The sequence below is a fragment of the Nipponia nippon genome, unplaced genomic scaffold (assembly GCF_047370975.1).
Source record: "Nipponia nippon isolate SJK-2023a ecotype South Korea unplaced genomic scaffold, ASM4737097v1 scaffold_6, whole genome shotgun sequence".
NCBI classification, from domain to species: Eukaryota; Metazoa; Chordata; class Aves; order Pelecaniformes; family Threskiornithidae; genus Nipponia; species Nipponia nippon.
The window spans coordinates 48,759,991-48,987,467 of NW_028262380.1; the positions used below are offsets into that span (position 1 = coordinate 48,759,991).

The window sequence follows — 227,477 nt, forward strand, 5'->3', positions numbered from 1 at the left end:
GCGCGGGGAGCGTGTCTGCGCGCACGGCAAAAGAAGCACACGCACCCTCCCTAAAAGAGACACCTTCAGCGTTCGCCCATACTGCGCCACGGCCGACGTGCGGGGATGCAGTCTCGTGTCCTGCCCGTGTCCTCCTCTCGCTTTCTTCTCTTCCTCCCTTTTTCCTGCTCTCTGCCTGTTACGTGGGTCTTTTCCGCGCCGTCCCTCTGCGTCTTTAATCGCGTTGCCCGTTCCTCCCCACGAGCAGGCAGAGGAATCGCTGCCCCGGTTGTACGGGCGCACCCCGTGGCACCCCTCCGCCTGTGGCACCCCTCCGCCTGTGCCCCCGAGCACCCCGCGCCTTGCAGAGAAACAGCAGTTTGAAAATGGGAACGGTTGGATGTTTCTCTGCCAGCAAACGTGCAGCCACGCTTGGACAGGTGCATGAATAGGTGCTCTAAAGAGAAAGAGGGCTATCATGGCATCAACTATATAACTACCCCATCCAGGGGCTGCATGGCACCATGAACGCAGCATGCATTCAGCACGGAACTGTTCCCATCACTTTTGCAACTGTTCCCGGTTGGAATACCAGTTAGAGCCATAAACTGCTGTTATTTTAAATTATTGGGTTTTTCTTGCTGAGTTTTTAAAAAACGATGTCAGGACGAGCTGATGATTTTGCCTGTCTGAAAGTCAGATGTCTGCAGGAAGGGGTCTGGCTGGCAGTAGGTCAGGGTTTAGAGGAAAACTCTTCTAGACAGTCTTGAGGCTGGTTTAGCTAAGCAGGTTTTAAAATATTAGGCGAGAGAAGTGGCCTGAGCCGCAGTGCGGGCTGGGACCGGGCTCACCTGGGAGATGCTCCCCCTGTGAAAAGCAAGGGGCACGTCGGCAGCCTTGGAAAGCGGGGAGCCGTAAGGCTTTCTGCAGGCGCGGTAGAGCCACCCCAATTTGATGGCAGGGCTGAACACCTTGCTTTCTGGAGGCTTTTTCAGATGCAACGGGCAGGACAGGGAGGAAATCAGGGCCACGATGCAGATGTTGAGATCAGATGGGGAGATGTGTTGTGTAACAGACATCAGATGGGAGCAGGCAACCTAATTATATTCCCGCTCCTGTGCCTCCGCGCATCCCTCTACCAGCTAAATATGCCTGGGACTGTTCTTCATGCGTGAGATGAAATGAAATGTACCTTCTGCTAAATATGCGGAGATGCTCCTGGGCCAGCCCCAGGACAACCTGGAGAGCTGCCACCCGCCATAGAGGGAAGACAGAGCAGGGACAATGCTGGGTGGGCAGAGCAAAAGGGAAGCGGAGGGGGAAGCTTCTCCTCCCAGATAAGGCTCTAGGTGACTTCTGCAATCATAAGAAAATGGATATTTGGGGTCCTCCAGGCTGAAACATCTGCATTTATCGGCCTTGGTTGCACAGGAGGGCACCCAAGACCCCTGTGTCCTGCAGCACCCGTTGCCCCACCGGTTTCAGCCACCCTGTCTTCTCTTGGCTGTGCTCAGCAGGTGCTGGCCCACACTCCCCCGGGGAGGGTTCGCCTTCCCCTGCAGAGTCTGGGGGCTGTGCTGCTCCTCCTCACCCACGGCACCGCCTGCAGCGAGCTGGCGCGTGACATGCAACCCCGCTCTCTGCTCACATTGCCTTCGGGCAGCCTGGGCATCCCTAACACGGCATCCCTCACTGCCCGGTGATGTGCACATCGGCGCTGCCGCCACCAGCTTTCCAGCTGCACCCAACCTACATTCGCCCCCTTCTCACTGCTGCAGCTTGATTTTACTCAGAGCAGACTCGCTCATCTAGCCTCACTGTGGACCCATCGGTGAGAAGGAGCTTGGTGCACAAGATGCAGCAGGGGGGAAAAAAGGCTGCCAGCATGTCCCTGCTGGTCCTCTTTGACAGGCCACCATGGTATTCTACCGTCCCCCAGAAATCAGTGACTAATCCAGAGCCAATAGATTCACCCCACTCAACCTGGAAAAGCAATATTGCTAAAAAATTTGCCTGAGGAACTTGTCGGGTGATGCACCAGGAGGGCACGGTCCTGCCGTGTGAACCCGGCATGGACGGCCCGTGCAGCTCCCCCACCTGCCTGCAAATGTGTCAGTGCTCTTCCAGAGCTCGCAGCCCTATTGACGATGCTGTTTTCCAGCTAGGGAAGATTTTTCTGAGGCTATACACATACTTACTATTCATGTGAAACAAATCCCTGCACCAGCATACTTTAAGATCTTTGGCTTGTTTTTCAGTAGTAGGATGTGCTGCTGAAATATTTATTTTTGCTGTTTCCCTTGCCCTTGAACTACAAGGAGAAGGAGCTGAGTTGAGATACCGCTGTAAATTTCTGCAAATCGTAAAGGACACAGCAATTAATCCAGCCCTAAATGTCATTACAAATCCCCATTACTTTCAGTGTGGGAATAGCTAGCTATTCACCTTTCAAAAAAGATGGGACACATTACAGAAATACTAGGCAAAATTAATTACTGGGGGAATTGAGCCCAGCAGAAGCCTTTCTAGTCAAAGTATGCAGTCGTTTCATTTGCAGCCACATATTGCACCATATGTGGTTAATGCTCGAAATAAGTATACTGGTCATCTGTTTAGGGGCTTCCACTAGGTACAGTTTGAGAGATGGCATGCGCCAAAGGTGATATATTTTGAAAAAAAAAAGCCCCAGGGAAGTGGTCAGCCTGCTCTGGCGTATTACCTTCTCCTTGCCATCCCTAGCCAGGAAATTGGCAGTGATAAGTCCCATTGGCATGGGCTGAAATCCACCCGTCCTGGGGTCTGCAGCAGTCTCCAGCTGAGCCCAGGGCCTCTTCTCGCCCTCCCCAGCAGCCTCCCTCCCTCGTTGGGCTCTGCTTTATCAGCCCCGTGGCTGTATGTCCCCACACCCGCCCCGCACACCCAGGGCTGGCCCTATCGGTAAGTGCCAGTCCCCCCGATAAGGCCATACAAATCCCACAGAGAGATTCAGGGGGGATAACACCTTTAGCTGGGTCATCTCCTCATCCAACTAGCTCGTTCTTCATCCAAGGGGCAGCATTTCCCCAAACACCTGCCCTTCGGCGCTGGGCACAAATCTCTGGGGGCTCAGTCCCACCCAAGGAAAGCCGAGTCCCACCGACCTCTGCCGCAGGGCTACGTGCTCCCCAAAGATCAGCTCACGGGGGAGTTCACAAGGAGAGAAAAAATAGAAAAAGATGACCTGGCAGGGCATAGCCATAAATTTCTGTGCTTGGTTCCCCGTGTGACAACTGAAGATAAGCAGCCCACCCTTTTCTTGCCGGTGTTTGCCCAGCTAGCTTGCTTAGCCAGCCAGCTTTCTGGGAGCAGAGGCTCTCCTACCACCCCGGTGTTTGTGTAGCTCCCGGCGGAGCGGGGCCACGATCTCCGTCGGGGCGCCTCCGCATCATTACAATAATAAAACAATACAGGAACAAGGGTTTCTCTCTTCCTCCTGATGACAATTGCCGTCATGCACTCCCACCGCCCTGCATCCCCAGCAAAGATTTGTAGCGAAGCCGGTAAGCGCAGCTCGAGCTGGGCTGAGCCTAATTCTTTTAAAGACTAATTCAGCCTGATAAGAATGCCTGGGACAAAGCCTGCCCTGGCAGCGTAATTAAAGAAGTACAAATTGTTTCTAAAACCTCACACTGGCAGAATTTTTACAATTAATGACCGCTTGTCAGCGTTGGGGCTCGTTGGGGAGGAATCGCTCTCGTCTTAGGCGCCCGATCTGGGTCAGCAGCCCGTCGCCTGTTTGAGGACGGGAAAGCGAGCAGGCAGCACGGCACTGCCCCAGTAAGCTGTTAATGACACCGTGCTCATTACTGGGGATGACAAACATTGTGCTCTTGTTTCTAAGCAGAATTTTTGCCAGCTTGCTTTGACTTTCTAGGCTGCGATTAAACACAGCCAGGAAAATAGGGTGCTTACCTGGCCTACTTTTTATCATTTTCCCCCTCCTCATGCATTTTTCATTGGAAAAATCTGCACAGTAAAACAAGCGTCTATATGATCACGTAGAAGTTTTGATGAATGTAGGACAATATTAAGTTATTTTAATAATGCAGCTTATGAAAGAGAAAAAAAAAATACGGTTAGGTGATCTATTCAAAAAGAGCCACTTGCTCTGGAATCTCAAATAAGAGAACAGCCTCTCTCTCTCTCCCTCTCCCCCTGCCCGCTCCCTCCCATCCCCCCACCCCCCAAACTTCTCTGTGTACTCAATAAGAAAAGATAGTGAATGTTTTTATTTTAAAAAGCAATGTTACCATTGTGGTATCAATCAAATGGTAGGTAATTCAAAAAATATGCTGACACGCTCTGTCCTTTCCTTGCCCTGCTCTCCCTACATTTTTTAGCACATACAGTGCATCCACTTGAAAGCGTGGTGGATCCTTGCACGCAGCAGGATTTTGCAGTCTCCTGCGGGACCCACCATGCTACAATAGCGTTCAAAGCTTTATAAGCTTCATTTAGTTTCAGCAAGCCTGTTGGAGCATTGTCTGTGCTTAAAGAGGCATTTAAAACTAAAGCGAAGCTTTGAAAGCTTCAGAGACAATGACGCTGGACTCCCTAAACCCATGAGTTCACTGCACGGTTTGAAGTGATGGCATCATGTAGAAAACATGACACGCTGCGCTGAGAGCCCTGCGGTACCTAGGCACGGGAAAGGCGGGGGAGCCGTAAATCTGGGGCGCGCGTTAAGTTTCTATCGCGGAGGGTCACGCCTGTACCGAAGGGAAGCAAAGCATCCTTAATTTTCTCCTGCCCTTGAGATTTGTACCCATGCATATTTATTCTCTCGTTCTGGAATGATTCCTAAGCCATTGCTATGTGCATTTCTAAGCTGTTACGAATAAAAGAAAACAACCCCCGGAGCACACACAATAAAAACAAGCGGCGACGCAGCAGCTGTGCCACAAGGAGATGACCGGCTCCTCCGACTCCTCCATCCTGCAGCGCCGTGTTGGCGTAAGCGGTTTGCACATCCCCGGACTGAGCAAAAGGCACCGTTTAACGCAGAACTGTGCTCTCTATGAGCCAAGGGAAATAGCTGCAAAACAGGCGTCAGTAAAGCTGTGCTTTCCTGAAAGGCACTCATTTTTCAATGCACAACCACGCCTGTCACCACTTCTAGGCAAGGGCATGTCATTTGTATAACCACAGTGATAAACTGCGCTGATAACATCTCAAGGCGCAAGGAAAACATCCCCTTGAGTCCCAAAAATAAGCGTCCACCCTACCCATGCCACCTTGCACAGGCTGTGAAGGTCACCTGCGTCCTTGGGCTGCAGTGGCACAAAGTCCCCGCTCCCGCCTCCTAGGACTTCCCCGGCAAAACCCACAGCGCTCGGCTGCGGGCAACAGCCTCTTGGCCACCCCGACCGCCAGCGAGAATGACGAGGAGAGGGAGACCCATGCAAAAATAGGAATGATCCATGTAAAATAGCACCTTATGGATCAAGCCAGCTACGTGATGCCCATAAGCAGATCGAAAGGACAGTCTGTGGCAACCAGGTGTAATAAATACCAGCTTTGTGAAAAGCCATTGGGCCTGAGTGGGTTTAGAAATAAAACAGTAAAATAGGATTTCACAGCATGACAAATACCGTCAATAAAAGCTGGGCGCACCCCGGTGCCAAGGCAGCGCCTGAGAGGACGCGTTGTGTCTCGCGGGCTGCATCTCGCTTGTAAGACCACGGTATTTCATCGGGGCGCAGCTGCAGGCAGAGCTCAATGGAGCGGAAAGGGAGACAGTGTGAGCCAGGGCAGAGTTACCAAGTGGTTTAATTTTCAACTTCAATAGCTGTCGAAGGTTTTAATAGGGGTAAAATGTAGCTTTACTTAACCTCAGTCCAGTGGAGCTGTTTTTCACTGCACCTAAAAATAAGGAAAAGAAACCAGTTGGAGGCAGGTAACGGGCATGAGAAATTTCAGCCCAAAGGGTTAAAGCCTGATAAAGGTGTAAAGCAACCAGAATCAGTTTAATAGTGCAGTATGTCAGAAAAAAGCTTAGCTGTCAAGGGTGCAGCAATTCCACATGCGTGCAGATGCATTTGAGGGAGGAAGATGCACTGATGACATCAAAAAAACACAGCACAAAAATAAGAAAGATTTCAAAATACATCCAGATTAGAAACGCTACTGTTAAAAGCTCACTTAGACACAGTAAAATACTGCTGTAGCTCTTTTTTGAAGTCCTGAAGTGCTACTATAACAAAAATAAACATGCTGATAAAATATTGGAGGGCAGCAATGCCAAACTCCCTGAGAACTGAATGAAGGATTTGCCCGAGCCGTGCTTCAGGCCTGGCTCCAAAGCTGGCTTCGCAGCCCGGGATCCGATGTTAATGGGTCACAGATGTTCTCCTGTAAGAGAAAGGAGCTGAATGTGTTTATTTCTTTCATGGTACAGGCCAGAGGGTGGTTAGGGGAGCAATTGGAGACCTGCAAGTTGCAGTTACTTGATCGAATAACCTGTCTGAAAAAAAGATGTTGCCGTGCAAAATTATCCCCTCCCAGTTTTGACAGCAAGTAAGAGTTTCACTTCCATCCGAAACTGAGGGGGGAATTTATGTAACCTAGAAAAACAACATAGTGCACACAGGTTGTGAAGTACCAGGGATTTTTCGTGCCACAGGCTTAAGGCCACCTCTCTTTTTACACGCTGGAAGAAGCTGGGGCCTGGCTGCTGCCCAGCTCACTGGCAGGGCATCGCAATGCAGGCGCAGGTTGGGCTCTCTGGCCGGGACAGGGATCGCTGCCGGCTGCATGAGAGCTGCGATGGAAGGCATCACCTCTGGGCACGACCTGTCTTCTCGGCTCACCTCTTCCCAGACAACCAGCACGGCTGCAGCCACCAGTTCCTCATCGAGTGCCCTTCCCCAGCACCTTGCTCTTTCAGTAAATTAAGTTAGGGGCTAATCCTTTTGCGAAAAGAAAAGCCGAAGTATTACAAGGGAGAAAATAAATCTGTCCCTGAGGTCAAGGACCACTATGGCAAAGTTGCCCTGACCACCCCAAAGCATCAGCATTTGATTTTACTGATGTCAGGGCTGGTTTTAATGCGGGCCGAGGAGAGGCACTGCCTTGCACCCAGGCTGCCTGGGGAGCAGCGGGGTGGGTGGCAGGCTAAGATAGAGCAGTACAACTCGTCTGACATGGAAATGGAAAGGGTGATGGGACCTGAAGTCAACCCACAGCGTCAACAACAGTCCTTTCTGGATGCCTATATTGCATAGAGCAATAAAATCCTAGGCAAGAGTTGAGTATCTCATGACAGTCCTGCAGATACCGGGTACTGAAGTCCTCTCCGGGGCCCCAGTGTCACCACCACTGAAGTCAAACATCACATATGAATATGGGATTCTTCTAGGGCTGGCAGGCCTGGGTGCCCAGCTACAAACAAGCACTCCTCAAAGGGCACCAAATATATGCGAACCCCGCCACCCTGCTGACCTACAACTGAGCGGTACCCCGCAGACGGCTCAGCCGCGGAAAGGTGGGGAGGTAGCACCTCGCCCTGGGTCAGAAGCCACATCACCCCCCTCACTTGCAATGGTTTGATTTCTGGAGGAGTCTGCCCAGAAACCCTTGCCATGTGGCGGACCCCAGAGCACAGCAGGGAGCAGGGAGGCCCAGGGCTGCTCTCGGAGAAGGCAAAAGAGCAACTTTTTTCTCTTATTCCTGTAGCCAGGGATCAGCCTAGGTACTTACGACTTCCTAATCCACTTTCAGATGCTACCTAGAAAAGCATTGTGGAAAAATCAGATGATTTAGACATTTTGAAGATTTTTTTTATTTCCCAGAAAGCAATTTTAGGCTCATTTGTTTCTTTTCACAGAACATCTGCAATTCCCGGCAACTGTAATTGCTGTCATTGTCTTCTGAAAATGACACTGGCACTTGTACAGCCTCCTTCCAAATAATTGAAGGTACTTTCAGTTCCTCAGGGGAGCGCATTTTTGATGCGCAGGGCTTTACCTCACAGCACCTCTGCCCTTTCCCCAGGGATGTGCATGCATTCATCCGCTGCACTGACATCCCCGGGGCCGTGGCCTTTCGCTCACCAGCTCTTCCCAGCGTCACGGCACTCGCAGCTGGACGGGCAGCGGTACAGCTCCAGCACAGTCTGGGCAAGGAGGCATGCGGATCCCATCAGCCACAGGAGCCGGGTGCCTAATTCTCCGCATGCTGTGCCGAAAATGCGTTCTGCTGGGTGCCTGAAGGCCACGCAGGGTTGCTTTTCCAAACCTGTCGTATATGCTGGGTGACGCTGAAATGAAATGCAACTGGGGTGTTGTTCTGAAGGGCTTGATAAAACATCAAGCAAGTAGACCTCTGAAAACAACGCATCTGTCCTAGGAAATACATTTTGGTTATTCTAATGAATTACATGTTTGCACCCAAAATCTGTTTAGTTTCCAGCAAGGAATCAGAAGATGGCTAACATGCAATATTTCCTTAGATTCTGCCAAAACAGCTATCTGGTGGCTGGGTAAATGCAGAAGGGTCGGGACTTTCTTCAGGATAGTAAGACTATCATACGAATAGGTTACAAATAACAGGTTGTGTTTCTATGTAAAACTGTTAGCCTTTTAACATTCAGCGCTCCAGCTTTGCTCTTGGCTTTCTGAAGCATTATTCCTTATGCTGCTGACTACACACTTGCACTTACATGTTTTCTTATTTTTTGGCTCAGTGGAGCAAGCAGTCAGCTTTTCCCTCATTCCTGAGGGATATCAGGTTACAACGAATGTTGTTCTGCTCTTATATACTTACCCAGTGGCATATTAAAGATGCATATTTTCCATTTGATTTTTCTCCTTGCCAGAGTTGGGTTTAATGCCACTTTTCTTCTCCCACTTGCTAGGCACTGTTAACAAGCTACTAGCTTATTCCCAGATGTAAAAAGGCAGGCAACAACACACACCCTGTTTAACCCCAGTTGGGGATATAGTCCCTGCAAGTCACAAAAAGCGCCAGCTCATTTTTAACTAAGGAAATTTATAGTGCATCCCTGCAGCTACACCATTTTTGAGCGTATTAGTTTTTTGAGGAGGTAAGCAAAAGACGGGCGTGGTGAATATCCACCTGCCTTTTCCTTGCCCACCACTGCTGTCGCTCAGTTTAGCAGTTTCATCTAAGTTCTGGAAGGAAAAAAAATCAGGATAAAATCCCGTGGGGTAGGTTTGCCTCCCCACAGGCATTATCCAGTACTGCTCCAGCAGCCTGCGCCACCGTTCAGCTGCCCAAGGCCCGCGAAGAGACCCTGAGGAGAAGCCCGAACGCCACAAGGCCAACATCTGCCCCCGCCTTCCCTTCCTGCGCTCCGTGCTGTAGAGGGGTGGCTCATCAGCCCCGCGCTCTCAGGTCGAGGCACTGCAAACCCGTCTTCGTGCCCGTGCGGTAACCGTGGGACCTTGTTCTCAGTCTCCAAACTCTTTAGGGCCAGGAGCAGGCTTACTGTCTTGCACATATGTGTGCATTCATCAGAATAATTTAAAAAAAAAATCTTACCAACTGATGTTTTTTGTGTGTGTGTTTACAATTAGGTTAAACACTTTGAATCATTAAGTAGGACTGATGCCAATAATATTCTTTTACAGATGTGCTAGAAACTGTTAGTATAGGAATCTCGAGAGGCAATTTATCACTATCATAATTCCCCAAAACACCAAGAGGAGGGTTGTAACTGCTTGTCTTACACCAAAAAAGGATGAAAGTTTCAGCCTGAAAATACATTTGTGACTGGGTAATTGCCATGTGTCAAGAGCATGGACTAGGGGACTAGACAGACAGGGAGGGACAACAAATCATATGGATGTAAAAGCACGTTACCACTCAACCTAGAAGTACTGTTTAAAGGAATTGTATTGTCTGTTGGCATAGTATTTTCTTTTCTCTTAATTGAGCATGTAAAGAAGTAGCTCACTACTCAATGCAGACTTCTGAATTGGTGCCTCACTGCTTGGATTTATCTGTGGCCGTACAATTATGGATGATCAAAAACAATTAAATGCATTTGTTAAGTAATGATCTTACCAACGGAAAACATGTGAAACCGAAAAGTCAAAAAAAGTCATAGGAGAAAATGTTCTAAAATTATTTATATATTTATATTCTAATATGACGTACAATAGCAAGGAGGACGGGCTGATATTTCTAAAAGGTCAATTTTTTGTGCAAGTAACCAGCAACGAAAATACCAGAATCACATATTCCACATGATTCGTAGTCCTAGCAGCCAGCGGTAGAGAGCTTGCATGGACATACTGTAACTCTTAACCTACGAAGGGATACATCTAGGTTTTACGGCAGCTCATGAATCTTCAGCAAGAGAGCTAGGTTATCTTTCTTTGCTTTATACAAATCTAAGCATTTCGATTCCATCCATTTGGGAAAAATAAAAAAGATTTTTTTAGTTCTATTTAGCATGACCAGCATGTGAAAAGAAAACAGAGGACGCTTGATGCAACTTTCTTAAGGATAAAGAGTGCAAACTCACCTCTAACTCTCCGTGGAAACCTTCCCATTCCAAACAAGAAAACAAGGGGAAAAAAGTATAACGGACTAAACTTGAAACTTGGTTTGTTTCAATTTCTGTTTTAAGTAGTTGAAGATAATGCATCTGTCCTTCAAAGGCATTGAAAGCTGATGAGACTGATTCTCAAACTGAAAAAGGACATGAGACTTCTGTCAATTCCAAAAACAGTTATTCAGAAAAAATAATCATCTGCTTTACTGCCGGTCTGTGTTGAGACCCCAGATCCTATCCAAGGTATTTGGGCTCTGAAAACAGTAGTAAACAAAATGACTTTCATCTAGATTCCATATTCCTGCTGTATTCAGAACCAGGCTCAGTTGCTCCTGCAATAAAGGATGATATACAATCCTGCTGTCTTTGACAACAGAAAGCTGAAGTGAAAAAAAAACCTCAGCAAATCTCCCTTATTTACTTGAATTCATCTAGCTAACCTAGGGAAGAGACCTGAGACTAACGCAGACAGATTTTTAGGCTCCCAGTGATTTCAGTAGAACTTGGTCTCCTGAACAGCTCTGAAGAGACAGAGATTCACAAGTGCTTTGCACGGCATTTAGCAGAGCTGTACTCCGAGCCCCCGGGGATGTCAAAGCAGATGCTGAAAAACACTCAGTAACCGGCTGAGGGGCTGGGAGGAAAAGAGACCGTATTGTGCTTAAAGCACTCCGGGAAAGCTTCTGTTGGAGAAATTGCACTGTGGAGTAAGATCTTTTCCTTATATCTCCGTTTTACCTGTGAACTAAGGAAAAAATCATTCCTTTAAAGAAAAAAAAAATCAGCAATACTGTTTATGATGCTCATGAAAAGATACGATCAGGCCAGTCCCTTCCAGAGGCTAGGCCGCAATACAGTTGCACTTCAAGTTGCATTTGACAGAAGCACGTTGTTCAACAAAACCTCTTCAGTCTCGAAGCCTTCTGATGCTGCAGAGCAAGCTACTTTTCTCCACAGCGGGCTGAGGCTGCATCTCATGGCTCATTTCGACACACGACAGCTGTTTCTGCAGCAAGACATTACAAAACACATTGCGTTTGAGGCTTGTTCACAGAGACTCTTTGCATGGCTAATCTCTGAGCAATCACAAGTTTTCCTCAAGAGAAGCTCCACAGCGTACAGCAGATTACCGGGCTCCTTTGGGATGAAGTGCTCTGGCTGAAACGCGTCCTGGGGCCAAGACGTAAGGAGACATCGGCAATGGGGGAAAGGCCAGAGGCGCAATATCCTGCATCATCTTGCGTTACACAGCCTCTCACTGCAGAGAGCGCTCCAGAAAAGTTCCTCCGTTCTGCTAAAAATCGGGCGCGGTTGAAGAAGCTTTAGCCAAAAGGTAAGATGGAAGCCACACGCCAAGGAATTCTGCAGCACAAACCTTCCAGATTTTTATCTCTGAAGCAAAACATACCGATTTCAACTCAGAAGGCAGAAAGGAGTGGGAGAGGGAAATTGTGGGGGTGAAACCCAGGGCAAACTTGGTGGAGGTGAATGGAGACAAGAATCCTGATTCCCGAGAGGTGAATAGGGTTCAAGTAAAAATGGAATTTTACTAGGCTGAGCAGAGGATTCCTAAAAAGGAAATTATTTTCCTCCTTTTCATCGAGAAAAAGGTTGTTCCAGTGACAGAGTTACCATGGAAACTGATTTTGAGAATAACAAGAAAGCATTTATGGTACAGAGCTTATTTTAAAGGATGGCGAACAGCAGCATCCCATTCCCCTAACTGGACTAACAACCAGATCAGGTGGCCCAATAAACTAAAATAATAAATGTAAAGGTTATGTGGAGGCAACGCTAAATGAAACTGTCACAGCTTCCTATCACTGTGCCTTTATGACCTTCAAAATCATGGACAGAGGACTCGAAAGTTTCTCCTAGGACACAGCTTCAGCCAGGCTGACTGGCACCGCATCTCTCAACGACCAAAAGCCAGAGGCTAGTGAGCACCTCTCCTTCACTTAATTCAATTAGCCTGTCATTTTCTTTTGTGTCATTCAGTTTTACTATGAAGGAGGTTTTTTTTTTTCCCCTTGGTAGACTGAAAATTCACCATTGTCCAACGCAAGAGCGCGTGCAGCTGACCGAAGGGCGGAGGGTGGCACCCCTGCTCGCCGAGGTGCTTCTACACTCACATTTTCCCATTTCACTTCTTCCTGCGGCTGCTGCACGGACAAGAAAAACCGAGAAGCGCCTACTACCCCACGGGCTACCGTGATGCTGACTGCGCACCTTGGTGGCAAATATTTTCCTCACCAGCTGTGGGGAAGTCGCTGAAAAAAGCAACTAACGTTACCTGTAAACATCTAGCATACATTGAAACAAGCACATAGCCCCAAACTGTCCATCTGCGATTTACTCCAGTCAAAGCAGAAACCCCTTTACATTGAGCATATCCCAGCCTGTTGATCTCTGAAAACCCAGGAAGAGCTGTGACCTTTCGGAAGGGCCCATCACCTCCTGAGTCTGCTCTTTACAGTGAAGGGGTTAATTTCTGCCGGGGGTAGCTCAAGTCCCAAGGAAGGAGGATGAGACACTGCCTTGCACAGCTGGAGGTATTCTCAATGAGAGAGCATCCCCCTGCAGCGGGGGATAAAAAGCCACCATACTCATGGTTATTGCAAGCTAGGGGGGATAAAAAGCCACCGTACTCATGGTTATTGCAAGCATGAAGTCACTGGCACCTAAAATTTTCTTTCCCATTAAATGGAACTGCAACCTAATAAAAGCTACTTGTATATATTGCCCCCAGGTTTCCCATCTTGGGAGTAGCCATGTGAGGCTGCAAGTGATAATACTCATCCTCTGTGAAGAAAAAAGGTCTGGTTTACATTGATCTGTGATTCAAGCATGAGGGAGAGATAAGAAAAAACATTTCTAGGGTCTCTCTGGCACATATAATGTTAAAATGTTGACTTCAGGGTAGAAGTCATGAGGTTTTTTTCTTCCCCTCATCTTCAGTCTTTGCTCTGTTTTGTATTTACTTTCTATTTTTTTTGCTTCTCCCAGAACTTCGAAGGCTGAGGGACGGGAGGCTGGACACGTGCATTATCTCTATTCCAGACTTCAAGGAGAAAGAATACGTGGACACGAGCTTTAAACTAAAGGGAATAATGCTCTGCTAGCCCTGCCACAAAACTTTTCACGCAAGGCTATCAAGACCGTTTCAGCTTTCCAGACAGATACGAGGCCGTTCTCTGCACATGAGTAACCGAGGAGCAGTATCTCCCCTCACAGCCACCTGCAGCGCTGGAAGGAGAACCTCGCAGCCCAAACGCCCGGCACCAGCCTCCAACGGCTAAAACCCAAGATAAGATGACACCTGTCAGGTGGAGCAAAGACAAGAGGCAAACCCCGGCCTTTTGCAGGATGTGAGTGCAGAAATGGATGAGAAAATAAATGAACTCGATCAGATCTGGATGCTTTTTGAAGTACTTGGAAGTCAAGCAAGTCTGTAAAGGCACACGGTGCAGAAATGTTTCTTTTTCAAGTAGACTGATGCTGCTCAGAAGGTTCTTCCTCTACTGGCTTCTTGGCAGAACCGCTTTCAGTTTAAAGTAAAAGCTGAAACCATGTGTCCCACCATCATTGCCGCCGTTCATACAAGAAGTGACAGAACTGTTCCATTAGCATTGGCTTGGTGAATGAAACTAAAGCCTCTGAAATATATTATCTCGAAAAAAATTACATTGTCAAGTAGATAGCTTGACATCAAATGGTTTCTTTCAGTAACTCCATTGTACACTTGCAAGCTTGGTCCTCTGAATTTTTTAATTTAATCGTAAATGGTTGCTTGCATCGTTGCTTACTAGTTTATGATGAAAAAGCATTAGAGTACAATTATTCACCACTCACTGTCCAAAAAGAGTTGTCTAAAAGAGCTGAGAGGGGAACTGCTGCCAAATGGAGATCTAAGTGTAGATCTTGGTAGTGATTTTTAAGCAGCAAACCCTTCTTCCTCCGGCCTTAATTCAGGACGGAGACATACTAACCAATAATAGTAAGCATAGAAAGGCAAAAAACTTCACAAAAACCAGTTGCTATTGTTTTATATCTGCTCCCTACCAAAAGGTGGATGATGCAGCTGGGGGTTGGCATAGGAAGTATTTGCATAGCAAGTCAGGAATCAACACTTTTCCTTTGTGGTTCTCTAATTTGGGAAGTCGGTCCAAAACAGAGGTCAGACAATGCCCACTGTGTTGGCTCAAGACTGATGAGGCAAAAGCCTGTAAAAACACCCAAAAATTTGAAATTAAATTCCCCTTTTTCATTTCCCAAGTTCCTATCACGTTAACAGCAAAATTTGCATATCAGTAAAGGGCACTTAACAGAGAAGTCTCTCCATTTCAGTAACTAGCATAAGCACTGACGAAAGAATAAGAAGAGTAAAAATACGCAAACCCAAAATGCAGATTTTATCATGCCTACTCAGAAGAGTGAAGACGTATGTCCTACTCAGACATATATGGTTTTCCTAGGTTTGTACAATCTTCTAACAATTTAGACAGTTAATGATAAAGAAAGGGCTCCTAGACTTTTTCTTCTGGTAAAGAAAAAGACAGCTTCAAAGATGTGATAACCAGTTGTGAACAAAACATTTTAAATTGAAGTTTTCACTTTGAATTATTTTAACTATTTTCATTTTAACCGCCTCCAATCTAAGGACAGAACAGTAAACCAGTACTTCCATAAACACCCTTACTTGAAAGGACCAGAAAAAGTTGATGGACTCCAAAGATGGATTCGAAGCTGGTCTGTTCAAAATAGCTGTTCAAAAAAAATTACTCACTCACTGAACTTTTAACGGTAGTTACAGCAAACCCAGAACATATCATCCAGGCTTTTTTTCCTTTTTTTCCTTATTTAATAGCTGAGGATGCTAATGATAAATACCTAAGTGAAATCAGTGCATAGTGGAAAAGAAAAAATAAAGCTTCCTGCCAGATGATACCAAGACTGGTGTTTTGGAGCTCTTGGTTATAACTCTCTTTGGCATTTTTTCTTACATTCCCTTCTCAAACCGATATGATATTAATGGCCATGGAATAACAAACAGGTCTGCTACACAGCCTTGACTTTTGGTTTTTTAATCACTGATCTCAGGAATTGACTGGCTTTAAAAACATAGTGAAAAGCATATTCCCTAGAATATATTTTAGGAGAAAAGAAAGCCCACAGACGAATACAGTTTATTATGATGATTAATTGATGTTCACGCAAAAAATTAATCAAAAAGCATTTCTGCCACTGGGAGTATGTCTTTGACCAAGTACAGCATAACTGGGGGAAAAGAAAAAAAAAATCTGACTCAATAGTCAATTAACTTTTCTGAGAAACTGAAAACAAGATATGAAAATCTGACATTCATCTTCCTTCAAAAATCCTCCAGAATGCTGGGATCAGCCAGATGCATTATTTTGCATGGCTAGTAATGGTAATGCAAGAAAATATGCGATGTGATTGACTTTTTTCCCTGTGCTTCCCCCTGCCTTTTAAAAACAAACAAACAAACAAAGAAACAGAAAAGCAAAGGGTAAAAAAAAAAAAAAAATGTAATTTTTCCCACTGTAGACTGCAGAAATGAGAAAAAACAGCTTTTGCACCTCAACATAAAAATCTGATCTCAGAATGCCACCGACGCACAGCCTCAGGGGAGGTGACGTGAACAAAGGCGGCCAGGGAAGGAGGTGAATCCCTGTAAGACACCGCTTCGGTAGGCAGGCGGTCTCTCAGGCCCTTTTCACTTCAAACACAACTTCTTCCTCCACTGGCTTTCCCTAGGAGCCATAATTTTTAACAGCTTTTCCTTTGGAGCTTCAGCAGCAGTACAGTTCATTACCTCACCTGAAAAAAGGCATCCCTCAGACTGGTTATAGGATTTATTTTACAGCAGGTTGCCACTAGGCCAGTAAGACTTTTTGAAACGAAAGGACGGACTATGTTTTTAAATGAAGTCTTTCATGTGGAAAGGCTCTTGGTTTCTCAGAATAGCTTGAGTTTTCATCAAACAACTGGAAACAGAAAACTGCCCAGCAGGTTTTGCTTGAAAGCTGTTCTTTATAAATACTTCGTCAGGATTTTTTTTTCCGAAAGGAAAATTTTTCTGACTAGGTTAGGTGAAGTAATGACCAGATGACCAAACTATGCATAATATAAAAACTGTTCATTCATTTGTGGGGCATTTGTAAAGCTTCTGAAGTGACCCTGCAATGTTCAGTGGTGCTTGTGGCGGCGTTCACAGATGTTTTTGCCCTCTAGTCGTCTTGACCTGCAACCCTCTGCAGATGCAGTTTAAAGAGGCAAGTCTAATGTATAGATGCTTGCCTTCCTATATGCCTGTGCGCTGGAAGGTGTGCGCTGACAGGCGTATCAGCAAGAGGAGGAGTAAGACAGACAGCCATCTGTACAGACTGCAGCGTGTTGCTCGTTCAGCCTACGTGGTTTCTGTAAGCAGATCTGAAAGGGAAATGACAGTGGAGGGATGGAAGAGAAAAAGCAAAAGGAACAAGGAGAAAAGGAAGCTGAAGAGAAAGGCTGTCGCTGCTGTGAAGGCAGATCCCTTAACCACAGGAATATTTACGCAGGCATTGTGTCTAGAGGGTAGCTAACTGCACACGGAAGAATCCAGCCACCTGGCTGACACTGAGGATTAGCCAAGGACTTCAGCTATTGAAGCCACCAGGCGCGCATTTCTGGGGTGTGCCAATTCTCTAGAGCAGACAAGATATCTAACTGCTGTCTCAGGAAAGCCTTGTGTAAATTTACAGTGCCACAAATCCCCAGACTAATAATCACAGCTCCATGAGCAGCAGAAGTAGCGAAGTCAGGCTGCCAAGAGACCAGTTTCCTAGATCCCTGTTACTTCCCACTGAAATGATGCACGCACCATCCCATCTCATCCCCAGCAATGCTGCTGGACCCTCACAGAAACTCCGCCACCAGCAGGCACCAAATGCTTCTAGGTCTTTTACAGCCATCTTCAACATTTTTCCTTCCTCCTCCCACCCCCGGCATGCTCTGCCCCTTCTCGGTCCCTACACTGGAGGGTGGGAAAGGGAAAGCCTGGATTTATCAGGCAGCCAGCCAAGCAGAACAGATAAATCCCGAGCTTGCACTGCAGCCCCTCAAACTAAATTTGGCTGAAATCCACTGTGAAATTTAAGAACACTGGGAGAGAAAAGAAGGAGAGAAATGACAGAAAATGTAATCCTACAAACCTCAGCTCTACAAGGAACAAGGTGAAGATAAGCACCAGCCAGATGATCTGACCAGTGGAAATATGCCTGGGCCACAGGAGGACTCTGTAAGGAGCTCTTCCATCAAACTTCTTAGTCACCATCACAGGTTGGGTTTCTTTTCCCATCGTTCTCCCAGTAAGTTTCAGTTCCAGCTTTGCCACTCGGTCACAGCGTCACTGTGCCATTTGCTTCAGAGCCTGGATTTTCCCTTTTAAAACATGTAGGTTACTACACCCCAAAAAAGCAATGACATTTCAGAGGATGCATTAATGAAAGGTTTAGCAGCTGAATTACGTCAAAACCTAAACCCTTGTGACTGTTAACATTTTAATGCTCTGCGAGTACCACAAAAGGAGCCCTGAAGTCCATGCTTGGCTAGTTAAAAGAAAAGCTGAGGAAGAATAGGTTGTTTCAGGGCAGATACAGTCAGCAAACTTTCTTTAAACCAGTAAGGTTTCTAAGTAGATCAGGTACAAACAAATATTTTCTCCTCTGTGTCTAGGTTTGCTTCATAGTGGCTAATCAACATCAGTCCCAAAGAGTAGGTTTACCCAACTCCTCAGCCCGGTGCTGTAGTGACAAACTCCTCATGAGATTATTTGGAAAAGCTGGACCTGATAGTGCTCCTGTAAGAGCTGCAGACTCTGCTAAAAACAACTGCCTCTGATTTTCACACTTTCCACTAGTAGTTGCTTTACTTATAAACCTGACTTGTAATAAGGGCCTGGCCTCCTGACTTAGCTATAACAGTTGAAAGTATTTACCTTACATGGGCAAAAAACCCACAGGGCAGAAGGGGAAAAAAAAAAAAAAAAAAAAGAGGAAGACCTATACATAATATAGCCGTGACATAACCACAAGAGTGACAGCAGAAGTGAGCATTTAAACCCCACCGTTTTCATGTTAGATTCTCTAGAAATATCCCAGACTATCTTAGAAAAATTTTGAAGAAACAAACTGGGACACGAGATCAGATTGACTGTTTTCATTTTTGTTATAGGCTAATAGCCAAAAACATTTCAGGAGAAGGAAAATCATTTTAACTCTCCGTGACTTTTAACTCGGCAGAAAACAGAAGTCTCAGCTTCTCTTAAAAACTAAAGTGAACACACACCTCAAACCACATCATCATACATGGTTTCATACTGTGGGATTTAGCAGTCTGCTGTGTACCTTTTTAAGAAAAAAAGCTTCTAAAAACGAGCAGATACAGCAGTCTGAAAGTGTCTTGGACTATTCAAGACATACAAATTGTCTCTCTTTGTCTCAGAAAGGATCTGGATTTGCTTTTCCTGTTGAAAGTCACCTACACTAAAAAAATGCAGAATCATGAGAAAGGTAGTGTAAAATACATCAACTCCACTAAAGGGAAAAGCATCAGTTTCTGATAATAATGCGCCTCTTCTTCCCTGCCTCTCTTTAGCTGAGAAGTTTCTGTTCTGGCGGTTCCAAAATTGTGTCCTTACAGGAGGAGATGCATTCTCTCGCCAGGCTTGCTGACCAACACCAGAAGCAGAAGACAGGAGTAGAAAAGAGAGTATGATTGCGTATCTGTGTTCTATTCTGCACCTGCAAAACAAAACCAAAACTCAACAGAAAATTATATTGCTGGAAATGCCTTGCGCTTGAACTAAAGTTTTGTGCCCAAAGCATGAGGGCTGTGTTTCACATTTTAAAGGTATTGCTCATGCTGGCTGACTGTGGCATCTCTAAGCAAGTCTACCTCAAGTACAGTTATTTAGTTGCTGTTTATTATATTTAATGGTTTTGTTGCCGTCCACAATGCTTTCACCCTACAGACAGGAAGCCACAATATTGCAGCTAAACTTACGTAGCTGGTCATCTTCGTTTTCTGTCCTGAATTTGGAAAGTAGCCAAAGCAGTAGAAATCAGTAAGAAACCCTCATCCCCACAAGTACCAGAGGAAGTCTTGGTGCGCTGACTGCTACAGGCCATAAATTACCCGGGACTCCTTGATGAGTAGGAGTTCAGCCACATGACGGTGATTCTAAGAGGAAAGAACCATTAACAAGTTCACGTGCTCAAGGTTCCTTCATACGAACGAGCCTTTTGAGTCATTATCACCTCTTGTGCGTGGCAGATACGTGCTCTCAAATGCAGATGTCCCAAGGAGCCGGCACCTGTCAGGTGGTACAGAATGATTCACAGAAAAAACAGACATTTGGGGGGCGGGGGGGGGAAATCACTTGAGAGATATTCTACACAGAATAGAAAAGGCTCTTTCTTTAGTATTTCACAGCACAACATCCAAGAGCAAGAACAAGCAGCCAAGCTCCATGTGCATCAATACTTTGGTTTGGCATCATCGCTTCACTTTGGTGGATGGTACGCCATTCACGGGGCCAAAGCCAGGCCTGGTGAGAGACACTGCATTCCGCTCAGTACTACCTGCTTGCATTAAGCTTTTACCAGCTAGCAGGTGGTAAGCTGTTACTCAGTTCGTAACATGTTAGATGTTAAATATTGGATATATTGGGAATAAAATCTTTCCAAACACATAAAAGGAAATGTCTCCATTGCAATTGTAAGCACAGTGACAATTTACTATGTGCCAGGCATCGCATACATTTTCCTTAGGCAACAGATAGCTTGCTACGCTGCCTCTATGAGAGGAAAGTCTTCCACTTGGTATCTTCCCAATAAAACTTTGCTGTCTTCATAGACATGGGATGACAATAGCCAGGGGCACACCTAAAATCCTTGGATTTTAACGTGCACTGAACTGCTAGGAAACATTTTAATTGGAAAGGTCACAGGAGACAGGCTCGTGAGCGTATCTCCAGCTAACTGTCACCTTCTCAGTGATACCCTCGTCAGAGGTCACATAAAAGGCAGATGGATGCCTTCCAGCAATAGCCCCATCCTACCTTGCAGCAGGCCTGCCTTCCTTGTGAAGGTAAAGCTTATATCCTCCAGCGTTGTACAGCAGAAATGCAGTCTTGCAGTTCATAGCTGTGGGAGGTAGGAGACCAGTCTGTACTCTCCACCCCTCTTTCTGTAGCCACACGCTGATCAGAGCTAGAAACCAAAAGCTGATAAAAAGTCAGGCGCTTGTGAAATTCACTAAACAAAAATGAGACATTCTGAAATTTGTTGTTATTATTTTGGTTGGCTGCTTTTTTAGCCTGAAATTGAAAAATGTGCATAAACCGAAAGATGCTCATCATCTTCAATTCAATTTGAACAGGAGATTGAATTCTGTCTCTCACATCCCAGATTAGCATCCTAAATCTTAGTGCACTGTGGTGCGAACGATGGATGGATGGGTGCTCTTTGCTCCCTCTCCTATGCAGTAACAATCTTGATCACAGAAGCTTTCTTGGTGTCAAACCCAGTACATTTCCTGGAAAAGATTTCCTCTGATGAACTAGTATTTTCCAACAACAAACGCATTTTTGTCACTAAACTTACAAACAGTTCTAGCAACACAATAAAGAACAACTTGAAATCAGACCTCAGCCTTTCTTCTCACATCCTTACTGTCTCTGTGTTTTCCATTAATGGATTATGCATCTTTTGTATTTCATTATTGAAGGAATAATTCATTCTATTCCTGTTATTTCCACTCCAAAGTCTTCAACATGTTTAAACATAAATCCCTGGAGCTTCTAGCTCTTAGTACTACTCCCAGGGAAGCAAAAGAAGAGTAAAAACCAGTCTCAGGACTTTGTGATAATTATTCCCTACAACCCCTGTCCATTCTTAGTCTGTCTCACAAAATTAACCAAGCAATTTACTGTCCCTCTGGAAGTACAAGGAAAAAAGGAAATGCAACAAATATTTGTAGAATTTTATTAACTTTAAGAAAAACTTAGTCAGTTGTTTGGAGAGGATTCAGACACACATTTAAATGTCAACTGAGAATATTTAACAAACTATGTACAACTGTGTCAGCCATCAACTGCTGAACACTAATCAATGTAATCCAAATCTTCTGGGATTCCAAAACTTTTGTCAATCCTGCTCTCTTCAAATCCAAATTTACGTTTGGCCCAGGACTTTATTGAAAAGATGTTATCTGTAAACAGAACAAAAAACATTCAGTTTTTAATGTTTAAGAAAGCACGAATTATAGTCTTGGCTACAACAAAATCCTTCCATTTGCACTCTCTCTGTGTATATGAAAAAGGTACATAGTGGGGAACATCATTGTTAAGCAGATTTAGAACAGAAAACCAGAGGCTTTTGCTAACAATACACTTTTACTCAGTACTAAGTAAAATATGTCTTCTTTTTTGGAGGTTACCTTTATCTTTTCTTGTTCCTCTTCTATGAGAAGACTGACAGCTACCATTACAGTGTAAGCCTGATATAGAGTGATGAGGAAAGTGTGAATATGCATAACAACTATCTTATAGGTCCTTTTTCAACTAGACACCTACTATGTGACTGTCTACAACTGCGAAAATGAGATTCAAATTAACTATAAGGCCCTAACTATAAGACATTGTTTGAAAGTTAAAGACATTCAAGTAGCTTTGTTTTAGGCAGCATTGTTCTTTTAGCATCACATTACTGTTATTTTAGCATATACATTCTCTTCTATATAACATCATTTTCCACTGCAGTACTGACTGAAACTCACTACTTCATTGCTCACACCCATAAATTGCAGCATTCCTTAAGACAGGAAGTGTTCTCTGTGTCTGCACCCCTTAGAAATATTTTCTTTTCTTTAACCATCTCTTCAAAAGAGAAATATGCTACAGCATATAACCTAACTGTCTAATTAAACAGCAAAGTACTTTCTACAGGCTGCAGCGTAGTTCCTTTAACTCTCTCGAGACCTTCAGAACAGCCTGTCATCAACAGTAGAAAGCGCTGACACCAGTGCTTCCAGAAGTTATTTTCAAATCCGTAACTTTATTTCCCCATATGCAGTGAACAACCCAGTGCAAATGAAGACATAAAATAATAATCGTCCAAAGACTATGACAATGATATCCTGCTGCACTTGGCATAACTGATGATAGTGAGCAGTCCATCAGGAGTAGATGAATTCCAAACAAAAAAAATTACAAACAATATTCTAAAGAATTGAAAAAAAGTAAGGACATACATATTGCTTGCTCTGCAAAATGGAAATATATAGCATCATAGCAAAGCTAAGCAACAACAGAAAATTGAGTTAAACCTCCATACAAGTGTTATCACAGTAACCTTCCTCAAAACTATGCGGCATTTTTCCTGCATGTCAAAGCTGATGAATTAGTTCTAGAAATACCACTTTATATTAGCATCCATCATATGGTGGCAGCAATAACGTTCCACAAAGCATTCTACTCTTTAGAAACAGACTAAAATTCAGAAAAGAAGCATTAAACTTTCTGAGTACCTGGACACCACCATTTCCAGTCTCTTTCTATTAATGTTTTCGTCGTCTTAAAGAGATTTTTAGCTCGACCAAGAAAATGAGCTGCAGGTTTTAACATGGTGTGCAAGATAGCACCAGAAGAACAAGTACGTTATGTGATGTGAAGTACGTTCAGTGACTAAACTGAGAAAATGTATTCTTTTTTTTGAATAATGATAATTTATAAGCAAAATATATTTCTGCATGTTTTTAATAAGTGAGGGTTATCCTACATCAAGTCCTAATCAAATATAAAATTCTTAACAATGAGTAGGTCTTTTACTGAAATTGCTCTAGTCTGAAGCTGTGTTAAGCAATATAAATGCATACACACCAGTCCATCTATTGGCTGCCTCCTTGGCTATTTTGTTTGTTTGGCCTGAAACAGAGAAGAAAACAAACAAACAAAAAAGCATACATCAGAGTAAAATCATACAATAGTTTCCAGGCACACAGACTAAAATTTTATTGATGTCATTTTTAGAGAACTACACAATATAAGTTATTCTACTGCTTCCAAACCCTTCTTCTATTTTATGCTTTTAAGGTTCCTGCAAGCACAAAGCTAAGTTAAAGAAAAACAGGAGCAAAGGAACATAAAAGATACCATATGAACAACTGTGAGTTTTTGAAGTGTATTTTAAAATAAAATAATCCTAGTTTAGTTTGCCTGGGGGCTTAATTGTCTGTACCAAGATTGGAACTAGATACATGGCCTGAAGATACTAAAGGAAACAGAGATGGGAAATATTTTATAATCCTCTTACTATACATAAGTAATCCATCACATAGGTATGCATGACTTTATATAGATAAGGAAAATGACAAGGGTAGCAGTCTATCACATTAATCCAAGAGTTTATCATATAGCTCTGGAAGGTCTCCCGGGCTTTGAGAACCCCCTCAATGAAATAAAGACCAAAAAATGCTCCTGGTTATTAAACTTGGCTTCCCTCCCTTACCACCGCCCCAGATCTAAATACATAATAGTAAATTATCATTACTACAAATAGCTTTTATATAGTTTCCATGAGGCAAAACAGTATCAAGAAAAATTCCTCTTAGTTCACCTTGCTCCCATTAAAATAAGTACTAAATCAAATCAAGCAGGTTGGTTGTAACGTGGGAATTTATCAGAATCATTATGTTCTCACACCTACACATAACTTAGTAATTCCCAGTCAGTCTTGTTAGTACTTGCATGATAATACTCATTTGAATGGTCAGCATGGAATTTGTCTCCAGGGGTACCGAAAAGCAAACATATGATCAGGTATCCATTGTTATAACTATTACACTACAGGCACAATTAAATTATGTTGAAAAATCATCTGCCAGTGCACAGGAAGCTAAGTACTCATTATTCTACCTCAAATACTTCAGTAAGTGATCTGAAAAATGTTTTAATCAGAGTAAAACACTGTTTAAAAACCAGAAAAGCTTGGGCATAGCATGAAGAAGAGCAAAAAAGAAAGACAGGCAAAAAAAAGGGAGTGGGTGAGAAGATGGCATTTTGGTTGTTTGCATGCACCAGAAATTCAAGTTATTCCTAGCTCGAGAGAGATATTCCTTATTTCCTTTTCTGATTGCTTGTTGCCACCCCCACTTGTTCAGTTCCATGACTGGCAGCACTGACAACGTACTGGCAGCCAATGGCATTCTGAACAATACGTTACCTAATGCTACATAAAGCAAGTCTGCAGAGCAAGGGCTTTCACAGGTCAAGATTTTAAAGGTGTTAGCCATGATACTTCACTCAGCATTTTTCTGAAACTCTAGAGTAAAACTGGAAAGCTGTATTTGACTCCAAGTAATAAAGTTTGAAATGAAAGGGGGGTGGGGGAAGTAGGATAGTATTAAAACTCCATGGATCCGGAGCTGCAAGGTGACAGCATCCTGATGGTGGGTGAGCTAACCTGGTCCACAGCACCTGCTAGGTCTCAGCAGAAACCTCTGCTTTGCTGGGAGCAGCTAACTAGCTGAGTCCTGTGCTTCTGCATCACACAGCAGCTCGAAGTTCCTGCAGCTTTCAGCGTGCAGCCCTGTGCTTAAAGCACCGTGACCATATGGTACAGTGCATTAAAAAAAAAAACAGTGGCAGAATGGTGCGTTGTCACCCTTCAAACATTGATTATGCATGTTAAACTACACACATGCAATCGTGTGTTTTTAAAGTGTGACCTCTTACCTCTGTCAGAGAAAGGGCTGCGGTGACCAACAGATACAGGTTGCGCAACAGGGTGGTTAGAATGGCAGTGGCTGCCTATAACCAAGCTGTGGCTAGAAATGAACTCATGGTAGTAAGAGCAGGAAGACCCTCCCCTATAATGGGGAAATCCCACAACGGGCAGTGCCTTCAATGACTTAAATAGCAGAAATAAAGAAAGAATCCAACAAAAGAAACTCCTGAGAGTAAAAGTTATACAAATAAAATGAAGAAATATTTTAACCGTGTCATTCTTTCCATGCACCTGGGACTGATCACAGACTGGCAGAAAAGTGTCATGGTAGAAGAGTGGAAGGATGACAAGTAGAGGCAGAACTTCAGGATGGGGAAGGTGACATTCAAACAATCTGCTGAATATCAAAGAAGAGGCAGCCTCAGTCCTTCAGAGGCTGGGAACACACATCCCCCGCATTACTCTGCTGCCAGGGGGCTCAGGGTTGGGGAAACAAGAGCCATTTGTAAAGCCTCAGGCACGTGACATCTCCAGGAGATGCATTCACAAGAGGCCAGGGCAAGTGTTTGCTGCTTGCGATTTCCCATTTGTGCTGGCTGGCCCACACACCCATGTACACGGCAGCACCACAGGGATGCAGGTATGGATTTATTCTGCCGTGTTGAAAGTTGCTTCGACCATCAGGCATATTGCATCAACAGCATTGCCAGCTAGCTTGGCAAGTTGCAAGGCACCCGCATGTTCCTCATGTCCAGCCTGAGCAAGCTCATCCAAACAAGGCGCCTTGCACTGTCTCTTGTCATCAGGTGAGACTCTCACCGCCACTGCTGCAGGATGGCGCTGCGGTCTGCTTAACCACTAATTCCTTCACTTAAATTTTCCCCTCACATTTCTTTTTTTAATTTGGGGTGAGGGAAACACACCTCATCCATTCCCCAGAAACTATGTCATCACTTCAGCTGTTGCCTCATGGCTATGGGCTGAGCATTTAGCTATCTGAAGGCAAGATTAAAGTCCCTTGGGATCAGGCTGAACTCTTGCCTACAATTTCACTGCAGGATATTGTCTGCCTGCTGCATCCAACACCATGCCTGAAAGAGGAAGGAGGAACAGGCATTGGCAGCTATGGACCTGCATCACCTGGAGACACCAGCTACATCTGCATCATCGCCAGCATCTTCCAGAGGCCCCAGACTCCATCACGAAAACTGAGAGAAATGAAGGAACCTGCACCTTGACTACTTTCCGGAAACCTTTTATAGTTGCTTGTTGGAACTTTCATTGGTTACGTCATCTGTATGTGAACATGCATGGAGGGTGAGGGAAAGGAGGAGTAGTAAAACGGACATCCCCAGACACGCCTACTTTATGTACTGATGTGACTCAAAGTCATGCTACTTCTGATTGCCTATTCTCTAGCTCCGCAGGATTATACAGCCATTGGCTTCCTGGTTTTTAGATTGCACTGAAAAAGAAAGTTTAAGACCTAAAGAAGACAATAGCATGGGAACTTAAAAATGTATACACCAAAGAAGAATCGGGACACAAACTGTGTGAACTGGAAAAAGGAGAAACTCAGACAGCGCTGAGGGCAACTGGCTAGTTGCCAAAACCACCACAACCATTGGGTCTGAGGCTGATCCTCCTACTGACCACAGCTGCTCTACCAGAACTTGATTTTTGGCAGCTATTAAATAGTGCTCCAGTACAGAAGCTGTGCAAGACAACGAAAGGGCCAAATGTGCAGAAGAGGTGAGCAATACAGGAGGTAACATATGTTCCAGATGCTTCCAAATGTTCTCATTACCACTATTAGGCCTTAGTTATGCTCTCCTTTATATCTATACATCTGCACATAGGCTGACAATATATACAATTGCTGTCTGGAAGCAACGGAATAATCCATTTATTCTGGATATTACATACTTATTTCACCAATTTGTGTGACAATGCATCAACAGACTTTCTTGCTCCCGTGCCTGCAGGACACAAGTCATTCACTTGGCTGAGATGCACACCTGTATCCTCTTGCTGACCAGTTTCAGGCACACTTGGCATCTTCTAAGCAGGGAAACAGAAGCTTGCATTTTCTCTCCTGAACTGAACAAAAGCAACCACTGTGTGCACAGCAATGCAGGGCCCAGGAGCGGCATGGCTTGCAACAGTAGTCCTTTATGTTAGCAAAACACACCTGGAAACATGCCCTGAACAGTGAAAGGCTAAGGGCCAAAGAGTTAGTTTTGACCTGCCCTCATGGAAGTCTCTTCTTCTCTCAACCCCAGGTATCTCTGGAGAACTGCAGGGAACTCAAAAAGCCCAGATTCTGGAAACTGAACCATTGTCCTAAGCATCTGTGATTGTCCTTATCACAGGGAATATCCCCTGTGTCCCCTTAGAGGAAAGCAAAGGTAGGGAAAGGAAGGCCTAGCAGCAGTGAATGTCTAAAGAAAGTGAGGGAGGGCTGGAAACATGCTTTTTAATGCAGGCCAGTGACATTGAACCAGCAACTCGCAGGGATTCAGAAGCAGACCAGGAGACAGCTGACAAAAGGGTGTGTGGACAGCTGGAGGAGGTGCAGTAAGAAGCCTTCTAAAGCAAATGGACAGCACCTGGTCAGCAGTGAAGGCCAGCAGCACAAAAACATTAACACAGCAATGTTTCTGAACAAATCTGAACCGGCAATATATATTGGCTCAAATCTTAGCGCAATCAGGCCACGTTGTTTCTAATCTGACTCAGAAAGCCCTACAGTCATTCTCAGCATAGTGCAAAACTACAGCCTCCTCTTTCCTCTTTTCTTTCCTCCTTCCCCCAGATTTGCTCACTTTTCTCCTGGAAGGGGGGGGGGAATTAAAGGTCCTATTTGCATTCCAAAATGGAATGGCCAAAAATTGCTGAAGCCTCAAATATTCCCACAGGAGGGGAAGACCACTACATGCCACATGAACACAATATATATGCTCCGGGAGACTAAGTTAGTCTTCCTATCAGACTTCGGACACTTCCGTGGGTGAAAAACAATTGCGGTAGTGTCATGGATGAGTGACGCCTAACCACTCATCCATGACAGATAGCAACAACCACCACCATCTCCTCACAAACATTTTCCAAATCTACTTTCAGGTTCGTTAAAAAAGCTTTTTTAAATCCTGCACATACCATTAAAGGAATAATAAGGAAGCAGTCAGTGAATAGTATTCAAAATCGGACTGAAAAAGTAACATATTCCAGCTCAACAGCTATACTAAAACCATCTCAACAGCCAGAACCAGCTCACAACCACCTATAGACTCAGAAATGTAGAAAGAGCTGTAGCTTTCTTCCCTCTCCTAGCTTCTACTCTGGCATTTTCCAAATAACTTTAAGGATTATTGTAAGTAATGTTTTTATGTGTAAACAAAATTTTCAGGTTCAGGAACCTCTGTTTCTACAGAATAATAAAACCTAGATATATTTATAAAACTAGTACAGTTTGGTGCCATCACAACTAATTGCATGAGAAAATTGCATGGATTTCCTCACCTAAAAGATGCATGACTGCAGAGGGAACTAGCACCTTTTCAAGGAGACAGTCATCCATCAATCTGTGGGACTGATAGCAGATACACGCAAAATACAACTGCAGTCTTCAGCATGTTTGTGAGGGAGTAATTTTACAGTATGAATCGCAATTCTTCTGCATGAAATGCAGAGAACAGCTGCAACTGTTCTCATGGGCCAGTGAGGATTATTAGTCCCAAGATTCCCAATCTCTCTCATGAAACTAGTCAGAGTAAATTAATTGCATGAGGTGGATTTGAATTCCAGTAATAATTCTGCATCCACTTAGACTGAATTTAAATATGAAAAATGGCAACTACCATAAGAACAATATGTGAACTTGCATCTCCAGTGACTCTTATTATCCATTGCCTTCTGCAGAGTTATCCTTTCTCCTGCTCACAGGCTGCCCTCACTTTCCAGAAACCTTGTTTACCTTGCCGTCATCGCACTGTGACTGATTTGCGCTTCCCTACCTCTCTTGGAGAAGCATCGTTATAACATCCTGTGATGCACAATTTCTAAAATCTTTCCCATTAACGAAAGCATCTCATGCAAATAGAGTCAGTTTCTAAAGGCCAGGGTAGAAGGTGAACATAGAAATGATACACCAGTCACCCACAGACAGTACAAAAGCTAACTGCCTAGTAACTCCTACTGACATGTCCATCCACAAACTGACACCAGACCCTGATCAAGAGACTGTAGCTTGCCATTGGAGACTGTTCATGGCAATGATGTGATCAAGTGGCTTCTTCAAAGTCCATATCTGAGTATCCTTGAGACTAAGTAGTCTACAACACTGTCAACAGGGTAACTCACAACGTAGCAAGAAGAGCTTTAGAAGAACGTTTTGTAACCAAGTATTAGGCAGAGATACCTCTACGCTCTATGCAATCTTTACCTTCCCCCATGCTTCCCAAAGAGGTGTTTCCTCTTATAAGCAGAATAAAGAGCTCTTGTGTAGAAGAGTGATAGCACATCAGAATTCTGTCAACTCCTTTGAATCCAAAATAACACATCGTTCTTCCCCCATACTCGAGTATCCCACATAACACTTATCCCCATGATATTAATCAAGTCACAATGCTTCAGAATTCATGACTAAATTCAACTCAATGCATAGATATGATTTCTCATTTAAATGATATCACAAATTCCACAGAACTATCTATGCTGACATATTACTAAATAATAAAAAGGAATATCTCTTTTTACATTTAGATGCTGAATAAGTTTCGGAACTACAAGAAAAAGTGTTGATGATTATGAATCCTACCTACTGATCTACAACTACTTTGAAAAGCATAGAACATAATACACTAAGCCATTTGTTATAGAAAAATACTCAATAAATTTTGATATATGAATGAATTAAATTAGCATTTCTGTTGCAACAGCTCTGTGTGTGTGTGTGCATATATGTATATATATGCTTGAAAATAAACCTGAGCAAATATATAACATAGTGCCAGCCTTGTCTATATGGTGAGACACAGAAGTGCATAGGAAAGCTACTGATAAGCTGATCCACATCTCTGGGAATATGCTTTTAAAGGGTCTGCGATATTTGTTAGTGTGTTTGAAAAAAAAAAAAAAAGTGTCAAGTCCCATCAAGCAAAAGCTCCCTCTGTCCCATATGAAAAGGTCGCCCTGTCAAATTTCATCAGTAAGCGCACAGTGCCTCTTTGAAAAACGTCCAACAGAATTTGTCAGAATTGCTACCAAAAGACTCCTCTATGCAAAATACATGTTCTTGCACTTAAGTTTACTGCATTCACGTACTCACAGAAAAAGACCATTTACCTTTCAAGTATCCTACCTGAAATCCTAGTTGCCTAACTAAAATACATCTATTCTTCTCCAAAGAACAGAGGGAAGCTACGTGCTTACAAAAGGGAAGCAAACACACCAGCTTTCTGATTCAGGGCTCCCTGAAAACACTTTGTTTTTCTTTCAGTGGACAACTCCTCCCTCCCCACTTCATTTACTAGTAAAAGCTCTGTACTCCAGACCCATGGCAAACTGCTGCTGAACTGCATTTCGCAAGGAGGCCCATCCCAGAGCACTATGGGTTTTGTCCAGTTTGGGATGTCACTCTGCTGCACACCTCCTGTGGCACAGAAGTTGCAGAGAAGTGTCTGGAAGGCATCGCTGGAGGTCCTCCGGTTTCTGTACCCGTGACTCAATGCATGTCCACCCTTACCTATGCCACTTCCGAGGTGTTTGCAGCATGTTTTTAAGGTTTCCAGTGTTGGAGCTTTTACAACCTTTCCAGGCAATCTAGTTCTGTGTTTGATTATTGTCATCATTAGAATAGTTTGTCATCTAACTTTTTTTCCCCCTGCAATTTAAGGCTACTATTTACTGCTGAGTTCTCCATGAACATGAGCAATAGGCTATTCCTTTCCTTTTTTGAAGGAGACATAAATAAGTGAAACCCACCAGAAGCAATCTTCTTTTAAGCCCTATTTTTATAAAATTTTTTCTCCTAGAACGTTGTTACTCGATGTCTGGTCTTTTTGTTCTACTCTGAATCCTCCCTAGTTAGTTATATACCTCTCAAGTAGGATATCCAGCACTGACATAGTGTCACAGCTGAAGCCTCACTAATGCCAACTTGAGTAGAAAGATATTTCATACATCTCACTGTTGGCTATACTTCTGTTTCTGTATCTTAGTATGGCAATTTCACTTTTCGTAACAAGCATGTCTTACATTCAACCTGTAAACTACTATAAGCCTGACATCTTTTTCAAACCCTCCCCCCTTAACTATCTGCTCCAGATCACTTAGGTAACACAATATCCTTGAATGCGTATACATCCTTGCACTTGCTGCTACTGAACTTTATTCAAGGTTTTTTTAGACTTTCTTTGCAATTTGTCATGCTCATTTTGAAATCTCACTTTGTCCTTTGTTCATGCAGTCTCTTCTAGTTTCGTCATCTGCAAATGTAACAGCATATCTTCTAGTCTATTATCCAGCTCATTAATATAAATACTGACCAGATGCATGGACACGACAGACTCTATTAGAGCTTCATCGATCCTACCTCCCTTTCTGATACTGAATTGCTAATGAATACACCTGGAGTACAATTATAAAGTAGTTTGAGATTCACACTACTGCAGTTTCATCAAGATTGTGTTTCCCTAGTTTCCTCACTACAGTATCATGCAAAACTGAGTCAAAATACCAAACACAAATTTCTCCCGATCTATAAAGGTCTCTTACAGTGGCAAAGACAAAACCTCTGTGACTTCTCGGTGTTTCCAAATCATTTCTCTGTTCCGGATTTTTTTTTTTTTTTCAGATATTCTATTCTTTCCAGTAAAACTAGCTCATAAGATGTTAAAGTGAGGAGGGGAGAAAAAACATTGGAAATACTCTCAAATACACTACCAGTGCCATGATTAGTCTTGCACTCACACAACCTGCCCTGCAAAATGTCTGCGGTTAAATAGCACAGAACAAGGTATCTATATTAGGAATACACACTGATAATATATGGTCCTAATCTAGATAAACCCATCATGAAAACGTACTCTACCATTCCATAACATATGGGAGATTTCCTAACATATGAGAGTGGCAATACATTTTTTTTAAACAAGGCCAGGGAAGACTACATTTGGCAGTCCTGCAACTTAGCAATGAAGACAACAAATTAAAAATTCACAATACCTTTCCTGACCTCATTTTGCATATGGAAGTCATGAAAATATATAAACCAGTATTTTTTTAAAAAATCCCTTTCGACATCACCATAAGTTTATCAAAACAGTCTGAATGGATGGTACCACACACAACTAACCTAGCAGGTCTAACACTGGGACAGAGAAGCAAAATAATCACTCCAGAAAAGCCTTTTTGTTTCTTATAGAAATGATCTATAGATTACTTCCATTTGATGCTCTCTTCATGGCTTTAAAACATGGCCAAATGGATTGCTGCCGATTCATTTCTAAATCAAGGAGTATCATAAATGTAGTCACAAGTAGCCATTTTCCACATCACAAATTTTATCAAGTGTCTACCATTCCTAAGCAGTTCAATAACTTATGCCGTAGAGATTACTGGCTCAGACAATAAAATTATTCCCACATATTTCACCTGTCTGCCTCTCACCCTACATATTTTTTCTGCCATTCCACTATAAACAAATAAGAAACAAAACAAACAGGAAGAACAAAAATAAGCCTTGTGAGCTTTCCCATTTAATTTTGAGAAAAGGTAACTTGCCAGAGCAGCCACTTTATCTAAGCAGGGTGTTACATGTTAGCTAAAGATTTTATCTTCCAGCTGCCTCTTTTCTGAGTGTCCAAGTAAAACCCCACTGACAAAAGACACATGATTTCAAAATTCGTTCTTTTGGGGTTGTTCTTTTGTTTTTTGGTTTAGGGTTTTTTTTTGCTTAACCGGATAAAATGCAGCTTCATTTTAAAGAAAGTTGGTGTAAGTTGAAGGTTTCCAAGAAGAATAATCTTGCTAGAATCTGTTTGAGGTATGAAAACACACGTATGCATGTGTCTAAACATTTAGGACAGTTTTTCATTGCAGAGTAACCTCTTAGCTGGAGTCCAAACTTCAGGCCAAACACAGAGACAGAGAAATTCTCTGAAACACAGAAAGTTAGGGCCTTTTGCTGAAAGCCAAATGACCCTTCTGAACTTCAGCTTCCCAGTTTCAGCCAAGAGGCCCACATTTCACTTTAAGCTTTGCGCCCTAGGCATATATGTGCTGACGCATCTTAAGCTGCAGCAGTCTGTCCTGGTGGTCCTTCACTCATGATTCTTCGTGGCTGTTATATTCTCCTTTCTTTCTAAGTGCCAGAAGCTGCTCACCTGTTTACCTATTCCTGTTCCTCTCTCATTCGGTTCTTTCCAAATCCATTTTCTATATAGTTCAGCTCATTGCAGAGCTCAGAAGATGCCCTTTGAAAACTGTCACCTGATGTGCTCCTAGTTGCTCACAAGATCCCTGGTTGCTCTTCAGGGCAACTACCACAAGACAGACAATTCTGGGAGATCCATGACAAACTACCACAGGTATGAAAGCTTTCTGAAGAAGGCAGTGAAAGACTTCAGACAGACTGTTTGGTGGAAAGAGAGATTTCAAAGACCTGAGGAGAGTCCAGCACAAGACAAGGATAGAAGTACTATCAGTTCCTAACCTGAGCTGACAACTCTGACTCACTTGCTGTTAGCATTGGTGAACCACAGCACAGGAATGAACGGCCAAGGTGGGAACCCTTTAACCTCCTTTTGTCAGGGAAGGTCCTTAAACCTACCACATTATGGCTGCCGGTAATCACAGTCAGATTCTGCTCTCCAAGTGTTTGCTCCGTCAAAAGACCAGCAAGCATTTTCAATAACTGAACTGCAAACAAGCCTCCCTTGATTTTCAAGAGAAAGAAAATTGGAAGGGATGAAGATAAAGGAGCAGAAATACTGCTTAAACTTGCAATTCCTTCTCATTTGCTATGATGACTGAAGGAGCTTGGAACGCTAGTGATCAAGTACACATTTGTAATTCCACTCATTAGTACCCTGTTCCTTTTTCAACTTCACTTAACAGTTAAAATTTATGTTTACTGTTACTGTGTAGCTATGATTACAGATGAGTACTTTTATAATTTTTAGAAAGAATTAGGAATAAAAGTTACATTTAGTTTTGGTAAAGCATTTTGCTTTGTCTTTTAATGTAGCTTTGGAACAGGTAATTTAATTTGCCAACCTTCCAACTGAATGACAAGCCATTCACAGAACAGTATAGGGAGTGGAACATAAAAAAATACCTTAGCTTGATGCAGTTAGCCGAGTAAATGTGTTCTTTCATTACTGGTGCACATCTATATACATGCTGGTACTCCATGATGAAGGAGGAAAAGAAGAAGAAAAGGGGGGGGAGGGGGGAGGGGGCTTTGTGGTTTTGTTGTTATTAGTAGCAGATAGTCCACAAGTTATGTACATGAATATACATTGTCTATTTCCTGCCATATCCTCACCCAGATCTTCAGAAGATTAATACATTAAATATACCACTGTCTGACAGATGAGACTAAGTAAAAAAAGGGGTGTCTGCTTTTAAATCTATTATTTTTCTATGTACTTTTAAGCAAGTGTCTAGTTCACTCCAATGAAAGCTTAGTCTAACCCTCTAAGGCTAACATAAGCGTGGGTGGAGACACTAGTCTAACTTCAACAGAATGACTAATTTCAAATTGCAGACTCTTTTGTTAATGGTATTGATGCATAAACCATAAAAAGCACAGCTTGTCTCTCAGATGCCAGGTGCATATTTCATGGTCAGTAACTAGAAAACATCCTCTTAATTGCAAACTGAACATATTGGATCTAGAGGTGATTAAAAAATCACTCTCTCTATAAGCTTGATCTGTACCCTATTGATCTTCGTGGCACCTAGACTGGGCTTAAAATTATTTGTAGACATTCACTTTTCCAAGTGAATCATTACATTTATAAAAATAGCTACTTAATAGTTCATTAACTGAAAGCACTGACAAGGCTCTTTAGTTTAAATAACGTTTCTGATATGTTTTCTGAACAGTAGCCTTTGCCACAAAATATAAAAGGAACCCCATTAAAACATTTTGTAAATTATCAGCGTTTTGACGAATTTTGAGTAAAACTGATGCAACTCATTTTAAAGCCTCTCCATTAGCCAAGACAGTCTAATCTTCATTTCATTTCTTCACTACTGTTCCCCTTCTGGGAACAGGGACTATTCCCAGTATTAGTAAGATACCCCAAAAAGAATCTAGCACTTGGTACTAAGTTTTTGTAACATTAAATACATCTGTGTGCATAACACATTTTCAAATTGATTTGAACCTAACAGAACATAATAGCTGGGTGTATCAACACAAAAAATCCAAAGCAAACAAAAAGCCAAACCCCAAACTATGCACCCCACAAAACCCAGCAGCTAAATCAACATTACCTATTCAGCATTCAGCCTCAAGATATTAAGATGAATGAAGAACCTGTTAAAACCGGAACTATTTTTTCATACTGCCTGTATACCCTGATACAATTCTTCACAACACTTTGTCAAGCTGAAATTTTCAGTGTTTAGACACATCAGAATTAGAAAGTTTTGAAGCATCTACAATAAAAAAACCAAAACCACTTTCAAGTATATACTACATATAGCATGACATTTTCATGGTTTTCAGTAAAGTCTGGACGTTTTCCCAAAATTTGTTTTCATGCAGCCATGTATTAGTTTTAGAAAATAATCTAACCCTGAACTGGACTGGTAGTGATGCCTCTGAGATCACACTTTCAGCAATTCAAAAGGATAACTAATTGGATATTCGTGGTTTGAAATTCTCTTGCTAAAGTGTAAAAATAAATGAAGAGAGCAGAAGTAAAAGGGTTGACACCAAAATTGCTACATTACATGTGTTCTATCAGGCAGTTTGCTAATTTTTGAGAATACAGTTTGTCTAGACACGTTCAGATCACTGTTTTAAAGGCAGAAGTCTAAGACATAAAAATTACCAGTAATTGAACATTCTAAAAACACGCTAAATAAAACAGGAATGCTGACAGGCAACATCTAAGACCAGACCCATAAATATTAGCAATCGTACCACGTGGAAGACACTTACTTCAGTCAGTACGTAACTATTTCTGAGATTCCTGTCCCATGCAAAGGCACAAAGTAACCAAAGCATGGCTACTGTGAAAAAAATAGCTGAGACCCAACAGTGTTTTAATATAGTATAAATCAACATTTCTCTAATTACAGTGGAAGAACAAGAAGTTTGAAATTCTAGAAAGGTTTATTTTACAGTGAACACTGAAAATGTTTAGCTGTTTCCAGTTACAAGCTGGCCAACAACTCAGAGCAAAATCCGTATCATCTATACACAGCCAGACAAACCTTTCTATAAAATTGTCAGAAAAATTTTATTAGCTCCCTAACATCTCTCTCTGACGGGCAAAAAGAATTAAACTTATGCAGCAGATTAATCTTGATGTTACATGGCACTTTTTTTGTTGGCCTTATGAAAATCTGAATAAATTATGAACTATTGAAAGCTTGCATTCTCCGTGCCTTTGTCCTCTACCGTAATCTTTAGGGAATCTAGCAGCATCACATGTATCCAGCTTCACATACATACATATTATGTCATATAAGCCCTTCTCCTGGAGGAACAGAGAGTCTCTTCTCCATAATGGCTGCTTCCCCATGAGCATATCCTCCAGCCTACAAAAATCTGCCTCAAAGCTGAGAAACAAGGGCTCTGTCCTGTGCCAGCCGAAGCAGGATTACAAGTTTAACAGAGAAGTATAAAATCCCAGTTGTTTTGGTTTTTTGGTTTTTTTGTTTGTTTGGTTGGTTGTTTTTTTTGTTGGGTTTTTTTTTGTTGGTTGTGTTTGTTTTGTTTTTTTTTTTCTTCCAATGGCTCTTGTCAGTTTTACTGCCTTTAATGTTGAGGAAGAATTTATTACTCAATCTTAACTCACACAAGATGGCTTAAACAACATTTCGAAGTGGCAAAGACAAGCCTCAACCGCTGAACTGCAGTGGTCGTTAGAAGAAATCCATGTATTTTGCAATTCCAGATATATTTTTACAATATCCTACCTGTAAAATGGAATTATCCAAATATATCCACATGACCAGACTATTATGTAGCTTCCTCTAGTGGTCAATCCCGAAATCTTGTTTCTTCTGCCATTTACTGTAATTAATTGTTACATACAAATACTGAAATTCTGCATTCAAATGCTGTGCACTTGGGAAGGCATTAGAGTTTATACTTCAGCTCTCTAATACAAAAGCCAAGGAAATTAAGCCAAAACATACAGCAAAACATTTGTTACTGATATTAAAAGGACAAGCAGCGAAGTCAGCAAAAAACAGAGTCAGTATTTTAGTATTCTTATTTGCCCCCTTGTGAATATACATTATAGTATATTTAGTTACATGGTCAAACATGACTTTCCCACCACAAGACTCAGGAAGCAAGACAGATGTTCAGCTTTTAGTTGAGTCTTCAGATATTTGCTATAAATCATCCAAACTTTGTTTTGACCCTGGAATTAGTGTGTGTGTGTGTGTTTTAATGAGGCTCATCACTGTAGAATAGGTTTGTTTCTGCAATACTCCTTTGAGGGAAAGAGCAATTAAACAGGCACAGCAAAGCATTCACCAAATTTGAAGGCCACTGAAATCAGATGACAATTTGATACCCCTAAAATACCACAACAAAAATCAAGGCAGCTCTATGATATGGGATGGGAAATTAAGAGAGTGAAATTTTATACTGAGCATCAGAAAGATTTCCTTACAGGTTGAAGTCATTAACGAAGAAGAGGAAAAACCCAAATGTAGAAAGTGACAACTGCCCATTACAAAACATATTATATTGAACAATCCAAGTCTTAAAAAGAGTGCAACTATATAACATAACAGCCATCTCCGATTTCTGACTCAAAATTAAAATAAAGTAATTTAGAGTTAGTAATCTGCTAAAGTGATCTAACTGAAAATATTCACAAGGATTATGTTATCTAAATCGTACAGCTAGTAGAAAATCATATCACTCATGCAGTTTGAAAACGCTTTAAAATCTGTGAACCAGTAACTTTGATTACAAAGTTATTCTGTGAAACAGCAGCAGTAACTTTCATGTCTCGCTGAACACCTTCCATTGCCTGAGATTCTTTATTGCCTTCTTACACTAAAAACCATAACTTCCTGCACCTTGTTTTGCCTTTGCACTTCCCCGCATGCTGGAACAAGAGAAATGCCCCCCAACCTTCCCCCCGCCCCCCTTTCCTTTAAAGCCTGTAAAATTCCATTCAACTTTGACAAAGACATTAAGTCCCCAAAATTGACATCGCCAGTTATTCGTTTATAGATTGCCAGCAACCATGTGCACTGCCAGTGCAACAATGACTGATGAAACATATAACAAAGCAGAAACTTCTTACTCAAAGGTCAGGGACAAATTATTTTCTAAACACTACTGCATATTACCCTGGGAATCCTACAGGTGGCCCAACAAGGCTAACCTCACCAACTCCCTTAAATGCTCATTCCCTCCATAGTAGAAGCTCACAGGGAGCTTCCACACACTTTAACAAGCAAACAAACAAAAAAACCCCAAAAAACAAAACAAAAAGAGAAGGGCATGACTGAAGGAACTAACGATTACATTTCTTTCTCTTTGCCTCTTTTCAGAGTATTAGTCTCTGTGTTGCCAGCTAATGCAGCTTGCCCTAGCATTCAAGCTGCGATTTGCCCCCTTGTGCCTAGTATTCAGGAACGTGCTTACTGCGACTGCTTCAAAAGAGAGGCTTCGCAAATCACTCAGTGCCAACGCTTACTATAAGGGTATCTCTGCAGTTAAAATACCTGGCACTACGAATCCCTCTGCTGTTGGTATCTGCCTAACCTCATTCATTTTTACAGCTGGAATCAGCTGGAATGTGCCTGTTACTTGTCCTCAGGAGAGCACACAGCGAGGGATTTACAGCACAGTAACTAACCTCAGGTCTCAAGTTTGCTTATTCCCTGGCATACCATTACATCCTTGGGGAAAGATAACGCAGCTGACAAAAAATGTCACAGCCCCTCAAAATAAATAATATCTGTCCAATTTTGGAATGTGCTGCCAACTCTGTTTATGTTCCTGGCTTTCTCTCAGCACATTTCTGAAGCTGTAGACTTTGTTAGAAGAATAAAGAAAGAGAATGGTTCAGTCAAGTATCTTCTCAGAAAAAGGTCTGTGCCTGTTCCTCATCACTCTGTAATGGCATTTTGGCATTACAGCAACTGAACAGGCAGTGGTGTTTGGGTAGCAACCTAAGAGCCTAATAAATAAAACATGAAGGTTGAAGTAGAGAAAATTCAATAAAATTTCATGCATGCTTTTCGTTTTTCATGCCAAGGATCAGAATATTAAGTACATTTCAGTGCCCAATTCTGTACTGAGTATTAAAGTCACTCATCATTGCTCATATTCCATTAGGATTAGAAACTCCAACCAAAACCGAGCACGTCAGAGACAGTACAAACAGTAAGTCAACAGTGTGATACCATACGTATGTATAAGTAACAATTAAGAGTCTCTAATGAAATGCTTATGTTCTAAATAGACAAGAAAAAGTAAGTAGAAAGATACCTGTTTTGCCAGCATGGAATTGAAGGTGAATGGTAGCCAGAGACTACTCTTCCTACACACATTCTAGGGTTCAGCACACTTAGAAGTTATAGAATTAATATGGTTCTAGAAAGAACGGTCCTGATATTAATTCTAACGCATCAGAGTATTTCAATTTTAGGATTGTTTGTTAACTGCTCAGTTGCTGGTAGAGTAAATATCAATAAAAACCCCCTTATATAATACAATAGAACTTGAAAACAAATGGTCAGTGTACCTGTATTGTATTGCTTACAGCTTTGAAAAGAAAAGCAGCTGTTCTTTGGATTATCTCTGCATACCAGATTTTAAGCTAAAGAAGTGCAGACCTTTTTGTGCAAAAGTTCACTTTAAACAACATACAACTTACGCATTTCTTCAACGACGTCTGGATCACATTCTCTGTATTTGTCTATTTCTGCCTTTAGCTGCTCTTTTTTCTGCCGAAGGGCAGCAAGTTCTTCTATTAAAGCTGCACGTTCCGCCTGAGGATTCAAAGTATGTTGGGAGATATGAAAAAATACAAAAATAAAAATCAGTAATTATTGCACAGAACATTTTCCAAAAAATAAAAGATGTAAATTTAAAAGCTGTTTTCACTACTGCTGTCTGTCAATGAACCAGTTGAGCATTTTATGCACACACAAAACTCTCAGTGACACTAAATGATACCAAGTACAAACTGGAAGGAAAAAAAATTCAGGCCAAAATGGATAAACAAAAGAAAAATGTTCTACAACCTTTGAACTCGATGTGGTTTGAAAAACTCCAAACAGATCTCTTAATTGTCAGGCTTAAAGGTTAAACGATATTTAGGAGTGCCATCTTGTAATTAAAGACAGCATTACAGAAAAACCTACCATTCACACTTCCACAAATCAGGATGCTGTGTATGAACACCCTCTGAATTTATTTTTCTCCTTCTTTTTTCCACTCCATTTAAGAGCAGCGGTCTCAAAAGTAAATTCAGATATTTATGACATGGCAGTTTTGCTGGGAGAGTACAGTATCAACCTCAAACATTCTATTGATCAATAAGAATCTGCAGACACTGACTCAACATGAGCTCTCCCATAGCCAACTCAGCACATACTTCTAATTCAGTCTGCAGTTACAGCCAAACACTGTAACTGGCTGATATTCAAAGAACTCATGCTAGGGCACTGGGTAGCCTAAAAAAGCCAGATAGCATGAGTTTGTAAACCATCAGGTTTTTAGCCAATGGCAATCTCCACAGCAGCCCAGCAGTCTGAGGTGATTTTATTTTGTTTTGGTTTTTTTTTCCCCTCAAACTTCCATATTCCCAGTGCTTTTGCCAACAGTCTGGATTCAGCACATTCTGAAAATGCAGATTGGAAATCAAAAGCTTCCAGATGCTGGGGTATGGAGGCCAGCTGCTCAGAGACCTACATCATGATCTAGATTTCTCGGGACTTCTTCCTGATGTATAATCCGGAACCAAAATGTTGGAAGCATCAGCCAGAACAGGATTTCCAGGACCAATAGCTTCTTGTGACGAGGGCAGGCCACGTGGTAGAGAAGCCCAAGTCTCGAACAGCCCATTTGGAAACCTGACAAGCACAACTGCGTGAGAAACCTGCCTGTGATTCCCTGATTACAGTCAAACCCAGAGCATTTCTATAAAACATTTTGGATTCGAAGATTTGGCACTTTCCTACAAAATTCAATTCCACCTGAAAACTTCTGGCCGTCCCTGTTTATGCATTTATTTATTTGAGGTTTAACCACTTTAGACTGAACACCTCAAAACAAATCAGCAACTTAGAATACCATATGAAGTATTTCTAACTAATATGCTAGTTCATGTGTATGGTAAATATGAAGCCTAAATATTATTTTGCAGTGTTAACAGCTTCAGCATGCAAAGAGCACCAAGCTTACATGGCTGATCAGAATAGTAATTTAGAAATCTAGATTATAAGTAAGATAAAAAGAAATAAGACCCCCAACACCTTTAGTTACTAGATTTAGCAATTCAGCAACCATTGGCAACTTTGGTACATACCTCTGTGTAGTTCAAGTTTTAAGATATCTTTAAATCTGAAAAAGCCTGGAAGATTATCAGACTTCAGGCAGTCACACATTTTCTCAGCCTTGGAGCAGCCAGTTGTCAATATTTTACTTATTAATGCATGACCAACTAAGGAATAATACGTGATTTTTTTCTGTCCCTTTTTCATCTCCAGTATTTAGAATTTTTAATGGATTTCCAATGACTACATTAGTATTTACAAACTGTGCGCACTTGTAGCCCATTTCCTGGTAGGAATGCCTCCCCCCGCAAAGCAACTTACAGTATCTTCACGTCCAATTTTTGATTTCTCAATGCTTTTTTGTAAAGCCTCTTTTTTCTGACTGCTTTCAGCAAACTGATAAAGGAAACAAAAAACAAAATCGACCTATTTCAGTAACATATATTAAACATACCTATACAATGTGCATACATAGAAATATTTTTAAACAAACAGGTGGATATACAGTTTTAAGTATATAAATTTTTATATAACTTGTGTAATAAAAATAAACACAAAATAAATACAAAAGCACCCAAATATAAGTCTGAGGCTCTCAACCACAGAAAAGAATTACAGGAAGTAATTTAAAGCGTAAGAAATTTTCACTCCTGTGGCACATAATCTTGTTATGTACTGCATGTTCAGCACGGGACCAAAATCCTATCTCATGCCATAATCTGGCATCTCTATGCAAAGGACTCCATGACATGGAGGCTTTGGATTAGATGATTTCCTTTGGTCCTCTTCCAGCTCTCCTTATTCAGTGGAAGCAGTGACAAAAGCAGTAGCAGATGCACCTGCTCAGCTGCTGCTACCAGTCCTCCCAAAGTCTGGTAGGCCATTGGTATGGCCCAAATCCCTTTTGCATACTGGTGAATAGAAGCCTCTATAGCTCAAAGGCATGTAAAGCCATGGCCCCCTTTTTCTGTGCTGCACTCACACAGAAGTGAGTTCAGAGTTCCCTCCCTGCAGGCCTGAGGCAGAGGAATCTCACAGAAGTCGCATCTCACAGGGCTGGTATGAATACTCCCTCCATTTTGCTGTTACTCCAGGAGGAATCATTCATAAAGAGAGATCTCTGTCCATTAACCTGCCACCCATCTTGAACCAGGCCCTTCCAGTTTAGTTGGAAGTTTTCCAGAGACACTTTGGAAACTCTTAAGCTGAGCAGGATGTATGACTCACCCCTCAGGGACACAATAATCAGCATTAGCCAAAGCACCTTGAAATATTAAATGAGATGAATGAGAATGCAAAAGAATAGTCTAATAAAATATAGTTTGGAAACTAGTTACTGCATTTGAAACCAACATAAAAGAAAAAAAAAACGGAAGAAACAATAGTATGCTTTGTAAGTACTCACTCTTTGGTTTGGCTTTAAGATGTTCTGAGCACCAGTCAGGTAGAAAACTAGCATATCAGACTAATCGTGAAGACGATGAAGGTGGCTGTCAGAGCCCAGGTTTCATTCTGCCTTCCTCCAAAAACCCTCACATGAAGCCTCCACTTCTACATTCCCTTTCTCACTGAGGATCCCACTAAGTGGAAAAGCATTCCTAGACGTTTCTTGCAATCCCTAGCCCTGATAATTTAACCATATAATTTATATTCTCATGGAGCTGAAACACCAAGACCACATTCATACAATGCAAACAGAACTGTTCCAGAGCTATAATCACTTCTCAATTTCTATTTAAACCCATGTTCCGTCCATATTTTCAGAAATGCATATCAAACATAAATGCGTGATAAATATCAGGTAGAGCTTACTGCCAAGTCTTAGAGATCAACCATAAGTATGTGTTCATGCATGTGTGAGCATACAGACAGACAAGAAGGTCTCCTTTCAAACAGAATGTTCTGGTTTTTCTTCAATTTATATAGAAATTACACTAATGGTAAGGCATATGTAATTTGGGGAAAAATATGTCCAGCTGTTTACTTATAGCTCTCAGTGCAAGTAACCACAGAGGCAGTGTGGGTTTCAGTATGTGGCTTGAAGTATACCAACATCTTAATTTTGGTGGATAGTTAAACAGTACTCTTTCTGGGCTTTCCACAAAATTCTTAAAAAATTAAGTGTGTTAGTGCCCACATTATGCCATACTAAACAGAAGTATACAGTTCAGTAGAGGACAAGTACTTAGGTGCAGTTTGCAGTTCATGAAGCCCAGGGAAGACAGACACCAGAGCACATATCGTTCAGTATCTCTGAACAAAGATTTTTTTTTTTTTCTGGAACGAAACTCACAGAGGCAGCAGAGAAGCCAAGGAGCTTATCTAGGCCCATATACCACAAGTGCAAAGAATAAGCCAATGCTTTCTGCAAAAGAGGCCGTAAAGGTGTCTCTTTTCATATTCTTGAAGTTCTTTAGGAATGTTTCTGTATTCTCTGAAATGGAAGCACAGATGGAGCTCTCAGGGAATTGCAATAAAATCATAAAAGCTGTTTTCCAGCTTGGAAGCATGTTTCCCAGTATGGCATCTTATTATTTTCCTGGTCCTCTATATTCCATAGCATTTAATCATGAAAGAGACAGTAATGACAAACATTGAGAACTACAGAAATTTCTTAGATTCTGACCTATATAACATGCAAGGTTGCCATGTCACGAGGTTAGATGATCTTCCTCTGTCTAAAAGCAATGATGATTTTTATATAATTTTATTCAAGATTTTGCTTTCTTCTTTCTCAGATTTTAATTTCTTCTTTTTTTTGGTTTGTGTTTTGTTTTTGTTTTTGTTTTTTAATTCTGTCTTCACAATCAAGAATTTACGAAATAAAATGAAACCACAGCTCTTTGTCAATTATTTAGAAGTCACAGTGGGTATTCCCATGACAACAAATAAAAGATGAGGATAAGGAAAGGAACAGCAGAAGAGCAGAAGGAGGCAAGATATTGAAAAAAAAACAAACATAGGACAAGGATGCAAAGGGCAAGGAACAGATGGCCAGGGTCTGGGCAAGGAATCTATGATGATGGGAGAAGCAGGAAGGCTTGGATACAGAGGTGGGAACACAGATGAAAATAACTGTACATGAAAGAAGGAAAGACAGTCAGCAAGGACAAAGGAGTCGGAGGAAAGAGGAATACAGATGATACAATACTTAATTGAGAGGTAAGGGCAAATGGCAGATGACAGGTTATAGGGCATTAAAAGAAAAAAAAAAAGCAGAATTTGCAAGTGTTGTGTACGTATGACAGCAGAGGATCACATCTGGCCAAATACAGTGACTTACTTTCCCACTCACCAGCTGTAGAAAAGCGTGATTGTAAAGGAGCACAGTAGCAGATGGAAGATTTCAATCCTTGTAGCAACCTTGGGACATTTTTCAAGGGAACTGGCAAATAATTTCTCAAGGAACATTAACCACCCTGAGAGAAATCTGACTCCTGCCAATAGCAGCGAGATTGATCTGGAGAAAAAGCTACTTATTGTCTCCCCTCTGTGTTTCTTAAGAGAGAGGTCTGGTCTGACACACGAACAACCTTCTGCCACAAGTGTAACTGACCAGGTGTGGAAAACAAGCGCAGACAGAGATATTCTACTGTCCTAGAAACTTTCGTGTCTCCAATCTGTCTGACTGCTCCGAATCAGCACATGATTAAGCAAGATGCAGGAAAGCTGGAAAAACGTCATCTAGGGGAAAGCTGTTCAAAGAAGAAGGGGAGACTAAATAATTAAAAGTTAAAAACTAAAAAAAAATTCTCCACATGAGCACTTTTGGTGTTTGCAAAACATGGTGGGAGCCTACAAGACAACAGATTAACGAAGTAACTAACTAGCATCTATAAAACAGGGGAGCTGGGAAACAGTTCCTGTAATTTTACAGACCACTGCGGTCAATTAACTGACCACGGGCCTAGCTTCAACACTAATTCAATCCAAAGTCCCCCAAGGGGATGTTCCTTCTTACTTTGCAAAGGTCTCGCAATGTTTAGCTATACATTTGTGCAGCAGTTTGCACGTGCTAAGTGCTACGTGCTGATGATAACCATCAGTTCCATCACAGGCCCTGCGGTCTGGTTTATATCAAAGGATACAGATTAGATGTACACAGGTAATTTATAATATACTATGCACGCATTATTACTAGGGTTCCACTTCGGCAAGTCGGTGATGTATATTTGGAAGAGGAACGTTAAACCCTGACACACAACAGCAGCAGGCTTCAGTGCTTTTCCTTCTCAAAACCTGCCTGATGCTGTCCTAGCTCTACACGGCTGGATTTTCATTCTCCAGCAAAAGTTTTTGTTGGTCGTATTCCTTCTGATTCCTCGTTCTTAACCACTCTAACCACCAATATCCCACCAAACATGTAGCTTGTCTCTCTAGGATATTAAAATATCTACAAACCTGGTGTAAGCCATGCAAACACAGACCCTAGTATGTGCACTGGACAAGAATCAAACCAAGGTCTCATATGCTAACCACCAAGAGCATTCACAGCTGTTATCCCACTGTCATTATGGTCTTAAAGAGAAATGCCCAGTTTTCTTTCGGCCAAAACACTCAACCAAAAATGGTATTAAAAACTACTGCTATTGTGAGCACTGCTCACTGTGGCATTACAGAAGAATTCAAGACATCCATTTTTTAATTGTTTGTAACTTTGCAGAGTTATTTACTTTGGGTTTGAAGATCACTATGCTTTATTTCAGGCCAGAGGCAAGGGCTTGTTTGCTTTTAGCTTAAACACAAGTAGTTCAAGAGTTTTAGGGTGACATTTGCAGTAGATGGGTATATTTCTTTCCTATGTTAAACCTAACCCACCACTGAAAAACTTAAATGGAATTGACAGAAGGCAGGGAGAGAAAGTACTTCAAAGCATTCCTCTAGATTTTAAAGAAAGATAAAAAAATTTTGAAGCCAGAAAGCAGACTAATAATATAGAGAGAGTAAAAATGCAAAGAGTAACAGCCAAAGAACAATCTGAAAATATTGAAAACAGACCTGTTGTTAAAAGAAAGGCATAGAACACTACTAAAAGAAACCACTCTGCAATCACTGTTGACTAAAACAATAAAACTTAAAAGAGAAGGAAAAAAAAGCACATCAATGTGCAGAATTGGTTTCTAAAGTACTACACAAAGTAAGCATACAGCTACTTCCTTTACATATACAGTCACAAATCCATAGTTGCCAGGGCCTCCAAACACACAGAAGTAAACTTTTAAGTTAGCTAATTATGCTCGCAGTGGAGTAGAGAGTACTGCCGTGGACTGCAGTACTGACACTTCTGCTCTGCTCTCAGGATGCCTGCGTACCGCTCGAGAAATGCCATTTTTGCATATAATCCATCCAGTGAGCTGAACTACAGTCGGATCAGGTCCCAGGTTCACTGGGACTTTATTCAGGGATGTGATGTACTTTAGTGAAGCACAGACAGCAAGCACACACTTGTTATGTAAATACAACTAAAAGACCTTTTTCTTTTTTCTTTTAACATTCGTGAAAGGAGGAGAAAAGAAACATGCAATGTCCTACCCCAAGTCATTGCAAGACACTTCAGCAATATGAAGTAGGGAATCCTGTTTGCTGGGAATTAGGTGCATGAGAGAAGCAACTGGGAGACTGTAACGGTTCAACAAATAGAGGTAAGAACAATAGTAGAGATTAAAGCAATATAGAATAAGAATTTTTAACTCTGAAATTGAAGAATAGACAACAAATTTTTTTCAGCAAGAGAACACCATAAAATGGATGGGAAACAGACGGCAGAAAAAGAGAAGAGAGTTAGGGCCCACCATATTTCTATACTCACAAGAATTTTTTTTCTTAAGTACCACATTATAGGTATACTGGAGAAATGTTCAATACAAGAACTCTCTTCTCTTCAGGCATGCTACAAACTTTATCATAAAAAGATTACTTCATTTTTAATGCAATCTTTGAAAGAGTCAGTTCAAAAATTTGGGAGAAGGTAGGGAATAAATATAATTTTCCAGAGAAAAAGCAGACCCAAAACAAATTATATTTGCTATTCAAAATGAAGGGCTGGTGCACTGATTCTTTTAAGTGAATAATTCTTGTTACAAAATATCATGCTATTAATTCTGCCAGTGTGCCAGTTCTATGTTTTTAAAGAAGTACTGAAGAGGTAACGAGTGGGTATTTTTTAGTTTTGGATTGTAACTTATGTCAGTGATAAAAAAAAGTATCAGGTGCTCAAGCTAAGTAAGTTAAGGTTTTTTCAGGGAACTAACTAAACAAATATCTGACTCTCCATACAATTGTCCAACAAAGCACTATAAAGATTCTTAAAAAAAGAGAATTCTGAAGTTAGATCTCTGCACTCATAAGCAGTATTTATATGTTTTGCTAGAGTATTCATGTGGGTAATACTAATTTACTTGCCCCTCCCACAAACACAACACATTTTGTGTTTCAAATTAAATTTAGGCCTATAACCCTGACTTATTTAGCATGCTAACACATGAGAATGAGACTGAAATATCACATGGTAAATTAGGCATGGCTCTATTCTCAGGTCATGTTGAGTATGAGATGAGTCCTTCTTCCTGCAATTCCTTTTGGATAAAGAAAACAGAATGTGCAGGGTATCCAGAAGAAACAAATGAGGAGTTCCCCTTCCACTGGAACCTTCACCCATCCATGTGCAAACCTTATATTGCTAGCTGCAGTTATTTTAAAGATTATTACTATGTAGTAAACCCCTCTACATTAAAAGTAGCTTTTAATTCAATTATTTTCCATCCTTTTAGATTTGCCATAATAGTTAAAGTTTACTTAGAGAAGATGTCTTGCCATGAGCTTTTGTGTTTGCTTCATTCATGTGCAACACCATTTGGTAAGTACTAGTTATGCAACAGAAAATAACCACTCCAGGCCAATCTCCCTAATAGACAAAAGGTGAAAGAAACAGTTGTGCGGGCTCAATGAAAGAACTGAATTTCTCTGGCTGCTTTCAGAGTTGGCATAATTGGCATGACCTGAGGGACAGATGGCTGTCTACTCAGATACAAATACCAAGTATGCCCAACCCACCTAAAAAAAAAAAAAGGAAAGCTGAAACGACTCATTCTTCAACCCTGTTTCACACATGCAAGCAGCCTAATAGGGCAAGCTGAAAGAGCCAAAAGGCATTCGCATGACTGACAGAACTATAGAAAATTTTAATACCTGGACATGAAGGATGCTTGTTACTGCACATTAGTGTATTTACTAAACCTGCGAAGTCCAAGGTGATAGTTAACGGGTTTGTTCAAGGCAGAAAGAACACTGAAAAATATTTTCCCTTGGAAAAAGGGAAATAAAGAAGAAAAGTTCTGATTTTTCCCTAAAGGGCTTTTAAAGATTGCTATCCTAACCAGCTGGGCCATACACTGACAATGCCTTCGGGGACTAAGCACAGACAGTCCCAAGTTAAAACACAATAATCATCTGATATTCCCCGAGATCAAGTCCTGCCTAAAGACAACAAAAACCAAATCAAAACTTTATTCCACAGACTTTAACAAAAGCCCAAATTCTACACTGAGATATTATCAGTAAAATGAAAAGCCTCAGTAAAATACATCTCTCAAATTCCAGAGTTTTGACAGCACTCTTACATATTCACTCTTTATGCCAATTTCATCGTTTTTAAGTAATGCTCAGACAGATAACCAAGTCATCTCAGATTCCTGATACAAAGAATAGTCTTTGATGGAACTACCATGTGTTCAACAATAACGAGCTATTTGACTATGACGAGAAAGACCTTTCCTCTAAAGTCTCCCTGCTTCAAATTAACTTCACACATTTTGGTTTTATACTCTGGTTTTGTATTGGTTTTATTTCATTTCTTTCAGACGAGGAAAATGCTATGAAGTGAGACTTATAGAATTGCATGCTAGTATTTTTATTTCTGCATGCATGCTAATTTTCTGAAATAAAATATGCTATATTAATTGAATGACAAGATTTTAAGGTGAAAGTCAGAGTTCAAATTAAATAAGATCACAACTCACCATTTCCATCAAATCCAGCTTTGAAAGTAGTATTGCCTCCACCTTATTGCCACGCTGGAAGCTCCTGGCCTTACAGCAGAGGCAAACTTACAGGTTTGCCAGACAGCGCAGGACATCTAAGCCTTTAAACTGTCTCAGGATGCTGGGTTTCTGCTAATACGCTGAACTGTCACTCACACCTGCCATGCCTACTGTGGGGCATGGGGAGATGTGCAGGGCTGCATCTGTGCCAGATTTGACTGCGCTTCTGGAGCGAGAGCCCCATGTTTATTCCCAACTTCTTTGCATTTCACGTCAACAGTTTCATTGCAATGTCAGGAATGGAGCCAGCAGCCAGTATGCAAGCCTCTTTGAAAAGGAAAGGTAAACTGTGTGATGACATTAACTAAAAAATTCACAGTTTCACAGAAAACACTGTTAGAAAAAGGTAGTATTTTTTCCTGCATTATATCGGAATGAATATATAATATACACTACTGGGGCACAGTAACAATGCATCCTTTTTAATGTAGTAGGATTCTTCCTTCAAACCCACTTTATAATCTTTACAGTTACTACAGAGCCAGCTTTAGAAAAAAAAAAAATTGCTCTTAAATCATGCCAATTTTAGCTTATGCTCATCAAGAAGGCAGGAAAGGAAAACCTACGCTTCACAGTTGCCATCAGTCTAGTTACATATTAACAGCTAGTAAAAGGAAAGCATGAAATTCAGCTAATGAACACCAAATTATGAGGCTGCTTAATTCTAACAGAAGCCTCCAGAGCACTGTATTTTTAGAAGTCTGCCATGACAGCAGTAACTAAGCATACCCTCCAGGGCTTTGTAGCATGCCATTAAACATAATTCCAGGAGGCTCTAATAAGTTACAGCATTAGAAGAGTATTCTCTGCTGGACGTTTTAGGACTTACTATATTCAGAAACATTTCAAGACATCAACATTTTTTAAATGCAAGATGCAAAGAGGTAACAAAAACCCTGGACTGCTTCAAATAAAACTTTATTAGCATCTTCCAGGAGACTGATCCAGGGAATAAGCTTCACAGGATCAACAAACAAATAAGCATAGATATAATCAACATATTCTCAATGTTTAAATGATGCAAATTCTTAGCTGCTTGCTTTTAGGATACTTCTTACTGCTACAACACCCACTGGATGGTATGAAGTTAGCTAGCCATACCATACCAGCTTCACAGTTGGCCATTTCTTTATGTGTCTAGTCCTTTATTTCAAAGAAAATGTACACATCTGTGAAAGGCTGCAGGTTGAAAATAGGGAGGGGTCACTAATTGCCTCTGTTGGGAGAGTCATTACTATGTAAGGCAGGGGGGGAAGGTAAGCCAGAAGGGACTGGAAGCACCCAGCAGACTGGGGCTGCAGATTATCAAAACAGCCAGGCCAATCCAAGGAAGAATAAATAAATAAAGTAGAAAGCTAATGAGATTTCATCAAACATGAGGGAAAAAGAGAGGCCCAGTCTGGACATAGGAAGAGTGCCGTAACTGCTTAGTCAACACACCGGGATCCTGCCTATATATTACAATGCGCATTAAAAGAGAGAACTCTTCAGCAATCAGACTTTTATTTTTCCTGCAAAGGGACAATTTATTACTTTTTCTGCAACCTAATCAAATTAAATTGTAAGCATACATGTTAGAGACAAATGGCTAAATAAATCATTCCTAACACAAGTCACATGCATTAGTTGCAAAAGTACTGATGTACTTCTCCGGTTTTAGAGGACAATTCTTTAACTATGCTATCTATTCCCTAACATTCATAAAATTCATACTAAAAAGATAGCCCTAAGCTTTTCTAAAAGGTATTTCAGCAAAGCTTAAGACCATGATAAACCTTAAGACACTTTATGCATGCAAGTCCTTTATGGTCAATAAATATAAAAAGTATTTTTAAAAACATACTGAATAATGAATTACTACAGCTATTCAATTGGTCATAATGTGAAAATCTTGCACCCCAAAAATAAACTGTTCTATGTACCTCTAGGGATAGCCCATCACGGCCACAAGGAGAAAAAGCAGTGAGACCCCCCACATTCAAAACCATTGACAGAGGCTGAAAAATTGAAATAGAGACCTGAGGCATGTAAGGAACTCTGTTAAAGGCTGATCCACCCTCTACTGAGGATGCTGCTAGGAAGCAGTGCAAAAAGCTTGCTTCACAGCACCAGGTCCCACAGGCACTCCCTGGCTGATTCAAAGCACCAGCCAGGGTACACATTTGTCCAACATCTTCAGCACCGTCACCCAGCTCCAAGCACCATCAGGCCTGTTACCCCTCACTGAACATCTGTCACCTCCACAGATTCGTACCTCAGTTCAGGACTGGTTACTTTAAGCCAGCCACCTCTGAGCAATTGTACCTACTTGCAGTCCAGAATCAATCTCCGAACTGTGTGGAAATACACTGACAATTGAGTGAGTCAATTGGATCAAGGAAGGGGCTGCTCAGGCTGAAACAATGTGGACAGCAGAAGTTCCTTGTGCTTCAGTCAGTGGCCTCAAGCAGTCTCTATTCAGCAACTTTCCATGCAGTAATCCAGTCACGCTATTTGAGGAGGAAAAATATATCTGTCTAAAAGGATAGAAATAAACCAAGCTGCATCTTGAAAGAACTTTCTCATAGTTAAAACTCAAAATTTTCTGTGTGCATTCTGAACAAATAAGGTTCTCTCCTTTTAGTTATGTTGTCAGACATCTCCAGGAGGCTTCAAGCCAGATTACTCACCAATATGATTATTTTTTTCCATTAACTATTTTCAAACAATGTGCATTCCTAACAAAAGCACTTCCTAATATAGCATTCCCTGAGTCTTTCTTTTTTTCCCCTAATAAAATAAATCCTTTCTCTTTTCATATTTCAATGCTCATAAGTACAAACAATTTGGTACATGTGAAGTCACTCTATTTCGACAGGTTCATTGATGGTTTTTGTTTTGTTTTGTTGTTTTTTTTTTTAATTTTAAATCTAGCTGCCAAAGGAGAGTTAGGATGTACTGACTTCTAAATTCTTCCCCTGGCTCAATAAATGAGTCATGGGAAGTGAAAATCCCTCCTCTTACCAACCCTAGGGCAGGGATTTAAGGAATGAAACATCAACTAATCCCTTCCATCTTAACTAACACTGGCCCAATGCAATGCTTAGCGGGAGAAAAAAAAAATTGCCAGAAACTCTCCCCAAGTCTCTGTTGCTCACATGTATCTTGAAGCAAGCACAGGGAATAGCATAAAAAGTCCATCCTGTATCCTGCTCTAAAAAGATTCTGTTTAATCTTTGTTGCAGTACAAGGTGACACCATCCTGCTCTCAGTCTCAGAAGAACAGCAGCTGTAATACCGTTTGCTGTTAAACTTTCCCTTGCAAAGCCTAACAATACAAAAGAATAACCCACAAGAAAGCAATGTCATGAGAAATAAGGTCAGTGAGACAATTAACAATAAAATGGTGAAATGAACGGTTTTGAACTGAACAGTGAAATGAACTGTCACAAAACCAGATGTCGTAACCATTACGCGTGATGGAGCCCTGCTTTCCTGAGGATGGCTGAACACCTGCCTGCCGATGGGAAGGAGTGAATGAATTCCTTGCTTTGCTTTGCTTGCACGTGCAGCTTTTGCTTTACCTATTAAACTGTCTTTATCTCAACCCATGAGTTTTCTCACTTTTTCTCTTCTGATTCTCTCCCCCATCCCACCGGGGGGGGGGAGTGAGCAAGCAGCTGTGTGGGGCTTAGCTACCAGCTGGGGTTAACATGACACCAGACTGGGGAAAGGAAGTAAACTGGTTGTTTCCTCAAGCTACTGAGTTACAGTGCTCACAGTAGTGTCAATAGTTACACTAACAACAGCAAGATCTTTGAAGAACTTGGTATTTCAGGTCCCTATCCGTTAAAAATGTTATATTATGCTGTGGCAATCCTCTATGGCCTTATGGTTCGAGCATAGACCCCTGTCATACTGAATGCCAGACACTCTTCAATGTCACCAAGGATCACTGAAATTGCTTCTGCCTCCCTTGAGCCCTGTAGTGTCAGTACTAAACCTGCCCCATGCAACTCCAGCCAGATCCCCCCAGTCGCGCTGGCTATGGCAGACAACGTGCTGGAGAGATGGGACACTCCTTATGGCTTCTGAGGGTTGTGGTCTGCAGACTCATCAGCCCTTGGGTGAAAAAGGCCTCACTGTTACTAGTTACTTTAACTAATACTTCATTCAAGCCACTATAAAGCAAAATGCGAATGAGCATTAATTCACTTTATCTAAACCAGACGGCACAGTTGCAAGTGTTTTACCAAAGATGTAGATGAAAAAAATGAAAGAAAACCTGAGCTGATTCTGTTTATACTAAGGTTACTTTTTGTTTGGTTTTTGTTTGTTGTTGGTTTTTTGGGTTTTTTTTGTTTGGTTGGTTGGGGTTTTTTTGTTTGGGTTTTTTTTGTGTGTGTGTGTTTTGTTTTGTTTTTTTTACAGAAAGGTTTCTCTTTTCCTCACTCACTGATACACATTTCCTACCTGATAAAACTGTTGTGAAGGTTTTAGTTGCATACATGCCTTCTCTTCTTCAGCAGGTAACAGGTCTTTCACATTCATATCCCTTCTGAAGCAACACGTGCATCAGAACAGCACAAAAAACAAACATGCAAGGGGGCTAATTGTATGAAACATATTAGCAGCTCTTGCCCGAGATTGAACATGACTGTGATTAACATGCTGAAGTTGCTCATCTCCAGTCTCCTCATTTTACGCATGCTATGAAATCAACAAAAGGCAACAGAATCACAAATAAATGATGCTCTTTCTGCTTACATTGCATAGGTCAAATTCTTTGTTAGTTTAATAAAAACCCTAAGCTTCCTGTATTGTTATGCCAAGAATAAACAACTCATTTTGTCAAAATATAATTGACCATAGGTAATTCAAAACTTCAGAACCTGACTGCCAGGAAAATATTGATAAAGAATAAAACCGCATCCTTTCACTTCTTCTTATGTAAGAAAAAAAAACCCAACACCCTCTCAGTAAAGCTTCCACAGTTCTCTCGACATGAAGTTCCATTAAAAATTTCTCCATTTATAAACCTTGTTAAAACAATACTTCTCAATCCACACCCTTGCTCTAGTTTCACCATCTCATAGCTGTACTGATGCAACTACAAACTTGTCTAACCAAAATGCAATTTCCAACATCGTTTACTTTTTCAAGTGGTCCAATTCACAGCTGCATAAGCATAACCAAGAGGTGAAGAATAAGCATTTGGCAGAAGGCATAAACCTTTAAAAGCAGTCATGCCTCTGCAAAATGCTACACGCACTAAAGAGATTCGCTGTCCTTGCTTTTCAGAAAAACAGGAAGAAGTCTGAACAGTAACCCTGGGTTAGAGAGCAGCACCAAGATCCTAACCCTAATCAGATCAGCACAAGATTTGCCATATAGGTCAGTTCAGGGGTTTGAGCCCCTCTCCAAACACCTGCACCCACAAAAGCAAGTGGAAAGATGGGGGCAGAGGTGGGAAGCTATGTCAGCAGAAACTTTATTTCAAGCATTGGTTTTAATTGCCATATTTCTGCACAACGCGATCATGCTGATGATGTAATAAATCCTTCCTGAAAAAATCTAGGATATACACAATGACTGTGAAGTGTAACTTTAAACATCCAGACAAAACTGGCTTGCTCTTCGTCATAAACACTGAGTCAGACTTCTTTGCTCCTGAGTCTCTAAGTTGGGGTGTGGCTCAATAACCACTAAAAAATCTGAAACAAAAATTTTGTTTCAAGAACAGTTCCTAAACCAGCCTCCCCATGCTCACAAGCTCTGTAAGAGGCAGAGGAGCTATGAGCAACTTTGCTAAAACATTATGAAGTACCAGCCTATGCAGGCAAAAGGTCCTGTAGCAGGCCCAACTTGTCAAACGGAAGCCTCAGCGCTATGAATTCATTGCAGAATTTGCATCATGGAGAAGCTCATTCTGTTCCTCCGCATTACTTTCAAATGTCTCAGTTCAGCATTGGGGATCACCCCTTCCCATTCACTACTTACCCATGCCCTCGGCAAACAAAGCTATTGCCTCCTGGCAAAAAGCTTTAATTGCAATATGAACGGCTAGATTTTTAAACTTTCGCTTTAAGTAAGGCAGCTTGATTCCGGCTTTTAACAGTTGAAGAAAGAGACCAACTCATGTAGTTAACAAGTGATCTGGACAAGACACAGAAAGAAAACATGTCTCTCAGCATGCCACAAGCTGTATACGGGAATGATCAAAGATAGGCCACGTGCAACAGAAATGGTACAATAGCTTACTTTTTTTCTCTGCTTTGCGTGTTCTGACAAGAAGCTTCGTGATACATGGTGACTGGATTTAGAAACTCTTAAGAAAATCTGTATGTGTTCACATCAAGAAGAACACAAACACTAAAATAGCTAATTTGAACTCACAGACAGAATCTGTTATCATCTTGTAAAAACGTTCAGAGCGCTATTCATTGAAAATGCCACCTTTCCACTGTGTCAACAGAGAAGTTATTTTCAGTTAGTGAAAATGTTTTTCCCTGAAACACTGAAACATTTCCATTCTCATCAGAAAAGCAAGGCAATGAATATAAGTATTTTCAAGGACTCATAACATGGTCTAAAGAGAGCGCTTATATCAGTAAGCCCATATGTTAGGAGCAGGACTTAGTTTGCAAATAAGGGTCTGGTAACAAAGCTATTTCTTTCAACTGGAATAGTTTTATATTGCAAAACTCTTTATATCAGCATAGTTTATTTCCTACACAGAAATAACCATAAAATAACATTACAATACAATAACTGCATGCCTATTTTAAGTCCATAATAACAGATGGTTTTATGTTTAATAATGTAACAGTACATTTAAAGCAGTACAGCATATGTTTGTAGATAACCCCTGGATACTTATGGTGGAGCACATTAGGCAGATTCTGCAAGACATTCCAAGGCAGATATTCATCAGGGTATGCCAGAGACCTGCTTGATCAATTATCTTTAAAATTCATGATGGGACTGGGCCCAAGGGCAAAGACAACAAATATCAACTCCTTCATTCAACTACTTGGCTATAATATGCAGCATGAGCAAAACCAGAATGTATCCAAGAGCAAACCATTTGCATTCAACAAGACAGCGGCACCAGGGTGTTTGGTGAACAAAGCAGGAGTTTTGGCACATATTTGTTCAATTGCTCAGTTGGCATTTATGTTCTGGCAGAGTAAGCAGCCTGGTCTAAAACTTGCATGAATATTCTAATAAGTCGAGTAACTTTACTAGGAAACTCAGTTCCAAGTCAGCGCAGAGTTAAAATGATCTCCCGTATCAGACAAACGAGACTTCACTGTAGTATGAATCAGTGCATTGTTACTACCAGTCAATAAAAATGAATTTAAGCCCAGTCATGCCCGAGTCCATACCTGAAAACAGTACAAGCGTATCCAGCTATACCGAGGAAGTTTTTAATACCTGGACTCATTTGAGTTCTGAAATCAAGGGCAGTAAAGGAGCAGACAAAATTGTCAGTGGGACAACTTAATATTAACAAAGTTTCAGTACACACAAGGTACAGCTGATATCCGTGATACTAATAGGTCATCCGCGATGCTGAGAAAGTTACTCAAAACATAGAGCAAGTCAGTGGCAGAACCTGAAATTAAAGAGTCAATTTTGATGACCCATACAGTACCACAAGAGCTATCTCAAGCGGCACTTTCCAACTCATCCCAAGCACCTGCCTGAAAGGTTGTCAATACACATTTCCAGTTAATGATGGGAAGGACTGCAGTACTTCCTCCTTACTGCCATGGACGCCTGAATGTATCACTGGCTTATAAAAATGACATGAGTTAGTGAATAAGGAGAAAGGAAGTTAAACTTCTAGCAAGTCTTACTCTTGATTTTGAAAACCACAAGAGACGCATCAGGCATGTGACAGAGTACCAGTACTCTCCTCCCTCTGCCAGATCCATGCAAGCAGACACACAAAGTGCCTTCGGATAGCCATCTAGAGCACCCAGGCCAGTAATGAAAACGTTCGGGGCAAAGGGAAATGATCTTATGTTGGCTAAAACAGAACAGTGGACTGGACTCTTTCAGTTTAGTAATGACTGAGACTTACAGGCAATGACAGTATAGCAAGGGATAACTGACAAGGTTACCTCTCAGCTGGTCACACTACACACTATGCATAAAGAAGCAATTTCAACTGCATTGATCAGGCTGTTTAATCTGCTTTGGTGAAAACTCTTCAGATTCACAAACTGTTTTTTCAATTCATGTTAGGGAAAAAAGCATGGTTTTATATAATTAATTTGGAGCTTTAAAGAAGTAGCTGACGTTGACAATGCTGTATGTACATAAGATAGCAACAGTGACACCAGAGCTATGCCTGAAGAAAATAATGTCTGTAAAAACGTTCAGATGCTACCAATAATTTTGCATTAATTCAAATGATTATTTGATGAATGGATATAATGCTAAATAAGCATGGGAAAAGTTGGCAGTGTTGTGGTGCAATCAGACCATAAAGCTACTTTATTGATGGTGTTATGTACTTCAGTTGCAAATAAACTGATGAATAAATGCTTTCCCACTTCAGTTAAAAGCAGCAAGACAGACAGTTCCTAAAAAGTAGGAAAGAACCAGATCAATAGAACAGCAGTTTTGCAACAAAAGATGCCTTGCTCTTCTGCAGAAGATCACGACCAATTTGCTCTTCTCTCCTAATAAAAGTGCAATATGGGATTACACAAGTGCTCACAAATTAAGCTACCGATAAAAGCAGACAGGAAAGCAGAATGGCCATAAGTAGAAACCATTGCCACATTTACTTGGGATATCCATTTCAGTCCTCTCATGGCTTTTAGATCATTACCACATGATGGCCTACATTACATAAAGGCATATACTGCCTAAATATTTAGAGGAAGTCCTTAAATGATGTTTTGCATCATGAGTAACATGCTTTCAGCAGCAAGTAGACAAGCAGTCTTCTCAAGCGCCAAAAAGAACAACCTCCAAAACCTTTCCGAAGTGATAGCAAGATAATGAGAAAGAATGTCATGCTACATGTGCCAGATGATTCCTATAGTAAAATCTGTGTGCGTGTGTGCACCCGTGAGAGAGCACGATATGAAAAAGAATGACAAAAGCATATAAGGAAAAAGCAAACCCATTCAGGTAAACAAGTACTTTCCTTAAAATAGATTTACCTGAGACTCCAGTTCTTCCAATTTACGCTTCCTGGCATGAAGAGCTTTACTTGGAAAAGCCCAGAAATAATTGGAAGTTCCAATTCTATCAGTGTCCACCATGCCATCATCAACTAAGCTTTGCAGAATCTCTTTCACTGACATCGAGGCTAATAAAAGCAAAAATATCAAATTAGAAGTGCATAGCAACTAAACTATGGAGAATTATTAATACCATAAGCCATCATCTACGATCATCTGTATGAATATTTTACTATAATGTCAGCTAGCTGGACAATTTCAAGAGGACACCATGCCTGATGATGCTTCACTTGAAGGAATGAATCCCTTCAACATCAGCAGTTTATACATAAAGGCTGCTATTCTATACAGTCTGCTGCCAGATGTTTGTAAAACACCACTCATGAGTATCATAAAACATACATGCATATTACAGTACAATACCAGAACAAATTCATGAGCGGGTACTTGAAAAGTTGTCTTGCAATCTTAATTCTAACATGGATTAACATATAATTTCTTGGTTAGGAGTGTAATTACATTTCACTTTGTAACACTTATCAAAGCATTAAACAGCAGCAGAGGCACTAAAGCCATCTGTCTACGGACTCAGGAGGGGTAGATTTTACTTTTGATTATATTTCAGCTCCCATACAGAAAGTCATCTGCAGTCAGAAGGATCCAAAACATTTCTGAACATAATTGCTCATTTTCTGGCAAATGTGTGGTATAATTCACCATTTTTAAAATGACACCTGTTCAACAAAGCAAAGTAGTTATTTTTATCCTCAAGTGTTGCAGCTATAAAGACTTTTGAGCTAACTAATGGTTTTCAGTGCCTGACTTTCAGTTTCAAGTCTAAGGGGATCTCAGATCAGGAACATCCAATCTTTTGGAAGCTATAGGCTGGATGCCAGTATGGGAGCACTTCCACAGGCTAAACGTTTTTCTTTTCAGAGTAACCAGGGCTTGGGTTGTGTGGCTAAATGCCTTCATGTTCAGAAGCAGGATGAATTTGGGCTGTTCAAAAGTGTTAATGGTTTTAGAAACTCTACACTCCAGATTTTTAAATATGAAATTCCATTGCTTGTATTTACTGTTTTGCATCCTCTTCCTGCAAATTACAATTAAACATATACATTGACAAACCAATCAAGACAGCTTCACATCTCTTCAGAAGCCTACGAGTGCCTCTGTTAGCTGCTGACATAACAGAAAAACACTGCTGTGCGACATTCACGTATGTCTGCAGTTCTTTCAACAAGTTCATTTGCTCTTGCAGTGCCACAAAGATATGCTAGTCAAGGACAGTGGCAACTACACAAACATTATGCTTCGTCCCCCTTTTGCCAATGAACATAGAAGGAAGGAGAATAAGGAACATATAAAACAACTCAACAGCATAAGAGAAATCCTCTTGGACCTAATCCTAAACCAATGAATCTCATCAGGAAGGCTTTCATTGAAAAGACAAACCCCTTCCATTTACAGCTGTCCAGCCATAGGTTGGGGGAAAAGCTCAACAGAACATTGACCATGTACATCTGGACTAGCATTTTAAGATAGTTGTGACATTACAGACAGACATTTGGATCCTCTGTTCACTACACATAACAATTTCATAGACTGAAAGTCACTGCAGGTCAGGCATCTGAGAGCCTAGGAAAAACCCCATCTCATATTTTAGTGGTTAACTTGGAGTTAGCCGTGACATTTTAATAATTTCCCATTTTGGCCCTAACACCTAACCTAAGTGACAAACGTTAGCAAACCAAGGTAGGAGTATGCTGTTGATATCACTTTTAATGCTACAGCCCTGCCATTGACCAGTCTCCCTTTCTAGCTATTTTTTTCCATTATTATTACAGTCACGAACCTAAAGTTGTAGCCAGGAAAATTTACACTGTGTGACCTGTCCCAAAAATGATTAATGGCTCAAGAGAAACAACTCTTGTAAACACTTACTAATTCCTTTTTCTTTTGGAGCAATCTTCTCTATATCCTTCAACTGGAACACATCTTTCTGTGCAAAACATAAAAGACGCTTTAGCTCCAAATGACAGCATCATCTGAGCCTGAGTATTTTTTTTACACTAAATCAATGCCAACAAAAGCAAGTAGGAAATACATTGCATGTTTATGTTTTGCTAGGGAAATAGGCTGCATATCCCTCAACAGTATTAGAATATTCTGAGAATTAAAAAAAAAAAAAAAAAAAAAAAAAAAAGGCTATTACTGTAACAAGCCCTGTTCTTTTCTTTGGTACTCTAAAGTCACTGTATTTTGCCTGAAGTTAGACTGTAAACCCCTTAGGGCAGACGGAGCCAAGGTTAGATTGTCAGCACCAGATGCACCACATTGCTCAAGTACTCAAATGTCACAATAATTTTTTTTAATAGGTGAAACATTGTGAATTACATATGTCACCAATATAATTGTAGCTCTGCTTTTGGATCTCCAGGTTTCTTCTCTCCGGTGACCTCTTCCAGGCCTGCTCTCATCTATTCCAACGCTCAGATTTCTTCCTCCTCCCATAAATGGCAGCAAGATACTTCCTAATCTCTTGCTACCCCTCTTACAGTAACAGTCTCAAAATGAGACGATTTGAATAGGGAGCACATGAAGTATTGACCACCACCTGCGCACCTTCGTGCCTTGGCTCCACATGGGGACTGATCATAAGCTACATGAATCAAGCTCTGTCCCTGTAATTTATACATTGATGACACAGGGCATCAGTGAAACAGACAGTGGGATATACAGACTTCAGCTACATCTACAGTTAAGCTCCTTTTAGGACCTGTTTTCCCACCAATGTAAATGCAGGACAATTAGAAATTACTTACTGTTTCAAAAAAGATCTCCATCATGCGAACTCTCTTCTCCTCAAAGCTCAGACCTTTTTTCTTGGACTAGAACAGGGGAAAAAAGAAAAAGAAAAAGAAAAAAAAAACCCCAACATATTCAGCCATTTGCATAATTAACATCTGCTCAGAATTCAAATCTATTTACCTCTAAGTTATATTTGCCATCCTTTAAAATACCTTACCACTAACCCCAGACTTTCAGATAAACTACTTCTTCCCAAAGAATCATTACACCAAGTTAATCCACCTGCAATCTATTAAACTGATGGATCTATAAGTGTGGAGCCGACCTTTCACGCAACCTAATCCAGCTCAAGCCTCAAATGTTCCTTGTTTTACCTTACTAGATTAAAAATGTGTATTTATACCAATTCTCAGCAACTCACCCAAATGTTTAATAGTCCTTAAAAAGATAAGAAGGAATATCTTTAGGGTTTTTTTTTTTTAGAATTGTTTTTTATCTTGTGATATAGAGACACTTGTGTGAGATGTAGGCCATTTAAGTTTTTTTTTTAAGGAGAGAAAGCGCACTTTGAGGTATTACGTCTTCTTCAAATTTCCTACCCAACTTCATAATTTTAAATTCACATTTTTTAAAGTGTTTCTTTTCTTTCTTTTCTCTGCAGTTGCGTGAGCAAGCAGTAAATAACATGGATTGAAACAGAAGCAAAAGGCAGAAATGATGACTCACAAACTGCTACCAGTAATACAAAACTGAGAAATCTCCTCTGATCACTTTCAGAGACACTACTTTGACGTACCCCTTGTAAAATTAGGATATAAAATATTTCACAGAGAATTCGAGTTTTATTAATAGCGTTTAGCATAGTCCTCAACAACCTAAAAGCAGTGGCCACAAGGTGAATCAGGAACGTTTCCCCTTGCCCCGCTCCCTGCTTCGCAGGCTGCGAGCCCCTGCACTGCTGCGGGCGGCTACAGCAAACTGAAAGGGGGACAGAAAGAGCAAAATACGATGTTGACAGAAAAAGGTCTCTCTTTAAAAAAAAAAAAAGGCACAAATATTGTTGCCCTTGAGTCCATGGAGGTGGGGAGTCTAATAACATGGTGCTTTAAGAAAGACGGCATGGGTTTGTTTCCAAGCCCTGACAGAAGGGAGTCGATACCATTTCTTACTTCTTAACTGCTGCTTCCTTCTTACGTAAATCATACGGTAGGGCAGCATAAAATTCAAAACGTGCATCAAGAGCAAAACGGCCAGGTTGATTTAGAGTCCAAAAAATAAATTGAAAAACTAGTTTATGCAGCTACAATAACACACAGGCATCAACAGAAGCAATTCAGCATTGTATTTAACACAAGCACTATTAAGATTTTTTAAAGTCTCCTCCCTTCTGCTTTACCCTGAGATGCCCTACATCAGCACTGACATCACAGCTGTCTCCTATGACATCAGCACGTTGCAGGATTAGAACCTGGAGCCGCCACGTACATGCGAGCAGGAGCATGAAGAGAAACCAGACCGATCTCCAGCCTCCTTCTCCCTGCCTCCCAAACCCCATATGTGCACAATGTGAAATTTAAGCAGCGTTTCTGAAAGCACGTGCTAATTAGCTACATCCCTCAGGCACCAAGTTTCACACCAGCACGCTGAGGAACGGAGAGAAGGCACAAACCAGGGTGTTTTCTAGACGAATTTTATTCATTTTCACGTCGATGTCTCTCTCCTCCCTCTTTGCCAGGTGTTCCACACCACACCTATAAACCACGCCAGGCCTATCAATTTCGCTGTCGCTCACGCTACGGCAGGCAGCCGCAGGTACACAACGCCGTTCAGCACGCTTGGGCACACTGGCCATTCTTTCTGCTTGCACCCAGCTCCGCACGACCGCGGCCCAGCCTGTTCGCACCGAGGCATCTGGGTGGCCGCGGCCGCCCATTCCCCTGGGCCTGCCTGGGGGGTCTCAGGGGAGCTAGCAGGCACCGCGCCCACCTCAGGCTGTCGTTACAGGGCCTGCTCTTCCAGGTGCCAGTTAGGTTGACATTGCTTTTCAAAAAAACAGACGAAAAAAACGGCCCACGCCACGGTCACGCTACACCCCCAGACCCGGCGTGCTGGCGGGAGGAGCGGGGCGGGGGACCGGGAGTCCCGCTGCCGCCCTGCGGCCGCTGGGGACGCCAGCCCGCGCAGCTCCCGCCGCTCTCCCTCAGCGGCCGCAGGGGCGGAGGGAAGGCGAGGCGCGGGCGACCGTTACCCGCAGCAACGGCCGGCTTGCCCCGCCCCCTCCCCACAGCCCTGGCCGGCGCCATGCCCGCCCCGCGCGGGGGCTCCCTCCGCCGCCCCGCAGCCTCATCAGCCGCCCGGCCCGGCCCGGCCCGGCCCGGCACCGCGCCGCGCCGCGCCCCGCCTCACGTCGCCAACGAGAGCGGCAGGAGGGCGACCGGCCCCGCCGCCGCCGCCGCTTACCATGTCGCCTCCGGGGTGGGCGAGCGGCGCGGTTTGATTTCGGCGCCGCCGGGAGGGAAAGGGCCGCCGGGAGGCCGCCTGCGCAGCTCGCAGCGCCGCCTGCCGCCCGCCCCCGCCCCGCCACCCCCGGCGGGAGCCGCGGGCGGGCGCCTTTCCCCGGCTGAGGCGGCGAGCGAGGCCCGGGAGGGGCGGCGGCGCGGGAGCGGGCCCGGGCCCGGCCGCGTTGCGCCGTAGAGTAACGTGAAGGAGAAAAAAAAGATGCGTAAAGTTACGTTGTGGTTTTTATACCTTGTGCAGTCAGCCAAGGAGTAGATCCTTGCATTTTCATAAAGCAGTCTTGCCGTACCAGAAAGCAGGTTAACACTTCTCCCTCATCTATTATTTTATGTATTATAATACCGAGTTTGGTTTTTGTGGGGTTTGTTTGGTTTTTTTTAAACACCTCTCCTAGGCACTCGTAGACAGGTAGAAGCTAGGAAGCAAAACTCAGCTTTTGTCACCGGCTACCTGTGAGTTACAGAGAACGGGCCAAGATGTGGGGGCCATGCTCAAGTTTCGCATTTGGCATTGCCCAGGCTTTACAGCAGGATTTTCTCAAGTTCTCATTTTGTCTTCATGAGTTTCTCAATACCTACCCATTTTCTGTTTTGTGTGGAAAGGGCAATTTTTGTTGACGGATGTCATTGCGATATCTTCAATATATATTTGCTGTGTTATTGAAATTAATAAAAATCAACAAAATAAGTTTTTAAAATATTTAAAATCCCGCCACCATTGACTCTAATCATCAGGGGAAAAATACTTGTTCCTGAACCTCTGTCTACAGCTGTGGGTTTGGAAAATCTGTGGGATCCGTGCCCTGTGCCTCCAGCTAGCTGCACCTCCGCCGTGAGGCACTGGGCCTCTCTGCCAGCGCTGCCCGCCGTGTGCACCACGGATTCTTTTGTTTTCCAAGGCCCAGCAGTAAAGATAAAACATGAACACATTAACAGTGGTCTGAACTGATGTGTGTATTGTACGACTAGCCCAGGACGTGGAGAAATAAAACCCTCCCTGCCCATAGAAGCAAAGGACCTGGGCACATCTGGTGTTGCTTGAAACAGTTGTTTGTGGCGATGACTGTTCTAGCGACTTCAATTACTTACAGTTTGTTTTAATTATTATTTGCGCTGTAAATTATCTCCCTTCAGCTACAGCAGTTCTGGTAAATTGCTTTGCAGTTTAACAGCAGTGGGTTCATATCTGCCATACTAATTCTGGAGTTTAAATTCCAGCAAATGAAAACGCGCGAGCTGAAATGTTCAGGCGGTCCCCACGAAGATCTTCCGTGGCCTTTGCGAGGTGCCCCCTTTCCTGAAACCTGAGGTTCTCTTCCACGCAGACCTGGCCGTGATCCTGTTCCTCACTGTGCGCACCAGTGTATTACTAAAAATGAAATGCAAGTTAGACAGGACGTTATTAATACGAAGCTTGATATTCATACAAAACACAAAACTTCTTGTTCTTCCATATTTCCTTGTGCATCACATTTTCAGCGCGCTAACTTGTGCTGAAATCTGTTGGCACGCCTCCTCATCTGTTGTGAGGGCTCATATTCTGTCCCCTGCTTTTCCCTTCCTTTGGCCAGCCCTCAAAGCGCGCAGGTCCCCACGCTCCCGCTGACAGTTGTTTTCCTCCCGGCGCCGTGACCTCCTCTCCCCCAGGACGTGGGCCCCTTCCTGCTCCTTCACAGCCTAAAATAAAACCGAGCTCTGCTCCTTTTTTTACCACTGCCAAGCAAACGGTTGCTACGACGTTTGCAAAGCACCTGCTGTGGCGTGGGTTTTCTCCAAGCGACACGTGTGAGGAGCACAGTGGGGGTTGGAGCTGAGCCTGCTGCTGGGAGAGGAGGAAGAGGAGAGGGAGGAAGGGGTTTCAGAGGGTGCCCACTCTGAAGCAGGCCTGGGGCATGTACCTCGCGTCTTCTGTCCAGCAGGCGTGAGGCGGCAATGTTCCCGTCTCCCCGTCACACCTGACGGCAGCGAACAGCCAGGTCTCGTCCCAGGATGGAGCCGGCACACAGCCGGAGCACACACCCGGAGCCGCAGCTGGAAGGCGTTCCTGGTTTTGGCAGTTGAACGTGATCGCAGCAACCAAGCCAGCCCGGCACGTCCACCTCCGAAACGCTAGGTCATGCTCTCGGGCGATGGTGGGGCAGGAGGCTCAGCAGGTTTTCCCTGCCCGTGCCCCCCGGGGACAGCCAGGCTCAGCTGCCCCGAGTGCGCTGGCAGCCCCGAAGCCCTTCTGTGGCCAAATCACCAGGCCCGATTTACTCTGTAATAAGAGGTTCCTTAACACCTCCCAAATTTTGCAGCACCAGATCAAAACTAACTAGTCTGAAAGACCACGGGGTGGAAGAGGTCCCAAACAGAGGGAGGATACACAGGGGTGTCTCGTGCTTTGTCATGTGGGGGTAGTTTTCCATTACTGGGTAAAGTGGAATGAGCGACTCCTGAAATACATAAAGGTCTGACATTTTTAATGGGCTTCAGAATGTCTAAATGTGGTATTTCACAAAACTGCTAATCATATACGATTAATATAAAACCAAGACAATGGATGGAAATCCTGTGGAAGGGGGACTCATAACTGTGCCTTTTTATTAGAAGATTGTTCTCATTTTCTTCAGCTTTAGCGGTTTGTGCTGAAATTTTCTATGCTAGGTATCTGATCGAGATTTTTAAGTACCAGCCAAAACAGTTCTTCGCTGTTCCTGAGGTAAAGAAAATACATTGCTTTGTCAGTGTTAAAATATGCTTAGATGAGATGAAATTTGTACCCTCCTTCATTTTGCTTTTACAAATCCGTAACTGAATTACCTTCATAAATTCTGTTTTGAAATGACATTAAAGTGACAATGGCAGGCAGGAAGGTTAGGAAGTAGGAGAATGAAAATTGTCCTTTTTGTTCCTTTTGTATGTATGCACCATAGTACAGTCTTCAATTACGTGAGCTGTTTATTCAGCAAAGGGAAGAATTCAAGTTGAATAGCAGATCAGTTTATTTCCAGGCAAGTAATAGAAAACCTTCTGAGTCCTGTGGCTACCTCCCACGACATCTGCATGACTGACAGCAAAAAGATGCTTCAGTAGAGCTTGAGGATGGAGGACAAGGAGAGCTCTAGGAGATGCCCACCCACGGGAGACAATACCAACTCCTCTGAGGTCCGAGCAGTCTGCGGTGGGATGTGGCCGGCTGTCAGGAAGCAATCTGATCCGTGAGTATCCCACACAGGCCGGTCTCTGCAGCATCTGCTGCTTCATTTCATCCTCGGATGAGTGTTTGGACTGTAAGCAGACGTTCTCCCTACAAACATCTAATCCGGTGAGAAATGCTTGCTGGCCCTCCTCCAAAACTTACTGCTTCCACAGCTTTGCTAGCAGCGCTGCTGGAGTAATAAGCACTTACCAACTCATGAGGTGAGTAGCTTAAGCACTAGGTTTTTGGTAACTAGGCATTTCACTAAAAGAACAAGTGAGCGTTCATCTGCCTAGCTCAGCCAACAGATCGGAGGGTCAGCAGCCTTCAACTGGAGGCAGCAGTGAGCAGCAAGTGGTGGCTCTCTCTTCCACCAGCACAGCTGGGACCTGGGGAAAACATCTGTCCAGAGAAATGACATTGACTGTTCCAGGTCACTGAGATAGTTTTGTCTGGTGTAAATTAAGAGAGCATTCGCATGAACTGTCAGCAAAACCGTGGGGATAGTTAACTGCAGAGCAGCACAGCTGGATGTGAGAGAGAACTTCAACCTAAGGAACAACGAAACGTTTTTGAACACGCAACGATACGTTAAGTAGTTAGCACTCTAGAGAGAGAGATCCTGGCTAACGATGGGTGCCCAGAATACATGCACCTTTAGCTATTTCGGCCTCAGGGAGAGCTGCTAAAAGATGCTGCCGCCGCATTGGGGTCGGTATTGGAGTAAGTACCACGGGAGGGCCAAAGAGGACGTCGGCCGTTTACTGCAGAATTCTCCTGGTAAAGGGCAGTGCTCCCCAGTCTCAACGTCCTGCCTGCTTCTCTGTCTGGTTTTGCTCAGCGGTGGAGAGCCTCTGCTGTAATAATCCAGGGGCCAGAAAAAATTTCTGGCCTATGAGTGAGAAAAGATTGGGAATGCAACAAGAGTCTTGCCTACGCAGCCCTGCGGCTTCAGGGTATCCTGTGCTATTTCTTCTGTTCTTCTTCATGGACTTTTTTGCATGGGAAGGAACAGGTGCTCCGCAACTCTGAATGTTAAACCAACACTGTTCTTCTTTAAGCTGTGAGGTTTTTTTAGCTGGCAGCCAAATAAAGCCTCTTGTAAGCATCTGAACTTCAGGGCAGATAGACAATATACTCCAGAACATTCCGCACCAGGACTATATTTTCTGGACATATATTCATCTGAAGACTGACAAAGAAAAACAAAACTGATCCATTATGTTGTAGTAAGTTTGCCTTGAGGAGAAAAAAAGGCCTCAAAATGTGGCTGCTGGCATTCCCTATGACTTGTAAGAAAGAATAAAACATTTATTTTAGACTCCTTCAGAGTCCTTTAGAGGGTTTGGGGGCAAGGTCCACGACAAAGCATGGCTGCTCTGTGTTTCAGCTGTCTCGTTTCCGAGTGTCCTGCCACCGAGCAAACACACGTCACCAAGTCTGACCTCTCTGGTCCCTTCCAGTGAGATTGATTGCAAGCCAAATGATGCATCTGAAGGTTCTCTCTTACTTCGTGAGCGAGTTCCCAGTCACACTGAGTTCTCACAGGGTTCAGGTTTGGAGAGTTCACCAGTGCCCAAGAAGACATAAGTACTATGTAAAATGAAAGTTAACATGAGCTGAAAATTTGTTCTTACAGGAAAGGAGTCAGAGTGAACTCCTAAGGCAAATATTCTGTTCTACAATAATTTATATTTGGTTTTCTGCAGCAGACCCTTCAAAGAGTATAGCACAGCATAGCTGAAAGGTACTGGATACTTCCACGATGCAAATGGAAAAGCTTACAACTCTCAATCTTACTGCCACCAATGAAAATGTTAATTTTGATTACTGAACTGAAGAAGGAGGGGAGGAGACAAGGAAGCCCCAACTCCCCACCTTCTTCCCAAGAAGAACCCAAGTCCCTCTTTCCTCTGTGTCTACATAAAAGCTTAACACCCATGCAACAATCACAGTTTTCGTGGCTTGTGACCTGCGGTGTCAGGGTTTCCTTCTGGAAAAAATTACCCATCTTCCTGCATTATGGGGCTATTTGTAGGGACAGGGAGTATGAGACATATGAAAAATAAATCCTCAACCAGAAAATAACAGAGGAAACAAGCTTTATTTTTATTATTTGAAATTTTTGTGCGTGGTAAAGGTACACATTTGACTCTGGTTTTCCTACATTTCCAAGACAGAGTAATTTTTTTTAATCGTCGGCTAAAGCATCAAGAATACCGTGGCACACAGGAAGCTAAAACTACACACACACACACACACGAACACTTTGATGCGCATCTTTCATCCTTGACCTTAAGGAGACAAAGTTTGTATTTAGCCTCACAGGGATTTAAGAAAAACCAAAAAAACAACAAAGGAAAACAAGTGAGAAGAATATTTCATTATGTGTGTCAAGAGAGTGCAAGGCTTACATGTACACAAAACATATGAGGTTGACTTACAAAGATGGAATGTACAAAAACTTTTAAAAAAAATAAAGCAAAAAGACAGACTCACTCTTAGAACTGGAAAGCTGCAGCGTATCAACTGGTAGAGGTTTCTAACAGGGGCTACTGCCACACACTATGCAGCTTAGGGAACATTCCCATGTCATAAAGCCAAAGCAAAAGTGTCAGGGTTAAGGCCGTGTTGCTCACAAACATCAATTGAAGTGCTGTACATTCATCAGAAATAACACAACCCGTTCGGAATCTTCCTACTCCGTAGCACAGATACCTTTCGCGCACTCTCCACAACCAGGCCAAAACAGTCACTGCTCACAATTCTTGAAGAAATTTTTCAGTGTACATCATGATTTCCTAACTAGCTGTCACCCACAACCGAAAGTCATTTCTTTATAACAGACACAACATATTGGGCACTTATAGTTCTCATTATGGCAACACTAGATCCTTAGTTATAAAAAATATTGACATAAAATCGAAAGCCCTCTAGCTTTTACAGAACGGAAGAGCATTTACTAATAAATAACTCTCCATCTACATTAGGCAAATGCTTGCCTAAACCATTTTCCTTTTCTTTTTCAGCTACATTGCTGCTGGTTTAGCCTATGTAAAAATCCCCTACTGTTTATATTGGATTTATCTGAACAGATCCTTTTATTCTATTCACAAAACAATGACAGTACAGCTGGCTAGTTTGTCCTAAAATGCTCCGAATTACACAAGATCTGATAACCTTTTGAGATTACTTTTGAGTGGAAGATTAGTTAAATGAAGCACATACTTTCACCATTCATGCTGTGCTGCTAGTCAATTAGCATTCCAGGGAAGTCAAGGGAACATTTGGTTATACCTGAAATCTGGCAGCAGAATGCCTATAAAGCCTTTAATAAATGCTAACAACTCAGCAAATCACGTAGTGCAATTTTGACGTTCACTTAATTGGATGAGAAAAAAATCTGCCAGTTTTTTAGAACAGAATTTCTGCTTTGGTTGCTCTTTGTAAGGTTTGTAAGCCAAGCATTTTAGCTAAGTTGGCTTCAGAAGCACACTCCAAAAGCAATGTGTTTCTCAGTTTCCCAGTGCCAGGCAGATAAGGTCAGACCTTGGAAGGGAATGCCCTATGCCACTGAATTTGAAATTGTAGTTGGCAGCATTTGCTATCAGAAGGAACTCCAAATTAGTGCCATTTTTCATGTGCAGTAAGTGCTGCTCTGGTCATAATGTCTGAAAACCCAAAAGACTATTCAGTCTTAAGAAAAAATCCCCATCACCCCTAACAGCTGTTAGCTGGGTTGTAAGGGGGTTGTGTGCAGAATTCCATATTTCATCAGGATGCACTGGGTTGACATAGGTTATATAAAGTCCTGGTAAACAATATTGAGTCAAAAAGACTGAAAATCTTTTGAAGAAAAGTGTATACACGGAATAGTACAGTCTTAAGTATATGTTTTGATATATAGGTTAGGGTCTGATTTCTGTACTTCTCAGAGTTCCTGGCAACAGAGGATTTGGCAACGTTTCCTGAGGGGAAACCACACAAGTTTAGTAAAATGTTATTATAAAAATCCAAATTTGGAACTAGATTTGATTAATATGATCCATAACTGACAGCAACAGCACATTTCTCATTCTCTTTTTAAGTTTTTATCTCAAAGAACCTGTGCAACCTCTTCTCTTTGTTAATAAATACAGTTAAAATGCTACGTACCTTTTCTTCATTGATAAATTCGCCATTTAAGGGCATTCCAATGTCAGAAATTGTTTGCTTGCCAGAAGGTTGCTTATAAGGACACTTAGAAGGAAAGTACTGGATCATCAGAAAATTTGATCTACAACTTTGTGAAATTTTGATAGGACAGTTTATTGCGTAATGGCTGAGATATCTTCAGAATTTTAGGACAAACTCAGTTCAAGCAGAGGATATTTTGTTCTCTTGGTAATAACAAAATTGAGTGTTAATATTTCAAAAATGTTACCACCAGTTTCTTAGCTGCATTATATAGTCCAAACCTTAAGCCTTATACACAAAATATTTATTCCAATGAAATAAGGAAACTTATCTTTGCACAAGAATTTGTAAATTGGCTCTATGTGCAAAAAATAAACAAGGGAAAGAAGAGAAAATACCTTTAAGGAACAGTAACTAAAAAACAGAGAAACTTCACATTTAAGAACCTTGGAGTCTGCATTTTTACAAGTCAAATGCATCTTTACAAAAAAAACCATTAGTTTTTCTCAAATTCACTGAAACAACAATCTTAACCTTTTAGAAATAAGACAAATACTTATAACGAGTAATTTAACAAAGATTTCTTTCCATTTTGCAAACATGCTTAAAATACTCCCTTGTTCCTGACCCAATGCCCTTTTGTTTCAAGGCCCTCCAAATGCGAAAAGACAGACAGTACTTCCCAGGCAATTGTAGGCATTGGCAGCAAGCTCACCAGCTCCTCAAACGAGGTTTAAGAGTGAGCACCACTCTATCTATATTAGGCTACGGTAGCAATTCATCCTTTGACCACTGTATTTAGAAATAAGAATAAAGCCAATGCTACTTTAAAAAGGACAAGTTCACACTCTAAAAAAAACATTAAAAACAGAACCAAGTCATATGATTGTAAGCATTTCCAATTAAATTAATACTTCAACAAAGAACACAGTAGAGAGATCCAGCAGGAAGAAGGAGGGACGTAATTTTCAGAGTACTGCCATTGTCAAATGGCATACATATGTTCCAGTTTGCTGAAATAACCTACATTTACATTTTTTTATTTTTATGTCAGTCAGTCATACATACAAACAAATCGGAACAAATCTCAGAGTCCTTATTTTGTCCTCTAACAAAATTCCCTTTGATGAAGGACTTCAGGAATTGGTTCAAATTCATTCTTATTTGTAATGTATTTTTTCTCATGTAAAAACAAATAGCTTTGGTAACCCTTGGCTTTCCTATACAACCTTTGTTTACCACAGTTCCTTTGGTTGTATAATGTAGGTCCTCCATAGGGGTACCTCTCTGGCTTTCTGTCCTGTGTGATGCTGCTTTTCATTGGTTAATACAATGAGTTGCCTTAAGGAAACGTGGCAATGAACACATATGAAAGAGTGGCACACATGAGGTTAATTGAGTTGACATTGTAATAACCCTGATCCTAATGAACTAGTTTGGTGTCAAAAGGTCTGTCGTTATACAGAAATTCAGCTCTCACTAATGTATCACTACAATTAAGTTTTTCCAGAGCTTTAGAAATGTCAGGTCTCTGCAAAGTCCTTCCAGCACATTGAGCAAGAGGAAGAGTGAAAAACAAGCACATGAAACAATCCTTCATTAATCCCACATGAGTAGGGAATTTGCATTGATTCTCATAGTGCTAAACGTTGAGCTGTGTTAGGTCTGACAGTTAGAGCTAGACCGATTTTGTGAGACTTACCCTTATACTAAAAGGAGCTACTTGTTATAGATAGTAAGACTGAAGAATGCTAAAAGTGTAATACATACCATGATAATGAGATCTAGAAGATTCCCAGGATCACCTCTGGGTTAAATAATGCATAACAATGATACTTCTTCAAATTTGGAAGCTCTGAGCAGGAGCTGCCCCTCGCGGTCTTCAAAAAGCTTTGGGGACTTTTCCCAAATTTTTCTCATTTTTGCCTAATTAGTTAATTCCAGTTCCATAAGTTGCAGTTTGTGTTTAATATCACATTGTCTTTATGAACTCAGTTAAAGAGGATTTTGTGTATTAACCTTTACAACAAAAAGTTCAGTGAGAAACGTAAGAGGTGCAAGTCCTATGTAAACAAGGTAAGTTTGGAAATTAACACGAGAAGTCCATAAGAGACTCCTTCATTATTAAAAATGAACTCAAAGTAGGAGATATCCTGCATTGGATCTCTAGGACCAGTCTTTTCTTAAGGGTGGACGATTATCCAGCTCCAGAGCTCATTGCTACTGTAAGTATCGATAGACCTTGAAGCAGTGATTTCCAGAGTCTGCAACTACAACGTGGCCATCTGAAGTAAGGGCCAGACCTTGGGGACCATAAAGTGGGTCAGCAGAGGTGTTAATGTAGGATAAAAATGATCCACTTCCATCAAAAACCTTTGAGGGTGAGAAAGCACAGAATAAATGTTATGAATAAAAAAGAAAAATAGCGGACACAAGTCTGCTCTCAATTACACCATTATACTTCTCATTTCTGAAATGGTTGACATACACTAGAATAAACACAGGCAGAATCTGATCTGTTATTCTCATAGTATACAAGTTTATATACAAATATATTTTCTTATTAAAAAGAACTAATTAAAGCTGCCAGGATCTTTGGCAAGATTTACACATGCAATGAAATAATAATAAAAAGAGCACCTCGGCTGTTCCTTGTTCTAAAAATAGCCAGCTACAATAAATCAAACTCAATCACGAACTCAACCAACACCTTCTTTTCCTAACAAATATTACTGTTGTGGCCAGCATGAATCTTAGGTTCCCACACAGAGAAACCCAGGAATTTGTTTACACTGCTGACAGTGCTTCCTGAGAACAACTCCTAAGCAGCTCCCTCGTTTTTATATTCAGTGAAAATAATACATACATTTATTTATTACATATCCTTTGGCAAGTAAGAAGACCATTATTAGCACTTGAAAGATAAAAAGAGTGCAACTCTCATAACATAAAAGCAGAATATTTTCTCAACATTTAAAAAAGATGATAAAAATCTGCTCCATTTGCCTCAGGGTCTATACAGATCATTTGCTTTTTCATATTTTCCACCATGTCTCCAGTCTTCTGTTATGGTGATTATAAATGACTATCATCTCAGCAATGCTTGTAAGTCTCCTAAGTCATCAAATAGCTTTTGGGGAACTACTCGGAGACAAGAGCCTTGGTCACAGTAACCATCAGAGTTGCTAGCAGTCACACTGGCAAGTCCGCGGTCTGACACCACCACTTCTAAAAGTGGACAGACCAGCAATGAGGCATATAAAAGGCTGTGTTAGAAACCACATAACTTCTAATGCTGCTACCTTGTTTCTTGGGAAGTCTGACGACTTCAGTGGCCAGAGTTATCAATCCATTAGTTTTCCTAATCAAGCACCTTTGAAATAAAGAAATCTCTACCTGTATTCGGCTGTTTCCCCAATCTGCTACAATAATATTTCCATTAGCATCTACAGCTACTCCAGTTGGTGCATTAAATTGTCCGTTTCCTTCTCCATTTGATCCAAACTTCAGTATGAATTCTCCCTCCTGGTTAAATACCTGTATGGGTTAAAACAAAAACCTGAATCTGGCATTATATCAAATATTAGTCATCTACTACTACCAGTTCACCTGTTAACAAAACTGGGAATTGAAGAGTTCCCAGGAAGACACACTGAAGATGGGAGAAAAGGTGCCCATGTCTCCTTCCAGCTCCATTACACCATACAGTATTTCCCTTCTCACTTAAGATCAGGTTCATCTCAGACACAGAGGTGGAGGGCCCCAGGAACCCCTCTGCAGCTTGTGCATCTTGAATTAAGAAGAGCCTTGCGCAGATATGGCACTGGGAGTCAGCCCTACAGAAACCCAGCTGAGCAGATGCACTCTTCTCTGACTTTCGTCGTCTAACACATAGTGGGAATCATGGCATGCTGCTCTCTGTATAGACAGTTCAGCAACTGAATTCTTTGTAATGGTGAGTAACAGGTTTAGACGGCAGAAAGATGGAACCGATCAACGGCTATTCTGTCAGTGACCTGGATGCACGAAGAGGACCAAGTGAGACACAGGATGTGTCATTTACATAGTGCCTTAGCCATCTCTGTTTATTCTGGTCCATCTTGGACCCAGGCTCAGCTGTGCCACAAGGTCCAACAGCGTTCTTAGAGACCGGCTATGGCTTGCACAAGAAAATGCAAAGACCTGACAAGTGCCAAGTGCACACTGAAGTGCTAAGAAGGTGGAAGATGTGACGAAATTATCCTATTCTTGAACACCCACAGTGAACAGAGAAAAAGCATTTTGGGGAGGAAATTAATGAAGTACCAGGCTGGTGCCTCAGATGATGAAAGAAAGTAGAAAAAAGTCAACTAATAAGAAAAAAAAAAAAACAAAACAGGCAAAGATGTATTGCTCTCTCCCTGGGTTAAAATGGGGATGGTGAGTGACCAAATGAGAGAGAAGTCTACATTGAGTAGGATTTTCCATAGAAGATGCTTGAAAGAAGGAACATGCCTGAAGGTTAATGGGGGAGGGAGGATAATGTTGCTGAGTGAGGATGTTTAATTCAAGACACTGGTGGCAGGAAGAGGCTTTGGAACCCACACGAGTGAAATCTATTTAATTATAAATTTATTTATTATTTAAAACAAAATTTACTCTCTGCTCTTTCCCCACCGTCTAACAAAAGTTAACAGCATCACCCGCATTATAAATTACTCTCCAAAGTGTCTACAATTATCTGTACTGGTTTAGAGAACACTACAAAAATAAGAATCTTTTCCAGTTAGTACCAAATTGTAACAAATAACATTTTTATCCCATTGAGTCACACCAGAGACAGACGGGAACGCTCTGTTCTCATTAGGAATGCAATAATTATAAATTTGCTAAGATGCCACACTTCTTACATCTTTTCACTTGCTCCTTTTTTTTTCATTTTAGTTTGCCCTTGTTAACTCTCTCCAGGCATTCTTGTTACCATGGTAAGCCCGGCTGGTGGAGGGGTAATTTATGGAGTCATAGGCTTCCTGCTGCTAAACCACGCAAACAATCTCCTATAGGGCTCCTGCAGTAGCCTTGGTTTCTTTGTTGTAATCCAAACCACATGAGTTGCTACTTCCTTTCTACTTCCAAAAGGATACAAGGGCAAGGTCACTATTCAAAAGCCAGATGATTCAGAACCGCTCACGACATGAGGGTGTCTATGCTCAGACAGTGATTTCCTATTTCAGGTGAACGTAGAAGACTTATCATTTAAGTTATGAATACTGACGAACTGGACTGAGGGTTTATCTTTGTGTTCAATGAGAACAGGCAGCCATTAGGTGAAATCCCTGGGATTTCACCAGTGCGTGGGACCGGCACACGTGGCCTGAGAACCTGGGTAGGACAGTGTTCTGCTGCCCGTGTTCGCCTGCCGCTGCTGCTGCTGCCTGTTAAGGGAGGGAAAAAGATCATGGAAAGTGATTGAAAGGGAATGTCATGGCCTGAAAACAAACACAAACAGGTGGGTAAGTTCTGAAATGGCCAATAACTCCTTCATATACGTTTTCTACCACGTCGACATCTCAACATGTATCCTTGTTTTGGTTTATTATTGGGACAAACAAATATACCACCTTATCTTACCATGCCCGTTTAACAGGCCATGAGTCAGGACTTCCCATGGGTGTAAGAACTAGTGGCCAGTTCTGCCCAGTGCAGGAGGTACTGGATGAAAACTGATGGTTACACAGTTGTTACAAGTATCGGGTTGTAAATGGATCTATTAATCTTAAAGCTTATAGGTATGGAATTAAAGATTGCCAGGTGTCTTTACTCTGTTATAATTTTATTCAACTAGAAATATGGGAAGCTATTACTGGGAAATTCCAAAGCAGTTACCAGACTTACTTAAAATAGGAAAGAGCATAGGGTAAATAACAGGTTTGGCAGAGAGCTAATAAAAATAATTAAGTTGATATTATTTATCTCAGGTACTACTTACGTTTAAGCAATTGAATTAGAGAACATTATAGTTGCACCAAAGGCAACAGATTATATCACCGTGAAGCAATGCAGTGCATGCAAAGGTCTCTGAATGTGCAGTCCTTATATCAGATCTCATACATACAGTGTGTGATCTCTTTGTTTTTAACAATACTTTATTTTCCCCAAGAAAGTACCATGATAAAATGAAAAAGCTTTCCAAGTTGCCACCAACTGACAGTACCTTGACAGAATGGTTATGAAAATCTGTAACGATAATTTCATTGTTGCTGTTTACAGCTGCAAAATGAGGACCTGCAATGCAGAGGGAGAAAAAAAAATTATAAAAATAATAATACCACTAAAACAAGAAGTTTGCTTAAATCAAAAAAATTATTCAGCCTGCCAGAATATTATATTTGGCTTCTGAGCAATAATAGTCAAATTGGGAATACCAATTTCAAATTAAGAGTAATTTCATTTCATGGTTTAAAAAGCTCAGCATGCCTTTTTGTAAACACAAATAATTTCTTTTTCAACCAGTTGTCAGCTAGTGTTATCAATAAGCATTGTTCATTCCTTCCTCTCTCATATACAGATGACTATGTAGATATTTATGTGCTTATTAACAAGACAAAACATATAGTGCTTAGGCATAAAGTTGTGTATACAGTGAAAATAGTTCTCAAAAATGTCCATGTAAAGTCTTAACCGAAATCTTCTATGCTTTGTGTGCTCACTTCTTACAAGCATTTGAGCAGTCAAGTTTTCGGATAAATACAAAAGTTACTTAGAAGAACAATTTCAGGGAAAAAAGTGCATTTTCTGCTTTACTTTGTGTAATGAACTATGTGCACAAACTTGAATAAAAAACAAATGGTAGCTTGAAAACAGGCAAGTACCTGAATCAAAATACTTGGTGCTCTTTTGAGTTATTAAGCAGATCAGAACTCGGTTTCAATTTTCACAGTATAGCAGTGTAAACCATAAAAAAGGTGAAAACCTTTACACTGAAAACATTCAAGTAATGACAATTCACCTGTTTTATGTAGCCTACCATGAAGAAGAGGTGATACATTTCTCAAATGCACTGTTGCAGAGTATTTGCAGTCATTTTCAGGAGGTATTCTTACAAATTTTAAAATTAAAGAGATCGGACATACCCAGAAAATTTTGGTGACACTTAGCTGTGTTAGAGCCAAAGCTCTCATAAATTATATACATGGCACTTGTGTCATAAGACGTTGCAAGAGATCTCAAGTGAGATAAAAGCAGTTATATCACTGATGCTCTTTCTCTCCTGTGCTCTGAACCAGTCAGAACATCAGACCATACCTATAACTACTTATTCAGAGTGACCTAGCACCTGCAAAATGACCTGCATATGTAATTTGGCATCTTCATTTCAAATTTTGAAAGAACAGTTACTCACTCAAAATATGTCAGGTTTTTTATTTTTTTAAAGTTAATTGCATGTTCTAATTGAAAGACACCATGTGCAAGCAATCAGTTGACTCTAAGTGCCAATTTCCCCAAACTGGCATTTGCCGTTTGCATAACTGCGCCTTCCTGATCTCAATCTTAACACTATCCCATTACAGTCATTTTCTAATGGGAAGATACCACTTAGGGCATTGGTTGATGTGTATCTGATCATTGGAAACACAAAGCATGGTGTTTGAGTTGATTATCATGAACAGCTGAGTGTAGGCATTACAAAACATTTATAAAATGCTAGTTAAGATTAGTTTTCCTTGGGTCACTGATCTGAAATGCTTCCAGGCACAGAGAGGTAGATAAAACAACCTGGTTACAGCTACATTTGCAGAGCAGATGTTGCAGTCTTCCTGACCAATTAAACAAATGGTGAAGTGAATAGGAGCTGTATGTTTAGTAGAATCTTTCCACCCCAGGAAAAATGAGTAGGATAGAGCGTCTTCAACATGCTCAAACGTCATGCAAATGTGAGCAGAAGAGGCAAGAAAAGGGGATTTACATATTACCGTCAAGTGTACCTGCAAACTGCTTGTCACCATTTCCTCGACTACCGAACCTGGTGACTATTTTCCCATTCGGCTGGAAGATGAAAACACAGCATGCTTTATTGTCCACTACAATGATGTGTCCATTACGATCCACAGAAACACCTTTAGGGCCCATGAGCTTTCCAGACCCAATTTTGGCCTAAAAGGGAAAACACAAAACAGGAAAATATGTTGGCATGATAGAAATAAGTTAGTACAGTTCAAAGATTGTATTACAGGCACACAGCGGGACGTAGAGACATTTTTGTCATCAAAAGTTTCCCAGAGGGAAGTGATTGTTTTTATCAGCTCTTATTGTGTACTTTATAATTTTTTCTTCAGCTGAAACTAAAGACTGCTTGCTTTATGTCCTTTCTAGAGTGGAAAATCTGCCACCTCAGCAACTGAGTCCAAATATACAACTCACAAGAAACAATCATGAGGTTTGTATGTCTTCATAAACTACAGCATCTGTCAGAAACCATCATAAATGGCTGTATAGCCAGCACTAGTGTACCAGTAGGATAGGCAGACAGGTGTAAAGGACTTCTGCCTCCTATTGCATACTATTCCTGAGTCCAACGACCACCTGGTTACGGACAGGGAAACATGCCTTTACAACTGCTTGCTACATCAAAGCAGTCAGAGCTCACTCTTGGAGCATCAGAGCTGGGTGGGATGTAGACTGCAATGTCCTCTGTTGCCTTTCTTGGGCGAATGAGACACCATGCAGCTTCTGAGTGCTCTTGGAAAGAATCTGAGCAGACCTAAAGCTCAGGCTAACCTCTATATCCCACCAGATCCACAGGAGATTGCTTCACTTGCTGCTTAGACACATGAAGTGTCAGCTGAAGCCTGCACAGGAGGTAGGATCGTGCTGCCAAACAGCAAATAAAGTAATCTCTGAAACACTAAACAAATCAAAGCTTGCTCTTGTCTTAGGTAAATAACATTATTTCCATCATTTTAAATAGGCCTTGTGACTACCAGAAACATCTGCCAGCATAATCGGCAACAGCAGGGGAACTGTATACGATATTCCATATTGTATCAATGGAAAAACCATCAGTGGAGATGAGGTGGATCTCACACACACTGAATTATTTGGAAAGACTAGAGAGCTGTCCAAATAGATCAGAAAATGTTAGAAGCATTGTTTAGTAGGATCAAAAAGACGGGGATCTAAGAAGAGGATCTAAGCAACAGCATCCAGTCCAATGCAGAGCAAGCAGGAACTGAGGCAGAGCCTCCAAAGAACCCATGAGCTACCTGGGCATATACCCAAGAAGATTCTAGGATCACCTCACAACCTGTTTCACATTTTTCACTGTTCTGCTCTTTTTTCAGGCAGAGATTCTAGAAACTGGTTTAATCTACATAAAATCAGTTGAGTTTTGACCTTTCAGTTAAAAGAAAAGACTATAAAAATACCACCTAATTGTTTACGGGGTTTGTTGTCGGAATGCAGCAACTTGCTTTGTGTTTGATTTTTTTTTTAAATGATGGACAGATTTGGAAGCAGTTCTCCAGGTTGGTTCCAAAAGTGTGGTCTCCTGCCAGCCTCTTTACTGTGCTGGACAGGCAATCCACCAAACAGGCTGTGTTGAAATTACAGATCCTAGAACTTTCAGATCCTGTAGTAATTTGTGAGAGACACATCCTACAAACTGAGGTCCATCTCTTTGGTGGAGAACATAATTTCCTGTTTCCATAGGAATTTAAATGAAATAGATACTAAGATATTCGGCTCCTTTACGAAACAAGACCATTTTTTCACCTCACTGCCTTTGCAGGGTGGGACAGATCACCACCTAGAACAAGCACTGCTTCTGACTTCTCTGCCCCTCTCCTCTCTCTCTTGCAAGTGGTGAGGAGTAGCTGAAGCTCTGTTAGTCTGTGACTAATTATGAAGGTGGGACAGATCACAGGGCATGAAGATCCATTATCTAACTCATTTCTCTCAATTCCCTAATGTTTTCAAAGCAAACAACCATGTTAGTATCGGAAGGAGCTCAACTACCCTTAGAAAGCCCCATGCTCCTGTTCCATGGTACATTCACATGGTTGGGGTTGCAGGTAAAAATAGGAGCCATCCCAAAATAAAGCCATCTAGGTTCCCTGAGGCTGTCTGGTACAAAGTCACCACTACACAACGTCTTTCAGTCTCAAATAAAGAAAACTTCAGGGAGTAAATCTTGCAGCTTCAAGACTATGCTTAGCCAACATGCAAAGATCATGCGTCTGTTTTATGTTCAGGTACATATGCTCTTATAAATTGCTAAATATTTAAGCAAAAAAACCCTAATTAAATCATGCAACAATATCCCCAGGGAAAACTATTAAAAATGACTTTGTGTTCACCAGGGGAAAGATATGAGCAGACTTACAAAATGTATTCAGGTTTGCATAACAACAAAGCAGCAAAACCATAAAGCAAATGCAAATCAGTAGATTTATTTCCTTTGGGGTGATTAAATCATATTTCCTTCTTTCCTCTGGGATGCCTGTGTGTTTGTCTGCTTGTGCACTGCACCACCTCCTTACCATCTTTCCAGGATTCCTATGGAAAAATGACTCAGACCCATGAGTACAGTGTCTTCCTGCCCATATAAATACATATGAAAAAAAGTCATGAATAAATCACGTACTGCATTAATGGGCGCTCAGTGCTGAGAAGAGTAATAAAAATCACTGTTCTTGGGCCAGGATTTAAAATATAATTTGCAGGCAGCAATAAATTATGCCCAGCTAGAGTTTGCAGTGCTTTTTACTAAAAAACTCTGTTTTCAGTTTAGATCGAAATATGCTGATGACACATTACTGGGTCTGGGTGAACATAATGATTTGTATATTTTTATTTCAGAAGGTTTCTTAGAATTATAGGTTTGATTATTTAGAACAGAACATTATGAAACCCAGTCACTCCTGTTAAGTGTATGAATGGAAGTATTTTCAGACTTTTCTGCCATTAGAAATGAATAAAGTATAATGAATCATCTGAACCCTTAATACAAATAATGTGTTTAACTGAATTCAGTCAAGGACATTATGCCCCTTATTTTATATGCTCTTATGAATTTGGACTGGTTTTCAAATATGTGTTTATAAAGTCACCCTACCCAGGTGGAAAATATTCTACTGTGGGATATTTCTAGAGGTAAAAAAATCAGCTAGCCTATATAAAAATGTATAAAGTCTTTTCCACTGTAGAAGTAGGTGTGTTAGGGCTTTAAGTTTAACTCCACCAATCGTGTTGCTGTCTGAAAGGTTCACGATTGTCAGGAATTAATGTACAGACTTTCAACATACCTCCTTTTCCTGTTTGAGAACTTCCCTCATACAGAGGTACATCTTTGTCACACATTGCAGTGTCACACAATAAATGGATTTATCATTCATGTGACTGTCTTAATTCAACTGTGACCACTTAACCACACTCCACAGAACTATTCCTATCTGAACATGCAACCACCTTCAAGCAGCTCCCTTCTTAATTCTTCTAATGAGACAAGAAAAAATAAAAGTCTGACCGATAAAATGTTTCCTTTCATCTTTTCCCACTCATCTAAACTTGATCTTAACTTGACTTCCAGCCCTGTTGGGCTGATAACAAGCTATCTTAGATACAACCCTTCAAGACTAGAAAGAAAGTAATTCTTTCCTCAGAGGACCGAGAATCATTCTCTTGGCCCTGTTCTCCAGTTCCGTCAACTAGGTTTGACCACCACCACTGGCACAGAAGCTGATACTGCTGCTTCAGCATGCGTTCTCTCCTTACCCTAGCAATATGTTGTCTTTAACAGTTTTCTTAAGCAATTGCAGAGGAAGCCAGCACTGTTACCTGCCTTTTATAGATAAGGAAAATAAAGCATTGGGAAGTGAAATGGAAGATCACTAGTCACCTGTGAGACCCGTGGCATAGCTAGAAACAGAAGCCCCAATTCCTAAGACCCTATCTGAGGCTTTATTGTTCATAGGATAATACAGCCTTTCATTTTACGAGACTCGTGTTTTGGTGTAACCTTAGATTAGGGTTTGCCCAGCTCTGGGTTATGCAAACTTTGCAGCCTTGAGAAAACAGAGCTCTGACTCTGTTACTACCAGCGACCGAGGAAGGTGACACTTTTCTGCCTGGCAGTGGAGGTTGCTGGGGTGAGTCAGCCCAGTGCTGTAATCAGGAAGATGCCTGGGCCTGGGTCCAGGGGAAATTTGCCTTCTGGCTCACATGACTATAAAACGCCACAAAGGGAGAGTAAGTGTAAGTAAATAAAGAAAGGGGGGGACAACAACAATAATAGCTAGATTAAGTTCAAAACAGCCCCCTGATAATGCTGAGTTAACAACTAGCAGACCACCTGCATCAGAGATCATATACAATGACTTGCAGCCACAGGCCTTTGAAGGGAAACACGATTATCCCTTTATCTATCTCACTGTGTATTTTAGCAAGCATTGCCCAATTTAATCTGACAAAGCCCCTGTAAAAATTCCCATTGCCAACACACAAGAAATTACAAGGCTTTGCCCAGATTCCCACAGGCTAGACCTCTTACATCAATGGTCTGTGCTTCAACTATATGAATATGCCTGCCCTGCATATATAAAATGCATCTACAAACATTTGTGTCTTTTTCTCCCATAAATATAGCCTGTTGCATTCAACCTAAAAATAGTATTTTATATCATTGATGTTTCGTCTCTCATTTAATCAGTCTGCTCCCAAGAACTATAAAGTCGGATGCATTAACTTGTATTAACCACAGAAACATTGCCAACATAACTTTTGCAATCCAACAAAAACCTTGACTAAAAGCAAAGCTAGGCTCCACGTCAGAGGAACTACCTTAATAATTCATTATATATATATGTATAGCACATAGGGTCCAGGCTCCTCCAGAGCCATGGCTTTTTCCTCCAGAGCTGGCACCATCCAAAATGCTGGATTTACAGCATGTCTTGAAAAGGAAGGAAAACGAGCTCCCCATGCTCTGTGTCCAGATAAAGCCAGTTCACGTTAAAGATGTTAATAATTATTTAGAACACACTTAGGTTACTTAGAGTATTTGGATTCTTAACTAAATTACATCTTTCTTTGGTTTTGTTTTGGTGTCTTCATTTCATTCAAGGACTTCAGCCAAAACCAAGGTTTTCCCGTGTAGCTGTACATTTTCAAAACTACTTGACAAGGAGAATCACATGCTCTGCAAATGCAAGTAATTTATATTTTTTTAACACTTGCATTGCATATTAGTATTGTTTCATTTTAGCTTCAAGTCTACACAGGATCTGGATACTTTTAAAAGCATACATGTCTGTTCCGCAGATGGAGGTCACTGAGGATTATGCAAGCACAATTGCCTGTTTTCTATAGCATTCATCACTTTGCAAAGGCTACTCAAAGGAAGGCCATTTCTTGGTACACATGTGAGCAGCTCAGGACCTGAGCTTTTTGGTCATGAGGCTGCCAGAATATTAGCCAAACAGGCAATTTCTCTCCAATGCAGGACTCTAGAACTAAGTAACTGATAGGAATTTCCCTGCAAGTCCTTTATCTCACTGAACAATGTGTACTGCTAACCTCTGCTATAGGTGGCTATCTCTAGCATGCGTCGCCAGACTCATAACACGCATGCAGAGAACAGCACCAAATGGAGGCAACCTTTAATTCTCTCTGGAATTGCACCTGAACCCAAGCAAAATAAATACTGCAGGTTGGCAAGCATCAGTGTAGTGTAGTAGCTGCCTTCTTATTTTACTCCTATTAAAGGGATCAGAGTTGCTATGAAAATAAGAGGTGTGCTTTGCTCAGAACTTCTCATTTCTGAAACCTAAGACATTATTACTGCCTTTCAGTTTTTCCAGTGCACATCACCCCACCTATAACACTCCTTTCTATGCTGTAGCACTGGAACAACATCCTAGGTTGCCCTTCCTTGCATTTATTACCAACAGGATCATACATGAATTATACACTTGATTTGCTGATACGTATGGAGTAAATAGAGGAAGTCATCATCAGTCTGCTACCTTATTTTTCTCCTCCATATGTCACCGAAGAGCCTCATGTCCTCCTCATAAGTTTTTGTGTCTGTCTGTGTGTATATACATATATGCACACACCTTTCTGTATAATCAGGATACTAACGATATGAAGGTTGTTGAGCTAGTCTAACTAGACTTGATTATATTAGCTATCCTTGGCTGTAAGTTACAGAAAGGCATCCAAGCACCCGGTACATAGAACTGTAAAATGGAACATATCATCTCTATTTGGTATAACATTAGCATCACAGATGTGACCTCTTCCTATTAATTATACAACGTGGCTGTGTCATGGGTTTCCACATCACAACAATGGAATTTGGACTAAGTTACAACCAAACTTGTTTCTTGACAAAAAAACCCCATTACTTTGCATTCCTTTGTGAGACGGAGAAAGCTCAGGAGAGTTCACGTGGTAACTCGTACCTTAAATTTTCCATCTGATGAGAATATGCTAACCCATTTGTTATCATAATCTGCAATAATGATGTCACCACTGGGATGCACAGCCACTCCTGTTGGCCGCTGCAACTGGCCGGGAGACCTTCCTCGTATGCCAAAACGGCTTTTGAACTGACCATCGTTGGAAAATATCTGTAACAGAAAACATTCATTTTAAAATTAAGTCTGCATAATAACATCATCTATTTGTTGGAGCTTAGATTTTAGCAAGTCACTAATGAACACTATAGTGTTCAGTAGGAAGAGAGTTAGGAACAAGAAGCACTTTTACACAGTCCATATTTGAAAGTGATGTGTGTAATTTAAGAAGAGGCTTCCACCTGGAACCTAATTTAAAAATAAAGAAGTTCTCTGCAATTACATTGCACCGTTTCTTCAGTGATCTCAAAGTACTTTACAAACATTAGTGAATTAAGCTTCACAATGTCCCTCTCAGCTGGAAGGAAGTGGTATTATTCCCGTATTAGAAATGAGGAAACTGAGGCACTGAGTGGCTTGGCCACAGTCGAGTACTAAGTCTGTAGAAAAGGTAGGAATAGAAGCTAAAAGAGAATTTCAAAATTTAATTATTTTACTTCCCTAAGTAAAGGGGTATTAGGCCATTTCCTGAGAGATGCTTTAGCCATACAAAATTCAGTCCACTGGTGGTGTCCCCAGGCCAGGTAATTAGACACTGAAGTTCCTCTGAAGTGGCTGCAAATTACAAAGTGTGAGAGTGCTGATGAACATTTGACTCTGTCTCTTTGAAAAGGCCTGGAAACGAGTTCTTACTGCATGTGGCTTCCTGGTTCTCACATACTGAAGAACAAGCCACACTGCTGCCTTGTTCATTGCTACCACATGGGCAGCCTGAAGAGTGATGACAAATTGTTAATGGTAAAAAAGATACACGGCAAGCAAAAGAAAAAACACAGCTTGATTTTCACACAGGTTATAGAAGCCAAGAAATCATGGGTGTCAGGGGTGCTACCACAGAAAAGATTTGATCATGATATCAGACAGAAAAGTCAATTAAGTAGACTAAAAGCCACTTGAAAATGACATCTACGTATTTATTTTTGTATTTGTATTTGCTTAAGAAATTATATTTGTGGCACCTTGCCCTAGATTTATATTTGGAAACACAGAGGGATAAATTTACAATGTAAAATGATATTTACAAAAAGGCATTTTTCCAGATTATTGCACCGTTTGTTTTCTTCATTCATTGCCAAATGTCATAAGGAAGGGAAATAAACTCTGATATACATACTAAATATAGTATAGATCTGAAAAAGATAGCTGCAGGTCAAGAAGATGGAATGATAATGAATGATAAATAAGTTGAGCTTCCTCTGTATTTTCTATATCTGCTTGAATTGTACAAAATGTGTCTTCCCTGGACTACAAAGGCGGCAGAGATGTGGGGGTGGGGCAAAAAAGAAAAATATTAAAATGGCATATCCTCATACCTGCACACACTGGTTGTTACTGTCTGCTATTAATATTTTTCCATTTGTAGATGCAGCTACACCTTGAAGATTTGTAAATTCCCCTTTGTTTCTTCCTTTGGTGCCTAAAATTGAACACAAAGCACATAAGAAATCAGGTCAGACAGGACTGATCAGCTGGGAACTAAATGCCAACACATGGATTTATTACATCCTTGATCTATAGATTTCTATCTTGAAGAGTTCTTATCACTACTACAATTTCAAAGAACCATCTCAGTAACAGCTCCACAATTCTAAGTACAAGAAGGGATTGTTCTTACTCTTTGGCATGTATGCCATCTAAGCCCCCATCAACGTAATTACCTCTTTGGCCTTCACAAATCAAAGTGTTCACCGTTTGCCTCTTGCATGAGGGAACTAGTAAAATGTTTTCTCATAAGTGATGGACTTTTTTTAAATTGCAGATTTTTATTCAACTGAGAAGGTAGAGAAAGGGGCGGTACTATGGGAAGATACAGACAGAGGCTAAGATAAGAACCTGGACAGATGACAAGGTTTTAGTACAATTAGCTAAATCTCCTCAGTGAAGTCACAAAGTTGAGGTAAAACATATCAGTGATCACTTTGGATGGGGCCATTTCAAGACAGGAAAGTTTCCTATTCACTCATACACAGTTTTCAGTCACAGGCTTTAAAAATTCCCTTAGAAAGGAAACTCATATGAAGAACTGGTTTTGAATGACTGGGACATGTGGGCCAATGAAGACCAACATCTGGAGACTGAACACTTCTGCAAAGACCTTAGATTGTTCTCATAAAGCAGTATACACACACAGAGGTCCCATTTTTATCCAGGACAAATGCAATAGTGATTTACATAGAACTGTAAGTCTTTTCCCCAGTGGCTTAAGGGGATAAGGAGCTGTAAAATGTCAAATTTTCACAAAAGTTCATTAAGTTTAGATGCCTCATTACTTAGACGTTCGTTCTGAGAGGTTCTATAGAGAGTCACACAGGAAACTGATGTCTTTAAAAGGTCAGTCCTAAAGTGGCTGGTCCAAATTACACCTGGAGCACAGGAACAGTATCCAAATTCCTGCTGTTTGTGTAGGAGGCTCAGGGGTCTCTAAGACAAGACTGCAGTTATGATCTTGGACCCCAAGGTTATTCATAATGAATGAATGAATTTTGAAACAAAAAGACTATGTAAGCTGTTCTTTCCAAGACTTGGATGCAGCACTATTTTTCCTGGTGAAGTATTTTTACAAGCATTCACTGGCTGCATATCAGACATTAATTGGTTTCAATATATGGTTTTAACTGAAAAACTTGTATTTTATTTTAGTCAGTCCAAAATAACCTGGAGCCCAGCGATTAAAACTGTTCTGACTGTGATGCCCAATATAAGACATACATATTAGCTCTAATTTGTATTTAGCTTTCATTAGGGATGTGTATGCTCTTAACAACGCTTCTTTCTGCTGTGGTGATGGCTGTGGGTTGCGTATTTCCTGTCACTGGCTAACAAGTAACATTTAATTCCTCTGCGCTTGGTGCTGCAAGCATGTCCCTTTGTTTCCAGGCTTGTTTTCTTGAACTCCATATGCTTACATCCTCTGAACAAGGCAAATAATTCACAGTTTTTGTACTGCAAGGGGAAAGTACATATTCAGGGAATAGTGAGTTACACACCAATTACATTACCCACACTTGAGCCATTTCTGTGTGTTCTTTTAATGAGCAGTGCCTGAGGGATGCATGCAGTAATTTTTTTCCACCATATGCTAATGATAAGTTTCCTTTTTGCCTTTTAGCCAAAGACAATGGATGAAAAGGGAGAAACATTCTTTTTACTACTGAGAGTAAAGGGAAAACTTTTGTTAGAAAAGAGGAGGCATAAGCTAGAGCATCTGGAACCAACTAGCACAAACATTATGGAATGTATGCTCTTTACCCTTAGAAAAATGTTCTTGAAAGTCAAGGAATTTAATTTTTAAAGATAAGAGAGACCTATATAAAGAGTTACTCAGAGTGTTCTTCAGTGGGGCCTTGTAAACATACATCAAAGGAAAAATAGAAGAAATTACCCAGGAATGCCGTAGTCACATTTCCCAGTAAGTTTAAGAAACAGTAATTTACTAGCACAGCGTGCAGATGAAATTCAGCTCCATGCAACGTCCTTGTACATAGCACTTTGCAGCTATTAAACCCATCACATAGGCCCTAATTTGCACACAGGCCTTTATACAGTCCCCTCTGCAGTGGCACAAATTTCTCCAAAGAAGAAAGCTGAGGTTAGTGAAACACAGCTTATTTCCTAACTTATATTCAAGAGGAAAATAGGTAACTTTGAACTTTCCGATCTGAATAATTCACTATGCCAGCAAAGATCTGAATCTAAGCACAGGCAGTGGCAGCAGTTCAGAAGATGAGAGGAAAGCTCGCAGTAAAATAAGTCAGCCTCTGGAAAAGCAGGCTCCTGCAACTGACTCTGTAATACCAAAGGATGATAGCTCCTTCCTGTAAGTAGAGATTCCTGCCTTATAAACATACCTGCCTGAGAGAGAGTCTTCAGCAAATCTTTCATTGCAAGATACCATCCCTCCGCATCACGGCACCCCATGGTTTTTCTTCTCTTCTCTCAGTCATGGGCAGTCACCCATCACTCCTTAGCCTAGGGAGGCACCAACATTACAAATGCACAGGGCTGGAGTGAGGGAACAGTTGTGGCACCCTTGTTCCAGTGTTTCCCAAGCAGCCTGGTTTGCAGATGAAAGCCTGCATCTTTCGTGCCTGTCTTTGCCCAGCCTTACCTCCCTCCTGTTCTGAGCTACTGCGGGGCACAAAGGAGGAAAAGACAGACATTTTACTGCAACTTCTGTGGCAAGCTGCTTGGGATTGGGAGAGGACAGCAGAGTTTTCAAAAGAGCAGGCTGAAGAGAGTTACTAGGAAGCAGATCTGTGGCCTGTAGAATAGCTCCTTTTATACCATCTTTGTATACAGTTCTCTAAATAAGCAATCAGATTTGCCTTAGCCCTATCTAATTCCTTCTGGTATTACTGAGCGTAGCCTGCACAAACCAATTAATTTAGCTTTGAAGGTATGCCTTCAACAGAAGAGCATCCATTTTCAGCTCAAGAAAATCTAGCACACATGAAATGCTTCATAATTTCAATCTTTTATTCTTGCACAATACAGGCCAGATTGAATCTCACCAAAAAGAAGGAAAAAAAATGTAAAGCCCATTAACATCACAAGAGATGTTAAAAATTACATCGTGTAACTGCAATAAGAATCTGCTCTGTAAGTGCTGGGCATCCGGACAAACCTGTTGTACAATGTACATTTTTGATGCTCATAGTAATGGAAGGAGTGTTTTTTGCTTTCTAAGTTTTACTAATATGAATAATAACCTCCCTGCTTGCTAACCTAGATTTACCAGCTTCCTAAAACAGAAAGAAAAAACATGTCACTGCACCCAGCAGGAAGGGAATGGATTCAGAGAGACAAAAACCCTGCAGAAAGGTTACAGATTAATGGGGAGACTTCAGAGGTTGCAAGTAGCCATAACACGTTGTGTAAGTACCATTTCTTTCCTGCCTACAACACTTCAAATACTTCTTCTTGGACTGTTCTCTACGTGGTCCTGAAAGACAGGATAAAAGTAAACAGCATGGAAAGGTCTCCATACATACTGCATAGACAGGTATCAAGGAGTTGCTTTCTTGTTCTCTAGCTTTGCTTCTTTTTTCCTCAGTCAAACCTTACACGTTATAAGGATGTGATGCCCTCTCCCACAATAGATACAGCTGAAACACAAAAGGCTCTGTCATAGAACTGCGCTGAATCAGATTGTTAACAAGGTATGTGCTTATTGTGAAGTAAATGTCAGTGATTCTAATCAAAGTTCCCATGCAAATCTCAGTTTTAAAATCAGTCTGTTGGATGAAGGCACACAATGTTTGTAACCTTTAAAGAGGAATGAATAATTCAGTAGGAACTCTGGCAGATACTCCCACACACTGTTGGTAGTGAAGTTTGTGCTGATTTATATTAATTTGCTTTACACAGCATCTGTCCCTAAAAGCTTGGCCAAGACCACCTCCAAGCCTTGCTTGTACAGCAGAGCCCCTGCCGCCACAGCTAGGTATGTACACATCCTGGGGGCAGGTGCACCTCAGAAGCAGTTCTCTGCTGGTACAGCAGCAAAACCCCAAATGACATCAGTTAAACCAAGACCAGGTCTCTCTCATCAGGACATCAGACCCACGCTGGGGATTTTGCCACCAATATGATGTCAGAGTTCTTCAGCCCCCATCCAATACAGGTATGACTGCAAAACCATGCAACGTAGGCCTGGCCAAATTTCTCACTGGCCATCACAAACCCATAAAGAGTTCATGACAAGCCTCAGAGGGGTTTGAGCTAATAAACTGGAAAATGGAATCCCATTTCCCCATTACTAGGCTTTCCTATTTCTACAGAAATATAAATTCTGCATAGAAAACATCTTGCTATTTCATACTACTTATTAATGGATTTGTTCCAGAGTTCCGAAATAGAGAATGAAGAACAACTGATTAAACTGTGTCAGAGGGGTCTCTGCATTCCATGTATCATACTTCTGCACTACAGGGAACAACATACACATCCCTTCCTTCTCCAGCGTCCTTAGCCAGGCTGTAATTTGTCCAGGACAGGACCCTGCTGGAAAGGTAGAGAAGGGACGGGGGAATGGGAAGAAGCAGGTGCTGCTTGCTACAGGGGAGAAGGTTCCTCTGGACCATCCATACAAGGGGGTTAACTGCAGCTGGAAAAATACATGTTTTTTCAAGAAGATGTGTACCTATGTAACCCACTTGTCTTTTTGTAAAAGCTCAAAAATTGTATGTCTATGGGCAGCCCTGTTCCTTTCAAACAGGATAATCCAATAGAGTTTCAGGCAGAGGCCTTCAGAGAAAATCAAAGAAGAAACACCGGATCAAGAATCCCTTTGCTCCCCCTAAGCCTCCTTTTAAACTGCCCTAAAGCTATTGTTACACAGGCCTTGTTCATGAGTTTTCATGTGGAGTAAATTCACAATAAGGCTGCTATTTGCTTTCAGCATTGGTAACAGACCAGACGACATCCGCACCTGGTGAGAAGGCTGACAGAAGGTACTGTTAAAGGGACTTTTTTTTTCCTTTAAATCAGAGTGAATTACACACATTAAATGTACCAGCTAAACTTAAATGCTCAGTTACATGACTGAACAGACAACTAAACACAGTCTGAGGAAAAGGAAAATTGAACTTTCTAGCAGAGAGCCAGCTCTCCATCTGGCTGTATCTGATGCCAATCCGAAGTATAAATAAATGAAGAGAAAAAGCAGTTAAAGTTGGAAATAGCACCACTATTGCTAAACAGTGTCAAAGAACCCAGTCATGAAAAGTGCCAGAACAGAAAAAATACCAAGGCATATGGCACGGCATGGCAGAGCTAGAGCACAGGATGGTGTCCTTGACAGAGCAGATAACTGATGCCACCCATGGCTCTTAACCCTCCTTTGGAGGACATGGGAGAGATTTACCAGGGAAGGTGGACGTGGCTGGCACTGTGAACATCCCTCACCTCCATTTACCTCTGCTGAGCATGGGCCTAAGGCACAGAAGCAAGGTAATGGAAAAGAGCCTCCCCTCTCACTTCAGTGCTTCCTACCACTTGTAGAGGTAGAAATAACCATTGCACAACAATTATTTTCTGGGTATCATAACCACGTTGTTGTTTTCATTTGTATAAACTAAGTACATGCTACACAGATACTGCATGGGCACAATCTTAGAGATCACACCTGTTTAAAAAATTTTAAAAAAAGGTTGAGGATATAAGTTATTGAGAGAGAAGAGGAGGAAGCAAGAAATACTCTGTTCTTGTAAATAATGAATTACACGAATGTATGAATGCGTAGTCAATAGCTTGACCTTAAAATGTCTGCATAGAACCACATGCCATTTTAAAAGCCATGAATAACATGGAATTGGCAAAAGGTACAATGCACAATTCCCCATGAATGAAAGCACTTAACTGTACTAATGTTGTATTAATGCTATCTCTGTTAGTACTAGCACAAGAACAATCTCTTGCTAGGAGCTGATCAATTTACTTGTGCATAAAAGCCCATATATCAGCATATATACAATAGCATACTCTGTTTACTTGGATGCCCATAGGAATATTACAGTATGGTTCTCCTACACAGCTGTATGAGCTTCTGGCAGGCCAAATATAAGATTTATCTTGCCCAGTTTAAAATACAAATCCAGATTTGGCCAGGGCTATCAGAGGAATTCAATAATGGGTTCAAAATAGAGATATGGAGTTGTGTTGGAAAACAGTGATAAACTTTATTTTACATTACCTTAGCAACAAATGAACCAAACCTTAACTTTTTGAAGTGAGCTAAAACTGGTACTAAACAACTCTTAAAACCGTGAAGGCAATCCCTGTGAAAATGTCAGAAGTTTTACCTGTCTTCATTAATTTCACATATTTTGGAAGAGTATAAAAAGCTAGAGCATTACGGCTGCAATGGCTTAAGAGACCTTTCAGACAATGCATATATAAGCCCACAGAAGCCCAGAGGGACATCTCTATGTAGGGTCATCCTGTGAAATGAGTGGCTGAGAACTGAACATGTAATAGGATGAAATATTACTCTAAGCTAAGTTTTTCAATGAAATAGCGATCCATATATCCCAAATGTGGACACTCCTAAGGTTTCATCAAGCAAAAGCTCTGAGACGTGTAGCTCTTGTTCTAATTATTTCCTCTTCTTTTTATGGGGGGTAGAGTGGTGAAGAAGGGGAGGAGGCAGAACTCCAAAATAAAGCACATGGTCCTGATTGCATCAAAACAGAAAGAAAGGGCACACTGCACTTTTTGGAAAACATTTAAGACTTCTAGAGTTTGTGGTGTTTTGGAGAGAATAGTTAAAAAAAAATAATCCAACAAACACCACCATCACCACCAAAACCCAAACCAGAGCTATACCACTATGTGGTAGTCAGGCTAGAAGCTGCTCACTAGAAGCAAGGGGTACAGAAGCAGAAATTACAAGCTGAAATCACTTGAATCCATACCAAAAGCTTTGTAATAAGAATATTAACAGTTTTAAAATAACTTCAGGACTTTTTTTTTTAAAGTATTTAGATCTATGATTTCCACACCGGGACAAATTAATGCTTGATATATGTGAACAAAAGGGCTTAGCATTCAGTGAAGGTGTCAGCCACACCGGGTAACAGAGCTCCCCTGTCACTCACAGGCACAGTGTACCTGTGCAGGCTTTCCTATCCTGTTCCTACCTGCTACAGAGCCACAGACTCTTTCTGCCTGAATTTGTCCATCCAGCCCCTTCTCTGTCTAGCATACAACATGTCACAACCGTTCCAGAAGAGATTAGACAGCGTTCAGACATTATTCTTATTGTTTAACTCTGTCTCAAAACATGGCCCAAAAAAGATCTAGGTTACATTTATCCATACCCCCTGCCACTCTTACCAGTACCAGCAGTGAAACTGCATTTGGGAAAGAGCCACAGGTCCCTTTCCATTCCAGCAGGAGCCTGAGGCTGATCACTCTGCCCTGTGCAAGGGCTTCTCTCCCCATGGGGTTGCTAAGAGGGGCTCTGCCAGTGGTGACTACAGCAATAGCTTTTGCAACAAAGACACCCTCCTGCTAGAGGAAGGGCTATGTCTGGGTACTAATTTAACAAAGGTTGCCTACCAGCTTTGGACGATAAAGCACGGTTACTGCTAGACAGGGCTGGCTCGACTTCAGTAGGAATTGTTCTACATCATATTTTGAACTTTTGACTCAGCAGTCACCATAACATTTAGCCTTAGCAACAGTAAAGCTGGATATCATTGCCTCTGTAAAAAATGCTTTGAGTTGTTGTATTTATGGGGTCATTTATCTTACTAGGAAATGTACTGGCCATCTGGGAAAGGCTGGTCATTTTATGAGTGGCTTCATCCAAAGCTTACGTTGTACTGTCCTGTTCAGCAAGCAAAGCACGCTTGCTGAATACATTTTCTGATATAAAACGATGATGTTATTGCATGTACTCTCTATCAAAGCAAGGAATCTATTAGAAATACTGACAGATGAGAAATCAGATGGACAGGGTTAACCAACTGACAAATGGTGTCCAGATGAATTTTCAATAGAATTACTGCAAAACCCTCCAGGATTAACCACCATCCATTCTCTGCTACAAAGGGGAAAGCCACGTTGCCAACTGGTTGTCATACTTGGTAACACATACTGCTGAAATCCTGACTTGCACACGTTAAGAATTAACTTGTTTTTTTCTTTAGCTGTGCAAAGTGAGAAGTATTTTCTAACTATATATGCTGACATTATATAAATACAATACCCCATGGTACAGACTTTTAAAATGATGAATTATTAATATTATATAGCTTAAAAACAGTCTGTCAAAAGATCTAATCACAGTAAATGACACCAAGATGTTTTATTTTTACCAAGCATTAGAAGTCCACAGATTTAGAGGTATATTTACACTATATAAAGAACCAAACATATTTAGATATTGGGGGAAAAAAGCAAATAAAGGAAATCGTAATTTTGTCCAATGCTGACATAATGAAATAACTATATATGACCACAGGATTTAGCATGTATAGTTCCAGGTTAATTAATTAGATTAATCTTTAGGGCAATGGTTTTAGAGAAGGAGTCCTCCTACTTCCCATCTTGCCATGCAACTTTTTAAAGAAGTAATTTAATCTAATCTGAAGCATCGATCTTATTATATTTTCATTTTATGATGCCCAACAGAGTACAGACGAGATGGTAAAATATTTTATCCCAAATCAAATGTATGCATTTCTCAACCCAAATTCCAATTAAATATTTGCTGCGAATGGAATTTCTGAAGTATGTGCTTTTAAAATTTACATAGGAAAAAAAGTCAAGAGGCCTAAAGGTATTATCAGGTTGCTCTATTTACAGCTTTAACCTTAAAATAATTCGACTTCTGGATTTTTTCATCCAGTTTTCTTGAAATATTTTTAAGTATATCTATAGGTAGCAGACAAGTCACCTACCTACTCTGAAGATCAAATCATCTTCAATGGGATTCTCTTTTCTTTTGCCGGTGCTGTACATGCTCGCAGGTCTTTTCACTGCTTTCTGCTTCACGTGACCACTGCCAGGAGATTTAACACGCCTCTTAACCCCTTCAGTGGTAGGGGACACATCTGCTGATCTGACCACTTTAAGTTTGAACGGGCTGCCCTTGATATGTTGATCATAAAGTCTCAGTGACAAAGTGAAGTCCCCTTCTTTCTGAACAGTATACAAAAATTCATAAGTGCCATTTTTATTGTCAAGTATTTCTCCATCTGCTACACTCCCGTCAGGCGTGCTCAGTTCAGCAGTGAGGTAAGCGTTCCCAGATTTACAGAGCTCCCCATCTTTGTCTTTAGTTGTGATAGTAACGGACATGGGCTGTCCGATCACTGTCTGCCTCAGTCCCTCACCTGTGGCCACTGTTTCAGAGGCAACAGCATTGGTGGTTAAAATAGTACCCAGATTGTGAATGGACTTCTTCAGGCCTTCTGTTTCCACTATGAAGTCCAACTGATCGTTTTCACGTGGCTGCAATGGGAAGTCCCGCTCGGCCAGTTCGTTCAGCTTGTCACTCATTTGCTTCTTCACCAGCAGAACTTCAGTTTCAGTGCCATGGTTGAGGGCTTGGGCTGTAAAGTTGCTGCAACTTTTAATGCTTTCTTGTCCTTCAAGTAAGGTATCCAGCTGTGTCTGGAGGACCTGTGTGCATTACCAAACACCAGGTTAGCACCATATTACAAGAACTATCCTAGCAATATGTAGCATGCTTTATATCTGAAGGCCTTTGTAGAAACCCAATTTATAGTGCTTTATTTTAGAATTTACTTTAAAGTTTCATTTTAGAAAAAGGACCACACTGATTGCTACATGTTCTTGGAATATCATGCCGCAACGCAAAAAATGTACCCTCTTTTGGGTCTTCAAGGCTTCACAGATCCACTGTCACACTAGATTGAATTATTGCCCCACCCATCTCTCTTGTCTGTAGAAGAATGTAGAAGTTTGAAACCTGCTCCATCTAACTCTCAGCAGGCACAGTTAATGATATAGTTACCGGGAACTGAGCCATGTGCACAGAGATAGAGATATTTTGGAGTCATCAGGCCCATTAATAAGGGAGGCTGCAAGAAACTTCTTGAAATTATTTCTTCAGAGCCAAGGGAAACCTTGGGTTACTCCTCTATGGGGACAGACAAGAAGGCACTCTCAAGATCTGTACCTCCATCCTGAGGAAAAGTGTGATTCCTGATGTAAATAAGTAAAGAAAGGAAAAGTCTCCCCAGCAGAAGTGGGTAAGTTGATTTCCTAGTTTCAGCAGGCAGGAAAGCAAAACATAATGGGTTGTGAATATTGGGAAGAGTTGGGTTGAGTAGCCTGAAATTTTGGTGGGCAGCAAGTAGCTACTCTATATTTAAGACTGAGAAAGAGTTTTTATTACAGCGTCAGTTCTGGCCCTCAGTCTAAAATCCTTAAAACAGAATTGACCTCAAAATTGTTAGGTGTGGGCTGGGAACAAGGCTAACATTTTTTTTTTTTTAAACCAGTTTTGCAATGAACTGGAAAAAGGATCCCTGAATTATAACGACCTAGCAGAGAAATTCATGACAGTCACAAAAGCCCAAACATTCCAGCTACCCCCCATACTCTCCACTGACGAAATCCCCAAACCAAAGTACCCAGTCACACATGTGGTATGTTTTTCCTACAGAGAAGAACTAGAACTCTGTGGATCAGAGAAGTTATTTTGTTGACGATCACTGTAAAGTAAATATTTTTGAAACATTTCAACTGATTTTAAAGTAAACTTAGAGACTGGGTGTATCTATTGCTATGAGATACTCTTCCCTTGCTGAGACACACCATGTAATGACACTGCATTCTAAGGGCGTTTTTCTTCTGAATTTTAAAAAGCTATCTGCTTTTAACCCACTGGAGAAAATCCAGGCTGATGAGTTACTGATACAGGAAAGTGATAACAACACAAAATCTTTTGCAAGCAGAACAGAATGAACAAATTTCAAGACTACACTGGAATTTCAAGTTATTTGTTTTTCTAGGCATCTATAAACGTCTCCGGATTCAATACAAGGCATTTCTAATCTGCCTTGTCTTTATTCCAGGACATAAGTAGTTAAACAGATAGCGTAGCTAAGAAAATCCCAGGATAGCAAAAACCCATATGCTTGGGATAACAAACCACAAACTGAGGAGAAAGACAATTTGCAGCTACATTTTAAAACCATTATTTTCTCAATATAGTTTTCTTTCATTACAAAGATGGAAAATATTCAATCCTACCATAACTAATATTTAAAATGTGTTTAGAGTATTTTACACGAGGCCTCCTTCAGTCCATTGGACAACTGAAACTGAATTGCCAACTTTCTTTTAGTATAGTGTAGCCCTTTCATTTTTTCATTTTTGCAAAGTACATGATCAGAATGATGGATATTTGGGTTTGAATTATTTTGCAGGACTACTATTCATTCAAAAGCAAAAACCAATTCCAATTGCTCTTTTTTATGCAAACAGGGGAGATGCCTCTTTTACTGCTTATGTGCTTATGTGCGGCTTTGTGAAAATCTGGTTCTCTAACACCCAAAATAGTTTTAAAAAACAATAAGGTAATTTACCATCATATTCCATCTTGTATGAACTTTGTACACACTGTGAGTGTATTTGCTTGCTAAAAAAATGAGTTTTTGTGACATCTTGGATATGTTTAGATGAACCTGGGATCTAAGTCTAAATTTTTGCTACTTAGCTCTGGAGATGACTAAATGCTGTGCCCCAAGGGTTTTGGGCTCCCTGTGTTCCTGAAAATACACATCTTGTGCACATGTTAGAATTCCCCAATTTTCACAGCCCCAGCAGTTCAATACCTTCCTAATGATCAAGCCTGTTTCAGATCCAGGAATGCAGCATTCTTCCGCTTCAGACATCTGGAGATGCTCAAGCTGTTCAGTAATCGCAGAGAATGCCCAAAGATGCCAAAATTATCGGGCATTCTTGAAACTCCAGTTGTTGATGCTACTCTCTTTTAAAGGCTACTTTGAGGGAAGAGATCTTTCTTTTATATAAAAAAGACAACTGATGCCCAGGAAGACAAGGACTAAATTCTTTCATTTGCCTGACTCAGACTTACTAATCCTCAGCAAAAACCCCACCCACCAGGCTACAGGCTTCTCTTTGTAAAAGGGCAGATTTCTGTTTTCTTCCCTGAAGCTCAGTCTACAATACAGGGGGAAAAACGCAAGATTCAATCATCCAGATAGGAAGTAAAAGAGTGAATACAGCTCTGGAATCTATTGCTCTCTGCATTCCCCTGAGAAAGTCCCTCCAATCTTTATGTGTTCCAACCAGTGACATTTAACATGAAATATGTTACCAGGGATTTGAAAGGAAAACAGTGCTTTAAAGCAAAACAGTAAGCCTTGTTCAGTTCTTCAGGAGAAACTGTTTGGCCTGTATCTTCATGGGGAGGTTCATAGGATTGCAGCCCAAGGATTTCAGACTTTCCCTTAGTGGTCCCTTATTGTCATCTGCACATCAGCATGTTGGTTTTAAGCAGATGCCTGCTTAGTGTGTTGGTCATTTTAGATCCTCACACCCCATGCACAAAGGGCTACCTGCCCATACAGGGTCTGGATTCCATTTATAAGGCTGGGCACCCACAAGCGAGGCTCTGCAGCACTTGATTTCAGGAAAACAAAGTTCTCCTCTGGATTTCAGACACAATTTGTCAAACTGGTGTCCTGCATCATTTGTAAAAACTGGCTGATTAAATTAATAGCTTTTCATTGAAACAAAACATGCATCTTACTTTGTGTTTAAGGCCATAATTCACTTCCAGCTCCATAAGCAGAACGCTCTTTCGCACATTTAAAGTCTTCTGGAGTTCATCAAAAGTGGAATGAATGTCATCTACAATGCTAGCCTTTTGGTTGGTTAACTGGTGTATGATTTCAGATATAAAATGAAGTGCTGAGTCGATCTCTGGAAGCCTGAGGGAGGGATTAAATTACAAAGATTGCTGTTTCAAAAGTCATTAAACATTGGCCCTTGCCCCGATATCTTTTGATGAAACAATCTCATCAGCGGGCTGTCTTTAAACTCAGTCATTTCCCAGAAGTTCATTCCTTTTATAACCACATAGTGGTTTTGGTCTGATAAAATAAGGCTAAGCCAGGGCTTTTCCCTTGTGGAAATCCATTAGACTTTAGGCATTTCCAACAAGGAGGCCTTGGATCCTCTGTCCTTTATGCAAATGTATCTACTCAGGAAGATATAACTAGATCACCACATTTTCTTTTTTTTTTAGCCTTTCTGCCACCGTAGTCTTTGTTCTAGTCTTTTAAGCATCCAGTATTTATTTATCATGAAGTTCATGACTGGCTAGTACTTCTCTCCTTAACATTTTATGCCCCTTCTTTGGAGGACACTTGCATTTCTAATGGCCTATCTGTTTTGTGAAAGACAGATAGGAATCTTTTGCTCTTTTCTCTAATTCCTCAGCGCATCATGCTCAGTGGATTTTTCTCCTATGCTAGCCTCACTATCCCTGTTTTCTAGGTAAAGGTCCATGGCACCAGCACATTAAAACATCTACCCAAGGTAACACAGGAAGCCAGTGGTAGAACTGAAAATGGAAAATAATCAATCAATCAGTGGAGTCTCCATACCTTTTGTTGACAGCATCCAACTGGACTTGGAGGGAAGCCTTGTGTTGCTCCACCACATCCTTGAGTGGCACCGTGGGATGCTCTGCGTGTTCTCCCTCTGTACACTCCCGGCACATGGCTGTCTCACAGGACTGGCAGTAAAACTCCATCACCTGGAACAGTCCACAACTCTAAATTCAAACATGGCAGCAGTAACATCACTCAAAGCACACCTTACTGGGTCTTGAACAAAGTTGCTCCTTTCTTAGACACAAATAATTTGCTGCCTAAAAGATGGCTGTTATTCTTATATATTTCATATCAAAACACTGGTTTAAATGCATTTTATTTTATCAGAAAGTGTCAAAGAGCAGCCTGGGAAACAGAACGCTGGATTTCAAGACTGGTCCTAACATCATCTTTATACTGTGTAATAGTAAGTTTTGGTGTCTCTCTCAAGTACTCCGTGAAACAACTTAAAAAAACAGGGCATTCAAGTCCCCTCGCTAACTTGATCCTTAGTCTCCCCAGAGGGTCTGCAAAGAAACTGTAAACTTAGTCTGTTTTTCATAACAGGGCCACCTATGGAACATGAACTCGATGGAGCTCACCAAACAGCATGTTTATTTGCTAAAGCACCCTAAATGAACCAACATGCTGCAGGGAAAAATCTCCATATCCCATTACTAATCCCTTAAAACCATCAAAACCTTACATCTGAGATTATAATAAGTGTGCTGATCTACATTTGAAAGAGGAGGAGATTGTTTCAACCTGTCATGTACCCAGTAAGATGCTGTCTGGAGATAAAAAAAAAGATCTTTACATGTAATAAACACCCCAAATTCTGAATATATTCATGAAGGGAAAGAAACAGAAAAGTGCTGTGCCCAAAATCATACGTTAGTCAAAATAATGCACATATATGCAAATTCAGCATGAGACTTTCTTTTACAGGTAGGAAGTCCTTGAGCACAAAGCATTTTAGGCTTATTAAAAGTATATAAGGAAGCTCGTAGTATATGCTTCAAAGCAAGACACTGGCAGCTCCCTGGCATTCAGAACATAGCATCAGAATCTTGAATAACTCAGCTGATGCTTCTGGCACTCAGACCTCTCGCACAAAGACAGTTGTGTTGGAGATGTTGGTTGACAACAAGATGGTTATGTAGAACTGGCTGTTTTCAGGTGAGCAGAGGCACCAGTAACAGCACGATGCAAAGTAGCTGGCTGCTCCAAGACGTCTTGAGAATTACGAGGGAGAAGTGAGAACCATGATTTGCATGTGGCTGTTAGCATTAATAGGGATTTTCCTCTGATAAGCTCCTTTTCCATCTTATTCCCATTCTTCCCTCTTATCTCAATTCACAAGATATGGGATTCACATGCAATGAGGGTTTAGTAATTTGTTGGCCATTCGTGTAAGCCACTTGAGAGAAAATTTTAAAGCTGCTCCAAATAAACTGTGTAAGATCAAATATATCAGCAAGGAAAAAAAAATAGTAGACCTTCTAAACAATGACAACCCCTATCAACACTGCTCCAGTCACTGTGAGTTTAGCAGTCTTACAGTAGTACATCCTCTGAGGCCTGACAGTTACTTTGGTAGGCACCAAGATGTGATGCAGTCTTACAGAGCATAGAGGAAATTAGTTAAACAGAGTTTAGGATTCAAATTCTTTTCAAAGGCTTTGAAAATTTGCAACCAGAAATTTTGAATTAAAACAGCAGTCCGGAGAAAAAGAATGAGTCTGCTGTTTGCCAGCCTTCTTCGTCATCTCACACATGTGCTTAATTCCCCTGTCCCAGGGCTAGTGTGTACCTTAGCTTTGTATGTCTGGGTTTTTAGAAGAATATGAGTTTGGATTACCTGAGGGTACTTCCCAGATATCTGGAAAAATTTAGAATGTGGGCTTTTGTTCTCCCTAGTCATAGCTTTTGCCTTACCCATGCAGTAAATCTGAAAGCTTTAAGCAAATTTAAAAAAAAGTTTTGTAAGACTGTCATGACTTAAACAACATGCTTACATACAAGTGAACCACCCAAATCCCTTGTATGACTTTCCAATTCAGTCAGATATGATTGTATCAGTCACACTATTGCTTCCTAACTGTATTAAATGTTCCTGGTGAGGCAGAACAAAATTTTGCCAGCAGTGAGCTCTGTTTATTTGTTCTAATGCTCATCAAGAGTCTAACTCTGACATTCTGAATTTTGTATTTAGCCTCAGTGACACACTGAATACTGCAGAGTACAGAAAAAATTAGATTACACTTTAATGGGATACATGAGTAAGTGATATGGTGGGAAGTAGAGAGGTGAGGAGAAAAAACAAGGTTTAAAAGGTATGTTATGAAGTCACTTCATCAGAATATCAAGGATAGGTGCTTTTTTATTTTTCCAAGAGAAGCATACGGGCAGTAAGCAACACCTGCACAAGTTCAGGAAATGTTTTTCTAGATGAGATCTTATATCTGTCAAGTTGCCAAACTATACTGTGATCTTTTGCGAAAAAGCTAGTCAGAGATAAGGCATGCTCTCTTGTTACAAGCGTTTAATCTAATATTGGGTACGCTCTCTTGTTACACTCTGTAGGCAGAAAATACACTACACCTGTAAAAGCACGGATCCTAGACTCTGGGCTGACTTTCACTTCAAATTCAAATAAAACCCAAGCGTGGACTTTTCAGGATGGGTGACTGCAAGGAGGCTACACCACTCATTACATATTATGAAGTAATGGACATACAATTTCACAGCCTTCCCTGTCTTGGCTGTTGTACATGGTCCCTAAATGATTATAGGCCAATGTTTCCAAGCCAGGATGCTTATATCCAACAAGAGCTGCAGATGTTTAGCAGCTGAGAATAAAGCCAATTTTATTTTGCTGTGTAGGTAGAAGTTAAGAATCTTCTGTTATGTTCAAAAGTTCCATAACATATGTGCCCTATTACCCCGATTTAACAAGAATGTATATTTGTGCTCTGTGTTGGGTGAATATGAGGAAGCATTTGTTTATAGTTCAAGCACAGGAAAACATATCTCATGTTAAGATACTACAAGCTAAGTTTCATTTTTCATAAGAACACACACAACAAAGACACCACAACAGAGGAAGAGAGGATGTGGGCAGGAGGAATAGGATGCACGCACACGTATGGAAAATACGAGTGGTGGGAATAAGAGACCAACTGGAAGTGAAAGTACATGGAAAGAAGGGAATCTACATGGCCTGAGGAAGGCTAAGTTACAAGCAGACAGGCACACCAATGAGAAAGTATCTGCACATCAGTTTCTATCTGATCTTAATCAGAGAGGTTTAAATCCAGCATGGCTGGAGAGATTGAAAAAACTTGTTTAAACAGAAACTTATTTCCAAGCTAATACAAAGCAAATCTGGTGATATTTAAATGAAACACTCGATGCAAATTTTTTCCTTGATATTAAAAATGCAATGGGTCTGACCCTACCCCAAGCAATGTGTAAAAATTAATGGAGAGAGGATTCAATGCAGAATGACTGCTGGTTCTGTGAAGGCATTCTTCTCCAGCTACTGCCTCAATCCTCTCTCACTCCCTGAAGCCCCCAGCAAAGCTGCTAGCAGCCAAGCACTTGCCACACAGTGCCCTCATGCACTGAGGGCAAGTGAAGCTTGCCATGAAGCTTACCCATGAAGCCCGCAAAAGCCCATTTCCTCAGTCAGGCCTCAATTGCCCAGCACCCTGCCCTTCAGCCAGATCCACCTGGCCAGCCTCAAGGAGCTCTCCCCAAAGCTCATCTCAGCTCCTCCCATCACAAGGACTAATGTGTGCGCTTTAGCTTTTAATTTCCTAGCTCAGAAAGCTTTAAATAGGAGTCACCTCAGCCTGTCCCCAACCCTCCCAGATACTTATTGAAGCAAGAAGATATTCCCATCACACACTACTCAGCATGCTAAAAGGCATGCTATGTTTCAAGGCAAGCCACGTAAGTTTAGTTTAGAGGACTTACAAACCCACCTTTCCCTAGAAAGGGGCTCTCAGAGAGGTATAAGGTGATATATTTTTAATTGTAAGTAAACCATTTTTTTCTAAGCACACCCAAAGAATCATCAGCTGATAATGTAAAATGCAAAACCAGTGACATCTCATTTTGACTTTTTTCTGCAGTTCACAATCAAATGGCTCCTATCATCATTGGAATATCAGAAAAGAACCATGATTCGTTTTAAGGAGAGCCAATAAAATGCAAATAAAAACTGCGAATGTATTAATCAGTAACCACTACACACACATAGGTATAGTAGGCATTAAAAAAGTTACACCAGTTATTCATTAATCAAAGTGTACAGCAAATCAGTTCTACAAGTCCACCTAATTCCAGCAGGTCAGTAAAGGAGAGGTAACTGAGCTGTTCCTCTGTAAGAGTAATCACTACCTATCAGCTGAATTATTCCTATACAACCTATATACCTAGACTGAGTGTCAAATAAAACATTCCCAAAGAGCTGTCTTAAAATACTGGCACATATTTCTTGGCTTGCATAGAAGCACAGCATTCAGTTTACAACACAGTGTCGCTCAGCTTTGTGACATGGTCTACTTACATGTTTGCATAAGCCTGGCTATGAAACAGGAGCTCATGTGCCTACCATGAAGCCACACAGGTTAACATTGAAAACTGTGAAGTAAGCAGAGTTAGAACTGTTCTTGTAATAATCTGGGGATACTTACTCAGTTGGGGGTACTTGCCAACAAATACACTGATATGATTTGAGGGTGTATGTAGGGGGATGCTGGGCAAAAAAAGTAGGTGGCGGAAAAAAACAAAGCAGCCTCCAAGGACTGATACATGAGATGCACAAAACACTGCAGGATAAACAGAAACTCTCTGTATCTAGCCTGTGCTGACCCAAAGCATCCTGAGCTAGGACACCCTTTTACTTGGCTCACATAGCTTTTGGTACTGTCTCAGTGTGCAGATCAGTTAAACTTATAAAGTCCCTGATGCATACTGCCTAAACAAGCCCATATGTTCCCATGACAATAGTTGAGTCTACAAATAAGAGAGCTACGGAAACCCATTCCAAAGAGGCAAAGGCACAAGGTTCAGCACTTGCAGGACAACAATTTTGACCAAATGTGCTAAAAGACAGTATCATCCAAGATGATTGGTAAGAAGAAATAATATCCCGACTACTTTAAGATGCTCCATTAAGAGCATTTGAGTTAATTTTAAGAATCCCTTGTCTTTTGTTGACATATTATAAAATCAAAGAACTACTGTGATTCCAATTCCCCCACTATCTTTTCAGAACAAAATATCCATGACAAACCAGACCAGTCAGTACATATCTGTACCTGTACATATCACAGGAGTTCATCTCACTTACATTTCCATCATGATTGGGGCAGGAGAGCGGTTTGCCCGCAGCAACAGCGGTGACAGTCTCCAAGATGGAGGACTCTTCAATGCTGTTGTCCGGCGTTCGTTGCAGGACATCCATCAGGTTGGTGATAAAGAAGTTGTTCTGGAGTGCAGAAACCCCTTTCTCTGGCAGAATGGAGGTCTGGCGGCACACGGGGCAAGAAAGGGTTAAGCTATGGGCTGGAATGTAATTCTGTAAGCACCTATGGGGAAGGGAGGTGGAAGGGGAGAAAGAGAGAGGCAAAGTATCATCAAAGAGGACAAAAACTCCCTTCAGTTTAAGAATTGGTTTGAAATAGTGCTACCCCTACTTACAAAAGGAAAGGTACATCACCAGGCTTCAGAAGTAAAAGTGGTTATGGGGACTTTTTTTTTTTTTTCTTTAGATCTTTTTTTCTCTGCCATAGGAAAAAGGTTCAATAAGCTGATATCATTTTAACAGTTATATGCCTTTCTTTGAGATATTTGTGCAGAGCGGATCCATGCTTCCAGATATGTACTGCATCCTGCTCACAGGATAGTAAAAATGATAAACTATCAGATAAAGTTTGACAGACATGAAGTTATTGCATCAAGTATTTGAGCCTGTGTCTGAGTAACCGGTGGTTGACCCTGGTCTTTCCAATAGAATCTCCTTTATTAGCTTGTATCTGTGGGTTTAGTGTTTCAGAGCTAAAACCTGGTCCCAATGAAACCAATAGAAATTTTTCCATTTATTTCAATTAGGAAAGTTATTTGGCAGTTAGCCAGAATCAACAGAGCTCTCTTTACTACATAGAGAAGCGTGTCCTAGGTTATCACAGTTTATGTTAAGGGGAGTTTGGGGGGAAGATTTTTGCTTGTGTTTGTTTGGGGGAGTGGTTTTTGTTTTGTTTAACAGTTTTGTTTTATTTTCAAGAAAAACTGAATTTCACAGAATACAAATCTGACACAAAAGTTCTGTGGTCAATAATATGCAGCAGACTAGTCTAGGTGATAGTGCCACTTTTGGCCTTGAAAATCAAGTTAACAGCTGCTGGGAATGCAACATCCAACTGCAACTGGCAAGTCAGTATAGTCCCATAAGCTCTGAAGAATGCAGTTCTTCAGGAGTCTAAAATTCCTCATGAGATGCCAACCAAGAAAGTGTGACCTCACACAGCTACACAGCTCTCATCCACTTCCAAGGGCTTTGCTTGCACCACTCTTCACCCTCCCTTGGCAGCCCGCCTCCTGACCCCCCAGTAAGGCCTCTGTGAAAGGAGAGCTTAGGCTTTGTACATCAGCAGTACATTGGAGGAGTTCTTCCAGCCTCTCTCCATAACCAGATCAGCATAAGAGGATTACAGTGAAAACCAGAAGCTGACCTTAGGATTTACACATGAACTGAAATCAAGAAACTTAAGACATGGTGGCAACAATCTTGACTTCACTGACTTCAGTGAGAGTTTCACTACTGACTTCAGTAGAGTTGGGGTTTCCTATTATTCTACTAAAAAGCATTTCATCTGACACACTCAGAGCGCCACAGTTTTTCTTGCACCCTGTGCAAAATTAGATATGCACACCACAATTCTAACTAAGAGGTGGAAATCTCCTGAACTAAATGTTCACATAAAATACCATTTATTAAAATTCTCCTGGCATTCAATATATAATCCAAAGAGTTGCATCCCATCATCAGATAAAGAAGTCTAACGAATAATTCTTCAGCTAACTTTTCTGCAGATGCTGTATTTTCTCCACCATTTGATGAATAATATAACATTAAAGTATCACTATTTATATTCAATTCATTCAACTGAATACAGTAGGCAGCAGGTTGCTGTTTTATCGCATCTCTTTTCAGAGAGCTTTTCCACTTCAGTCAACCAAGCTGCAGAATAATGAAGACATTTAATCACAGGTTATTAATAATGTATATATCATGTCTAACCCTTGGACATTAAAGGATGGGATAATTATTTCACTGCTTAGTAAATCAACAAAGAAAGGTTTTTATTGTTTCTAATTATAGGCTAATCAGTATAAATCTGAGGCCATTAATTTGAGGTCCAAATTCTGACTGCCATAACCTTTCACATTGTTGTAACTGTATTCATTAGTTTCATTGGATTTACTTTTTACTTATTCTTGCATAAAGGGAATGTATTCCAAATATTCCGCTGCTGTCTCTTCTTCCTGCCTGCCACAAATAACAGTGTTTTTCTACATCCCTGCCTCTCCAGCCTTCCCAGACTTTATCATGCCTTAACATGACCTTTACAAGTAAAGAGAAAAGCCCCCGTCCACCAAAGGATGTGTTGCTCTGTGCTTGTTACAGACACAAATGCCTACGTACCAGCATGAGGAAATGACTTACCTCTCACAGAAAGTGTGCAGGCAGGGAAGTACTTTGGGGTTCTTGTAACGGTCCAGGCATATGCTGCAAATCAGAAACTGCTTGTCAATCTGACGGACCACAGGACTTGGGATGTTGGAGCCTTCACTGGCCATCCTAGACCACTGACATATGGGTCCTGTTCCCTTCTACCCTGCACACTGCTGGAGTGGGGTGGGGAAAGGAAGAAAAAAAGAAAAATAGCTTATAAACTCCATGAAATAACAAAAGCAACAACTGATTCACTCATGTTCCATTCTTATGCAGGAATTCATATTTCCATATAAAACCAAAACAGTGAAGAATTAAACTTCTAAAATGGTTTATCACTGATGAGAGCCTGGGAAACAGTCAGCCAATTTACAACACCGCACCTAACACCTCTGTCTGAGCAGGCATTCTAGAAACGCATATTGCTTCTGGACTGAAAGAGTTACAGGGCTGTCTGTTTTTAAAGAAATCCCACAATAAAAATGTTCTTGCACCAGTAGGTTCAGCCAGTGCTAACAAACATTGGATTTCTTACATGTACAGTACTTCTGGCAAAATGCTTAAACTGGAACTGCACCAGCCAGTCAAATGGCTGCATCACAGCCAGAGTTTGAAAATGGTTCACCTAACAATTTTTTCCCTTATCAGTGCTGGTGTTACCAAAGATACGGTAGAGGAAAAGGAAGGAAGCAACCTCAGAGAAAAGTAAACTGCCTGCTAAAATAGTTTAGGAAAACCTGACAAGTGAAGGCCCTGGCAGGGTGGCCCAGCAAGAGCTCCTATCCATCAGCACTTCTAGCAGGCTGGAGTGCTGGGAGGCGCAGGCTCAATCCCCAGGGAGCCGACCGCAGCGTCTCTGTCGCAGCACTTTCTGCCAGTCCTCCCACACCCACAGCGAAACAAGGGCTCCTCTTCCATGTGAGCCGTGAGCCCAGCTGGGCTCCTTCACTGCAGGTACACTCCTGCGGTAGTAACTTCTTCCCTAAACATTTTCTACCCCAGTTTTTAGTCACCCATTTCAGACAATTTGATGGTTGGCTTGAGGGCAGTTCGGACTTTCCAAGACAGAAATAACAAGCCCTCTGCCTCGGTGCTGATCACGCTCATTCAAAGGTCACTCAATTCCACAATGATTTGCATGACCCATAGTATTTTATTGGCAGTGTTACATCAGATCTTCTTCCTGTACTGAATGCATGGCACACGAATCTGGCAGAGTTGAACTCATGCTGTTCTTCCTGAGCTGTGTATTCGGCCGTACAGTTATGGTTTACTTACTACATTGAGCAAGTGGCTATTTCTAGGACAATGACAGTGATTACGGAACACGGTGTGCTGCCTTGCCTGATAACAGGCTGCTGGGGAATCACCTCTGTGCTAGCAAGTACAGCAGCATAAAGTTATTCACAATTAAAATACCCAACAGCGGTAACTGACATGTAATTCGATGCACAACACTTATGGTGGGCCCTTTTGTTTCCTTTTTTTCCAAGAAAGGGGAATCTGCAAGGTTAAAAATTGCTATAATACTTGTAAAAGATAATGTCTGTTCATGACGCAAAAATGCATGATTTCAGAATTGATCATTTGTTTCACTTTTTTCATTTCTTTCCCCATAGTAAGATAAACTGTGAATATTACATAAATGCAAATTGATTTCACCTATTTAAATGCCATAAATCACACACAATAAACCTTGGGAGATCAATTAGGAACCTGTATTACTTTTTAAAAGCTTGAGTTAAAAATGGCTTTACAAGAAGTGGAACCAAAATATCTAGCTTTCACAAATGGGAGTAGAAAGAGCAGACTATCAAATATGCATTAATGTATTCACACATTTGGCAGTATAACATGTGGAATGTCAGTGATGTGCTTCAAAAGGAAATTCATTTCACCACTGATGCAGCTGTGTTTGCCTCCCACTCTTCCTACCCAAAAGTCAGGGGCGGGGACCCAAACAAAACAGGCAAGATAATCAGAAGCAGGAAGATTTCTTTGATAAGGACGACACCGATATGTTACAAACAGTGTAATTTTTTTTGTTATAGACTAAGCACAGACTATTTTAAAAAAATTGTATTTAACATTTGAAAGGTCTCCAGTGAATGCTGCCTGTCATTTAACAGAAGAAAGTTCTCTAGCAACCAAACATTTTCTGTAATTTCATCTTTCCGCCATCAAGTACAGCTACACCAGCAAACAGTGTTTATACAAGGAAAACTCCTGCTGCCTGAAAAATTTCATATCGATTTCATCTGATCTTCATCTTAGTCTTTTACATTTCCCCAATCTCATTGCAAAATCAGGTGATTCTTAGTGTCTCATACACAAAGCTCATCACAGTCACTTTAATTTTCAAATGTTCACACTTTAAGCTTTGTCAGTGAAAGAAACCATTAACAATTCAGAAATAAGTGCTTTTAATATTTGATGTTTTGTCTGGAACGCAGCAGGCCGTGATTGTCATTTATCCCCTGTGCTCACATAAATCAGGTTTAAAACATACACCTGAAAATAGAATTTCGTCAGTACATTTCCAGCTTTGGCCACTACCTGGTACAATAACTTCTCACACAAGTGGTTCATTTTTAAAAGTTTTTTGAGTATGGAATTTCCAGGATTCTGCAGCCTCCCTGAGCCAGCTCCACCTTTGATGCAATTTTGATGAATGTGATGCAGCTACGAGAAGGATGATTTTGCCCATTGACTCAATGAAAGCGACTATACAATCAAAGCCTACTTAAGAAAAAGCTGGAGATTCTAGATGGTGCTTTTGAATTTTGCCAAAGACAGCGTTTATTCTGATTCACTGCAGTACTCACAGCAGTTCCTCAAAATAGCAACGTAAGTTTCAGATATATTAGCAGTGGGAGAGTTTGCAACATAACACTATTTTTACAAGAAAAACATTCTTTTTTGTAGTAGCATCTTCTGAGCTCGGTAATTGCCAGAGGTCTTTTTGGAGGTTCATTCTGTCTCACAATCTAATAAAGAGCAGCTGGAGCAAGAGCTTTGAAAATAAGTCTGAGCATCACTTCTCCATATATTTACACTTCATAATTTAAACATGCAAAGCCAACGGTTGTGAAACATTGCACCAAACGACATAAAACCCCACCCATTTATCGATAGGAAGCACACACTGGAAACCCAGTTCAGGTTTGCTAAATCAAGTGCAGAAAAGCGTTCCGAAATGTATACCCGTTGTCACCCCTTTGGGGCTCAAGGGTTGTTACCTTTCCAGCCACCCCAAAAGTAACATTGTTCTTTTTCCTTCTGCTTGGAGATATGACTATCGATTTTCATTCAAAATATACTATACAGCAAAGAACGGAGAAAACAATGGCTCTCTAAGCTAGTGGAAAGCCTTGCCCTGCTACACATACATGCCTTCAGGAACCAAAGTCAGGGTGCGGCCCCACCCATATGAAAAGAACTTCCTATAGCATTAGAAAAGGGGAAAAAAATATTAGGGGACAGCAAATAACAGTTCCAGAAGAGTTGTTGCAGATAAATAGAGCCATGTAATAGGAAAGTACACCCTTTCTACAGGTATCTTCAAATGAGCTCTGGAGTTCCTCAGTTACCAAATTCTCTATTAGTCTCCGTGGCCCAGCCGAGAAAAATACATTGGGAAAACTTATAACCGTCTGTTCAGTCCCCAGGATTTATTCCTAAAAGAGCAGAATTCTCTGTTGCTGATACTCTGCGATCACTGAACTCCACCCAGCCAGAGCTGCAACTAGCCTGAAAGTACAGCCTGAGGAGAACAAATTGCTTGCAGCTTGTTCATCCCCTTATCAATGGTATTCACAACCCAGAGGGTCTATTCATGTATTATGAATGAATAGGTTTCCAATGGCAACGTTTCCAAAGGAATGGTTAGGCCTCGAGAGCTGTAAGAAAGGGTGGGGAACCTCAGTAATGTTGCTTGAAGGCTTGGGGGAGCTGGGGTTTAAAAGTCTTTAAAACAGATACATCGCCTGTCCACAGTCTTTAGGAATAAAGAACAGATTCAAGCCATTTCTAGCAGCAGTGCCAAAATTAGCCAATACAGAACACACCGAGCAAATTAATAATCATAACTGCCACACAGTCCACTTGTGTAAAAGGCTCGATAAGCTAAATTTGCATTCCTTTCTCTCCCACTCTTGCAATCAGCTTGGTGCCTTGTTTAAAACACAGCAACCCTCTTCATTCTTACAGCATGCAGAAGCATAATGAACGATCAGGGGCCAAAACAGAAGGAGCAACCCAGCAGCAGCCACCAGGAATAACACTGAGCAAACTTGAGCATTTTAGACCTACCCATCTTTGTAGAAAAATAGCTTAATCAGTGCAGTGCTGAGGATAAAATCCTTGCAGGGACGGAGCTGCAGTTCCGCAGTAATCCAAACGAACAAACCATCATCTGTCAATATTTCAAGCCTCACGCGTAAAACTGCTTAAGAATCCCTATCACAGCATAGTCATTATTAGATGCAAAACAGATTTTGTGCTCTAAGGAATGACGCTCCATTCCACGAAGAGGACAGGTGGAAAGAAAAATGGAAGAATAAGAGGAAGCCCAGTGAAGTCGTCATGAATTTTTTTTTTCCCCCGGGTCATTTACAAGTGGGAGACCCCTTCAGGATTCAAACCAATCAATCTTTATTTAGCACATCTTTTTCTCACTCAGCCTGTGTAGAAAGACTGCAGCAAATGGTGCAAGGGATTGTGGGATAGGGATGCAGCAGAGAGCTGCAACGAGATTCGCTGGGTTATTTTTTTTTCTCCCTACTCAGCAATCAGCTGTTTCGAGGCTCCGCGCAGGGCCATTGAATTTGGTCACCAGAATGTTATTACAGGATTAGCAGGCGGAGACAGCTACCACTGTGCATCTGGCATGTCCATGCAGCTAAGACAGACATATGCAAATATTACTCGCAAATCGGAAAAAGGATTTAACTCTGAAGGGGCAAGTCAATATTACGTAACATCCATTACCAGGACATTTGCCACAGATGAAATGAAAGCCCTTTCGTTTATAAAGGAGATAAAGCTTAACACTTAATGATTCCACCTCGATTTTGCCAGGATTCAGAGTATTTCTTGGAACATAATTCTTCCCTGCTCCAACTTTCAGGAACAACAAAAGACCCCACAAATGCTCTTTGTCTCTCCAGATGTTTAAAGCAGAAGCAAAGAACCTCTTCAGAAAGCTGTGCTACTGACACACAAACCAGCAGCAGTTTCTTCTACTACAGAGCTGCGTATTTGACCTGACTCAGACTCAAGTCAAATATTTAAGGCAGCAATTAGCAAACCCCTATTCAAGGAATGCGAGAATCAAAGCTAACAGTCTGTTCAACTTTTGTACAAACATTAATGCAAAGGAGTATTCTCTTAGTTAAGCTGTTTACTTGTTCAAAAAAATTTAAAAATCATGGATCAATTCTGATTTTACAAGGCTATTACCAAAGGAAATAAAAAGAAATTTGGTGTCTGGTATTTTTCAGCTATGCAGAGAGGGTTGTTAAAAAGATGTTTGTGAATACACAGACACTACTGAAGTAAAGCAACATAGAATTAGCTTTGTCTTCCAGTATAACAGCTGGTGGTTTTTGCAGACAAGGTAGTATTTGCATCTCTAAATACAGTGAATCTTTTCTTTTGAAAAAACAAATCATATGCAAGTATTTCAGCTAACTGAGGCTAACAAAGCTTCCCACAAATAAAAGGACACAAAGGTCCATTTGCATCAGGAAGAAAAAATGTGGGGTTTAAATACTGTCTGTGCTACTCTGACTTAATTAGGACAGATATAGTTATTTTAGAAGTTTAAAATGTTGTCCTAAGCTATTTAAGCACAGTTTCCAGAATATAATATTTATTCCTTTCTTGGGCTGATGAGGTAAATAGTATTAATAATCATTTAGCATGAGTGAAATGTAATCTAAATTCCTGTTAAAAATATAGATTCTGTGTACATCATTTACTTTCCACTTGGCAATCATTTAGCCAGATTGGTTTTATGCATCAGGCAGATCCAGACTGGTTTCCCTGGGTAATGCCCACAGGGCAAAAGCATGTTGTAATCCAGTTTATAACCTGAAATGAAACATCAGGTAGCATGTGTGCGTGTGTTAGGATTTGGGGTCCTTGTGCCAAAATACTGCTCTGATTCCTTCAGCGTGTGCTGAACTCTGCCAGAGAGAGCAAGGTATGTTTCGTTTTAGCTTCAACATTCAGCAGGTCAGAAGAAGCAGGCATCTGCACAGCAGGATTCACAGTTTAAATAAAGGCCAGAGATTTCAGGTACATTTTTGGAGGTGGTTTTTTTTTATGCTTGGTTGGTTTTTTGGTTTTCTTTTTAAACTCTCTAGAGAACCCCCATTGCAAAGAGCAAGCAACATACTTCACTCCCACAACAAGGAGATCCAAGGCCTTTTGTTTCTGCCACTGGAACAAAGACACACTTAAAACAATAATCGAGAGAAAATTCAGGAGTGGCACTCCCAGAACCAAGGTGGAAGACTCTCGGACAGAAGCATGCAGACCTCACTTAGCTGTTTGCTTTTCCTTGCTCATTTCAAGCATCAAATTTACGTACACTAAAACAGAATGACAAGTATTCCGCAAATTACTATTTCCATTTATGATCAGTAGTAAGGACTACATACCCCTTGAATCAGAACCGATACCGTAACGTACCTCATGGCCAAAGGAAACTGCAGGAGTCACAGCTACTGCCACTCTCACAGGGATCTGCACCTCCAATGAGAGATTGCTTCAAAGTGCAGTTATCTCATAATTAACTCTGAGAAGCTGCCTGCTGACAATGAGCTGATATTCTGCAAATAATCCTGCTTCTTCAACAAAGCAAAAATGGGGTACCATGGCAAGGAAAATGAGACAAAAGACATAGCATTTCCCTTGAGATTTTTGTTCTTACATGTTGAATATTCCTCCCTAGTGAAGAGGAAATGGATTCGTAGCTCAGTGAACAGTCTTGCACTTTACCCCCATAGCAGTTACTACCAGCCTGTTTCAAATAGATTTATTGTATGTGTGTGTCTTTTGAGCTGGGAGATGGGAGTGGGGGTTGTTGTTATGTGCTTGGTTTTGTGTTGTTGGTTGGTTGGTTGGGTTTTTTTTTTTAAAAAGAACAGGCTACTTTCCCTCAGAAATTTGCAGCACTCATTGTTGCTGCTGACTTCTCAGTGAAGTAAGTTCTGGAGAAGAAAATACATAGCATGTGCCATCTTCAGTGTGCCATGGAAGAGTGGTCTAGCCCCTGTTATCATCACCTGTAATTGTCATGTTTCTGGAATAATTTCTTCTTTTCCCTGTTCCAAACATAACCTGAATTCATATAAATAGTAAGTTACCAAAAAAACCCACAGCTAATTTACAGACCATAGGTAGATATTGGTATATCCTTCCCTAATATTAAATAAGTCATCCAAACACTTCAGGTTAAGATCAATGTCTGCACTGAAGCTTCTACTATAAATTGACTGAAGGGAGAGTAGTCTAACTCAGCCTGCTGTACAAAGGAGATTTTAAGGTCATCAGAAAAAAAAATTATTGGGTTAGCCCAAACTAAATGGCCAACTAATACAGTCCTGGCCATTAAGACTGACTGAAAAATGAGAGGTGGGAGAGACCAGAAATCGGTTACCCAAAGCCAACATGCTGGGAATGAGGGCTAGTTTGGGAACACAAATACAGGAGAGAATGGGCTGTTACAGCCATCACCCAGCTCCACGTCCTTAATTTGACCCTGGCGCCAGGAAAGCAAGTGGGGTGAAACAACCAAGCTCTGTCATTGTGGGACCATGCCCACACTGGGAATCAAGAGGCATTAGTCATCCTGGTGAGACAGTGGCAGTGGAGGCGCCTTTACCTTTCCCCACTGCGGCTGTGCACCCATGCAGACCCAGCAGCTCCTGCAGAGCAAGTGCTCCTTACAGCCCTGACCCCACATTCTCCAGTAGCCCAGGCTGTAGCTCACATGGGCTGGGAAGAGCCACAGCTTCCTCCCACTGTGGGCTTGTAGCTAGAGGGCACGTCTGCCCGGAAAGGAGCTCTGCTAGGTCCTGCTTCCTCCCCACCAGCCACAGCCTGGAGCCACAATCACTCCCTCATCTTGTGATCCAATGGAGCAGATGCTTTTCCCTAAAGCCTGTGACCCAACACATGGCTTGTCATAGCCTGCGAGGCGAAGAACTTGAAAGGTTTGCCTGGGATGTAATGCTGGGCTGCTGGAGACCTGCCCAGCCACCCCAGCACCCATCATCCTATGCCTTTGCCACCTTATTCTATTTCCTGCTGCCTTCTGCTTACACCTAGTTTAGCTTGCCAAGGTTGTGGCTTTTGTAGCACAACTGCAGCCAGGCTGGGACAGCCTGGCCTCCCTGCTCAGCCAGCCCAAGCTTGGCTGATGTGACTGCCTGTCTCCAGCACTGATGTTGCAAGTCAGGCAGCACCACACACAAAGCGCTTTTCTCCCCTCTGTGTTATTCTTTCTCTTTCCCCTTTTGGTTATTTGCCATTGAGGTGCAGGGCCAGGCACTATGGTCACCAGAAACACTCTGTATTCTGGCATTTCTTGTGCAGGGCAACAGGCTCACCTTCAGGACCACTGTCAGGTGTTGATGTCATGAATACGGTTTCTTTTAAAAGCTTTCAACTGCTAAAGGCACAGGAATAACAGGAATAGAAGCCACTGCTATAAATGAAAGCCTTGCTTAATAGTTTTACATGTTTAATGCTTTGTTGCTTTTTCCTCCCTCCTTTTCTCAGTCTGTAATCAAAGCTTAGAACAGGGTGAACACCTGAAATACATGGGTGGGCCTCTTAAGACATCAACGTACTAATGCTTTATACTCTGATTTGTAGAGGAGGGAAGGGTTATTATGGCTGGCATCTAATATCCCCTTTTCTTCTCTCTCCCCATCACAACTTCTGCCTCCCTCTGCAGTACCCCTTCTCCACCACCCTTTGGTTGTGCAATAGTCTTGCTTCCATCCCCACAGACCTCATCTCCCAACTGTCCTGTCCTTGGATGGAGCGGGGACCTTGTGGTGGCTGCCCTGCACACATCAAAGGACAGGACTAGCAGGTTAGAGCTCGTGTGATCACACAGTCATCACTCAACTGAGTTATGATACCTCCTTTAAGGCTGGCTGGCTGAGGTTTCCAGGACCTCATTTTGGGTCAGGGCCTTGCACAGTAAATTCCAACACACTTGGAGCACGCTGGATTTACTGCACATGCAAGGACAATTTGAGTGCTTGCAATGGAAGCCCAGGAATCCCCAAGCAAATGGCCAACGTTCTCACAAATGAGATTTCAGAGAGAAGGGGTAGGAAATGAGGGAGAAAGGGCATGCCAAGGGAAATGATAGGATTAAACTGTCACATATCAGGTTAAATGACAGTCTCAGAGCTGTCATTTAGGGCCCTTTCCATGTTTAATAAAATGTCATATTCTCAGGTGAGCTAAAAAAAATATCTGCAGTGAGGTAGGTCCAAGTAATTATTTCAGGGGCTAAATGTTGTACAGGCCTAAGTAAAAGGATTTTTAATTGTACACTTGGCATCCAAAGCAGCAAGTCAGAGCACCTATACTGAAAAAAGCCCTACCCTGATTAACTACTTAGTTATCTTACCATCACCCTTACAACTGTACATTTTTTACTTTCTAGGCCTATTTTGTTAACACTGACAGAAAGGCTCTGTTCAGCCTTTATAGGTACGCAGGCTCAAATAAAACCAAGCTGAACTGACAAATAATTAAAACTGCACATCAAATCACTGCTGCTTACATAAATATCTGCTCTGAAATGCTGCTTGAAATAAAAGTGCTCCATGGAGACTCCATACTCATCACTGTTAACCCCTCCAGGCACAGGATAACAGGCAGTACAGACAAAAAGCAGGAGGTTGAACAGGAATCTATTTGGAAAGAGGTCCCTTGCCTTTTCTACATACTGTTAGATATAAGGTACATCGAAAAATGCTCTAGTCATTCTCTTCAGAGTTGCTGAGCAATGGCAAGAAAAGTTAAAGTAAGTAGCAAATGCTCAGTGTTTCTGGTACTGAGCTGTGTGGTGAAGGTTCAACTGCCCAGAGACCATCCCCTCCACTCCCTCCTGAGACACTCCTCTGGGTCTGCCCCACGCTGCATCTCCACTTGATCTTACAGTTCTGCCAGTTTCCCTTTAGGAGAGGTGATATGCACCAGGTACTGGAGCTTACTTACTCATGTATTCTCTGTTGACCACTGCAAAGTAAAGTTCCGCTGTTTCTGTTTCCATTTACTTCAGCAGGATTTTGTTGAACTAGCACAAAGTTCAAATCAGCAAGGGAGAGGGCAGCATCCAGCAATCACCACATGCCACGTAACTTCTTCACAAAATTAACTTAGGGACTGCCAGCCCTTTAGAAATTTTTTTCTTGCAACCTTCAAAATCCCACTTCCCAGCAGATACAGCATATGGAAAATAAGCCCGGAGAAAAAAAAATAGGTGTTTCACAGCAAGAAACAGCAGACGGAATCTAAGCATTAAAAAAAGCAAACAATGGAGGCAGAAAGAGAAGGAATTCACGTCGTCTTAGTGCACAGCACACAGCAGATAGGGTGCCCGAGCAGGTAAGGTTTCTGCCAAAAACACATCTGGGAGAGAAACTAAGAAGGAGGGGGAAGGAAGAGCCCCTCTCCAGCCTGTGAGCAGGCTGAATTCAGGCTCACATCCTCTGCAGCACTTACAGTGTTTAAAAGATTAAATATTGGTTGCTGCAGCTCCATATTTACCTTAGCTTTTGTACTGTACCCACCTCATTTTCTTGCCAGGACCCCAATGGTGATGTTATCTTCTAAGTCTGCTAAGTCTTCTTCTGAACTGAAATGTCGTTCAAGAACACAGAGATGTGTCTAAACATTGATATTGTCCTTGGGTTCAGAGAAGACCTTGCTCAGGCGTTAAGTGGTTTACCCAGGCAGGCTCTTTATGTTGGCAGAAACGCAACACTGAACTTTCACAGCAAGTGAGTAAACACATAGCCGCATACAGCAGATAGTCTGGCAGCACCAGCAGTAGTGAGAAACAATGTCAGAACAACCTTGGCAAAAGGAGCTCTGTGGGTTTGAACAATGGTTGTAGGCACAGGAGCTGAACCACCCACCAACAGTAACAAAAACCACCTACAGCTCCTGTGGGGAGCTCGAAGCATACAGAACCTGAGTGTGCTGGCTGCAATGCAATGTGTCCTCCTCTGCACTCACAGGGTCACTCCATTTGACTTAACAGTAGTCAGCTCCAGCACTTCAAAACTTGGAAACACCTAATGGCTGAACTTCACGCAGTAAACATGTCTTTCCAGTCCTCAGCAAGAACACTCATTTGCTGATTGCATGCCAGCGCTCCTATTTAAAGAACTGTTGTTATGGGAAAAAGATGAAACCTTTCTACAGCACAGACGAAGTGCTCCCCGTATCTTGTGCCTTATCTGCAGAAACGCATCAATTCCCAGTATGTGTTTCCACAGCGGAGTTTCACTACAGCCACAGTAAGATGCGGTTATCTGACTGCAAAGCCTACCATACCCCTGAGCGGGCTGGATCTCCAGTCCTAGTGGCCCTTTCTTAGGGCCTACCAAGCAGCTACTCTGGCTCAGCCCCAGTTTTCCTCAGGCCTTTTCCTTGAGAGACAAGGTTTTATACCTGACACAAGCTGCAAGGAGCAGCAGTTGTAAAGGTGTCCACCTTTATCCTTCATCTCCAAAAATAACTCTCCTAAGCTTTCTCTTAGACATCTCTTCCAGGTTCTCATCACGCAGAGCCGGTTCAGGCTAGATGCCCAAGGCTCCTCCAGGGGCATTGCCAGGCTGCTTGTAAGCAAATGCCCAGCACTGACGTAGGTCAGACTTGTGCAAAAATTACATTCTCAGAAGACCCTCATACATATCTTCCTGCATGAATATCAGTCTTTTTAACTGACATCATAACTTATGAAGCAACAGCTAATGAAAGAAGAGGAAAGTAGAACCACTCACATGACACAATTTTAAGACTCTCCCAAGCTGAACGGGGATACACAGTACTTTCATTTCTATATGAAAATACATCCATTTTACTTTACAGGAAAACCAGTACATTTTTAACTACATGAAAACAAATTAGGAGACAGTCCAGAAAACAATAACCATGTGAATGCAGCTGTATTTTTAAATAAAAAAAAAAAGCACTTTGAAAAAACACTGGCATCAGGACAGCTAAGAACAATATTGTCTTAAATCAGCTACATTATCATTTGGATTGTGATAGCACCTGAAAATCTCTTCCAAGTACCAGAATCCCACTGTGACAGGCACCAGCTACACAGGCCGCAGACCCTGTGCAAGCATAGGTAGCCCGTGTCTTAACACCTCACACAATTCAACTATTTCCATTTAACCGTATCTGTGACACTAAGTACCTTTCTACACTATAAGTTTTCATAGCAAGCCATTAATTTGCATAAGGGCTATTTTTATAAAGAAAGAGGTGGAAGATAGTAGCTTGTATTGCCTGAATTTTTTGCAGTCAGAGAACAGCAGCAGATCTTAGCATCCTCTGCCCTTCGCAAACTCTATGAGCAGATATAAGAACGGCCTGACACTTTAGAAGTAGTCCTTGCAATGCCTAACAAGATGTACCATGCTGTTATTGATAACGGTTATATGTAGTAAACGACAAAACCCATTAGAGGTGTACGTGAAGTAATCAGCTCTAGGCACTGCTGTTAAAAGTAATTGAGAAATCCTAGTGGAAAACCAGTTACAAATAGGCCATACAGACTCTGCACTATCTCAGGTACTGAACTTCTCCTCTCAGATACCACAGCGAGGGGCTGTTAGGATGTATTTCAAATAACTTAAATGCTTTTGGAAGCCTGATGAAACAGCAATCACTAGGTTTTTGGTAGGTGGAGCATGCTGTACTCTGAGTTAAATTTTATTCACAATTTATTTTTTATTCACAATTTATATTTATTACTTTTTACTCTTCCTTTTTATTGGCCACAGATGAGAAACCTCTTTTAAGGCTACCAGTAGTGTGCTGGATGTTCCTTCATCCTGTGAGCTGTGAAACCCATTGCCTAAGGATGCTACAGTCATTAATATTCTACAGGCATCCCAGGAGAGAAGGGCAAATTAACAGTGGATAAGTTGGTTAAAGATTTTAAAACACAAAGACACCGCCTCTACCAGAAGAACTGGAAGCACAAATCATTGAAGATGCAAGACCATTCTGGAGAGTACCATGATATGTCTGATCTATTCTTACGCCCTTCTGTAGGCGTCCACTGTCAGCCACCACCCAAATTATAAGGCTAGGCTAGATTTACTTTTGATTTGACCCAGACAAACCTTCAAAATACTCAGTGTAGACATCACAAGAGCTGTCTAAGTAGCCACTCCCTTTTGGCATAGTTAATGGACAATAATGGCTCCACAGGGCTGTTTTTATCACTTCGCAGAGCCCTGCCATTTAGGGATGTCAGGTGAAATGAATCCATCAGACAGCTGCCTTAATACACTACTGGTGCATGAAGAATGCCACTCAGGGCCACAGAGTACCTTTAGCACATGCACCCATTTCTAAGTCATACAAACAAGACACATAACAGTGAAGACTGACTAGTCATCACCCCAAGCAGAGAACACTTTCATAGTGAATACAATACTAACGTAGCATTTCTCCCCACTTCCTCCTACCTTTTCAAATTTACTTTATTCTTAAGGAAAAAAAAAAAAAAAAGAGAGACTTCTAGTGATATTTCCTTAAGAGTGACAATTGGCTTGTTTCTCTGCAGAGGTACTCTGTATTGATCTATAAGCAACACCATAGAGCTTGGGGAAAGCATGCCTTGATTGCTCTCCTGGTTCTCCTCATTTAAAAGCTTAACAGTTGTCCACCTTCCTCAACAGAGGTCTCTCCAGAGGGTGCACACCTTCAGAGCAGGCCTTCTGCAGGAGCACATCCCACAGGTGAACCAGTGATGGTTGTTCAGAGAGTAAAGGCCACCATTCAGGAGCACAGATAAAAAAATCCATCCCAAAACTTAAATATGGGAAGAAGTCTTCCTGCTCTTCTACTTACTTGTATTCAAGACTGTACAATGTGTCAGCTTCTGATAAGACAAACACAAATTTTGGACTTTGCAAGCACAGGAAATGGAACTACTCACTTATTTTTTGTAAATTCACTTTATTATATACAAACATTTTTGCATGCACCGGTCTAGTAGGTTTTTTTTTTTTATTTCATTTTTTGTAGAAGGGAATAGTAAAAAGGCTAATTAGAATGAGGAAGCTAAGGGATGAGGGGGTTCTCTGCCTACACAGAACATGTAATACAGTTCTAAAACAATCCTCTGTTACATACTGTCTTCCCTTTTCTGTGTAATAAAGGATTGCACTTATCTCCACTGAGAGATTTTAAGTAAAGGATTACATTTGTGAATGAATGGGAAATTATTCATCTTTAATTAGTAATGAAGTATCTCAGAACATGTTTTTATTTCACAATCAAAATTTATTTCCAGCTATTTTAGATTCAAGGCAAAAAAATTACCACTGCATATTTGATAAATAGGATGAAATCTTCATGGTGCAACACTTAATTTTATCTCTTTATTATAAAACGTTTTCTGAGCTGAGATGCAGAAAGATCAGTTGTTCCCAAGACTACACAGAGCAGACTAAGAATTAGGTAATAAGTAAAGAGAAGAGCCTGTTCTTTGCTGAGGGTCCAGCAAGCCTTTCAAGCACATTGGGAAGACCACGATAACCCATACCATATCATAGCATTGTCTCAGAGTAACACTCAGGACACAAAAACTCAGATAGTATGAAATTGGGCTGCGGCTCTATGTGACTTTTGGGCCCTAGGTTTCCCAACCCCAGTACAATGCAATTACTTGAGCTCTAAATATCAAATCTGCTTTCAAGATAACAATAAAAAAAACCACCTGCAGAAGCTTATCTTGCGGGAGTTAATCCCTGAAGGTTTACATTAACACTTCCACCAACATAGGGATTACAGGAGAGAAAGTTGTAGAAGGGTATTTCATGAATATTGTTATCTCACTGGAAAAGGAAGAAAAAAATACTGTGCAAATGCAGACAAACTGTGGTAGTTTTTCCTCTTGAACAGTTTATGTATGCTGTAAAAGGCTTGTTCCTCAGCCCTGAGTTTTCATTCTTGGGGATCATTTTAGTTCCTGAGGAATTTGTAAGCAGCCCGATTTACAGTATTTACAACATACAGCTGTTCTCAGAAGAACCAGGGTGGCCTTGAAGACACCTGACATCATTGAATCTGGTGGCATCTGCTCTTTTGGAAGTCCTGTTTCTCACAGAGTATGCAAGTTCTCTAATAGTATAGATCATGGGCCAAATATGGCTGGGGCTAAATATGGTACACACAGTCTCTCCAAGGACCACTATAGAGATCAATGCATTCAGAGGCACACAAAAACATAATTGTTGGGGTCTTTTCAAGAGCATTTCCAAGTTCAGCAAAATCGTTTGACTGCAATTTTTTTTTGTTGTTGTTCTGTAAGTAATCGTGTCAAGTGTGTTTGCTTAAGATTCCATCACTGCTTTGGAGGGTTTTTGTTCTGCACAAAGTGGAGGAGCATCTTTGCCCATTTATGTTTTCATACTAGTCAGAGTTATGTAGACCAGAATAATCCGGCCACTGGTCTTTCCTTGCTAAATCAACTCCTGAGCATTTCACAAAACACACTGGTAGATACCACACACCTTCAAGCTCACAATAACAAAGTTCTACTAAACTTGCACGTAGAAGGAGGCAGGCACAGTATAAATCTTTGCAGAGACTAAAACTTTCACTTTTTCTTTAAGCCATCACTCCACACATGACAATTTTCCAAATTACAAGTTCAATGAAGGGATATCCTCAAACCTAGCATTCAACACCCATAAAAAACAGCAGAAAAAGAGGGGATTGTCACTCTACGTTTCCAGAACTGAAAGAAGAAAATAATCAAGAACAGAAGTTCATGGTAGTACAGAACAAATAGCTTTACATGACAAAAGAACAGAAAGTCACCCAGAAATAAACTGATCATACACATGTTTAGGCAGACTAATAACACTAGGACAAATAAATCCATACTGGATTAGGAGCAGGCAGATTGCTGAACATTCATCTCATGCATTTAAAACCTGATCAAAAGTAATTGCATCTACTCCAATCTTTATGTCTCTTTCACAGAGGGCATCCACCCTGGCATAAGGACTGAAGATCACCATCCACCTAATTAAGTGCTCCTAAAATGCATCCAAAACTGGTAATATTCAGAAGGTTTTAAAGTGAGAGAGAATGAATAATACTTTTACACATGAGCAAAAGTGCTGACCATAAAAAGCAGAGTTGTCCAGAGTTCTTCCAGAGGAATATTTAGGGTATACACGATTACAGTACATTTTTAAATCATTTGTCTTCTCCTAGTGGCAGGGCATATTCTTGAAGTTATGATAGCCTAGATTTAATATCTAACAGTAAATCATCATAGCCATTCCAGCAGCAGTTTCTTTGTGAACTATTGTAGCAGTCCAGCTATACAGGATATATTTTGATGCTTGTGTTAACAGGATCACCATGTAATGTAAGAAGTGCCAAAATACATCCTGCTAACATTTTTCACATGTCTATGATTAGTCTCCTTCTTAATTTAGCTGCGCCTCTTTTAACCCTACTGCAACTAACTAGTAGCAAGATGGATGGAGCCAGCCAACATCTACCTGCCACACTATCTGTTCAGCACCTCAAGAACTATATTCCAGTTGCTATTTCAATTCTTCCTTTTGAATGGGATTTGCTTTTGAGTTATTGCCCTAAAGTCCAGCTGGCAAGTGGGAAGGCTGCCTGGTTGCCAGCAGACTCCTCAGCTGATGAGATCCTTGGCTGTCCCCACACAGTACTTTAGAGTGACATGTTACGTCATTTATTTCACTTTACGCTATTCCAGTTACAAACTGCTATTCCTGCGATCAAACTAAATTACTGACTTCCAACTAAATTCACCTTTTAAAATAAGCAATGCCCAATCCAAATATAGCCAACCACCCCAATTATTAGAAGGAATGACATGCAATGCCCAGATAGGTCTACAGATTCTGTGACAGAAAATGTCTAGAGAGTCTATGGTAGAAAACAAAGACAAATGTCTTTAATGCTACAATTTATACAATAAATATTTAGTTATTTAAACCACAGAAATAAAACCTGGTCTTTATAGAAATAAAACAATTCAGAAAGTTTGACTGAAATGCCATTTTCATCTCTCCAAAGACCAACCTCAGTTTTATTCAGTGGGAGGTGGACTTTATTCCAGTTGATCAAAAATAAAGAGGAAGAGCAAGAAATCTTGCACAATTTCTCACAAAACAGGAATTCTTCCAAATTGCATTTGCTAAGTGTTTGCAACCACGCAGCTCTTTCCATTACAGGCACATTTTAACATAAATCTTACAGCACACCAAGGGACTGCCTCAAATCCGTTCATGTCACATAACAAATGCAAGAGCAGGCCCAATTCTAACAGAAGAAGTAAGTGTGTCTTAAAAAGTAACCTATCAAAAATGGAGGTATAGAGAGGTGAAGTCTATTTATGTGTACCCTAAGCCCTGTTCTTTTCCCTTCAGTGTTTTAGAAACCTCCAAACAATCATTATTTTCTTTCCAACATTTTTTCCTTTCAATAAATATTGATTTTGTTTCAGAGTCTTGTTTTTTTAATAGCTCATGTCATGCATGTCACATGGTTAGCTCCCCCCCCCCCCCCCCCTTTTTTTTTAACCCACAAACATCAGCAGTAACATAACCACAACCTGCAGTCTCTGGAAATAGCATATCTAATTTTGGTTGAAGGTGTCAGCCAAGTGTAGGTTCCACAATAGTGGATTTCAGTCTGACAGTCACTGGACTTCTTCAATGTGGTCCCTGAAAGCTGACTAAAAAAAGCGCGTTCATATATGTTACCGTGCAAAATATGGATGGGCAAAATTCCAGGAGAAAATTTTTAGGGCTCAAAAAATAAAAAATGGTGGAAAAACACTGTGTTGGAGTTTTCAGCACATTTGTAGATTCTTTGGAATTAATGGCTCTTTATAATAGAGAATATTGCACTGTCCTTAAAACTACTATTTAAATCTGAAGAGCTATTCCCTTCTATAATGCAATTGTATTAAGGATCACTCTTTATAAACTGAATTTATTTTTTGGAGTAATATATATGTTTGCTGCTGTGTATAAACAAATAGTTCAAACTAGCTACACTTGTATCCTCAGGCACATTTAATTTTGATGAGACAATACGCTTGCCAACGGATCAAATCCAGTTCTTTTACATTTGGCTCAAGGATTTATCCTAACCTACCGTACACTGTGCCTTTGCTTTTGTATAAATAGTTCATGTGTCTAGACACAGCATTACATGTTTCTGCAAAACTGTTTATGTTTAATACTTTTTGCAGATGATTACATTTCAGCTTCACTATAGGAATGCACAACACTTTGTTCTCTGCATTAGGACACCCAAAACATTTTCAGTTCATTTAATTCCCCAGTTTTCCTCAAAGGAATCAGGAGCATCACTGTGTTTATATAAGCTGTCCAAATCCTAGTCTTGTTATGAGTTAATGAAATTCCGCTATCAGGCAAAGACAGGCCCAGCATGTTTTCACGATGGCTTCAAGCACCAATTATCTGGGATTTTCCAGTAAACAACCTGACCTTCAAGGTAAAACTGAGATTCCCAGAGAAAGAATACTATCATGGGCTGGGGAAATCCCCCAGCAGTATTGTCATCTTTGTCCAGGTAAGGTCTAATTTTGCAAACACTGTGCATGCTGCTGGACAGAGCAGAATTCAGACAGCATTCGTGTGTGCTCTCAGGCCATGGACACTGCTTGTCTCAAACCCAGCCTCAAAACCAAGATTTCACTGAACTCGTATATTCTAGTTAGTACATGGAAAATAACTTCTGTGAAAAAGACAAAAATTTAAGACACCCCCCCCCCAAAAAGGCATTAAACGTATATATACTTGTACTTTTTATTCTGTATCTGGCATGATAACATTTACTGTCTCCCTTTACGAATTACACAAAGAAACCAAAAGATTTTTCCCAGTTGGCTGAAATAAATGTTTCCATGGTTTTAATTTTTTCCTCTTCCCAGAAACCCTATAATCAAATCTAGAATTGGTTCTGTCATAAAACCCACTTCATGTTTCCTTCTGGCCCTCAGGCAGCATGTGTTAGTGGTGCTCCTTGAAGCAACAAAGTATTTCTGTTTAGCTTTCTCCCTGAGGAAAGCTGTGGTGTATTAAAGGTGTATCAAAGCCATTTCCCATAAAAAAAGGATGAATCTCAAGGACTGAAATGAGCCCTCAATGAAGAAAACCCCAAGCTGTTCTTTATAGCCAAACTGTGGGCACTGCAGGTCCAGATCAGACCAGGGAGTTTCTTCACAACTCAGGTTTGTCAAATGCTTTGCTGAGAAGTTTGAGGAAACCTTTGGTTTATGGTAACCAGTTTTGGATGAAGGCCAAAGCACAGAAGCCTTATTTCATTTTGTCAGCAGCCAACAGAATGATTCCCCCAAAAAAACTCTCTGGAAACAGGGACTAACCTCCTCTTTCTGCTGGCTTTGTTTTCTAGCAGGATGATGCAGTCCCAAGACCAGGTACAGTAGCTTCCTGGTACCTTCTCTCTATAACCACTCCAGGCTTTAGATATCATGAGTCCATCTTCCAGAAAATTATGGGGCTAGCTTTAAAATAAACACGTCTATATAGGTTTTAACAAACCAAACCTTTTAATATGCTTTTCAGGCCCTACAGTTTATATTCCCCAGTTTATTCCAAATATTCACATTGTCTAGTTCTCATTAGTATTGCCAGTTAATTCAGTTTCAGTTCTCACACAAGCAGCAATGTGGAATCTTAAGAAAAAAAAACTTCTGGTGATTAAATCACAATAGTTGGCCACAGAACTGCTATCCAGGTAATAAATCCATTGCCTTCAAAGACAAAAAATCCAAGGCTGGAACAGAAAGTAACTTTTCTTATGCCACATCTTTATCTAAGAAATATTTATTTAGTCATTGTGCTTTCACCACAGTTTTCTTATTTGTCCCCATATAAATGAACATTTATGTAATTGTTTTGGCCTAATGAATGTTTTAGTTCAGGGCAATTTTTGTGTTATTCTTGGTATATTACCTGATACATTATCATTATAATCCTTTGTTTTTACTTAAAACTATCAATCTGCCTGACAGTCTGCCTAGGCTGCATTTTGAAAATAGTAAAATAAACTAAAAGGGGGGAAATCAACCAACGTAAGTAACCTATGGAGAGCTGGGCACCAGGTAATGGCTCAAGTTACGCTTCACAAAAGCACAACAACAGAATATGGCAACATTGATGCCAACTGCCAACTTCAAAAACTGAACACCTGTGAAAAGTAAACTCTCTCTCCTAATTAGACCTTGGCATTGTCCTCTCAGATTTACAAACTCGTTATTTTGCTTTGAATAAACATCACTATTTCTTTACTAGGCAAACTCCTTGGCTCTCTTTCAATTATTGCTTTTAAATATTAAAGAGCAGGAAACATTTGTTTTCCCTTGTCACATCCTGTCCTGTTTACACAGCATCACACAATCCCCTTTGAAATGCCTGCTCTTACAGCAAGCCCTGACACACGTAGTTCAATCAAAACATTTGTTATTGTCTTTTGCCAACTACAAACAAATATCTGCACAAATGCTGAAAAGGTTTAAAGGTTTCGACAGCCGTCTAAAGCCGAGCTAGCACGACTGTCAAAGAAAGGTGGTGTCAAACTGCTCGGATTCCCCGCTACTGCCCTGACTTGAAGAAGAGAAAGAAGGACAAAGCGATTCACTCATTCACACAGCAGAGCTCCTGGCAAGAGCTTACTCACTGTAAAACCGCTGCTCTCACAAAATACTCGAAAGCAGAAAAAACACACAGACAGTTAGAGACGAGTGTGAAAGAGTAACTTACATTATTTAGAAAGGCAGTGGGAAAGGACTGCTGCAGTTTCTTCGTTATTTTACACTGCTGATGGCAGAGCAGACAACCAAAAAAGTTCACCTAAAGAAATCTCTCCTTTTAATTCTTTCTCTCCCAGTTCATTTACTCTGGAGTCTCTCAGCCTGAAGAGATCCGACAGTCAAAAGTTTATCCCCTTGTATTTCCGAGTGATATGGCCGACTTTCCTTGGACACATACCAATGATGCAGTAAAAATAGACAAAAGGGGGGGAGGGAAGAAGCAATCTAGCTTGAGCCTGAATCTTCTTAACTCAGTGTTTTCTGTAAAAGCTGCTCTTATGTCAGAAGCTTCCATCCCTGTACTAACTTGCAGAGCACGGAGTCATCCATCTGGTTTTCATAAGCTGCAAATTACAGGCAAACCAGGGAATAGATACAGTCCAGTTTTAGCAGAACTCCCCGAGCATCAGCCTTACAAGTAACCTGGGGTACAAAGGCTTTGAAAATAAACAGCCAGCCCCATGCTGGGATGGTCTCCCGCCTGCAGATGACCGAGTGCTCCCCCAGGCAGCCCCCAGCAGCCGAGAGCACCACACACCGCTCAGGAAGGTGGCAGCCGGGTTCCCCCTCCCCGTGGAAACAAACCAACCCTGCGGCCCTCCCTCCCAGCACAAACAGCCTCTCTGGACGGGGAGGAAAATCCAGTGCATTACTTGAAATAGTTCAACAGTTTAGTAAGTCATTTAGAACAACCTGGTTTTTATAAACAGGGAAGTGAATGCTGATCCACTTACATCCTTTAAAAGCTTCCACGTGAGAAGCAAATCTATTGTGCTGGGAGGTTTTGTTTTGTTTTGGTGGTGGTTTGGTTTGGCAGCAACTCTCGGAGTCAGTGGACAGTTGCTTGATAGAGAACCTCTGGGGTGATCCGATCCATTAATTACAAGAATGAACATTTTACCAAAAGTATCACAAGCAAAATTTTGAAAAAGTCTATGACTTGAAGCTTCTAAGTGACTTTCAGTCCCTATTTTCAGCTATTTAAAAGTCTACTACCCTGATTAAATTCAGGTACCAGAGGCTTGAGGGGCCACCTGTCTTTTTGGATACCTCAAGGCTTTTGAGTCAGTACTAAATAATATATTGTTTTCCCAATAAAAAATTGGAAAAACAATTTTATGGTGGATAAAAAAAAGTTTTGCCATTGCTTAAAACGAAAGTTGTTGTTATCTGCATGTTCTTTTACTTTAAAATATCAAGTTTTATTTAGTCTTTAGTTTTGCCAGAGGACTTTTGCAAGCTTTTCTACTGGGAATAATCTTACTCTATTTGAATCTCAGTGAGAATCTCTAAACGAGGCAGCTTTCACTAAAGCATGGGTGAATCAGTACAGTGAGTCATTAACAAAATAAAACCACCATTGTAAACACTCTGCCTAAAAGTCCTGAGCCTTGTCACTTGCTCAGGTTTTCATCTTTGCTCAATTAGGATTGTGCTGATTGTCTACTCATCTTGTACCTGGAACCCTGGATCCAGGATTGACATGACTCGACTGTTAATGTCAAAAGCAGTTGAATTATTTAGAAAAAAAAAACACACAAACAAAAAAACCCCAAAAAATCCAAACAAGACTCTCTAATCAGTAGAAGCAAAGGAGAAAACTATGAACAATTTTTCTTTATGTGTATTTTTGCCTGTGCTGTCACAATTCCTTCCAATAGTTGTATAACCCATTGAATAGTTTCAGTCACATCAGGTAGAATGCTAGAGATCTATAATAAGGTATTATATTCCTACAGCTTTTGTGAAAACAGGCAGCCCTCCAGATGAGTGAAATACAATCTAGTGATCCAATGTAAAAGGCTACACATGAGCTCAGTCATATTATTAGACATCAGAGCACCCCACACAAACAAGAGGTACATGAGAACAGGTTGCATTTACCCTACTGCTCAGCTGCTACCACAGTTGTGCATCTTTGGCCTGCATTCTAGCATTTTTCTTCTCTTCTGTTCTGTTCTCCCATCAAGGCACTCATCAGCAAAACACTTGATATGCACAGACGTCAGCTGAAGCAAACAATATTTTTTTTGAAAGAGCAGTAAACAAGGTTTGTTAACAGTTGACTCATTCTTCTCTCACTTAGTAAACTAGTAAGGCGAACTGACTACATCTTGTTTTTATCAGGACTGATATTTTCCATGAAATCAAAGGACTTGATCCTGGTAGAGCAGACTTCCAGGTCTGGAGCCAGAAATTATTTCATGGGGTACTGCAGAATAGCCCTTGTGTGGTTTTCTAGACATGTAGGCTCTCTTCCGCACTGAACTGTCACAGTACAAGAGAAGTTGAATGACTGTTATCTTTGGAATAAGAACTCTTTTTTTGGTGAGACACGGTGTTAAAGTGGAGAGTAGGTGGAAATAACCACTTTCAGTTTGTGATGCTCATGCTGACTGAATGTTTTTTCCCCCTGAGGAGTAACTGCATTAATTTACACTGATCTCTCAGGTACTCTTCAATATATCTGTTGTCTCAGAAAAACACTCCAGTCCATTTACATCAAAGGCTGTTTTCACAAATAACAATTGTGTAAGAAAACATCAAGAAAATTCAAAATTCAGAAATAGAAGACTGATTTTAAATGACTTTTCATTTTGCAGCCTCCAGGGATCATTCTTATTCATCTTTTTCTCGTTCTTTTCTGTTCTTCATTTCCTCCTTTGTATCATCCACGTGGGTAGCAGCATCCTACTGTTCATAGATGGCTCCTGCCTCCAGACAGGCTGGCTGTGTGTCCCCTCACTGTTGCATGCACAACTGTTCCCTGGGTATTACTAAGGCATCATTTGATGCCCAGTTTCTCACACTCTGTCTCCATGAACTTTGAGGCAGTCAAGCACCATATTCCTATCTAGTACAGGGATGTTAGTTTTTTGGAGAAATGGAGATGGCAGATACTAATCAGTTTGATGGTGAGAGAAAATTTATTGTAGAAAGCTTCATATAGGAAAGACTGCAACAAAAAACAGATCAGATAGGGAAAACAACCTGCTAGGAGCAACTTGCCTTCTCAGAAAAATGGCAGCTTCCATTTAGGATGCTTTCAAATGCCAGCTACAAAACAACCCTGGTATTTTCCACATAAGTAGAAAACAATGCTGATTTTTCACCAAGATAAACTATGTTAGCAACGTTAGTAGGACAAGAGCAAAGAAGGATGCAGCTTAGATATTGATTATACTGATTATATGCAGCTTTGTACGTAGATTCTTGAAAGGTTTTTTTTTAAACCATATTGCATGTTCATTAAAGCACGGAAAAAGTGCCCTTCCTCAGTCAGTGACAGACAGGTTGTGATGCACAGTAGGTGGCAGAATATGTACCTCTCTTGGCCTGGATTCTGCTCCCATCTAGTCTAGTGCGGTTGTATTGGGGTTGTTGAGTTGCAAAGGTATAGATGAAAGCAACCTGTTTTTCCATCCTGTTCTTTTGCAGTTTAAATACTGAGAAAGTGACAAGTGAAAGGTCTGGGTTTGGTGGAGGATGCCCCTTGCCATTTAATTTGAATCTGTGAAATTGCCTGAATGACAGAAGCTCAGGATGGCAGATTAACGAGACAGGGATGCACCACAGCTATGTGTTCAACCTTTCATTTTAGCAGCAGACTACTTGGTGTAGGATTTTAAATATGTTTATGCAGATTTCTAGTCGGTCATAGTTTAAGTCCTAGATGAATCTTCTGATGCAAACAAGCTGGCAGGCTTTGTACAGACTGAAAAACCACAAGTCTGATAAACTGAGACACAGTTCACTTACTGTTGATGAAATAAAATACTGTAGATTTTGGCACTGACAATAACCCATTTTTAAAAGATGAATTAGCTGTGATATTATAAATCATTTTACCACCAGCATTTTAAAGCCAGCACATGGAATATCTTAGATCTGAGTTCAGATGCTAAGCTTGTATTCAGCTGGTCTGGCCTCACTTACTATGTATTTTATTTTAATACTTCAGCTTGGTGCCCAGTGACTTGAGTTTGGCAAAAGCCTGTCTCCCTCCAGAAAGGCACATAATTGTCAGCTGATCTTCCAAAGAGATAATATAGTGTGATAATCCTTTGCAGCCTGCTCCTACTGTTAGATGAGGATTGGGCTGTTACAGTACTTTTGGTATTTTGCTTTATAATGTATCACTTCTTTTTCACAGAAAGAAAATACACAGCTCAGACAAAACCATAATGCATTATAACCTTGATGTCATCGTTGAAAAAGCCCCATGGCTGCTGCTGTTTTCACCACAGCCTGCAGTAGCCCCTGGCTGTCCCCAGAAAAAAGGGAGAATAAGCATAGCACTAAGCCACTTTTCCCCCCATCAGCTCTCACTAATATCTGTGACTGCAGGGATCTGGGCTTGCCTGGGGCACATAATCTCATTCTGAGTGCTTTGGTGACAGACATGCAGCCTTTTCCCTTCTAAGTGAGCTGGAATGTCGGTCCCTTTTTCCCACCCTGAAGCCCACAGTACAGTAGTTAATGGCTGGATACTTTGTATTCTTTAAGTAATAAGACAGCAAACAATATGCAATGCATGTGTCCCGGTGGTTTTCATCAGGGAAGGTCAAATATGGGAAGGATGTAATTTCAAAAGACAAACATTAGACTGTTTTCAAAGGTTCCCTTTTCCCCTCTGGCTGTACACTCCCACCTCTTACCTTGCACTGAGGCGCTTGTTGGACTCTCAGTGAACAGATACAGTTCATTGCCTGGCAGAAAACTGACCCATGACAAAATTGCATCAATTTTCTGCAAGGTGAGTGAAGTGAATTAGCTCACAGGGGTCCGCTGAGTGCTGACGCTGACACAGATGTGGGGCATTATGGACTGGAGCAGGGGAAGAAAGAAGACTGAGAGCCAAATGCTCAAGCTGCTTATGAAAATATACGGTGAAACATTAGGCAGGTAAGCCCCACGCTTCTCCTGACTGGAATCTTACTTCAAGCTCTAAGTCGCACTTCTGTGGCAACCATGACCCTTAAACACTGGCATACACTCAGTTTGTGCCAGGCTCACGCTTCTGCTCTGTACTGCCCTGAATCGTAGTTTACTACTCTCAGAAATTAACCACCAGCCCTGGCTCCTATAAAATCGTGATGTCTCAGTATTACTGTTTTTCACAAGCTTTCACTCACATAAGTAGCTTTCTTTCAAAAGTATCCAGGAAACACTGATGTAATACATTTTCATATGACTGCAATCATGAAAAGTTCTGAACCAAAAGTAATGTGTCCAAATCCCTCTTTTTGTTTGAAAACATCATTCATCCAAGAATCAGAAAAGTTACCCATGTGACCAGTAACACAAAGAAATGAGCACGTGAAGAATCACAGCAAACAGTTCAAAAGCAGCTCTGGGCCTGAAGTTGTTTCACAAGATGTGTTCAATACTGGACACTTTGTTTGCCAAGAGAAATAGAAAGGGCTGCATTTTCTAAAAAATATACCATGCTTATTTATTTCTTGGCTTAGTCTTTCTCTGACCTTGCCTAGAGCTACCCATTCTTATAGCATACAAAGGGCTAGTGTGTGCCTGGTTTACCCTGGACCTGTCCTACTTTCCTGCCTTCAAGTCCAACAAGAAAGAGGAAAAAGAAGGTATGTTGAGATCTTTACACTGAAGAACCTGAAACTCTAAGGGAGAAGAAATAGCCCCCTGTTTCTCAGACTGCAAACACTGGGCTGTAGTGAGGAAGACTGAGAGTAGGAGGAGAATATGGCGAAGAGCAAAGGGCTATGGGGAAGCTTTTAAGGACTGCAAGGGAGAACAAGCATCTTAAATGGCATGGAGCAGAGAGGTTCAGGAGGATGGGATCTGTGAAGCCTGGGAAAAAAAGGTAGCTCTAGGATGGGAGGAGAGGAGTTGTGGCAGAAAGATGAAGAGGCTATGTGGTTGAGGCAGGGGGGTGTGGACCATAGGGAGGAGCTAGATGCTCTGGCAGGAGCTGGGGACTGGGTCTAAGGATGAGGGGCCTCAGGCTAGGAGACGCTAAAAGCCAGAGCGAAAGGCTGAGAGGCTCGAGGCTATGCAGGGCTTTGGGGCAGGTGGGAATACAAGACATCTCTGCTGAGAATACCCTAATGTGGGTACCTGCATGCATATACAAGAATGCTGCCCCTGCTCTTTCAGTCCACCTGGTGGTCTCTTCCCACTCTTGTATCCTCTTTTTTGCAGTCAGAGCCGCAGTAGTCCTGGCTCACATTTTCCCATCTGTGTATTGGAGTGTGACAGCATAACAATTTCCATAGCCGCGGTGAAACAAGGAAATGTTTTGATGTAGCTCTGGGTCCCGAAGTGTATAGGAGCGTGAAGCATAGGTTTCAAAGTGACAGAGGAGAGTGGATATCAGGAGAAAATGATGGGGAAAATGGAGAGAAGGAGGCAGATTTCTTTAGACAGATGGTCTCATGAAGGCAATGTCTGAAAACTGTAATATGCTGAAAGTTCAGCCACTGCAGTGCCAGAGTTAATATTAACCCCCATCAAATACCTACCAACTTGCTCTTACACAGTCAAAAACTAATTTAAAAGAAGGCCAAAGGTACCTGTCTAAAGTTAAGCGTCCCAATCAGAAGCAGAAATTAAACTACACATATAAGAAAAGATTGTAATTCTCACAGCCCCATTTCAGCCCCTAAGTAACCAGTCCCCCTATTGCCATTAGCGGGAGTTTTGCCAGAGTAAGACCTGTAGAATTCCATGCCAGATTATTATTATAACAAACATTAACATCTGACTGTCAGGGTACATTAGGGGGTTATACTATAGCTTAGGGAGCATTAGGTAAAGTGTCAAGTGAAGATGCTGTGTAAGGAGAAAGAGGTCAGGAAGAAAGCAAGCCCCAGTATGATTTGATTTCATGAGGGAAACTGCAGTGCAATCCTTGAGTCTTAATGGGTACTATGCTTCTCAGTTTCACATGTTGTGAATCAGCAGCGATAAGAGGGAAAGGCCGACGACAGCTGTGATAATTTTTTTTAGACAGCAGCAACCAGGACAGAACACAGCAAGCTACGCACTCCATTAGGGACATTTTATGCTACAAGCTTAAATTGCTGCTTTCTTAGACCTTTGGCCCAGCTGCACAGGCAAAAAGGAAGGAAACTGAAACATTTAAAAGCTCCTTCATAGATGAAGGAGCAGTAGCATCTATAATATTTCCTGCCTACTTGAGCACATGCTGGGATACAAATTGCTTTCTGGGCCTGAGAGAGGTGAGCTAGAGAGAGGAATCTGGGTGGGCCATCTGGAGGCTGCAGTTCATTTTATACCAGTCCTGTATGTACCCTAAAAGAAGGTAGTTTGCAAGACTGTGCCTTTTACACATATCACAGCAATGCAGCGAGCCTGTTCTGTAACCCAGCAATTCCAGTAAGAAGAAAGCTTAGGGCTTGCCTACGGAGTCCAAGGGAACATCTTCCTAGCAGAGGAACAGAGCACAGCCAGTACAAGTATCTGTGCGCCCCTGATGCTTGTGTCCTTCAGGATTGCTGGCCAGCTGGGAGGCCAGGCATATCGGACAGGAGGGAGAGAAGTCAAAGAAACCAGTGGACTCTGGTAGATACAGATTTAAGGCAGCACAGACCTGAAGACCACTTAGCTACTGCAATTCACTCTCTGCCACAGGCAAGGAAGGTAGGAAGTGGTCCTTTTTCTTTCCTTCTTGACCTGTGTTTTCTATTATATTTCAGGCAGGCCACCCTACAGAACTGTCCCTGTGGCAAATTCCTGTTTGAGAAACTTTCTCTATTGTGCTGGGGTGAATTTTGCACTTATAACCTGCCTTGCAATCCTTTTCTTTCCTAAGTGCAGTGCTTTCTCTGAGTAATACCACCAAAATAAAATGCATACAGTAGGAGACCCTCTGCTCTTGATGTATGAGTGAGATCAGAGTACTACAACCCTGCTGCTTTTTCTTTTTTAATAGAAAAGGCTGCATGCTTAGCATTTTTCATTTTTTAGAACCAACCAGTATGTTCCACTTTACTGGCAACAACATCCCTTAGCTAGAAAAGAATCTAATACCTAGGAAAATGGGCCTGAAAAAAAAAAAAAAACAACAAACCCCACAATGAAAGATTTTAAAAGTTTTCACAGGTGTGGGTGAAAGTTGAGGATATTAGCATGGAGGATATTAGCCAAAGGGTTCAGATTTAATAGAGAGGACAATTTGTCTGAGAAAGCTGAGGAGGGGTTGTTTGCAAATCTCAGCCTCTGTCCCTACAGAGACCCGAGTACTGATGGTGAGTGATTTTACAAGGAAGTCTGTCCAAACCTGAGAGAAGGCTGTCACTGCTTCTTTCAGACTTTTTCCTGTTACCTGGCAGTTCAGTTTTCTGGTCAGACTCAAACAGCTGATGGGAGGGGGGCACATGTAGTATTTTACTCACAGTCTCTCTCTTACCATAACCTTAACTGATGTGCGTCAAGCAGATAGGACACATCAGCAGAGCACCTGCTAACAAGCTGAATCCCTGAGATGAAAAGCAGCCTTAAAGCCTCCTGCTTTCACTAAGAATTCAAATGCTCAGTGTCATGAATTACAGCTCCGGTAACTCAAAACTCTTATTAATCTAGAGAGCTGTTCTTTCCCAAGAAACCAATCAGTTCTGGGAGCTGGTCTGACATTCTCAAGGGCAAAGATGGGGAAATCTAGTAGATCAGATTCAATGTTACAGGCTTTGTAATCTGGTAACCATAAGTATATTTGGGAAATACTGGTACGAGGTCACGGTAAGAGGTCAGGGTTTCAGTCAAGCCCAAATTAATACCTTCCATTAACTGCTGAATAACTGAACAATAGCTATATTGCAAACATGCCTGTAGACTAAAGACTCAGCCACAGGAAAATGTTGGCAAGGGATCCCGCAGTCAACATACAGTACACCTACAGAGCCAGTGGAAGAAAATGAATTGCAGTAAAAACACAGCCCTGAGAAGCAGATCTTAGTTCTATTTCCAGCTTTCTTGCAGATTTCATTTCCCTCTTTTGTAGATTGAGGGTGATATGCTTATCTGCTTCCCAGGCTATCTGAAAGCTCAGTTAATGAGTATTAGCAAATCATTTTGTTTTCACAAACTGCCTACCATCTCAGAATCAGAAAATACAATTATAGCACATGCAGTTCAGAGTAGTCAGGATTTTTTTATGAAGGATGTTGATTCAGCACCCTGTTTTAGCAAGCCCTGTGAATACATCTTGAAAATTATCTCTCTGGGAGGAAGACAAATCAATTTTAATCTTCCGCCTATTTACCCTGATGTAAATCAAACAGGCACAGTCTGCCCCTACAGAGCAAGCCATGTTGTTCTGAGCTCATGGTGCACAAGGGAGTTCTTTCTTTAGTCAAGCGAGAGACAATGCGGTAAGCATATTGATTATTCCTAACTATGTACTGAGAGAGCACAGCAAAACCTCCTAGGTGTGTATTTATGCCTGATGTGTATCTATCTCATGGCTTTCATTGTTACTTCAGTACTGAGATCCTGCTTTCTTAATATATAGACAAAAAACAATTTCATTTTCATCTTTACTAATCAAGGCTCAGTATCTATCTGCTACTTAGAGTGACTGAAAACCTCTGGCTTGTGTTCACAGTCTGGCAGAGAAGCAGCTTATTGCTGTAATTAGCTTTAGTTCATACACTATCACGCATGCACTGTATTGCTGTGAGAAGGCTCAGCCTCAGAGCTGAACAACTGTGAGTATCAAGACCCATCTAGTTAAAATGTACTAAGTACAATAGCTGCCCATAATTTGACCAGTTTTATTTGAAAGTTTCTGTCTAACTGTCTCTTAGCCACTGCTTCCCACAGATAACATTGCTTGACTGGCTCTCTGCAATTCAAGACTCATTGAATGATGCAGTCCTTAAAAAGCATTATAGATGAGTAGGAGAGTTGAGCCAAAGGTTTCCAGACTGCATCAGGGCTGCCTGCAGAAGCTGTGTACAGCCCCAAAACACAAGCAGCGTGGCAGAGACAAGGGCACAACCCCCAGGGCATCCCCCTATTGGGTGCATCCATAGGGGGCAAGTTAGACAAGCTGAAAAGAACGTGGCATCAGGCCTCGCTTCAGATTTGCTTTTATTTTCTTGGCATGACTCAAGGCTAACAAAGATCTGATTGAAACTTAGAAGTAAGGTTATTCTTGTGATTTTAAAAGGAGGCATAGTGAACATGCTTATTTACAGTCACAGCTGCTTTTTTTCACCCAGGTGTCTTGAACTCAAAGCCTGAGCTGAATTTTCAGAAGATCCTGGCACTTCTGGTTCAGGAAAGAGCTGAAGAAGTACCCTGGAGAAAGGACCATCCTGGCAATATTGAAGTGCTGTCATAGTGCCATATGGGACACTTCCAGCCCTGCCAAAAGAAGGAAGAACTAAAAATATTGCTGCAGCCTACTCTGCTTGAGGCTTCCCACCCAGTTTTGATCTCATAGTTGTTTGGATAAGCAGCCAAATCATGAGTTACTTACTTAGCCAATCTGAACCCTGTGAGGTGCACAGAGTCGTCCCTAGAAATTACTATTCGCACTGTCTGATAGAATTTGTAAAATAAATGAAAGGAAGAAAAATAAATAATATAGTGCAGTGACCTCAGTAATAGACTGTTGAGTGCTGACACTTACTTTGCTCTATGATCATGGCAAAGTCATATCTTTATTTTCTTCATTTATAAAATGAGAGCTATAGAAGAGCTCCTCAGCTACCACATGAAATCAGACATAGACTTGCCAAAACTTCAGAAGCAGACTAGTTCTGAGATTGTGCATGGTATCCAGCTCTGACAGGGACATTAAGATTTTCTTTGCTGGTGTAAAGGGTAAAAGAGAAAGTGTGAAAAGTCCATCAACATTTGCAATGCAGGATTCTGTTGAAGAATACTGTCCAAACATGGAATATTTTATTTAAAATTCTGAACATTAGAAAGGATGTATTAAAGACACAAAAAGCTCGTTCCATCTTTGCAGTCTTTTGCTCTGTGGAGCTGTGAACATTTCCTAATAGCAGCCAGCAAAGAGGACTGAAATCTCTGAACATGACTGCTTTTTCTACTGCTAGGCATATATCTTAGAATATGACAGCATCTATCAGTATTTTTGGGAGCATTCATTTTATAGTATCCCATTTCTAGCCCCTTCACGTTTTTCCGAACAACGCTACTTATGACCTTGCAAAAACTGCTGTTTGAAACACGACTGGATGATCAAATACTGGAAATGCAGCTAAAAATGAGAACTAGATGCAGATTAATTAAAGTCATATATAAAAAAAACAACTGGCAAGTTTAAATGGGTTGTGTCCCTATTAACTTCTTCCCTCATGCCTCCTAGGAAGGTCTGATTTGAGATTGAAATAATGTAGTCCTTGTAGTCATGACAGTGCATACAAAGTAGCTGCTCTTTTACTTCAGACAGAGGAAAATACTTTAATAGCTGCCTCTCTGAATGACGGTGCCTACCTGCCTTGCTAAAACATGCCCTTAGTCTTATGAGAAAAGCCACAACAAGACAGAAGGCTACTTACTAGTGTTCCATAGATTCCCCGCAGGAGTACCAGAGACTGAAATTCACTGTGCCTCTGACCAGAAGGTTTAGCTCCCTGCAGCATTCAGACAGTTGGTCCCATTATGGCCATCAGGCGGCTGAGTTAAAGGGTGGCCTTGCACAAACATAAACAGCTTGTCAGCACAAGCCAAAGAGGCGGGCCTGCCCTGCCAGCCACAATGTGAGCCAATGATTAGCTTCTTCGCATTCTGGGTGTTCAAGATATTGTGTTTCATTCTTAAGTAGGGCAACAAGAGGGACTGACTAGGAAGGGCTAGTGCTTGACGGTTTACTGCTAGGCAGTAAACTACTTAAGGCGGAAGGAAAAAAATCTGTAAGTCACTTCAGGAAAAGCACATATTTGCTGCGTATTCATACAAACACTTTCAGAAAACCCACAAGCATCCCCAATGCATTGTTCCTTTTAGGTCAATCAAAGGAACAAACAAACTAACAAAAAACCTGTGAATTAAGTTTAGCCCATATTCACTGTAAAGAAGTTTCACTTGCAAAGTCTGATTTTTCTTCTCTCCACCCTTTTTCTTATTCGCATCCTTCCTAACACACTTCATTTGTTGACACTGGGGTTTCTCACTTCTCTGTCACAAATGTCTTACCCTGACCTTCTTGACCTGACCCCCTGACCTTCATTGACCCTCCTATGATTGCTTCTCTTCACCTCCATCTTAACTGCTTGTTCTTTTGGTCTTGATCTCCCCAAAAGAGCACGGTCACAACATAGGCACCTTAGGGTAAGGTTCTGTGAGGCAACCAAGCTGATCCAGCAACTTACTGCTGTCAAAAGTGGAGGTATTGGGTCTTCCTTCTCTTCACCACCACACTGTGCCCCCCTCTGTCCTGTGTCCACACACCCTCCGCCCCATCATTTCAAGGAAAGGTAATGTAGCACAGAAGCAAATACTTCTCTGTCAGTTTAGTGATCTTAAAGAGACAGAAGAGGTATTGCATGGAGTGAATACTCCCTGAAATTTAAGCTCCTTCTGATCTTGCCTCAGCCATCTATGATCCCACCTGTCTCCCCAAGTTCCTCTCTCCTTTGTTGTTTGAAGTGAATTGTTCCTAGTTAATTGAATACCCCGCTTACAGCTGCTGATCCCATTTCATCCCAGCTCTGTCCTACTTTCTTATGCCTCTAGTTTGGCTGTGAGGCCTGTCTGCCACCAAAATCAGTCTCATCAAGTCTCTTATAATAACTCCCTGCATAAATATCATACTTTGTACTTCAGCCTCAGCATCTTTGAGCTCTTTTCTGCTTTGGAAATAATTAAAATCGTCCTTAAAAACATACTATCTTTTTGGCTTTCACCGTTTTTTCTCTGACCTTTCTGATTAATTCTTCTCTCAGCATCTACCTCTTCCTCCCTCACACTCCCAAGGCATCCTACTTCTATCCAGCTTTTCCTATTTGCTTGTGCAGGTTCCTGTACTATTATGTCAATGATTTATAAGCATGCATTTCTATTTTTCAGCTTTCTGCTTTTCTCTGGTCCCATATTTTACCCTGTATTTTAGGCATATTGTATTAAATTCCTTGACAGCTCCTAATTTTAAGATCCTTTTCTGGGAGCAAATTAAAGCAGGCCAATCACACTACATTCATTACTGTATAATCTTGGCACAAGTCATTTCCCTCCCCCTCTGCTCTGGTAAAGGAGCTGAGCCCCCTGCAGAAGCAGATGCTGAAGTTAGCACCTCGTTCAGATGGGCAGGCATATCGCAGCTTCTGCTGACAGGCTGTGCACGAGTTCTGGCACATATTGCTGCATCACAATGTGCTGGGGTCACGTTTGCAAGTTTTTCTTCACAGTGAGACACGCTAGGCACATTCTTCAATGATATCTGAGATTCTGGTGCAATTGCACGGCTCCATCAGCTGCCACCCAAGTGTATAACCTCCACTGCCTATACTTTAATCCAGATTTCCTGCTTAGTTAACCCTGTGCTATCCACATTAACAACATTATTTTACCAGAGCTCTCTTCTTCTAGTATTTTTAACACATAAATCTCTGCCCAGATCCACCATGTGATCACAGTATTTGATTACTTTATTTTGATTACTGAGCCTGGATCTTATTCCCAATGCACCTACATTGCTCTCCACAGAAAATTCAGCAACTGAGGTTATCTTTTGTTCCATACCCCAGCCACATTGCCTACATCCCCATGAAAGCCATGCTTTCTTGTCCTGAGTTTCAAGGCCTTTTCAGAATTTCTCCTTATTGATCCGCTCCCACAGCTCTCTTCATCACAAGGCCTGTCTTTTCAGCCTTCTCTCTTCCTACAAAGCTCTCTTTTTCTACCTTGTCCTCTATGCAGAGAATGCCCTGCTTCATCAAATCAAGCTATCTATTCTTCTTTCTTTTCTACAATCCACGTGTCACAAAATACAGAAATAATGTATCAGAATGGGAGTGAGGAGCAATAAATAGATGACAAGTCACTCCAGAAAGCGAGATGTTTCATCTACATATATAAATTACACGTGCTAGAAATTTTCTATCAATCAACCATATACCATATGTTATGTACCTTACACTGTTAGATTTTTTTTTTATGGAACAGGATAGGCATCAAAAGCCCTTGATGGATATAGATCAAGTGCCCAAACACTGTACATGAGATTGTGAAAAGACTGCTATGAAAAGACCGTTTGTAGATGCACAAGAGAAAGCAAGCTAGCTATTGCGTCTCTGATTCCCATGGCAATTTATTTAAGATGCTAATTCAGTGTAGCCACAAATAAAGAAACAAAAGAGAGAGCAAGAATGAGCTGATTTAGTGGACTGTGTTGAAAAGGCACACTTTAGACAAAGTCACCCTGGGTATAACTCCTGAGACTCCACTCGTAGAATTATGCCAAGGATGAAGCTGCCTCTTTGTCCTTAAGCCTTGTATGACGCAGGAAAATTGCTACCAGCACTGCCAGTGGTACCAACTCAGGCACCAGCTAAGTGAGATGGCCAAGCTGATTTAACAGCTTACTTTTACCAAAAGGGTTATCCTGCCCGCTCTCCTCATTGCCATTCCTAGCTGGACCGGCCTGCCCCCTCCCTTACACATGTTCCAGGAATGGCGTGGAAGCTCACAGACCAAATCTGTCTTGCTGGATATGTTTTTCAGACAGGTTAATAATCTGACTCATCTCCCTGCCATGTTAAACAGTGCAAGAGCCAGCAGAGGGAAGCAGTAAACACATGTGGCTGGAAGCAGGAGAGGGAAAGAGGTGGAGACCAGAATCACCACCTTCTTTTTCATAAGCAGAAAGCTGGCTGTCATCCCCAGAAGCTACCATCCATGCTAGGTGAGACCTAAAACTATGAGCCCTAAAACCATGCCACTCTTAAACACAAGGTCCCAAAAGCTCCTGTAACCCCTTGTTTGATTTCCAGCAAGCACTAAAATGTTTTATTGAAATGTATTTTCCAAAGGAAGGTGAGGCTTTATTTTAATTAAATGCAAGTTTCTGAAAACATAGTAAAAATTTGATTTCCTAGGGAAAAAAAAAATTGGATGAAGATTCTGATGGGCAAAAAAGGGAAACATTTAAGTTTTCTGCATCTGAAAACAGAAAGTATTTGGGTTATGAATTACCAGAACTTAACTTTGCCCACTCCCTAGGTTGCAGGCTCCATAGGGAAACATTTTGACTCTGTCCCCTTCCATATTACCATCCATGCATCTGGCTTCTACCATTTATTCTTTGCTTAGTAACTCTGTTTTTTCCCTTTTTGTGGCCTCAGCCTAGCCTCACTCTGCCTTTTCTTCTCAAAACACAATCCCAGCTGGATGCCATTTTGCCTGTCCTCTGCTTCTCCTTTGGGGGCCAACAAGCAACATCAGGCCCCCTGAGGCTCAGCCTGACCAGTTCATATCTATGCCTGTGCTGGGAGGAAACCTCTCCTGCTTCTCCAGCAGTAGCTGCAGATGCTGCAGAATGGAGTGGAGTGAAAAGATTTTTGTCATGTTTTACTGGCCTGGTTTCAATTATAAAGTCGGTCACAAGTTATTCCCAGAAAGCACACAAGCTCAAGCAATGAAAGACTTTGGATAGTGACAAAAGAAGTGAAACCCTGTAGATTAATTGTTTCATTTTTCTTTAAAAAAGTAAACCAAATGGCAGAAATGGCAAGAGGAAGAGATCATGTGCAGATGCAGCACACTAACATATGAGGCTGCAATCAATGGGAACTTGGGCTTAGTCCCAGCTCAGACCATGTGCATTTTGAACTTTGAGCTCTTGGACCATTTCCTAATTAGAGAGCGAGCGACACGCTGTGGAACTATTTAACCCTCTGGTGGTGCTTCATGAGGTCTAGCAAATGCCAGAAAAGACTCTGAGGATGTGTCTAGCCCCTGGAGGCCACATCTGACTACAGGAAATATCCCTGTGCTCCAACTGGCTTAGTGAAACAACTGCTGTCAGTACTTCACTCTTCATGGCTCTCCACACAGAAAGGCCAGGCTTACAACTACTCCTTCCTGCACTGCTGAACAATTGCTGGGATCTCCCCCTAATCTGCCAGCTCCCCAACCAGAACATGCCTGTCTTCAAGGCTTGTCATGTCTCCTCCAAGCTCATCAGTAACACCACACCAAGGATCAGATCAAACAGAGATACCCGCCTGGAACTTAATAGTGTAAATAATGCCACACTGCACACAGAGACTTGCTTCTCTACTTCACAGGACTGCAAAAGCAGCAGACTATTATGAAATTGTAACCGTAACCAAAAATACAAACATTACAGCATTAGAAGCTGTGTGGAAAGAAACAAGGGTTATATGGCTGATGTACATCAACAGCTGTCATATTATTTCTATCCTACCTGAATATCACTGGTGTTCTAGTTAGATCTGGACTAGTGATTTCATCTTTTATACTCCACTATAAAGTGGTAATATTATGTCTTACCTATTTCACATAAGTACTGTGTGGATACATTTACAGTGCTTTGAAGCTCTCACTGAAGGCATTTTGGACATACAAACTGTTACTACTTTCATTATTGATTTGAGAAATATACCCTTCAAAAGCCAATAAACAGGATAACTACTTTGGCAGGATAAGTTTTGTTTAATATTTCCTGCCACCTCTAAGGTCACTCATTCCAAACATAACACAAATGTACTAATAAAAGGAGAGGCACGTCCAAAAATACATGCACTGTGGGTAAAGATTAACTTTGGGGTTGTAGAGTGCAGTAAAACTACGAGCTTAAATTCCATCTCTGCAAGTTCTCTCCCTATTTTCCTTGAGTCCCATCTCCTGGTAAGAGGCGGCTCACAGGCCCCAGTTGCCACAGAGCTCGGAGGAGACCTCTCAAGTACAAACTACTCTTTGCACATACCTTTCATTTGCCATTCAGGTGTGCTTTACCTTACTTGCAGACTGAGGGCCTCTATTTCCCGTCTCACCTGGCAGTCTGGTAGTCTGAGAGTTTTTGAGCCTCAAGGTTTGTCTAGACTGCACTGTGACAGCAGGGTAGCAAGAAATATCAAAGCTAGCTCTAAAACAGTTGTCTAGTATATGTGCTCCTAAAGTACTAGAGAACTCAGCCAAGAAGCAAAGCAAATTAGCCAGTCTTGGACACCATGCTGGCCATAAGCTACTTTGCGCCGTGCTATACTACACTACAGGCATTTCTCTGTTACATTCTGTGAATGAATCTAGTCACAACATTTAAATTCCACTGCTGTTGAGGAGTGATTCATGCACTTCAAGTGGGATTTTTCAAACAGTGCTGAAACACCCCTTAGCTATGATTAGCTTTAGAGTTCACAAAAATATTTCAGAAGGACAAATGTTGTGGCTTTGGAGCAGACCTACTTTCAGAGTGTCAAGTACTTCCAAAAAGAGCCACTGACACCAGCACCACACACATCCACCCTAATTTCAAATTACAAGATGACTCATCTCCAAGGAACACTTTTCTAGATAACAGTATAAAAATTTCCAGCAGTATCTTTGGAACAGAAAAATTGGTATGAAAAAACACGCCACCTCCCTTATTAGGTATGGCCTTTGCAATGTGGGCTGTTCACAAGGAAAAAGAGCGAGCTTCCCCAGTTCCTCACAGTTCTCTATGGACTGAGATGCCCCTGCTCACACAGAACAACTCAAGAGAGATATTCAAAAGAACTCTTTTGTGAAGACCTTGCTGTCATACAACAAATAGATATGATTAATTAGTAGACTGCTTTCAAGATAGCAGTGGCTCCTGCTCCCATTATAAACCCTATTCATCTTGAACTCAGCAGTAAATATCCCACTTGCTTCTTTGGCACAGAACCAAACCTCTGCATCAACTAGAGCAAAGGATGCTCAGAGACCAGGAGGTATTTGCCCATCACAGGAAAAATGCTCAGATTAGCAATGCAGTGACCTTGGTTCAAAGAAAGCACTTTAATACGTGCCTTCCTTTTAAGCATATGAGAACTCCCGCTGATTTCACTGTCACATCAATGAGGTCAGCCACGGATTTATCCAGGAACTAAAAGGAATTAAATCCCTTCACACACACGCTTACCCTGAATAATGGCCAGAGTGGTCTGCGCCTCATGGTGCAGATGTGACTTGTCCCTCCCCACTCCCAGTGTAGATCAGCAGTTTACCTCTCCTTGAAGGAGACTACCCATGCGTTTTATGTCATCTGCCTACTTGCCGAATTGGATTGAGGGGGATACCAAGAAAAATGCTATACCCAGCTTACTTCTACACCCCCTTTCTACCCAGCAAGCCTAGAGAAAGCATGCTAGTCACCTAGCATGCAGAAACACTTAAATCATTTAAACATTTGAAACAGAACTGCAGAGACACAACAAAGGTCAGAATCATTCACTTGAATGAACAAATGCTTTTAAAAGACAATGATGTGTACTTATAGAAGCCTGCAAGCAAACACGACACTCCAAGTTTTCAGTATCCTCATATAACAGGCTAGTAAGTGGGAATTTTGATGAATTCCAGCTGTTCTCAAGTCAGGTGCCTGGTGATTACCCATTCCCCTATAAAAATAGGGCCATGCTAGTTCTCAAGCAAAGCTCTGTTATAGAGGTGTTCTGAACAGTAGGAGAGGGAAAGAAGACCTTAATATCGAAAGACATTACAAACTTTAGCCATGCAGGAGAACGCAATTAAAATATAAAAGTCCCCTGATCCAAATAGCATATGGCTAAAGCTGTCACATAATCAGAACCAAACCACCCCCATGTCTGGATTTAATTATGTCATGCCACTTTATAGCAGCCTAAGAAAACTGAACTGGGGGTCAAAATAATCCCAGAGTAATTCTTCAGTCAATCACATGTGTAAGAACCTGGGTAAAAATGGGTAACAGACAATATCAGCAGACTGAGCATACAAGGGTTCTTATTAAAGGCAAGAACAACAAACAAGTCTATAGACAAATGGCTCACTGCAGAGTGAAAGCACCAATGCTATCACAAATTTCTGTATGGTCTATAAAATTCAAGCAAACCTACTAAACTAATGCGTACTGAAAGAATGGAGTTCTGTTCCATATGCTCTCACTGATTTGAAAAGAAATGGAATTCATGGAATGCTAAAATGCTTCAGAAATATACATTTTGTTTTGAGTTCTGCACATTTTTAAAGCAAATTCTCCATAAGAAAATATTTGTATGTGATTGTACGTTTATATAGCAACTGTAAGTTAAGGGGGAAAATCTACATAAGAACATACTTGCAATTAATATGGAAGAACAAAGGACATGACTGAGAATTAAACATGACATTTAATTTTTTATTCAATGTGAGTCTAAATCAACTAAATTATATCTTTTTATTTGCAAACAAAAATGTCTAGATAGATTTCTTGCAAATGTTAACTGGGGGGGAAGGAACTTAAAGTCTTTTGAAATATTACCTAGCCAGCAAAGAAGTTTGGGATATTGTATATTCTATCTCAAACAAGAAAATAAAGAAAAATGTATGTGCAAAAGCAATACCAATGCTACCTAAATTAATAAAGGTTTTCTGAAGATATGCAGAATTAAATAAAAGCTCTATAACCTGAATCCAGCATCACTATGATATTTTTATAGTGACATGAAATCAGTTCCATCTCAGTCTGCTTTTTGTTCTATTTTTTTAACTGCCATTTTAAAAAAACCCACTTCTTTCAGCATTCAATCTTCTTATTGCTTTAAAAGTAATGAATATGCTGACTCATTCCTTGAGCAAGGACTTCCCGATTTCTGTTAAAAGAGTCACAGCTGCCTGACTGCAGCCCAGTGCTCTACCAGGGCCTTTGTGTTGACCCTGTCTACAACATGGATTAAATTATAGCTTGCACACTGTGATTCTATTTGCATGCAAGGAACAAAATCTGTTGTGAGGCAATATTGCATAGTACCCAGTGTCTGGATGAACAGCAGGCCTTGAAAATATTGTTCATTCACTTGTGCTTTTCTGCATGCTTGTCAAGATCAGCAATGTGGCACATTTAAAGGAGGCTTCTTGCTTTGAAAGGATTGTTTGCTCTTGGTTGCTGACTCAAACTCAAGCTGAAAGAGACCTCACAGAAGGAGGCAATGATAATTGCAATATAATTGCTAAAATTAAGCAATTGCTTGGATTAACGCAGTTACTTTAAAGCTATATTTCTTGGTCATTTTAAGGACAGGTTAAAGCCAGCAAAAAGCACAAGTCAGCCAGAAGGGAAGCTTATCTTGCAGTCAGTCCCACTGGCATCCCTAGATATGACGATGCCTAAAACAAAACACATGTGAACCCCTTGATATTCCAGAGGATTCAAGAGCAGTAATGTGCACAATTCAGAATAAAAGGACACAGGCACTCTGCAAAGGAAATATTCTGCAGATTCAAAAATCTGTTTCAGTTTTGAATGAAGGAAGAAGTTAAATTGTCCCCATAGCTTTTCAAAAAATGAAACGGAAGATGTATGGACTGATCTTTTTGCTTTTCACTTCCTTCCTCATCCACAGTAATCTCAGCCTCTACAGTGAGTTCCAATACCACCTTTTAGAAGGGAAAGAACCCACAGAGATATTTAATACCATCCTCAACAGAATGAATTACCGTTCAGATTTTTCCTAAGAAATCTTGTTACAGCTATACTTAGGAACCTCCCTGCTATGTAGAGGTACTCAATGCCATGATGTCTGCCCAAAGCAGTGTTTTGTTGTCAATTGTGCATTTTCAGTGCATTTTGATAGCATCATCCGTAAGCATGGTAATTTCATATTTCTCCATTAAGTGACCCTGCTTTCAGCAGTTCATAGATTGACAGTCTTTAGTGGCTGGGGTGAATTTTTTCATGCTAGACATTTGCCTTGTTAAAAAAAAAAAAATCAGCCAAAATCATTGAGTTAGTTATTTCTGAGAACAAGACTAAGAAAAATCAGATTGCTTTGCATGATAAAAATTCTAGTGCCTTTATTTGAGAACCATTAAAATCCTCTGCTTTGCAGTAGGAGCCTGAACACTAAACAATAGGGAGAGGCTTTATTCCAAAGAATGCCTATTTTAAAATCGCATGAATATGTACACTAACTTCACTGTGTCCTGATGCATACTCATTTGGGAAATGAATTTTTGGTGTGATATAGGCAGCTTGCTTTCTGTCCTTTCCTAGTGTTTGTGTAGCATACCACTGATACTCTAATTTGTTTTTTGTTTGTTTTTTTTTGTTTGGTTGGTTGGTTTTTATGCTGAGGATGTATTGATATGAGTACATTTGTAGCTATTTATGCTTAGTCTTATTATTTGACACTCATTAACAGAATTACAGAATCACAGAACCACAGAATGGCTCGGGGAGGAAGGATCCTGTGGAGGTCATCTGGTCCAACGCCGCCATTCAAGCAGAGCCACCTACAGCCAGTTGCCCAGGACCACGTACAGTCAGGTTTTGAATATCTCCAAGGATGGAGACTCTACAGCCTCTCTGGGCAAACTCTGCCAGTGCTCAGTCACTCTCAGTGGAAAAACTGTTTCCTGATGTTCAGACAGCACCTCCTGTGTTTCAGTTTGTGCCCATTGTCTCTGGGCCTGTCACTGGGCACCACTGAAAAGAGCCCACCTCTGTCCTCTATGCACCATCCCTTCAGGTATTTGTACACATTGATGAGATCCCCCATGAGACGCCTTTTCTCAAAGCTTAACAGCCCCAGCTCTCTCAGTCCTTCCTCATCGGACAGAGGGTCCCACCCCTTCATCATCTTCATGGCCCTTTGCTGGACTCTCCAGTATGTCCATCTCTCTCATATACTGGGGAGCCCAAAACTGGACACAGCACTCCAGGTGTGGCCTCACCAGTGCTGAGTAGAGGGGAAGGATCACCTCCCTCAACCTGCTGGCAAGACCTCTCCTAATGCAGCCCAGGGTACCATTCACCTTCTTTGCTGCGAGGGTACTAATATTTGAAGAAAGCCTACTTTGGGATGCTAGCTTTTGACACCAGTTAAAGACTTGTGTCGTCATTGTAGAAACAGGTAATGGGTCAAATTCCAACTGTTTTTCTTTTCCATCTACAAACCGCTATAACATCTACAATCTGTAAGAATAACACGCACCTGGATTTGGGCACAAAATTTTTGGTCAAAGAGAATGGAACAAACCTCTAGAAGACATTAGGTGAGAGCAAACAATACACACATTTCTGTTGTGAAAAGTCCTTTCTTCTCCATTCATAAGACTGATCTCTCCTCTCCTATGTAGCAAGCCTCAATCAACAATTACAAAGAGAAGACTGATAACATGTAAAGAGATAAAAATAGAAACCCCATTCAGGTAGGTATTTTGTCCCAAGAAATAAAAAAATATCAAATACTCTGTAAAGGCCTCTAGAGATATCAGTACTGCGGTCAAATTTACATAAAGGGTTGCACCAGAGATGGCCTTAAGTATAAATCTTGCAGCAGAGGAAGATATTAAAGAAGACACATCAAACACAGTTCAGCAAAAGAGGACAGATTAAATTCACAAGGCCCTGAAGGAAACTCTGTGGTATGAGGATAAGTATTCCCATGGGCAGCTCTCTCAGAAGACAATACCTTTACATATTGCCCTACAAAAATTCCCCGATGTGAAATACTGCTCTTTTTATTGCATATTGTACTAACGCTATTTCCTCACTGTCAGGGCTGTTCCTTCCCTATTTACAGCTATGTTAGCGAGCTAAAGACCTCATGGTGGTCAAGAAGTGGGCTTTGGAGGTGAGCAATAGTGGAAGGTCTTGGTCCAGACAGAGCCAGTGGAATCTGTTCAGTGAATGAAGCCAAGTGAATGGAAAAAAGAGACTCCCCTGTCACTGTATTTCTCCAAGTTGGCTCTTAGTGGGATCATACTTTGTCTATAGCAAATACAATGGCCAACAATTGTTAGTAGCAACAATTAAGCCATTCATTGTGCCTTTTGGAAAATGATGGATGGAGTTTCTTGTACCATCCACACCCCAGCTGCACTCTTTATCAATTCCTCCTTCATGAAAGTTGTACTATTTGAGCATCTGTTCTGAATCAGCAGATAAACAAACCACTATGGACTTCTTTGTACACATACCCATTGACAGACAGTCCTGTAAAGAAACAGCAATCCATTGACCTAGAGAATTGCACTGTCAGTGTGATAGGCAGCCCTACACCTACTTTTAACCTCCATACCTGATTAAACCAATCAGTTGAAGGGCTCTCTTCAGCTCTCTTTACAAACACCTTTATTTAGATAGTTCACCAGAAGCACAGAAGATGACATAGTGATGTTGTGCCACTTGTTGCTCTGGTAACACTCAAACTTTCCCCAGTTATAAATGGAGGGGAAGTATATTTACAGGAAAAGGCTTTCCAGACAATAGGATCAGAGTAGTGTGGGGTCTCTGCTGCTGAAGGATCTAAGCAATCATTTCCCAGCTCCATAAATCAGGGCTGCATAACATCAGCTCTGATTTCTCCTAGGGCCAGCTAGCTGAGGATCAAGGAGCATCAAAGAGTTTTCTTCTTTCTGCTGTCCACAGCATTTGCCATCAGGTGAGGTCCTCTCTGTGTCTAACTGCCCTCACATCTTCAAGAATAACACAAAGCAAAACCTTTCAGAAGACATTTTAAGGACAGAATCATTTTTTAAAAGCATTACCCTAAGCCAATGATGTGGCCTTTTGCTGCCCCAAGAGGATAAACTCATTCTTCCCGAGAAATAAAAATAACAGTGTTTTGCATGGTGGTCCTACCTTACCTACACTCTCTGATGCTGACCAAGAAATGAACATTTCTGGAAAAAGGAATTAGCTGCAATTATTATTTCAGTGCATGAACAATCAAGGTCAGAACCAAAGCAAAACATCACGAGTCTCCTAACAATTACAATGAAAATAAGTACTTCTTTCCTCATCGATAATTATTGATTTCTAGAAGACCTCCGATGCCCATAGCATGGTGTTCATTATAAGCACTATACAAAGCTATCCATGTTACAAGCTTCACTCTGTTAACTCTCAACATGCTCTTAAAAAAAGCTGAACAAATTATCTGTTTCTCATTTTAAATTGCACAATCTTAATTTTATAGAGAAAAAGAGTACTTTTGCTATTCCACCCAGTAAGAACACTGATGGTTGGAAGCCCCTCTGGGGTAAAATTTTGCCATGAGAATATGCGGTATGAGTTACATTCACTCGTAGGATGGCTATGTCTTGGCCCAAGGTTAATATGTACATTGCCCTGGGAACTCCAAACTTGCTAAAATAATTTGGGTGTTAATTGATCTAATTCTTTAATCAATTTTCAGCCTCATTGCTTCACTTTTACATAGCAATTACCTAATGCCTCAGCATTAACTAATGACTAATTTAAAATCTGTCTGAGGGCTACACATACGGTAAAAAAGCTGTAACAACCTATGGATTCAGATGTCAGTAGGGCAACAGAATGTCAAGGGAGTCGATGTCAACCTCCTCTCTCAAAAAACTAGCCCTGCCACCTACTTCTCTGCATTTTGCCAAGACAGAGCTGAAGACACATATTTCAGTGAACCTATTTCCATCCAAAGAAGAATGGAAGCTGGTTCATTACAATGTATTCAACAGAGGTAGCTCACTTTCAGTCTGTAGACTCTCTCGGTTCTTAAAAAGGCCCCCTGCGTGAGTGAATTCCCACTGAATTGAAGGCAAGGGGAGAAACATAACAGAAAAAGTATTTAACTTTTCTTAATTACTCCCCTAGATATGTAAAGGAAACTCAAAAGTATGGAAGCCTTTAAATTAAGACTATACATCTTTCTAAAAAACAAACAAGCTGCAGTAATTTGGTTATTTCTGATTTACTGTCTTTAAAATTAGGTCATTACTTTTAGGAACGCTTTGAAATACATGAATGACAGAACAGGATTTCAGAATGTTCTTAACATTAATCCATACCACTCCTGGGGATAAATTATTTTGCCTTTGACCTTCTAGCTTATCCATTTGGGAATTATATTATTGTCTCATAAAAAAAAGAGGCACCTGTCTTAATATTCCTGAACTAATGAGTTCTGCAAAATCTTTTCAAAATACTAGCTAACTAGATTGATAAACTACTGCTTTATCCATCAAGATCAAGCTGGATTTATGATTAATTGCATGCTTGCAAATAATCTTTCAGACTGTTTTATTCTTTTTTTTTTTTTTTTTTTTTTGCATACAGGGAACAAAGACATTTGATGAGTACAATAGCCCTTCATGTTTGGCAGCTTGCATTCGTATAGATTCTTTCAACTGCTTTATGGAAGGGACAGCAGTGCCGCTGTCAATATATTTAAATTTTGGTTGACACCAATGCCCACTGTTAGTTTTTAATATGTCACCATGGTTATACAAGTTGCAGTGTCAATGCAAAAAGAGATATTATTGCAAAGTATAGTTTCAAACTGAAATTAAAAAATCCTGGGAAATTCAAGGTATTGTATCTTTCCAACAGCACCTTGGCCCTCTGGGATCCTTTAGATTTTTTATTCCTGCATATGCAACTAGGTTTATAACTTCATAATCAAAATGGCACTTAGAAATCATAGTGCTTTGCACAATATAAATTTCCAGAAAGAATATGCAACTTTGCTCAGTTATGTCAGTTACATTGCTCAGTTAAGTTATAGCTTGTCTTCACATGCTACAGCCTTGTCTCATGAAGGATGATCTGAAGAGTGTACAAACTGAATAAATGAAACACCTTCAGAATGGAATAGTGTATTATAGTATGGCTTTGTAAATTAGAGAGTTGTTCTGACTGATTTCAGATGGCAGATTCAGTCCTAGTTTACAGGTATAAAAACTACTACGTACCTTACACCATACCATTCAAACAAAAGGTAGCAGAAAAAGTGATGTTAACAGATGTGTGACTTCTCTTGAAATCTACTTGTAAGATGGGTAAGGAGCAGAGAGATGGGAAGAATTGGTCTTACAGAAAATACAGATGAAGACTCTCATTCCATATTATAATCCCCACTGTTCACCTGCCCGAATCACAGTATATGGTCCATGATGAGTCAATTACCGTCTGACGGTCATGTGGCATGTTGCTGCTATTTCATGTCAATAATTAACATTCAAATTTAGATCCTGTAAATAACTGCAGGTGAACATGCTTCATTAAACTCAATAATGAATATTATTACCTTAGTAACTAAGTTTATCATGACCCTTATTAACTTAGTAATTGACAATAGTGTCTTAATGATTTTAAGGGGAATCTTCATCAGTTGCCCACAACTATTTTGTAATTATAGTCATGTTTTGGTCAGTTGAGTTAATTTCAATTAATATACTTCATTAACTTAATGGCTAAACATTAACAGCCTCAGGGTGATACTCCAAATTAATCAGTAAGACGGCTTTGAAATAAGGTCACAGTAAGTGTATGTCATTTTCTTATTTTAATTACATGCAATTTCAAGCCCATGTCTAGGCAAACTCTGGTATCCTGATGACCAATTCAGTTACAACATACTACTGACATCTGTATTCTGAATTCAGATAAAAAGCCAAACAAGAAAGGTGGTAACTGTATCATAAGGAGGTTTTGCTTTATTTTTAAAATAGCTTGTAAAGCAATGTGGGGCCAAGGATTACCTTCTGTTTCTATACAGTACGTAGCTCAGTGACCTTCCAATAAAAGTGTTCCTAGATGCTACAGAAATAGTAAAGAGTAATAATAATATAAATACAGATTAAAACGATAATGCCATTGGTACAAGTGAGAATTTCGTATCAGGTGTAATGACTGATGTTTAATGAACTGATCTGACACTGCACAGGTTCTTAGGAAACAACCAAGCCCTGTATAATTGGATTTAAAAGAAATTACAGCTCTTGATGAATATATTCAGTTATTTTCCTCAGATCTTTTTCTTCATGCAAAGCCCACAGAAAACAGCAGCATGCTTACTTTATTTTTTCTTTAACATTATCAGGGATGATTAAATAGATTGTGCCTACATGTGGCTTGCCTTTTGAAGATCAAAATCCAAAACTCAGCCTAGGTATCTGTGTTGTGATAAGTTACATTAATTGGTACCTCAGTCACGTTTTTATTCCTCAACTAGATGAGCATAATGTCTTCTTCCAAACAGATTTTTTTAAGTCTGAGTAAGTCTCCAATCACAGAAATGCTTGTGGCAAACCAGATAGAAATTTGAAGACAGGAGGAAGGGAGAAAGGAAGGGAAGGAGGAAGGATTAATTTCTGTACAATGTTTATGGGAGTTTGTCATTACCTACCTTTTTTGCTTCGTAATTCTTCCTGTAGGGAATTAGGAGAAAGGAGGAGTGATCATGGAATACTGACTGGAAAGAAAAGACCAACACGGAGACTTAGTCTTTGCTATGACCACAGAAGAGAGAAGGTGGTCGTGGAATGCAGTGTTCCCAGTTTTAAAGGGCCGGGGTGGGGGGGGGGCAGGACACACTCCCTTTAGGAGTAGAAGTGAAGAACATTGAAACACAGTTAGAAAAAGTTGCTTGCTTGTAGTAAGAGAGAGAACTTGGAGTGACACAGAACTCATGCCTTGAAAGGGAAGGAAAAAAAGGAAAGAAATACTGGAAAGGACTATATTCCTTTTCAGCATCTTGATAAGTAACAATGGATTTGGCACCATTAAATCTGGCCATTGACTGCTTTGCAGGGGTTACCTGTGTTGGCAGCTCACCCTGTACTTTGCATGGAGAACACTGAGAATTTTTTTGAACTGTGGCCAGTTGCAAACCGGACAGAAAAGACTGGTCTGGTGCAGTCACTGGTTTATCCTTTCTTATTCTCCAAGTGAGGTCAATCACAAGGTGAACAGGCTAGTTCCCTGATCAGCCATGCACACTGCCAGGCATTCCTACAGGCCAAGGTAAAGGATCAGGCAGTTTCACACCTCCCAGAAATATTTATGCGGCGGGGGGAAACCAACAAGGCAGGCAATCATAGTGTCACTGATCTGTTTACCAGGGGTAAAGGTATCTGAGAAGCTGACACACCAGCAAGCATGGGAATGCTCACACCTCAGTGCCTTCAAAGAAAGTTACAAAGCATCGATGCATGTAATAGCAAATGAGGTTTCAGCTCAGGGCTGCAGCACCAAGAACTGCAGGGGACTGTTTAATATTCAGTGAGCATATGCCTAAAAAGTCAGTGCACATGCTATCAGCATTTCAGCATCCTGCTGTGCATCAATGAACTTTGCTTAGGCTTCATCAGGATTCATTTACATTGTGGATAAGAGATTTGGGAGGAAAACTGGTATACAGTGCAAAGTGCAAAAGAAAAGGGAAAAAGCTGCTTTTCTGGACATCCATCAGGAAGATGCCTGAGCAGATTATAAACAAAACACCTCTGAAATTTTCCAACCATGTCCCAGATCTTCCCAGAAGAACTTCTGAAATTATTCAGGACACATATGAGTAATTTCTCTACATTTTAGAGATTTAGGCAGGGGCTTTCAATGTTTAATCCAGGCAAGCAGTGGATTAACTGCCTTCAGCTGAAAGCCTGCCAGCTGACAACCCTTCCCCACGCACATGGCATTTGATGTCTGCCATTTTAATATTTTGACATTTTTGTGAGACACATTGTCCTGAAAGGTCACCACTTGTCTCAGCCGTTGGCTGGCTGCCACTCAGGCTTGGGAAGTTTAGCTCCACAGCTGTCATCAAAAATGACCATTTTCACAGCTAAGTTTCAGCTAAGAATTTCTGCCTGTATATGAGGGAAAAGGAGACAAGGAAAGAGAAGCTCCAAAACCACCTCTCACTTGCTACAATGAAGACAGCATTTCTACATATATGTCTGTAAGATGAGGCTGAAGTATTGCAAAAGCAGCTTATAAACAACAGATTGACCAAACATACCTGTGTTACAGCAGCATTATCAAGGGGGTTATACCATAAATATGTTTATCCCTCCATGTGCAGCAAACAACACAACATATAAACTCTCTCCCTAGTCCCTTAATGGCAGTCACCTGTTAACTGTGATAATGTCATTTTCACATGGCTCATGAAAAGCTTACAGTATCACAATGGTCCCCAAGAAATAACAAAACCTGTAAATAAAGCAAGAAATGTGACATGGCAACACAAACAAACAGCTACAGCCTGCATTTATCTGACATTTGTACTTGGTAGTGATCACAGGCTGTTTTCAATAAACAGATTTCATTCGCAGCACAGTAAGAATTCACTAGCCATAAACTCAGTAGGACAATGGCACTACAGAAGCTTTGAATTAGAAAGGAGAATAAAAACCAAGATGCTGTTTCTTCAGTGCTATGAGACCAAAAAACACTAACAAATACCAATTCTCTTCCTTACAGCATCACCACAACACTGAGAAACCTTCAGCTCCGCTGCTTCCCAACCACCTTACTATCCTGCCTTCCTGCCACATAGCAGATAAAGATCGTCTTCATGTACAGACAGAGTGAGATTGGTGAAAAACATGCATTGCTCACCGTGCTACGTTCATTGTTCTTATCAGGTCAGATGCAGACTTACTGGTGCCCCTTATGATGACTATTTGTTTATGCTTCTGATAATAAGGTACTGTCGATTTTCTTAATGAGAAGTCCAGGTCTGCATTTATGGATTTTTAAAGAAAAAGATTCCAGGTGAAAAATACCATGGCAGATTTCTCTCCTATGCGTTCACAAGCCGTCTATTACTGCCGAAGTATCTTTCTCACTGTATATCTAATGTCGTCTCATCTAAGCAGAAAACCATCTCTCTAGAAGTACCTCCTGCATTGGCTTGGCTTCTCCCCTCACAGACAAAGTGACAAGCAGACGTTCCCAAAATCAACAAACACAACTGCAAACTATTCGTTCCGGAAAGCTTTCATGCATCCCTTTCCCTCAGTAGCTCTTCCACTGAAAGCCAGAACAATACTGCAGAGAAGCTTTCCCTGTCAGGATGTTTTCAGCTTTCATCTCTCTGCTTTTTCAAGCAGAACACTGAGGTAGAAACCCTGATTAGCAATCTGAAAGCACCACACAGGCAAGGAATACTTACATTTGCAACTGTATTTGTAATATTTGCGCACTGATCCAGCGACTGATGATTACAAAGAAGAGAAAGAGCTTTTTAGGCTGCCTTTCAAGCCTCGCAGCAGTGAAAAGAAGGCTGTTATCTGAAAGCTACTCATTTTCTATATGCTGTGCTCTACTTGCTTCCCATGTGCATACAACACAGCTGCCAGATTTAATAACCATGTCAGCCTGCTTTCCCCATAAAGCAGCAGAGAGATGACAGGATGAAGATGAAGTAGCCAGCGTGTTAATCTGTAGTTATGGCTGCACTAAGCCTTGAATGAATGTCACTGTTTTATTGCCCTTGAAGAGACAAATAAAACAAATCGACAATATTTGTGAAAAAAATGTGCAAAAGGATTTCAGAAATGTTAATCTATACTTGCCTCACTGACATTAAAGAAATTTCTCCTTTTTTTTCCTCAGTTAACAAATCCTAGGACTTGAGTTAATTCCTTTTTACTACATCCTGATCTTTCAGAATACATTTTTCCTAGCAGTGCATGCTTGTACCCCAAAAGACTAAAACGATTAACTGACAAACTAGTCAAGCTTCACTTCTCTCTGGTTCCTCTCTGGAAGCAAGTATTTCCATACCTGTCTGTCTTTGCTGACTTCTTTCAGGGAAAAAAAAGTTAATAAAAAAAAGGGGAAAATTCTCATTTACCGTTTAAATTCTCCCACGCACAGTGGTTCCTAGAGCACTGGACTTTAGTATCTGATGTGGTCAGTTCACTGCCAAGGTGGAGCATTGCCGTACCTCCAGCTGCAAAACCAGTTCCATGTGAGGGAAGGGTGGCCAGAGTTTACATGACAAGAGAAGGTGCCAGTCATGCAATCAAAGCCAACAAACTAAAAATAAACCCAGAAACGTTCAGTTGAATTTGCAACAGTGCGGGGATGCCGCAGAGATCATATGACATCTGTGCGCGTCTTTTTCTCTCTCTCATTTATATTCCCTTCACTTCCCTTGGAGGCACCTGTCTCAGCGGGGAGTGGTTTCTGTGGAAACTATGGACAGTCGGTTTTCCCCTCAGAGAAACTGTTACTATGGCAACCTTACATAATGTATATGGCCTAGATTCTGTTTTAAAATAATCTAACACTGAAATTCTCATTATAAAATTAGAGCTGATCTGTCTGGGGGGCAAGAAATATAGTTATTTAAAAATTGCGTTAGAAATGTAGGATAAAAAACCCCAAATGGTATTACGAATTAAATGAGAGCGTAGGGGGCACTGCCATTGCATCACTCACAAAGACAAAATAATTTGTAAATTCCAGTAAACAAGGTCTATTATTTAGCATTTGTGGGAAGTGAGGAGGAAGGGAAGCATTTACTTGACCTTATGGCTCAATGTAGCAATCAATTCTGCATCTTATAGAGTGGAGGTTTTTTTCCTGTGTGTTTATTCTTTCAGCAACCAGGACCTCACTTAAATGATGTAAGCCCAAACACCACTTACATCTACCCCGTTCAAACTGAAATATCAGCTTCAAAGTCGCTTATTCTACATTATGAAATCGTACTACATTAAAACTCGAGGAAGTGCCTGAAAGGAGCTGTATGAGTCCGTGAAGCATAGCACGCAGTGGAGCAGAAGCAGAAAAGGCACACTGCCGTTCATATGACTTTCCTCTCAGCTCAGAGGAGACAAATCTGCCCACAGCCATGATGGGGAGGGCAGATCTGTCAGATCGTATCGGGGAGACAGGAAGGTTAGGGCCCCGGTAATGGGGCTGCGCAGGGTGAGGGGGCTTTGCCTTCTAAATCAGCAGCTGAAGACCTGCCTGGGCTGGCAATGATGTGAAGTAGTAGTCATGTCACAGGTGTTTTGTGACCCCTGTGAAATGGGTAGGTAGATGTCTCCCCTCCCTCCCCTATCTGCAGCCACCCTTGCATATAACCCTTTTATTGGTAATACATATCAAAAGTCAAATGCTTAAGAAGGCAAAGCTACCTCTTTAACTCTATACAAAATCAGTGATTTCAGTTTGAAAAATATTGCTGGAGAAACTTTAGCAAAACCCTACCTCTGAGGTATCTGCGTTGTGACTCAGTGGATTGAGATCTCTCCTGACCTGTCGATCTAGCAACTTTTATTAGCATGAACTACATTAACATACATGGGGACTGATTTTTCTTCTCTACTCCTATTCAGACGATGAACAAGAGAGAGCACTCTGCCTACAGAACATTTCCCCAAAACTTACACTCCACTGTGCAAAGGGGCTCTCCAGGTGGGACAAAGCAGGCAGGAAGCATCGCTTCAAGCCCCGCAGCATTTATGTTCCTTTCTTGTGTAGTGGAGACACTTTTACAAAGGAGACTCATGCTGCCTGAAGGTGAGGTGTTGTTTGGGGTGTTGCTTCTCCAAGCAGGTGTTCAAGAACCAAACCAGGGTTTCACAAAAAACCTGCTGGTGCCACAAGTGATGGAACATTCTCTAACACAAAATCCCTCAAAGGGGTTTCCCTGTACTGGGAAAAGTTTGACTTTTAAGTTAAAGAAGAAAACTGCTCCATAAATTGCATTGAATACCCAAACTGACCTATACAGGAGACCTACTCTGACAACACACAGAGCAGTATTTTGTCAGAGGCTGTGCACACACACCTTTTTGTCTGTGAAACTCAAGTGTTATATGAAGATGTGAAAGCATTAAACATTATCTCTCTTTTACACAGAAAAACAAAGGAGATTTGGTGCATGGTGTTAACTTCAATTGGATTTGAGAAAGTTCAGCACCACCAGGACACACTCTGCACCTTACATGGCTGAAACTTTTATGATTTATGAAATACCATGTTCCCAGTCTAACATTACACAGGAGTCAGGCCTCCCTGACGTTTTACTTTTGAATCCCAGGGCTCTCATGTTCTATCCACAGGACATACCAACTACAATGTGTTACAAACAATCTTTTGCCTTCTAAAACTAAAAAAATGGAAATTAGAAAATATTTTCAACAAAACATCTGCATCCACTTCTGAACTAATGTTACATACAAAATTACACAATAATTAGACAATGTCTAGTGAAACACGTATTTAGTGGCCCTAGGAAAGACAATACATTCAAAAGAAAAGCACTAAAATGAAAAGATTCCTTAAGCAGATTAGAAAGAGCTAAGCTGCCACTTAAACTCATGTAGTTCTGACATTTTTGCTATCTAAAACCTTGAACTTCAAAGAGCACGTTGCACAAAGACAGCAACAGGGACGAACTGAGAAATTAGTATTATAACAAGGTAAAGCAATCAAGTTAATAGCTTATTTTAAAAAAAGAAGCAAACATCTGACATAGAATGAGAAAGCTCAACTACTTTTCATAGCTGTGCCAACTCTCCCAACACAGAAAAGCATAGTACAGCGAAAGCTGACATGGTTACATGGCTTCTGGACTGAGCTAAGTACCATCTAGCCAGCTCAGCGTGAAAGCAGCATGAACTTGGATCCCTCTCCATTTATCTGCATAAATATTCTGTGTGTATCCAATTCATGGACACTTGCAGCTTCCTCGAGCATAGGACAGGGTGTTTGGGCACCAAACTCAGGAGTGGGCATCTCACTAGTACTAGTGTATTTCCAGTAAGTTAACCTACAGCACTTATATTTGTTACCTTAAACTCTGCCTTTAGCTACCTGGGGATCCCAAATTACCCAGATATTTGATCACACTGTAAGGGACCTGGCTGAGATACTGCTGAGAAGGCAGTTAGACTAACAAAAGAAAGATTTGCGTTCACAGCAGCACTCAAGCACACACAGATGCAGCTGTAACCTGTGAACTTGCTGTTAGTTTCCTTCCAGCAGGGAGTTAGCTCACTCCAGGAGTCCAAGCTTCTCTTGACAGCCCAGGATCTGTAATAATGGTCTCTCAGCGAATAGACTCAGAAAAAAATGTAATCAAGCTGTTATGACCTGGATGTCGTTTGGCACACATCACTGAACATGATAGCAACCCTACACAGCCTACCATACAGCTGAGAAAGGCAGACTTCCAGTGTTTATTTAAAGTGGCATCCACCCATTCCAGCAGTATTTACTGTATGTTTCCCACAGCTTTTCCCATGTCATTACATCAAGCCTATGAAAAAATATATTAGCAACACAATATTACATATGGCTTTGCTCAGAGATAGAGAGAAGTGTCAATAGAAATCCTTTGTACAGTATTACATTACTTATTCCAAAAAAAGTCTCTAGTCGACACCACCTCACTTAACTCCATGGTAGGCTTTTACATAGACAAGCTACTTCTACTTCCAGGGTACTGACTGCTCATCAGATTTATACTGCTTTTGATACTGCAATCTCTTTCCTCCCATGGTCCTGTTATGGAGAAAAGGTCCTCCTTTCTATCTACTTGGGACTGACATGCTTTGGACGAGGAGAAAAAAAAAAATCTTCTCAGTAAATAAAGGGAGAGACAGATTCACAAAGAGGCACAGGCAGGGGTGTCAGTTCCTAACCACGAGGTGCCTTGCAGTCTGCAGATCCCCCTGCCAAGAGTTCTGTGCTTAAGCAATCCACAGGAATGACACCCACAAAAGCCAGCACATTAGCACAGAGCTGCCTAACTTAGCTACTGCAAAATGCTAAGATCTTAAACTCTCTCCATGAACTTGGTATCCTCATCTGGGCTGCAGGAAAATGCCCATCTCCAGCTGGGATTCATACATACCCATTCTCTTGAGTTAACTTCCCTTTCTCACAAAAGCTGACTGGGGAAGAGATGAGAGGCAATTACAGTACTCAAGAGACGAGAGACTGGGGTTCAAATCAACTAGCAACCAGATGAAAGTTTGACCAACGTTCTCTTATTTAATCGTATCGTTTTATGTTATTCTAAGGCAGGAATCCTCCTGAAGCTGCTGTCCTGATATTACTAAATAACGAAGGGAGTGAGGGAGAGAACAAAGACCACTATGTAGCCTAGTAGTCAGGCTGTTATTTAAGGCACTAACCTTGAAAGTCCAATCTCTGCTTCAGTAATTGGCTCTTCATTAGGAGAAGAATCAGGTTTCTGTGTCCCTGATGGCAGGAGCTATTTTGTTGGGGTTCAACAGGTGCTTTCTCAGCTCTGCCAAACTAACCGCTTCAGAGAGGACAGGCACAGAGTGTCTTCTGTGATGGTGCTGACGTGTCTAGGTAGGAGGGAGATGCCCAGCTGCTCAGCCCTTGCTGCTGTTTAGCATCTCCAGACACCTGGGTTACGTGGCAGGTTTCTAAGACCTACATTTCTGCCTGAGGTATTTAAGGTGGCCATTAGGTACTTAAGGCTATGTCTACAATGTGGAAGCGGGGCCACCTGAGCTGGCAGGGATCTGCAGAATGACTCATAAACCAGAAATGCTGGGGAGTTCAGTGCAGAAACACACAATCTGGCGCTGTGCATGGTCACTAATAAGCCATAGTGCTGTGCACTGCGACTTTTCCAGATCGAGGGTTCCTGAACTCCAGTCTGCCCCAGAGAGTAGGCAGGCCCTACATCTGGCCTCAGTCCCTGCACGGATCTGGCCTGAGTTCAGCCAAGGAAATAGTCATGATGGGGATTAAAACTAATCTGATTTCATCTAGCCTAGAACACACAGGAAACAGATCAAAGGTGGATTTCTGCCTGGGTTTCTCATGGATTTCAATTTCAATTAACGCTCCCAACTGCAGGCCTGCCTATTTCTTTCCTTATTTTAGAAGCAGAAATCATTGCCAAGGCTCTGGCAGCCAGGCCAGAAAATAGTGACAAATAGTGTAAGCTGATCTGGCAGGCTTCATTAAGGGCAGATTAAACACTGACAGTCCCCAAGGTTTTTGTGATATGATTGCATGACATGGCCCATGAACTAGTCATTCCCTAGGGTGAGACACAGAGATGATGTTCAACTGCCTGGAGAGTGGAACATAGACTGCTCTGTGAAATTACATGTTATGACAATGTAAGATGCAAAGCACCATCTCTGAACAAGGTGCTTCACCTCATATCAACCCTGTGAATAGCTAAATACAAGGCTGTCTATTCCTAAGAGGGCTGAGTGCTGTAGAAAAAAATCAAGAGACCTGCAAAAGGCCAACGTAGGAACTCGACAGTCCATCCCAGTCAGGATGTCTTGCATAATAAAATGCATGTGAAATCAAATGCTCTTAAACTGAAATTAAAAAAAAAAAAAAAAAAAAAAAGCCCCATAACATCAGAAGAAGAATGCTAGCCAGCAATCTTGATCTGATTTGTGGGTGCAGAATGGATGGAGCAGAAAGAAGCTGCACTGGCTCTATACAGCTACAGCACAGGAGGCTGCATTAAGATAATGACAAACAGAAGAGTAAAATTTGTCATTGACCATCTGAAATTATAGAATTCTAGCAGCACAGAAGCAAAAGGTGAAAGCCTCATCTGTGCCTCACTACTTCAGCCAGAAAGGCAGGAAATTCAGATACATAACAATTAACATTATAATTGAAAAGCAGGAAACAATTCTGCAAGCTTCCATAGAACAGAGGGTTTCTAATTCAGGCAGAAAATTATCCAAGTTTCCATATTTCTCTGCTAAGGTCTGGATTGTATCTATTGACATAAGTTTGGAAGAGAAAAAAGTGCTGTTGAATTTGTCTCATGCCCAGAGAACACTGCATCCAAGAGGCATAGCACAGCTTCTTAGCTCTCTCACAGAGTCACATGGAAGACCTTTTTTCAGTGCTGCAGGTTCTGCCTTTAACAGCCATTATAATTTCGAACCACATCTGGACCTGTTTTAATGATGTTATATCTAGCAAAAGTCTCTTGAACACAGCACATGCAATGTCCTGTTTGCAGGGGTCTACCCTGCCTTTATTATTAAATAAAATTGTTTGGTTTGCTTACAGTTACTACAGGACAGCAGATAAGAGACAGCAGGTGGAACTGAGGTGTTGGTATACACATGGAAAGATGTGTCTGTAAAAGGGAAGTCAAACATAGTTTTATTTGGAAAACAAATGAGCAGCTGATGGCACAGTTTAGTCCTTGCCTTGTCCACCTTCCCTATTCTTCCCACATTTTATTACCTTGACACCATCACCATAACCAGCATTCATGACTTCTCCATTTAGCCCTTTTAGCCTAGGGAGCTCAAAAAAGAACATGAAATAATTACTTTTAGATCTCCTGCTTCATCAAGCCAGCATGGAGACACTTTGTCGCCTGCTGTGATACCATTTGTGCCCTAGAAGTTCTGAACTGAAATGGATGTCTCCAGACTCCAGGGACATCCAGAGGGAACTTTCAACAAACAGCACTGCTTACTTGGAATGTCTTTGTTAAATACAAGGAAACAAGTTAAAACACACAAACCAAAATTATCCACCAGGAGAATTATATTTCAATGTGACTAACACATTCAGCTAGTTAGACCTCTTTATGGCTTTACCTCCAATTTAGAATGAATTGAGTAACTTTCTGGGCATGTAGGGGTTCCAAGTGGAATAGAAATGATGAAGGCACTTATTCAAAACACTCGTTAGCAATCTTTTCCAGCACTCCAGTCCAAATCAGCTATTTGAGTGGATTACTTATAATTTAGGAACCACACACTATGCCATGCCTGAAAAAATGAATTCTCAGAGACAAGCAGAATGCTGCAAAAATCACTGTGAATTAAGACAAAGATTATTGGAAGAGGGAGGAAAGAGCTGCAATGATGTACATTAGCAGTATCTTTTCTCTCCTTCAGATTTTGCAGAAGTCCTTTTCCATGCACAAAGAGTTCCTTGATTTCTAGAAGTGAGACGGCTCTGGCTTGGTGGGAAGTAATCAAAGGTGTGAGTCTGCTCCTACCATCATTTTCCCTAGATAATACAGAGATGTATATAGACAGATCTCAGGCAATCCCAATGCCTGGAACTAATCTTTTGACTCTAGGAGTTGCAAACTTTCTCCTGCTCCCAGCTGAGCCTGAAATCAGTGAATAGAAAACAAACCCTTGGTTTTGCAGCATAATGCTCTCATATCCACCTCAGAAATGGGCTTCTGCATTGACCTGCACAGCTTTTTTGGCAGTATATCTCATTGTACCCTTCAATCTGAAGCCAGAGAATTGAAAAATACCACTACTTGTTTTGCCTACTCCTTTGTCCTGTTGCCGTAGATGACATCCATAAGGGAATCCTCAGTAGAAAAATGTGATAACGTGTGGCTTTCAACTGCACCTTGGTTCCTGAAAGCAAGAAAATTCAGACAAAGTCCTGTGCTCACCGCTTTCTTTTGGCTACTTCTATGCTGAGCCTGAAGGCTCTTCATTGACTCCATAGGGTGCCTTATTCTAGTGCCTAGGCTAAACCTGTTAGGACTAAGCACAATTTTTACAGGCACTGCAGTGCGGAACTGGAATTCTTGAAGTAGATTTTTACACATCTAAAAGCAGAGCACTTGTATTATAGGATCTCAAGTTATTAGTCTTATTTCTAAGCAGATTCACAGTAGCATCTCAGTGTGTACAGAGGTACTCGCTATATTATTCAAGGATACAAGTGTTCCATACAATCTTTGCACACACTATGTGCAGCCATGTTCCTGCTTTCTCAGCTCAGATGCAGTATCATACGCATCTAAATATTTCTGTGCTGGGAATATTAGATCCTAAATGATTCTACTTTGCTGAAGAACATGGTGTATCACTTGTGCAAAATAAGTTTTCCAGGTTCTGCTACAACCAGCAGTATGCCCAAGCAAACAACTGCTCTAACAGGATTCATTACAGACAAAATGGGACTGAAATCCCATTGTTGACTAGTGAAAAAGCAGATAAGTTGTTCCTTTTCTTTAGCATCAGCATCTTATTTGTTTTGTATTCCTAGAAAATAAAATGTGATGAGAAGAGACTGTGTTTCTCCGGGAACAGCCTGTCTTAAATCTCTGTTCGGGCAGTTACGCGTGGTGACTTTTCTCCTTTTTAAATTAAGGAAACTCTAGTACTCTTTTCCACAGAAGCACCGTTTTCTTGCTATGAACTCTTTGCACCTCACTATAAAATACTTTGAGATTAACATTACACTAATCAATAGTTAGGCCTAATTAAATTTAGTGCTTTAACTACATCAGTTGTTGCTTTTAGAGACTTTAGTGAAAATATCAGAGATGGTGAGAAGGATATTTTCATTTCATGCTCTCTCAACCCCCTAAGCCCTTCATTAAGCCCTTCACTACAGATGTCCATTCTGGCACCAGCTAACTCGATAGCTGCACTAGAGCCAATTAAACCCGGCCGTCATGGCCACATTCAGAATTATCAACTACCAGAGATGATCATGGTCAGAACCACTGCCTGACAAACAACTGGTGGTTGTGATCTGATCTACAGATTCTCACCCTTCTTTTGTTGCCGTATCCCTTCCAAAAAATGGAAACAATGGATGCATAGCTATTGCTCTGTGTTGCTGGGCTGTTTGGAATAGAAATTGTACTACCATCTTTTGACTGCAAGGAGAACTACACCTTTAGAGAGTCTCCCTTCTGTATTAAGTCATCGCAGGAAGTAATCTTCCTTAATTCAGTGAATGAAACATAAAAATCCATTTAAATATGGAGACAAAAGATGAACAGTGTAGTCTATGAGCTGAGTCCTTTACAAAAAGCAATTTGGTTTGAACATATTCGTAACAAGGCCCATAATTTTGGGCAATCACAGTATACCCAAGAAAAAAAACATCAACAGTCTTAACTGTGTCAGCCACAGTGCATCTACATCTATTTCACATGTCCTAGTAAACTGTTTGGAAGCAGCTCCACTATTACAGCTCCATGTTTCCTCTGGCACTTCCAGTCTGTATGACTACAGTTCTTGGGCAGATCAGTACAGATTGGAGTTGGTATTAATTACTTTGATTTTCAATGAGTAGTTTATATCTAGATCAATTCAGAAGTGACAGACAGTACAACTTTCTGAAACATACAGTGATCTATACAAAATTATTTCAGTTCCTAGGGAGAAGGTGTCATATAGAATTACAGTTAACTGTCCTTATTGGAAGTCTTAGCACCAAGGATTCTTCCACTTCTATGCCTAGACAAAGTTCTTCTAAAACAAGTCAGAAACACATTGAAGAAGCTCATAACAGAGATCTTCAGAGGTTTGTTATCCTACACTGTGCTCATACACAAAATTGTGATATTTTGAAACCATGCTAAAACATAATACTGACATTTTTAGGCAATTGCAGATCAATCTCATGTATTCATAAAAGGCAAATTCCAAAGCACTGCCAACAGGCAAATATATTTAAACCCCAAAGTAACACATGAAAATGTGCACTGTCCATTTGACATTAGGAACAGTTTGAGGAGTGGAGTGTTTAATAACATTCCTCTGCATACCAACAAAGTTTCTGCTGGATATCTGACAACAGAAACACTGGTTTAATACCCCATGATCTCGCAACAGCCTTTTTGCCAATCCCTGAAAAGAAACCACTGGCATTTTGGGTGTGCATTATGGCATGTGTGGTTTAGTAGTGCTTTACCACTTTATAGGTTCAGGGCAAAATCTTGGTTTCAGTGAAGTCAATGGGATATATGCTACAGGCCTCAGCGGAGCTGGGCTTTCATCCACAATATTTAAGAAGTGGGTCAATGGTCTGAAGAAGAGCAAAGGAGAAGAAAGTAAAAAAGTTTTTTTCCACTGCAAGCAAAAAATGTTACAATAAATACTAATGGGTAAAATCGAAGTTTTTCATAAGACTCTTTTCCCTATCAGTTATGCTGTGCTGTACACAGTTTTTAAGCAGCTCTCAATTAATTTATCTAAGCACATATGCAAAGAAAATGGAAAATAGCACATATATATACACACAGGCTAAAGTCAAGATAGGTGTTATTTTTCATTTTCTTCTCTCATTAGCATAGTTCCACTAACATTCCGTCCCTCTGGTGTAGCTGCAATTACATATGGTAATAAGGAACAGAGTAAAGCTACTAATTCAAAGAAATCTTTCTGTTCTCACATGTAATGTTATTAAGTGGAGCTATTACAAAGCAGTGGCCAAGGGTCTTCACAGTCACATTTCATTTTGACCTCTGATCTACATCGTCTCTGTAACAGACCATCATATCCCACAGTACTACAGTAGCTAACTCCTTCACATTGGAAAACCAGTGCACGGACTTAACTGTTATACCTGCTGGATGGAGAGAACACTTTACGGCTGAATAATTCAACAAAATCACATTTTATTAAAAAAAAATTGTTATATTCCCTACTCCTCAGCAGCAATGAAAGCAATCCTCCCCCACCCCCCAACTCCCTTAAATTATGTAGAATCTACTTTTATCCTGGGTATGTTTAAATAGAGCAAGAAAAACAATTTTTCTGTCACTGGTAACAATGTTTCTGTACTTGTACACAGCACTTTAAAAGCTGATTGCAATAGTAAATCCTTTCCATCCCTTTTTGTCTGCTGGTTCAGAAAATAACTTGTCATTGTATCTCTCAAGGCCTGAAAACCCTTGATCTCAAATCCGTTGTGTCACCAAAAATGCTGGTTATTGGCATGATGACCCTCAAGCATTGGTAATGTACCTAACTTCTGATCTCTTTTACATGCCTGTACCCTGTATTAGCATTGGTTTATAAGGATATGGCTTTGTGAAGAGCTACGTACTGAGGTTTGAGCATCATCAATCAGCTGAAAGAACATTTATCTCTCAATGAGCTAATGATTTGTTTGTAGTTCAGTGAAGCAACCAGCCTGTATGCCATCTGGAAAGGAGATGACTCTGTCTAGGTACCATCTGAAATACATTAGCATTTGTACAGTAAGGTGAACTGTCACTTGTCCTGTACAAGAATATTCAAATGGACCTCTAAGAAAGTCATGAATTACAGGAAAACATGAAAAGAAAGAGAAGGAATGCTTGACTCTGAACAGAATTCGAAGAAAAGTTTGGCCAGTTATGACATACAAGTAACCCCTAAACAGAGGGGGTTTTTTCAGTGACATTTAAATCCAAAGTAGTGGGTTTTGTCCAAGAACTGGATCCCAGCCATAAAGCGCCGAAGTATTCTGACTGCTTGTTAGCTGAAGATGAGCTAAAATACAGGTAGATGTAAAGATTTGGTTTTATTTCTTATGGCCTGCCTCTGCACCTACTAACTTTGCTGTCTATATTTGGCTTATGTAAATAAATCATCCTTCCGCTTTTATCTTATGGGGGATTTTAGGTTAGCTGGCAATAAATAAAACATTCTGCTCTGACGGGTGTGAATGATCATTAGGACAGGGGTATTGGACCCATTTTCAAGGTGTCAATACCCCACCACAAGTAATCGTACAGAATAAAGAAAAAGTGAGGAGGACCTTCTTTTTCTAAGTTGTTCTTCCTGGCTGGGAAGCTGGCAGTGCAGAGTCTCACTGTGGAGGAAATGTCATCCCCACTGATTAACATCGGCTGGAGATATCCTAGCATGCAAGAGACCTATGAGGAAAATGCCAGGACCTTGGTTATCATCCAGACCTCTTCAATGATTCATGTCATAGTACTCCATCTGGGCCAGGCAGCACTGAGCAAAAACCCGATACATACACGTGTACTCCTAAACTGCATCAGAAATGTTTTGAACATCTCCTGGTATTGAATGTTCCTGTTCCTTGCCCAGCAATGACAAGAGATACTTCTCCCTCTGAAAAAGCAGTAATCAACCACAAGTTCAATGCGTGACAAGACTGCAATGCAGGCAGCAATTTCCCATGCTTCCCTCTTTAGGGGGCATTATTAGCTTGCTTATCATCACTGGTTTTTTCTAAGATTATCAATACAACACAAACACCCAGACAAATGGAAAAAACAAGGTTTGAAAGGTTATGTATTATGGGGTTCATGAGTTGTAGTTATGTATGCAGTCTGTATCACGTTTGATTAAAGAAGTCTTTTCTAACAATTTTGGACTTTCCATTTACAGTACTCAACAGAAATACTTGTGGTGACATTCCAAATGTTCAGAACGTGGATTCCTTCCTATTTCACTGGGAACTCTGAATTAGACCCCTACTGGAGAGACCAATCCAAACAAAATAAAAACCGTTTGCATAGAAAACTGACCCACAAAATGGCAGTGGTCACGGCATGGGCAATGCAATATTTCAGGATTTTTCATCTTCACAGAAACAATTTCCATGTGCTCAATTACTGGCTATAAGTGAATTCTGAGATTTCTCTACATGCCACAGCATGAAACTGATGATCTACATTTGATCCTAAATGCCTGGCACATCTATGTTCTGATATGCCTTTGTCTCTCATCCCTTTTTTCTTCAAAAACTCAGGTTTCTTTTTGAAAGGTGCCTGCTTTATGCATATGTTTTCAAGCTTTTATTCTATACCAAAAATACCTGGAAAACAAGATGACAGACAGCACAAGAAAAAAAAGCTACAGAGTTATTTTAAAAAGTCAGGATTGGCAGCATATTCTGGAAAATGCCAAAGGTTTTGTGGAATAAATTCCATTTGGCAAGTTTAGAGATAAAAGAATCCAGCTGCTTTCAAGCACCAAATGCACCACTAAAAAGTCTCTAAAACTACAGAAACATCTTAAATCAACACAACGTATCATCCTCCCACACAAAACAAGAACAGCAGCAACAAAAGAACCACAAAACATTCCTATTTAGATAGACTTCAATGCTAGCTGAAGTATGTCTGTTCCAGGCAGTCTGTCAAAGAATACGTTTATATACAACAAAGGGCATAGGGCTGAGGGATTTTATGATGCTTCAGGCTATTGCAAAGCTAGGCAAAGAGATGAAAGCAGTCATGCTGGTGAGGGACCTAGGATAAGGAACGAGGCTAAGCCATATGATGGTTGGAATCCTTTGCAAAAGCGTTTCTAACCACTTGATTAGAGTCTTTCAAATTACTGTATTGCTGAACAGGAGTTACTGGTTTAGGGCTTGATTCAATGTTCACTGAAGTCAGTCATGACTTTCTACTACCTTTAAAAGGTCTTTGGATCAGATGCTAAAAGAATAAAACCCACCTATTTATGCATCCTTTCTTCCAAGTTTAGGTGTAACCTGTTCAACTCCTTCATGACACGTAGGGCATGTAGAACAGACTTCTAGCAAAACTGGAACTTGGAAGTACCTAAGACAGGGACCAGCTCCTTCATCGTAATAAGAGAAAATACTCATAGAGGAGTCTGCAGAAATGGCAAGAATACCACCCTTTTAACTCAAAAGAGAATCTGTACTTTCAGGCTGTTGTTCCTTCAACAGAATATCCACTGCCACAGGTTCCCAGCTCTGCTCCTTACAGCTACAGGCCCTTGGCCGAAGTTAATACCCTGCACAATCCAACAACTCGTGTGACTCCACTCCAAAACAGACTTGCAAAATGGGTTGGCCCTACTGAAATGTGAACGTATTTTATTTCATTTTCAAATGGACCATTTCACAGATCTAGATTTGAAGCCAGTCACAGTAGCACAAGTGAGGGTAAGGTAGCTTCCAGTAAACAAAGACAAATGAGCCACTGGAAGCTACTGACAGAATACTATCCTGGGACAACAGCCTGGATGTCCAAAAAGCCAGCAAAAAGTACTTATGTACTTAAGTAGGTAACTAACACTCACAGGTAGCAATTTCATTGACTAAGAAGAAAAATGAATAAACATTCTATTGGAAGTTCCTTTCATCTCTCCTTATCTCCTGATAATGCTACAGTATTAATCATGAAGAGCTTTAAAACTCATGTTTCAAGCTGGTAATTTCCAGCTAATCTTTAAAAAGACAAACATTAAATCTAAGCAAAAGCAGTTCAGTAACTTTGCAGTATGGAAAATAAACATAAACTTTTCCATTTCTAAACATACACACACAAAGAATGTAAAAAAGACTTGTGCTGAAATGGCTGGAGATAGAAGGCACAAATTTGGCAGGCAAGATGACTAAGTAAGAACAAATGCCTTCACATTTTCCAATTAAAATGGGATTTGCTTTGACTGATCTGCTGCAAATCAGCCTTTTTGTCCTTTATCAAGTGTTTTCCCTCAGCTTGAAAGGAAGCAGCTAAGGAACATCATGCTGTGCTTGTGTACAATTAACTTAGCCAAGCAATGAAACATTCAGAGAAGAAACAGAACAGCCCTGTCTGCGATATGTAGATTTTTATACTGTGCTTACAGTGCTGAACATCCAGTATGCTAAAAGCACTGTAGCTCCCAAGATCTGCGTATTTATTATATCCCATTTATGTATCACCTCCACAATCTCTGTAAAATACCTGAATGAATTATACAAAAGCCATAACATCACAGAAAGTTGTTTTCTATTCAGTAATCAATATAGGCACTAGGGCTTCAATCCACAAAGGGATGCCTACATGTCCCTATGGATCAAGCTGTTTATAACTGGGGTGAGAATCACCTCACTACAGAGGGTCTGTGTAATTTCTTACACATTACCTCAGTCCTATCATTTCAGATGTCTCAAGAGGTCCAAAGTGGTCTGTCACAGCCCTATCATTTCAGATGTCTCAAGAGGTCCAAAGTGGTCTATCAGAGATTTCATCTTATACCTCCTCCTGCACATGACATGTCTTTTTCCAATACTATACTTGGCCTTTAATTTGCCAGCAACCGCTTTGTTAGAAAAAAAAGTCTTGCTTTTATCACTTTGTCATATCTCATCGCTGAAACATCATCACACTGATTCAACATCAAACTGACATGAAGAACCTTGTTGTAACCATACTGAAGTAGCTTTAATGTTTTTCCCCATAGATTTCTTTAGGTAATAATGAGCTTTACTTTTGATGCTCCAGTCTTTATAGTGCTGCACATGTGTATGCAGATGGACAAGCTGCACAGCAACAGAAAATAAGACTTTGTATTTTTTTGATGTTGATTGGACTGAATCTTCTCAGCATGTCTATAGAAGGCTGACTAAAAAGAGGCATTATCTTTATATCAGATATGTCCCCTACAGGCAGACTACTTTCTACACTTCCAGGAATTTAGCTTCTTTGATATTTTAAGTGCCAGTGTTGGAGCTGGCTGAATACTATTTTCCAGCTGACATTAATTTTGATCTTCCCTAATTCACAAATATTTCTCACTGTCGAGGAACATATTTTGTCCCTGTACGCTTTTGCCAAATGGTTTGGTGGACCATTTTGCAGATGCTGGCTGCTCATGAACATACCAGCTATTGACTATTTGAGTTATGTGTATGCTTTTCATCCATTGCCCTTTTTGCTGAGTGGGTGGCTGAAACTTTAATGGAAAATAATCAATAGCAAACAACACAGAATGGATTTCCATGACTAATCTTTTGGGATTTGCAAACATCTCCATGACCATTCCACCATTGTACAAATATTAAAGACTGGCAAAGAGCAGAGCCACCAGAGTCTTCAAGAATGTTGAATTAAAATTATTTAATTGTTATTATATTTACAAGAGTTCCCTTTTCCTCTGTCTTGCCAGCCTTAACCACTATTTTCCATAGCAACAGTGGCCAAAAAGACAGCAGCAGATCCATGCTAATGGCCTGCAGGAAAAATACTGAGAAATAGGCTTTTCTCCCGCCTTCAGCTAATATGCACCCATATTCCTTTCAGATGGGGGGAATCACAATCTGTGTCTTTAGGTATCTCCAGTTTGGCCTACTGCAAATGTCTAGATTCCTGCTGCTTGCCTTCCAAGCAAGCTATGAGAGCACATTAACTTCAGTACTGTGGAGCTCCTGCTGGCCTCCCATCTAGTGAAACTACACACATTTTAAGCTCTTGTTTCTAACCAAAAAGGAACCTTAATTATTAGGACCTGGCTATAAGGAAACCATTTAAGTTTTTTTACAGCACTCCACTGCCGTAACAATAGGTCTTGCAGATACTGAAACTATCCGAAGCTTATCAGGAAAAACTGTCAGGAGTTCAGGGCTGAGCACTTTTAGCTGATATATTTGAGCTATGGAACATAATATCAGGAAGGATTGGCATGAGTTTAAATATACAAAGGAAGATGCTTATGACCCACCTCTCCTCATATTGCAAGCTTTTCTGCAGCAACGAGTGCCGAATACACAATAATCTCACAGAAGGACAATGGAAATTCTACAAACACACCAGAATAAATATCAAGAGCTAAGCACAACTATGGATAACATGCTTTCAAAAAGGAGGGCCCAGACAGGACCTGAATGCAGAGTGCATCAGGTATCTGGCACAGCTGATCTAGCTCAATCTGCTAAGGGTCTCTAGACCTCCAAAGCTTTGAGGGTCTACTTGATTTATCAGAACTAGAGAGAAACGACAGCACAGGATGGTCAGGGGTACAAATCCTAATTTACGTCCACATAAAATGGAACTTGCTACTGTTACTCCAGCTCAAAAGCTAGAGCTCTGTGCTCCCAGTCCAATCAGATGACATGCATACAAAGGCATATGAGTAGTCCCTTTACTTCAATGTCTATGCCATCCACAGCAGGATGAGTGCCTGGCTACAACAAAGCTTTGGGTGAGGTTACTGATCATGGGCCTCTCTGAGGGTGTGCATTAAAGCTGCTTTTAGTAGTAGGAGTCTCACAGTATGAACATTTGCTACTATCAGGCTCAAGACAAAGCACTTATTCAGAGACTTTCATTCACCCATTTTCAAAGGGTTTACAAGGGTAGCTGATAAGAACTGGCTGCGCTTCACTACTGAAGGCAACTGAGGCACTACAGAAATAAGACTTTTTTTTTTGTCCAAAATGGCTTCTTGAGTGCCCTAATGTTTTTGTTCCAGGGTTAAGCTACTGAAAAGACTGAGTATTAGAGATGATAGTGGTGTTTCCCTGAACAATCCCGTCAACACAGCAGGCATTTAGCATTTCTGAAAATGTTACCAGAGCCTGAAGATTAACACTTCAAGCTAAATACCCAGATCTGAAGAACACTTTTGAATACATAGTCCTATGTCTCTAAGACCAGTCGCACAGAAAGTCAGTGGCAGAGTCAAACTCCGTAACTCTCAAAGATGTTTCTCCTTCAGAGTAAGTGTAAATACGAGTAAATGAAACAAGCTATACCACATGGCTTGTTTGTTCAACAAAAGCAGCAAGAATAATTTGTATGTGGAAAACTTCTCAATAGAAAGGCATATGTTGGCATGACAATACATTAAAGAGCTATTGTGTAGAAATACAACAAGAATAATACACAGGGGAATTATTATGAAGACAGTACTCCAGAGTCTCATCAAATGTGGTTTGTTAGAAATAGGAACAAATAACACTTTCTCTAACTTGGTTGAACTTGCAGCAATGGCCCTTAAAGATAGTAATAAAATTTTCCAAAGACGTGAAGCAAATAGAAGTTGCTTTTGTTGTACTCCTCTCTTCGTAACTTTTCAGGAATATTTTAGGTCTAGAAAATTCACCAGTTTTGACTGATGGGTTTTATTTTGCCTGCATTCTTTGTTACCCTGTATATATATTCTTATAATCATCTAATAACTTCTGTTTTGCTCTCTGATCCTTTTTTCTTTTCTTTTCTTCATCCGGGCTTAAAAAAAAAATTATAAACAAGGTAAGAGGACACAGGGTGATGATTCTCTGCTTTCAAGAACAGGGATAAATGTTTTGAGTGAGGATACAAGAATCAACACATATTGAGAAGGTAAAGAACTCAGAATAACAGCTGAAGTTCTCCACTGACACATATGTAAGCTGCTTTGCATAAATCAGATGCATTACAGAGTCTGGGATAAGATACTCTAAGAAAAAGTTACTTTAAAAAGGTAAAACAAATACACACCACTTAGTATATTCATGAAGGACTAGACTGGAGCTTTACCCCTTTTACTTGAAACAGTATTGTTATATTCCAAGTCTTGTTCTGAACAGATATTTTTAGAATCAATTATGCTAAGAGGTTTGAGCTACCTCAAGATGAATCTTTTGGTCTCAACGAAAACTTAGCTGAATAAAGCAACTCCTCTTCTACAAGAAATGTCATTCTTCAGCTAGAGACAGAGGAAACCACTTCCAAAACCATCCTTTTTATGACCTTCACTGTGCTGGAGGATAACATGATCATCTGACTGTATTCTTGTTCCTGCCGGCAAAAATTAGACTGCCCAGATTATGTTTTCCATGTAAAGTGAATGAAGGCTTTCAGGAGCTCAGGTTTCCCTCAGTAGCCAGCCCTGCTAAAATGGGGCATTTTCTTTTGGCACACAGTTTCCTAGCAGTAGCTAGGACTAGTGAGACACAAAGCTGAGTCAGCAGGTGGAAAAGCAGAAGCAACTACATAGAACATTAAACGTGTTGGTTAGTGCATTTTTATAAATGTTGACATCATTCTTGTGTATGTGAAGTTCAATCCTGACACATCTGCACTACAGTCCTGCACCTGACTGCCACTGATGCATACGTGAAAGAAAAGTATTGACAACAGCACAGGTTTCACCTCTCAAACATTACTCAGACACATGCAGGCCACACTGAGGCTTGTGCTTCTTCAATCACAGCGTGGCAATAACTACATTCAGCCTGCCTTAAGCCATCTGGGCCACCTCTCCTCTGTGTCACGCTGCAGGCATACCCATATCGATGAAGCTAGACCTGCTAAAAATTAAAGTCCTTGGGTATTGGCTCTCTGGGTCATTCAACATAGCATCCAGTGGTGGTAATGAAAACGTGAGACCTTTTGTAGAAAAGGCTATTAAAAAATTACAGTACTTTAAACTTCTCAGTGATTTTTCTATCCAGGAAAAGAAAGTGTAACTATTTTAGCATAACACCTGATCAACCAACTTTCAACAGAATAAGACTTAAAATTAACTCTAAATGTGTTTAGTTTGTATTTTATTTGAAAACCCACTTTTTCATTCTTCCAGAGAGCTTCATTTCCCTTGTTGCCAGGGCTTGTGTTTCGCCTTAGGCTTGTCACAATACTCAATTCTTTGCAGTTTTGTATTTTTCTCCTCCTCCTGAGCATTCTTCTGTCAGCTCAGCAAGACCTTTTTCATTATATATTCTCTTTTTTCCTCTCTCTTTTTCCTCTCAGGCCCTCTCTCATCTATGCTCATACTTACTACATATGACCATGCTTTACATTTCCTCACTATTACTTTCCTAGGGTTTCTTTAATCCCATCTATCCCACTTTGTAAGGAATACATCCATATTGCTTACTTCTCTCCCTCAGGCATCCTTCCTCTTCTCCATGCAGTTGTCAAGTTGTTCCCTCTTTTTCTCCCTTTTGGTCTTTTTCTTCTTCAACCTTATATCACCTTCCTCTGCTACTATCACTATCAAACCGATACATTGTTTCTGGAGTCCGCCAGCTGTGGACAGCTGGGCAGTACCCATTTCTTTGAAGTTAGCATCCATTCAGGAAAGGGGATATCACTGTCCCTTCCCTAGTGAGAATTTACTCACATTAAAGCTCAAGAATTGCTGTCTCACAGCTGTGTGAGACAGAGGAGATGCCACTGTGGATGCAACCTGCTCTTAGGAGATTTAAGAAATCGGGGATTACAACATTTCATCAATATTTATCCTGTACTGATCCTTAGAACAACTGCAATTAAAAATTTCCATTCTGATTGATGTAACTTGGGTGACTACAAATTTTATTTGCTTCAAAAGCCTAACCTCAGCCCTGCAAGGAGTCATTGGCTACAGCAGTGTGATAGCAGTCATATCCAGACTAGCTTCTAAACAGGCGAGGGAGCAGCAGGTATAAAATTCAGTAGGTGTCTCACTTGGTAGAGCAAAGCTGTCAGGTTAGTAGTCATAACACATGAAGGAGAAACACTGGAAAATCAGCTTCTGCAGATAGAGCTAACTTAAATATTATTGGAACATCAGATATCCATTAGTCCCAGAGAATTTGAAGAACTAGAAGGTGCCATAAATAAACCATAACTACTAACCCCAATAGCAGGCATACATATGTTTTCCTCTACCCATGTTTATCCAAACAAATCAGCATGCAAGCACACATTAGATGGGTAATTCTCTCAAGAGCCTGGAAGGAGGTTTACAACCTCTGACTTCCCAGGCCAGGGCAGGTGCAGAGGGCAGAGTCACCATTAGGTGTGAGCCACTGGTCTCAGCTTGCCTGGGCAGCAGAGGAAAAGGAGATGCTATCAAGCAGAGGCAGTGCAGCTCTTCAGACAACTGCAGCAATAGAAGAGGCAGATTTAAAGAGACAGTTCAGGAGCTGGCTGTGATCTTAACATTTGGTCCTAATGAGCTGGACTGAACTTTCTCCACCACAGCTGTGCTTAAAGCTGCTTTTCTGGACCGAGGCTGCTGTCCTGGTCTAATTATTATAATAATTCCACATTCCCCTGCCTTGTGTAATTAACTTGGGTTTGTGGTTTTGCAGAGAAGACCGCTATTAAAACAAAATCAAGCTGGTTAGTGGTAGCAGCAGTGTTTGTATTACTGCAGCACCTCTAAAACCTAGTCATGGCTCAGGATTCTAGTGTCCTGAGGCTGTGCTGAGGAGGATGAAGAAACATAATGGAGTACACACTATACGTCACAAGATGGAAGCACTGCATCTTTCTCCAGCTTGGCAATATGGCTCAGCATTTCACACTTGGTTCTTTGTGGACAAATGATTTCCTGTTGCCCACTGAATACTAGCCTGGGGACCAACCCACAACGCTGAAATATTACTCATCGTCTACTCAGATAGGAAGCCACCTTCCTCAGGGCAGGGCCTGCTGCAGGGAGAGGGGGTGACTATTGTAGGTACTCACGTGGTTCCCATCAGAGCAATACGGAAGCAGCTCACTGTCCCTTACGTACTCATCATTGTGATGCCCCTGTGTAGAGAGGTAGCTTAGGTCTTGAGAGACCTTATTGACAAAGCACCTTGCCCTAGGTGATAAAAAAAAAAAATCTGTGACAAAGCCAGAACTGAATTCAGATTTTCCTGGTGGCCACAGGGCTTAGAGTCTACTGTTCTCTGAACAACCTTTCCTTACATCACACTACGTTTGCATGCCATATTAAAAGCTAAGATACAAATATTTACACAGCACATCTAATTTCTTCATTTTTAAAAAGAGAAGTGTAAGGTAGTGGTATGCTACCAAAAAAATTTGTAATTTCCCTTTTGTTTTAAAATAAGCCAAGAAGTGATAAGCTTTTTTTTTTTGGGGGGGGGGGGGTGGGGGGTGGGGTGGGGGGGGGTGGGGTGGGAAGGCCCTGAACACTACAGGATTTCATAGCTTTAGAGAAGAACTGGAAACTATCAGTGTAAAGTCTTAAGGCCTTTCCATTTTCTTAATCATGTTTCATCTAAAATAGTTACACCCTTTCCCAAGTAGCTGCTATATAATGGTATTTGCACTTGCACTGCTTTTCCTCCACATTTTTTACATAGTGAGCAAAATTTTATTAACCACATTTGAGGAGAAGCTGAAATCCAAAGAGAATAAATGAAACTTCACACAGCAAGTGATATGAAACTGCAAGAAGGCAACCCAGCATTACAGAAACATCATGTGGGCCCTCTGGTTCCTGTGCCATGTTTTTTGCTTGGCATGACAGCAGCGGGGACCATGTGCATGGTCTGCTGGGAGACCAACAGTCACAGCCAGGCAGCAAGTGTCTCAGTGAACACACCAAGAAGCAGTTTTAAGCAGCCTGAAAAACATAGTTTGAAAACCAGAAAAGGAAGAGGCTTTCAAATGAAAGCCACTGAAATACTCCATTTGCAATGATGAGCCCATAACCTGAATTTTCAATTAAATTAAAAGTATCTGTTCTTTTACATTTAGACAGAAGTGGTCTGTGAGCTGAGATTCTGTCCACAGAGGAATAACTATTAGGCGAGGATGGGGGACTAAACGATAGTGAGTTGGCCCATTTAGGTCTTCATTTAAGGGAGTACTTGGTACAAACCAAAGTTTGGTTTCAGTCTGGGTGCCTCCCACATTTTGTTTTTTACATTTTTGCTATCCCTACACATAGTTTTTCCATTCAACTCAAATAATTTTTTTCTCTTACTTTTCAATTCTACACTTAAATATTTAACCTTTCTTCTTTGTCCAGTTGCACTGGTCTTTGCTCTCTCACTTTGGCCCCACCCACGCTCCCCCCTCCACCATTTTTGTTTGCAGTCTCTAGAAAAGAAACTTTATAAACTTAAATTTTGGTGAAGACTGCATTCTACAATTCAAGGAAATAATAGTTCTGAATGAAACAGTCTGACACCTTAGAGCCAGATGCAGTGAGCCCTGATCTGAATGCTAGCCCATTTATTTATCTAACAGGTCACTCCAAAAGATAGCCATGCTGATCATATCAGAAAGTACATCTCTGCAAACGTACTGTGGTTGCATATTTACTGGGAAGCACTTGGAAAAGTTACTTTCACAATCACGCATCACTGGTTACATGTTCAAGATAAAGTTTAAACACTGTTTATACCTTTCAGTTTATATCCTGTTATCTTTATCTGTGTACTAAGAAGATTTAAAATCTCCAGACCATCCTTTAAATCTAATAACAGATTAGCAAAAAAATTATAAGGCTGTGTGAAAAATATTTAACAGATACATTAACATGAATTGTCCATGCGGTAAAACATAATGAAACTATAAGAATATAAATTACTATTCAAAATATTTTAGTATATATGCCTTGTCAGTTTCTAACCAATTATTTTTAAAATATCTGCTCCTTAAAAATGAAAGGCATGATAACTTAAGTATAATCTTACTTTTTGTATGTTTTCGGCATATAAAATTCTCCTGTGTTTTTGTAAATGAATGCCAGTGATAACAAATGCATGCCATGAAAATAAACACAAAGTAGTTGTAAGATAAAGTAAGGAGTCCTTGCTGAGCCAAGCCATTTCATTGGTGAGCATTGCAAAACCAAGGAAAGTGTTATAATATTTTATATGCCCAATATCCAACTTCAAGCAACTCTCCTTTGAAACCGCAAACAAGGAGAGCTCACAGACTATGAATTCTTTCATCAATTTATGACCTGTCTCGGGTGCTGTTCCTCTGCTTTCAGACCAAGAGGAGCAGGCAGTTTTACAGACCACATTCAGCTGCAGACAAGAGGTAAATAAGCTCATCTGCTCTATTAACAAGAAAGAAAGAATTTAAGTACCTACCTTCTCCTCATTTTCTTGGTTCCAGCTCCTCCGCAGTCTTTAGCCTTGCAAAACTCCCCCAGCCTGTGTGACCCCACAACAGACTCTTGAAGGATTCATTGTGGCAAACTTCCTTCTGTTCAGCTTCAGTTTATGTAGCCAGACTGGCTGAGGTGGGGAAAAAAAACAAACAAACAAACAAAAAAAAAAAACAAAGGAAAAAGTAAAAAGTGGAGGCATTGACGTGAGAAACTAAAACCATCTTAAGAAACAGTGGGTCTGGTTAAGGCACACTGTTCTTTCACCATGTCAGAGAGTTAGTTTACTGACTATTGACTTTGGCTGTAGGTCACCAGGGTGCTAATGCCAGGCAAGGCAAAAGGCATCTTGTCCTTTGATAGGATTTAAGGGTAATCTTCTGGAGAAAGAGTGAGAACAGTTATTAGCATTTGGGGGTGTGATTGCTAATCCAGCAATGATGCATGACTGATTTATTAACTGTTTCACTCGCAGAAACAAATGGAAGAAGGTTCTGCCAAGAATCTGCCGTTCTTTGATGGAGACCACAATGTCTGAATCCCTTCTTTGAGCAAAGCTGTGGCAAAAGCTGAGCCTCTGTGTTTCGCAATGAGGGATTAATTATGTCTTAATGCATAATCCTATGTGCTCACAGAGGAGAGAGTGCTGCAGAGAAATTTAAAAAAGCATGCAGAAATATACCTAGTGTGTTATATATATTTATAGACAAAGTGGAAGAAGTATTTCTGCATGCATTTTTTCCCTGTTTATCAACATCAGCAGCAGCTAAACTAGGTCACATGTCAAAAGCAAGCCATTGGTGCTTCCCCTACTTCTTCCCCTCCATCACCAAATCCTAATTCCACACATGGCATTGGCACAAAAGCAGCTAAACTGCATGTTGTAGGTTACTCTTCAACAGGACTGTGGGTCCTTGAAGAACACTGGAGCCCCTTACACGAGAAAACATTCTCTGCCCCTAAAGGCTTACAATACAACCATTCACCATACTGAAATAGCTGCATCAGCAGCTCAGACAAAAATCATTTTTGTCATTCATTTGCAGTATTCTGTAAATTCCCACCCCACAGACACCTATTTGCATGTTGCAATGATACATCTAGGAAAAGACTTGCTGATCTACACAGTGACCCAAGTACAAGGATCAGAGGCAGAAGTTTCCACCCTGAAGGGCCAGGTGTGCAATGCTTAGCTTTCACATACCCAGGTCCTTTATCACGCATAGCATTGAGCCTTTTAAGTTGAATTCATGTCTCGCTTTCAGAATTCTTCCCAAGTCTGAGTAACCTACTCAGGTATCCTAAATTATATCTACTCCCTGTTATGCCTTAAGACAACACTGCTTTTGAAATAAGAGCTATTAACATTTGCATCATGTCTTTACGCCAGGAGGACTTCTCTATTTGAGTTGTCAGTTTAATTGTTAATTACTTTATGTACCAGATACCTCATAAAAGCAAGTCAAGTTGCAAGTCTTGGTTTAAGAGAAACTGAAACAGAGTGAGGAGGGGACCACAGCCTATAAGAAAGGCCAGAAGTTATCTAGGCCTTCAGCTTGTTCCATACAGCCAGAGCGCTCTGCCTGTATAAATCCCACAACAGCTAAACATCATTGCTGAGCCTCCTACCACATTTTTTCCTCTTCAACTCCTGCCTTCAAATTTAACAGAACATGTTACTAACACCAATATGCAACCCACTGCTCTTCACATAGCAAAAAACTTCCACTTCCATTCAGCAGTCCATTCCCTGGATAAGATGAACACTCAAAGTTGGCCTGAAAGTAGGTAGAGTTGGCCACAGCCCATCAGCTGCACAAGGTGTGCAACCAGTGTGCCATTATAAGAGATCAGCATAGAAACATCACTTACAAGCAATCAAAAAAAGGCTAAAGATTAAGATCCCCCCCGAAGCTGGGTCAAACTTTTTTTTTTCCTTTTAAATGAATGTCTTGGGGGGGAAAAAAAAAAAAAAAAGACTTGAGTAAGAAGTTGCAAACTGTGGACAAGAAGAAAAGCATTTGTGTACTGCTGCTTTCTCAGCAAGTCCTCTGACTTGCACTGTGGGCAGTTTCATTGCTGATGTAAGAGCCCTGCCTAACTCTCTGCACCTCACCTTGTTTTGGCTTGTACTGTGTAATATGATATTGTGCTTCATCTTCACAATTATTCTCAAGGACTTTTTCAGACAGATTTGGACCTGTCCTCTGATAAGTTATGCATCCTGAAAGCTGATGTGGGTGTCAGAACATCTACTCAATTAGTAGATTGGCTTATCTTGGTTAAGTAGTGACCTTAAAAAGCAGTACAGAAATGACAAAGTATCTCAAGATGGCCATGTGTCATTAAAAACTGGGATAACGGCATAACATCAAGAAGTTTTCCCTCCACTTTTGGTCAACTTCACAAGCCTGCTTTTGTCTAAGGAAGGGAAAGGCCTGGAAATAAATAGCTACAGGATAGCTTAGCAGAGGGAGGTACAAGAGGAGGGCACATTTCAGGTGGAACAAGATGGCAACTCAGTGAGGGAGTCTGGCCTACCTCAGTCTCTAATGACAGGAGCCCCACAGGGTAGCAGGTTAAGTGGAAAAATTTATCCTAATAGTCTGGTTTCCCACAAAGTATATAGCCTCCAAACCCCATTATAATCCCACTATATTTTCTTTAGTACAACATTATCTGTCAAGAATTAAAGTTATTTAGTAGGTACGTAAGGTAACTACTTTAAATTTAAACTTCAGTGAATTTCTACAAAGAGTTGCTTAATTTTCTTCTCCAGTACAGATAGTATCTTTTTCCTTACTTAGCTGGTACATATCCAGCACCAAACTAATTTAAAACACAGAGACCTTATCAACTGTGTCTCTCTTTAGTATCCTAAAAATACAGCACTCTTGTTCCATTTTTTTTCCATGTGCACAGAAAGAAAGCAGCCTTTTACTCTATTGTCTTTTATCTGAAGGCTCCGTAGGAATTGTTCCTTGAAAGCCTTTATTGCCTTCAGAGGAGGAAAACATCCCTTAGCTGTAGTGCCTGATACTTGAAAGCTCATGCTCACTATTTTCATCTTTAGATACCAGAGTCCCTGGCAGTGCTACCAGGAATCTCAAACACATAGACACAAAACATCAAATTAATCAACACGAACACTGTAATTGCTCAACACCAAAATATTTAAATGTGAATGTTTAAATGGTATTTCCCAGGAATCATATCATATTTATTGCACATGATGATTTTATCTTCCTGTATCAGTCCAGTCATAGACTTGGACATGTTATTTCTAGAAAAAAAAAAATCATGTAGAAAAAATGGCCTAGTCTATTGCACTAAGTATGGTACCACCCAGGAACTGCAGCTGGGTAATCTGCAGGTTACTCTTAGGTCTGAAACCAGCTTACACTGACAGGAAGAGAAATTGAGAAGGTTATCTCCCACTGACCTGTCAGTTTCGTCCTTACAAAAAACACTGCATCTTCAGGGTTGAACAGTCTTCACACATAAATCTTAACAGCTCTGTAAACATCTGCACGATGGGTCATCAATTACCCTTCCCTGCCTTCTGTCACCAGCAAAGTTTGGGGAGAATTTGGTTGTCTCACTGGAGAGTGACTTCTTCTGGAACAAAAGTCTATGTCTTTTCTTTGTTCCATGCCTAGAAAGAGAACGAAGAAATATGGCCAGGCTGTTAATCTAATCAATTGCCTTATCAGAGACTTTCTTCTCCATTTTTAGTGAAATTTGTTTAATTTCACTAGCTCCCTAAAGACTTTGAGGTTTGTTGTTGCTCAGTGCTTTGAAGCGGTGGCACAATGCAAGACAGGGTAGAGATACTGGAGTCACCTTGGTATGAACTGCTTCCACAACCAGCCTAGGTCAGTACCCAAGAACACCCCAGGATGACTTTTTGTAGCAGCTAGGTATACATCATGTCCTAGGGACAAACCCTACGTGTTTTCAAAGGGCAACTTTGAGTCTGATTGTCATCTCAATTCTGTCCATGAAAACGGGAAATTATTTCCATTAGCACTGAAGAACAACTGAACTAGAGGCTGGATTTAGGGAGATTCACACAAATCACTCGTCAGCCCTTTCAGGCAGGGCCCTTTTTTCCTGATTCTGTACAGCAGCTAAGCAGCTAGCTCACACCATCCTGACCTGCAACAAGGGTTTCTAGGCACAAGAGAAGAGAGGGGGGAGAAAGGGAGAAACAGAAGTATGCGTAGAGAGCCCCATCTGCCAGTCAGGAAGGAAAGATAAATTGCATTAAAAGGATCTGTGGACTACAGGAGGTTCTCACATTATCATTTACAAACGGTTACAGCTTTGATCTATAATCCATGTTCTCTTATTCCTCCTCCTCCTTTTACATCCATGAGCAATTGTTATCCTTTAGCTTACTTGGAGTTAGAGCTGTGAGTCTGGAGAGATCAGATCTTTGTCAAGTGCTTTGCCCTTTTGTGGCAGCATTAAAAAAAGACAGCTTTCCATGACTGCATTTTTCTGTGGGAGTGGGATTCCTCTCCCCAAGCAGCAGGCATTGCCCACTAACTCTCTATCATTGTGGAGCACTTGGAGATCCTAGACTGAAAACAAGTGCAGAGCATCGGCATATACATTTTTAAAACCCGAGAGACCCTCTTCTCGTATTTTAATGATGTAACTGATCGTTTTCCAGGCTCTTCAAGGATAACTCAAAACCTCTGATCAGTGTTTTTTTTGCTTTAAAGTTACCACAATGTCCCCCAAAGTAAAACAAAACACACCTGCAACTGAAATGTCATACAAAAATTAACCACTGTTTCTTTAGGCCTTACAGGGCCAAATCCTGCTTAATGAGGCAACCCAGGCAAATGCTAAGAATCAATGAGTTTGACCCATGGCATTCTATTCTCTGCAACAAACCAGCTAAAGGTCATGCTCAGAAAGATGTGCCCATTTCATCTATGATATGGGTGAACAAAAAGCCATGGGAGAGTGGATGGAAGGATGTAGTCAAGAGAAGAAAATTTTGTGAGAATCTAGGCAAAATCCAGGTAAGATAATTGATAGTGAGGAGAGTTCTTGTCTTAAGAGGGGCTAAACAAGTTCTCATTTCAAATAAAAAGTTGCAAGATCTTAAATTTCCCTGCTGATTCATAATGTTGTGACATTGAAAGCAAGAGGAGGGACATGCAATGGAAAGGGGCAATGTTTCTTCTCCTGTTACACAGGAGCCATTCAAGAAAGGAAAGACACTGAGCTCAAATCTATGCTTCACTGCTCATAGCATTTGCTGACTGGCAAAGAGACACTGAGCGAGTGAAAAGGTTTAGGGGTTTGACATCCGTTGGCAAGGAGAAAGCTCATCATCTGCATCCCTTGCAGCTGCTGATACTCAGCCAACACACTCCTACTCTGATGTCAGTGGTCTAAATGAGGGCCATACTCTAACGGATAGTTTAATCCCAGGAAATCTCTGCTGAATTATTAGCCAAGGCTCTGACTTCCACAACAACTGCACACTGTTCCTCAAGCATGGAGAAGAGTCCCTAGCTTCCGATTCAGGCAGGGAAGATTCTGCAACTATTAAACCCTGGTGAAAAGTTCAAACTTACTTTCAAGACAGATCTGTTTACACATGTTCACCACCACCACCACGAGCCCTCAGTGAACAGAAAAGAATCACCCAGTCCCACAAGTGATTAGAGCTGGGCGATGCCAGTAGTAATTAGTAAGTGCAGCAAAATGCCATCTTGGCACTGAATAAACATGTTCAGAATACATGAAAATACTTGCAGCAGCATTTCATCTTCCCTTCTAGTGGATGGAAAGCTGAAGTCTGTTCAGCTTTCAGAGTCTCTTGTGGCTATAATCATTTTATATATAACTGGAAAACTTGTTCATGACTCATCTGCCTGTATTACCAAGTGGATTTTTTAGTCCAATAGCCAGATGTCCATTATGTGGGCTGCTAAATGATTTACAGTGATTGAGTACACACTGTATGCAGCTCTTGCAGATTTTATATACTGGCTGTACGGAGAATGAATGCTTGTTGATTATGCTCCAAATAGCAATGAACCCAATTACCTAAGCCACTAACTCCCAATAAGGAAGCCAGAAATACAGCTGTTGCTTCACTACCTTAAAGAAACATTTACTGTTTGGATCCTAAACTACTGTAAGTTGAAGTAAATGGGAGAGTTACATTAGTGAAGAACAAGCCCATGAGTTCAAATCACCTCTTTTAATAACTGTTGTTAATTCCTTATGCTCTAGAGCTTGTATTCCAGAGTAAGGCCTCACCCCACACCTGGGAAAGTAGACAAGAATCCAGCTCCTTTGGGAATCTGAGTGACTTCTGAGATGGAGCCACCAAGATGAGGAGCCTGGAAGAAAAGGTAAATTTGGGGGAGAAACATAAGGACACCTCTGAATCACGTTGTGGTAAAAAACTGACTTCTATCACACACAGCCAGAATGAACTTTGGTGTGAGGAATGGGTACTAATGACTGCAGAAAAATCATTCAAAAAAAGATTTTGGCTGAAAGCAATGTGTGGAGGTCACCTAGTCCAAACGCCTTTTCCACACAGGGCTAACTTGACATTAGATAGTGAGCTCCTGGGCCTTGTCCACTCAAGGTTCAATGTGGACTGAGCTATCGCATCTCTGGCACTGGTTCCAGTGCTCTGCCACTCTTGTGGGGAAGAATTTTTTTCCATTAGCTACTGGAACTTTCCTTGCTGCAACATATCATTGTTGCCCGTTATCTCTTCACTGTGCACCTCTGGGCACTTTTGAGCACACCAGCTTTGTACCTGGTGACAGAGCAGAACCATGACCACAGGTGCCGCATGCAGAGCGGTGATAGCAGTGGGCCTGTACGGGTGCAAGACCAAAGGGACATCACCACCAGAGGAAACAGCTGCAGTTCTACAGATGGAGAGCAGCTACAAATTTAGCCAAGAGCCTCACTTAATAGCTCATATTGCATTTCAGGGCTCTGACGCACATGTAATTGTCTGACGTCACCACACAGCCCTGCATCCACAATGCTGCTGAGTCTGTGCTTCAGGGAAGGACTTACAGCTAGGACTGGAATAACAGGAAAATCAGAGGAGGGTGAAGAACAAGCTTATTCTTTTAAGTTCACAAAGCACCTGTCATACAAAACAGTTTTTCCTTTCATAAGCACCAGAGAAAGTGTATCACAGAATTAAATGAAAAAGCCAAAAATTACCAATGTGATTGAAATCAGACCCCTCTGCTCTTGTTCACCGAGCACATTATGAAGAGCAATGGCAAAGTGACTTTCCATTCCAATCAATAATGAAATTGCTGTCCACTCAGTAAGGTTTTAGCTCCTGTTCCAGACTCTGAGATACACCCACAAGTACATTTGCCACTAAAAACCATGAGGGGGTGGCACCCCCTCACACACATCACACTGGTGCACACCTCAGGACAGTCAGCATAGATGGAATCTCTTAAGTTTAGTAACACAATTGATCCAATTAAAAAAAAAAAAAAAATCTCTTTTTTAAACTTTTGCATGTGAGAATCATCTGTCTTCCTCAAATTATTTTTACAGATATTAATGGATAAGGCTTAACCTATCGTGGAATCTAAGATGGCTGCCTGCACCTATCCGTAGGGTTTGGGAATGGGAAACTGCATGCCACTGAAATGCGAGTTTCTCAGTCAGCAAAAGGTACAGCTCCAACTTCGTAGACTGAGGCAAAGCAGAAAGAAATTAATTATGAAACTGCTCTTTACAAATGCGATTTGAGGATTCAATCCATATCCCTTTCTCACTGAAAAGAAAGATAAGGTGCTTTGGAGGATCATTCTGGAGGCCCGTTTATCCACCCATTCTCTCTCCTGCTCTGCATCTTTCAGACTACTTTGTACAGTGGCTAAAAGGGAGGATATGAACAGATGGCTGTTTGCTCTGATAACTGCGTCTGCTCCTAGTCAGATTAATTGGTTACAACCCAGTTAAAGATTACAGCCTGGTAAAATGATACAGACAGTCCTTCAGTTACTGTTTACAGTCCATGTGAAGAGACTAAAATACATTCCTAAGAATAAAAATGGAGTTTCAATATATGCTACAGATTGTGCAAAACACATTGTTGTAGAGTACAGTATTTGTCCTTCCAGACTACAGTTTTAAAGAGTATAAAATTTACAGGAATGTGAAGGTCAAATGCAAGTTTAGAGACACAAGGCATTCATGAGGATCAACAAACCCTAGGATATTTGACAGAATAGTATCAGTGCCATGACTATGTTTTGTTTATCCAGGCCTTTGGCATCAAGTTGCTCATGAGACTTAGGGGCTGCAGTAGTATCTAATTTCATACCTCTTCTGATTATGCTGAGAAGACATTCCCCTTCAAAAAACTGGGAACAAGCCAGAAGACTGGAGCGTTGTACTGATACTGAAGAGGAGAATGGGTTGACCCATTTACTATAACCACCAGTGCAAGGCAAGCTAATGGCAAAAACCATGCAATGCAATCAATAAAGAATGAAAGGATGGGAACATAAGTAGGGCTGGCCTACCCAATTATGTGGAAAATAGATACTGACTCACAAACCTGATTGCATTCTCTGAGACTGCAGGACTGATTGCTAATGATAATCATGAAAGTGTAACAACTTTAGTAGAGTACTTGACGTAGTGCTGCAGGGTACTCTACTTAAAAAGGCAGCTCTTATCCTACACCAATGAAAGCACAATAAATGCATTAAAAATTGGCTCACTGGTGGACTCACAGAGAGAGTGGGGAAACATAACCAGTTGAGGAAGTTTTTAGTGGGGTTCTGCAGGGTTTCATTCTGGGTACAAAGCCCATAAAGGTGGGGTTTTTCCTCCCTCTTCTTTGAAACAGACATGTACATAACACATGTATATGTTTGTATGTGTGATACACACACATGCATGTTTATCATACTGCGACTGACAAAGGGTAAAATGACTTGATCATGAGTAAATTAAGCTCAGTAACACATAGTACTCAAGCAAACACAATACAATAAATGTAAGAATAACAAGCACAGGCCTCACAGGATGAGAGTGTATTCTAGAAAACTTGAACTTGAAAAGAATTTGGGTTTACACAAAATTAAGATATTACAGACACGTCTGTGGAAGCAAAATGAGCAAGTACAATCCCTGTGTTTGTATTGTGCTGCAGGGGAGGGGAGAAGCAGTAGAAGAGGAGCTTGTTTCTCAGGTCTTTGATTAAGAACTGGGGAGGAGGCAGAAAGAGCCACAAAGAAGAGGTGAAAGCTCAAGAAAATGCTTTGCAGGAGAGGCCTATGGAGCTACAGCTGTTCAGGCTATCAAAAAGAAGACAAAGAGATGACCTGGTTACAGTATATAACTCCTTCAAAAGGAGAAAATGAAAGTTATTAGAGAGATGTTTAACACAGCAAAGACACACACACAAAACCTCAGTGGTTCAAGCCAAGAAAATTAATTTGTGAAATCAGACAAAACCCAAAAATCTACCAGGTGATTAACCAGAGGAGCAAAGTACCTGAGGGAAGATTTTTCATCTTTCCTTGGTGTTTTCAGACCAAGACTGGATGTATTCACGGAGAACAGAAGCTTTGGTCTGACTCTTCAGATCAAGGGGAAAACAAAATTGAAACTCTGCCAAAAGCACCAGTTTTCAGCCTGTGGTACGTGCCCATAGTTTACTTCAGAAGTTGCATGATCCCGCTCACAATGCTAAGATCCAAGTCTTTTATCAGTCACCTACACTCAGTTAAGATTCATCTTCTCCCACTACCACATCTCAGGTTTCTTTACACATACTCCACATATCTTTAAGCAGGTTGATGAGTAGGCATGACCATTTTTAATGAATGTAATAAAAGAAAAAGTAACATTTTCAAGCAGATACCTAAAACCCCAGGGAAATACACATCACCCACATCCACATGATGAATAGCTGTAACACATCCCTAACACAGAATTTTAACTGCTCTCAATCCTGACCTCATCTCTTCCTCTGCTACTAAAAGATGCACAGCTTGTGCCAGGCCAATACATGTGTTCCACACTCCCTGCCTCTCAAATAAAATTAGTGTAACGGATGACTTCACTTTTTTCTTTTTTTAATCTGAAGAAAAATCCCAGGATCACACTAAAAGGAACTTTTTTTTTTTTATTATTAGCTCACATCCTCCCCTGTAACTTGGGCTTTACCTCTGCCCCAGTGGGCAAGAAAACCTTCAGAAACACACCCTGCAAATCCTTAATCTACAGACTGTTTTCTTCCTGTAAAATAACTTGTGCCTGTTTGGAAACATAAGGCCAAAACGTGCCTCACGACATACTCTCTCAGAATTTTGTAGAAACACGCAACCTCCCTCTGACTTTCACCCTACATTAAACATCTGCAGGATTAAATTGCCATTCATGGATGCAACCCCCCCCCCACACACACGCCCCCCCCCCCGCCGGAGAGACGCTCAGCGCTTTAAACGACGGCTGGGCGTCCCCTCCGGCATCCGAGGCTACACGTAGCCGCGGTCACACCGCCCAGCACACCACCGCACGTTACAACAGCAACGCGCACCGCCGCGGCGGGGCAGCGGGGAAATGGCTACCGGCCCCCTCAGGGACCGTTACGGCCATTGGCAGGGGGCGAGGCGCGCCCGCCGCGAGGCCTCTGGCGCCACCCAGCGGGCGGCGCGGGCCGCCGCTGCCGTCCCCGGTGTGAGGGGGGACCTGGCGCCGGCCCCGGGCTGGGGCGCCTCAGGGGCGGCCTGCGCCGGGGAGGAAGGCCGTGTCCGAAGAGCAGGGCAGCGCCGTGGGGAGGATTAAATCCTCCTCCCTGAGACCGTGAGGAAAAGGAGAAGTCGGCTTTCCTGTCAGAGGAGCCACTGCCAGCCCTGCAATCAACAGCATTTTCTTTGCAGGGCCATACCTCACGGCCTAAATGAAGCAGCACCTCCCCAGAGAGCAGAGAAGATCCCATTTGGGGGATTTATACCACAAGAGCAAAGCCCTGCTCGCTGCCCAGGGCCAGCGGGGATGGAACTCAGCTGCAGCCTTGCAGGCCGCTGCCACCCACACCCTTCGTTAATTAAACCTTGGCCAGGCTCTCCTCTCCCATTAACGAGCAGGAGGAGAAAAAACTCTAAAGTGCTCTCTAAAGAGCACCGTAAATGCCATCTGCTAACGGGAAGCGATGTGAAATGGCTGCCTCCACTGGCTTTTTGTGACCTTTCTCATCGCCAAGGCTACAGTCGTTGATCACGGGCTCTTCAGGGCATTGGTGCCAGGGCAGCAATTAGCATGGCTGCATCCAGGGCCTCCCCATGCTGCCACAGCCCGAAACAGCAGCAGTAATAATGTACATTACTACTACTAAGTAATGCCCTACTCAGTCGGAATGGAGCTCTTCCGTACAGCCCACAGCTGTGTTGGGCTGGAGGTCCTTCCTGGCTTTCAGGGACCTATGCAGAGAAGGAGAAAATAATGATGTATATGCCCGGTGCACATTTTTATAGAGTTTTGGGGCTTACGCGGCAGGAGGGTGCATAAGAAAAACTGCTTGTATTTATGCAGGGTTGTATTTGTGAAGGATGCAAGTTTCAAAGTTTGCCTGTTGCTAAGCATAAAGCGGCCAACCTGAGTTTTCTCAGATGTTCCCCTTCTGTCAAATCAATCCACAGAGTGAAAATTCATTTAGGGCAAACATTTTTAGTTCTAGCACCCAACCCAACTTTGACAAAGAAGTCAAAGGCAGCCCCTCCTCTGCCCCCAGCTGTGAGATCTAGGCCTGCAAATTTGCTATATAATTAAAAAAAAAAATGCAATTTTATTCTAAGAATTGCTGCCAAAGCTTAGTGGTAGGACCACACTGAAGTGGGTGCAACAAAGAGCTACAATAATATCTTCAGATGTCCTTGGATGCATTGCCTCCTTCAACCACTTAACTGATATAATGAGCTAAATGAAAGCATATGGGTTTTTATATCACAGAGCTGCTGCTTACAGTAGGTGAACTAACTCCATTTTTAATGTAATGTCTCAACTCCTTATCTTGACTCTCAACATCTGCAGGAACTAAGCTATAAAATCTAATGATGGCTAACCTGCAGACTTCAAACCTGGTCTGAACTGACTCCTGTTCTCTGTCTTTTCCACCCAAGAAGTGCACCCCTTCCCCCATCTCTTCCGGGAGTATCCTCAGTCCTCATGCTGCTTCCCCACCTGCAGCACCAGCAAGCCAAACCCTTCCTTCCTTCCTTCCCTTATTTCTTCCCACCACTGTACACTTTTATCCTTTCTTTATACAGGATCACTTTGGCATAGCTTTGTTTATGTCTTGTTTTGATAGCAACGAACTAATCATTATTCACAGGGAAGACAGCATCTTAGTGTTTCCCAGTTGTTTTCTTTCGTACATCCTGTAATTTTTATGACAGGTTTGGGGTTTTTTTGTTACCTGCAAAGTGATCTAATAATCAAATTGTATTCTTGGTTTCCTCAGCCCTTCTCAAAGCCTTTTGCTTTTTATAATCCTCTTTCCAAATCCTGAAAATAGCATTTTTCTTAGCATTGCTGTTTAATACTTGTCTTTTGAACTCTGCAAGCACCTTCCCTCTGAAGAGGGGAATGCAAATCCATGTTCCAGAACAGCCTGCCCTTCTCCATCTAAAGGGGCATCTAAGAAGCATTTTTTAAGAAGCTGTTTTTCTGTTAGCTTATTGTGTCAATGATCCAACAACAGCTGGTAAAGGAGCTGTTTATCAGGTCTCTCCCTTGCAAATTGCTGTTAATGGACACACATACCTTATACCCACAAAAAAACCTTGCTTGATGGGCTGTGCAGGTGGACCTGGGCCTGCATTCCTGCAAATACTTGTGGGCACAAGCTAGTCGCGTCCTTACACTCAAGTGTTGTCTTAAGATACGCTTACGATAAGTGTACATTTCAGATGACTTTTTGTCTCAGTTTTACACCCCTTAAAAGGTATGAACCATCTTGTCATCTCTGCTTGTTCAGTGCTCGCCATTTTGGTGTCACAGCCTGCTGGAAAGTCTGCCAGATACTCTGCCAATATGCATAAGTAACGACAAGTAATAAATTGAGGCATGGAAACCTCACTGGTAAGGTTTCTCTGGAGGTAGGACACAAAATATCATATGTCCTACATACCTAAGAGAAGGGCTCAAAAGGATGTTTTTCAATTATGATTACTTTGGGGAAAACAAAGGTGGGTTTGGGTTTTATACATGTCTGCTTTTCAGAATCGCTAAGCATGTATAATCACCCCAGTAGCCAGAGGGAGCTGAGACTCCTACGTACCCGCAAGCCCATCTTGCAAGAGGAGTAGCAGCACTGTATTCCAGCACTGAACTTGTTGTTCTTAGCGCTGGTTTAGAGATGGAGATCGGGGCCTTGATTTCACTTGATACATGACTCTCAGTGCCATTTTAACAGCAAAATCCTCTATCCACATGCTTTTAAGGAATGAGGAGCCAGAGCCTGTCAGGTGGATTAGCCATATGTCAACTCCCCAGTGCGCTACAGCAGAGCCATCGTTAATCTGAAAACTTGATTGCAAGCCAAAGGGAACAATTATATAACCTAGAAATCTGAAAGGCGAATAGTACAAAAACAAACAAGAAAGAACAATCATTCTTACTTACACATGTGCACATTTTACTACAATTGTTAGGCAATCAAGATTGTCATATAATTGGCTTTTTTAAAATTACAAAAATGATGGAAGGGTTGCAGTAATTAAAAAGTGCAGGCAAGATGTTGAAAGATGATAAATTACATAAAGGCAAAGTGCAAATGAAGCAAAATCTTTACAAGTATTTATTTGCTTCTCCGCAATTTAGAGAATTTGTGGATTTGCTCTTTGTCTGTTCCTGATTGCCATTGACAAGCCAGTGTCAAACTGGTTAGAGGGACAGATAGCCGTCAGAAGGAATTGAGTCACAGGAGCAGAAGACTACTTTTAAAAAAATGGTGTCAAGCCCCAGAAAAGACACAAGCCATAGGAGTGGGGCTCTTCACCAAGATAGATTGCATGGGCAAGTTCTATGGCACATGCCTGAATTGCCATGAACATCCAAAGCAAACTTTGGAAAACTGACAACAGAAGAAAAAGGTCCACTAGCATTATTCCTCCCACATGGTTAAAGGTGATGATCGTGCAATTAATTCAGCCTATTTATTAGGACAGTGCCTAGGGCCCCTCAAGGTGGGGCCTTATTTTGTTAAGCAGGTAAAAGCAGAACAAGCCTCTGCCCCAAAACGACTTATACTCTCCTTGTACAGGGTAGGAGAGAGGAGGATAAAATATAAGCTGAATAAGGTAGCTGTGGAAATGAGGTTAAGGTAATACTCTAAAACACACTGGAAATTATTCTAAGAGCAAAGTGTCTGCCTAGGGAGTTTGAAATGCCAGCCTTTCCAGGCTGCCGCAGAACCATCCTCCAGAGATCTGCTACAGAACTAGAAGTGAGAGTCAAATCCCACAGGAAGGTTGCCAGTCTGTAGTCAACTCCTAGGGCCTACCTGATCCTCGGGGCTGATTTGCTACAGAATGACTCTTGGGACGATAATGGTCCCCCTGCTTCAAGGGTCCTGGTAGCAAGTCTCCAACCCTGGCATGCGGTTCAATACCCGATACCTGGACATATGCTCTTGTACCTATTGTCTTCTGAGATATTATTTGCAACACATGGCTTGCAACCAACTTATTTGTATTTGCAGCTTCCTTGCGTTTTCTCCCCCTCCCCCCAGCCAAGATGCCTCAGGTTGCACAGCCCTCTAGCACTTCACATGCACATTTCTGATTTTACTGTGGACATATGGCACTGCTCCTCACTGGCATGGGCAAATTCTTTACACTAAGTACTGCTAGTAAGAATAACATTTGTTATTTTTCTCTTCTTTTGTATCTTTAAAACATTGAACAAATTAACTATCTAAGCTGCTAGAAAAGCTTTTCTAGCAGCATTTCAGATTTCACAAGACCGTCCATTTGCTCTGCGCCCAAGCTCTCAAGACACTGCAGTGCAGGTACAACAGTAATCTGTAGCAGAGAAATGTCGGACCTGACATAATCTCCACTTCAGCACATGTGTATGTACACACAGCCCTCTAAGTTAGATGCGCGAGTCGTCCAGCTGAGGTCACAGACAGTGGACACTATAACTGAGGGATTTTTTTAATATATGAGTGTAAAGAGTGATTTCAATGAGAATAACCCTTAGTTTGGATTGAGGGACCAGAAGGAAACAACCCAAGAAAAAGTCTAGTGAGAGGGTCTCGTATACAATTTTGTCTGTGTTAGCCTGTTCTGAGCTGGAGACAAAATGGCTGTCGGGCTTTCTTGCCAACTTTGACATTAACAGGAGGCAGGGAAGGCAAGGGATTGCATGGTGGCTTCGAACTCAGAAAGCCTGTGCCCCACAAGCTGCCAGCTGAGTGACACGAGGCGTACTTCACTTCCCTCTGCCTCTCTCTCCTTTCCTACCCATTGCTACTTTTGTAGATCATGAACTCATCCAGAGATAAGTTGTTTTCTTATTCTGTCTATGCACAGCAGAGCCCTGAGCTCAGTTGGCCCTCTAGGCACCGGGTTAATATATATAATAGCGTGGTACAAAAAAACAAAGGCATAACAGTTTCATGACGGAACGCATCTCCGATGAGTTAATGCGCGCAAAGCACTTTGAAGTTGAAAGGTTCTGCAGCATGTAAAAGCTGAGAATTACTTTCATATGGATTTGTTGATCTTGAGGACTCACGGAGCCACTCAAAACATGCCTCTACTCAGCGAAGTGCAGAGTGCGAATCCCTGCTACGCACTCCGATCTCCAGATGGAATAGTATGTCCAAGAAATTCCTATTTGAGGGTGTCATTAATCAAACCCATGTCATTATAAGCAAATATCCTTACTTTTAGCACCTCTCTATATTAAAAACAAGCATCCCTGGGGAAAAATGCAAATAGGCTTTTCACAATCTTGCTGATTTTGGCATTATCTCTTCTCCATTGCTTTGAGTCACTCTCACTTTCTGGTTCCCTTATGTTAAGTTGCCATGGGAAATACAAAAATTCAAAGAAAAAGTGTTACAACCTGCCAACAGGTTGACATGAATCTTATCCATTCTGGCTCCTGGAGCTGAACTGACTTTCCAAGGTTTGCTGAAGCCCAGCTGATCCCCAGCCAGGAATAAAGAGCATTTTGTGACTCCATATCTAGGCTTGTTGGCCAGGTCTTTTCTGGGGCTGGAGCTGAGACCCAGCCCAAATGCTCCCCAGACAGATTCCAGACCCAAACTGCTACTTAGGATCATGCCTGCTTTGGTTGCTCTCACACCTCACCACCTCTTTTGGATTATTATTTATTGTATTTCAGGAGCAGGAAGCACCCTTGTTCAGGATTAAGACCTGTCTCATGAAGAGCTGCCCAGGCACACCCAGCGGTGGTCCCAGAGCTCAGCTTCTGACTGAGACAAGATGCAGCAACTGAGCAAAACATCCCCTAAAGAAAGCAGAAGGGTTACAGGAGAACAAGGGGTAACGTAGAGGAGCTTTGTGCCTAATTTTGGTGGTTCTGCATCATTTCAATCCTTCTGCACCGTTTTGTGTATGTATTACTATAGAGATCCACACCAATATGCACACTTACTCATGCATCTATCCCAAGGGAGAAAAGCTATAATTAAATACGCCTGATGAGGGACACCCACGGCCCCCATGGGCCGTGTACCCTCCCACAGCCGCAGACATCTTTCCAAAGACGGTGCCACTAGATGGAGCTGAGCAACAAAATTCCTCCCGGGCCATGTGCACAGCTGCAGCATCCGCGGCACTGCCTAAGTCACAGGTTTAAACATGTTTCTTGCTTACCGGGCACTAATGTTGTTTCCCTGGCCAGTTGATACAGGGACAAGCTGCGGCGAATTGTCCTTAAGAGATTGCAAAACCGTACTCCCCAACTGCGCTGATTCACCCTTAGCTGAAGATGATGTCAGTCTGGGTAGATTTGGCAGCCAGAAATGAGTTTGGGAAACAAAAGGAGAAGCTTCTGCATGCCCCACAGTTTATGGGGTGGAAAAGCCTCCTCTGTAATTGCTTCTTTTGGTTATCTAGGGAACGGGGGGTCTGGCAGCTCTTGGCCCTGAAGTGAAACCCTTCTGCTCATCGACAGCCTCCTGAGAACATGGGAGAGAGGCGGGAAGCATCTCTGCTTCCCCGTGGTTGCCTCTCCAGCCTTTCAAACGATCCAATGACAGCAAACTGCACACGAAACTGCCTGTCTTCCTTGGCAAGGGGTACTGCAACAGAGAGAGAGAAACACAGGGAAAAACAGTAGGAAAATAAAATCCTGACCTCATGGTCCAGACAGTGCAGAAATTTCAGGGAAACAATCAAAATGCAGGCACATCTGGCAGCAAAACGACTGTCACTCTCATCTTGCACAGGTAGTGGTGCTGAGAGGCTGAAAAGCGGTGCTGTGGAAACTCGCAGCCCTGGGACGCACCGCCTGAGAGAAGTGACACTGCCAGTCTTGTTTACACAGAGCATTGGCAGTGATCTGTCTCCATCTCTTTGGAAGCGGGCAGGGTTAAGTGTGCTCCGTTCCCCACAGCGGAAGGGATTATCCCACCATAAAGGTGGTTAAAACCATCCTGTTTATTTTGTAAACTAGTTTACCTATAAACACTTCCATAGCTAAACAAGTATGGTGGCAGGAAATGTGCTTATAACTTCTTAAAGATGCTATAAGCAGAGGAGGTAAATGAATGTGGAAACAAAAGGGGGAAAAGGTAAAAATGAAAGATATTAGCAAATCAGGTAATGGCAACATCTAAAAATTTTTCAGGCTGCAGATTGTCAGGCTAAATTTGAATTATATCTGTTGACAACTATCATGGACTGCAGTGAGCTGGGAGCAGAATGCAAATACAACCAGAGCTTGTAACATTTAACATTATTTAGGTTATGTGTTGAAATGGGAATAGAGATTAGCTAAATCTGCACTACAGTGGGTCCAATATAAACTTCGGAGAAACTAGAGTGAAAACAGGATCAGATCTTAAACTTTGCAATGCACTTACACAAAGTACATGTTCATGTGAGAAAAAAAAAACATTAATAAATCATTGGATGAATCTGCAAATACGCTGTTTCTGTCCAAGCGTAAATGTATCATCCAAAATAAGCCTATTTTTTTATTTACCTAATCAAGTGGATGTATCTACAGAGGTACAGTATATCATCTCTCACTTTCTTTATTCCACGTGTGTCTGCAGGCAAACACCATTAAGATATTAAGATGTTTCAATGGTACATGATGCAAAGCGGGTCATACAGTCCTAGGTTTCTATAACGGTAGCCCAGTGGCTAACCTGTCGGAGGACCACTTTTCTCAAGCCAGCAATACTAAGATGCTTTTCAGTCAAGGTGCGGTAAAGCCTGCAGGAAGGGGTGTGGTACACTCACAGAAGCGTGTCTGTGGCCAAGGTGTTCCCAGGAATGTGGGGTGAGTCACCGGTGTCACATTGCTTAGCTGCCCGTGACAGGCGACATCGGGTAGCCACGTTATTACTACACGGAAGTATGAGTGAGCCTTGCTACAGGCAGGCACAGAAGCGTGATGTGACCATCCGATGCCTTACAGAGAGCTTCAGGGAGCACGCAGGACTGAAGCTGTAGGATTATAGCCTGAGAAAAACTGGGCCCTCTGTGCCTGGTGAACAATTTTGAGGAGACTGGTAACTTTCAAGAGTCTAGCCATGTATTACCCCACTGTAATGAACAGAAATAGCTTCTTAATGATTTCTAATCTAATTTGAAAATTAACTTTGTCTTCAGAAAGCAAAACAGTGTCTACTGTAGTTGAAATTTGATGTTGGGAAGCTGGAAAATAAAACTCTTCTTTTTCTACCCTATTGGGCTTTAGGCAAACTTAAATAGCATCCTTAGCCAAGGGTAATTCAGCTTTTGACTTCAGCTGTGCTACCTGACTTAGGCAAATGGCAGCCCTGATGTGGCGCCATCACGTTAAAGCCTCCTTGGCCATCCTCTAAAACGTGCAGCGGTGCTCCGTTTCCCAGGTCCCGCACTGCACCATCACCCGCGCCACCAAGGAGGCTTGCCTCCAGACCTGCCGAGACTCGTCAGCCACCCAGCGCGCTCACACACCGGCCTTTGGTCAGGACTTCCAGCTCCCCCGGCGCACCCTTTGGAGAGGGAAAACTCAGGTACCCTCATGCAAGCCCAGCCCATCACGTCTGCGGTGCCGGAGGAGCTGGACACGGGTGGCGCTGAGCCCTGTGCGTCCCGGCTGGGCAGCTGGCAGCCCAGGTGGCTCTGCAAGAGCATGCAGGTTGCAGGGCTAAGCGTGCCGAAGCCTGCCCCAAGAGCAGACGTGGCTCGAGGGGGTTTGCGAGCTTTGCCTGTGCCCTGTAAGAGACACATGGTGGCCTTGCGCTTCTGGGGGCCCCCTCTGGCTCCTGCACTCCCCAATTTTACAGGTGCTGGGAGCCAGCACGCAGAGTCTGACTGCCCAAAAGCTCAATTCAACCTTCGTTCATGGTACCTATGAAGAAGATCCTCCCTCATCCTCACTGGTGCAAGGGGACGGTGTCACCCTGGCACTGACGCAGAGGAAGAGCCATGTGAGAGTCCTGTTCAGGGGATCCCCAGCTCCTGGCTCCCCAAGCCTGACATTATCATCTCCTGCACATCCACACTGCAGTGGTGACGATGAGCACTTTCAGCCGCTGCCGGCCTGCCTGCTTTCCAGCACAGTGGACCCCGTGCCTTTTGACATAAATCTGAGCTGAATACAGCCTCAGGCTTCAACTCACATTAATCCTACTACAAGTTCATACAGTGTGGTGCAGCCAAAGAGCTTGCTGCAAGAAATAGAAGAAGGGGGAGAGAGAGAGAGAAAAAGGGAATGGGGGGGTTTTGGCACCTGTGCTAGGGACACGACAGGGAGCAATTGGAGGATTTCTGACAGTCAGTTTCAGGTCACCTGTCATTTAAAAGACAATCCTGCCTATGAGCTGCAACATCTTACCGTGTCTTTGAATAAAAAAGCAAGCATAAATCAGTTCTGCTGTTCAGGGTCTTTGTCTTGCATCCCTGGTGGGGAATGAAAGAGGAGAGCAGGTGAGTCGCAGCATGTGGGGAGAGGCGCAAGGGGAGCTGCTGTCTCTGTTTCCACCCAGAGACCCTCACTAACACAGCACAGCCGAGTACAGGGCACGTCCCCCTGCTACAGTGACCTGAAAGAAAGGCACTTTTTTCACTGGAAGGCAGTGCTTTGTACTGGGAGCAGGAGGAAGAGAGGCTCTTTCAGCAGGGGGAGGACTTCTAACACCACCAAATCTCTGTCATGTGGCCATAGTTTGCAGCACCTTCCAGTTAGCTGGGGAACTGGGCAAACCACCCTTCCTCACTAAAGGGCAGGCTGGATTTGCCCACTGGCTGATGTAGGGGGGAGAGAGACTAATAAATCTCTTGTCCTCTGACAAGTTTACGCTGGTCCAAGCTGATGCCTGGACTCAGGCGGCATCTCTCAAGAGTCCACATGCTGATGGGAATAACCGGGGCACAGTGACCCTGTAACTACTGCCTACACACAGCTCCCTGCCTCCCAGCACGGGCGGCTGGATAGGGAGCTGTAAGAGCAGCCTCTGCCCCATGGTAGCTGCTTGCCAAAACTGTGAGCCCAGCCAGGCACAGGGGTAGTCGCGCTGCCAGTGCCAGGCTGCTGCCAGGCCAGTGCTGTTGGATACCAGGGCTCAGCTGGGAAAAGTACTGCTCCCTGCCTGAGGGAGAGCAAAGCCTGGCTAAAAACTGCCGGCACGTGAGAAGGGTCACCTGGATGAAATGGCAAAGGGTTGTTTGGGCCCTGCTGCTCAGCTTATGGGTGACACTGAGGAGAGCTGACCTGGAGGCAGAATGACCCCTTACTTCATGAGTCTGCCAGAAACAACATTTTATGTCTCGGGTTTTCTCTTGGGCCGCCAAACTCCAAAACCAATTTTTTAGCCAGCTCTAACAGCAGTTTTAACGTCTAGCCAGGAAAGATGTGAGGTGAGGTGTCTTCCCTGTGTGTGCATGCCCATTGACACTGTTCAGCAATAAACATGGTGGTGCTGTTTTCTCCTCCCTTCCTCCTCTTCTCTGCTTTGTAACCACCAGGAGTGGTTCCTGCACTTACAAAGAAGTTGTGTGTCCTCTCGGGACAGATGAGAGACTGTTTTTAAGTAAGTAAGTAAGTCCAGCATCTGTTATTTATTGTTTACCATGAAAGCTTTCGCTTTGAGCTGAGATCAATGCAGTTGCTCTAAGTGTTGGAGAAAGTGTTCAATTATCACAAATCTTCCTGTCATTCGTTCATGTTAGTCTGCTGCGCACGCAGGCTCCAGGCCACAAGCTCCAGCAAAGTCTCCAGAGCCGGACTGCAAAGGCAGACATGAAACACATACACACACACCCAGTTATGCCAAGCTGCTGAAATTAAAGCTGGTTAGAGCGGTGTGAAACACCCTGCAGGCAGCAGGATAGCGTCTTTTTCCTGGGACCCTTTCGCTGGGTAACGATGAAAGCACAATTGCCAGGGAAGCCTCTCGTTGCCCTGCCTTCACATGTGAAAGCTGTATTTGCTTTGCCAAAATAAAGCTGGTGCCACTCGACAGCAGAAATGCTCATGCCTAGAAGTGGCTCGCCTTGCCTCTCCCGAGGCGTCTGTTGTGGTCACATCTAAAGACCCCAAATCAAGATCGGAGCGGTGCTGTGGTAGATGCTGCGGAGCGATACGCTGGTGCAGGAAGTCCCACACCCTGCCACAAGCCATTTCCACCCTGATGTGGAACAGGCCAGGGGAGCCAACAACCAGCTGCGGGGAAGGTCATGGCTAATGGGAATCCGATCAGCCTCGAAAGCATGTTCTGGGAATAATTTGATCCTTCAAAGTCATTCATAAAGGAAACCAAACAAACCCTTGTACAAATAGAGCCAGTTCTCTTTGAAAGCTATTCCAGCCAGGTCTCGGTGCCCCTCACGGGCTGATGCAGACCATCGTCGCCTTTGCGACCCCGTTGCACGTGGCGAGGGTGGCACAGACCCCTCCGAGTGGCAGGAAGGGCTGGGGGGAGCAGGGCAGGCGGCACCGCAGAGCTGCCCCATCCCCTGCTGCAGAGCATGTGCTGTGTCTGCCGGTGCCTCCCCGACAGCTCCGGGAGGGAGCCACGGCCCCTTATGCCCTCCATAAGTCTGCCCCTGTCAAAAACTGGGTGGCGGTGGCCCAGCCCCACACAGCTGCGAGGCAGCTACAATGGGAGCCCAAATTAAAGCCACCCGTTTATGTAAACTACCTCAAAGTACTGAATGCAAAAGCAGATGCTTAGAACTGCAATACCAGTTTCAGGCAGGATCCACCAGAGCACAAGATGAATTATACACATATAGGATTTCAAAGGGGATCGTTAGGACAGGCTGAGTTCTGCATGTCTTAATGACCCCAATAGATTAGCCTCTCCCTGCCTGCCACCTTGTGCTATCTGGCTGGGGATGGAAACTGCAGAGATTTTCACTTTGCTTCAGGCCTTAAAGCGCAGCTTCAGCTTTGGGGAGAGGGCAGGGGGGTGACGATGCAGTGCTGCATCCCAAGGAGCTCCCATCGGCCTGCCAGGGGTGGCTTGTTTGCAGAGACAAACCCCAGGGCCATCCTCGAAGCAGAAAACAGGCAAAGGGGAAGGAGAGGGAGCCTAGCTGAGTGCGCTTGGAGCAAGCGAGAAGGTACAAGGGAGAAGGGACTGCCTGAAATGAGTGCTTCTCAAGCATCACTAGAGGAAGAAGAGAGAGAAAAGAGAGTAAACAGAGGAAAGAAACAATGAAGGAAGAAGTATATTAACTGGATGGAGAGTTTAAACAAAAAAAAAAAACAAGAGATGAATGAAGGGCATAGGAGATGCCCTTGCACCTTGCAGATCCTTCCAGTATTTCCTTACAACAACTTCTCTCAGTTCTGTGAAACAAGTGCCTACTCTCCTGTGGTGGAAAGGCTGAGCATGGCCTCCCCCGGCCTGTGCAGGGCTTCCCCGCGCGGCACGCATTGCCCAGTCCTGCGCGGAGCGGCTGTGCCCTTCCGGAGCAGCGGTAAATAATCCCACGTGTGCACACCTTGGGGCAAGTACATTTTTCCTGGGTGAATACAGATTTTTCCAAGTGATCGAGATAGGATAACCAGGAGTAAGAGACCAGATTATACAGCAGAGCTCATGAATTTCCATGGAAGCCCAGGAATGCTGTGTCACAGGTAAGCACTGCTGGCACCTCTGTTACTTTCCAAGACCAATTTCCAAAGGTAATTCTTGGTTTGCAATAAACAGCCTTGGAGTCACTCTGGATTTATGCTCTGTAGGTCACACCCATTGACTGTCCCCTTATCAGAACAGTTGGTGGCCTTATGACCCCAAGCCTGTAGCCCCTGAGGGATGCCCGCTGCAGCCACAGCGAATGCCCCATCAGGTTTCCCGTGTCCTACATGCAGCACAGTGGGTCTGAACGGCCACATACAAAAGCCCATCCAAAACCGTGACTCCTTGCAAAGCACCAAGAGACCTTTGGGTAGGGCAGACCTAGGGCCAACGTCAGCATCGCTTTAACCCCAGGCAGGTGCAGAAGAGGCGACCTGACACAATCCACGTCCTACCTCTCTCTTTGCCAGGCAAAAAATGCTGCTGTTTGGGTTCCCATGCCATTTATTTTATACCCTTTTATCCTAAAACTCTGGCTGTGTTCTTTAATATAATAAACAAATCACAGGTCTTGTTTTACATATCTCCACACATGAAATCTCTTTCCGGCACTTTGTCTTTATGCTTGTCTAAAAAGTGCGTATCAAACTGCTGCATTAAACAAAAATGAAGTCAAGCTTGGGGCTCCCGTGCCCAGAGCCCTGGGGTTTTACAGATCCTTCTTTGTGCAGCTTCTATTTCTGTCTGATTAAGCTATCTAGTTCTCAAAGATTAAGCTATCTAAACTGACTGAGTACTGAAGCATTTAAAATGTAAATGCACTGAACTTTAATCACAGCCTGCAGACACCCCCCCCCCCATCTGTATATACGTGGGGGCTGTTTCCTCGCAATTTCTTGATGTTACACCTGCACCTAGTGGCACTTGCACATCCCACAATGAAACAGAGCGTGCCGGGGTGAAGGGCAAGGTGTCCAGGTGTACGGATGCAATGCTGAGGGTGCAGCTAGAGCAGCTAACACGATCCCGTCTCCCCTCTCTGCCCCGCTGACCCCCAGCCTCGCACGCCCCATGTCGGCACCCCCACCCTTGGCTTTCCTGGTGGCTCGGCTTGCCTTTGGTCAGGCAGCAGCGCTGCCAGCCTGAAGTCAGGGAGGGGGCGGAAGGCAAAAACATAGCTCCCCCAATTTATGCTCCCACAATAATGCATCTCAGAGAAGTGAGAGCTGCCAAGTTCTCCTCCCTCCCAGTACCTCGCTATAATATCCAGAAGTCCCTTGCTTTTTACATTTGAAAAAAGTCCTCACGGAGGACTATTTCCAGTCCGGCGCGGCGAGCCCAGGGAGGAGAAGACACACTACAGCTGTTCTGCGGCTCTGGCCCATAGGGGCTATGGGGGGAAGAGTGGGGCAGGCCTGGTGCAACCCTGCAAGCCCCAGTGCTCGGCAGCCCATGGAATTCCCGAGCCACAGGCTGCATCTGCAGCAGCAGCTCTAGCAGGCCTCCATAGACTGCTGTCCCATTAATTTGCCTAATTGCTTTTTGAACCAATGTATAGTTTTGGCACCTGAAGCATCCCGTGGCAATGAGTTCCACCAATTAATTATGATTGTGTGAAAAAAAGACTTCCTCCTCTATGCCTTAAAGAATATCTGCCTGATGATTTCATTTAACATCCCTCAGCTCGCCTCTTATGAGCAACTGCTGCCCTTCTTCCTGCTATTCGTCACATTGTAGACTTCTGCCGTAGCCCAGAGTCCTCCCTTTTCTAGGCTGCAGTTGATTCAGTCTCATCCCATACAGACAGCATTGCGTACCTCTGATCATTCCCGTCATACGCCTGTCTGCCCTTTCCCATTCAAGCACAGCCTGAATTTCAGGAGTGCCGCACACCCACAGCCCCAAGGTTATTCAATAGGAATCGAAGGCATCAGGTACTGCGTCCTTTAAAAAATGAAATTTGCTGCTGTGGGTTGTGCACCAAAACTGACTGCAGCCATCTCAGCAGATGTCCTGGAGGTGTTCGGTGCTAACCCTGCCTTCGGTGGAGGGCTGGTAGCACCGTGCCTGGCTCCCAGGCCTTCTGCCGGCACCGGCTGTGCAGTGCCGCCCATGGCTAGCTCTGCCGCTTGTTTATTGGCGCCTCTGTCACTGAGCCCACAAACAAGAGGTGACTGCCACAACATTTGTATTTGAGATCACGGGGAACAATACAAGTAATATGTTCATTGAGCAATTGTAAGTGTTACCTCAATTAAACAATTGTAAGCCCTTGCAATAGAAATATTGCAGATAGATAGGAAAAGAAATGACCTCAGACAGGATCAAATACGCAAAGCTAACTGTGGCTGCGGACTTCTCCCACAAGATAAACAAGTGGCTCAGCCCTGGAGAGGACTGGCAGGAAAGGGGAATCCCAGAGAGCTATTCCCATGCCAGGTTTTTTTTGCAGGGCTTTAGCAGGAGCCACATCTGGGAGCCCGGGGGGCGGCCTCCCCGCTGCCTGCCCGCAGCAGCCCTGCCAGCAGGGCGATGCCGCCAGACCCCTGCTTCCCCGGAGCCCCTCACCCCGAGCCCTGCAGGCCAGAGGGAGCAGCAGGCTTGGGCCCGCTCTGTGGCAGCAGTTGCTTTGAAACAGAGCAGGACAAAACCATAGGCACAGGTTTTGAAAGGAGGAGGGGACTATTTACAAGGTCTGGGTGGGTAAGGTGACTTTCTCTTGCCCCTGAGATGCAGAGGTGACTCCAGCTTTCCGCTCCCTCTGAGACAGCCACAAGGTAGAAAGACAAAATGTGAGGCAGAGAAAAACCTGTGATTCAAAGCACCATGTCCACCTCCCCATATCCCTTGGCAGTGGGATAACAACCTGCCAGCCACTTCTCCCAGCACCGCAAAACCCAGGGGGCTGCAGCATGCCAGCTCAGAGATTATCTTTGCTGGCTCTGGTGCTTTTCTGGCTCAGCGTATAATTCATCTTTCTCTGTTTTTCTTAAACAACGATGCCATTCCCTTCAAAACATAGCTCTGTTTATTGCAAACAAGCTGGGGGAAGCGCGGGGTTGGTATCACACCACCCAAATGGCAGCCGCGTTGCTGCTGGGTGGCGCTTGACAGCGCCGAGCTGCAGGTGACAACTCCTTTTTCCAGCAGGTGAAACAGGCAAGTGCCAGCAAGGATATGCCCATAATAAACCACCACTTATCTGTTGGGGCAGAGATTTTTCCTCTGGTTGCCAACATGGATTACAGCCTTAATCTTCTTTTTCCTTAGCAAAACACATTTACGGACATTTCCACTGTTCCTTCTCTAAGGTTATTCTGCAAAAGATGAGCAAAACAATGAAAGTGTTGGCTTGGCAGGAGTGAGACAGCTCTTCTTTTAAACAGAGGATTTTGATCATGCCCTGTTATTTCATCTCTTCAGAACGTTCACTAGGCAAAGTAATTTTCCTGTCTCTGAGCAGTGCTAAGCTGTCAGACTCCCTTTCTCTGAGCAAAAGCACAGCATCTTCTTCTCCCCACACAAGTGCTTTTTTGGGAAAATAAAAAAGAAAAGGAAAAAGAAAAAAAAAACACCCAGCCCCCACTGGTCACTTAGAGGCATATGGTTTTCCAGAGATAACAAGAAGAAGAAAACTGTGGCTGTTCATGTAAAACCCCAGCACCCAGGAATCACTCCTAGCAGGATTGCCAACCCAGGGGAGCCGGCCCCACCTGGTAGCATAACATCAGGAGGCTCATTAGCAGCTAAAATAACCTGCCCTGCAAATATCCCCCCATTTAGATTTAAATGGTCAATGGGCCAAAATTCAGCCTCAAACAGGAAGGATGGGGGGCAGGGCAAAAAGAGATTACCCAGAGCCCTCCCTTGCAACCAGCGCAGACACTGCCCGTGTTGTTTCTTTAATTGGGGAAACAATGTGCTCTTTCAGGGGCTGCAGGTGGCTCAGGGCATTGCAGAAAAGGGACATTATGGCTTTCCATGATAGCGTGGTTGAAAGGTTTGGAGCCCTATGTACAAAAAAGCCTTTGCTGAGGGTATTGCTGCTGCATCAAGTATCAATGAAAGCTGCATATCTGCTGGTATGAATCCGATTGCCGCAGAAAATGAATGGGAAGCATTAAGAGTAGCAAAATAGCATTTCAAGTTGCAATGAACAGCATCCAATTCATCAGTGAATAGCAGGCCCGGGTCAGTGAAATAATAGCTCTGTTTGTTTGAAAGAAATATGGAAGAGCCTTGAGCAGTCCACAGGAGCAGATGTGCAAAAGAAGTAACGAAAACTGCAGGCGCTTCTGAGGTCTAACATAGAGGCAGCTACGAGCAAGGCAGCCTGGCTGGGCGTAGGGTCTGCAGCTCCCGGTGTGAACCAGTTTACGGGGCCTTTAACAGCACGCCACTCCCCTGTCTTTGGAAATCAGCTTCACTGAAAAAGAAAAGCAACCTGTATGTGCAATAGCGCTACAGCCTAGCATAGTTTACCTCCAAATGTCATGGTCAACCCTGCAGAAAACATACTGGCATGAAAAACATGAAGGCGTTATCAGCATTTTTATAGGTAGGGAAAGTAAGGGTGTGTAGTAAAGCCAGAAGCAGAACCTGGATGTCACAATTTCCCATCCCTAACCCTGACCCCGATTTCCTCTGATTTCTGGGATGCTGCAGGGATGAGAGCTGCAAAATCCAAAAGCAAGCCCTGCTCATGCGGCAGCCGCAGCGGCACAGCCCGGCCTTGGGTTGTTACCGGTGGGCGCCGGGGACTACGTGCAGGACCCAATGCCTCCCTGCCCGCAGCCTCAGCCCAGCTTGCCCCCTCGCCCGCTGGCCAGGGCTCGGTAGGCTCTGCACGGGTTTTTTCCTAGGTGTGCGGGATCCCTCCGATGTTGGTCAGACCCTGCCGATGGCACCCTGCCCACATGTACCGCAAACTAAAGGGAGGCCAGAGAGGCCATGTGCTTGGCAGGGAGTTAGCTGAGACTTGGGTTCTTGGTCCGATGACTGCTAGTCCCTGAGCTGCGGGGGTGCCACGGGGCTGGGGCCAGTCCCAGGACGTGTCCCCCCAGTTCTGCGCTGCTTTGGGCTGGACACTGGGCTTTTACCCAGAGATTTCTCTGCCTGACCTCTCAGTGACAGATGCTGTCTGCCAGGGGCGGTGACACAGGAATAGCAAGACAGCTGATAAGGTTTGATGGCTCTTTACTTAGGGGAAATCCTCTTGACTATTGCCCAGGGCAAATAAGATTCAGAGGCCTGAATTCCCAGAGGAGGCATCAATGCACCAGATCAAAGTCTGCTCCCCAGCCATCACCGCAGAGGCATCACCTCCAGCCATAACAGGAGGTTATAAAAACAAGGTCTCTCCCTGACACATCCCAGGCTGCACAAAGAAACCAGCTCCAAAGACGGGAAGGCAAGAGAGACGTGGCTGCAAGTGCACTGTGGACTCTGGGTCCGAGCAGCAGGCTCCCAGAAACACCGTGGGACGGTGGCTCCGGCCCCGGGGATGCGCCAGAGCCATGCGGGGGTTGGGGCAGGGGAGCACGCGTTGCTTGGCTCTGCCTGTTTCTTGCATTAGCTCCCGTAAGCAGGGATGCATCCTTTGCTTCCACTGTTACAGTCTCACACAAGGGAACTTACATCCAGAGCGCTGTGAGGCTCTTGAGTTATTTAAAGTTCTAGGGTATAGTCCTGAGTTTGTAAACCAATGGCATGGGGTCCTGCCGCTGGCAATGTGATTTCTCATGGGTGGAGGCTTTCCAAAAAGCCTTGCCGCTGCTGGCACCTCATAAGGAGGCTGGCTACGGGCGGGCACAGGCTGTATCACCCCACTCGTCATCACAGCCACGGGACTCGCTTGCAGGGCACCGCGTGCTCTCACGACAGCGGCTGCCTGCAGGGCCGTGCTGCCGGCGCTGCTGGCACAGGTCACGCCAAGCCGGTGTCAGGAGCAGCCGGCAGCCCCACAGAAAGCTCGCCTGGCGCAGAAGAGGCCAAAGAGCTGAGCTGTGTTAGTTGACGTTGCTCTGATAATTTATATCACATTTTATAGCTGGTGATGTTACAAGTCCTTCAAGGTACTTCAGCATGAAAGATGGCAAGGTCCCTGCCTTGGAGAGCTTACAGTCTAGTACAGACAGGTAAACACAACAAGTAGAAACATTAAACCTTAGGTAGGGAGTGGGGACAGGTTGAGGGAGTAAGTACAGAAATTATCTTTGGCACATCAAAGAGCTGGAAGAAGTCCATCAGAGGAACCTTTAGGCTATTTATGTATGGTAGCAAGATAAAATCACGAATAATGAGTTCCTGCAGCCTCTTTGCAGAACCAGTGCTGAAGCAATGCTTACAGAAGTGCTTCTCTGCTAACGTATGGCCTTCAGATGGGGAATGCCGAATCCTCCCCAGATTTACGTCGCTGACTTTTAACCAGTAACGAAAAAAGAAATAACAAGCAGCACAAGTACAGCCAGCATCCTTCCAGGTTTTGGTCCCTGTCCATGGCTACTTGATCACAATGTCTATCTGCCCAGCATCATCCTGAGCATCTCTTTCTTTTCTTCTTCTTTCTTTTCACCACAAACTGCTCCTTCTGAACTCCCAAGCTACCTCTCTGCCTCAAAAAAACCCAGAAAATTATTTTGAAGTCAAAGTTCCCAATCCTTAACCCTGCTCTCCCTCACTGTACCCGACCCATGCTGTCTCCAGCGAAACATGGCTGAGCGAGGAGGAGAGTTGCACACCAAAGAGAGGAACAACTAGACTCAACTTCAACTGAGTTCGCTGTCACCTCGGCTCCTGCGGCCGGAGAGCCGGCGCGCACCGCGGTGCAGCACAGGGGCCGTCCCCCCAGCACCTCCCCACACAGCTTCTCTGGGCAGGGGGCAAGGGACTCGGACCCATCCCGTACAGGCTTTCAAACCCCTTTGGTGCAGAACCCAGGATTTGACTAGGGAAACAGAAAGGCAGATAACCCGCTCGTCAGGCGGTGGGAGGCTCAGGCTCACAAGCACCGGAGACAGCTCGGGCACAGAGCAGGAGGTGTTTCTAGGTGTATTCTTCTCATTTGCGAGGGCTCCCTTGAGCAGACTGACACAGGACATGAACTCTTTCCAGTTCGATGCAAAAACGTATCACCCAAAAAAAAAAAAAGACAAATGTACGTGGCGTTAGCCGTTTCACTGCCAAACAGACCAAGCCAAAACCATCAGTCAATCAAATCACAAAGGAGCCCTGTGCGTACAGAGGCTGGAGACCTTTTACGCCAGGCTGGTGTGGTTACTGCCAGCCTAAGCCCCAGCAGCGATGGCGTGGAGCGAAGCAGAACTGTTACAGAAAGAAAGCAGCTCCTGCCCACCCCTGCTGCTCCCCGCTCCTGCCCTGCCTCTCCCGCCCCGCCAGCCCCAGCGCTGGTGCAAAGAGCTGGGTGAAAAAAATGATCCAGCTGAAAAACAACCTGGCGGAAAGCATTATTTCTTAGCCAGATAAATTCTGCAATCCAGTTCATCCTACAGCAGCACCTGTGGGCTGTACCAAGTTAAAAGCTAGCCAGGCCCCATCCTTAATCATCCCCTGGGCAACTGAGTTATGACTCTTCTTCTTGGTGGCAAATAACTGCAAGAGATTGCTGCTGTTTTATTGTGTTTTTTTTTTTCTCTTGCTGCTGCAGCCCCAGTTTGCTGGTCGCCATCTCTCTTGTGGTTGCTGGCCGATCAAGGAGCTTGGGGGCATTATGGTATTTTCGACTGGAGAAGGCTCTCCCCAGATAACTCGCACTGCTGCCCTGCAGCCCGGCCTCAGGACACGAGGCGAGACCTAGGCAAAACCACACAACCCAACAGCAACGGCAGCCACGACACGGCTCGGGTGGTGAAGGGGCTGGCAGGTCGTTTCTCCTTCGCATGGCTGGGGCCACACAGAGCTAGCGAGAGGCTGCCTCTGCCTTAGCCACCCGATAAACTCTGAGACAACTGTCAAATTTCTTTTTCCCTCCTTTTTCTACTTGCGTTCCCCCTAGGCCAGCACCGCCAGAGACCTGCCCTCCCGAATCAGGCGGGGGGGACCTCCCTGTTCTTGCAGCTCTCCTCACGCCTTTCCCCACCACGGTGCCACCCACCGGTTATGCAAGCCGGCGTACACCTCCCTCCCCATCCCCTCCCCTCACCTGCAGCAAACACCCCCTTGTTTCCCTTCTGTTTTGACGACCCTATCAAACTGCTGTGGAAAAGCAGAGGCAGATCTCCAACACCTCCTCCTCGGGCTGGTGAGTAAACAGAGACACAGCGGCAGGGAGGAGGCACAGTCTCCGTCAACCCCTGCGAGCAACCGCTTATATCTACAGAGGGCATACAGATTTCAAGACACAAAGTACTCCACAGTATATCTCACGAGGGGTTACAAAAGGCATTTAAGTCACCAAATGTTCCCTTTCCCAATGATTCGGCAGTGGACGCCGTACATCCATGGTACGCTGTAGACTGCAGCTCTCTGGGGATGGGGTCATCTGCTTGCCCTGCTGGGCACGGAGCCCAGCACTTTGCACGCAGCCATCCCCATCCCTTCCGGGCTCCTCCGCAACAAAATAAGAATTAAGAAAAAAAAGCACCATCTAAGTGAGTAGAATTACCAATCACTTAAAGGCAAAGTAAACAATCAGAGAGAAAAAAAAAAGTTTGTAAGTGGGTTGGCTTAATCCATGCCAAGAGAAAAGGATGTTTGTTGCACAAATAAAGTGAGCGGGAGCAAGACTTTCCTGCCTGACCGGTGGAGAGGTCTGTAAATCAAGACTGGAACTCCTTGCCACATATATGAATCAAAGCACTCGATGAATCATTTATTTTCAACATAGGTAATCAGCAACCATGGTTTGATGTTCAATTGATTTCTCATTTGTCTTGCTCCCCTGAGTAATGACAAACAGCTCACCGCCGACACAGTGCATGCCTCAACCCGACTGCTCCTGGAGCAGCTTCTTCTGCAAGGAATCACACCGGGCACCTGCTCCTACCTGCTGACATGTCACACCTCTTGGTCACTACCCGCCAATGCCTTTGGCTCTGCTCGTCTCACTCATCTCATGCCCCATGCTCTTCTCCCTGGGTTCCTCCTCCTTTCTTTCTTTCTTTACAAAAAAAAAAAAAAAAAAAAATTAGCAAAGCTGCATTTTCAACACATGGCAGTAGAGCCAGATTCCTCACTAGAAAGCATCAGCATCCTACTCCTCAAAAGCCCAGAATATCAAAAATTGCCGGAGAAGCAGCACAGCTCTGTGTACAGCAGATGATGTAAAACACTCAGAAGAAAGGAGGGATTCTTTAGAATATTTTCTATTAGATACCATATCCATACGGCACATTTCCTTCATCCAAAGTGCCCTGTAAAGTGCTTTGTGTAGACCTCTAATTCGTATTTTGGATGCCTCATGGTACATTTCAGTAGTTAAACTCAGGCGCATACCAAAAGAAAGCCCTGGGTTCAGATGCTGGGCTGGGCTGAAGTCGCGGCGATGAAGACATCACGCCGACAGCGAGCAGTCCTGTAGTCACACAGTTGATTTTAGGGTGTGCGATTCGCATGGCCCCAGATATCTGTCCTGAAACAAGAAGGCTTGGCTGTGGCTGTTGGTTGTTCCTAGCGGATACGATGTACCCCTGGGATCGGGCCAAGATGAATGTTAACATAATCCTATTATGACGAATAAACTGATAAAAGACATGGGAGGAAAAAAATACTGGGGCACACTGAGCTTTCCTATTCATGAAAACAAGGTGCCCGTACGCAGCTTGCAGGGCTGAGCACTGATCTGGGGGCACAGGGGCCAGGTTCCCTGGGGGGCCCGAGGCCCCCGCCACGCTCACCCACACGCTCCCCTCTGCAGAAAGCGGAGGCAGGGGCTACGCCACCTCCCACGCCTGGCGGGACCGCGGCCGCAGCTCGGTCACTGCCAACCCACCAGCGCCCCGTGGCACAACAGGCAGCACAGGGGCTACAGGTGAAATTCAGATGTCAGTGAAGGACTAAGAGAAGGCTCCTTTGGCTGTATTATGGTCATTATCGGGGATACACGAGCCGTACTTCACCTCTAGCTGCCTACAGTGCCCCGGGGAGCACCCCCTCCCCAGAGCATCCCCTCCCCGGCACGAGGGCCCCGGAGCTCCTTTTCCCCTCCAGCAAGCAGGGCAACTGACCAACAGATCTCCTTGCTTCTTTGTCCTTCCCCATCACTACGTAGCTCTTTAAAAATCATTTTTAGCCATATTTGTGCATAAAGCAGGCCCGAGAGATCTGCGGGATAATAAACAACTTGTTTCCTCTGCGCTCAGAACATTTCCAAACGCTTTGCTTTTCAGCCACTTCACTGGAGAACATCTCAAAAATGCTCTTCCATTTATAGCCATGATTCAAAGATTTTAGCTCCTTTGCCCACCTCCTCGCCTCTAAAGTTTTCAGAGCGCACGGGCCCCCTCGGGGAACCAGCTGCAGGTGCCGCACTTCCAGCTCCCGTAGGCATGAGACGTGGAGAGCAGCGACCGCCCCGCGCCCCTTCCCGTGCACGCACACTCTGACTTTTTAAAACCTGCTCAATAGGAAAATATCTGTATTGCCAAGATTACCCAACGTGCCACACTGAAAGCTGTTGAGACACCTCTCTCAAAGAGCAAGCCTTGTGTCACTCGCTGAATTTGGGCAGCGCCGCGCACGCTGCGGTTATGACTCAAAAGAGTGAGCGCAGCAGCTAAGGAAAGTCCTTTCAAAAGGCTCCAGATTCACCTCCAAGGAGCGGGCGCGTTCAGAGTTCACCGAGCCCAAATTCGGCATTAGCTGCCTGATGTCATTGCGATTGCAGCTCACTTCCTTAAAACCCTGCAAGCCAGGACAGAGCTGGTATTCACGGAGGCTGTGCAAATAGTGCCCTTGGTGCTCTGGCTTGGGCCATGCTCAGATGCACGTTTGCACTAGCAAAGTAGCTGTTCTGGAAAAGGCAAAGAGCCTCTTATGTGATAGTTTCGATGTTTCTTACCTGCAAAATCATTAGAGAGCTTCCCAGGTCAGGCAGTGCATCCCGCAGGCGCAGAGGGATCCTTTGCCCCAGTTTAGCAGCCCGTCCCTTTTACCAGGGAAGCAATCAGGCTGCCCCAAGAGGGACAAATGTTAAAACCAGACTGTGAAGCTGAACGGAAGGAGGAAAACGTACCAGGTCAATTTTCACAAGTACTTCAAATGTGGGGCTTGATACCGTTGGACCAACGTGCCACCGAGAACCACCACGTCCATCCTCAGCTGAGATTTTTATGAGGCTTTTCGGTGACACACACCAACGTCAGGCCCGAGGAACGGAAAATTAACGGACGTGAGTGGGAGTGGGCTTCGTGGTACGGTCTGATGGTCCCCGGTGAGGAGGTCCCACCTGGGATCAGTTTCCTCAGTCCTATCAGCACTTAGCCCAATGATTTCATTATCTAACCCGCACGGTTAAATGTGGTTAGCCACTAACATACACCTGACAGAACCAAGGAATGGAAACGAGCTGACAAAATATTATTTTGGGGATCGTCAGCACTCTCCAATTAGCACCGACACGTGGGGATGCCTTGCCCAGGGAGCGGGATGATGGCCATCACACTCACAGCTCAAGGAGTGAGTGCGTGTGGGAGTTGGTCCCCTCTGACTGCTCCTCACCGCAGCCCGGGCGCGCGCTTCGGAGCCAGCAGATGCGGCACCCTGAAACCCCAGGGCTCTCTGGGATGAAGTTTCCTCCTCTTTCTCCTGAGGTCTGAGCTCTGGCTGCCAGCAACAGAGGCAGGGAGCAGCTTTGAGCTGCTCCACTGTCACAGACACAAATTGCAGCTTCATCAAGTCCACCCCACCAGCCTTTCTTGACAAAACATGAACTGATTTTTAATTTCTGTAAAATTCTCAGCCTTGTACAATTTCAAGACGATAAAAAAGTTTTCTGTACTGGTCTTGATTTTACAAGACCGCACATTTTAAATAAATAACTAGCGCTTCTCGTAGCATTTCAAGATTTGTCTTAGGAGAAGAAGCACAGGGTTATTATTTCTTATATTTGAAATCAGAAAAGACCACTTGATGCCTGCTCAGAAATCGTCAACCTCTTTAAAATAATGACAAATCCAATGGAAACAGAAAACTGCCATGAATTAATTTTTTAGAAGAGGCAAAAGCACCTGGTTTCACCTGGAGTTAAACTTGAGTAAATCCTTCAGATGGGTTTGGCGAGTGAGTTTGAACCAGTATGGCAGTAACTCAGCTCCATGGGCAGGACACAGTATGCAAAGATTACACCATCAGACTTCACATCGTCATCACCCAGGATAGGCAATACTGCTTGGAGAATCATAAAAGTAAATGAAAACAGGCGACGCAAAGAGAAATACTTAAAACTAAGCCCTTTGGGGACCCTGTGCCATATAATTCCTCCTTGCCTTACAGGTTTTGTTATGAAAGCCACCTCAAATCATTCGTATGTATCTTGCAGTCTCTTCCTTCCTGCCCTGCAAGAAGGATCTTTGCCCTGTTGGGTCCCGTAACACCGAATCACATGCCTGGTTAGGTCACCTGCAAGCTCTTTGCTGGGATGCCATTTTCCCCGGCTCCGAGAGCAGAGCTCCACGTGACTCTATCCTTATTCTCCTCAGCAGGCAATGAGATCATCCTTCTGGTGGCCCAGGAATTGCTGCAAGTCTTCTCAGGCTGCAGTGATTCACGGGGAAGCTGCCGGAGGTGGCTTTGGTGGAGCATGGCACCCGTTGACTCACCGCTGCGCTGGGTAAACACCCACGCCGCAGCGAGCTGGCGGGGCACCGGCCGAGCTGCGGCTGCTGGAGCAGGGCTGGTCCCACACAGCAGCTTCAGAGTCCTTCCTCCCTCCGCCCTGCTCCAGCTCCAAAGAGTACAACTCCTTCGGTTGCCATAGCACCGGGCTCCGTAATAACATCAATAAAGAAAAATGACCCGGGATGAGGCCATCTGTTTTATAGCCCCTTTGAGGCACTGCAGCAAAGGTGTTGTGCTCGACTGAGAGACATTTCACTTCCGTGGCACAGCGAACAGGAGCGATTGGGGAGCAGCACGGCTCGTGGAGGCTCAAAAAAGGAAAAAGACTGGGGGAAAAAATGGAGATGAAATAAGAGTCCACTCTTTCTAAAAGGCAGCCTCAAAATAGAGAAAATGGTCAACACAGTCAAAAATTGGTCAATTGAGAAGCAGGTGGCATAGATGCCACTTCATCTGCAGAATAGCTCCAGGCTCCTCGTCAGCCTTAGCGTAAGGGAAGGAGGGAAGGAAATCCAGGAGAAGAGGGGACAGATGCAGAGCTCCCTTTTTAAAGGATGTCAGTAAATGAATCATTAGATGTTATCACTATCTCCTTAATGCTCAGCATGCTAACACAGTCCCAAGGTGGGAGGGAGAGAGGTTTACTAAAAAATGCATAGTCCTAGCTTAAGGGACAGAAGGACAAGGCCAAAGAGCTGCAGGCCAGCTGCAGAAGACAACAAAGGGGCAAGTCCATAGGGTTTATCAGCGTCCACGTTGTCCCCATCAGGGAGCAAGGAACAACGAGTACAACAGGTCTGACCAAAGGCAGCCCTGGCGATTTCCAGCAGCATTCGGGCTCTGTAATTGGCCGGATAATGGATGCCCAGTTAAAAATAAACTTTCAAACATAACCATCGTGTAGTTCTGAAACAAGTCCCTTTTGTTAGTCACGTTTTTAATGTGACAGAGACTAAACTTGGGCTACCAAGAGTGGTTTTGGGAAACCACTGCAGCAAACACAGGTCCGACCTTCCAGAGCTTCCACCCCATGTCAAAATAAACTCTGCTGAGCAGGTTTCTGAATAGTTCCCACGGGTCTCTCCCGAGGCCAGCAGGCAGGCGGCAGCCCGCCGGCCAGAGCCGCTCTCCCGGGCAGCCTGCGGCCACCCGTAACCACGGGGGGACCGGCCAGAGGCCGAGGGCCAGTGCATGCAAGCAGGAAAACTGCCGCCGATGCCAAAAGCCACCGTGCCCCACTGAGAACGAGGTCTCCCTGCCTCAGCCTGGCAGCTGGAGCACATTGGGATACCCTCTCCCATGCATTCCAGCGCCCCGCACTGCCCCTGGAGAGCGGGCTGGCCCCAGAGCCGCTGCGGGTCTTCACCGGGGGAAATCACAGCTCCTTTCCTGCAAAGGCCTAATCCAAGAAGCAGAAATCCGATAATGAGAGCTTGCCAGTTTGGCACATAGCACTGTAACAGATCCAGTTACCAGCAATTAGACACTCCACCCCGATTAATTTGTGCTAGAAATACTATGGCAGTTGTAAACAGAGAGCTTGATTATCTGTTCAAACTATTTACCAAAGGTTGGGGTGACTTCTCTGTAATTTGAAATGTTGTCTATTAAGGCTGGACGTCTTATTCAAAGATATTTATTGTATTTTAAATGAGACTTATTCAGAGAAGTATTTTCATTAAACAGGAGGTTAGACTCAATCGAACAATGGACCTCTGTGATTAGACACGGACCCACTTTGCCGATTCATGCTGAATTTTCAAGCTACACATTCTCGCAAGTCTCTGCTTTATAGTCTTTTATAATACTGCTGATTGCTTCTACAATTACAAAATGTCTCCTGCTGTATTTCCACATGCCCTTCTCCCACGGGTTCCTTATGCCACATTTCACATTATTTCAGATACGGTCTTTGTGCGGGCTGGGGACACCATGGCCACTGGGACCCCGGGGGCGCGGGACTGTGCCCAGTGGCCTTGCTCCTCCGCTTGCTGTGCAGATGAAGAGCAGCCTGTCATTTTCGGGATATTTCTCACAGTAGTTTAAAGAGCTCCCCCTGCTAACACCCCACTCCCAGCCACTCATCCTTGCCTCTGTGCTCTATCTTCAGCTGGAAACTCCTCTGTAAATTGTCTTGCAGGGGTCTAGTTTTGGCTGGTTATTTTGTTTAGCGGGTCCAAGCGGTCAGTGAGAATTAGTTATGCTCATACTGCAAGGTACACGCGGGGACGGCAGGGGTTAAGATTTGGCTTGAGCATTCATGTGTTCCCTATAGCCATCTCCTTGCTGCCTTACTCAATATGGGGTCCTTCAGAGTATGAGCTCTGATCTGGGACCATCTCCACCGGGGTATGAACCGTTCTCACATATTGCAGCAGCCACGAAAAGCACCAGCAGGAGCTGCCACATGATCCAGCCCACGCTCCATCCAGTTGAGTTACAAGTTTCTGGCAACAGCTTGCATCGAATCCTTCAGAGCAACACAGGCAGTATTTTCTGCAATGAAAAAATATTCATAGAATCATAGAATTGTTTAGGTTGGAAAAGACCTTTAAGATCATCAAGTCCAACTGTTAACCTAGCACTGCGAAGTCCACCACTAAACCACGTCCCTAAGCACCACGTCTGCACGCCTTTTAAATACCTCCAGGGATGGGGACTCGACCGCTTCCCTGGGCAGCCTGGTCCAATGCCTGACTACCCTTTTGGTGAAGAAATTTTTCCTAATATCCAAGCTAAACCTCCCCTGGCACAACTTGAGGCTGTGTCCTCTTGTCCTATCACTTGTTACTAGGGAGAAGAGACCAACCCCCACCTCCCTACAACCTCCTTTCAGGTAGCTGTAGAGAGCAATAAGGTCTCCCCTCAGCCTCCTCTTCTCCAGACTAAACAACCCCAGCTCCCTCAGCCGCTCCTCATACGACTTGTGCTCTAGGCCCTTCACCAGCTTCCTTGCCCTTCTTTGGATGCGCTCCAGCACCTCAGTGTCCTTCCTGTAGTGAGGGGCCCAAAACTGAACACAGGATTCGAGGTGCGGCCTCACTAGTTCGCTAGATTTCTAAGCTTACCAGTTAGCTACTCAATACGAGCATTTGTATTACTTGGGATGACCATAGCGGCTCTATCGTAAGTGTGTGGGTGCTGATTTCATTAGAAAAGCCACCTTGCAAGAAAAGATACGGATCAGAAGTGCCACATTTATCAGGAGACTTGCTGCTTAGCTCTATATGCACAAACAGGCTTCCCATCCTGGAGGACACAAGCTAGTCATCAGGAATACTTACTGTAACTCACTATCCTATTTGGCCCTTAAGTCCTTCAAGAACAGGGGAAGCAAACATCTGCCAGGCAGGGCTGAGCCAGAGCTAACGTTGCCTTGGGGCAGAGGGACGGATTTGCCGAGCTCATGAGGGCCCTTCCTCCGTATCCCATGGATCGATTACAGCGCTGCCAGCAGCTGCCCGCATTCGCCTGTGCTCAGGTGTTAACAGCCCTGGCCCTGGCTACCGAACATCTCTCACTTCTCCTCCTCTCTCTTCATCCAACAGGCAACTATCCGCCCTTTCCCACAAGCCTCTGCAACTTTCAGTGGGTTTTTCCTCTGATTTCTCTTAAGCCACAAACTTCTTTCTTTCTTGCACTCTGTAGGTTCCCTTCTGCTTTCTGCATTTTCCTCAGACTTCTTTCTCGACTCCTGCGTTTACTTGCTTTACTGACTTCATATCACCATCAGCCACCTAAGGCAAGCTAGCGTTAAAAATTGCAATATGCTCCTTGGACTAGGTGGCAAACGTTTCTCAAGCCATAGCCTGCAGAAGACTAGCATTTTTCTTAGTGTTTTCCCATCTTCAGCACCCTTATTTCAGTAGCAAAATCATATACCTCCCTCTCAGAACCACTTTGTGCCAAGAACGCCCTGCGGCCCTCAGCAAAGCAACCTGTATGTGAAGTTAGCCCTTCGTGGAGCAGGAGGCTGGGCTAGGGGACCTCCAGAGGTGCCTTCTCAGCTCAGCTATTCAATGGCGTAGGCTATAACCTACTGGGAGGAAAGACTCTCTTAAGCAGCGTTCAGTTCTTTTTAGAGAGAGCATGGGAGAGTACCAAGTACTCACAGCCATGAACAGTGCATACCCTATATGAACGCATTACGCGTGCATTCCAAGTGCTGTCCATTTTATGCGGTGATTAGTCACTTCCAGCAGAAGGAAAACTGAGTAGATATTCTCCAAGAGCCATCTTTGGGCTTCTGAGTGCTATCTCTTGTTGTAAAAAGGTCTTGGTCCTTACCCTATGAGAGAAAACCAAAATCCACTGGAGCCTTAATCTATACCGTGAAAAGCTACATGCTAATTTTAGAAACCATAATACAATTATTTAGCTCTGATGCACAGGGACGGAGCACCGAACTGACGGCACAAACCTATTCGCTTGTGGTACCGAGATTATGGGCGGGGTTAGGAATCACGGCGCCAAATGGCTTTTTAAGCTGATGTCGACAGTCTTTCATTAGGGCTTTTTAGACTCGAACCGCAAAGCTAAATTACTCACACCTTTATTTGAACAGACTTTCCTCACCCACTTCTGCAAAATCACCCCATGCACTCAGCTCCCCCTCCTGCCCCCCCGTAGGCTGCTCGGCGCAGGGGGTGAGCGACGTTCATATAGAAAAAGACGCAAAGATGCACTTCTGCTCGGTAATAGCCTCCTCCAGCTACTCGCTTGCAGTGACAAGGCAAAGCTGCAAAATACAGACATGTAAACCTTAGAAACTGAGTCCGTTTTGTTGCTCTGTTCCCACATCTTACTGAAAGCTGGTAGCGAAAAGTCTCAGCCTGCAGATTTTGCAGACAGACGTTTGGGGCAAGACTCACGTTGGCAGAAAGAAGAAAGCAAGTGACGGAGCAAAACGGCCAAAAACTGAAAGAAAGCAGGATGAAGTGAAAGGAAGAGTACAGAAAGCCTGCCGTGTGAAAAGATGATAAAGAAGAGGGATGAGTTATTAGCGGAGGTTGGAAAATTTAATAGAGGAGGATGGAAAATCATAATTGAGGAAATAGGAGTGGGAGGAAGCGGTCGTGGGACGTAAAGGGGCAAATACAGCTGTAAAAGGGTGGGGGAAAATCAAAACCACATTTACACCCGTTTTTCATCCTAAAAAAGGAGATTAAGGATTTGCATAGGGAATACGTCTGAATCCATTTAAAATGCTGCGTGAGAAACACCAGAAGCCAAAACACAAAGCTAGCAACGTGTCATGTTTTCAGCCCCAGAACTCAAGCGACTCCAGCAGTTCTCAGTCAAATGCTTTCTGCAGTGATTCAGGGGAGTCAGGCACAGGGGAGTCCCCGTTTCTCCTGGAGACTGTGGTTTAAACCTGGACTTGCCAGAAACAGCAGACACTCAGGGAAGCACGAGGATGCTAACGATAGAGAGAAAAGGACCCACAGGGTTTTTGAAAACTTGTCTCCAGTTGTGCCTATCCATTTGTCATCATCGCATTTTCCCTTATGCACATTTCCCTGATTTCCATAGGCAGCACATCAGTTCCTGGGCTTCAGTAATTCAGAACGCCTATTGCACATGCATCCATCTTAGAAATGCATTCAGTTCCTCCCCACAACTTGCGCTAGCCCACCAGAAAGACGTAACATCTTACTCTTTTGAAGAAACTATCAAAAGCGCACATAGACAGTCGACGCACTTCTTTCCCTAACCCTACAGAAAAGGGCCGTGAGGAGCGAGCAGCAGGGAGATGAGGCAGCTGTGGGTGGTGGGTTTGCACCCATCAGCCCTGCTTTACTGCTCTCTGTTGAAGGTAGCTTTTTTACTTCTAATCACGACGAAATCGAAGAGTAATGGGAAATAAAAGTCACGGTAAACAATTATTTAGAAGTGGAATCGAGGATTTTCTAGCCAGCTCCTTTTGGGTGCCCAAATAAACATCGTCTGTGTTCAGTTGCTACGATTTCTATTTCAGAGTAAAGAGGAAGCGCTCACTTGGATGTGCTCTGGAGCTAAACAGAGTTCTTGCTTTTATGCCTATTTTGCTGCTGGATCACTGCAGCCACTGAAAATATCGGGTGCCCCTCTGCAGAAGAGAGTTATTTGAAGCTACCAGCTCTATTTATCAGTCAAAGTCCTGTTGTTTAAAAAAAAAAAAAAAAAAAAAAAACAAAACCGTAGGTAGAGTTCATATCTTTCTTCCACTTGACCAAAGAGGAGGCATCAAAGTTTTTTGCTTTTTTTTTTTCTCCTCTTCCCGATAAATAAGGATGGAATAGAATAAAAAAGGAGCTATTGTTCAGACCTGATCAAAAGCAGAAGAGAGACACCTCTGCTCAAAGGGAGTCTGTCCGGAGCCTCTGCTTCAGGTGGGGTGAACAGTCTCGGAAACGTGTGTAACTCCCTGCCCTCCGTGCAGACGAGGCCGCAATCACTGAGCATTTGCACAGCCGCTGCCAGCCTCACCCTAAACACAACCACTAAAGTCGATGTGCTAATGTCCCCTCCGTGTTCCCCAGTGGTTCAGTGCTAAAAGGAAGGACATCAGCAGCCTGAGGTTAAGGACAATTTTTCTTTTTTTTTTTTTTTTTT

At 42.2% G+C, this 227,477-nt stretch overlaps 2 protein-coding genes across 14 annotated transcripts; both read right to left on the reverse strand.

Moving 5' to 3' along the window:
• Positions 1 to 21,571: 21,571 nt before the first annotated feature.
• On the reverse strand, positions 21,572 to 64,699 carry MND1 (meiotic nuclear divisions 1). The gene is made up of 8 exons (XM_087737341.1): positions 64,598 to 64,699; positions 62,152 to 62,217; positions 61,271 to 61,328; positions 59,306 to 59,454; positions 42,367 to 42,441; positions 40,422 to 40,536; positions 23,481 to 23,525; positions 21,572 to 21,811 (listed from the first exon to the last, which is right to left on the reverse strand). Exons 1-8 carry the CDS (start codon positions 64,598 to 64,600, stop codon positions 21,705 to 21,707), a joined length of 618 nt encoding a protein of 205 aa, XP_087593467.1. The 5' UTR covers positions 64,601 to 64,699; the 3' UTR covers positions 21,572 to 21,704.
• A 5,220-nt stretch (positions 64,700 to 69,919) lies between these two features.
• Positions 69,920 to 188,368, reverse strand: TRIM2 (tripartite motif containing 2). Of its 13 annotated transcripts, none has more exons than XM_009474737.2 (12): positions 113,785 to 114,140; positions 109,465 to 109,646; positions 107,089 to 107,326; positions 101,739 to 101,890; positions 100,880 to 101,060; positions 97,032 to 97,755; positions 87,939 to 88,042; positions 86,452 to 86,619; positions 79,975 to 80,143; positions 78,204 to 78,274; positions 75,407 to 75,547; positions 69,920 to 74,383 (listed from the first exon to the last, which is right to left on the reverse strand). In XM_009474737.2, exons 2-12 carry the CDS (start codon positions 109,596 to 109,598, stop codon positions 74,231 to 74,233), a joined length of 2,235 nt encoding a protein of 744 aa, XP_009473012.2. In that variant the 5' UTR covers positions 109,599 to 109,646; positions 113,785 to 114,140; the 3' UTR covers positions 69,920 to 74,230. The 13 variants fall into 13 exon arrangements, with proteins under 13 accessions (XP_009473012.2, XP_009473011.2, XP_087593084.1 ...); XM_009474736.2 differs by having other exon boundaries at positions 79,963 to 80,143; XM_087736958.1 differs by lacking the exons at positions 69,920 to 74,383; positions 113,785 to 114,140 and adding exons at positions 184,809 to 184,955; positions 188,268 to 188,368 and having other exon boundaries at positions 74,984 to 75,547; positions 79,963 to 80,143.
• Between the last annotated feature and the right edge of the window lie 39,109 nt (positions 188,369 to 227,477).

Coding starts and splice junctions, on each gene's coding strand:
- MND1 (XM_087737341.1), bottom strand. Junction 40,537..42,366: donor AAATTGGACGTGAAGATACT/GTAAGTTGCTTT, acceptor TTGAATCCTCAG/GCGGAACGTGCAGCTTTAAT. Junction 23,526..40,421: donor AGACGTCGTTGAAGAAATGC/GTAAGTTGTATG, acceptor TCTCTGTTTCAG/GCCAAACAAACAAAATAGCC.
- TRIM2 (XM_087736958.1), bottom strand. CDS start 109,598: ATGGCCAGTGAAGGCTCCAACATCCCAAGTCCTGTGGTCCGTCAGATT. Junction 101,891..107,088: donor GCCCCAATCATGATGGAAAT/GTAAGTGAGATG, acceptor GGACTGTTCCAG/GTGATGGAGTTTTACTGCCA. Junction 75,548..78,203: donor TTCATAACCATTCTGTCAAG/GTACTGTCAGTT, acceptor TAACCCATACAG/GTATTTAACCAGGAGGGAGA.